Genomic DNA, 274,625 nt, shown 5'->3' with positions numbered 1-274,625 from the left:
GTGTGTGTGTGTGTGTGTGTCTGTGTGTGTGTGTCTGTGTGTCTGTGTGTCTGTGTGTGTGTGTCTGTGTCTATGTGTGTGTGATCTAGTACCAATTTTATTCATTGTTTTCCATTTCGTTGCTTTAAGCACGACCCTCATCATGCCGCGTGGGAAACAATCCCAGTCAACCATGCATCACAACATACCAACTTGCCAGAGAGAGAGAGAGAGAGAGAGAGAGAGAGAGAGAGAGAGAGAGAGAGAGAGAGAGAGAGAGGAGGCCTAGAATGAGTTGGTGTCGGTGGTAAGCCATTTCTGATCAGTAAGTCCTATCATTTATACTCTTTTGTAATAGAAGTGAGTGAGTGAGTTTACTTTTACGGTCTGTAAATAATCGAATCTGGACCAGACAATCCAGTGATCAAAAGCATGAGCTTCGATCTGCGCAACTGGGAACCGATGACATGTGTCAACCAAGTCAGCGAGCCTGACCACCCGATCCCGTTAGTCGCCTCTTATGACAAGCACAGTCACCTTTTATGGCAAGATTGGAATGCTGAATGCCTATTCTACCCCGGGACCTTCACGGGTCTTTCTTAATAGAAATGACATTACGCTTTATATAACGCACCTCAGGTACACTTCTTATGTACGAGGACACTGCTTATTACAGTAAAGTCCAGGACATGAACCGGTAGATCCCTAATCTTATTCCACACTTCTTTGGATTATCCAACTGATCGTAGCTGCACGATTTAATTATCTATACTTTCGAAATTATGATTAGAATGGATCATTGCATCCCAGTGTGTTTTGCTACTGTAAATGTATAAACCTGCACTTATTTGGTATGAATTTCGAAATACAGGTATTGTCCCATACTGTACACTTATTTTGATTCCATCTCGTGGGTGGATAAAAAATCTAGTGATTGCAATTAATTCATAAACTTATATAACTAAGCAGTTTCGATAATTATGTAAAGCTTTCTACCTGACAGCATTTCTGTTGCTCATGCGTTTTTATTATTGCTTTTGCTGATTTGATATACATTATATATAATTATGTTCATTTTTTTGCATCCAAGTATCATGGAATATAATGTGTACTTAATCAATCAGAGTACTGAAACTTACTGTCTCATAGTTTTACTGTTATTGGGTGAAATTATTAAATGCATCTTCGCACAGAACTTCCAGGGAACAGAAACAAAATTGCTAAATAAATAAAAAATTATTGCGGTAAAGAAAGAACGTGCTAAAATTGTGAGAAATAAACCAACAACCAATAAAGGAAACCTTGTACAAAAAGGTAGGCATCCAAAGTTGGATTCCTCTGACATCAGGGTCATCAGAGGAGTCATTTGCCGGCTATTTGCTAGAAATGAACCTTTGACACGTCTGCATACCTGTCACGTGGAGAGTTGTCCTACATTGACAAATGTTGACCTTCCTGACCCAACACTGCCACTGTTACAGGTCATTGGCTCCCTCCCTCTGCAAGCAGTCAGCGTTCTGCTGTTTATTTTGTTGACAGTCACATAGGCAGATTCTTTCATACAAATGCATAAAATCGGTGATTTGCAGTTTGATTAGGTTGTCTGACAAAATATCCACTTGCAAAGTTTGAAATCGACTGGATCATTGGATGAAGAGTTATTTACATAAACACGGGTCCACGTGCATTTCGTGCCAAACTATAGCTGGAGTGAGTGAATGAGTGAGTGAGTTAATATTTAACGTCACATCGGCAATGTCTCAGCCATATCGTGACGAGAACATTTAATACTGAAATGAAATACATGTATAGTATAAAAACCTGCCAGCGAATGACAGAAAAACAACTAGAATATCACAAATGAGACTAAAACTAGTGTGGAAAGTTAAAACTAATATCACTATTCGGACAATACAATATAAAATCAGGCTATAGACTGCCAGCAACTGAAGGTAGATCACCATACTAGGGACCATGGGGACCTTTAGCTGAATGTATACCATCCCTTCAGCTCATGGCAATTTAGACACATCTAGTCATATATCAATAATATACATCAGCTACGATTGAAAACAGTGGAAAGATTTAATCTAATTTGAATGGTGCCTATAAAAGGGATATAATGTGTGGATGAGTGACATGTACTTTATGTTGGCCCGTTTATGATGATAACTACTTCATTCGTTCACAATATTCTCTCTGGCTATGAGATTGAATGTACTTCTTAAACATAACCGGTATTTCTATTCTTTCACACAGTACAATTCTTCGATCTTTCTCCGTATGCGTCCGTCATATACATCGCGCACTATCCCTTTCTCTCTTGATTTTCTCAAACGACTGTTACATGTACATTGAAGAATCCTGATCAAACTAGAAAGGTCTTAAGACTATTCCCAACAATTCTATAGCATGCACATTGTACTCTAGGTGGGAAGAGCTTTTGATCCGTTTGATACATTATCATCTAAGGTGTGTAAACATTTATATTTGCAATTTGAAAATTTACACGTGTTTCCATACATAAGTAAATTCGCATGTTTCCAACCCGAGACACCTTGGAATGAAATCGGAAATTTCAGCACCTATTGAAATACGAAATTCGAGATACTGTCTGATCATATATTTATCGGGGCATCTGTTTTGCAGTTCATGTTTGGAAATATCTGGCAATCCGATTATGGCATACATGAACAATGTACTTGTGCATACAAAAATGTGCGATGAGAATATGTTTGAAAGGTGTAGATTTGTAAGAAATATATGCCTAAAGTTAGGAAATATCTACAAACAAACATAGCATGTATTTCCCTAATTTTGTTTATTTCAGTGATGTACTATCTGGGTTTTGGTCCTGTGTTTGTTTCTATTATATCTGAATGTGATTCCCCAAAATATGTCAACCATAATTGTCGAGCTTGAACTCAATCCCCTGCTTTGATTGTTACTGAGAAAGAATAAGAGTACATTTATGTGCTTTAAGAAACCGCTATTGGTGGTACATGCATTTTATGGTTCAGTATACATCATCCACTGTTGGAGTGTAAACGTGCTTTGTGATAGTCTATCTTGTCCTAACAAAAGAATTTTATCAGTATATGCTCTGTACTCTAATGATAAATTTGTTGTTCTCTATTTCACTGAAGGCTTACAAGGATTTAATGATCAGTTATATTATCATTGTTTTGAAACGCATAAAGAGGTATGATTGTAGTTCCTAAAATAATGTAGTGCGCACTTAAAATCTCCAAAAAAAACCCCTCAAGATCGTCAGATATGCATTCAGTTGGACCCATGAGAGACGTTATGTGAACAGACGCACGTGCGTGTATGTGAATCTCTCATCGTCCATGGCATTGTCCCTACTAAAAATAGAGTGAGTGAGTTAAAATTGTACATCGCATCGACATTAATTAATTCAAAAGAGGTGTCGAGAAAGAATAGTAAAACTAACTAGACTATAGCAGATAGATAAATCTAAAATACTTAACTATATAGGACGAAACTATATAGAAATGGGCTATAGATCGCCTAGGGACCATTGAGGCTTACAGTATATTTGCTACATGCATGGACCCCAGCTGGATTTACATCATCCCCTCAGCCATCAGCGATTTGGGAAATCTAGCCATACAATAAAAAGACACTTATTCTACGATTAAAAATGTGGAACGTTTGAATTTACTTTGAATGTTTGTGGACTTACGTACCCTCTTAGGAGGACAATAGGTTTCCAGTATATCAACCCCCTTTGAGGATACAGCCACTAACAAACAAGAACAGTTACGAATTTAAACTTTCAGTAATAAGATATTTATCTATTTACCAGTCAGTTAATAAATCTAATTCTCTCAAAAATGCAATGATTAAATGAGAACTTGTGTTCTTAAAAAGATGCTTGGTAGTGCGGGAATTAACATAGTTATCCCTTGTGCTGGAATAATCAACACAGTCAAGCAAAACATGCCTGACTGTGATTCTTTCATCACAAGGAATACAAAACGGAGGATCTTCACCTTTAAGCAAATATCCATGTGTATATCTTGTGTGGCCAATACGACATCGTCGCAAAATAAATGGCCTCTTCAAACCTGGACTGAGAACCCAAGTAGGTGTAACCAATGTAGGGTTTTATTTCATGTAATTTGTTGATACCTACTCTTCTGCATCAGATCACGGATGTAAGATCTTATGGTAGCTTTATAATCAGTGTATGGAATAAGAAGTGGTGTCACAGATTTGTTGAGTGCTACTTTAGCCAGTGTGTTTCCACAAATGCCCACGTAGCTTGGTAACCAACAAAAGACGATGTCATATTAGCCAGTAGCAGGATCATTATACAATTCGATAATTTCGATTGAAAGTGGAAGTTTACATAATAAGTTTTCAATAGCCTGAAGACAAGAGTCCGAAAAGATTATGTATTGTTTATGTTTAGGATGTTTCTGAATATATGTAAGAGCCGTTAATATGGCGTTAGCTTCAACAGTAAAAATAGAGCTATTACCCGACAATCTAGAAGATATTGTTCTGGATCCAATGACAGTGCCACAAGCCACTGAGCCACCGTCCTTGGACCCATCTGTAAATAAGGGTCTATGATTGCTATTTTTATGTTTTAATTGATTATATTCTTGTTTATATTGTAATTCATTTGTTTCTGACTTTTTATTAAAATGTGGCCAATGTTAGGTCAACTTGTGGCCTAAGCAACTGCCAAAGGGGAGAAGAGAGAAGACGGAAAGGAGCAATATTTTCTAGCTCAATGCCGGCAGCAGAAATATATGATTTAATTTTGTGCCCGAGAGGTGGAACAAGAGAAGGTTTTTTGTTGTATAAATCCTCATAAAGGGGATTGAACACACAGTTATAGGTAGGGTTAGATTCATTAGCGTATAATTTGGTCATGTATTGTAAAGACAATTTTTACGGCGTTGTGTAAGAGATGGTTCATCAGCCTGAAGGACCCAAGACAAAGTCTTAGACCTTGGTGGTGGACAGAATCAAGAAGTTTAAGGTTGCCTTTACAGGCTCCACCATATACAATGGAGCCATAATCAAGTTTCGAACGGACGAGTGATCGATATAGATGGAGGAGGGTAGCTTGATCACCTCCCCATTTAGGATTTGAAACAACCTTTAACAAGTCGAGTGCCTTCAGGCATTTAGTTTGAGACAGAAACGTTAAGTGTGAGTCAAAGATTAATCCCAAGAACGTGGCCTCCTTGGCAACTTTGATGGGAGTGCCATCCAGAGATAGTTCAGGGTCTTTATGTGGTTTGTATTTATGGCAAAAATGTATACAATTTGTTTTCGATTTAGAAAATGTAAAGCCGTTTTCAAGACACCATTTGTTTATTTTGTTTAAACACAACTGCAGTTGCTGTTCAAAAGTATGCATATGTTTCCCCAAGACAAAAAATATTAAAATCATCCACAAATACCGACCCATCTATTGAATCGTTTTAAACTTTTGATAAACTGTTGATCTGGATACTAAGTAGAATGACAGATAAAAATACTCCCTTGTGGAACACCCTGATCCTGACTGTAATGATCAGACAGGGTAGACCCCCACTCGGACTTGAAATTGTCTATCAGTTAAAAAGTTAGCTATGAATTGAGGCAAACGGTCTCGCAGTCGGAGGCCATGTAAATCTCTTAAGATGCCATATTTCCATGTCGTGTCATATGCCTTTTCAAGCTAAAAAAGACAGACACTGCGTGTTGTTTATTAATTAGAGCGTTTTTGACAAACGATTCTAAACGCACTGAGTGATCGACAGTACTTCTGTGTTTGCGGAAACCACATTTGATATCTGTTATAAGGTTATTGGTTTCCAGACCCGTGAAGGTCCCGATGTAGAATAGGCCTTCAGCAACCCATGCTTGCCATAAAAGGCGACTATGCTTGTCGAAAGAGGCGACTAACGGGATCGGGTGGTCAGGCTCGCTGACTTGGTTGACACATGTCATCGGTTCCCAAATGCGCAGATCGATGCTCATGTTGTTGGTCACTGGATTGTCTGGTCCAGATTCGATTATTTACAGACCGCCGCCATATAGCTGGAATATTGCTGAGTGCGGCGTAAAACTCAACTCAATCACTCACTCACTATTGCTTTCCAAGTACCAAACAAGTCGATTATTTATCATGCGTTCCATGGTTTTGCAAACACAGCTTTTCAGCGAAATAGGTCGTCAACTGAATGGATCCGAATGATCACGTCCGGGTTTAGGTGCCGGTTCTACTACAGCGTCACGCCATGAGGGAGGGAAATTACCCGACGTCCAAATATCATCAAAAATATTTAAAAGAGTTTCTAGGCAGGATTCAGGTAAGTGCTTCAGGAGTTGGTAATGTATGTTATCATCCCCTGTAGCAGTATCGTGAGCTTGATCAAGAGCAGTATGAAACTCATGAATAGAAAATAGATCATTGCATTTTTCACCATTATCTGAAATGAAATTAATAGTTTTCTTTTCGTGTTGTTTTGGATATTGTTGGAACTTGGGTACGTAATTAGAACACTCATTCTCAATAAATCATTGCATTACTGTCGCCGAGAGGTTTTCTTTTAAATTTATGGCGATAAACTTGTTGTATGTTTTATAAAAGTAAGATAACTTCCTGATTCCATGCAACATAGGTTACTTTTTCCTTGTTGAAGTTAAAATTTTAAAACTTACCATCAATGCCCCGTTTTGTAACATCCAAACGACACTGGATGCCTTATATTGCTTCTAAACTTGTGTTCCCATGAAAACCTAACGTGACTGCAGTCAATACATTTTGTCTCATACATAGATTTCCCTTTGTTTTCGAAGGCAGTCCCAGGGAAAACACGTATCTAATTTTATAACACTTCATATATGTGTCGCTGGTTTTTCATTAAACAGCTAAACATAAATGATTAAACCAAATACTGTGGTTTTAATGACGAAGTAGAACTGTTAAACGCTGCAAAAATATTATTATGTGAATGATAAACCCCGGAAAGCAATCTATTTTGTGACAAAGAAGTACTGTTTTCAAAGTATTGGACATCAAAATTTGAAAAATTGGGGGTTATGGATAAGAGTGTAATGTACGTTACCTACCACGTACCAGGATAACAAAGTTATACTATTTGCAGACTATTAGTATATAATGTGTTACAATGTTCACATCCTTAGTAGAGTAAATTCGAGATAAATATCGTTTTTAACTCTGTGTTTTGTTATTTTTTCCGACTATTCGTAATGAACGTTACTGTAATGTACGTTACTATAATGTACGAAACTGTGGGAAACTGGGATCTATGTTGGACCAGCTTTACTTGTGACATGTGACCAGACGACGCCATTGACGTTGACGTCAGATGAAGTTGAAAAGATCTACGTTTATGAAGTTGCAGAGCCTCCAAGTAAGATTGTAAATTGGTGTTTTTTGTGAAAGATGGAAAATATTGTGATGTAAACATTTTAACGAAAATGAATGTTTTTCTGATAGGTAATTGGCGAGGAAAGGTTTGTAAACATACGAAAAATGTCATTCGTTCACAAACATTCCATAGTTAGGTTCTGACCATGGGGTAATGTTCGTTACTGACGGTAACGTACATTACTAATTTCTTATCACCTAAAACATGATATTGTATACGCTGCTTTGATTGTGTACCACATGCGGTATTAAAGTTTGAAAGCAAGTTATGTGCTGAAATCACATTTGTCAAATACATTTCAAATTGCTGATGAATTTGCGATGAATGAAAGGTGTTCTAAATAACTAAACCTGGTGTTTATGAAAGAAGATTGTTAAAGTGATAAAAATGTATTAAAACAACAATGGTTTGGTAATTTCGAGATTTTGAAAGGCAACCAACCATATGGTGAATGAGAATTACCTGGTAATTTGTGTAATTAAGTTCTATAGTTGGTACAGCCGTCATCACGTGTATGGTAACGTACATTTCACTTGTGTGAATTATTTTCATTATCTTCGTTATTTCACAGAAATGGCCAAAACCCGTGCTGAAATACAAAAGGCCTACAGGGAAAGACAGAAAGGAAAAAAGGTTAAGCATATCTCGCCAAAGAAAGACAAAGAAGAATGAAATATTATGTACCAAGTTCAGAATTGACAACCAAAGAAACAACGAAAACAGAGAAAGAGTGCAGAGGTTTAGGAACAGAAAGAAAGCAGAGGCAGCTCAAGCAGTTCCGGTGATACAAGTGGTTATGACACTGTGGATAACCTCGGGTCTCCAAACAATGAACAGAATCATAGTATGATTGTCAGTATGAACTTTCAGACATCTAGACGGGCTGGAACAAGACGTCGAATTTGCCGTGCACTTGCTAAAGCTTACAAAACAATTTCACAGCTGAGAGCGAGGAATCAGACCCTATCAAGGAAGTACAAGACCATTCAGAAACGACGAATGCGTTCTAAACTGATGTTCTCCTCAAACTCACCTCGGAGTAGAACAGAACAGGATCTGAGACATGCTGGAATGTCTAAGGTGCAAGGAGACAAAGTAAGAAGACAGCTGCTGCTTGGAAATGCTCCTCCCAGCGAAATAGAACAGGCTAAAACTGAAGTCGGCAGTACAAAGAAAAAACTCTCCACAGTTTGATATGTGGGTACGTCATCACAAAGCACCGTGGCTTATCTTGGCTTGCTGGTCGTACAGGGATAAATCGAAATAGGCTTTCGCTGTCAGTAAAGAAATGGGCGCCAGTACCAAAGCAAACACGTTCGCGAACACAGACGAAATACAGAGAAGAATTGATGGCCTTCTTTCAGAGAGATGACAATAGCCGTCCACTGCCTGGAAAGGCTGATGTCACATCCACCAGTAATGGCGAGAAAATCCAGACACGTGTTCTGACAGACTACCTTGACAACCTGCATTGAAAATCCAGGTATACTTTTATCTCGTGCCACATTTAGCAGAATGAGGCCAAAACACGTTCTGAAAACGAGTTTTATTAGCAGAAGTTCTTGCCTGTGCACTAAGCATCAGAATATGGCTCTCCTTCTAAAGACCCTCAGACGAGAGGGTGTAGATGTGTCTGCAAACCCCGACACATTTATCAAGACACAAAATGTCAGTGCTGACGAACTTTCTTCACTACCTGCAATGGTGTCCGTGGGTCAATGGAAGAGAGTTGAGATCACTGAGAAGGACAACGAGTGTAATGCGAATAGTGGACACCACAATGGAGAAGACCAATCTAATCTTGCAGATATCTTCTCAGGTCGAGGACTTCAAAGGTCATGTGAAAAGAGTTCAAACCCAGTATGAACAAATTCGGCACCACGAAAGAACTTCTTCCTCAAAACGACATGGTCGTACAGATGGACTTCGCAGAGAACGACAGCTGTAAGAGTGTAGAGGAGATTCAGAGTGCTTACTGGAACCAAACCAGTGTGACCTTACATCCCTTGGTGGCCTACTATAAGCAGGACGATAAACTCCGACATCAAAGGTTTGTTGTGGTATCCGACGATCTCTCACACACTTCAGCTGCAGTGCACGCCTTTCTGAAGGTCATTATTCCCCAACTCAAAGTCCTGGATTCGCAATTAAAGACTATACATTACTGGACTGATGGACCAACGAGCAAATACCTAAACAAGCAAATGTTCTTAACAACTGCAAACCATCTTCAGATGTTTGGAACAAATTCGCGTTGGAATTACTTTGAGGTAGGGCACGGCAAGGGGCCGTGCGATGGGCTGGGCGGAACCACTAAAAGGATGACTGATGAAGCTGTGATGAGTGGACGAGCAGTTATACAGGATGCAATGGATTTCATGAAATGGGCAGACAACTCATCAATGAAAGATGTCAAGTGTCTGTATGTCTCTTCAACAGACTGCCAAAGAGAACAGACTGCACTAGCTGCAAGACAAGTGAAGGTCCTCAAAGGAACGTTTGCTGTTCATTCTGTCACAGGTGTGGGCAACTCAACATTCGCAGTCCGTGACGTCAGCTACTACTGCGAGATCTGTTTGGATGGAGACATTTGTTCAACCTGGAGAAAGGAATGCCTCTCTGCTGTTCCTGGTAGTGATGCTGCAGAGACTCCTAGTAGTGATGTCGAGAGGAATGACTACACAGTATGTGCAGCGTGAGTTCAGCACTGATGACTTCATTGCTGCAGTGTATGAAAGAGACTGGTACGTAGGGAAGGTTCTAACCATTGACAACAATGACGGAGAGATGGAGATCAGCTTTCTCCAAGGAAGATGAATATGTTTCAGTGGCCCAAGATAGAGGATGTCGTTTGGATTGCACAGGATGATGTTCTCTGCAAAATTGATGCTCCTGTTCCTAGTGGCAAATCACAGCGAATGCTGAAGATAACAGAATCAGATTATTCTCTCATAACATTCTCATTTGAGATAAGATCTGCTTCTATGTAATGTACGTTACACAGGGAGAGAAACATCGTTGTTTGTTGTGTTCTTCTAGGTTTATGACATTGATTCGTTTGCCGTTATTGCTTAGATTTGTGGGATGCCTTCTGTCATGCTGTTCAGCAGATATTGATGTTCCAAAAGTGGTTTGTGAATGGAAGTACAAGTGAAGCATTTTGGTGAAATGTAGGTTACATCAAGATTTTGTGATCTTTGTTCAAACATTTCCAGTATCCTATTGCATTGAAAAAGACTTTTTGTGCGAAGTGTTTATCAACATGGACAGGTATGGTTGACAACGTCCAATTTTCAATTCAAGAGGGTTTGCAGTAATGTACGTTACGTGTGACATTGTATTGAAAAATGAATGTACTATTTGTTTCGATAAGGTTATTGACCTTTGATCATTGTCGTTCCAGTCTTCAATAGTTTTCTAATGCAGAACAACGAACTCGATTTCATGCAACCTCTGCTTATTTTGTGTAGAATGAACAAATTTAATAAAGTTTTATTGGATGAAAAAGAAAATGTTTCACAATAAAAAACACACGATTTCAACTGATCTGAGTGTTTTTCATATACCTCGCACTGGTTTCAGAATTACTTCTGTGACTTGCATACATCTGGTAAAATGAAACGCAATTTGTAGCAATGCTTGGTGAACAATAACAGGAAAAGTACACTTATACTTTAATACCAACCCTAATCACGTACATTTCAGGAGCAGTTTTTTGTATTATTTACGTCCCAACTAAGATGCTACGTGACACAAAATCTAAAGAGAATCATATCCTTCTTTTTGGAAATGCTCACAATATGAGCTTAATAATATAAAAATAAAACAATCTTCATCTAGAATACACTTTAATTTTCAAAAAGCTACGCATGCCAATTGCAACGATTTATTGATAATGAGTGAGAAGAGGAAGAGTGTTTGGCGAGAGTTTCACCCATTCTATTTCCAATATCTGAATTATCGGTAAGTAATTGATCTCCATGTTTAAGATGATGCACGCTGCACTTAGTACCTTTGCCTTTAATTTTCTGGACCATGTTTTTTACCTTGGACATGGGCGTTCGAGAATTTATTTCAGATACATAATTTTTTGGCGTTGGGGGCTAGTTAAATTTACGTCATCCCTTTACCCGCTTGCGATTGTAGGACATATTACGCCAAACATTACAAGATCAAAAATACTAATTTTTTAAAAATACGGTTGGTTGAAATCTAGCTTCGATAGTTTTGGGACTTACGTACAGTAGCAGGAGAACAATAATTTTACGATACTTTCACCCCTTTCGAGAACACAGCCACTAACCATCTCAGCTACGAATTCAAACTTCCAATCATAAATTATGTAGCTATTTACAAATAATTTAACAAACCTAATTTTCCAAATGTAATAATTAAATGAGAACTAGTAGCATTAAGAAGTCCCTTCAGAGTGTGTGATATAAAATAGTTATCCCTTATGATGGAATATTCGCCTTGGCCAGTAGCAAGATCTTTATAATTCAGTGATTTCTATTAAGTGGATGCTTACAAGAAAGATATTTAATAGCCTGAAGGCACGAAAGAGAGTCTGAAAAGATTATATATTGTTTGTATTTAGGGTGTTTTGGAATATATTTCACGGCAGTTAATATGGCGTTTGCCCTTACTAAACACGCCACATGAGACAATTCTGTAAGCTAGGTTTGTTATATTTTCAATGTGACAATATATATCTTTCATGATTTTATTAATACAATGTCCATATACCATAAACAATTTAGGTACTGGGGATTATGTGTTTAGCATAAATCAATATATTTTATTTGAATTTTTGTTCATTTTGGGCACATTACTTTATTGTCCACTGAATATAAAGATAGCAAAGATATAATTTTTCACATGGTCCGACACAAAAAAGTTTACAAACATCAGCCTCAAAAACAGGTTCGCGGATATGGGCGTGGCATTTGTGTTTCAAATAACGTTCATGCTTTTCTTTTTGTGGCGATGTAGTGTAGTAGCAACTGCATGATACCTATTTCATAAAATATAATATATTTTCAGCTGATTTAATAAATATTGCTTTCAAGTTGCAAACAAGTTGAATTACATTCATAATTCTATACAATAAATTAACGTTCTTGCTGAATGATTATGACAGATTTGTCAATACTTTATATGTTATAGCTGGTTACAACTTTAAGTCTCTTTCATATATTCTCATATGCTAATTGATATTATTAATACGTATTAAGTATTTTTCTCTCCTAAATAGTTATGGACAAAGACACTCGGGATCTGTCAATGCATTAGCACCACGTAAATAAGCAAATTTTAATTAATGTCTTTCAGTTATGTGGGAAACTGACAATTTTACACAGTTCTTTAATACAACTACGCGTATACCATAAAATATATGGATAGATGTTTCATATTATTGTGTGTTATTTTATTTCTTTATACTATCTTGCTGAAATGTACATCAAATACAAATGGGTGATGAATTATTTTTGTTTTCAACAGTACCTGTTTGTTTGGTGAATTATTTTGAATGACACATGGTTAATGTCATTCATGCTGTTGAAGGAACAGTATATTTATCAGAAAATGTTATCGTTTGATGAAAAATTACACTATATACATGTAATAAGTTCTATTGTCTCTGGTGAAAGTAAACAGGCCTCATATCCTGTAAAACGAAATTATCCTACCTTATCTTTTACTGGGTATAGGAGCAATGACACAATATGAAGTGAATCTGTTGACCTTTCAAGGATGGTTTGTTTCTCTTTGCTGAAGTGTCTGATAATAATATACTCCAATTTTTTAGTGTTCAGTAGCCTAAACCATCATAAAACAAGAAATGTCAAGAACAGTTTTCTTTGAATAACCAAATGCCAAGGACTGAGCAGCCTTGCATTTAGAATCTGGAAGCATTTGATATATGTCTTTGCCACATACATATAGCAATGAAAAATACTAATTTGAAATCCTAATGAAACAGCTCCAAACTGGACAACAAAAAACCCTCACTGCAGACCTCAGTATTAGGAAACAGAAATCTGTTTGTCCCTGGTGCCACCTTACATGATTACCTTGATACCACAGACTAACACAGGTTGCACCTTCTGCTCAACAATTAATTATCTGTCACTGGTAGTTTTGATATTCCATATTCACAACATCAAAACAACAAAATTATTCTGGGTCTGGTATGATAATTTCATCTTACTTCATAAAATTTCATCACATGAAAAAAGTCTCTCTTTCAATGACTGTCAGTGTAATTATTGCTCCATGAGTTTGGATCATCAGTCTGTTTCCCACATCAGGTATGTTTTTACGGTAAAATATGAACATAGACAGTGTGCAAGTAGGTAAAAGTATGGCCATAAGTATGAGGTTACATTTTGCAGTTCAGGTTGCACTAGTGCAATATCTAAAAGCTATATGGAGCCACAGAGTCACATGACATTATTTTTTTAATACAAACATGCACACACGTCGAACAATTTGATCTGAAACATTACCTGCAGTACAGTAGGTAGAATTTAACTCCAAAAGCTCTGCTTTTTGAAGTAACAGAACAATTTAAATTTTGCTCCAAATTCGTGAACAAAAGATGTGTTGTTTAGCTGTTTTAATGTCTAAAATACATACTGATTCACACAGACGATGACAGTTGTTTTCTAAACAGTCATTATTTTTTTTATGAAATCCATTTACGTTACATTCTCACACTAGCTCTGGTTTCGTTCGTTTCTGCGAAAAGAAATAAGATTTCATTCATGACATCTTCAATCATCAAACTTGTACTTCTTGTGACGATATACACAAAACAATATAATGTTATTGCTATGACACACTGACAATTTATATGTCTCCCCGTGTCAGAACATTCATAGAAAAAAACGATCGCGAATATCACCGACTTTTATTTTGCTAAAGATCAACGCATCGGCCGCGAACTTGAGGAGGAAAAATACTACAATACAAGCACCCATGAGAACTGCTATTGAACACAACTAACAGTAAACAATTGAAGATGATTGAAAGGTAATTCTAGTGTACAGTATGGATCTTACGGGAATTTAAATCAGTTTAGAAAATGTATCAATGGTCGTTTTCCAACTCGTTCATATTTTACTTCCACGAGTGCCATGCCGTGTATGTGCTTCCGGTTTCATCAAGGGTGGGTACAATTACAAATATTGTGATATTGTTTCATGATCTGCATTATATAGGTATTGGGTCGTTTTCTTTCAATGTATATGTGTTCAGATTCTGCTTATGAACGCGTATTTTCAAACATCCTTCGTATCTTGTCACTTAGAAAAATCGCGAGTTTGTCCACGCCCTTTCAGGTCACCTACGGCTGTCAACATTATGAATGTTGGAAGGTTTATCAAACAAAATCAAAATAAAATCGCTAAATCTGGTAATTTCTGTGCAGAGACAATAACATTTACCTATTCACACCGTGTAATTAATTCCAGATAAAATGGTTGGATATGTCAAAAGGATGAAGGCCGGGCGGGACAACTTAGGAATGGCCAGCGAGTCCTAACTTGACACACAGAAGGGAGCAAGCTACAAAGACATATTTTATATCACTGGAAAGATCTCGAGGAGATGAACACGAACAGTTCATGTGCCAGTGAGTGTGTTCACGTGTTAATAAGCTCACAAATTGGCTCTGAAGATGCATTTCTGCAGAAATTTCTGGCAGAATTATTTTTTTCTGCAGAAATTTCTGGCGAATTTTTTTTTCCTGCAGAAATTTCTGGCAGAATTTTTTTATTTCACTACCAGAATTATCTTGATTTAACAAAATTAGAGAGTATAAGTAATGATACTGCTGTGTGAGTGGTAGTTTCATGTTTAGTCCAAGTAATAAGCACTTAGCGTGATCAACTGATCTGATATTTTTGTTTCGCTACCAGAATTATCTTAGTTGAATAAGATTAAACACCATCTTTATATAATTTTATTTAAACTTTCTTTAAATGAAAGACAACCGAGTATTTTACAGTGTGAATTTGACCGTATTTCATTATTGCTTTTACAGTTTAAAAGGCTTATGCATTATTCCCATTATAATACAGTTGTAACTTCTTAGTGGATTCACGTCGTGCAAGATTAATTTAGCAGTATTGGGGTGCAGGCCAATAAGCCTACATTGTTTTTGTATGCGATATGGGTTGAAGGCGAATAGACACGAAACCGGATATATACTACATACAATAATAACAATGTAAGACATGTGAGCCATAATTCATCAACATGACGAAAAGACCAGCGTACCAGATGAGATGATACATATAAATACCAGATGGATGAATGAGATTAACAGGTGTGAATACTCGGTAACCACTTCGGCATAAATCATTGTTTCAACGAGGCAATTACATTTTCGCGGGTATTGACACTTCGAACACTCATGCATTGTCGCATAGGTATTGTTTATCATCTCATCTGGTACGCTGGTCTTTTCGGGCATGTTGATGAATTCAAATTATGGCTCACATGTCTTACATTGTTATTATTGTATGTATGTAGTATATGTCCGGTTTCGTCTCTATTCGCCTTCAACCCATGTCGTATACAAAAAACAATGTAGGCTTATTAGGACTGGAAAATGCACCCCAATACTGTTAAATTAATCTTGCGCGACGTGAATCCACTAAGAAGTTACAACTGTGTTATATCGAAACGGATGGGAATAATGCATAAGCCTTTTAAATTGTAAAAGCTATAATGAAATACGGCCTAAACTATACTAACTAAACATATTGAACATTATATATTTTAAAAGTTGAGAATTAGTACATTCCATACATAATTCATAGGCACCCGTGGCGAGCCACCTCCTCGTGGTGGGTGCTGGGTAACTCTAAGAGCTCGCCGACACCCACGTTGTGGACCCGGGGGGATATTTGGTCCACCAACCCGTTTGCCGTGGGTTGCGGCCCTGTGTCGGTGGAGGAAGGGATCCTGGTGGTTGAGGGCAACAGGAGCCTGTAATCGTGTTCCTGTTGCCTAACACACAACTTTGGCCCTGACTTCACCTAGACGGGTGGTTGAATGGGCCTGATTCAATCAATCGGCTGGTCACGCCAAGCCCTGTGCTTAGTGATTGTCATAATTGCACCTTTTATACTATTGGGTCTTGGTTATTTGAAAATTTCAAAACACAAATTATCATTGTCTCGTTGCCTAGAGTCCTATGCCAGAAGGCGGTGGCTCATGGGCCAATCTGGTTATATAGACCTCTGAATTACGTGTTCTTAAGAACTGTGTCATGGATTGAACCAGTCTGACACTTTGTCTTTAAGATATCATGGCTTTTCATGTCTGTGTATTCTGGAGTATGACACCTTTGTAACCCTGGCGTTGCAGGCTGGCTTCCCCTGCATCACCGTCCTTGTTGACACTCGATGGCGGGTGGGGAGCAAGGGTGTTGAATCCTATTCTACCACCATGGCAAAACACGCACAATCTGGTTCATCAAAAAACTACAAAAGGAGACTTGTAGATTGTGTTTCATCTGATGATGAAACAATTACTACCAATAGTACTTCATGGCCTCGGTTTATTGTTATCACTTCTGCTGATGGTAACCCGGTGAAATTGAATCCGTTTGCCATTTCCAAAGGTATTGAAAGTATTTGTGGAGTCGTGAAAAATGTTACACGCCTTCGAAATGGTTCACTCTTAGTTGAATGCACACGAAGGCAACAATCCGTTAATCTGCTGGGGTTACAACAATTTGTCAATATCAAGGTAGTTGTCTCAGTACAAAAAACTCTCAACTCCTGTCAAAGGTATCATTAGAGATTATGGCCGTGTTCTCTCTGACATGGACGAAAGTGAGATTGTTGCCGAACTAAAAGACCAAGGCGTTACAGCTGTCAAGCGTTTCATCAAAAAGCAAAATGATAAAATATTCAAAACAAACACATATGTGTTCACCTTTGCTCTTCAACAACTTCCAAAATCAATCAAGGCTGGATACTTCAACATTGGGGTGGAGGTATACATACCAAACCCGCTCCGATGCTTTAAGTGTCAGAAATTTGGTCATGGGGCAAAATCCTGCACTCGTAATACTGTGTGTGTCCGTTGTGCTGGCGCTCATGAGAACTCAGATTGCACTAGTGACACCACCAAATGTGTAAACTGTGCAAATGACCATACCGCTTCATCCAAAATCTGCCCTCGATATGTTCATGAATCTAACATTCTCAAAATAAAGTATACTCAAAATGTTTCTTACCAAGAAGCCAAAAAAATGGTTCAGCATCATTCCATAATTACGTCTGCCAAAACATATTCTGCTACTGTTTCATCTGCAGCTCCTACTCCTGTTAACAGAGTTCTTACGGCTTCGAAAAGTTGTCAATCAACCAACAAACAACAGCTTACATTTGGTGATACTACTCACAGTCACTATGCTTCACATTGTCATACTTCAGCTTCACAGACCAAGATGACTCAATCTGACATAGAACCAGAAATTGAAAGTGAACCTATTCAGGATAATGTCCAATTAACACAAAAGGAGAAGAAACAGATGAGACGATCCAGGGGCCTACAAAATTTGAAGGTTCCTTCTTCCTCATCCCCAGTCGAGGTCCATAACTCATATGGGCTTCTTGATATGGAGGCTCTCCCTTCACCTCAAGTGCATGGGAGTGGACCCCCACCCCGGTCTAGATCACCAATCGAGCCACCATGAATAGATCCTGTAACATTATTCAATGGAACTGTAGAGGACGTAGGAATAATCTAAATGACTTACAGTTATTAATACAAGACTTTAATCCATCGGCATTTTGTCTCCAAGAAACGTATCTGAAAAATACCGATCACTTAAATGTTCGGCAGTATAATTCATATCATTTCTTTTCGCCTCCAGGTGTTAAAACAACTGGAGGCTCATCAGTCTTCGTGAAACAAGGTGTCATCCAGAGCCGAGTTCCACTAAATACTCCACTGCAAGCTGTTGCTGTGCGTATAACATTACACATTGTCTTTACTTTGTGTTCTCTTTATATTCCACCATCTTCTAATCTCCATCAAACCGATCTTCAGGCTCTGTATGATCAACTTCCTAAGCCGTGTATCATTATGGGCGACCTTAATGGACATAACCCGCTCTGGGGCAGTGCTAATACAAACAATAAAGGGAAGACATTGGAAGAATTCATTTCACAGAATGATTTATGCATTTTCAATGACAATTCTAAAACCTATTTGCACCCAGGGACAGGAACCTATTCGTCTCTTGACCTATCTGTTTCTGATTCCACTCTACTTTCTGAATTCGAATGGTCAGTCCATGATGACCTCTGTGGCAGTGACCATTTCCCCACTGTATTACGCTCTGTTGTACCAGCTGATAACCGTCCTTCAACACGATGGAATTTTTCAAAGGCAAACTGGTCCTTGTTTGAAAAAGAAACATCAAACAAATTAACGCATGCTCTTCTACGTAATGTTTCCGATCCGATAAAACGTTTCTCTGATGTACTACATGACAAAGCTGATGCATGTATTCCTAGGTCCTCTGCAAACCCTCACATTCGTAAACCATGGTTTGACAATGATTGCAAACAAGCAAGGAAGGCAAGGAAAAAGGCCGAGCGTTATTTCCGTCGCCATCCTATGGTACATAATTTTAATACCTTTAAAATTTTAAATGCAAAAACAAGGCGTACATTTAAACAACACAAACGCCAATCATGGCGCAATTTTGTCTCCAGAATAAATTCACGAACGCCTATATCCAAAGTCTGGAATATGATTCAGAAGATAAAGGGCAAAGGGTCTAAATCTAGTGTCCAGCACCTTAAAGATGGGGATCACCTTTTAACAGATACATACGATATTGCAAATAAACTTGGGGAAACTCTTGCTAAACATTCTTCCTCATCTAATTACGATCCTAAATTTATAAGGTATCAAAAAGAACAAGAAAAGAAAAATATCAGCTTTACTTCAGATAATGGAGAAGATTACAATGAGTTGTTTTCCATCCACGAACTTCATACTGCACTTAGTCAAGCTCATGATACTGCTACGGGAGCGGATAATATCCATTATCAACTCCTGAAACACTTACCAGAAGCATGTTTGGAAACTCTAGTTGCAATCTTTGATGAAATCTGGACGTCTGGTAAGTTTCCCCCATCATGGCGTGAAGCAATAGTTGTGCCCATACCTAAACCTGGACGTGACCATACTGACCCCTCAAATTATAGACCTATTTCATTAACCAGCTGCGTTTGCAAAACCATGGAACGCATGGTCAACAATAGACTGACATGGTACTTAGAATCTAATAATCTAATCACAAATATTCAGTGTGGATTTCGGAAACATCGAAGTACTATTGACCATTTAGTTCTATTAGAATCATTCGTAAAAAATGCAATGATTCAAAATCAACATGCAGTGTCTATATTCTTTGACTTAGAAAAGGCATACGACACTACATGGAAACAAGGAATTTTAAAAGATTTACATGATTTTGGCCGTTTGCCTCAGTTCATATCCAGGTTTTTAAATGACAGACAATTTCAAGTCCGAGTGGGATCTACCCTGTCTGATCATTATAATCAGGATCAGGGTGTCCCACAAGGCAGCATTTTATCTGTCACATTGTTCAGTGTACAAATCAATAGTCTTTCTAAGGTTTTAAATGATTCCATTGATGGATCTCTTTTTGTGGATGATTGTAACATTTCATGTCGTGGGAAAAACATGAATACTATCGAAAGACAGTTACAATTATGTTTAAATAGAATTCATAAGTGGTCGTTAGAAAACGGATTTAAATTTTCGAAGATTAAAACAAAATGTATACACTTCTGTAGGAAATATAAGCCTCACAAGGATCCAGATTTAGTTCTAGATGGCACTCCTATAAAAGTTGTTAAAGAAGCTAAGTTCTTAGGTATAATTTTTGATCATCACCTGACGTTTTTACCTCACATAAAGTACTTGAAAAATAAATGCCTGAAGGCTCTAGATTTACTGAAAGTTGTTGCCAGTTCAAAATGGGGAGGAGATCAGAAGACCCTCCTCCAATTATACAGAGCACTAATCCGTTCCAAACTAGATTACGGATCCATCGTCTATGGTGGAGCCTGTAATAGCAACCAAATACTTGATTCTATTCACCATCAGGGTCTGAGATTGTGTCTTGGATCTTTCCGTACTTCTCCTATTGACAGTCTTTATGTCGAGGCTGACGAGCCATCCCTAAAACAGCGCCGTATCAAATTATCATTACAATATGTCACAAAACTATATTCCAATGAGTCCAACCCTGCTTATAATTGTGTGTTTACTCCTCTTTATGAGGATCTGTATAACAAAAAGTCTTCTCTTGCTCCACCTCTGGGGCTCAGAATTCAATCACTCATTTCTGCTGCCGGCATTAAACTGGAAAATATAGCTCCTTTCCGCCTTCTTTCTTCTCCTCCTTGGCAACTAGTAAGGCCACAAGTTGACTTAACACTGACAACTTTTAAAAAATCGCAAACTAATGAATTGCAATATAAACAAGAATACAATCAATTAAAAATTAAATACAATGCATACAAATCCTTATTTACTGATGGATCCAAGGATGGTGGCGCAGTGGCTTGTGCCTCTGTCATTGGATCCAGAACAATATCTTCTAGATTACCGGATAATAGTTCTATATTTACAGCAGAAACAAACGCAATACTCTCAGCCCTTAAATATATTCAAAGACATCCTAAGCATAAACAATATATAATATTTTCTGACTCTCTTTCATGTCTTCAGGCAATCAAAAATTTATCATGTAAACATCCACTTTTAATAGAAATTATTGAGTTACAAAATGATCTTGCTACTGGCCAATATGACATCGTCTTTTGTTGGTTGCCCAGCCACGTTGGCATTTCTGGTAACACCATGGCCGATCTTGCTGCTAAGGCAGCATTAAACAAATCTGTGACACCACTTCATATTCCATACTCTGATTATAGAGCTATAATTAGATCGTATGTCCGTCATCTGATGCAAAGGAAGTGGGACACTCAAGTAGGTATCAATAAATTACATGAAATAAAACCTTATGTTGGTTATACCCACTTGGGTTGTCAGTCCAGATTTGAAGAGGTAATCATGCGACGATGTCGTATTGGTCACACAAGATATACTCATGAATACCTATTGAAAGGTGAGGATCCTCCGTTCTGCATCCCTTGTGATGAAAGGATCACAGTCAAGCATGTCCTACTTGACTGTGTTGAATATTCCATCACAAGGGATAACTATTTTCAAACACGAACTATGAAGGATCTTTTTAGTAATGTTAGTTATCATTTAATTATCGCATTTTTAAACGAATTGAATTTGTTATCAGATTTGTAAATAGATAAATATTTTATGAGTGGTAATTTGGATTAGTAACTGAGATCGTTAGTGGCTGTACCTTCAAGGGGGTTGAAGTAGTGTAAAATTATTCTCCTCCTGAGAAGGTACATAAGTCCCAAGGCATTCAAAGATAATTTCATTTTACCGTCTATTTTAATTGTAGTATCCCTGTCATTTTAATTTTGGCTAAAATTCACTTCATCGCCTGCAGCTGAAGGGATGATATAAATCCAGCTAGGGTCCATGCAGGTAGCAAAGGTACTGTAAGTCCCCATGGTCCCTAGTATGGTGATCTACCTTCAGTTGTTGGCGAACTATAGCCTGTTTTATACATTGTATCGTCCTCTCTAGTTAAAATATTTTAGATTTCATGACTAGTTTTAACGTCAGTGTATCTGTGATAATCTAGGTAGTTTTACTATCCTTTGTCGACGGATGTTTTAGATTGATTACCTTGTTTTCATCGCTATATGGCTGTAATATTGCCGATGCGATGTAAAATTTTAACTCACTCACTCACTCACTACATAATTCATATGACACGTAAATCTGACACGTTAAATAATTATTGCAATTTTTATTTGGAGATGTCATTATCCTGCACTCCTGTCGAATAGGTTCGACGGCAGCATTGAGAGGATTAATAAATGGAGATATCTCTTCATCGGATGAAGCAGACATGGTTTTCTTGATTAAAATGAATCAGAGTGAACGTTTCTACGAATTGTATAATAATATAATGTGCCAGTCCTACCCCTTCTTTTCAGGGGGTCAAGGGAGCCCAGTCAACTACTCATCAGGAATAAGATTAGGACTGGCTCAGCAAAAAAATTTTTTCAAGCAATTAGCTCTGAGCTATTTTTCTTTCGGTAAGTTATAAACCCATCCCGGAGCTTGACGTGAATTTGGGCATTCTTGGTATTGTCAAGGTCTTGCATTCCGAAATAAATGTAGGTCTGATTTTCAAAGACAATGACTAGTATTTCTGGCCTCCTTGTTGCTTTCACATACTCATGGACTTAAACTGTTGTGTCCAAGATTTCTCAGACACGTAGGGTTGGTTTGTGTACTCGAGTAGAGTGAGCTGTGGATAAAAAGTCTCCTTGTTGGGACCTTTGGGGATTATAATTCTAATGATAATACCTTTAGGCGTAACGTAACGCGCCTAATGTCTACCTTGCAGATAGTCAGTGGCGCTAATGCAGTGATAAAACTGGAACATATACACATACAACAGGGAATGATTATCTACTGGTACACGGAAATATGTAAGTCTTAAGATGTAGTTAAAAGGCGTCTTTAGTGGGTGTATTTCTGAGGGGTATTTGGGGGAAGTAAATCCTAGAATTGTGGGATGACGAAAGAAAGGAGGTGTTCGAAAAGATTGGCAAGGTTTCAGGAAAAGCATGCTATATATGCGGACATCGCCTTTGAAATGTCTTGCATGCATCCAAAGTACTTTATCATCAGGCTCCCTATTGTTCTCGGTGACCTTGGTTTAGTACCTCCTAATCTCAAGGTTCTCCACCCTGAACACAGTCCTTTTAACACTGTGGGTGATTCAGTCATTGCAGATGTCATTTTAATTGTATTGACAGGTCCCTTGTCGATGAGTCGCGTCACTTTGGCGTTGATTGCTGACACCACACGGGCTGAACGGATCGCCCATTTTGTCAATTGTTTTTCGGGCGTGACCATTTCTTGGGTGTACTTTGCTACGGTGCCGTTAAATCTCTCAGTGACAGCTTGGCTGCGATGGGCTCCCACCATCCTGTACCTGACTTGACCTCATGTTTAGATAACAGCTGTGACACGGAGCTCGTGAACTCGTGTTTGTCTTCGAGCTGTAATTTGCTCGGAAACGTCAAAGGGCTCCCTTTATAAATACGTTCATGTGCCTTGGCCACATGACTCGGACCTTTTGCAATGAGTGGCTCAGCCGTTTTATAGCAACTGACAACGTCCACCACGTTTAGAGCACGTCTCATTGTGTCATGCGGGAGAAACAGGAGGTTGGCTTGATCGACTTGACTGGACGTCGAAACTTTCTTTTCGGGATGTATCTGGAAGGTGGCAGGTAGATTTGCTGGAGAGCTTGTTTCCACATCCAAGTCTTAGTGGCATCATCGGAGACCTTGGTATATTCGGCGAGCTTAGGGCAGCACTCACACCATTCCAATATCCTCGTGGGCTGTTGTATATCTTCTGCATGATTTATATATTTGGGATATTTCTACTTTAATATTACGTTATCCATGGGTGAAAGTCGTAACACCATCAATGGTGATCCATTATTTGGTATTCATGGGCGACAGTGACGCCAATTGGTGTCCCAGCACATTCGTCTTCCATGGGTGACATGAAGAATAATCCTTCGTATCGTACAGGTGGCTCTGTTTTATCATGTCCTTGTACACGTCCTTGCGTTGTATATTCAACAACAAGGAATTGGTGTGAGAATGCTCATCCCCACGTAGATCAATCAATTGAGCTTGATATGGCTTTAGTCATGTGTAGAGCTGCCAATTTGCCAAGCTGCCAATAGCGTGCTTTGGTTAAAGGTTGAACTCGCTATGAGTTTTCTCCATTCTTTTTGTCCTCATGAGATCAGACTAATTTCACATTGACTCTTTTTCTCAAGCTTTCCAACGAAACCGACAATAGTCTTTAATAATCCCACACACCACTTCGACCATAACTTTGCCAGGACGGGTTTCTAGAATAGACCTGGTTCTATCAATCGTCTGGAACGGTTATACAAAATTTGGTATAACATGACACTTTGGGCATCTTCAAAAGGTTAACTGATGCCAAAACAAATTTGCTGCGCACACCCACGCACAGAACGCATTGGCTCATGGGCCAATCTGGTGATGATGACCCGATTTCTGTATGTCTCCAATTGATAGTCACATACTGAACCATCCTGACCTTTAATCTGGTAGCTTGCAGTACTTCATGTCAAATTCGCTGGAGTACAACAGCCCGTAGCCTCGGTCCTTGCAGCTTGAAGATCCGCTGCAGCATAAAATCACCCTTGTTGACACGCCGTGGTGGGTTGGGAGAGAGGGTGCTGAACTTCATCACTTACGATATGGCTTCCCAACACCCCAGTTCAAAACGAGGACACACAGACTCCAACATCTGATGAGATTACACCCTCCCAATCCGACTACTGGCCACGATTCTGATCATTGTGACATGCAACCTATGCATCTGAACCCTTTTGCAATCTCCATAGGTATCGCTGGTACCTGTGGAGAGGTTACCAGTGTCACTGAGCCCTGATCCGGGTCACTCCGGACAGAATGTACTCAGGGACAACAATCCTTAAATCTGCAAAAAATACAAACATTATCGTTCTCATCACACAAAACCCTGAATTCATGTAAAGGCATTGTACGGGACAGAGGTCACTGCCTGTCTGATATGACAGAAGAACAAATTGTCCCGGAGCTGTCACAGCAGGCGGTCACAGCGGTAAAACAATTCACTTTCATGTTGGGCGGTGTTGTTCAACCAATACACACCTACCTCATTACGTTCACTTAAACAAAGATACCCGACTCGATTAAAGCAAGATATTGCAGCATTGGTGTGGAGATGTACGTCCCCAATCCACTCCAGGGCTACAACTGCCAAACATTTGAACACGAATCCAATTCCTCTTGTTTCCCTGCTGTTTGCCACCGTTCTGGTGACAAACAGAAGGGCAATGACTGTACCAAGGAAGTGAAGTGCTCAAACTGGTAGCCATATGATCTCCTTCAAGCCTTGTCCAGTGTGGCAACGTGAATCAGAGATCCTAAAGATCACACATGAAGAAAACATATTCTTTTATGAAGCTAAGAAGAAGGTTGCAAGTCTAACTGTAACCCCTTCAACCATCTCCTACTCCCCTGCCCTCTCCCGTCCTTCTGTTACTACTGCAACTATCTCGTTCCAGACCAATTTGACATGGTTCATATCCTCTGAGCCCATCTCAATAAAAAAAACCCTGAATCTCAAACGCCAGAACCAACACCAAAGCCTGAAACAGAAAGTGTGCGCCTGTAAAAGAAAGAAAAGAGGTCTATACCTCCTTTGACACTCTGCATATGAAGGTTACTCTTCTATCCCTGAAACCAGGAGTACTTTAAAGGCTTCCTCACGGTCACGTGACCGATCACTAGTTGAAGCACCATGAAACCACAAAACATGACTCAATGGAATTGCAGAGGACTTAAGAATAAATTTATTGATCCAAGATTTTTAACTGCGGTTTGCCTCCCAAAAAACCTACCTGATAAATTTGATATCCGTCATCACAGTGCCTATCACTCTTTTGCTCCTCGTGTTATTAAAACTACCAGAGGCACTTCTATCCCAGTCAGGCAGGGCATCCTTCACAGCCCTGTTCCACTAAACACCAACCTACAAACTGTCACTGTGCGCATGACTCTGAACAGAGGCTTTTCACTATGTTCACTCTGTCTTCCTCCATCCCCAACTGTCCGCCTATCAGATCTTCAAAACTTGTCTGATCAACTCCCGCAACCCTGCATAATCATGGGTGACATGAAATGTCATAGCCCCGTATGTGGGAGTACTGATACAAACAACAAGGGAAAGGTCCTAGTAGATATTCTCTCAAATAATGATTTATACATCTTGAACGATGGCTCAGACACTAATCTCCATCCTCCCACTGGAATGTGCTCTATTCTCGATCTATTACTTACAGATTCTAATCTCCTAAACGTGTCTGAATGGTCAGTCCATGATGACCTTCGTGGAAGTGACCACTTCCCAACAATTCTTACTCCCATCAATCCCAAGGATGAACCTCTCTCAACAAGGCTGAATTTTACCAACGCCAACTGGCAGTTATTCCATACCCTGTGTTCTGAAAACCTTAAACCTGACAATTTCAGGAATGTTCCTGATCCCTTGGAACTATTATCGGACGTCCTATATGCCATTGGAGACAAAACCATTCCTAAGTCCAGTGCAAACACATATGCAAAACCATGGTTTGACACAAACTGCAAACAAACTAGGAAAAATAGGAAGAAGGTGGAGAAATATTTCCAACACCATCCTACCTAAATGCTGTTGACATGACAAATGCCAGGGCCAGACGTACCATTAAACACACTGAACGCCAGTCACGGAGGAAATGTGTGGCCAAAATCAACTGCCGCACACCCATGTCCAAGATGTGGAACATGATTCAAAAGGTTAACGGCAAAGGGTCCAAAGCTAGCATTCGCCATCTCAAAGATGGTGACACTCTTTTAACAAATAAGGCTGAAATGGCAAACAAACTTGGTGAAAGTTTTGGCAAACCACTCCTCATCATCAAATTATAACCATCAAATCCAGAAATACCCAAGCCAAAGAAGAAAAGAAATCAGTCAATTTTAACTCTCATGGTGGAGAAGATTACAATGAAACTTTTCCTCTCCATGAATTACATAATGCCCTCGGGCAGGCTCACGACACTGCAGCAGGAGCTGATAATATTAATTATGATTTTGTAGCCCTCGTTAGATTTTGCAGACGACACAAGGAAAAAAACATATTTAGAGTTATCTCCCTTCCATCGACCTGAATTCGCAAAATATTTGTAATTTCTGTACATCAATGTTTTTGAGATAAAGAAGTACAACCACGAAGTACCGAATGAGTTGCAATTGGCAACCTCGCTTGTAAGTAGGGTGCACTGAAAATAATAGAAGAGCGGTCAGACAAGCAGATAGTGACATGTGTTAGGTAGGATATGGTCTGGTATTCGTGCAGAGAACTGTCCTATGATGTAGAGCTGCGCAGCTTTGCATCATGAGTTCGTATCCCAACAAAGCCTGTATCACATTCGATTTCGCCATGCAAGTTGCCAAGATCATATCAGGTGTAGATACTTAAGGGCCTCATCAGAGAGGTGCCCTCTAACAGCGAGTGGTAAAGCAGTTGACACAATCTCCTCGGGAGAAATTGTAAAATCCTTTCTATTTTTCTCCCTTGGGGGCTGTCCACCCGCGGGCAATTTTGCCGCACCTGCTCAAAACAATTGTAGGGTGTGAGGGAAATGGGAACACAGATAAAGACATTAGGTTATTCCGGTATTCCTACCCCCACTATAAATACTACTACGCCTCAGTCTACTTTATTAGCAGTCAGGACTAGCGACAAAATGGCTGAGGGTTGAGCCACATCGTCAACTTCGCTGACGTCACATCACCTGTTTTCACCAATGTCTTCTCCGCCATCTACTTGATCGGCGCTAAGTCAGCATCTACACAGTTTGACATTTGATGATTTTATATCATTTGATGATTTTATATCATTCCACTTTACGGGTCTCATGTGCAAGGACTGTGCAGTGACTATAACCAAGTGATTTGGTTATGCGATATTGTGCTATGATATTATGTGTAGCCTTAAAGTACGGTACATGACATTTCTGTGAGTGGTTGTACCCTCTAAGGTTGGTTGAAGTAGTGTAACATTATTGTCCTCCTGAGAAGGTACGTAAATCCCGGAACATTCGAAGGAAATCTAAATTTACCCGCTCTTTCAGATGTACTATTTTTGTCATTTTATGTTTGGCTAAATTTCATTTCAATCGCCAGTGGCTGAAGGGATGGTATAAATCCAGCTGGTGTCCATGCAGGTAGCAAAAGTACTGTAAGTCCCCACGGTCCCTTGTATGGTGATCTACCTTCAGTTGTTGGCGATCGTTAGCCCATTTTATACTGTACATGTCTTGTCCGTATTTATTGTCCATTGTTGACTGGTTGTATTTACCGTGTATTTACCGTATTTACCGTGAATTTACAATTTGTTTTAGTCACAATACAGCTGAAATACAGCCGATGTGACTTTAAATTTTAATTCACTCACCCACATGACATTTCACTTATTCATGATTCATCACTTAATATATGCATGACTTCCACGGCTTGAAGACCTTTGAAATACACATGTGAGATATTTGAGACATTTTGAGACTTTGGAAACTATGATGTTTTCCAAATTGTTGATATTTATGTTCTGTATATGAACCATGTTTTGATACTATGTTTCATGTGATATTCATGTTCTCATGCGAAATGTTTTTCGTAGTTTCACAGGAATATTACAATAGTTTTGTATATTCTTATAAATCATCACAGTTGACAAGCTGAGTGTTTACTATGTGTTGGTAAGAATACAGTGTATCTCTGCAGAGGTCCAGTTAGCAATAGTTACCGGTAATTACAGGCCTATAGTTTCTACAAGCTTAGTCTGGTATTTAGAGTAATAATAAGGCATTGTGCAAATTAAGTCTCTTAGTTAATTATCTCTTAGGGCTTTGTCAGTCACTCATTGTGTGCTTAACGTTTCTGATAGATTTGTTCAACTTAGTTTTATACATTCATGTTATAGAGTGATTGCGAGTGTGCGCGAACACATCCCACTTGCACCTATACCAAAAACTTCATAGTGAACTTTTCAGCGTATTTCGAGTCATTGTTTAAAATTTTGTGTGTGTCTGATCGAGACCGTGCCTTACGCTCGCGTTTCGGAGAGCACTTGTAACTTGTAACGTACCTTTCGGACTTATACCCATTTATTCATGTAATGTGCAAACATCCGGTAAGGTGTGAGTTCCGGTTTAGTTAGCTTCCAGCTTTCCTTCTTCAAGCTGTTGTTTTGCTTTATTATTACGTTTGACATTTTCATTGACTGCGTCAAAAGTAATAAAAACTTCTCTTTACTATCTACTTTCAATGCTTTGTATTTACTTCACATCTAGGTATTTTCAGTATGCATTAGGTGGCATCCGCTTCCTTTGTTTACATGTTGTGTTTGCTTACTTGGTAGTGGCATGGTATATTTTCTATTTTCTATTATATACACTTTTAGTGTTTCGTGTTTCCAAATTTGGCCCATTTGCTTACATACTCAGGTCATGTTGGATTTATTCTGGTTTGGATTTTGATTGCATTTTAGTGGACCAGACGTTATTGAATCTTTGTTTGCATTGTGTTTGGTATTATTCATCCGTCATCGGAGTATCCGCACCCACATCTAGATATGTTCTAGTTAGGGGCTACAATACACTAGCGAATTAAGGGTGTGTTAACTTGTGTAAGTATTCGGGTCTCTTTATGGCTACTAGGGGGTGAGGATTTGTAAGTGAACACTCGGGTCATATCAGAGAAGGGACGAGAGGAAGATGATAAGTTATTTCTAAAATCAATGTGCACAGAGCAACTGGTCCGAATAATCTTTGTTGTAAAGTTTTAACAGAATGTCCTGAACAATTATCCCTCAAAATTTAAAACAGTTGTTTTCAAATTTCTATCAACAGTCATTATATCCCAAGCATTTGGAAACTTCAAATAATATTCCAGTACCTAAAATCCCCACGCCCGCTGTTGACAATGACTTCCGCTGTTTTCTTTGACACCTATCCCTATGAAATATTTGGAAAGAATTGTAAAGCATCTGTCTGTTCAAAATCGATGTAAACTTTCGAAATTGTGAACACAGCATGTAAACTTTCTGGACTTAACCTTCGCCAGACCGTACTATTGACTACACAGAAAAGACATCGTGGGGTCACATGGACCCATACTTTTTATGAAGGAAAAATGAGAATATCCTTTCAAAGATGCTGTGGGGCCATGCGGACCCATACTTTTCAGAGAGGCAAAATTTGTATACCTTTCAATATACATGGCCAAACAAAATATATATGGTGTTGTCTCCTTTTATTTTACACAGCAATGATATATACCAGCAGGTGATGACGAAGTGGACTGCCAGACGGCGATGGAATGTTAAACACTAGTCAGAAAACTCAGATAAAGTATACTTGTCCATGGGCAAGTAAATTACTTACACAATTTACCTCTCAGTGATTTGCAGTAAATTTTAATAGTTGTGTTTTATTTCAATAGGTCGATGTTAGGCTTCTCATAACAAATAATTGGTCTACACCAATAAATCAGCATAAGAGTGCTTACTTATCCTCACTTTCTTTTGAATAGATATTAGCAAGAATACTTTACTTTCGTTGGGCAACCAATTATAAGTTGTGAGACAAGTATGTTGCTGCCTTGGATTTCTTGGAAGAGGCAGATTGCTAAAAAAATTATGGCAGTTTCCAAGAAACCAGTTGATTTTGCTTGGAAGAGGCATATTTTCTTAGAAACAGGAGGCAGTTTCCAAGAAGGTGCGTGAACTAATAGTCTTTCCTGCACCATGGAGAGACGCAACATCTTTGATGTTCTTTCAACAGCTGGAAGCCTTGAAGAGACTTCAAACAGTGAGTTTAGAATGTGGGGGTTAAGTGTAAAATAATTTCAGTTACTGGAAGATGGCAGTGTATATGTGGGTTGGAAGCCTGTATGTACATGTAAGTTAGTATTTATGGGAGTTGTAAAGGTTTGGGAAGAGAAAGGTAGCTGTTTCGTCTTTGATTAGTTTGAGGTTAGTGTGTGGTATGTGCTTTGAGTGTATGAGTTTAGGAGGCAGTCATGGAGTGCAATGAACTGTTGTACATAGCACAGGCGGTAGCGGGTTCTCCTATCACGCCGGAGACCCTGGTTCGAATCCCGGTGGAGGCATCAAAATTTTGTGACTTGGGTCTCTCTTTGTGTTGTGTCCCTGGGTAAAACACTTCATCCACATGGGCACTCAGTTCACCCAGCTGTTGAAGCGAGCGCTTAGTAGTGTACATAAGGGTAATACTACATGTATGTAGCGCCTTGAGCAATCGCATGGTGATTGGATAGTGCGCAATATAAATACACTGTATCATCATTATTATTATTATTAGTTACAGATTAAGATAGAAATGCAGCACAGAGGGTTTGGGCGATCCTGGCACAGTCAGGCTGGTCAAGCTCATCATCAGCTCAGTGCCCTCGAACCCTCTACATGCAGCACAGATTATCATTATGTTTTACAGATTGAGATAGAAATGCAGCAGAGAGGGTTTGGGTGATCCTGGCACAGTCAGGCTGGTAAAGCTCATCATCAGCTCAGGGCCCTCACCCCCTCTACACGCAGCTCAGACAACGAATGGGACTTCTCCCAGAAAACACTGCCTAGTCGAACCCACCAAGAACTTTTCAGAGAATATGGAGGCTCCCCAACACTGCAGCCTTCTTCATTACCCAGAATGTTAGAAGGGCTGTGCTCCCGGTGGAGAACCCGGGCTCTCTCCTCATCTGCGCTAAGAGATCAGGAGGTACCAAACCAATTGCACTGAGAACAATGGGGAGCATGACGACAGTGTACTTGGGATGCAAGCGAGACATTTCAAAGGCGAGGTCCGCATATTTATCATGCTTTTCCTGAATCTTGCCAATCACATTGCTGTCAAAAGGGACAGAAAATTCAATGATATAAATAAATTCATTGGTTTTATCAAAAAGGACAAGATCAGGTTTCTTGGATGGAATTCGTCTCAGGCTGAATATTGAGCTATTCCAGAGAAGTTTGAAATTATCATTTTCTAGGACGCCCTGGACATGTTCAGGGTCGTACCATGGATGGACCTCGGGGTCAAAGCCACAGGCATGGTGGAGACGATAGTAAAAGCAGCGAGCCATGCCATCGTGTCTTTTAAGACAAGCTGTTTGTGCCAAGGAAGGGCATCCACTCACAAGGTGTTGGACAGTCTCTGTAAATTCATTGCAAAGACGACATTTCATATTGATATTTTCTTTAAGAATCACATTCTGGCGATTGCGAGTGGGAAGTGACTGGTCCAGAGCAGCAAAAAGGAAGCCCTCAGTTTCACATTTGAGAACAGCCGACTTCATCCAGACGAAGGAGTCGGTTGGATTGCTGTTCTGTTCCACACACTGCATATACACACGATGCAGTGGCTTCTCAGACAGCTTCTCCACAAAGGAACGACTCTGGGCAGACTTGGTGAAGGACTTCACCTAGTTTACTCCCATCATCGTACCGTTCAGCAGTACACCACCATGGGCAAAATCAACTTCCAATTTCAGATTGTGTCCAACAACTTTGGCATGCTTGAAGTAGCTGTGGAATTCCTTGCTTTCATCGTGAGTCTTGACGTGCATCACCAGAGGATCATCCGATAAATAAATATGTGCAAACGTACACAATAAAATTCTGTCATGAAGAGCTTCCACATTAATCAAACCCCGACCTCCAGAACTGATTGGCATAAACGATGTATAAACGATTAAGAGGGGAACGAGGGTGGTATGCTCTGTTATCAGACATGATCCTTCTGGTCAGGCAGTCAAGGCCCTGAATGTCTTGTTTTGTTCAATCAACTACTCCAAAGGAATAGGAGAGGACTGGCACAGCAACAGTATTAGTGGCTTTGACCTTGTTTCGAGCATTTAGCTCGGAGCTCCAGATTTTCTTTAAACGAGATTTATAATCGGCCCGAAGTTTATCTGGAATCTGGGCATTCTGGAGCTTGTCTCGAACTCGCATTCCAAAATAGGTGTAGGCCTGATCTTCCACAAGATGCTCAATAACTCCTCCTTCTTGTAACTTGACCAGTCGTCATTGGTTACCTTGCCACGTTTCAAATGAAGAGTATTACATTTGTCGAGTCCAAATGTCATGCCAATATCATTAGAGAAGGACTCGACAAGGAGTCAAATTGGTCTCTCTTTTGGCAAGGAGTTCGATGTCATCCATGTAGAGGAGATGAGTAAGAGGTGTTGGGGATCTGTGCTGAGGAGGCCCGGGATGGTAACCCTCCTCCCTGTTGAGCAGAAAACTCAAAGGATTTAGAGACAGACAAAAAAGCAAAGGACTGAAGGAGTCACCCTGGAAAATTCCCCTTCTGATTGGAATAGATTCTGAAGTCTGCACCTCTCCTTGCGAGTACATCTATCCAGCACATGGAGAGGTTGCGGTGGTATGTTTTAGCCTCTTCCAAAATCATTTTCTGTACAAGAAGTTGATCCTTGCACCCCAACATCCCATTCTCGCCCCCTTCTGCTCTCTGTGAATTATCTCATTAGAAGAGCAGTAAGATGACACCAAGTTTGTCAAACACCCTGTGAATAAGTTGTATTGAGTATTTAGACATGTGGGCAGTAGTTTTGGGGATCAGTCAAGTCTCCTTTTTTGGGAAGGAGTATTGTGCGACCATTGTAGAGCCATGGAGGAACATCACCTGTGTCCACAAGAGAATTAAAATAATGGAGTAATGGTGTTTGGACACAAGGGAACAGTTTCCAATAACGGTTTCGAATGCCATCAGGCCCTGGAGCTGTATTAGATTTGGACTTTTTAATGACACTTTTCAGGCAATATGGTGAGATGTAACAGACAAACGACTTAGTTACTTTCTCATGCATTGCATGGTCATAATCATCGACCCATGGTGCCTCCAGGTTACAGCTGCCGGGTACAGACCACACCTGTTTCCAAAACCTTTCATTGGCATCCATGAGAGGCCGTTTATCATGTTCACCATCACCACTTGTCTTAATTTGCCTGTAGAATTGTTTTTCATTATTTCTAAAAAGTTTGTTTTGTTTGATAAATTTGTTTTTCTTTTCCCATTTTTTCTTCCTCTCTGTCCAAACTTTCACTTTTGCCCTCGGGGAATCAACAATTTGGAGCAGTACCTTTTCTTTTGTTGTCTTGTACTGTAATTTTAATTTTCTCCAAATTGCCTTTTGTCGTTTAGACATGGCATTCCCTGATGATCTTAATTTATGTTTTACAGATTAAGATTAAAATGCAGCAGAGAGGGTTCAGGTGATCCTGGCACAGTCAGGCTGGTAAAGCTCATCATCAGCTCAGGGCCCTCACCCCCTCTACACGCAGCCCAGACAGCGAATGGGACTTCTCCCAGGAAACACTGCCTAGTCGAACCCACCAAGAACTTTTCAGAGAATATGGAGGCTCCCCAACACTGCAGCCTTCTTCATTACCCAGGATGTCAGAAGGGCTGTGCTCCCGGTGGAGAACCCGGGCTCTCTCCTCATCTGCGCCATGAGATCAGGAGGTACCAAACCAATTGCACTGAGAACAATGGGGAGCTGGACTACAGTACTTGGGATGCAAGCGAGACATTTCAAAGGCGAGGTCCGCATATTTATCATGCTTTTCCTGAATCTTGCCAATCACATTGCTGTCAAAAGGGACAGAAAATTCAATGATATAAATAAATTCATTGGTTTTATCAAAAAGGACAAGATCAGGTTTCTTGGGTGGAAGTGCGTTGTTGGAGTGTTTCACCTTCAACTTTTATGAGAGGAATACGCCATAAGGTGAAAAGTATTTGCAATAAATAGTGATAGGTTTATACTTTCAGAAAAATTGTTAGGGTGTGTTTGATGTTTGTGAAAAATATGACATATCGCCAATCTATTCTGATCCGCTATTGATAGTTGTGATGCTTGAGTGTTATAGCTGTGAAACTTCTTTCTGTCTTGTTGATCTTAGTGTTTGACAAAACTGGAAAGGTGTTTACAAAGATTTGTGATAGTTTAAAAGTTTCTGTTTTTAAGGAATGTCTGACAGTGTCAGTTAACATTCTGTCAATGCCCATGCCATTCCCCACTTGCAATAAGATATCTAAATTAATTACTAATGTAAACCTGTTTGAGTGTCCCTGTACCTGCCGATAGTTTTGCATTCTTTAACATAAACTAGGGGAGGGATGCCCCTGGTATATGTTTCATTCACTTAAGTATTTCTTTATTTTGTTCTTTTTTTAATTTTTTTCACCCATTCATATATAATTCATTCATTCATTGTGAAATTCAGACTGATACAATAACCTGAAGTAATGTTAAATACAACCGAAGTTCCGCTCGGAACGAACCACACGCTAACTAGTACAAGTGGTAAAGAAAACAAGCAAGTCACCAATCCCTATTGTTAATCATCCCTGATTGAAGTAACGTGAAATAATTGCGCTTTTCTGCGCAACAACACCCACAAACCCTTACAAATCGCTGATAGTGGTGTTTTTTTTGTATGAGTTAGTTAACTTCGTGCATGGTTGTGACCGCCTGTCACAGTGTGGAGCTTCGAATCGTTGCTTGGCGTGTGCTTTGCCAAGTTAAGGCAGCTTTGAAAGAAAACTCAATGGTGTAAAGTAATTCTCACATTTCTGTAGAAAAACGGATAAATTGTTTTTTTTAATCATAATATACATAATCTAGAAAATATATTTTCAACTAGTAAGAATTATGTTCGCGCAAGCCTAACTGTTAATAAACTGGTTCCCGTTTATTCGGTTTAGGTTTTGAAAATGGCGGAGCTCACCTACAGGCATGCAGTAAAGGATGATTGTGATGAGATACTGCGCCTTGTAAAGGTCACAGCAAATTAACTTCATATATTTGCATTGGGTATAACTTACATTGGGTATTACTTGCATTGGGTATTGCATGCTCTTTTGGAGTCGGGTCAGGTCAAAATATTAGTAGTGAAGGAACACCGTCCTCTTATCAGCCTCTCTCACTTGGTAGGATTCACTTGTTTCGAACTTTGTCACACCACTGACCTTAAAATGGCTTATTTTATGGTCTCTGATCACACACTGAAATGCAGTAAACAAGCGAGAAAATATGAAAAAAATAAATCTAGTGAAATCCAATTACATATTCATTTCATAAGATGTTCTCTGAGTAGAAACTCAAATACTCTCAACTTAAGTTGTATATGTTTTGAGTTCCATGCAATATCAGTGCCTGGCAACTCACAGAGTCAGCTTGGAAATGCATGTTACCAGATTCTCAGACCCCTGAAAACACTCATTGTCTTAAGAAATAGGTCAGAAATAAATTGTGCTTCAGTTTAACTCTGACCCGTGAAGGTCCGGGGCAACCCATGCTTGCCATAAAAGGCGACTAAGAGGCAACTAACAGGATCCGGTGGTCAGGTTCACTGACTTGGTTGACACGTCATCAGTTCCCAATTGCGCAGATCAATGCTCACGCTGTTGGTCACTGGATTGCCTGGTCCAGACTTGATTATTTACAGACCACCGGCATATAGCTGGAATATTGCTGAGGTCTGCGTAAAACCAAAGTCACTCAGTTAAACTCAGAGAACACCCGTGAAGATCTGGTGTAGAATAGGTCTTCAGCAACCCATGCTTGCCACAAACAGCGATTGTGCTGTCATCAGAGACAATTAACTGGATTGGGTGTTTAGGCTTGCTGGCATGGTTGACACATGTCATTGGTTCCCAAATGTGCAGATCAATACTCATGCTGTTGATCATTGGATTGTCTGGTCCAGACTTGATTATTTACAGACTGTCACCATATCACTTGAATATTGCTCAATGCGACATAAAACTAAACTCACTCGCTCACTCACAGGAAATCAGTGAATGAAGATAAGACACATGGATTGGTGATGTAGTCAACATAATATGAATACCTCACTCAAACATGGAGATAAAAAACTAAAAAGCTTGATCATTTGAACTTCAAGGTTTAAAAACAAAATGATGTCCCAGTGTCCTTTTTGTGTTCATCCAAACATTGTGTTTGTTCCTAGAACAGTGTGGTAAAACAGTCTCTCATATAAGTCTACATTGTAACTCGAATAAATGTGGCATACATTTTGTAAATGCCAATTGTCGTTTTAATACATGAAAGTACCCACAGATATAGGAAAGAACAAGTAAGCAAGTATTTTGTTAAATAACTCATCAATAAATACTGTTAGATCATGATTCGCTTTACAGTCTGACACACAAATGAGGGATGCATAAAACAAATAGAACTACAAGAGAAATGCTCCTAGTTTGTGAAGTCACAACTTAAACTGTAATAGAATGTACATTTCACATCAGGTTGATTTGTTTTTACCAAGTAAACACTACAGTAGCAAAGAGGGGATAACAAAGCCTTTAAACCAACAGATAATTGTAAATATCAACTTTAATACTTTAAAGCAGTGAGAACTAACAAGGCTTGTTGCCAGACATGCAAGGTTTTCAAATGGTAGCAGACATTTCACTTGTTATTTTCAAAATTTCTGCAACCAGGTTTACTAGGTCTCCACTACTCAGTTTTAACACATTCTGTGACTTGCCTCATGGTACTGGTTCATTAACCTTGCACAAAATGTCTGTGCAGCGCTTTTTATTACATGCCGGGGGGGATATAGTCGATGTCCATCTGTCCGTCCATCCATCATCATTTTGTTTCCGGAGCATAACTCCGAAACCGTTCCATATTTTTAGACCAAACTTCATAGATATAGTAATCTCAGCCTATGGTTGGGCCTTTTGCTATTTACAGATTTTAGGCATTTACATTTTTTTCTTTTTCCATGGAACATTTTAGTGTTAGTCTTATGGTGAGGTGGACTTCGTTTCAGGAGCAGAACTCAAAAACCATTCAATATTTTTCAGCAAACTTGGTGGATATATCAGTAGGAACCTGAAGTGGTGCCTTTTACTATTTCCAGGTTTTAGTGACTTATCATTTTCTCAGTTCCCATGGAAACGTTTTTGACTTACTCTCAAAAGTAAGAGGTGTGTTTCGTTTTCGGAGCAGAACTCAAAAACTTAAACTTAATGTCTGTCAGTGTTACTTGGTAGATATGTGTGGCAGATCCCAAAGTGGTGCCTTTTGCTATTTCCTTTTTTTCATGTATTATTTTCTCGGTTCCATGAACATGTTGCTGACTTCGTTTCCGGAGCACAGCTCGAAAACCATTTCTTATCTTTCAAAAGATCTTGGCAGATATACAATACAGATCTTGAAATGGTGACTTTTTCTGATTAGAGATATATGGCATTTATATTTTTCATGAATTCCATGGAAACAATTCAAACTTTGTCTGAAAACACAATAAGTAACTGTCAGATGATTTGTCCTTTCAAACATTTGGGGGCCGGGGGGATATGTCATCTTCTGATGTCTCTTGAATTCGTATATCATTTGGGTGAAATATATTGAATGTGTTAGGTACTGTGTTATGTTTCTGAATTTCATAAAAAGATATTTTTATTGTAGTTTGTTTTAACCTCATGAACATAATGACTCAGCTCTTCAACTCATCGCAACAACTCTTCAGCTCAGTCAAGCCGTCAGTCAAAGACATGTGTTATGACCTGTAATTCCAAAAGTCTTCATACAATAAACTCTGTTGATATAAGTATTATTTTTGTGGTCTTGCATTAACAGGGAAATGTACAAATAAATATTTAATGTAAGCTTCAAGTGATTAGAATCTTTGTGTCAATCAAATGTTCAGAGTCAGTGGATAATCCTCTGTACTGTTTTTATTTTGTCTATACTCTAGACAGATAAGGTGAGTTAACTTCACTGAAGCTGGCATTTTATCATATGTATTATCCAAGGCATATGGCCAGCTTACTAATACTGTTAAAGCTAAGAAAACCTGTAAAGAAATAGTTTAATTCCCCTGCCAAGCTGATATGCTCAATTTTTCAGGTTTATTTCCTTTAGTAAAGATGTCAGCTGTTTTCAACTTTGTTGGCTCATACATCCATTAGCTAGGTTTTGTAATCTCTAATATGTAATCCACATGACTGGCCGCTGGATAAAGCTTCTACATACTGTGGTTCTTAATCCACTAATAGACATTCATGCTGTCAGACCAGATCTTTGCTATGAGCTGTGATGTCCAGGCCTTTTTCAACAGCAAGAGGTTGTGTTACTCCAAGAACAGCTGCCATTAACTCATGTTGTGGTGTAGTTATAGCCCTTGTCAGAGCAACAAGCTGATTCCCTATCCTGGTTTCATGAACTCTCATCAGATTCACCTGCAAACACATGCAGCCAGAAAGGCTGGGGTTTTATTCAGTGCCACATCATGTAGGTGGGTGGTTTGATGGCACTGTATGGTGGTTGCTTTAGTATGAGTGTTGGATGCATGCTATATTATTATTAGAATGGTTTTATTGTTGTTCCTATTGTGTGTCTTATAAAAGGTCACACTCTGTACCCGATGTGACACCTTGTAATAAACAAATTTTCCTCTTTCTTTCTTTTCTATTTCATAAAAACTACCTTTTGACAAATCGGTTGTGCAAGATAAGAATAATTAATCAATCAGAATGATATCGGTCAATCTTTTGATCAATAATTCTTATTCTAACTCAGCTGAAGCTAATTTCTCTTAGTGCACTTCCATGTGCAAGGAGCATATTACATTTGCCACATCAGACCTTAATGTATAATGAGTATCTACTCCATGTAAGATGGGGATCTTTGTCAAATAATCTGGGTGTTATTACCACTAATGACACCAGTTATTAATTTGGTGTAGGTTTATACCACCAAGCATGGGTTGTAGCAAGGAAGTAGTAATTGCTTCATTTGTATGCAATTTTCATTGTCTAAAAAGCTTAAGGGTCAGTGTTGTTTGGAGAATACCAACAGACCTTCATTGTTGAAATACATGTAAGCTCTTCAGTGTACACTGTCAATGGCAAGTCATTCAGTACTTTGTGGTAGCACTTCTTAATTTGTAATAACATTGAATCATGCATGACACACAGAAATTAGTGATGTTCTGGTAATGCAACTCGATGGAAGGGAGATAACTCTAAATCTGTTTTTTGTGTGTGTCGTCTGCAAAATGTAGGGATGGTTTCAAAAAGATTTTCATTGCATTCCAATTAATGAAGTTTCACAAAACATTCAAATGTAATCCTTGTGAATATTAAGAAGGGGAATTAGACAACAGCAACTTTACTAAGAATAAACCTGTGGGAAAACAGCAAGAAGCTAGATTCAAATCATTTGATTCACGCTGGTTAGTTAAAAACTAAGTGCATGATCCAATACCCATGCTTCAAACAGTTCAAAATTGAGGTGTTCAGTAAGATAAATACATTGACGTGTTTGGTAAGATAAATACATGGACATGATGGTTCACTGGTCCATCAGGGCCCATGAGTTGATGCACCTTCGTCAGCAGTAAGCAACTTAAACCATTATAACTTAACAAGTCAGGGAGAGTGATATATATACAAAATAACACCATTAAAATTCACTAGTCAGTCGGGCCAGTGACAGGAGATTTGATGGCCCAACTGGATTTTTACTAGCCAAGGGCTAGTGGGCTAGTGACTATTTTGCACGCTGATGATACCAAAGAGGTTAATATTTATGTCAGGTTTGTTAAGAACATTTTGTTAAGTAGTAGGTGTCCTGAATTTGTAAGGTTTGACATGATTTTGTGTTTGGGTGACATTATTTTCTGTCCTGTTTCATTTGCAGGAACTGGCTGAGTTTGAGAACCTCCTTGATCAAGTGAATATCACATCAGAGAGTGAGTAATTTTCCTTACTGATAACCAAATGTTTGTTGGTAGGAGGGAGAGCGAGTGATAAGAATTTCCAGCACAATCTGTACCCACTGTTTTGTGGTCAAAGATCTTTCAAGTTCCACTTATGTAGTGTTATTAATAGCGGTTTTGGTTCACACTCCATAGAAGCCATTTGATATAAAATAACATGGATCTAGACCCCGTTTTTCAAAAACTCCAAAACACAAGGCACTGCCAAACTTCTCTCACACAAACCTAGCTTTGGGCTATTTCATATATTAAACAAATGTTTAAATGTGAATTGATCGATGCCGGCTAGAGTTGGGTCACACAGTGAACTTGATCGATGGTTACACATGTACAGTGACACACAATTAGAGAAATGATATATATAGTGGGTGTGGGGGAACCCCCCACAGACTACAAAGATTAGAAAGAATGCAAAAAAGACTAAAAGAGAGAATTTAAAAAAGATGGAAGGTGCATTCTCCCAAGGGGAACTGTGTTGGTGCCTTCTCTCACTGTGAGAGTGCCCCGTTCATCTAGGCCCTTTTCAGAGACCCAACTGATATGATCATGATATCCCTTGCTCATGAAATGCGCAAGGGCTGCTTGTCCCTCACGTCACGAAATTTTGCAAGGGAGTCGATCTAAGGCAACGGCGGGATACGAACTCACAGCTGTGCAACTGTACACAATAAACCCGAACCTCAACCGATTGAGCTACTCAGGACCGAGAGCAATAATCTCAGTTTAACAGGTCTATCCTGTGTTATGAACACTGCAATCATGTGATAGCTCTATGGCAATGAGACACTATGCATAACACGATCGATAAAGTGTGTGCATTGGTTGGGAGCTGGGTCACACAGTGCATACTCCGTCGGCCAAGAGCTGGTTAAAGCCTTATCAGAAATCACGTGCCAACTACATCAATTATGGGCTCAGCGTCATATTTTTGTTTTATCATGTCGTTTAGGTAGCCGGATATACACATATGTAAACTATCAACAATGAATTCAGTCCGAAAATAGTCTTTTAATACATCTTCATTAATAATAACAGTCAATTGATAGATGCCGTACCCTAATTCTCTGAGTTTGTTAACAATCAGAGGCTCAACATCAGTCAAAGATATGTTTTCTGCCCGCCACAAATCCATTATTATACATAGGTGTGAACAAATATGTAATAAGATGATTTCTGAGGATGATGACTTTGGGTCTTAAAAAATCTTTTCAACTACTCTCCATAAACAGGTGGTGATGGAGTATCCCCCATATTGACTTCAGCGAAACAGTTTAACCTGTATCTTCTATTATACCATTGGTTTTCGTAATACTAAATGCCAGTTGGTCTTCTTGACATCCCTAATGTTTTGTATTTTTTTTTTCTCATCCCTGCTTATAGAATATGTTTTATGAACCTTTGATATAGTCTCATTCTTCATTTTGTTGTATTTTTCTAGTTTACCTAGGATCAAACGAAACTCCTCTTCTGAGATTTTATTGTCATTGAGTGCGGTTGAAACACAATCTTCTATCGTGTTTAACTTTGATACAGCAAGTATTCTAATTTCATCATGTTTCTTTGCTTTACGATTATATTTTGGGATACAAATTTAAACACCGACCCAACTGTTCCTGTCACTACAGCTGCTAATTCAAGTACTAACACCATCGGTGCGGCTACGACTGTTGTCAATAGCCAAACTCCTACTGCTCCTAATCCCATGCTAGTTGCGAATAGGGTGGTATCAGCACCATCTATGTAGTTTAAAGCTCTATTGTACTTTTTATGTAGTAATGCCCAGGTATCCTGCTCTTGTTCTAGCTTATGTTATATTTCACTTATCTGTTTCAGTCGAAATCCGTCTACACTTCCCTTTATATTTCCTTCTTCATCTACGGCTGGATACAGCCCCATTTTGTTTGTCTATAATATAGTTTACACATTATTGTTTAATTATAAGTCAGTTAGTTTTTGACTGACATATTTTAAGCTTATAAGGTTCATATTATTATATAGTAAAATGGGTGAGATACTAATCGTCCGTTGTCTATAATATGAACCCCATCAAGGCTTGTTGTTGATGGAAAGCCTTGTCTTATTATGATTCGGCAGCCTTTATTCTCATAAACCAAATTATTCCAAGGCCATGTAAAATGTCTATTGGACCGGAGGGACTCTCTGCGAGATATACATCAATAATTAGTGTTGTGTATGGTCTTACTTCATGTGGACCCGAAAAATAAAGACATCGGTAATTGTATATTCTGTTAATGTATAAACTGGCATCCAAGTTGACTAGGGCTAACATGTTGCCAATGTGATATGGTATTTGTAAAACTTGTATAGAATTATCTTTTGAGGGAATAAAGGATGTGAAAGGATGCCGTTGTCAATAATTTTGGAAACTAGGTTATTTTGATTAAAAATGATGTAACTGTTGGTTAGTGTTATTTTAATTACCCATTCAAGCTCTTTAAAATCTGCTAGTGGCATTCGTTTGTATATGTTTTCTGTAAAGTATAGGGGTGTCTTCCTCACCAAGTAAACTGAACTCATTTGTGTCTCCTAGATCACCGAGTGTTACATTGTAGCTTACTAGTGTATATATATAAAACTGTTTCAAATTGTTTTTCTGGTAATGTCTCATGTATGAACTTTAAACTAATAAAACTGATGTGCTCGGTTAGAAAAATCTTGGTCAGAGATACAGTGTCTTCCACTATCACTGTGACACCTTGCAAACTGGTATGTGGGCCACTCCCCACCCGCATGTGAATTGAGCAAACACTGCTCTGATGATTTTTATCCCACCGGAGTTCGATTCCTTTCACGATCTCAATATGGCTCTGCGGTGGTTCACCTAGTAAGACTTGCATGGCCAGCGTGGTATTCTCCAGAAGGCTTTCTAGGATGGTAGTCACACCATTAAATTCAGAAACCAACTGCAATACGTGTCCTCCGCAGGTTTACATGACAACATGTGGAGTGCTCTACTCAAGACTGGTGTGATGGTTACACTGCGTCTTTGTGATGGGCCGTAAGCCACAAGCACGATTCCATTGTTTTCGACTTTGTTTTACGGTCTTTGTTTTCCATGAAAACGTATTGGGAAATTAGTGTTATGTTGAGAAGTCAGTTGGTTTGAGATGGTAACAACAACCACTTGGCGTCACTATTGAGTACTATATGTTGTGGTTTGTTCATCTCAACAACCATTGTCAATTCAAAGTCTTCACGCAATTTACCTCCGAACGATGGGTGTATTATACTATATTATATTGTGTGTTGCTGGCAGACCCTAATGTATATAGGTTAAAAGTACTACCAGATCCCCCAGCGATGGGAACTTCCAACTCGTTTGTAAATGCTGTTCATAAGCTTAAAAGCATATATTTTGCCATCTATTCCTGTGTCATCAAACCCTCTAGTATCACCTAGGTCTGATAAACTTGTATTAACACATCTTTTTATTCACATTCCTGGCCCTTGATTACTAGCCATTATTGTATATGTAGTGTTACGCTTAGGTACCCTGTATTTACAGTATTGTTTTTTGTATCTAAATTTGATATCTTTAACCCAGAAATATTACCATTTGTTAATTTTTTATATTGGTGGGATGAAAATGACTCTGTGCGGCCATCATTATATTTGTCTGTTTTAACAGGGATAGCCCTCGACAACGTGGAAGGACGTTCACTTTGTACATTATCCGTTGTACTAAGCTGGTCGAGATGAATGCATAGCTTGTGTTATGGAAATAGATCTGGTAATTTCGAACCACTGATGTTCTGGCCAGGGGTATTGAAATTGATAGCAGGCCTAGCGTCTCCACCAACGGGTTACTGATTATTAGTCTGTTTTTCCCCTTGTTGTCTAACACAACTGTTCCGTTTGAGTCGTTTATTTTAAGTTCAGCTCCTGAGGGTTTGAAAATTGCATCATTGAGAGGAGGCGGTTGGGTGGCCTAGTGGTTAAAGCGTTCGCTCGTCACGCCGGAGACCCGGGTTCGATTACCCACATGGGTACAATGTGTGAAGCCCATTTTCTGGTGTCCCCCCCCCCCCCCCCCCCCCCGCTGTGATATTGCTGGAATATAAACTAAAACTCACTCACTCACTCATCATTGAGAGGACACACGATGTAGTAACCATCTTTTATTGCATTTCATGATCCACTGACATATAACAAATTATTATTTTTGTCGATGTTTGGGTAGTAGGTTATATCACATAGTGCTATTTCGAATTGGTCAGACGTGTTATCAATGGCGTGTATAAGTTGAATGGTCTCACCGTTCGTTATATCTGGAAGCGTAGTCTACATATTAGAATATAAATTATATATAATAATAATAATAATATGCATAAACACGACAACATAAACGCATCCTCCGACCTCGTTTACGGGCCCCACAACGAATAAACAGATCCATGTCAGCTACATAAAGCAAACCAATCCAGGGGCAGCCACTGCCTGGAAGAATATGATCTCAAAAACATCGGAGGGGTTCACTCGTGCTGGCACCATCCGCTGGAACGACTCTATTCGGACATCCGCATGGGCTGTGTTGGGCTCACAAATGCAGACGCTCTCCAGTATCATAGGTTGCGGAACCGCTTACAACATGCAGGAACAATTCGTGGCTAATATTGAGGATGCAGTAGCATCACCGGTAGATCTGCCTAGCACTGTAAAACGATACCAGGACACGTTACAATATGCCAGGTCAAAAGTCGACTACATGTTCAGTGTATGATTGTACATGGCTCCTAGCGACATGCGTTTGAGAATCAATAAAACAACGGGCTACAACAATGAAATTATCATCGCCACAGCCGATCCAAAATTGGGTGTTATTGCTGATATAAACTTCTCCCACTTACAACCATCAACGCATACTGGTGAAACGGGTATAATGGCATTACCACCAGAGTCAAAGGTTAAACCAGGGGGTGTGAAGGTGTCTCCCACTGGGGATGTTGGGGAGACCCCCACCATGCAAGCGTCCAATCAGCAGCACATCGATCGTAAAACAGCGCTGGTTGTTGGAGGTGTCGTGGTTGGCTTGTGCCTTATTTTGTTAGAAATTCCATAGCCGCAAAGTACACCAGTCCAGTCATGGCGACGATGAATGCCCACAGATTTTGACCATGCCACGTGGCAGTTTTACTCAGTGTGCTGAGCAGCCACGATATGATACTTCCAAGGATACCAGACAGGGCCTCTGCGGCCTTACCTGCGAGTTTAGCTAGGGCCTCTCCGAGCGATTTCAGATGTTTTTTTATCCAGTCTCTGGCGTCACCACTTGGCGTGGGGTGTAAGGGAACCCCACTGGGGGACCCCCTCCAGTAACAGAGGGTACAATAGTGGATATTGTGAAGCCCAATGCTGTCAGAACACTGGCAATGGTGATGCCTTGCTCTCGGAAGAATATTCGGATCCTGTCACCCAACGTGGTTTCCTCGTTCAGTATTCTATCGATTGTTTCCCAAATGCAGTTGATCAGGGATCGCAGCTGTTCACGATTACAGGAAGTGGATTCCAATCATGCTCGTCTCTCGTCTTCTAAATTACTAATTCGTTCCGTGATACGACGCTTCATACCCTCGTCGTCCGTTTTGCTGAGTTTGTTTTTTTCACGAGCGACGTGCTTGTCGAGTTCGGTCAGTTATTCCATGTTGTTCATGAGTTGACTGCATACGTGTCTCAAAGCTTCGTCTAGGCCGTACAGTTCCATCAGTATTTCAATGCTGTCCGACGCTTCTGTAGCAGGCTGTGTAATGTCACCATTGGAGGTGTCCCACAGTTCAGATCTGGTAGCTTGAAGATCTTGAACAACCTTCAGTGTGGCTTGCCCCATCTTAGGTTTTGCACCATCATAATCCTGCATGTTTAGTTTTTCACGGATAAATTCGGAACTATGGTAACTGGCTAGAGTTGACAAGGCGAGTGGTTTTCTAGTGCTCTTGTTAATGAGGTCACCCTCCGGGTTATCCTTAAGGCGTAGAATGCCCTTTTTATCTCTAAAAAACTTCGATTAGTCTCGACCCTGAGGCTAGACGTAGTTTCTATCGCTTTTTAATCCATCATAATAATCGTCTACTGCTGGTTTTAAAAGTTGGTCGCGCAATGATAAATTAGTAAACAAAGTATCTTCATTGTAATCAACATCAGGAGGAGCAATAGCTCCAAAATCATCCATCTCAAAATCGGCACCCATGGCGAGCCACCTCCTCATGGTGGGTGCTGGGTTACGCCAAGAGCTCGCCAACACCCCCGTAGTGCACCCGGGGGGATATTTGGTCCACCAACCCGTTTGCCGTGGGTTGCAGCCCTGTGTCGGCGGAGGAAGGGATCCTGGTGGTTGAGAGCAATAGGGGCCTGCAACCGTGTTCCTGTTGCTCAACACACCACTTTGGCCCTGACTTCGCCTAGACGGGTGGTCGAATGGGCCCGGTTCGACCAGTCGGCTGGTCATGCCAAACCCTGTGCATGGATTACATTTATATATGTCATTGCACAAATTCATTTTGAAACTGTGTTGTTTTGAGTCTTGGCCTAATTGTTCATTTCAAACTTTTTGATTTCGATTTATGATGTTCCGAACTTGCCTAGAGTCTTATGCCCAGAAGGCGATGGCTCATGGGCCAATCTGGTAGGACATATCTTTTCAAGATATTCTCCTGCTTGAGTATACCCTCCTGGTATCCCTGGTGCCGTCTGTTGGAGGTCCATGGACATAAGGCATCGTCCTTGTTGACACTCCATGGTGGGTGGGGAGCTAGGAGGGCGAACTATATTTAATACAACCATGGCACCCCAACTCAAAAAAAGATTGTATGAATCTGATGATTCATTATCGTCTGAAGATGAGACTCCTACTGCCGTTGGTAATTCTGAAAATTGGTCTCGTCTCGCTATCCCAAAAGGTATTGAAGGTCTGGCAGGTGACATGAAAGAAATTAAAAAGCTCCGTTCTGGCTGTCTACTGATCGAATGCAAAAAGCAGATTCAATCACAAATCCTACTATCAACAAGGTCATTAGCGAATGTTCCTGTAACGGTTTCCCCTCACAGGACTCTTAACAGCAGTAAAGGTATTGTCCGAGATGTAAGTCGTCTTTCAGACATGGATGAAGATGACATTCTTTCGGAATTAAGCTCACAGGGAGTTACAGCTGTTAAACGTTTTACATCAAAACGAAACAAAGAAATTATTAAGACCAACATGTATTTATTTACATTCGGTCTTCCTAAACACCCAGAATCACTAAAAGCTGGATACTGTCATTTAAGGGTGGATTCTTACATCCCAAATCCCCTTAGGTGCTACAGGTGTCAAAAGTATGGTCATGGCTCAAAATCATGCCATAACCCAGCTGCCTGTCATCGCTGTGGTGGCAAATGTGAAGACAGTAAACTCTGTGATAAACCTCCTTCATGTGTTAACTGCTCAGGGAATCACCCCTCATCTTCCAGAGACTGTGCTGCGTGGGCATTTCAATACAAAATTTCAAAACTGAAACATGACCGCAATATCACCTTTTCAGAAGCGAAGGCATATGTTCTTGCTCTTGAAAAACCAAGGCCATCTTATGCGGCTACTGCTTCTGCCTCAGTCCAAAATGTTTCTAGACCTGTTTCATGTCATTTGGTAGCTTGCCAGACCATGGCTAGAGTCCTCGACTCCAATTCAGACTAAACGTCTTCAACAATCATCATTTTCTTCTTCATCACAAACTGAAGATCAATCTACAATGATACCAACGTCGCCATTGGCTCCTACATCGGTATCACAACCATCTCCTGTTGTGAAGACGACCAACACAAAGCAAGATAAATCAGATCGTGTACTGTATGGTCAGCGTGATCCTATACGGATCCTCTCCCCTCTCGGCGCAACAGAAGTAAGTTGCCTAGAAAAGGGAAAAATAGATCTCCCGTGCAACCTGCTGTCACATGAGTGTTTCCAGTTCGTTAATTAAGTGGAATTGCAGAGGCCTCAGGACCAATTTTAATGATTTACACTTACTAATACAAGATTATAAGCCGTCAGCAATATGTCTCTAGGAGACATATTTAAAAGAAACTGACAACTTTGTTTTATGTCAGTACATTATACTTACCATTCATTCTCTCCACCAGGGACTAAGGCTACTGGTGGATCTTCTGTTCTAGTAAGGCAGGGTGTGACCCACAGTCCTGCGTTGCTTCATACCAGTCTTCAGGCTGTTGGAGTTCGGATAACTATGCACGTTGTTTTTACCTTGTGCTCACTTTACATTCCTCCAACATTGACGCTTCAGCTAGCTGATCTTCAAGCACTTTATGATCAGCTTCCCAAACCATGCATCATAATGGGCGATTTAAATGGCCACAACCCACTTTGGGGCAGTGACCACACCAACAATAAAGGTAAATTACTAAAAAGGAATTTATTTCAAATAATGACTTATGCATTTATAATGATGGTTCACACACGTATTTACATCCTGGTACTGGTACATATTCTAATCTCGATTTGTCACTCACTGACTCAAATCTCTTGAATGAATTTGACTGGTGCGTCCATGACGACCTCTGTGGAAGTGATCACTTTCCAACAATTCTAACACCGGTAACCCCCTCTGATGTTCCTCCATCATCCCGATGGAATTTTAAGAAGGCTAACTGGCCTTTATTTGAAACCCTTTGTGCTGACAAACCTAAACCTGAACATTTTGTTGATGTTGCTGATGCCGCAAAGTGTTTTTCTGATGAATTGAATAACGTAGCCAAACAATGTATTCCTATGTCCTCTGTACTTCCACACATTAGAAAACCGTGGTTCAATGATAATTGCAAACAGGCTAGAAAGGCTCGGAAAAAAGCTGAACATTATTTCCGTCGCCATCCTCTGGTCCACAATTTGAATAAATTTAAAATTCTAAATGCTAAAGCATGACGTACCTTCAAGCAAAGTAAACGCCATTCTTGGCGAATGTATGTATCAAAGATCAATGCACGTACGCCGATATCAAAGGTATGGAACATTATTCAGAAAATCAAAGGTAAGGGCACTAAATCTAGCATTCACCACCTCCAAGATGGGGCCAACTACTGACTAATAAATCAGATATTGCAAATAAACTTGGAGAAACCCTGGCAAAACACTCATTATTCAAATAATGTACCTGAATTTCAAAACTATAAAAATCAACATGAAAAGAAAGCTATAAATTTCAATTCTGATAATGGAGAAGATTATAATGAACTATTCTCTATTCACAAGCTCCATACTGCTCTTGAGCAGGCTCATGATACTGCTACAGGAGCTGATGATATACATTATCAACTCCTGAAGCACTTACCAGAATCCTGTTTAGAAACCCTTTTAAATATTTTTGATGACATTTGGACATCAGGAAAATTTCCATCATCATGGCAAGTAGCTATAGTAGTCCCAGTACTTAAACCCGGACGTGATCATACAGATCCTTCAAATTACCGACCAATTTCTCTCACAAGTTGCGTTTGCAAAACCATGGAACGCATGATAAATAATCGACTTGTATGGTACTTGGAAACCAATAACCTCATAACCGATATCCAGTGTGGTTTCCGTAAAAACAGAAGTACCGTTGATCACCTGGTGTGTTTAGAGTCATTTGTGAAGAACGCTCTAATTAATAAACAACATGCAATGTCTATCTTTTTTGATTTGGAAAAGGCGTACGACACCACATGGAAACATGGTATCTTAAGAGATTTACATGATTTCGGTTTACGGGGACGTTTGCCTCATTTTATATCTTTTATGTCTTTTTATTTTATAACTTTTTAAACGACAGACACTTTTAAGTCCGAGTGGGTTCTACCCTGTCTGATCATTACAACCAAGATCAGGGTGTCCCACAAGGCAGTATTTTATCTGTGACATTATTTAGTACTAAAATAAACAGCCTTTCAAGGGTTTTAAGTCATTCATTTGATGGATCACTTTTCGTGGACAATTTTAATGTTTCTTGTTGTGGTAAAAATATGCATACAATAGAGAGGCAACTACAATTATGTCTCAATAAAATCCATAAATGGTGTCTTGAAAACGGTTTTAAATTTTCTAATTCCAAAACAAATGGTATACATTTCTGTAGGAAATATAAACCACACAAAGACCTAGAACTATTTTTAAATGGCACTCCCATCAAGGTTGTAAAGGAGGCCAAGTTCTTGGGACTTATTTTTGACTCTCATCTGACTTTCTTACCACATATTAAATACCTGAAGCATAAATGCCTGAAGGCGCTTGACTTGTTGAAAGTCGTGTCTGGTTCAAAGTGGGGAGGAGATCAAGCTACCCTGCTACATCTGTATCGATCACTCATCAGATCCAAACTTGATTATGGCTCCATCGTATATGGTGGAGCCTGCAAAAGCAATCTAAAACTATTGGATTCTGTCCACCACCAAGGTGTGAAACTTTGTCTTGGGTCTTTCAGAACTTCTCCTGTTGACAGTTTCTATGGTGAAGCCGATGAGCCATCTCTTTCCCTCGGCGTGTAAAATTAGCTTTACAATATGTTACAAAACTCTACGCGAACGAATTAAATCCTGCATATAAATGTGTTTTTACTCCTCTCTATGCAGATTTGTACACCAAGAAACCTTCTCTTGTTCCGCCTCTTGGCATAAGAGTCAAACCTTTCCTTTCTGTTGCAGGCATTCGACTAGATAATATAGCCCCTTTCCGCCTGCTTTCTTCTCCTCCTTAGCAATTTGTTAGGCCACAAGTTGACCTGACACTGACAGCATTAAAAAAATCGGAAACTAATGAATTACAATATAAACAAGTAAATATGATACATACAAATCCTTATTTACAGATGGATCCAAAGATGGTGGCACCGTAGCTTGTGCCACTGTCATTGAATCCATAACAATATCCGATTACCGGATAATAGCTCTATTTTTACTGCAGAAGCAAACGCAATACTGACGGCTCTTAAGTACATTGATAGACACCCCAAATGTAAACGATACATAATCTTTTCTGACTCTCTTTCGTGCCTTCAGGCTATTAAGAATCTTTCTTGCAAGCATCCACTTTTATTAGACATTATTGAATTGTATAATGCTCTTGCTACTGGCCAATGTGACATTGTCCTCTGTTGGTTACCCAGCCATGTTGGAATCTCTGGTAACTCGATGGCTGATCTTGCTGCTAAGGCAGCGCTGAAAAAATCTGTAACACCACTTTTGATTCCATACACTGACTATAAAGCTGTTATTAGATCTTATATTCGTCATCTTACGCAAAAGAAGTGGGATACTCAAGTAGGTATCAATAAATTACACCAAATCAAGCCAACTATCGGTTATACTTACTTGGGTTGCGTGTCCAGATTTGAAGAGGTCATTATGCGACGATGTCGCATTGGTCATACAAGATACACTCATGAGTATTTGTTAAAAGACGAAGATCCTCCGTTTTGTATCCCTTGGGATGAGAGAATCACAGTCAAGGATGTCTGGCTTGACTGCATTGATTTTTCTATCACAAGGGATAAATATTTCAGTGCCAAAACAATTAAGAATCTTTTTAATAAAGTAAATTATCATCTAATAATTGGTTTCTTAAAAGACATAGAATTGTTGGATAAATTTTGAACAATATGTTTTGTATATAGATAAATGTTATTTTATTACTGGTAGTGTAAATTGGCAAACTGAGATCGTCAGTGGCTGTGCCTTCAAAGGGGGTTAAAGTATCATAAAATTATTGTGCCCCTGAGAAGGTACGTAAGTCCCAGAACTTTCAAAGTACAATTTTCACGTACCAAGGTTTTAAACGTAGTATATTTGTTATTTTAAATTTTGGCTAAATTTTCTGACAGTCGCTGGCAGCTGAGGAGATGATGTAAATCCAGCTAGGATCCATGCAGGTAGCAAAGGTAATGTAAGTCCCCATGGTTCCTAGTATGGTGATCTACCCTCAGTTGTTGGTGACCTATAGCCCGTGTTTTATATTGTATTGTCTTCCCTGATTACAGTATTTTAGTTTTCCATGCTAGTTTTATGTTCATATGTGTGATAGTCTATTATTTTACTGTCCTTCGATGGCAGGTTTTTATGTTCTAAATTTATTTATTCTAATCTTGATATAAATTAAATTGTTCTCGTCAGGATATGGCTGCAATATTGCCAATGTGACTCTAAATATTAACTCACTCACTCACTCCATCTCAAAATCATTTATAGTTTTGAAAATATATTATATTAAATATCAGTATATAATAATGTCATACGGTAGAAAGTTAAATCCTTTAAGAGATTAAGAGGACCACTGGGCGTGAAAACCGTGCGCCAAACGGTTACTATTATGAACAACCCAAACAAGATAGACCAGAACCAAGTAATGTTGGTTAGATTCCCAAACTTGGGTGAGAATGACGTCATAGTGCCAGGGACGGCACGACTGGCGTTTAACATCACTTTGACTTCGAGCAACGACAAACGGGAGCTCATGATTAATGTGGGTTGTGCTATAGCCAAGAAGACACGAGGTGCTTAGGATAGACGACAGCGATGTGTATTACTGTTACACAGACCTGTGGAAAAGTGAGGGAGAACGCGACAACACCGTGTACCAGGGACTCAGCAGCAGAAAATCGAATAAGATCCGTGTTGGGTATGCCTTGACGCCAGATGAGGCATCCAAAATACCGAATAGTGAAAAAGCAGTCGCCGAAGCATATGGGAATAGGTTTTGTATCCCGCTTGACATTGAGTTGTTAACTGGGCACATGCCATTTTACCAAGCTGCATTGGGCGACAGGCTGGAATGCGAACTCGTGTTCAATGATTGCAGCAAAGTCGTGAGTACACTGGGCGGTGATGAGGGTAGTTACGACAACATCGACAAGATCGACAACATCTCATTAGTGTTCGACATGGTGACTAGACTGGATCTTGCCCAGCAGATTCAAAATCAGTACTCTGGAAAAATGGCCATCCTATACGATAGGATACTGCAACACAGAATGATAGTACGTAACAAGAGCGACACCATATTGAATATCAACATGAACATGCCGGCGCGATTGCTGAAAGGTATATTGATCATACCCGTGGAGGAATACAACCAATTCGAAAGAGACAGCGAGAAATTTTTCAATCCAGAAATCACCAAGGTAGAATGGACCATAGAGGGAGTGCCTAATCAGTCATTTAGCCATGGAATGAGAGTGCACCAGCAGTGGGAAGAAATAATGAAGCTACCAGCGATTCAACGAAGCTCAATAGTCGACAACTTGGTCAGTGAACTGGATCTATACTCCGTGAATATCGGTAATTACCTAACCAGAGAGTACGCGTTGTGGTTGGATATGAGATCGATAGATTATAACACTCTACACGGTAGTGGGTGTCGCATCGAAAATGGAATAAACGGTATAACCATTGAAATAACGAAGAAGGCTCAAATACCTAGTAAATTGAAATTATATTTGTATGTAATTATGGATAATAATATAGACAATGGGAGATTTGTGCAAGCCATCTATTTGTGGGGGACACCCCCACACCCCCGATAACTATAGGGATCTGCGGTCGTCCTCGTACAAGTCTTCATGTGGGTCAGTCCTGGGAACAGCTGACTGCAAGTCACCCCCTACTATGCGGGTGTGGGAGGGCACCCCCACTCTGCCCCATGATTTGCACTGCACCATAATATGTGGGCAGACGGGTTGTGGTAAAACTGTTTTCGTAGTGGATTTGTTGGAGAGATATTATAAGGAAGTATTTTATAAAAATGCCCTACTATAAACGTGAACAAGACTTACAAGGAAAGAGCTTGGGTGATGATGGACCCAGACGTACACAGAGTCGACCCAGGGACACAGCTACAAGAGTAGTTAACATTGTTTCACAACTAATTTATAGGAAAACAGATGTTGTTCATCCTAGATGACTGCAGCGCTAACAGAGAGATAATGAAAAAGAGAGACATGCTATCAAACGTAGCCTTCTCTGGCCAGCACGCAAATCACAGCATATGGGTGCTGACACAAAAATTCAACTCTGTGTTGAAAGATTTGAGGGAACAGATGCATTAGGTGCCATTATATCACTGCAAGGACAGGGATTCATTTGAGGAGTGTTTGAGAGAGAACGATGTCATGAGTAAATCAGAACGGGTGAAAAAACAGCTCACTGAAACTAAACATGCCAAGCTCATGTTGAAAACTGACCAGCCAGTGGATTACCAAGTAATAACCTAGCGTAATGACTTAGTAATGGCCTGCTGCTGGCCTTTGTTTTGGTAGGTAATTTTTAGTAATGGCCTGCGGCCAGCCTTCATTTTTAATAAAGGTTTAGTAGTTTTTAGTAATGTTTTAGTAATTTTTTTAGCAATGTTTTAGTAATGTTTTAGTAATTTTTAGTAAATGTTAGTAAAGTGCTGGTTTTTGAAGTTCTAGTTGTGTGTAACCTAACCTTTATCTCTATATATTAAGTGTATGTTGGATATTATTTTTAGAACTAGAGTGCGATGAATTACTAGAGCAGATGTTAGTTGCAGAGGAACAAAAAGACATCAAGCAGCGAGACAGATTGATAACGCTAGTCGTGGGTGTTAAGGGAAAACAATATTTAGGCGACAACATCACCACTGACAAAATTCAGAAAATGTTGGATGAGGAAGTCAATAAATTATACGCTAGGTATGAGACACAACTCGGGGCTGATATGACAAAAGTCATTGGTTCTACTATTACCCAGATTTACACAGGCATAGCATTGCACTTTTTACCAGTCCCACCTGAATGTCGTCTCTTTGTGTGGGAGGACCTCGAGAAGGACCCCTTTGTTGATAATGCCTTGAGCTATATCAGTTGTGCTTTGTATCACAAATACAGTATGTATCTACCCCCAATGACGGCAGCGATCATCACAGCAAAGCATTGTAAGTTTAATAAAACAAATAAGAACTATAAAAGGTGGATGCTGCCCAGCCTTTAGCAAAGCACAAAAAAAGTAATAATTACATGCTGGAGGCTGTTATTGGTGCAGTAGCCACTGCTGCTGTTTCATAATATATGTTGTAGGGGTGACCTGCCGGTCAGGCAGTTTCAATACCCCCAGTGGTGACACCCCACAGTCCTGCAGACATCGACAGGAGCCAGTGGAGATCGACTTAGGTAGAAGCGAAGCGTAAACGACACAATTTAACTGTAGAGAATCTACAGGCCGCACAGGCTGAATATGCTAAGAGACCCATGAAGTGACTAGATTGTTTTTAATAATCAACTCCAACGCACAAATCATGCTGTTAGAACTCTCATGGACGTCGACGAAGCTATGAAAGAATACTGAAATTTGTGGTAAAATAAGCCACGGCGGGGGTTATTGTTCTTATCGCCATAAAGATAATATCAACTATACATGCTCTGTGTGTGGAATAGGGGTGAAAGGTCATTATTGATTATGTAAAGCCCATGGTGCGGATAAAAAACAATTTCAGCTTGTTTACGAGAAGATAAAAGGCTACATCAGCGAAGTTAAACGCTTGTTAAAGATCAAGGTATGATTTTTAATTCCTCACAAACGAATCCTCTACACGGCCCATTTTCCAAGAAGTACAGGTCGATTGATATTGTACATTTTCATAGACCAGATAGGATCTGGAGCTCGTTTACGGGTGTCTCCCTTGTATTCACCTGGTTGATATAAATATCTAATGAGTGCGCGATCTGGAAAATGTTTTTCTTTTTTACGACAGGGTGCTGCTGCCTCTGATACAACAGATTTCATACAGATTGTGTCGACTGGTCTCATGGGGGGTACTACTACACCCCCGAGTAGCCTAGTTACTTTGTGATTCATAAAGTCAACCACACGAGGAAGTCGTACCACCCATTCCCCATGCCCAAAATTTGGAACCCAATTCTAAATAACGTGAATATTGGTGTGCAAACAAACATTCAGCTATGGAGCGATTGAATCTCTCGACTATGGCTTGACTTCGATGTTCCCCAGCCACACCCCGCCTTATCTCGACATTGTGTTTGGCTAACAGACACTGCTATCATGAAATGATAATTCATACCATGGAATGATAATTCATACCTAAATTCATTATAGATTGTAACCAGTACAAGCAATATATTAGCATTCAAATATTAGGAAAATATGAATATAGAATATTAGTTTCATCATGTATCAGTAATAGCTTACACAAGACTCCTCTCAAAAGTAGTAAAGCTTATCTCACAGACATTCTATTGAAAAAGGTATAAGTTATGACCACACAATTTCATAGTTAAAATCCTAGCCTGAGGTAATCAGAACACCACTGTAAGACAAACCATTCACTAAGACAAGGGTTATGTCTAGACAGGTTAATAAACTGCTTTGATGAGGTAAACATGCCATCACCTACAGTAAAATAACATTACGCAAACACCAGTTAAGGGTCGTTAAAGATCCAGCCCAGAGTAAGCAATCAAGCATCCAGTAAATGTGCCAACAAGATTAATGTCACTTAGATAATAGCATTAAAAGATTAAGTACTCCCCTGTCTGGTCACTGAAGTTGTAATGGTAGGACACACCCCATTTTGTTTATTCTGTATTTCATTGGCTATTGTAGGTTACACCCATTTTTGTATCAATCAGCAAATCAGAATCTTTGTATTGTTTAAATTGTAGTTAAATAGTCTCCAACTTCATTTGTCCATCAGCAGGGTTTAGACTCCCAACACAGGTCAGCTCTAGCCCTCAGCCCAGAGGGTTGTACCGACTCTCTGTGGGCACCCTTGTTATTCAATCTCTTGTAAATAGACCCGAGATCCATATCATAACAGTTGGTGGAGAATCCAGGTAGAAATCTGGTTCTTTAGCCTTACGATTATATTGTTCCGAATACACATCCTTTGCTCGAGCTGTGTTTTCTGCTGCAATTGTCCTTGTAATTTCTAGCTCCTCAAGCAAATTTGAAAGAAAACTTTTGTTGTTGTGGCCTAAATTTTCCTTTGGAATTAACGATACATCTTGTGGAGCTCTCATTTCTCGGCTGAAAAGCATAACAAAAGGGGACTTTTGAGTGGATGAATTTGGAGCCATCCGATAGGCCATCATAATGCCTGGAAGAAACCGGGGCAAATCAGAGTTTTGTTACAATAGGCTCTTAGTGACTGATTGATGTAGGAATTGAGCCTCTCTACACAGCTATTTGTTTGGGGATGGTATGGGCTAGTATGAGTGAATCTGATAGCCAAAAGTTCACAAATAGCTTTGATTAATTTCGACATGAAGTTGACCTCTGTCTGAAATTAAGGTCCTTGGAGCGCCATACCGACAAAATATTTCTCTCACGAGAACATCTGCTACCTCTGTGGCTTCTTGGGTTCTTGATGCTGCATCGGTGACGACCAGAATGAACTTGTACTTGTCTGGTGTAGTTGGCAAGGGACCAAGGATGTCAACATGCCATCGGGTGAAGACTTCTTCTACAGGTAGTGGACGTAGGGGTGCCTTCCTGCTGTGATAGTGCCTCTTGGTTTGTTGACATACCTCACATGTCTGGACATAAGTTGCGATATCGCTGTACATCTTGGGCCAGTAGTATTTTGGTCTCATGGTGTTGTGCATCCTTTCCTTCCCATGGTGACAACCGCCAAACTCAGAATCGTGGTAGGATCTCAGGACCTGGTTCCTGAGAGTTCTTGGACCTGCCAGCTATTTAATAAACTTGTCTGCGTGACCCTTCTGTCTCTGTGGGACAAATCTATAGAGTATTCCATCATCAATTTCAAAGGTAGGGGCTTCAAGTAGAATCTTTTGGCGATCTTTTTCATCTTCTGGAAGGACATCATCTTCTTTGTAGTCTAAAATCTGTGTGAAATCTGGACAGATCCTTTGTAGGTGACATAAGTTGGGATGAGAATTAATATTTGCCTCGATCATTGTAGCTTGTGTGACATCAACACTGGTGGCATGTAATGCTGCAACAACGTTTGCTGGTACCGTTTGGTAGTCCTCCTCGTATTCAAAGGTGACAGACCAATGAGATGTCTTTGATTCAGAATCCACATGATTAATACTTACTATGCTATCATTCTCAGTCTGAGTGGATTGGGTGACTTGTGAGGATAAATGTGGGCTTGCCGACATTGTGGTATAGCTTCTTTGCCCAAGTGAAGTTGCTGTAAAGACTGTTTTCTCGGCATCTTCTTCTGTTTGATTCTGGCAGTCAATATTGTGCTCATATTCTCTGCGTGAGAGTGCATCGGCATTTGCGTTAGCTTTGCCGCTGCGTTGAACAATATTGAAAGTATAGGTAGATAGTTCTAGCGACCATCGACCTAACCCTGTCGAAAAGATCATGAATTCTTCATGAAAACTTCATGAAGAATTCATGAACATTAAATGAGACATCTACTTCATGAAGAGTTCATGAAGATACTTCATGAAGAGTTCATGAAGATACTTCATGAAGAGTTCATGAAGATACTTCATGAAGATACTTCATGAAGAATTCATGAAGAGTTCATGAAGATACTTCATGAAGAGTTCATGAAGAATTCATGAAGATACTTCATGAAGAGTTCATGAAGAATTCATGAACATTAAATGAGACATCTACTTCATGAAGAGTTCATGAAGATACTTCCTGAAGAGTTCATGAAGATACTTCCTGAAGAGTTCATGAAGACCCCCTGAACTGTTCATGAAGACTTCCTGAAGAGCCCTTTCAGCCTTTTCCTGCAATACAAGTCACATAATCTGACCATGCCATGCAAGTTGGCAGGCAACATATAAATTCATCACCAATAGATGTAACAAATTAAATATCAAGCAGCAAAGAGGACACAAACAGAAAACTAGATTTGGATGGGATTTCATTTTTATTCAAATCTTCAGCAGAAAATTCTGATTAATTATTTAAAAACAACACAAGAACCTGTATCCAAACATTGTGCTCTAGAATTAAAGAAGCTGTCATCCATATATACTTGTTCTATTTTTACTACAGCTTGGATGTCAATCAGTCTGTATCCAGGAAAATGAACTTATTCAGGAACACCATTTCATGCAGTAGATTGTAATATACAATTTCAGAAAGTGTAATCCCTTCAGACTATATGTTTTTTAAGTAGACAATGAGAGTCACAACCAACAGAGAATTTACAACAGGGCCTATAATCATCTACCTGGAAGTTGTACATGGGGCATCACAATTAATCTCAGAAGAAACAGGATGGAAGAACCTTCAGGAAAAGCAGTGGTAACATCACTGAAGATGCCCACATTGGTTTAAGAATGGTTAGTGACTGAGTGAGTTGAGTTCCAGCAATACCACGACAAGGAACCCAAGAGAAGGGGCTACATACATTGTTCTCATGTGACGAATCAAACGCAAGTCTTCAGTGTGAAGAGTGAACACTTTGGCTCAGGAATATAATCATTGAGCAGAACTTCATATTTGTGTCTCAACATTTGCATGATTAGGACCATTTCCTCAGAATCGCCCCCATTTCCTCAGAATTGCCCAGTGGAAATCTGAAAAACATTGTAACCAACAACATTTAATCATAGTCTTTCCATTTCAAAGAGTCTAAAGCAAATACTGAAACTTTGTTGTTTAAAAAAAAATAATTGCTGAAAATGTTAAGTATATTTAACTTGTTTCAGATAATTTTTCACCTGATTACTTAAACTATTTTAAATAATTTAATTTTTTTTTTTAATACAAAGAGTGCATATCAAGTAACAAAACTGGCTTCTAAATCACTAGTCTACATTCATGATCAAATATATTCTGAAATAGCTGCATTTCCCAACACTTAAAATAATCAGCACATCATAAAATAGAAAAACGTATCTTCATGTAACTGAACCTATTTCCAACTCAAATAGATGACTAAACATTGTGGCACATTCACTTTTAATTTACAATCGGTAATTATTCCAAAACTGAATACAAAAACGAGAAAGAGAAAATGAAACATCCCTGAAAGTGCCTATAGCAATTATCTCCCTTTTCATTTGAATTTATTTTGTTGTTTATAATCTAAGCCAAACAAACTTAGCACCAAACTAGCACCTTGAACTCTGACACCATCTGTATGTGCTCAGATTTAAGTCACCAGCGTTACATGCCCCTGTGTAAGTCCCATCGTACACAAAGTTCGCATTATCATTCAGTACACATTACTGATTTTCCTTCTGAGACTAAGAGACATACACTGTGTAAAAACAACACTTGATACACTGCTATATGTTTAAAAAATGTTTCTGTCATTCTCCTCAAAGAGAGTTGCTTATCCCTTCACCAATGTTTGTATATGCATATTCCGGCACTCAAAATAATTTCAAAATTGTTGTTATTTACGTACCGCTCATGGAAATCACCTTGGGATGCATCCATAGGCAGTTAATCTAGTCGATTCCTTTATCTTGAGTCAGTTCTTGACATATCCATCGTTGAATTATCCACGAAATGCGCGAATCGCAAATTCATTAGTGATATTCATCGCCTGAATCGTCTGTTGGCGAAGTTGCATTTGGTGCCTTCTGCCTCGCTCTCGCGCTCGAAGACAGCAGCAATGGCGTCATGCCGAGAAACGGTCGCGTCTTTCCGTATCGAATGTTGCAAGTTTGAAGTAAAGACATTTTTTGATCGAAAAGAAAAATTAAATGTAAATATAATCCTTAGATCAGGAATAAATCGTGTCTATAAATAAAATAAGATGTATGGTTGTTGTTATCCGTTCTTAAAGTCGCAATAGATTTCGGAAGCACGAAGGGCGGGGCAGTTTTGGCGCGAAAGTTACTCCATCATACCAACAGTGTATAATTTCTCATCTTATGAACAATTAATGGCAAGAATTACAATATTTAGGTATCAATATCGAAATTACAACTTGTCATTATACATGTCGTATTATTGTCAACGGCGGGGATCCCGTAAAAACATGTTCTGAGTTCACGTTCCGTTGTCGATCATAACTTGGAAGAATAGTTTATAATGCACGTCCCTGGTCGTAAATTTTATTTCATTAGTCTAAACTGACGTAGTTTCAGGGTCATATCGTGCTGGTCAGGGAGTGACAGTGGAATGTGTTCTAAAATCTAGAGCATTGAATGTTTTCAACGAGAAGATAAACTTGCGGGTTATGAAAGCTGTCAGAAGCATGGCGATATCAAAATATTTTTCCACATTTCTTTTTTTCCAGTACCGAGTCGACTGTTAATGTTTTTGACTGTTTTATGTTTTTGCTTCGTTATGAACTTTGCGGAAGACGTTCTTGTGATAGTAAAGTATCTGCATGCATCGTGAGCAATCACGGGAGAAATTATAAGAAATGAGACGATTTTGACAGGAAAACTTTACTTTATGGAGTAAATATGAATAAGGAAGACAAGTAGAAAACTTCCACAGTACCAACTGGTTACGCAGCTATTTTAAGAAGGTAAGTTTTAACTTGAACTGTCCCTATGTTACTAAAACATTTCCTGTTAGGCACAGAATCGTTTAGCGTTCTTTTATGCATTGTTTGTTGTATATATTATGAAACAACAACAAAAGTTACTAGACAAACACTAGTAATGCCACGAGAGATAGGATTTACAGATAATTTAAACTTAATTAAATATGTTGAAAGTATGTTTATGCCTCATCTGTAATCGTTTACATAACAACTTATCTAACATGAATAAAAGTATTGTAGCTTGTAATATTTATTCTGTATTTTCTTTTTAATGCAGTTTACTCTGGAAATTTGTAGTGAATAAAATTAAACTTACTTCATGAACAAAAACTTCATGAAGTAACATATAACTTCATGAGGTGTGAAATAACTTCATGAAGTTGAAGAAGTCTTCATGAAATATGTCTTCATGAAGTAACAAAACTTCATGTGTGAAATTGCTTCATGAAGTTGATGAAGTCTTCATGAAGTGTGTCTTCATGAAGTAAGTTCATGAAGATTTAAGCTAAAGTTGATGAACACTTCATGAACTCTTCATGAAGTCTTCATGAACTTCATGAAGACTTCATGAACTCATGAACAGAATTTCGCAGGGGAACCTACCTGTGGCATCCTTGATGGATTTGAGCCATTTCAAAGCGATGTGGTCTGTGTAGACAGTGAATTTGGAATTTGCAAGGTATGGACGAAATGATCTGATGGCTTCAACCAGATCTAGGCCTTCTTTTTCCGTAATGCTCCAGTTCTTCTCGCTGCCATGAAGAGCTCTTCCGCCAAAAGCTATAGGATGCTCATTGTTCTCATTCATCTTTTTAACTTAATACACACCCTATGCTCATATCGCTGGCATCGGTTGCAAGGAAAAATTCTTTGTCAAAGTCTGGATAAGCCAGAACAGGTGTGTTACACATAGCATGTTTGAGTGTGTTAAATGCCTGATCACACTCGAGAGACCACTGGAATTTTGGTTTCTTCCCTGTTTCTGCCTCTGAATGCTTCTTTAACAATGCATTCAGTGGTAATGCTATTTTAGCATAATCTTTCACATACTTTCTGTAAAAGTTTGTTAGGCCTAAAAAGGAATGAACCTGTTTTTGTGTTTTGGGTACTGGGAAGGACTTAATTGCTTCAACCTTTTTGACATCAACTTGGACACCTCCACACGATAAGACATGACCGAGAAATGAAACCTTGTCTGTTGCGAAATTGCATTTTGATGGTTTCAGTGTTAAATTTGCCTGTTTGAGATAGTAGAAGACTTGCTCCAAATGTTGGAGATGCTCCTCAAAGTTTTTGCTGTAAATTATCAAATCATCAATGTAGATCAGTGCAACTTTAAAAAGCAATTTCCTTAGCACTTTGCTCATGAGTTGCTGAACACAAAGTGGAGAATTAGATAAACCCTGCAGCAAACGTTTGAATTGATAGAGGCCTTGATGGGTGACGAAAGCAGTTTTATGCTTAGAATCTTCATGTAATGGCACTTGGAAAAAGCCGTTGGCAAGATCTAAAGTGGAGAAAATTGTAGCTTTGCCATTGCCGATGTGGTCAACAACATCGTCAAAAACAGGGAGTGGCCATGACATTGGTAAGGTGACAGAATTCAACTTTCTGTAGTCACAAACAAATCTATATAAGCCGTCACGCTTTTTAACTAAGATGATGGGGGCTGAATACATTGAAGTGGATTCCTCAATTAAATCATATTTGAGAAAATCTTCTACCAGTTCTTCAGTGACTCTTTGGAGATGAGGCGATTGCCGGTAAGGCCTACACTTAACAGGGGGATGGTTGCCTGTGTCTATGACATGCTCGTCCATGTCAGTCTTGCCTAAGTCTGCAAGGCTTGTGGAAAACATGTCTCTATTTTATCCTAAGAAGCTGAGTAGTCTTTGTTGCTGGTCAGGCGTCAGTTGTCTTGGTCAGATCAAACCCTAGATCTTGAGCAACTTTGGCATAATCCCTAGCGTCATTGTCAATCTTCTTATTGTCTGTCCTAACTATACTTACAAATGGCCGGTCACCGTCAATTTCAAAGATAGAGTGTCTGTCAATGTAACTAAATTTGCCTACAACTGTACCTTTGTCTAAAACTTTTTCTTCTTGGGAAGGATTCATTAGCCTGAATGTAGCAGTTTTCTTCTGTGCTTTTGAGAGGGTCCTACCACCTGCTACTTCAGAATGAGCAATGAGGGAGGCAATTGGTTCAATCAGAACGAGGGAATCATCTTTTGCCTCAGGCAGTCTTACCTTGAAATGAATTTCACTCTGAGGGGGGATATAAATTTGGTCTATTGTTTTTGCTAATCCACTAAGTTCTTAATCTGGATTGGTAATGAAGTTAATATACTGCCTATCTGAAGTGCTGCTGCCTATTATGAGGGAATGGCAGCTATAATCTATGACTGCATCATTGTCATTGAGGAAGTTTTTACCCAGCAGGACTGACTGTGGTAATGAGGGCAGGACATGGAATTCTTGTAAGAATTCCTGATCTTCAATGACAAAATCTAACACAACTGAACCCAACACTTTGTGCAATTCACCGCCAACACCCTGAATGTGTGGAAAGGATGAGTTTCCAAGCACAGGGTTGTTGAAAGCTTTGTTTAGAAAAGCAGATGAAATGCAACAAATGGATGCCCCTGTATCTATTAAACAAGTTGTTGCTTAAGTGCCAAGTGTTACCTGAATTACACTCTTGGCAAGGGGTGTAACTAAGGACACAGCAGGAATTTCAGCCCAAACTCCATATTTGCCATGACACCTTATAGAATGTACCGTACTATAATGAAGAAAGACAAGAAATCAACAATGTAAACTTGTACTTACAATTTTTTACGACTTTTTCTTCCTTGCTTGGTGTCTTTACAAGAGTTGGTGGTCCTTAATCCAGTGTTGAGATCAGAGGTGGATGCAGTCGCTTGTTATTCCATATGTTCTTGTAGCTGGTCGTAGTTAGTTCCTGGGCTCCGAGGTTCCGAAAATCGTTGATTCTCCACCAACTGTTATGATATGGGTCTGGGTCCCAGTGAGGGTACAAGTGAGCTCCTTTATCTAACTGGCGTGCTGGTTTGTTTGGGGGAATTAACTCAGCAAAGAGTCCGAAGTCACAAGAAGCTAATTACAATTTTATTTACAAGAGATTGAATAACAAGGGTGGCCACAGAGAGTTGGTACAACCCTCTGGGCTGAGGGCTAGAACTGACCTGTGTTGGGAGTCTAAACCCTGCTGATGGACAAATGAAGTTGGAGACTATTTAAACAATACAAAGATTCTGATTTGCTGACTGATACAAAAATGGGTGTAACCTACAGTAGCCAATGAAATACAGAATAAACAAAATGGGGTGTGTCCTACCATTACAACTTCAGTGACCAGACAAGGGGAGTACTTAATCTTTTAATGCTATTATCTAAGTGACATTAATCTTGTTGGCACATTTACTGGATGCTTGATTGCTTACTCTGGGCTGGATCTTTAACGACCCTTAACTGGTGTTTGTATAATGTTATTTTACACTAGGTGATGGCATTTTTACCTCATCAAAGCAGTTTATTAACCTGTCTAGACATAACCCTTGTCTTAGTGAATGGTTTGTCTTACAGTGGTGTTCTGATTACCTCAGGCTAGGATTTTAACAATGAAATTGTGTGGTCATAACTTATACCTTTTTCAATAGAATGTCTGTGAGATAAGCTTTACTACTTTTGAGAGGAGTCTTGTGTAAGCTATTACTGATGCATGATGAAACTAATATTCTATATTCATATTTTCCTAATATTTAAATGCTAATATATTGCTTGTACTGGTTACAATTTATAATGAATTTTGGTATGAATTATCATTTCATGGTATGAATTATCATTTCATGATACTGCACCCATGAATTCCCGGCCTGGGTCAACTTGCAACTCAGGGGGCCACGTCAGCGGACTGCGTTTGTATATGCGCTTGAATCCGTGGGCTACTTGTGTCAAATCCTTCAAGGTCAAGGGTTCGGCTTCCTTGTAGCAGCTGGCTACGTCTACAACTGTTAGGGCATACTTGTAGGTTTAACCTCTAACCGTGTCGTGTGGAAGAAACAACAGGTCGGCTTGGTGAACTTGAGTAGGGATATGAATACGGAATTTTCTCCTGGATATATATTTTGGTGCCAGTAAGTATACTTGCCATATAGCGTGTTTTTGTAATCAGGCTTGAGCTTTTTCTTCTGAAACACGTGCGGCTTTAGCTAATTTTTTAATAGCGTTTGCCCCTTTCCAGTATCCACGCGGGCTGTAGAAAATTTTCGCCATTATGTTTCTGTTACTTAAATATTTAGTGGGGGGTCCTGTGGACAGCCGACTGCAAGTCAACCCCCACACCCCCAGATATCAAGGAGTGACCGTAAGCATAGGTATTGACACCATCCGAGGCTATCCATCATTTTGTATCCGTCGGTGATAGCGATGTCTTGTTCAAAGTCAACCCATATATCTTATGCCTGTCACTATGAAGTACGAGGGGATGTCAATAAGTTTTGAGCCTTGCATAGAAAAACACAAAATATTGGTATGAACCACATTTATTTTTCAACATAGTCCTCTTGTGAGTCAAGACACTTGTCCCATCTTTTCTGCCAGTCGCTGATGCCATCTCTGTAGAGGGTGCCATTTTGATCCTCAAACCAAGCCTCAGTAGCAGCAATAAGCTCATTATCATCCTGAAATCTAAGACCACGCAAGTGTTTCTTGAGATTTGGGAACAGATGGTAATCACTTGGTGCCAGTTCTGGAGAGTTGGGGGGATGCGGCAAGATTTCGTACCCGCATTCCTGGACAGCAGCAGCTGCAACACGAGAGATGTGTACTGGAGCATTGTCTTGATGTAGAAGAACACCACGTCTGATCTTGCCCCAGCGCTTCTCCTTGATTGACTGTCGCACTTGCCTCAACAAGTTAGCGTAATATTCCCCATTCATTGTTCTTCCTTTTGGTAAGTAATCTATGTGGATGATGCCTTTGCTATCCCAGAAGACTGTCGCCATTACCTTCTGCACTGATCTGGAGGCTTTGAACTTTTTGGTCCTGGGAGAAGTGACATGTTTCCATTCCATGGATTCTTGTTTGCTCTCAGGATCATAGTGGTGGATCCAGGTTTCATCACAGGTTACTAGCCTAAAGTGAAAATCTTCTGGATTCTTGTTGTATCTGGTTAGTATGGAGTTGCTTATGGTGACCCTTGTTTGCTTCATTTCATCTCTAGGCATTCTTGGCACCCATCTTGCGCACACCTTAGACATGACGAGATGTTCATGAAGAATTGTCTTTATGGATCCGTGTGAAATACCTGTGGTCTCCTCTAACTCGTGGAGTGTGATTCGAAGATTTTCCAGCACAAGTCTATGCCCTCTTTCAATGTTTTCCTGACTAGTGCTTGTTGTTGGGCGAAATGGACGGGGCTCATCTTCAAGACTCTCTCTACCATGCTTAAATTCATTAACCCATCGTTTGATGGTAGCAGATGAAGGGGAAGACTTCCCATAAACTACTGAAAGCCTTTCTTCAATGTTCTTCGCCGAGTTTCCTTCAGGAACTAAAAACTTAATTACTGCTCTATACTCAATTTTATTCATTTTCACTGCCGTGAGGGGGGTCTCTTTCTGTCAATGTGAGCTGTTCAATAACTTTTGAGAGTAGGATACCAAAACTTATATATCACATCAGCTACACCCCAAGGGTCAGTGTCGTACCATAGGCTGTGACACCTGGGTTTGAAAATGCTCAAGGCTCAAAACTTATTGACATCCCCTCGTATGTTCATCTGGTGTTTGAACGTTTTCTTCTCGAATAGTGCTTGTTTGTAAGGGCATGCATGATATGTTGTTTCACCACGTTCTTTTTCACACCCTTAGCCTTTCTTATTTCAGCATCATCTGCTTTTTTGACAGAATACATCTTAGGTCTCAACCCAACGTATTCAGCGATCAGTGTGCCAGCACATTCATCTTCATCTTACCTGACACCTTTTTGTTGACTTGGCTATGCATGGTATGGTCTCTCGGGTAATCACTGGTATCGTACAGGTATATATTGGATTTCATATCCTTGTACACATCCTCGGTTTGAATCTCCATCAGCAGTGAATTGGTACTGTGTACAACACCTCACAGGTGGGGGCACCCCCCACACCCCTCTCCAGATATTGTTTCTTTAGCTCGTTGTAGTAGAAATCATACAGCAGGTGTTTGGATAGGTCTAGAACATACAATTAAGTTTAATGTGACTCTTTTTCATATGTATCGCTGCCAGGTCATCATCAAATATAGTACTTCTATTGTACGCCGGGCTTGCTGTCAGTTTCCTGATCATGTCTTTTTCGTTCGACTGGACTAGCTTCACATTAACGCGTTTTCATAAATTCTCCCTTGTTTTACCGAATACAGAGTTGTTCATTAGTTTGTACAGGTTTTTCTCGAAGTCGTTAGTGCCAACTTTTGCATATCCATATTCATCCTCATGTAGGGTTCCATCCATGTGCTTTGATCAATTTTAAGTATTCTATGTACTTCAGTAAGCTTCATGCCAAGTGATAAATACAACTCTAAGTTACGATAGTGAACAATATACTTTGTTTTGTTCATCAAATTCAGTACCAATTTTTCAGTGGGGGATACCCCCATACCCAGAAGCATTTTATGTTGGTACTCAGACATCCAGTCTTGGTTAACCCTCAACCAGTCGGGTGCCAGGGGGTAAGTTCACTTCTAGTATATAATTCTTATTAGAAGTGGGGGATACCCCCACACCCCCAGTGTTTATCACAGATTGAAAATTACTCTCACACACCCATTCGAATCCCCCTGTCGGCAGATATTGACTCATAGCCCAGCCGTACAGGTTGTTGGCATCGAGGTAGAGTAGGTGGTTTGTAGGTTTGTTAGGGTTATAGCCTTCCACTTACTTGTCGTTAGCTTTGGCATAACGTTTCAATACCAAAGCAATACCCCTACATAACCCTTTCTCAATAAACAGATGAATATCGTAATCGGTGAATAATTCTAACTCCACACCTGTTTTCTTCAGTAGGGCATCCAACAAGAGCCCAGGACTCTAATAATACCATGCCGGGTCCAACCCTTATTGTTTCAAACACGTTTTTCTGAATATCTCGAAAACATCAGCCAACAACAACACATTCATTTTCAAATATGAATCATGGTAATCACCTAGATCCTTACAACCCAGTTTTTCCCATACAGTTTTTACATGTTCGTAATCATCTTGCGAGACAGACGCGTCAGGGCCACTATATCAATTGGTTTAATGATAGCTTTGATGTCGGTGTAGATAATGTATGGTAGTGATTTTTGTGGTTGATAAATTTCAAGATGTTGTTTTTGGTCGGCATATCTACCTGTACGGCTGTCTCCCCTACACCTAGGCAGTCATCCCTGTGTGAATTTAGCAGATTGGCTCTAGAAAACCCATGAAGGCACCTTTCACAAAAGTGTTTCTTTTCCCTGTGTTTTGATTGATCGTACAACAGTCGGTTGAAATTTTTAATCTATGTGTAGTGATATTTTTCACTTTGCTGTATCATAAATATATTGATTATTTTACTCCCATCCTTATACATTAAAGGACTTATCCTGTGCACTACTACATTTTTACTTTCATGCCCGAATACATTTATAGCTGAGTCTGGATTCTGTTTTTCTATTTGAGATATAGGGGTGGGTTCATCTATGTCTTTCCAATTGATCCCATCATCTTCTGGATAACTGGAAAGTCTGTCAGAATTTTTTTCAGATGGAAATTTAGCAGATCTTATTGTTGTCCTCATACAATTGTTACCACGGTTTTTAACGGTAACCATAGCGTGTTTGTTCTTAAAATACTCAGGCAGGGGTATTGGGGGTTTTGTATACAAAAACTAGTTGTATAATTAATCTCACATGTGGTGCACCTGTGGTTTTCCCTGCAAATTTGCAGGGATTTGGCAGAATGAGCCAAAACCCCCATTTCTAATACTACTTAGCCAGAATACCAGATTTTGTTTGTCCATCAGATGAAATGACATGATCTCAGAACTGCTGAAGACATACAACTTTACATACGGGGTGCCTAACTTTTTTTAATGTGCATATTATTAAACTCAGTTAGAGATTTCACGTGAATTTGAAAATATTTTGCTATAACTTCCGTTTCGGTTGCCTAAATGCTGCAGCCTACCAGGAAACATTTCAAATACAACGGCAAATCATGGAGTGCTGGTGGCTTTCACTGTTTTCCATTTTGTCCAATTTCGCATGTCAGCATGAAAATCACTGTTTGTCTCTAGTGTGTGCCATGAAGGTTGTTCTGAATTCATGGCTGACAAATGTTATTCTAAAGCTATGACCAAGTACCATAACTACATACATGACCAGAAATTAGGGAAACAAACATTTCCTTGACTAAAGTAAATGCCAGAAATGCTTGGAAAATGCTTTTGGACTTCAAGATCAATATGATGAATTTGACAGAACATAAAAGCACATACAGGATGCATGTATCACTCTACCTAATCGCGTATGTAAGCTGTGATGAAAAAATGCACTTGAGGGGGAACTTCAAACGGGGAAATTTTGACATTTGGAAATATCCAAAGTACGAACTGAAGTTGTGAAATGCAAACTATAATCATTCATATAGCCTCAACTAATTAAATTGCTCAAATATTTGTAAAATGTTTTGGTATTTTTTAACATCAATATGTGAAAAAAATGGAGCTATATCCAAAATAATTATGTAAAACAGTCTTTATTCAAACTGAAGACATAAAGTTCACCCATAGAACTTTCACTTCGTGCATGAGCACAAACTGGATAGCTTTGATAAGGGTGTCATACACCGTGCAGCTTATATAAACTGCATGAATGCAAAGTGCAAAAATACAAAATGAGATCAAGGATACAATAAATGTTTCGAACACTTATTGTAGCTCTGGTGGAAATGGGGTTCAGCTACACCAAAATGGGGGATGACAAAGCTGTGTTTGGAGAAAAGTACTTAATCCTACCCGTGCAATCAGCTTATCACAGAACATTTGGGGTTTCAAATTATATACCTTGATGAAACCTGGGGCCGTATTTATCAAACAACTAAGTTTTGACTTAAGAAAATGACTTAGCCAAGTCAAAAACTTAAGATTGTATTCACAAACGGGCTAAGTCTGAAACTTAGGTAAGTCCAGCGACACAAACTAAGTCAATGTCACTGAACGCGATCAGGTGATCACTATGGGATATCCAGGTTATTTATAGCCTACCAGTAGAACTCTTTTTACTGAGAGACAGAAATTCCCGTATAGAGCAGACGACATCAGCGAACAGCATCGAATAAGATACCATAACGGACAATACGAAGAAGAGGCGGCCTAATTTCACAAAAGAATAGTCACTTTTGCTAGCGGAGCTATTTGCGGCCAACAGAGAGGTGTTATAGGGCAAATTTGGGCCGGGCATCACCTCTGTGAAACGACAGGAGGTGTGGCAGGTATGTGTTCGAAGTTCCGCGATAACGAGTGTTATTTTGATGCCATTGATGGATTCGCTTCACATTACCACCTGACTGATAAAATCAGACATTTTCATGCACATGCCATGGTCAAAATTGTGGTTATGTTGGGTACTGTTTCCCGAAGACTTTTGGTGCCATTTGCAAAAAACGTGCGTACGTCATTTTATTCCCACACTAAAATTATGGCATTTGATCTGTTAGAAACGAATTATATATTTTGAAAATACATACTGCATTACACATTTTGTGTTTTCTTATGTTATTGTCTAAATAAGAACACAAATGCACTTGGTAACTAGTTCACATGTGAAAGGACACGTTTTTGTACCATGATTAAATTAAATATGTTAATGTAATTTGATGAGATTTTTCCCCATTTGTGTTTTTCTGTTTACATTTTAGATGATTACAGACACCCTCAACTCAAGCCTCACTCATAAAAGGTGAGGTTGAAAAAAAATGGAAGAACTTGAAAAGCTCATCTAAGAAGACTTTTTCCAAGTTCAGACAGCAAACCATTGCTACTGGTAAACCTGATTGCGTTTACAATATTATTTGTAGTTATCAAAAGGTAATTATGAATAAAGGCTACATACAGGGAAAAAGTGTCATCCATACAACATTTCCATACCTGCATAGTCAGTGCTTGTGTATACTGAATATTTTCAACTCACAAAGACCAGTGATTACCCAATGCCATTTAAAATGTGGTCAAGTGTAACAAGTGATTAGGTGCCTGACCATGAGGGCGGCATGGGCTTGAATCCCATCACATGTTCTAGAATCTGTACTTAGGTAAGGAAGTGTGATGCAAAATATAACATATGTTACAAGTTACAACATACACCTACAGTGATGTTGATATGTTTGTGGTATATTTCCAAAATGGTATCGTCATATTTAAGCAATTAATCTATAAAGTTCTTTTTGCATTTACAGGAGGTGGACCACCTCCCACTCCAGTCAGTCCGGTGACCAGTGCAGTTGTTGAGGCTATTGGAAGGGAAAATGTGAACCTGACAGGAATTTCAGATTCTTGTGATTCCTCTGCCCTTCAACAGCTTGATTCCATCACATCAAGAGAAAGGTACATGTGATAACCATTCTAATGTCAGTCTAATTTTATACAGCACTAAAAAGACTGCAGTATTTTTATTCAGAATGACCTCACGTTTACTTATGAAATACCGACTCGCACATTAGATCAGGGAGACTACAATGTTGTAGATTATCCCTGAAATACCGACTCGCACGTTAGGTCAGGGAGACTATAATGTGGTAGATTATCCCTGAGTAGATGTAACATGTGAGGTATGTCAGTACACTAATCACAGGTGCCAATTAGTCCCGGATTAGTGTAGGCTCAGCTATCTGAAAATACTGAACCTACTCAGGCCTCCACTTTTATCAACTAAACAACACTCAACATATATCAATAAAAATTTCATATTGCCCTGTATTTATAAAATATATAAGGCGAGACCAAATTTTTTTCTTGTTTTACGGATCCGCCAGTCGTATTTTTTCAAAGATATGAAAAAAAATAAAAATTAGTTTTCTCCGCCCCCAAAATAAAATTTTAATGTTTCGACTAGCCCATAAAGTAAACTTATGAAAGTAAAGACGATCCACAAGTAAGTTCTAGCAAAAGTGAGACAGGAAGCTGTTTTCATGATAGCTGAAGCAACGGGGATTCCTATTGGATAATGAGAAGATATTCAGCCAATCGTGTTGCATGTTACATTCAGCCATCCATCTGTTGGTGCGCAAAATGGCTGCTGACTCGCCGGGTGTGAACCTCACGAGAAGATTAGTTGTAATTCTTTGGTGCACGATGGCATACTTTGATGTGACAGTCGTGAAGTCAACAAAACACATGAAAGCCCTATTAGACATTGACCTTAACAAAACCGTAGGGGACCTCGCAGAAAAAGCACTGGATGCTCAGGGCCTACAAGACCACATGCTACTCGATAAGATATACGGGTGCGAGACTTCAAATGCACAAGGCAGTTTGTTAGACTCAAGGACGCCGGTATCAGTTCTCAGAGACTTCAAGCTGATTTATCTAACAATATTTGTGTTGGAAATCAGTACGTTGAGCTCATCAGTGAGTGTGAAAACCAATGCTTTTGATAAACTCATGGACTCGTCAAAAGTTGTTTACGACAAGTTACCAGACAGTTACCCTACACCTGACTCGGGATTGTTGAGGGGAGACTACAGACTGTATAATGATATATTAACACTCTTCAGAATAGAAGGAATTGGTTTCAGTCATGAAAATGTCATGGAGCTTTGTGGTATATCACATCACAACACGGCAAGCTGAGAGACAGAGGCATCAAGATACCTCAGATGTTTGAAACTTTTCATGGATATTATGACCACAGGACTTCGCACAAAGCACACCCAAAGTTGTGTAAATGAGAATTGATTACGTGTGTTTAAATAGAAAAAAATACTGTTAGAGCAAACTTCACCGTTCTCACCTGTAGTGCTGTAAGTGCTGACAAATATGTTCTGTAATACCTATTACTTTCAAAAAAATTGTGCCCTATATACACCTCATAAATTGCCAAAAGTAGAACACTTTTAGTATTCAAAAGGAATGTTTATGCTGATAAATTTAGCAACTCCTTTATTGAAACTGAATTTGTGAGTCTGTAATGGGTACTAAGTAATTGTGACTATCAAAAATACATGAAACTGCAAACAAAGATATGTTATTTACAGTAAATTAATCTATTTAATTTTGTTTCCAGATGCAGGAATCTAAGCTGAATGATCATATTGAGAGACTGTCATCAATCTTGATGTTGCCATGGACACATAAATTCAAGACACTTTTTAGGTCTGTTGAGGAACTGGTAGTTGCCCTGAAAAAGTATACAACATTTCTCAAAGGTCAAGTTCAGAGAACACAAGCCTGTCTCAATTCTGAAGCACCTCTCAGGAATCCAAACATGAACTTTTCATTGACAGTAATTGAAGCTGTTCCTCAAACTAAACCAGACTTTGAAAATTTAGAATATGCTTTATCCCTTCTGAAAGTGTATGAACCATTTGAACTTTCAGAAATATTGCCAGAGGGAAGATATGAGAGAAGAAAATGGTTAGGTGACATGCATCTGACATATCCAATTGCACACTATTCTTACCATCAGGGCAATTACCTAGGGGATATTCACTTTGTTTGGCGACTCCCGCCCCATGCTGACAGATCAGATGATAAAACTGTGAGGGCTGTGGCACAAATACATAAGACATTACCCATATATAATACGTGAATTATGAAAAAGACATTCTTTAGTAGATATGAGCATTCACTGTGTGCTTCAAAAGCAGTTCTGAGGAATGTGTACAGGTATCTCACAGATGACAGCAGCTCTGCTGACACGAGAGAGCAAGATGTTATTGATGAACGCTTGGAGACACTATTGTCACTTAATGACCCAGTTCTGTTATATGATTTGAGACGTATGAATGGAAAGGCAAAAACTACAAAGTTTGACGTATTTTGGAATGAAATGGACAAATATTTCAGTGAAAGAGATATGGCTGTGCAAGTAAGGCGACATGGTGAACATTTGTATCTTCCATACGCCATTAGTGTTGAAGACCTAGTTTCAACAATCAAGGAGAGAGTGCCAGAGGACACACCAGTACCATCAAATGAATGGGTACGTCTTCAGTTCTACCCAAGTAATCCGAATGTGAACACTGCATTGCAGTATACCGGGAGATTTAATGTAAAATTTGCTCTTCAGACATGTCAAATTAGGGGAAAACATGAAGACTCCCATTTTGTTTCTCCTCAGCTGACCTACCTCAAGAGTTTCGCTGTCAAGTACCGAGACTTTGTTGACTTTGTCTGGCTGGACGATAAGGCCATTGTACCAATAGGTGAAGCAGGGTCTCCAGTTAGTACAGGAGTTCGGGCACACAATTCTTCTCTTGCCCCAAAGAGTGGACCACATCTTGGAGCCTTAGATCATGACTATAATGTTTGTGGGGCCATACCATCTGTTGCGTTTAGGTCTGACATACCACCAAATGCATCAGATTCATATTTTAATGGTACTGCATTTGTAACTGTTAAGGATAAGGTCTTTAGTCCTTCACATGCTATGAGACATGGTTGTGAAACAGTGAGCATTTTGAAGTCTCATTACAGTGCTGACAATGTGAATGTGGACTTTCCCATTTTGATTACATACACTGATGATGGACCTGACCATAGAACCACTTTTGCATCTGTTCAGCTTTCAGCAATTGCCATGCTTATGTGGCTTGATCTGGACATGTTTGTGGCAGCACGCACTGCCCCAATGGGTAGTTGGGCTAACTTAGCAGAACGTGTGAATAGTGTACTCAATCTTGCTTTATAAAATGTGTCCCTGGAGAGAGAAATGATGTCAGAAGATATGGAATTCCAAATGAAACGTGTGTCAAGTTTGAAATCAGCACGGGACATGGCAGCCAGATGTCCTGCTTTTAAAGGGCCACTGATGCGGAGCGAATAATGTTTCTCGCCAACGGTCTAATTACGGAACCAAACTGCAGATTGGCCTGCGCCCGCTCCTTCGACCGTGACGGACAAAGGAACTGGGCTCCTGTCCATATTAGCAGAATTTCTTCACCCAAAAGAGTCAGGAGGCCGGATGCCCATCATATGCCATTATTTAAAAATATCCATGGTATTCCTTGTCTGATCGTAACAAAATATCCCAGCAGTGTAGTTTTTTTCGGATGCTTGGATGGTATAGTTACTCAGTTTGATCCTATTTCTCTGTTTTTAACCTCGATATTTAATCATGTTACATGAAAATATGATGCTTGGATGGTATAGTTACTCAATTTGATCCTATTTCAGTGTTTTTAACCTCGATATTTAATCATGCTACATGAACATATGATGTCTACAGGCACGTAGCAAGCCATTTGTTTCACTCCGGAAGATTGCAAAGCTTTATATTTAGGTAGTTTTGAGTGTTGGTTCAGCTGTGATAGCAAATATCATACGTAAATTTTGGTAGCTATGGTAGCTACAATGGTTTATTATTTATGATAATAAAAACACACAGTTGATTTATTTGAATTCGTAAACAGTAAACGACGACTTTGCCTTTGGTAGAGAAATCTGAGAATTTTCTTACGTAAAAAACCCCTTTATTTCACCTATTTACCAAAGTACACAGCAAATGCCTGTATGTATTCCTTATGTAACGAAATTCCGTTGGTATCCTCAAAACAGTTTCGGCCCATAAGTGTTTTCAGGCTGCATGCGACACAGAGATTACATCTTCCTTGCTGTAACTCGCGTTTGATGGTGTAAACCTACACGTGTTATTTGTCATCATTCTCTGGATGGTCAATTAATGAATTTATAACAGGTATAATTAGTAGTAACACCACTCAGGTTACTCAACAAAGGTTCCCATTTGGCATTTCTCCTGTCTGGAGTAAATACTCAACATTATAGATTAAGGTCTGTAATGGCAAATGTATTGTATGTTATGTAATATGTGCATGTAAGTGATGCAAGAGGGTTTATCAGCTGAGTTACAAAAACAAACATCGATCAAAGGATTAACCGATAACACACTGATTGATTAATTACTTTTGTCAAAAGGTAGTGTGTGTAGATGGCTACACCCTGTCGTAAAGTGCGATTGTAAAAACAACATCCTCCCTTCAAAGAATTAACCACCCTTGCGTTGATTGATTGATTGCTCATTATTGGTTAACTAAATTACTTAGAATAGCGGACATCATACAGTTAGTTGCCAGGTGTGCTATCTTGGGTGACCAGTGAGAGGTTTATCAGGTTTTCACCAACGAAAGACGTGAAACGATGTGTTACTTTTTCACAAATTAGACAGTTGTGTAAGACACGCGACACAGAGCAGGATTATTTACCAGCTGCAGATGAATGGAATACGATTTCTTTTACGTGGATATTGATGGATACATTCCTGAACAAGGTAGTAGCCTGACATTGTTCCTATAAAATTAGTCTGTTTTACATTCATTATTTGCATTTTGTTTTAATTTATTTGTTGTAGCATTCAGCAGAATCGATACACACTTGATCGCGCATGTGTGTGAAATAGGACTCACATTGGCAATCTATACAATGTATAAATGTTGCTGTTATGTTAGAAATTTACTATGAGTATAAGCAGACCGTGTGTTCTTTTATTAATTTTCAAAATCATACAAATATGACAATAAACAAATTAGGGTTATGAGTCAAAATATAGAGACGTACATTGGCTTCGGTATTTTTCCGTCCTAATAGTTTTTTACCATTTCTACCACTGGCAGATGATTAATCTTCAAAGTGTTTCATTTGTTTTCATAATACATTTGTAATGAAGTAAAAATGACTTCACCTCAGTTGATCTGTCTATAATTAAACTATCAGTTGCACATACGGACTGCGCAGCAGAGGTCACGAACCAGTCACGAATTCTGGGATATCATCCGGATACTCACTGGAGAAAAACAATAACAAAAGTTTACACCAGTCCACGGAAATTGCTCCGCATCAGTGCCCCTTTAAGCATGAATTATCTCAGTCAGTGCAGCCTGTCTTAGATATTCTGGAAGAAAGGTTCTCTAAACTCAAGATTAAAGGAGAACCAATTCTCATCAACACACCAGCAAATGACACCAACATTTCTGACTTTTTTTCAATTTTGAAAGATGTGATTGATAATGACTTGAATGCTGACAAACTAACCAAGAAAGACTTGGACAAGTCTGAAAGGTTGACAGATTTCATGGAACATCATTGCCGCATTAGGCATTATATGTTCAAAGTTAAAAAATGTCCAAAGGAGACTTCAGAAACATGTTGGTATTGTGTTATCAACCCCCCTCGACTTCCAGATGATGTCTTCGATGAAGTTTTCTTTGTTCCAGATCCTGTCATTTCAACAAATGACAGAGAAAAGTTTGAAGACTTTGACCTTGTCTATGGGACAGTGACTGATGATAGTGCTCGGCCATCTCTTTCATCATCCTTGGATGCAGCTCAAGATAAAAGCAACAAAAAACTGCTTGTTGCCAACAAAGTAAGAGATTCTATTGTAGACGCAAGAAAAACAAACGACCCAAAACTCGCATCCACAGGGTTTAATGGTGCGTTTTGAGTTGGCAGACGTTGACATTAGCCAATGGATGAGGTATGGAAAACTGTAAATAAACAATTGTAATATTACTTGGCCATTAATATAATGCATTAACGAACTATCACCTAATATCACGTTCAGAAATATTGAAACCATTTGACGACATATCTATACAAGAAGTAAAGTTGCAAGACTCACATTTGTCTTCCTTAGTGCCATGTTACGTTTTTCACAGTCAGAGGAGACATGTTTTCACAACATGGAGGCTGCTCACACACTGAACATATGATCCCAGCACCGCACGTGCTTTTCATGGTCACATGATCGGAAAGTGATACTAGGATATATAAACAAATTAACTAAAACTGCAAAAGTTTCAGTGAAAAGCGGGTTTTGAACTCCAGATGGTTAGCTTACTATCAAGGGAGGTAATATCACACACTAGGCTGAAGTGATAGGAGCACTGAGCTACGGAGACACTACAAAGTAATAAAGGCATTTATAATGCATATGAAAATTATGTGATATCTGCATGCGGAAATTATACACAAAATATACTGTATGAATCTTGCATTAACACACTCGGCCTCATAAACATACGAAAGGTAGTTTAACAAACATACATAATGCAGTGTTCTATGAATACCTCACATTCCAACCTGTGCTGAGCCCGGTGGGAGGAGCAGAAACAACTTGTGAATAGGTCGTTTTAACTCTGCGCCTCTTGTTTTCAACAAAACACTTCTGACAGTACCATGCGCATCGGCCTCAGTCTTGATTACACGACCCAACGACCATGCACTCCTGGGTAGAGTGTCCTCCTTGATAAGAACAATGTCATCCGGTTGAAAGTTCCTCTTAGGAACATTCCATTTTTGGCGTTGCTGCAGAGACTGAAGGTACTCTTTCTTCCATCTGGACCAAAAGACATTTGTCAGATACTGAATACGTTTCCAACGTTGACGTGCGTACACATGATTCTGCTGAAACGTACCAGGCGGTGGGATAAAAACATCAGGCTTCATCATAAGAAGATGATTTGGAGTGAGGGGGCAAAGGTCATCTGGATCTCCAGAAACTGTAGTAAGGGGCCTGGAGTTCAGGATAGCCTCAATTTCACACAGTAATGTTCTGTACAGTTCGTTGTCAAGGTATGACCCAAATTCATGAAGCATGGGCTTGAGAATGTTAAGGACAGACCTGATCAATCTCTCCCAAACACCACCCATATGGCTTGCTGATGGAGGATTAAAGCTGAACTTTATCTCCTTGTTAAGCATATAAGAATGAATGGTTTGTTTTTCAAGCTGATCCAAAGATTCTTTGAGCTCTCTAGCTCCGCCAACAAAGTTTGACCCATTATCACAGAAGATTTCTTGAACTGGACCCCTCCTGGCAGTGAAGCGACGAAGAGAGTTAATGAAGGAACTTGTATCGAGTGAGTTAGCCGTTTCAATATGAACAGCTCTGCTACTGAGACACGTGAAGAGCACACCATAGCGCTTGACACACTTCCTGCCATCCTTCAAAATGTGTGGTCCAAAAAAGTCAATTCCTGTGTAGGTGAATGGACCTGCTGGATTCACTCTACTTGCTGGCAGATCAGACATCATCTGTGTACTTGTCGAAGTTTTAAACCTTCTACAAAACACACATTTGTTGATCACACTCCTAACAGCAGAATTTGCCCTAGTGACCCAATACCTGGCCCTCAATGCAGATAGAACATGATTCCTGCCAACATGCCCAAGCCTAACATGAAAGTCTCTAATGATCAGCATGGAAACATGGTTCTTTTGGGGCAGAATAATGGGATGTTTTGTGTCTTCAGAAATATCAGCCCTACTCAGGCGTCCACCGACACAGAGAAAGCCATCTTTTATAATTGGGTTTAATTTGTACAATGGGCTGTGTCTGCTTACATTCTGTGCTCGGCCTCGTTTATCTACTGCTTTCAACAATGAGTTCATTTCAGACTGGTATTCTTGATACTGGACAAACTTAAGGATAGCTTCTCTAGCATGAGACAACTCTTGAACAGTAAGCGGTAAAGATGTTAAGTTACCGATTTTTACGTTCTGTGCCTTGCACTGGAGGAAAACAAAGAAACGTCTGTAGATTGCAACAGCTCGTTGCAACTTGTGCCATGATGAGTAGTGTTGGATCAACGTACACACAGAGTCCTCTTCACTTGATCCCACGGTTCCTGCAACAACTGATTTCACCACGGTCATAGCAACAGCTCCCGAGATATCGTTACTTGCAAGACATGGTTGCTCAGGCCAATCCCTCTCAAAGCATCTGAGAAATGGTGGGCCCTCAAACCATAGTGAAGATTTCAAAAGCTTGGCACATGTAGTTCCTCTTGAAGCAATATCAGCAGGATTACTTCGAGAATCAACATATTTCCACTGTTGAGGATCCGTGTAATCTCTTATAAGCTTTACTCTATTAGTCACAAACACAGGGTACCTATTTTGGTCATTGGTGATGTAGTGAAGTACTGTTGTGGAGTCTGTGTAGTATGTTGTACTGTCAATGACCATGTAGAGCTCCTTCTGAAGAAATGTACCAATCTTCACTGCAGTTGTTGCTGCTGTCAGTTCCAGTCGTGGTATAGTGATGGTCTTGAGAGGTGCAAGTCGTGCTTTACCCATCACCAGAGCAGTGTGAATGCTCTCTTCATTACAGTATCGAATATAGGCTGCACATCCAAAGCCTGTAACACTTGCATCCGAAAATATATGGAGCTGGGAAGAAACTACATTACCAAAAGCAGGTGGTTTTAAACATCTTCTTACCTCAAGGTCTCTAAGTAACTCAAGCTCACATAGCCACCTATTCCAGTTATCGCAACAGCTCCTTCCTACTTGGTCATCCCAGTCAAGAGACTTGTCCTTGCACAGGTCTTGCAATATTTTCTTGGCTGGAAGTAGAACCGGAGATACAAGGCCAAGAGGGTCTTAAAGGGAAGACACTGTCGACAAAATCCCTCGTCGTGTAGCAGGCTTTTCTGGCAAGTCAACTGAGAACTGAAATGAGTCAGACTGAATGTGCCATTGCATACCGAGAGCCCGTCCCATGGGGATGTCATCGCAGCTAAGATCTATGGCTTGGATATCTTTAGAACAATGATCTGGAGGAAGGGAAGACAAGACATGCTTACTGTTACTCGTGAACTTTGTGAGATTAAATCCCCCTTCAGCACATGCTGATTGCAATTGTGAGGTCAGCGTGACTGCAGTCTCTTCATCCTGAACAGACTTAAGACAGTCGTCTACATAAAAGTTTCTATCTATTGTATAGGCAACTTCAGAATCATACTTGTCCTCAGACTTACGTCCAGATGCTTTCAGAGCATAATTGGCGATACTTGGGGAAGAAATAGTACCAAAGGTGTGAACAGTCATTCCGTATTCCTTCAAATCACTGTCTACATCACCATCCGGCCACCAAAGAAACCGCAGGTAATCTTGTTGCTCCTTGGGTACTTTTACTTGATGAAACATTGCTTCAATGTCTCCCATGAAAGCAATGTCTTCTTTGCGGAACCTGTTGAGCACTCCAATCAACGAGTTGGTGAGGTCTGGACCTTGCAGCAACACATCATTTATTGACACACCATCAAACTTGGCACTGCAATCAAACACTACTCGGATCTTGTTGGGTTTACGGGGATGATACACACCGTGATGAGGCAAATACCAGATATGACCAGGTCGACCACAAAGTTCACTCTTTGGAACCTCACAAGCGTATGATAAACTTCATTCTTTAACATCTTTTTTCTTTGCCACAAAATACGTTTAACAGCTTGCTGTCTGTTACATGGCATCACATCATTTTTGCGAAATGGTAGTGGAATCTGAAAGTGACCATCAAGAAACTTCATATTCTTATCAGTGTCATCTATGAAGCGTTTATCTTCGATAGAATATCCTCGCTGACCAGGTTCCTGACCTAAATCATGCTCATTGAAATGCAGCTCAAACAGTTTCAGAACATTCTCAGGTTTAATACACTCACCGACTTTCACCACTTCTTGAAGAACTATTCTGTTTCAGACTACCGTATTGCTCTGGAGATGTTGGGTAAGTTGAAGTGGTCCATTCACTATCCAGCCAAGTTTGTAGCAGACAGCAAATGGTCCTGCACCCTCTGAAGAGATTATCCCTTGCAGCTGTAGAGCTTCCGGACAGTTGCACCCAATCAGCAGTCCTATCTCTAAGTCAGGCTGATATGCTAGGAGCTTGTCTGCAATATGACTAAGATGAGACACACGTTTTAGAACTTCAGGCTTAGCGATGTGATCATGTTCAACAGGCATTACATCGCGAGAAAATGTGCGTGGCAGACAGAGTTACTGTTGGACATGTCAGAGACTATAAGATCTGGTACAACTGATGTATTTATGAGATCTGCTCCATTCATAGTCTGTAACTTTAAAACAGTAGGCAAATGATTGGCATCCAATTGTTCCCTCAAACTGTCTGTTATAAAGCAGCCAGTACTACCATTGTCCAAGAATGCATACGTTGTAACTACCCTCTCACCTCCCTTCTGTCTGACGTTTACAGGAATGATCGATTGAAGGATAGTCTCTTTAATATTGGACCTAATGGAGTTACAATTTGATGTGCTCATGGTTATCTTTTCCATAGGAGTCTTGGTATCTGATGTTTCTGTTGAGTCTTCAGATTTCTTGATAGGCTTGAAATTCTCATCATGCAATGCAGTTGGGTGACGTTTACCACATATCGTGCATTTTCGCCTCTTCAAGCATCCCTTGACAGAGTGATTAAGTCCGTAACATCCAAAGCATCTATTGTTCTCCCTCAAATAGGAATGTCTGTCTACCAGGGACTTGCTGCAAAATGCACTACAATTATCAATGTCATGAGATTCTTTGCAGAAGTAGCAAGATGAGTTTGTCTTACCATTTGGAGCACTGTCAACTTGTGTAGCAAAACTCTGAGACTTGGAAACTTGTGGTTTATTACGTGAAGCATCATTAGCTTTGCGAAGACGATCATTGCTCACACAAAGTGCTTGTTTACCAAAAATTGGCTCATTTGCTGATCTAGCTGCAAAATCTACAAAGTCTACAAGATCTCCAAATCCAACATACTGTGCACCATTCATTCTGGCTTTGGTAACATGATCTCTCCATCTCATCTGTAGATACTGTGGAAACTTCTGCACAATTGACTGCATGTAGGGAGCATGGTTTAAAACAGACGTGAGATATGCTGTCCATCACATGATAACACTTGATGAGAAAATAGGAAAACTGTTTAAGTCCAGAATAATCATCATTTTTTAGGGTAGGCCAAGACAGCACTTTGTTCAGGTATGCTGATGATACTTTATATGGATCTCCATATTCTCTGAGTAGCAAATCTCTTGCAGACTGATAACCAATAGTCATGTCCATATATAGGCAACCAGAGACAAGATCCTTAGGCTCACCTTGTAGGTGCTGGTTCAGGTAGTACAACTTGTCTGCATCAGAACTTGCATGTGGGATGATCCGGGCGTCAAAAGCCATTATGAAAGAAGCAAACTCTGTTGGGTCACCCCGGAACTTTGGAACTTCTGGCTTGGGTAGAAACATTGCGTTGACCATCTATTTCTGAGTCTCAACAAAAAGCTGACTACAATTAACATCTTGATCTGGATGGTTATACCTCTTGTTCTCGTGAGTTATGTTAGTATGAGATCTTTGAGATGCTGGCTGAAAATCCATAGCATCAGGGTTGAGAACTTTCTTGTTTAGTCCTTTACATGGTGAAGAGTGCCTTTCAGTGTGAACGTCATATTTGCCAATGTTAACACTTCCCGTATGCATGGGTACTTTATGCTTTGTCTCACTGAGAGAAGTATTGGACATGGAACATTTTCTGCCATCATCAATGACATTTGAGACCATATGCTTCGATTTCAACTCACGATGATGTAGATCAAGTGTTTCATAGTCCTGACGTTCAGCTTCAGCAAAAACTTGCTCACGGGCAGCAGACTTGGCGATAGCGATGTCCAACCTCATTTCTTCAATGTCCATCTTGGTCTGCTGCATCATCTTCTCCATTTCCAACTTCTTATGCAACATAGTCCTCTCTGCGAGTAGACCTGCAAGCTTAGCCTTTTCACATGTATGAGAAGATACTGACTTACTGACACTCGTACATGATGTGGAAGATTTAGACTTCTTACTTTTACACGAACATGTAGCAGATACCGACTCATTCTGAACTTCTACCTCCAAATCTTGTTCAGTGGATTGGATCCAGTGCTGGGTCAAGTCCTTGAATGCCACCATAGAGTTCACCCTGGTGTCTACCATCTGCTGCACACTGTGCACCTCAGTTGGTTCTAACTCGCTGCAATAGAGCTCAGCACAGGCGAGGTATCTAAAATACAACTGGTTAAATGTATCAAAAGCAGTTTTAACTAAATGCAAATTGTCCACACTTTCCATCAAATCATCAAGCTTATTTCTACATTTAGTAACAGCTGAAAGTGAAGCAACAACTTTACGTTTCAGCAAATATAAAGAACAATGAACACCATCACTTCTGTCTTGCGTTCCACCAACAGCACCCTGGACACCTTCGAAGTCATTATCATCAGAACCGCTCTCACTGCCCTTATGAATGTCACCAGTTCGGTTGTGCGAATACATCATTCACGTTGCACAACAAAGTCAACATATAAGCACCATACCTTGCTGACGTTGAATACGGTGTCACCACACAAGGTTGGATGAGTGGTGTAGCAATACGACCTCATACAGTAGACATCGACATTATCGTTGTCATCCTCTGACTGTAAATTTTTCCATACAAATGTAGACGCAAGAAAAATAAACGACCAAAAACTCGCATCCACAGGGTTTAATGGTGCGTTTTGAGTTGGCAGACGTTGACATTAGCCAATGGATGAGGTATGGAAAACTGTAAATAAACAATTGTAATATTACTTGGCCATTAATATAATGCATTAACGAACTATCACCTGATATCACGTTTAGAAATATTGAAACCATTTGACGACATATCTATACAAGAAGTAAAGTTGCAAGACTCACATTTGTCTTCCTTAGTGCCATGTTACGCTTTTCACAGTCAGAGGAGACATGTCTTCACAACATGGAGGCTGCTCACACACTGAACATATGATCCCAGCACCGCACGTGCTTTTCATGGTCACATGATCGGAAAGTGATGCTAGGATATATAAACAAATTAACTAAAACTGCAAAAGTTTCAGTGAAAAGCGGGTTTTGAACTCCAGATGGTTAGCTTACTATCAAGGGAAGTAATATCACACACTAGGCTGAAGTGATAGGAGCACTGAGCTACGGAGACACTACAAAGTATAAAGGCATTTATAATGCATATGAAAATTATGTGATATCTGCATGCGGAAATTATACACAAAATATACTGTATGAATCTTGCATTAACATCTATATCTTGTGGTGACTGCAAGAAACCAAGATGCATTCATGCAGAATCAAAACTCTCATACAGTGAGAAACAGGCCATTGCTCATGTGAAAGAACTGAATGGTTACACTTGTGGATCCCCACTGTTTACTTCCTTCAGCAAGTTCTACAGCACTATTATTGTACAGCAAGGTCTTCGGTGCTCTTCACTTATGGAAACAACCTATTATGCAAGTACGACATTCTCTATGCCTCAGGTGTGTTTTCATTGTGGCAATGCAAAGACTGAACATTTTGCAGATGATGCAGACATACAGAAACTACAAACTCAATATAGTATTGTTAGACCCATATGCCGTACATGTAAAGCTGCTGGGAAAGAAGCTGTTGTACGAGGAAAACGTAATGTCAAAAAGATGAAAAAGTAATCTAGTTGAATTCCAATTCATCTCTTTAGATATTTCAGTTGTGAAAGTTGTCTGTTCACACAAGGAAATCATTTCTTACTATGTTTAAGTTTACATACTGGAGAATATGAAGGTTTTAATGCAAGTTCAAGTTCAGTGTTCATATTATGCAATTCTGAAATCTTACAATTGAATCAGTAAGTATTATTGGTGCTGTATGTATTATTTTTCTTCTGTGTGCTTTTTATTTAAAGTATTAAGTGCAGCTACACATTCATGCTATATAGTTTCACAAGGGTTTTCTCAATGTTTTATGTCATGTTATTTTGAGGTATTGATGAATATATGTTTGCTATGTCTAGTGAAATTTGTCAAAGCAAACATGGCAATTGATGTTCTTGTTTTCTTTCCTTTTTAGTGTATTAAAGCCTGACAGGCCTAGCTTTGTAAAAGTAAGACTTCACTCACTCAGTAATAAAAAGACTTTCATGTTTTGTTGGAATTATCAACTGGTAAGGATGTAGATGCAAGGTATTTTGCTAAATTTTCAGATGTGTAAGAATGAGTCGAAATTGTGATTGTGATTGTCATTTGAACTGGAAGGTTCATACAGGAAAAGATTGTGTGTTTTTTATTGAAGTTGGCAATTCACACAAAGTTTTTGTATTGCTGTCAAAGCTGGTGGTTTGCTGCTGAGAGCATGCCTTTATGGTTGTTCAGTGAGTTGAATTTTCTGTGAAAATAAAAGATAATCACATATACAAGTCCCTTGTTCACTTTTTTCCATGTGATACAACCCATGGTGTTTTTGTTTTGTTTTTTTTTTCCTTCCTGCCTTTAGGTTTTCTGAGGACAAAAATCCGTAAAACAAGAAATAAAATTGGTCTGGCCTAATGTTCTAAAGTTTGGGGGAAATTAGATTTTATGATTGAAATACATTCCTTCCCGATCTGCCATGAATCTGAATGAACATAAAACACAAGGCTCAGGATGTTTCATTCGGTTATATATTTTACAAATGCTGATTCATCTCTTATAGCCCAGTCATGGTCAGTGACGATGTCCAGGACACGCTGATTACATACCAACTGCCAGAGATGACAACAGTCTGCCAGTGCCAGCATCAGCCTTCTGTGGAGTCATTACAGAAAGAAAAGCTTGAATTAGAGACTGAATGTTTGAAATTGAAAAGAGTGTATCTTACTGAAAGAATTAAGAAACTGGAAGAGTAGAATGTACAGTATTGACAGTATAGGATAAACCCTGCAATAACCGGTATTAGATGTCTTGCATTTTGGAAAATGAAAATAATATATTAATAATAAATGCATTTCTCGGACAACCATGGAACCATAACTGTGGAAATATGTACATTAAAAGAAGCTGATCGCTTGAAGCTGACCTTGCATCTGTGCCCTAAGCTGTCCAGGTTGATTGATGCCTCCACATGGAGCTGGCATTGGGACATTCCTGTCCTTGCTGATGTTGTGCAGCAAAGCACATGCAATTTTTACCTAGGTGAATATTGGAAAAAAATGGTATATACTGAGGACACAACAAATGGTCAAGATACTTCTGTCAATTTAATTTAAAAGTAAGATGTAGATGACTCATTGTTACATGCATTTGTCCAAGAAATGTGTAATTTTAAATGTTTGAATGTTTGTGAGAAAATCATCTTATTATATTTGAATACCCAGCCCCTGATATTCATCAATCATTGTGGCCTTCATCTATAAAAATTATTTGTTCAAAACTAATATTGGGGGGCATTATTATCTTTAAAAGGGTGCACTTCACATATAATAAATTGTTGGTAAAATCCCCAAACTTACTAATCTCACACTTATAGTATTTCTTCCTGTGGCAATCTTTTACTTTAATTTAGTAGCTGTACAGAAAATGCCACCATTCAGATAGATAGATAGATAGATAGATAGATAGACAGATAGATAGATTTAAGTTCATAAAGCATTTCAGGTACAATGTTCCTCTCTAAAGTGCATAAACCGTGGGTCATAGTACAGTTACAGTCATATTTGCTTGTCTAAACTTATTACATGATTCTTCTTAATCCTCTCAATGCTGCCATCGAACCCATTCGACAGGAGTGCAGGATAATGACATCTCCAAATAAAACTTGCAATAATTATTCAACGAGTCTGATTTACGTGTCATATGAATAATGTATGGAATGTACTAATTCTCAACTTTTTAAATGTATAATGTTCAATATGTTTATATAGCTTAAAACGAAACGCTTGCGAATTAAAAATGAGATCGATGAATTTCTCGGCACGCAGTTGAAAATAACGGCCATTGTTTACTTCAAGCACACCACGTCGTGTGGTACCCAGTCTAATATTTTCTTCATAATGAAACATTTTTTGATAGTTTAATCAATATATTTTGTTCCTTGACAAAGAGAAAGCCCATAAGTTTCCCATTTTCTAAAAATTAGTAACTTTCGACTCAAATAAATTTAAACAAAACTAAACTCAATGTTACATCATCGATTGGACGAACAGGAACGATCATGGCAATGGCGGTAAACAAACAACTCCACATGTATCATGATGCCGAGGAAAATGTGCCAACCTTTTGACATATCCAACTATTTTATCTGGAATTAATTACACGGTGTGAATAGGTAAATGTTATTGTCTCTGCACAGAAATTACCAGATTTAGCGATTTTATTTTGATTTTGTTTGATAAACCTTCCAACATTCACAATGTTGACAGCTGTAGGTGACCCGAAAGGGCATGGACAAACTCGCGATTTTTCTAAGTGACAAGATACGAAAGATGTTTGAAAATACACATTCATAAGCAGACTCTGAACACATATACATTGAAAGAAAACGACCCAATACCTATATAATGCAGATCATGAAACAATATCACAATATTTGTAATTGTACCCACCCTTGATGAAACTGGAAGCACGTACATGGCATGGCACTCGTGGAAGTAAAATATGAATGAGTTGGAAAACGACCATTGATACATTTTCTAAACTGATTCAAATTCCAGTACGATCCATACTACACACCAGAATTACCGGGAGTAGTGCACTTTACCGGGCGCACTTTTTCCGATTTGTTTGCTGTGTTGGTGGGGCTCGAGCGCTCTCAGCAGGGGTCATCGGATTCCAACTGGTACTAATTAGGTTAATTAGCGGACACGTTACCTGGGTACCACCAGTGCGATCACAGTTAGTGCCAGTTGAACGGGTCATTACCACACTAGCTCTGCGGATGCGCAGTGAATGAAAACAAACTATTATGGTTTGTTTTCATTCAGTGCGTATGCGCAGAGCTAAGCCCCACCTACCCATTCATCACAGCGAGAAGCCGCACCTAGCCATTGGTTTCAAGATGTCATGCAGTCAATCAAGCGATGATATATGAAACGTGGACGTGTTTCAAATTCACAATGGATGGATATATATGGATATATTCACATCTACGGTAAACCAACCCTAACCTTTACTCACTAACTCTAAGGATCTAGAAGGAGGGTGCCCAAGGGCTAACCCTAACCCTATCCCTAAAGATCTAGAAGGGGGGTGCCCTAACCCTAAGGATCTAGAAGGGGGGGTGCCCTAACCCTAAGGATCTAGAAAGGTGCCCAAGGGCTAACCCTAACCCTAACCTTAAGGATCTAGAAGGGGGTGCCCTAGCCCTAAGGATCTAGAAGGGGGGTGCCCAATGGCTAAGCATACAGCTCAGTAGCTCTACAGAGTGCTCTCGCTATAGCGCTCATTAGCAAACGCTCAGCAGTCCCCGGGTCACATGCCCGGTAAACTGCACTTTAGCCGAATTACCTTTCAATCATCTTCAATTGTTTACTGTTAGTTGTGTTCAATAGCAGTTGTCATTTGGTGCTTGTGTTGTATTATTTTGCCTCCTCAAGTTAGCGGCCGATGCGTTGATCTTTAGCAAATCCAAAGTCGATGATATTTGCGGTCGATTTTTTTCTATGAATGTTCTGACACAGGGAGACATATAAATTGTCAGTGTGTCATAGCAATAACATTGTATTGTTTCGTGTATATCGTCACAAGAAGTACAATTTTGATGATTGAAGATGTCATGAATGAAATCTTATTTCCTTTTGCAGAAACGAACGAAACCAGAGCTAGTGTGAGAATGTAACGTAAATGGATTTCATGAAAAAATAATGACTGTTTAGAAAACAACTGTCATCGTCTGTGTGAATCAGTATGTATTTTAGACATTAAAACAGCTAAACAACACATCTTTTGTTCACGAATTTGGAGCAAAATTTAAATTATTCTGTTACTTCAAAAAGGGAAGCTTTCGGAGTTAAATTCTACCTACTGTACTGCAGGTAATGTTTCAGATCAAATTGTTCGACGTGTGTGCATATTTGTATAAAAAAAATGTCATGTGACTCCGTGGCTCCATACAGCTTTTAGATATTGCACTAGTGCAACCTGAACTGCAAAATGTAACCTCATACTTATGGCCATACTTTTACCTACTTGCACACTGTCTATGTTCATATTTTACCATAAAACAGACTTGCATGTGGGAAACAGACTGATGATCCAAACTCATGGAGCAACGATTACACTGACAGTGATTGAAAGAGATTACTGAGATGTGTAATCTTTATTACAGTTCAACTTTAGATAACCATAACTATTTGTCTGTATTGAGTGAGGTCCTATTGACAGTAAGATCACATATTTCAAACTTGTCCATTTCGTTGATGTTACTGTTGAGTGAAGAAAGTATAGACATTTTTACATTCATGTTTGATAATTGTTACTGTCTTCATTAAATGAATGATATTGTTTGTCTTAATAATTGTTTTAGCTTTTTTTAATTTATCCGTTGCATATAAACACCTTAGGGTATAACTGGGGAAATTATAGGTGTATTTAAATTTCATTCAAATTATGATTTTTGTTACCTCAATAGAGACCAGGGAAAAACCTTTTTGTAATGCTATACCTTGCAAGCCTTCTGTGGGAAGTCTGATTTCTCCATGTAGTACATGAAACCATCGCTTCAGTTGTCCAATACCTCTTTCCATTCGGTGTCTGGTCTTTTTATGAGATCTGAAAATTTGCAATAAATATAACTGGAATCATCAAATGATCTTATAATGTTTATGGGTGGTATCAAAATGGTTATATCTGGTTATACCTGTTGTAGTTTGTCTGTAGTCCCGGAAGAGAGCGCAAAAATGGTGTTAGAATCCACCTCCAACATGGGTAACTGCTGTCGCCAAGCAGATGACATCTTACGGGAACATGGTTCCCCCTCAAACAGCCGACATAACCTGTTTGTTGTCAATATGCTGGAGTCATGTGTTGAGCCAGGTCAACATGCTACAATGTTGATGATTCAGTCGTCACTGTCTATCACTACCTGTGTATTAATACTGTGGTGCCTGTTAATGAATTCATTTTCATTAACTGATGGGGCCTGAATTTGAACGTGAGTGTCATCAACTACACCAACTACACCAGGGAAGTTTGCTATCTGATAGAATCGATGCTGGTGTCATCTTATTTCTTGGGCTTGCATGGGAAAAGGAAAATCTGACCATACGCTGACTTGTGAATGAATTAAGCGTTTGTTCAACGACTCTTGAAATGGTGGGTTGGCTGAGTCCATGGTCATTGCCATTGCACATTTGAAATTTGCCAGTGGCAAGATAACGCAAAGTGGCGAGCACTTTTGTAATGCAGGACACTGCAAAACTCTGATGCGTTACAGGACTTAAATCATGTTCAAGTAGATCACAGATGTAAACAATACTGTTTCTGTCAAATCTGTACCTTTGGAGCAGCTCAGTATCATCTAATGTATGCACAAGGTCTGTTCTTTCATTTAATACTCTTGGATTACGCGTCACAGCCATTTTTGTTTTACATGACTTAAGTCAAAACAAGTTGATTTAAGCCTAGCAAGGGGAGTCTTAAATAGTTAAGTCAAAAATGACAAATCTGAAGTCTAAGTCTGTTGATAAATATGACATAAGTTTTTACATACAGCTTAATTCGAAAAAACAAGAAAATTTATTTATTGAAGAGACTTAAGTTTTTTGAATGACTTAAGTTGTTTGATAAATGTGGCCCCTGGTGTAATAAAAATCACTGAACCTATCTTTCTTCACATTGTTATCCCCCCGGCATGTAATGCGGGGAGATATAGTCGACGCCTCGTCTGTCCATCCGTAATCATTTTGTTTCCGGAGCATAACTCAGAAACCGTTCAACATTTTTAGACCAAACTTGATAGATATAGTAATCTCAGCCTATGGTTGTGCCTTTTGCTATTTACAGATTTTTGGCATTTATATTTTTTTTGTTTTTCCATGGAACATTTTGGTGTTAGCCTTATGGTAGGGTGGGCTTCGTTTCTGGAGCAGAACTCAAAAACCGTTCAATATTATTCTGCATAACTTGGTAGATATATAGTCTGGTTCATAATTATTGAGAATTTGTCTTCTTACTTTGAGCTTTCCTAACACCTCAACTGATTCACTGATACTTAAAACTAAGTAATGGTATAAGGGAGGTAACTCATCTTGGCCTACTGAGTATAGTACAATTAGAGTTACCTCCCCTGAATTTGTAGCAGACGTCATTTTCCTCAGCACTGTCAACAATGTCTGCTGAAGATAAAAGAAGGTTGATTTTTGAGTTGTGTAATCAAGGAATTGATGATGTAAATACACTGGCAGAGAGAACAGGAACTCCTCTTTCTACTGTGTATAGGATTAGGAAGAATTTTAAAGAGGGAAAGGATTTTGGGCATCAGAAAGGAGCAGGGAGACCCAGAAAATTGGACTTCTCAGATCGCGTCCGGCTGGGAATTTTAGCGTCTAAAAAGCAAAGGGCAAGCATCTCCAACATCAGGTATGAAATGATAGAAAGGGGATCAACAGTTGTATCAAAATCTACAGTTAGAAGAAATTTGATTGATCTTGGATGGGAGAAAAAGACTGGAATTCTTTCTCCTCTCATGAAACAAGAACATAAAGACAGGCGTGTTGAGTGGTGTTTGGCACATGAAAACTTTGACTGGGAAAATGTGATTTTTACTGATGAAAGCTCAATATGGGTATATCCCAATAATGTGAAAATATTGACAAAGTCTGCGTCAGCACCGTTGTATCGACGACCTAAATACAGCCCAAAGTTTCATGTATGGGGAGGGATATCCTTATTAGGAACGACCCCGCTGTGTGTGTTTGAGGGAAATCTGAAGTCAACGCTACACTAACATGTTAGATAATTTTCTGCTTCCAAGTGCACATGTGTTTTATGGAAATGACTGGATTTTGCAGCAAGATAATGATCCTAAACACACCGCAAAACATGCCAAGCAGTGGTTTCAGGAGAAAAATGTGACTGCATTACCATTTCCTGCATATAGTCCTGACTTAAATCCCATTGAGAACATTTGGGGGATGATGAAGGAATGTGTGAATCAAAAGGGGTTGACAAAAATTGAAGACATGAAGAGAGAAGTGGTCCGATACTGGGACAGCATAACTCACGAGACACTAACCTCTCTGATAGGAAGTATGCCTACCCGTCTTAGACTGTGCCGTGAAGCTCAAGGAGACTTGATAAAATATTAAATTGTTACCTACACAACATGAAAAGGTCAGTTCACTTTCACAATACATTCAATTTTATCTGATTTGTTCTCGTTTAATAATATGAAATGCTTTAGCTATTCTCAATAATTTTGAACCATACTGTATCAGTCTGAACCTATAGTGGTGCCTTTTGGTATTTACAAGTTTTTGTGATTTATTATATTCTCAGTTTCCATGGAAACGTTCGGACATTGTCTCAAAATTGAGGGGTATATTTCATTTCCAGAGCAGAACTCAAAAGCCGTTCAATATTTTTCTGCAAAACTTGGTAGATATATCAGTGAGAAGCTGAAGTGGTGCCTTTTGCTGTGTACAGGTTTTTGTGATTTAATATTTTCTCAGTTTCCATGGGTTTTGGACCTATTCTTAAAAGTGAGAAATGTGTTTCATTTCCAGAGCAGAACTCAAAAACTTCTTAATATCTGTTAGTAAAACTTTCTAGATACGTGTGGCAGACCCCAAAGTGGTGCCTTTTGGTTTTTAAAGGTTTTTGTGATTTATTATTTTCTTGGTTTCCATGGAAACGTTTCAGACATAGTCTCAAAATGGAGGGGTGGGCTTATTTCCCAAAGCACAACTCGAAAACCATTTCATATCTTTCAACAGATCTTGGCAGATATATGAAATAGTGACTTTGCTGGTTACAGAGATGTAGTATTTATAATTTTCATGAATTCCATGGAAACAATTCAAACTTAGTCTAAAAAACCAATTAGTAACTCTCAGATTATTTGTCCTTTCAAACATGTGGGGGGCGGGTGATATGTCATCTTCAAATGACTCTTGTTATATTTAGGCACCATCAGGCACATGTAGACACTTGATTATCTTGCATGCTGGTACCTGTAGCAAGGGACTGACTTTGGTTTGTGACTGTTTTTGAGGCCAAGACATCTGATGGTATTTAATGGCATTTAATGCGAGGGATATAGTCGAGGCCTCGTCTGTACGTCCGTCCATTCGTAATCATTTTGTTTCTGGAGCAGAACTCAAAAAACGCGCAATATTTTTACACCAAAATTGATAGATGTAATAATCTGAACCTGTGGTTGTGCTTTTTGCTATTTATAGATTTTTGGCATTTTTATTTTTGTTAGTTTTTCCATGGAAACAATTCGGACTTTGTCTCAAAATGGAGGGATGTCCTTTGTTTCTGGAGCACAACTCGAAAACCATTCAATATCTTTCAACATATCTTAGCAGATATATGAGACAGATGTTGAAGTGGTGCCTTTTGCTGTTTACACATGTATGCCATTTATATTTTTCATGATTGCCATGGAAATGATTCAACTTAGTCTAAAAAACATCTCAGTGATTTTACTCTTTAAACTCGATTCTAATGTGGGATATAACAGGGTGATGGCTGTTGTGCGGAGGCAGTGATTATTGTACGTGTGTGGCAGATTGGCATTCTTAGAGATTTTTTTCATCATTTGTGACAGTGAATTTTTGCAAATTTACCGTGAGGTGTACCAAACAGAATCGCGGATATCGAGGACAGATTTTGGATGTTGAAAGAATGATTCATTATTGCGATTCGTGTGGGACTTGTAGGATTTGAAGAATGAAACCAGACACTAAAGGTAAGATTTCAACATTTGTAATTGTTTTTATATGCTCCGGCTTGTGTCAGTGGAATTTCATAGACTGCATTAGTACCTTTTCATGATTAACGATTAGTATTTATTTTTTGCTATTTTAGGACAGAATGATATTATCATTCAGTGTTAGATCAGGTGTAAATCATGTTGAAAACTTCTTTTTTTTCTGAAATAATAGAGATATGTACTTATGTTTCTTTGATAATAGTGTTCAGAAGCAGTATCACAGCCGAGTGAAAGGGAGGTAACTAACGTGTACCTTCCTTTTGCCTTTACTAAATGTCAAACGTTGCACACCTCTAAAGAGTTTTATGCCCTAAATGGTACTTCTTTCAGTTGCTTTCAATAACAACCAATCAATTATTTCCCACAGGCCAATCTCATCAACCATATAAAAGCTGGACTGTGGACAGATGCTCATTGAACAAGATGTAGCAGGGTCAACGGTAGCACTGGAATTTCCAGTGGAAGAGGAAATGTCCGGATTGCTGGGACTGGTGTAATTTGGAAGATCAGTATCCAGAAACAATATATACACCTGGAAATTAATTAAGCGCCACCCTATTTTTCATGATTGGCCAAGTTGGCTGGTCTGGTATTGAAGAACATGTTACATATTCAATGGTTTCAGTATATTTTATGCATAGTATAGACATCAGCTGAAAGAAAGATACACTTTGGTGGTTTCAGATTGGGCTTTATTTTAAGTTATAGACAATATTGTAAAAGGTTCAAATTTGGCAGAAACATGTTGAAATTTACTATTGTCATGCATGGAATTTGGCATGGTTCTGGATGCAAACGCCATGTTGCAATCCTTGAATTATGTCTTAAGAGTCAGAAAGCATAGTTATTGTCAATATTTTGTGTAACCACCACGGACACGGACGACTGCTTCAAGTCGTCTCCTCATTCCCTGTATCAGTCTTTGAATCTGACGTTGAGGGAGTCTGGCCCATTCCTGATGCAGTGCAAGTTCCAGTTCACGTACCGTTTGTACAGGGGGGTCTCGTTATCGAACTCGTCGGCCTAGCATATCCCAAATATGCTCAATCGGATTGAGATCAGGACTTCTGGCTGGCCACGGGATTGTCTCCACAGCGTTTTGACGTAAAAAATCGACGATGGCATGTGCTCTGTGGGGCCTGGCGTTGTCATCCATGAAAATTGGACTGTCTGCCAACACGTGATTGTCAAAATGTGGAACAACACTTGTTTGTAAGATCTCACGTTGATATCGAAGTGCGTTTAAATTCCCCTGCACTGTGACCAGATCAAGTTTGCAGTCATGGGAGACGCAACCCCACACCATGACGGACCCTCCACCGAATGGAATGGTCTCGGCAATGTGTCGTTCTGCCATTGCCATGTTTGAACGTCTCCAGACCCTTAAGCGGCCGTCAACAACGTGCAATAAGAACCTGCTCTCATCAGAGAAATGGACTTTTCTCCAGGATGCAAGATTCCAGCGTTGACGTTGTATCGACCATTGTAAATGAGCTGCACGATGGTTCCTAGTCAACATGGGACGTCTGATAGGTCTTCTAGCCCTGTATCCTGCCGCCTTTAGCCGGTTCCTGATGGTTCTAGTGGATATCGCCCTACCCCGTAACCACTCTGTTTTAAGGACAGTGCTGTTCATGAAGGGATGTCGCCTTACAAGACGCAACAACGCTGCATCTTCACGTCTACTGGTTTTGCGTGGTCGTCACGGACGTGGCCTGTCTCTAACGTCATTTGTTACTCCATGTTTCTGCACTAATCATGCAACAACTGAATGGTGTCGATTGATTTGATGTCCGATTTCTCTGCAACTTAACCCAGCGTTCCTCATACCAATAATTTGCCATCTCAAGTTGTCTGACACCCTACGACGAGCCATAATGATTTTAAACAATATTCTGACACTCTATGACAGGATGGTGACTCTCTCAAGTTCAATCAGAAAAACTAGATTTTCACCTGGATGAGGATTGCATGATTCACGTGCATTCTGTGCAACACCAAATCAGCAAAACTCCTTCACCTTCACATTATGGTATTCAGAAAGGGTCATATTTTATATGCGAGAATGATCATTTGAATTTCTCCGGTAAAACATTTTTTATGTCACATTGATTTTGGTGTCGCTTAATTAATTTCCAGGTGTATATTATCATTAAATTACTTTTAAAATACAGTGTAGAAAAACTGGGTTAAATGCTATCCTAAGTACAGGGCATGGGGGTGCATAAATGTATATTTCATCATTACATACCATGTATAGAATAGCTGTGTATCGGTTAGTCTTGTAGTACATTGTTTCACTTGCCTCTGTTACGGGATAACTTTCCGACTGGGGTGACTGTCCATCATAGCGCTAGATACATTGGGTAGGCCACGTGGTTGGTGCTAAATATGTTAGGTAGGCTCTGATTGGCGGAGACATCCGTGATCAGTAGGTGAACTTTGACCCATTTCGGAGGTCGTTCTAGAGTGCTATATAAGTGAACTGGCTTTCCGTATTCAGTTGTCTAGCTTCGGTCAACCGAGTAACATCAGGTAAAATCGCCCTTCACATCCTTTTTCAGGGTCATTCCCTCCCCGTTTAAAGAGTGGAACATTAAACGAACATTAAACTAGGTCATGTATTGTTAGGTTTCTCTTAAGAGTGTGAGGCTGGCTTGGGGGAAAATTAGGAGGAGGAAATGAGCAAGGATTTATAACTTTTGGGTGGCGTTTGTTTATGACAGGGTTGGTTTAGGGGTGGCATAAAAATAGAAGTTTAACTGATCTGTGTCATTTATCAGTTGTTAAGTTTTTGTTTGTATTTTTCTACGTATTCTGTTTTGTAATAAATTATTGTCAGTTGTTTGCTTGTTGCTGTTAATTTCCCAACTTGCCCGATTAACGAACTGGTTACTGAGTTTGAAAGTAGAGAACACATCAGCCTGAAATATTACATTCTTTTTAAAAATTACACAACAAAAAGTCCAGTGAAAGTTGATTAAAATCTTGTTCCTACTTAATTATTTCCCAAACTCAGCTGTCACTGGGCGAAGGTAACCACGCCTATTACAACACAAGTGCTTGAGTTTTGCATTGAACAATTGAAAGATATTATTTTATGGCTCTTCAATCACTGTACTATTATCTGATCACATATGAATGTGTGCCATGCGATTGTACTCCCCATCATTTTTTTATGATTCTTCCAAGTATCTACGAAGATTCAATCAAAATCCCAGAGAAAGAAAACTGAGGTGGCAGTTTTCTTCCGTTATACAAGTTCATGCAGTGAAAGTAGTACCATATTAGTGTCAACATATTAATGTGCGGATATTAGACCATCATTTTCAGGAATGTCGAACACTATTCAACAACGGTAATTAACCAATCAGATTGCGGGAAACACTCACTATTGGTTTACAGTATGCCATGTCAACAGATGGATACCCATAAAAACCTCAAAGTTTTATGTGCAACCAAAGCAGTGATCAAGTTAATGATCATTGATCAACCAGTTTGCTAGAAAGAGCTAGATGTGCATAGACAAGAATGCATACAATGGAAAAGATACTTATTTACTTTTTCACATTTTCTGGCCTCTCAGCTCCACACAGGACATGTTATATAAGAGAGGTATACTAGAAAATAGGAGCATATGGAAAGAGCAGTTCTACTAGCTGCCTTTTAATCTGGATGGTTTTTGAAGTTGCAAATCTTGGAAAAGATAAGTGAAAACAGTGTAAAGCTTGACATTCAAATGTCCCTGTGATAATATTGATGCTATGCCTGTATTTCGTTGTTGCTACCTATGTTTCTTCATTCTGTATCAAAGTGAAGCTATGTTCTTTATATGACTGATCAAAATGCCTGAGGGTGATCAGCAAAGATTTCCGCTGATAGATAGTTGCTACAGTATCTCCAAAATATTTATTCTCAGCACTGAAGAAGGATGGCTTTGGTGAAGAGAAGTTGTTTCACTGTATTGTGGCTGAGGAAAAGCCAAGCCCAGGAGGAGGAGGTGAGTAGAACTGAGTGTAACCAGATATATACATGAGCATTAATTAAGCACCACCAAAAAAAATTGTTGATTGTAACAAAAAGGGATCAAAACATAGAAGTCAACCAGTTGTATCTAAATACACATGCAGTTAGCATGAAATTCACATGCTGACTCAAATGCATGCTTTTCCTGCTAAAGTTCTGTTATGGTACAAGTGACTGAGGGGTGTAAAAAAGGTGAAATGAAGTATTCTCATTGCTTTCTTATCAATGCATCAGTAAGTGAACAGTACTGAAATTGAACTTTTTTGGACATGCAGAGGCGTAGGCTTTCTGAAAATACAAGATGGTAGATTACTGGTATGCATGAAGCTGGGTCCAAATTGAATATTAGTCACACTGTCATTAGTTGCCTTGTAAAGAAACATGCAGCCACTGGTTATGTCAAGGATCGTCCGCGATCAGGAGGGCTGAGAAAGACCACTCCCCATGATGACCGTACCCTAGTTCGCCTAGTGAGACATAGGCCCATGAACAATGGAGAGCGGGTGTTCGTCTCAACCAGCGTCATCCGAAGGAGGCTAAGATCTGCTGGACTTTGTGCACGTCGTTCAATCAGATGTCCCTTACTAACTGATAGACACAAGGCTTAACATTTGGTGTGGTGTAATCAATGGCAAAACCACAATCTGAAGATATGGCGCTGGATCCATTGGTCCAATGAAAGCCGTTTTCTTCTTCGTGTTACTGATGGCCCTTGGCGAGTTTGGAGAAAGAGTAATGAGGCATATCAATGGCAGATGATCCATGCAGCTGAACCCTTTAGCGGTGACTCTGTAATGGTGTGGGGTGTATCTCCTATGACTGTAATCTGAATCTTTTCACCATTCAAGGGACACTCAATGGTCAGATGTACCGACAGGAAGCTGCTGTTGTCCCGCATTTTGATAACCACCCCATATGGTCAATAATGCTAAGCCCCATCATTCCAGAGCTGTTATCGCACACTTGCTGAACAACGCAGTCGACAGATTACCTTGGCCTGCGTGAAGCCCTGATCTCAACCCACTGGAGCATTTATGGTAAAACACATTGGTGATAATATGCTCAACCCTCTCATGAGAGATGCCCACTACACTAGCAATATGTCGAGTAGTCAGTCGTCGATCATCCATCAACATATCGAGCACTCGCGTGATGTTTTCCTGAGTGGTTGCTGTTGAAGGCCTTCCTGAGCGTGGGTCATCGTCAAGGCTTTGTCTGCCACGCTTAAATTCTGCAGCCCACTTCTTTACTGTTGAAAATGAAGGAGCATCATCCCCTAGAGTGGAGACCATGTCAGCATGTATCTGTGTTGGGGACATCCCTTTCTTTTGCAAGTACTTGATGACTGCCCTGTATTCAGTTTTGTCCATTTCTGATGATTTCAGAGGGTAGGTTTACCAAAAGAGCTGTAGTTGAGATAAAACTATTAGTACGTTTGTAGTTCTTGTGTCTATGATTCACTAAATGATTGTCCTCATTGGTGGCAAACACCTGTCTCTACCTGGTGGGGAAAAACCACTCAGACTGAGAACTTTTCAGCCAACCCTCGTAACTGGCGTGCTGGTCTGCTTGGGGGAATGAACTCAGCAAAGAGTCCGAAGTCACAAGAAGCTAATTACAATTTTATTAACAAGAAATAGAATAACAAGGGTGGCCACAGAGAGTTGGTACAACCCTCTGGGCTGAGGGCTAGAGTTGGTCTGAGTTGGAAGTCTAAACCCTTCTGAGCGACAAATGGAATTGGAGACTAACTAAACTTGAAACAATAAAAAGGTTGTGGCTCGTTAAAAGATACAAAATGGGTGTGCCCTATAATAGCCAATGAAATACTGAATGTACAGAGTGGGGTGTGACCTGCTGGAATAACCAGACAGAGGGGAGTGCTCTTAATCCTATTAATCCTATCTTAAGTGGCATTAATCCTGCTGGCACATTTACTGTATGCTTGGGCTAGTTCTATCCAAGCCTGTTTTGATGTGTCAATTATAATAGCTTGGATTACAATAGATGTGCTTCACTGGGCCATAGCTTAATGACCTTAATTAAAAATGTTGTCACACTGTTGTACTAATGATATGTTTTCTTCAAGGAAGCTCATTAACCTGTTTAGAATGAACTGTTTGTCTAACCGTAGCATTTTGAATATCTCAGGCTAGGATTTATGTACAAACATCTTTAAACAATGCACTTGTAATTTTGAACCCTTGTGGAGTTGTAGATCTATGAAATTAGTTCTTGCTTTAAGCTGGTGTCTTCCTCTAAGCTACTACTGATCATGATGAAATTAATATGCTATATGTATATTTTCTTAATATCTGAATCCTAATGTATAATGCTTGTAGTGGTAATAAATGAATTTTTGTATAAATTATTATTCCATGTTAACTGTCTGGAAGACCTACTGTTTTTATCCGAATATTATTATTCTTATTATTTTACAAATTTTGTGCCTGCTCTCCTGACCTAACCACTGGATGGATTTCAATGAAACTTTCAGGGATGATAGCCTGTATGCTGAAAGGTATACAATGAACAAAAAATCCTGACTTCCGATTTCTGGTAAGGGCAGATAACCCAAAATGTGAAAATCTTCTACCCTGAATATCTCCAAAACTATATGAGATAAATTCACCAAATCTTCACACAATGTAGACAGCCCAATTCCCCATCGATTCAACATGTAAAAAATGTTAACCGGCAGGTGAATTTTTGCGCTATTTTAAAAAAACTGAAAATTTCACTGATTTTCGCGTTTTGACAGTGCCTGTCTTTGAAAATCTTCTTCTCCAGGACGGAATATTGCACAGTTGTGTTTGATGCAAATCTGTTAGAAAGCCCATACCCTGGAAAGGTTAATTTGTTCAAGGCATCGTGATATCTTAAATAGTTTCGGAGTTATCGCCCTTGAAAGTTGGTCAAATTTTCAAAGACGCATTTTCGTATGGTTCATTAAAATGTCATAACTCTGCGAAAACACACTAGATTTCATCGTTTATGGTAGAAACAGTAGACAATTGAATGGGGAACATCTTTGCTTCACATTATAGTTATGTAAAAATCTTACGTCACGATTACAACGGAAAAGAAATTTGTACATTTCCAGCCTGAATCAACTCAAGTTTTAACAAAATGTTCCCGTCCCGCTGTGACAGGCAGATATCTATTTTTAACGCTGCTATGGCAGAGTCAAATTGGAACTCGAGTTTCCCTTCACCTGCATTATACTGGGTTAACAATGAATGGTCACAGAAATACAGGAGCGTTAAGGAAATAGTCGATTGTGTAAAAGTCAGTGAGTTGAGATTTACACCGCACTCAGCATTATTCCAGCTAGTGATCAACAGCATGAGCATCGATCTGCGCAGTTGGGAACCTATTAGTTTGTATATTGCTTTACGCCGCACTCAGCAGTATTAGTGGTATGGAAATGTCAGGTTCTCATCTTTCCAGTAGTTTGTATATTGCTTGACGCCGCATTCAGCCGTATTCCTTCATTACACTGGCATAGCAGTGAATGTTCACAGAAATACATGAGGTTTAAGGAAATAGTCAATTCTGTTACAGTGAGTGAGTTGAATTTTATGCCGCACTCTGTAGTATTCCAACTATATGGCTGTGGTCTGTCAATGATCGAGTCTGGACCAGACAATCCAGTGATCAACAGCATGAGCATTGACCTGCGCAATTTAGAACCTATTAGTTTGTATATAGTTTTACGCCGCACTCAGCAGTATTCCAACTATATGGCTGTGGTCTGTCAATGATCGAGTCTGGACCAGACAATCCAGTGATCAACAGCATGAGCATCAACCTGCGCAATTTAGAACCTATTAGTTTGTATATTGTTTTACGCCGCACTCAGCAGTATTCCAACTATATGGCTGCGGTCTGTCAATGATCGAGTCTGGACCAGACAATCCAGTGATCAACAGCATGAGCATCGACCTGCGCAATTTGGAACCTATAACCTACAAACAAAACAGTTAGTGTTTGGGAAATGTCAGATTGTAATCTTTCCAGTAGTTTGTATATCTGACTTCGCCATCCAGTTTCTTTTTCTGGAGTTTTTTCTTTTTGTGTTCGTGGCAGCAGTGTTGCCAAATTAATGTGAAAAACATAGTAATGGACGGTCCAGCTGACGTCCAAAGAAACTGTTCAAGTGAAGATATCCACGGTGGGTGTTTGGAGGAAGCCTGAAGACCGTTAAGTATTGCCCTTGAGGCAATCCTAGTTATTATTATGTTTTAGAGATTAAGATTGATATGCAGCAGAGAGGGTTTGGGTGATCCTGGCACAGTCAGGCCGGTGAGGCTCATCATCAGCTCAGGGCCCTCGCCCCCTCTACACGCAGCCCAGACAGCGAATGGGACTTCTCCCAGGAAACACTGCCTAGTTGAACCCACCAAGAACTTTTCGGAGAATATGAAGGCTCCCCAACACTGCAGCCTTCTGCATTACCCAGATTGTCAGAAGGGCTGTGCTCCCGGTGGAGAACCCGGGCACTCTCCTGATCTGCGCCAAGAGATCAGGAGGTACCAAACCAAGGGCACCGAGAACAATGGGGAGCCTGACGACAATGTACTTGGGATGCAAGCGAGACATTTCAAAGGCGAGGTCCGCATATTTATCATGCTTTTCCTAAATCTTGCCAATCACATTGCTGTCAAAAGGGACAGAAAATTCAATGATATAAATAATTTCATAAGTTTTATCAAATTATTATTATTATTATTATTATTATGGCAAATGGCAAAGGATTCCAATGATGTGTATTCGGCATTTGATTTCCAGACAATCAGCTATGCAGAATGTAAACACAGCTATCGTTCTGACAGCGGATGATGTAGATAAGGCATTAATGGATGCAGATGATGATGATGATGTAACTCCAGCAGTGTGTCCTTCGCAGCATGGCAACCAGACTTTTTATATATATACTCATTTCCCGAAAGTTCGAGCACTTACTGTAGAATGCCCTCGAAACAATGTCTCCCAGAAGTAGCACATAGGAAGTCAAGGGCAGATAATACCCGGACAAGCCTGCTGCCAAAATTCTGAAAATGTGGATCATCTATTATACGAAATGTGACCCACTATACTTATTATTCAAAACACTAAACATTGTCACCCAATAATAGTTATTACTGAATTAATAACAAAATATACAGAAAATACACACTCGTAACACTTTCCCCCTTGAGGAAAAGAAAATTTCACAGAAACTTTCTGTTACAATCATAGCAATAGTAACATAATAGAATGGCATGTAATAATATGAGCAATATGAGAAACTTCTTGCAGAATTACTATGACAAAATGCAGATACATACAGCATCATCAAATCATCATACATTTACACTCTGGAAAGTGCATCAGCACAAACATTGTCTTTGCCTTTAATGTGTTTGATTGAACCCTTGCAAGGTCAAACTCCACCTCGCAAGTCTTTGGTTCTTGTTCTTCATTTTGTGAAGAAAAGTCAAGGGATTGTGATCAGTAGAAACTTCAATTGGCAAAGTGGTGGTACCAAGGTACACTTCAAAATGCTGTAAAGCTAACAAAAGAACTAATGTCTTGTCAGTATAACTTAAGTTTTGTAATGCTATATACTGTATGACTACAGTTTGAAATAATTAGCCACTCCCTCAGTACATATTGTTTTATGCAAATGAATGCTCCCCGAGCACGTTCCGGTTTTTCGTTTTGGAATGCAGACGTGTCGTCTGCCAGTCAGAATTGTTTGCCAGTTTTCCTGCAATAAATAAGTATCAAGAAGATATCTTATGTTATGACATGTCTCTTTCTCAATGGTTGAATAATTTCTTTGGTGCTGGTCAAAAATAACATACTGGATGTTCAATTCCTGAATCATGCTCTTGTATCAGGACAGCACCTGCACCAACATCACTTGCATCTATTTGCAACTTAAATGCTTTCTCAAAATTGGTCCCAGCAATACTGGAGAATTCATGAGTATGGCTTTGACTTTTTCAAATGCAGTCTGACAACTGCTATCCCACGTGAATTTTACCTTTTTCCCCAAAAGGTTGGTAAGTGGAGATACAACATCTGAGAAGTTTTGACAAAACTTTCTGTAATAGCCAGCAATACCCAAGAATCTCATGAGTTCTCTCTTAGATTGAGGTACTGAAAAATGTACAGTTGCTTCAACTTCAGCATAAACTGGTTGTACCTGGCCATGTCCTACAACATGCCCTAAAAATTCAACTTGTGCCTTCCCGAATTCACACTTGGCGAGATTCACAGTTAACTTCGCCTCAGACAGTCTTTCGAAGAAAGCACGAGTCCTTTTAAGATGGTCATCCCACTCCATGTCGTAATTGATGACATCATCCATGTATGCCTCAACACGATCAAGGCCTGATGTGACACTGTAAACGAGTCTGTGGAATGTCACTGGAGCATTTTGCAGACTAAACAGCACCACCTAATTGATACAGTCCATCTGAAGTAATGAATGCCGATATTTTCTTTGCACGATCTGTAAGTGGAATCTGCCAGAAGCCCTTCAGTAAGTCAAACTTTTATATACTTAGCTTGACCAATGCGATCAATGCAATCTTCCTCTCTCAGAATAGGATACGAGTCAGTTCGTGAGAGTGCATTGACAGCTTTGATATCAGCACAGCAGCACCAACCACCTCCACTCTTCGGCACAAGAACACATGGTGAACTCTCTACGGACTGTGACTGGGTTCACTAATTTCATTGTCCAGCATGTATTTCAGATGTTTCCGCAGAATCAAGGTGAGCTAACACATCAGAATTTCTCAACTTTGGTGAAACATTATCACTAAGATCATCAAACTTCACATTGCTAACACAATCAGCAATGTTGTCAACATTTTCACAATTGTCTTTAGTACAATCAGTAATGTGGACACATAGTCTAAGAGATTGATCTCAGGTCTGTCATTGAGCCATTGTTCTTTTAAGTGTTTTAGTGGCCCACGCACACTGTGACCAAATACAACTTCAAAGGGGCTAAACCCTAAACTTTCCTGAACTGACTCTCTGACAGCAAACAACAACAAATGCACACCCTCATCCCAATCTTTCTCTGTCTCAAAACAATAAGTTTTGATAATATTCTTCAATGTTTGATGAAACCTTTCTTAAGCTCCCTGTGACTCTGGATGATAAGCACTAGATTTAACTTGCTTAATACCTAACTGGTACATAGCTTGTTGAAACACCTTAGACATAAAATTTGAGCCCTGATCAGACTGAACAACATCTGGCAAACCAACTAAGGTGAAAAACTTGATCAAAGTCTTGACAATCACAGGAGCAACAATCCTACGAAGCGGAATTGCTTCAGGAAATCTGGTAGAAGCACACATGATAGTGAGCAAATACTGATTACTTAGTCTTAGGTAGTGGACCAACACAATTAAAAATAACTCTACTGAAAGGTTCCTCAAAAGCCGGTATAAGTTTTAAGGGAGCGGAAGGAATTTTCTGATTTGGTTTTCCAACAATTTGGCATGCATGACAGGTCTTACAAAGTTCAGCCACACCTTGTCTCACACTGGGCCAAAAGAAATGTACCAAACTTTTCTCACAAGTTTTATTTACACCCAAATGACCTGCCATGGGACTTTCATGTGCCAATGAAAGTACATGTTTCAAAATAATTTCAGTACCACATTTTAATGGTACAATTTCCATTCATCCTCCTCCGGAACATCCGGTGACCTATATTTCCTCATCAGAACACCATCCTTGTAGTAATAACAAACTGGAACCTTGCTACCCTCCTCAAAAGAAACAGCCTTACTAGTCAACTTCTGCACTTCAACATCCTCACCCTGTGCACTAATAAGCTGCTCTCTGGAAAGAATGTGACACCACCTGAAAAACTATCTGACTTATCAAGAAGTCCTGAAGAGCTACTACTCTTTGAAGATAAGTCATCAGTCTCCACCTCACAGATTATAATTTCAAATCCAAACATACTGAGGGTTTTGTGTAATCATGTGATTTCTGAGCTGTTTCTGAAAGAGATTAGCATTCCATAGAATACACTTTCCACATGGATAAAGAATTCTGATAAAATCAAAGAAGCATTTGAGAGCTCATAGTGTGTGATTGTGAGTGAGTAAAACTGTATACTAGTATACAAATAAATGTACATGAAATCTACTTTTTGTTTTATTTTCTTTCATAGTGATGCCCTGGCTGGATGTTTCAAAGTTTGGATAACTCAATATTTTGTCTTGGTCCCATGAATATCGAGACAACAGTGCTCAACTGTATTCCAATGTGTACACTTGTAAAATAGCATTTTCTTGTGACCTGAAACTTTGACCATCAAGAGCACTTTTTTTAAGGGTTCTTTTTTATCAATATTGGCATGACATTTGGACTCGACAAACATGGCAAGGTAACTAATGATGGATTGGTCAAGTTACAGTCAAGGAGGAGGAGTTTTTGAGCATCTTATGGAAGATCAGGCCTACACCTATCTTGGAATGGACATTCGAGACAAGTTCCAGAATGCCCAGATTCAAGATAAATTTCCGGCCAAGTATAAATCTCATTTAATGAAAATCAGAGCTAAATGCTTAAAACAAGGTCAAAGCCATCAATACTTTTGCTGTGCCAGTCCTTTCCTATTCCTTTCGAGTAGTTGATTTGACACAAGACTTCCAGAGTCTTGACCACCTGACCAGAAGGATCATGTCTCATAATAGAGTACACCACCCTCGTTCCTCTCTTAATCATTTAGTATATGCCAATCAATTCAGGAGGTCAGGGTTTGATTGATGCGGAAGCTGTTCACGACAGAATTTTATTGTGTACATTTGCTCATATTTTTTCAGCAGAAGATCCTCTGGTGAAGCATATCAAGACTCATGATGAAAGCAAGGACTTCCACAACTATTTTAAGCGTGCCGAGGTTGTTGGACGCAACCTGTAATTTGAGGTTGATTTTGTTGATGGCGATGTGCTGATGGATGGCACAACGATGGGATTAAACCAGGTGAAGTCCTTCACCAAGTCCGGCCCGTGTCGGTCCTTTGTGGAGAAGCTTTCTGAGAAGCCATTGCATCATGTGTACATGCGGTGTGTGGAACAGAACAGCAATCCAACCAACTCCTTCGCTTGGATTAAGTCGGCTGGTCTCAAATGTGAAACTGAGGGCTTCTTTTTGCTGCTCTGGACCAGTCACTTCCAACTCGCAATTGCCAGAATGTTATTCTAAAAGAAAATATCAGTATGAAATGTCGTCAAGGCAGTGAATTTACAGAGACTGTCGAACACCTTGTCAGTGGATGCCCTTCCTTGGCACAAACAGCATATCTTAAAAGACATGATGGCATGGCTCGCTCCTCTTACTATCATCTTTTTATCGTCTTTTATCGTTTTTTGATAAAGTCAATGACATTATGTATATCATTGAATTTTCTGTTCCTTTTGACAGCAATGTGATTGGCAAGATTCAGGAAAAGCATGATAAATATGCGGACCTCGCCTTTGAAATGCCTCGCTTGCATCCCAAGTACTGTAGTCCAGCTCCCCATTGTTCTCGATGCCCTTGGTTTGGTACCTCCTGAACTCTTGGCGCAGATCAGGTTCTCCACTGGGAGCACAGCCCTTCTGACAATCTGGGAAATGCAGAAGGCTGCAGGGTTGGTGGGTTTGACTCGGGGTTGTTTCGTGGGAGAAGTCCCACTCGCTGTCTGGACTGCATATAGAGGGGATGAGGGTGTGGAGCTGCTGATGAGCCTTACCAGTCTAACTCTGCCAGGATTACCCAAACCCTCTCTGCTGCAATTCTATCTCAGTCTGCAAGATGTAATAATAATGTTCAAGGAGAACAGCCAGAGCAACATGATACAAGAAGAAGACATGATTTCTGTATATCTTTGAACTAATGAGTGAATTAAATGTGAAAAATGCAAGTAGTCTTGCTAACATTAATTAAACTTCTCTTGAAGCATGATATTAGATAGTGGGCATGGCAGCTTTGATATAAAATTACACAATTCTTTATTCTACATTTACTGAACAGCAGCCAGTGAGTTGTTATTACTGTGGTCAAGAGGTCTGCTCAGTGTCAAGCTTGCCAGCTAACACTGATAAAACAAAAAATGCATGGATAGTCTTCATCACATCTATTCTATGATCTGCAGCCTTTGTCATACTGCCTGCCATTTTTATTGACACCATCTTAGTCACTCACTGAAATATTGTTTTATCATGATTTTAAACTGTTCTCTGTGGAAGTACTCTATTCTGTGCAAATGAGAGGATTGTTTACTCATTGTGATCATTTGTTCATTATTTGAGTTCATTTATTTTGTTGTGAATTTTATATGTACAGTATGGTTCAAAATTATTGAGAATAGCTAAAGCATTTCATATTATTAAACGAGAACAAATCAGATAAAATTGAATGTATTGTGAAAGTGAACTGACCTTTTCATGTTGTGTAGGTAACAATTTAATATTTTATCAAGTCTCCTTGAGCTTCACGGCACAGTCTAAGACGGGTAGGCATACTTCCTATCAGAGAGGTTAGTGTCTCGTGAGTTATGCTGTCCCAGTATCGGACCACTTCTCTCTTCATGTCTTCAATTTTTGTCAACCCCTTTTGATTCTCACATTCCTTCATCATCCCCCAAATGTTCTCAATGGGATTTAAGTCAGGACTATATGCAGGAAATGGTAATGCAGTCACATTTTTCTCCTGAAACCACTGCTTGGCATGTTTTGCGGTGTGTTTAGGATCATTATCTTGCTGCAAAATCCAGTCATTTCCATAAAACACATGTGCACTTGGAAGGAGAAAATTATCTAATATGTTAGCGTAGCGTTGACTTGTCAGATTTCCCTCAAACACACACAGCGGGGTCGTTCCTAATAAGGATATCCCTCCCCATACATGAAACTTTGGGCTGTATTTAGGTCGTCGATACAACGGTGCTGACGCAGACTTTGTCCATATTTTCACATTATTGGGATATACCCATATTGAGCTTTCATCAGTAAAAATCACATTTTCCCAGTCAAAGTTTTCATATGCCAAACACCACTCAACACGCCTGTCTTTATGTTCTTGTTTCATGAGAGGAGAAGGAATTCCAGTCTTTTTCTCCCATCCAAGATCAATCAAATTTCTTCTAACTGTAGATTTTGATACAACTGTTGATCCCCTATCTATCATTTCATACCTGATGTTGGAGATGCTTGCCCTTTGCTTTTTAGTCGCTAAAATTCCCAGCCGGACGCGATCTGAGAAGTCCAATTTTCTGGGTCTCCCTGCTCCTTTCTGGTGCCCAAAATCCTTTCCCTCTTTAAAAGTCTTCCTAATCCTATACACAGCAGAAAGAGGAGTTCCTGTTCTCCCTACCAATGTATTTACATCATCAATTCCTTGATTACACAACTCAAAAATCAACCTTCTTTTATCTTCAGCAGACATTGTTGACAGTACTGAGGAAAATGACGTCTGCTACAAATTCAGGGGAGGTAACTCTAATTGTACTATACTCAGTAGGCCAAGATGAGTTACCTCCCTTATACCATTACTTAGTTTTAAGTATCAGTGAATCAGTTGAGGTGTTAGGATAGCTCAAAGTAAGAAGAAAAATTCTCAATAATTATGAACCAGACTATATATGCTTAAGAAATGACAGTAACACATTGTACTGATAAACTGTTTCAGATACTTCAAAGCTGATTGGCTACTTACTCTACTTCTGGTCATATGGCACCTTCACTGGCCGTGTGCTGTATGTTGAGGATCTGTATGTCTCTCAGAACCACAGGAGAAGAGGGGTTGCATCTGCTTTGTGGGATTTTGCAATGAAGGTACAAGAAGTAACAGTGAAAATATCATATTCATTTTAAAGGGTTTGGATCAGTTTCATCAGTTTTTTTGTGTGTGTCCATCCATTCCTCCATTAGCTTCCATGAACATCTTTAAAAAATACACAACACAAAGTCCACTGATAGCCAAACTCATCCTACTACACAGGATTAAGGATTTTGCATGTTTTTGTATGCTTTCTTTTCTCAACCTCCACTTTGATCAAAACAAAAAAAATAGATTTTTTTATGCTTGTGTTTATGATGTTCGCTTCCAAGGATGGTGGTGCAGTTGCTTGTGCCACTATCATTGGATCTAAAACAATATCTTCTTGATTGCCCAATAGACAGCTCTAAATTTCTGTGTAAACCTTCCCTCTAGATTATGGTTGCCTTAAATCTTTGATTCCCACGGTCACATACAGACATTAAAACAAAAAGGTTAAAACCCTAGGTCATAACTATCCTTTGTGGTATGTGTAACCATTACCTCCTTTTGACATGACAGCATGCTATTGTTGTTTGAAAAACTTCACAATTTTTCTGTATGCACTACAGTTAACACATATGGAGGTGAAGTAAAAAAGTTATTTTACGCAGTCTTCTACACTGCGTTCATTATAGTCGGTTAGTGGTGTCAACATTTGCCCTGATTTATCTGAAACTGATTGGCCCAATATGGATGCAGCTAGGTGTCTGTCTGAGGGGCAGCTTGTAGTAAGACTTGGAAACCCACCGCTAGTACACCACCTTCCTCTCAAAGATCAGACTCTCAAAGTCAAAACCTAAATCTAGGCCTTGAAATCTTCTTTGGAGTCATACAATAGTGATAAGGCCAAAGCGTCCTCATTGGCTTCCTTACCTGAGCCAGTTCAGAAAGCGATCCATGCCATCCATGATAGGCTTATACCAGCTAACACTGAAGTCTGAATCCAAGGATGTCCCATTCAGCTGTAAAATTAAGGATCTTATCATACTGATGTCTCCTCACATGCAGCTATAGATACTATATCATTCACCAACTGGTTTGCCACAGGAGTTAGGGCCTTATTGTAACCTCTGTGTCAGGACTGCGAGGGTCTGAAGAAGGACAAGGTAGTTTCCATGACCGTGGAAGAGGCAGTCCTTTCACACTGTGGTGTATGCTACTCAAAACCAGATGTGTAATATCGGAAGGATTGCAGCTATGGAGAGAATATCTAGGTTGAATTCAGTCAGGAGTCTACCAGTCTTCAACACCCACTTAATTCGGAGTCACTATTTCATGGACAATGTAGTCAAGTGATTAAGGCTAAAGATGCTGTTATATCACAGAACTTAAATCAGAGATTAGCTTTAACTTTACTGTCACAGAACAGAGGCAGGGTTCAGACTAGAACTAGGAGGGATCTGCCACCTCATACTACTCTGTCGTTTTCGTTTAACCGGCTCGTTTTATAGCTCAGCCTTTGATAGAGCAGCTGATTCTAAGTCTGTGATCTGTGTCTGTGTATTCAAGTTCCCAATGATGCCCCTCCGTTAGGAGCAGAGGCAGAGGTTCCTTTTGTGGAGCAAGAGGAAAATTTACTTAGATCCAACAACTCAGTTTATTTGGCCTTGCAGTTTGGATATGTCCCTCGACTTAGAGACAGATTTAATTTGTATTCTGCATGACAAAAAGGCCGCAAAAAGGAAAAGTCAAAAGGGCCGCAAGAAAGTCAAAAAGGCTGCAAACCCCTAGTCAAAAGGGCCACATCAAAAAGTCAAAAGGGCCGCATCAAAAAGTCAAAAGAGCCCCAGACTCCTAGTCAAAATTGCCACATGTAAATAAAATAATAATAATAACATAATAATAATATTAGAAAGAAAATAATGACAAACAATATATTATGTAATGGTTATATATTTCCTTTCAGTATCAAGACACTTCCCATTTATGATGACGATAAATATGTTTTTAAAAATGGCACCAAAATGCACCAGTAAGAAACTATCATATTACACAAAAACACATATACACAATGTAACCCTTTCATGTCATATTTGTGTTTTGACTATCATTCAAGTTGTCACTAATGTGAATGTGTTGTTTTCTCTGCTCTTCAGTCAATAGTGTCAGAATATTTTAGAGTATTGTTTTCTTTGTTATTAAACCTTACAACTGACACTGAGTTGACTCTGTGTCAATGTGTGACAGTATAAGATCATGGACAGACTTGTTTTGGATATCACTTCCCTCTACTATGGCAGTCAATTGTGTGAAGTGTTTGAAAACAGTGAGGAAGAACCAGCATGCCATCAAGTATGATTGTTGCACAAGATGGACCCACAGGACATGCATTCTGCCATTGAGGATATCGCTAGCTCCTTGGCTTCTCACAGTGGTTATAAATTCGATCCTAGCATTTCTACATTGCCATCAGTTCGCTATCCATGGATACCTTATGATTTTCTTGCCAGGAATACGATAACTCAGATCCTGGTCAGAAAATCAAAATTTATAAACAATATATTCACCCGTCTGTGATCATAGTTCATCCTATCAAATCGGAACTGGAACCTACATGGAGAATAAAATATCTGGGAGCAATTCTCAATGCCAAGGCAGGTTAGATCTACACCACACAGAATCAATGGCAAAAGATCTGGACCAGGATGTTTGGTCTTCTTGGGAACGAAGCTGTGTTGATTTATTCATTGATGTCTCTGATTAGTTCTCTCACATCCTTTCAAGACTTTACCTTGAGAGACAGAATACATTTGCGGGAACCACAGATGTGGCTGAACCTATTCCACAATTGTGATCTGGAGGAATCTCCCCTCCCATCTTAGTACATCAGAAACTTTTATGATGTACAGTCAACAGCAACATTCTCCATGGAGTGAAGTCTGAATTTATTCGGACGCCTCGACCACAGACTAAGGCTGTCATATGAATGTGTATCAGGCTCAAGGTATTTGGTCCCAGGAGGAGAGCTCTCTTCACATCAACTGTCTCGAGTTGTTGGCACTTCGAAAGGCTCATTCCCACTGGTATGGGAAGCTTCATCGAAGAGTATCATGCTTGTTACGGACAACAGTATGGTTGTGGCATGCATCAATAAACAAGAAATGCAAAACCTGCTTCACATCACTCAAGATTTGTTGAGGATTGTGGATATGATTAAGTGTGTGATCAGTGCACATCACATTCCGGGCAAAGTCGACATGTTGGAAGATTCCTTTTCCAGGCAGGGACGATTTGTGACCACGGAGTGGTTCCACAATATGGAGGCCTCCAAGGTCATTATGGACACATGGGAGATGCCATCCAAAGATCTATTCACAACTTCAAGAAACAACAGACTTTTGTGAGCCCACAACATGGTTCACAGATGATCTTTATCTTCTGACAGACAGGCCTCTACATCTACCTCTGTAGGAAAATCTTTTCAGCCGATCCAAGTCAAAAAAGATTCCACAAGAATGTAGGTCTCCTGTCTCTTCACGTTTGGATGCTATCTTCAGTTCCCTCAAGGAACAGGGGTTTAACGAATAAACTACAGTAGTATAGGGAATGATAGTCCGAAAACACTTTTCAAAAACCCCTCTAAAAAGCCTCATTTACTAAATGAGGCTTTGGTGGGACTATTAGCTCTTGATATTATTGCCCCTACTACAAAGCCACGCCATCACGTTTACCGTGACTTGGCAGGCGGTAACACTGTGCCGTACGGTACGATCAATAATTCTTCTCTTACAAACCCCCTACCCGGCCCACCCCTCAAGTAGTATAAGTTAGGTTCGTCGGCTTTCATATCCACTTTATCTATGTTGTAAGTTTTGACCGACCATATAGGATCGGTGGCTCGCTTACGGCTATCGCCCTCGTGTTCCCCCGGCTGGTATAGATACCTAACTAAGGCCCTATCTGGTATCTGTTTCTCCTTCCCACGCAATGGAGCGGCCGACTCTGCAACTATTGATTTTAGTTTGATAGCGTCTGCCGGTTTCTTACCGGTGAGACGGGTGACTTCATGGTTGATTGCCGACACCACCTTGGGTAACCTCGTGACCCATTCAGTCGATCGTTTTCCAGGGGTGGCCATCTCCCTAGCATACTGATAGCCGAACAAGCGCTCAGCCAAAGTCCTATTAAATCTCTCAACTATGGCTTGGCTGCGATGGGCTCCGGCTGTGCCACGTCTGACCTTTGTATCGTGTTTGGCTAGCAGTTGTGAAACGGCACCCATGAACTCCCGTCCGGGATCAACTTGCAGCTCTGTTGGCCAAGTCAGCGGGCTGCGTTTGTATATACGTTCTAATCCTTTGGCTACTTTGGCCGAATCTTTCGTGGTCAAGGGTTCGGCTTCCTTGTAACGACTGGCTACGTCCACTACGGTTAAGGCATACTTGTACCTCTTATCATGAGGTAGGAACAGTAGGTCTGCCTGGTGAATGCTATTAGGTATGTTAATTCCGAAACTCCTTCTAGGTACGTAGCGTGGCGCCGGCAAATAGATCTGCCACAGGGCTTGTTTTTCAAGCCACGCTTTGGCTTTCTCTGGTGATACTCGTGCCATTTTAGATAGCTTATCTACTGCGCTAGCTCCTTTCCAATATCCACGCGGGCTGTAATAAATAGCCTCAAATTTTTTCATGTCCATACGCGTATGTGTTTATACCATCAATAGCTATCCAACGTTTCGTGTCCATAGGCGATAGGGACGTCTTGTTTATAGTCAGTCCGTATATCTTATGTCCATCACTTCTAAGCGTGTTCATCTTATGCCTAAAGGTACGGGTCTTGAACAGGGCCTCCTTGAATCTGGCGTGTTTGATGTGTTGTTTCACCACATACTTCTTAACCCCTTTAGCTTTTCGGATCTCACTATTGTCGGCTTTCAATATGGAGTACATCTTAGGATAGTCGCTGGTGTCGTATAAATCGATGTGTTTTTTCATGTCCTCGTACACGTCCTCAGTTCGAATCTCCATCAGCAGGGAATCCGTGTCAGTGTACAGCACTTCGCACCTGTCGCCGTACTGTTTCTTGAGCTCGTTGTAGTAAAAGTCGTACATCAGGTGTTTGGATAAATCGAGGATACTCATCCCAACGTAAACAGGTCGGTTGAATTTTATGTGACTTTTCTTCATGTGTATGGCAACTAGGTCATCTGTGAATATTTTATTACGGTTGAATGCCGGACTGGCTATCAATTTCCTGAGCTTGTCTTCCTCACTAGATCTAACCAGTTTCACGGTTACGCGTTTCCTCAGGTTTTCCATAGTCTTACCAAACACCGAGTTGTTCATGAGCTTGTAGAGATTTTTTTCAAAATCACTGGTGGCTTTTTTTCGTAGGTCTGTGTTCATTCTGATGTAGGGCTCCATCCATGGGCTCTGGTCGAACATGAGCACCCTATGTATTTTGGTCAGCCTCATACCCAATGACAGGTACAGCTGTAGGTTGCGATAGTGAACTATGTACTTGGTCTTATTCATTAAGTTAGGCACGAGTTTCTCAACGTCCGCCACACGACCACCTGACAAGTTATGTTGGTACTCAGACATCCAGTCTGTGTTAACCTTCATACGTTCGGGTGCAAGGGGATAGCTGTTGTGCGATGTGTGTAATTCCTTGGGATACTCTAAGTCAACTTCGAGGATATACCCTTTGTTCGAATCTGGTGCAATGCTCATAATATCAATGTTTGGTACCCATTCGAATCCTCCTGTAGGTAGATACTGGCTCATGGCCCAGCCGTATAGGTTATTTGCGTCGAGGTAGAGAATGTGATTGGTTGGTTTGTTAGGATCGTAACCTTTCACGTATTGATTATTTGCTTTCGCGTATCGTTTGGATACCATGGAAATCCCACCTCGCAAGCCTTTCTCAATGAATAGGTGCATGTCGTAATCTGTGAGCAATTCTAAATTAACTCCTGTCTTTTTAAGCAAGGCGTCCCACGACAGACCTGGGCTGGTGTAATACCATGCGGGGTCGAGTTTATACTGCTTGAAACATGTTTGCCGAAACGTCTCGAACACGTCGGTTAACAGCAGTACATCTGTCCTCAAGTACAGGTCGTGATAATCGCCAAGGTTCTTACAACCAAGTTTATTCCATACATTAATCGCGTGCGAGTAATCGTCTCGTGAGACGGACGCCTCATTCAGCTTGCTATAAAAGCAGTCGATAGGAGGTAGTCTGGTCTCTGTGAACTTAGCCCAGCTATCCATGTACTCATATGGGTATACGCCCTTCCTCATGAGCAGGTGTCTAGTCTCGGCGTCTGTGTATCGATCTGTGATAGGGAAGGTATTGTTGGCCTTGACCAGACTGTCGAGTGACGACAGGAGGAATTGAAACGAGTCAATGAACCTAAGTCCGTTTAAGCTGAAGGAGATGTATCTCTCCATGTTGTTTGGGATGCACGATATATTACCATCGATTTTCGCGATGGCCTGCATGATCAAGTGAGAGTCGTATCCTCTCAAGTTGTGAAAGACAACGGGGATGTTTATTGTCTTAGGGTTGATTTTAAGCTTGAGGTTGCACGCGTTGTGAGCGGCGCCTCTATACTTACCAGTTATGTGGCAGTGATCTCTCACCGAATCACCGTTAAGTGGTGAGTCGCACACGTGACAGTTAGTGCTACTGGCGTGAGCTAGCCTGTCGGCTCGGGTCATACGCATGGGAGCGATTCTATACAATGTATTCCTAATAATTTTTTCTTCCTCCTGCAAGCACTTTAGAAACCTTTCAGCCGCGTCAGGACCCCTATACACTACCGGAGCTTTCGTTTCCCCGTCACAACGGACGACAATGTATCCAAACGAACAGGCTTTATGCTCTTGTGTTTTGTGTGTGAAGGCACCACTGGGAGCCTCGCCGGCGGCAGCCACTAAGGCTTCGAAGTCGGCGTATATAATATAAGGCACAGACATTTGATTCTTGTGGTTACTGAATTTTAGGATATTGTCACCTTCCTTAGGCATGTCGACTCGTATGGCCGTCTGCCCAACACCTTGGCAATCCTCCAGGTGGGATTCTAATAAATCAGCCCGACTGAAACAGTGTAGGCATCGTACACAAAAGTGTTTTTCCCCAACGTGTTTCGACTGGTCGTGCAACAACCGGCTGAGATGTTTTATCCACGTGTAGTGATACGTTTCACCTTTTTGAATCATGAATAAATTAATAACTTGACAATCCTTCACCGGGCTGACCCTGTGTATTATTGTTGTATTACCTTCGTGTCCAAAGACATTTATAGCCAGATTATTCTGTTTTTCTACTTTAGTGATCTGGGATATTGGGGTGGGTTCATCTATACCATCCCAGTTGAGCCCATCGTCCTGTGGATAATTAGAAGGCCTGTTCGGATTAGTGGCAGCTGGAAATAAGGCTGACCTGATAGATAACCTCAAGCAATCGTTTCCTCTATTCTTAACGTTTACTATGGCTTGTTTGTTCTTATAGTAGGGAGGCAAGGTTAGGTATGACCCACCTCTGAACGGCACGTATTTAGCTATATCTAGATAGACATTATCGATTTTATCTACAGCCCACCCGGACCCCATGTGTGTGTAGCGTTCTAGGTATTCTCGTATCTGCTGAAAACTATTATCGATTGATGTGTCAATGGTCTCTGCATGTGTGACGACCTCTTGTTTACCTCGGAAGTAAGGTTGAACATACTCAGTGGTACTCCCAACCTGCTTATCGAGTGACATTTTCACTGTGATCTGAAACTTGATACTTCCTAGATTATTTAGTTCCTGGTTGACCTTATCAGCTATCAGAGGCTTAATATCTGTAATGTCTATGTTTCTATCAATGTGCATGCGCCAACCTCTCAAATAATTGCCTACGGCATGCTCAGTGCGCACGAACTGTAGGTCAATAGCTCTATTCTGTCGTAATAATTCTACAAGCTGTGGTTTTCTCATACGAGAATACCCGCCTAAACCCAAATCGTGTGCCTCGGCTTTCAGTTGTTTTACAGTGGGAGGTTTTGCTACAGGGGTATGTGATAACAATGTGGTTAACCCGGCTTTCCCCAGTTTTGAATAACCCGTGTATCCAAGCTGTTTCGCTTGAGCTTTTAACTGTTTTACCGTAGGAGGGACTTCTAAACCTAGTAATCTCAACAATGCTGGCTTCCGCATTCTAGAATACCCGATAACACCTCTCTGCTTTGCGGCCCGCTTGAGCTCGCGCACAGTAGCCATAGTGTTTACACCTAAGAGAATCAATGTCTAATTGGTCGGCAGTAACTCTTAAAAAATATTTTCTGGTGGCCGGGTACAATTCTAGACATTCTGTCAAATCGTCCCACGTACCTGGTAAAATATATAGTGTGGCTGTTTCAATCCAGTACTCACCTTGGTTATAGTATTCCTTGTATTCACTTATACTCGAAAAACGTTCTATATGGTATTGAGACGCGATATCCCGCTCCCATTCGAAGGGGTGAGTATACTTAACACCCTCTTTAATCCATAACACGTCCACTATTATCTTAAATCTGAAGCTGCCCCATAAGGCCAGTTCATATTTGAATATGTTTTCCACAGACATAGCTATACGTAGGTGTGTATAATCTCTAATTGGAGTCTATCTTGAGCAGTCGCCTACGTTCTTTTATGTAGCCTTTTTTATTCTCGTATATGAGTTGATGTCTGACTACGTTCGCTCCGTGAGCTTTACATAAACAGTAGTGCCCTTTAACCCCGATACCACACACAGAACACGTGTAGTTAGGACTTCCCATATGGAAACAACAGAACCCCTGATTCCTGCATTTCCTACCACAGGCCTCGGTCTTCCCCATAAGTATATATTCGCATCGGTATGGAGCGGGTCTCATGTTTACTTATATAGGTATTTTAGTTTAATTGCTTAGCAACCAACGCAGTAGCTGCTATACCCAACACTATGAAGCCCAGTTCACGATTCATTTGTCCCTTGGATGGTGTGTAGTACTGAGCGAGTGTGGGTTTATTGAGCGCTTCCAATCGTTTACCAGTTAGTAGGTAGTATTCTTTCATTGCTTCATCGACATCTTTGAATGTTTGAACGGCATGGTTTTCACGCGTGAGTTGTTCATTAATAAAATCGATCCTCTGGAGGCGTTTTTTAGCGTACTCGGCCTGTGCTCTTTGTAGTTTCTCAGTAGCGAGATCGTGTCGCTTCCTTTCTTCCTGTATTTCAGCCGCGTGATCATCTCGTAGTTTCGAGAAGAGGTAATTACTCCCGGAAAATGCCAGGGCATTCACTAACGCCCCACCGACCATCATAGCTATCGTGGCCATCCCTATATTTATTTCATTATATTATCAGGTATTATTCCTTGTTTTACTAGGATGTCTTTTGTGGCCATCGCCATACCAAGGTTCATTATGAGCATACCCATATCCTGCAGGTTGAAATCTAGCTTGATAGTTGGTTGTTTAAGCACCATTTTAGTCAACCGAGCGTACCCTACTGCTAAACTGGCTACCACTGTGGCGTGGTATGCGTCGTTGACGAACGTTTTCCCCTCAGACATTATGTATATGATATAAAATATTAAAATTATAACATGATATGCGGGTCTACCATGGGGGATACCCCCATACCCCCACTGTTGGGGGTTACCTCACTGTTGGGTTGTGGCTCACTGTGGGAGGTGTATAACCATGTTATAACCACGGCAGCAGTTACACCTACAGCCAACAACAGTCGGGTTGGATTGGCCACTTTATGTTGGTTACACCACCGTTTTTTACCGGCAGCTACTCTCTTAGGATTCTTCTGCCTGGTTACTGTAGGGGGTGTGGGGGGTACCACCACTGGGGTCTCCTCCATCACTGTTGGGGGTACCTCCACTGGGGTTTCCTGTGCAGCATCCATCTATACTATTATTATTATTCTTTCTCTCAAATTGACAATGTTTTGCCGTGATAATCGCCGCCGTCACTGGAGCCAACAACATACCATATTTGTGGTACAACCCGCAGCTGATAGAGCTCACGGCGTGTTCGATAAAAGGGTCTTTATCTAGGTCTTCCCACAGGTAAAGTCGGCGCTCTGGTGGAATGGGAAGGAAATGTGACACAATACCGGTGTACATCTGGGTCATAGCCGATCCTATTGTCTTTGTCATTTCTGCTCCGAGCCGGGACTCGTATCTAGCGTACAGCTTATCGATTTCTTCGGCTGACATTTTATTAATTTTATCTGGAGTGTAGTCTCCAAAGTAATGTTTGGCTTTGCCGCCAACAGCCAACGCCACCAGTTTCTCTCGCTTGTCATCAGTGGGGCCTGCGGGCGGCGTGGGGGAACCCTCCACAGACAATTGTTCGAGCAATTCCTCACACTCCATCTTATAATATAACAAGTAAGATTTAGTTTTAACTATATAATACCCGATACAGACAAAACACAGAGAAATGAAGGTTAAGTTGCACACGACAAATACTTCGAATATCATAGCTATATGCTTAACTTTGCTTAGCTTTAGCTTAGCTTTGCTTAGCTTTAGCTTAGCTTTGCTTAGCTTTAGCTTAGCTTTGCTTAGCATACTATATAAGCCACGGGTTGGTCGGTTTTTAGTACGAGCTTAGCGTGTTTAGTTTCAGCGAGCTGTTTCTTCACCCGTTCCCGTTCTAATTTACTCATCACATCGTTCTCTCTCAAACACTCCTCAAACGAATCCCTGTCCTTGCAGTGAAATAAGGCCACCCATCGCGTCTGCTCCCTGAGGTCTTTCAACACCGAGTTGAACTTCTGCGTTAGCACCCAGACGCTGTGATTTGCATGCCGGCCGGAGAAGGCCAGGTACGATAGCATGTCTCTCTTTTTTGTTATCTCGCGATTAGCGCTGCAGTCGTCCAGTATAAACAGCGTCGGTTCCCCTTTAAATTTCTCGTGAAGAGCTTTCAACCAGTCCTGCAGGCGTGTTCCAGGGTCGATTTTGTGTACGTCCGGGTCCGTCATCACCCAAGGTCGCGCGTACGTTTTATTCATGCTCAGAGTAGGGCACATGATAACGATGTTATCGAACACATCCTTGTAGTAACCCTCCAACATATCCAACACGAAAACTGTCTTCCCACAGCCAGTCTGCCCGCATATGATAGCGCAGTGTGGGTCAGTGGGTAGTTGTGGCAGTTTATTGTTGGGGGGTGTGGGGGGGTACCCCCCATCAGTAGATGGCTTGCACGAATCTCCCATTGTCTATATTAAGTTGCGCGTCCATAATAACGTACAGATACAGTATGGTTCAAAATTATTGAGAATAGCTAAAGCATTTCATATTATTAAACGAGAACAAATCAGATAAAATTGAATGTATTGTGAAAGTGAACTGACCTTTTCATGTTGTGTAGGTAACAATTTAATATTTTATCAAGTCTCCTTGAGCTTCACGGCACAGTCTAAGACGGGTAGGCATACTTCCTATCAGAGAGGTTAGTGTCTCGTGAGTTATGCTGTCCCAGTATCGGACCACTTCTCTCTTCATGTCTTCAATTTTTGTCAACCCCTTTTGATTCACACATGCCTTCATCATCCCCCAAATGTTCTCAATGGGATTTAAGTCAGGACTATATGCAGGAAATGGTAATGCAGTCACATTTTTCTCCTGAAACCACTGCTTGGCATGTTCTGCGGTGTGTTTAGGATCATTATCTTGCTGCAAAATCCAGTCATTTCCATAAAACACATGTGCACTTGGAAGGAGAAAATTATCTAATATGTTAGTGTAGCGTTGACTTGTCAGATTTCCCTCAAACACACACAGCGGGGTCGTTCCTAATAAGGATATCCCTCCCCATACATGAAACTTTGGGCTGTATTTAGGTCGTCGATACAACGGTGCTGACGCAGACTTTGTCCATATTTTCACATTATTGGGATATACCCATATTGAGCTTTCATCAGTAAAAATCACATTTTCCCAGTCAAAGTTTTCATGTGCCAAAACACCACTCAACACGCCTGTCTTTATGTTCTTGTTTCATGAGAGGAGAAGGAATTCCAGTCTTTTTCTCCCATCCAAGATCAATCAAATTTCTTCTAACAGTAGATTTTGATACAACTGTTGATCCTCTTTCTATCATTTCATACCTAATGTTGGAGATGCTTGCCCTTTGCTTTTTAGACGCTAAAATTCCCAGCCGGACGCGATCTGAGAAGTCCAATTTTCTGGGTCTCCCTGCTCCTTTCTGGTGCCCAAAATCCTTTCCCTCTTTAAAATTCTTCCTACTCCTATACACAGTAGAAAGAGGAGTTCCTGTTCTCTCTGCCAATGTATTTACATCATCAATTCCTTGATTACACAACTCAAAGATCAACCTTCTTTTATCTTCAGCAGACATTGTTGACAGTGCTGAGGAAAATGACGTCTGCTACAAATTCAGGGGAGGTAACTCTAATTGTACTATACTCAGTAGGCCAAGATGAGTTACCTCCCTTATAACACTACTTAGTTTTAAGTATCAGTGAATCAGTTGAGGTGTTAGGATAGCTCAAAGTAAGAAGAAAAATTCTCAATAATTATGAACCAGACTATATAATTTCAACTTACCAGCGGTTTGAGCCTTCTTATTAATCTGGATGGTTATCCCTTCGCTACCGTTATCTATACGGCGCCCGCTACCGTGCAGTTTATCATCATCCGTGGATCGCATGTCCAACCATAGGGCGTACTTGGTGGTCAGGTATTCACCGATCTGCACGGAGCCGAGGTCCAGGTCCTTTGTTATGTAATCCCCCACTGGTAGCTTTTTTATCTCATCCCACTGCTGGTGTGGTCTCATACCATGACTGAACAGCTGGTTGGGCACGCCCTCGATGGTAACTTCCACCTTTTCAATCTCAGGGTTGAAAAACTTTTCGCTGTCCCTCCGGAATGGATCGTAATCCTCCACGGGGACGACCAGGATACCTTTCATCGATCGCGCCGGCACATTCAGGTTGATATTCCACACAGTGTCGCTCTTATCTCGCACGACTGATCTATGCCTCAGTACGCGATCGTACAGTATAGCCATCTTCCCAGAGTACTGACTTCGAACCTGCCTGGCCAGCTCCGGGCTAGTGACCATGTCGAACTCCAGAGAGATGTTGTCTATGGCATAACTGGCCTCATCACCGTTCGGTGTACGCACTACTTTGCTATAGTCGTTAAACGTGAGCTCGTATTCGAGCCTATCACCCAGCGCGGCCTGGTAAAATGGCGCGTGTCCCGTGAGCAACTCGAAGTCGAGCGGCACGCAGAATCGATTCCCGTATGCTAGAGCGATAGCCTTTTCACCGTCCGATAGCTTGTCTTGCTGGTCTGTCGTGAAGACGTATCCTATGCGCGCCCGGGTTGATTTGCTGATACCCTGGTACACATCATTGACTCGTTCTCTCTCGCTTTTCCAGAGATCCTTGTAGCAGTGAAACACGTCGCTGTCGTCGATGCTCAGTACCTCGTTACCGCTGATCTTGACGGTCGTTTTCTTGATGATAGCTCGACCCACGTTCCGCACTAGCTCGCGTTTGTCGTTGTCGGAGGTCAACGTGATATTGAACGCCAGTCGAACAGTGCCTGGTACAATGAGGTCATTCTCACCAAGGTTTGGAAATCTAACCAGCAGAGTTTGATTCTGGTCTATCTTGCTGGGATTGTTGGTGATGGTCACCGACTGTCGCACGGCTCTGGCACCTAATGGCTCTCTCAATTTTCTGAAAGGATCTAATTTTCTACCGTACATTGTTATATATAAATAAAATATATTTAAATACTAATGGATGAAGACATACCTATGGATGATATGCGGGGCGCTAGTGCCCAGGCATATGATGATGAGCAGGAGACCTCATTTACTAGTTTGCCATTGAGCCAACAACTTTTAGAAACAACGGTAAATGATTATTACGAAAGTTTAAAAAGCGATAAAAACTACGTTGAACCACAGGGTATATACCATAAGAATTTTTTTGTTGATACAAAGGGTGTTCTACGTCTTAAGTCTGCCCCAGAGGTTGACCTCTTTAACAAGATCACTAAAAAACCACTGGCCTTGTCAACTCTAGCCAGCCGCAATGGTGGTGCTAAATTTATCATTAAACATCTAAACATGCCTGATTACGGTGGTGCAATACCTAAGACCGTTAAAGAAGATCTGCAAGCTACCAGATCCCACCTCACCACTATAGATGAAATGACGCCAGAGCGTGCTACAGAAGCCTCGGACAGCATAGAAAAACTGTTGAGCACCTACTGGGACAAACCGTTACCGGGGTTTGATTTTCCGGTAAGGGAACTGTACGGCTTAGACGAAGCCGTGAAACGTGTGCGTGGAGAACTCGTGAACAACATGGGGAAACTGAACGAAATCGACGAGCACATCGCTAGGGAAAAAACCAAACTCACCGAAACTGACGACGATGATATGAAGAATCGTATCAATGAACGACTACGCGATTTAGAAGACGAGAGACGTACACGATTGGAAGCCGCTTCCTCGAATCGTGAACATCTTCGATCCCAGATCAGTCGCATTCGGGAAACAATCGATAGAATACTGAACGAAGATACAACTTTAGCCAACAGGATTCGGATATTATTCCGGGAGCAAGGGATCACCATCGCCAGCATTCTGACTGCATTGGGTTTAATCATATCAACCCTGGTGGTGTCACTGGTGGGGGGTGCCCCCACACCCCCAAGTGCCGGCGGGGGAACTCCCAGCGGTGGTGGTGGTGTTAAAGACTGGATCAAAAAACTCGGGGAAGGCCTAGCTAAACTGGCTGGTAAAGCCGCCGAAGCCCTTCCCGGCATCCTGGGTAGCATCGTCTCGTGGTTGTTGAGCGCTCTGTCTAAAACTGCTATGTGGCTCAGTCAAAACCTGTGGGCAGCCATCGTCGCCGTGGCGGGTCTGGTGTACGTAGCGGCTAAGAAATCTTTAACCAAATAAGTCCCAAAGTTACCCCACCAACCACTAGGGCTGTTTTATTATCAATATGCTGCTGATAGGTGGTGGAAACCCCCACACCCCCCGGGGGTACCTCCACATGAACTTTAGGCTCCGGAGGTGGCGCCACTATACCTTTTTCACGTGGTTGGATGTGTGGGATATGTGGGGTGTTAATATCGGGGTTGATACCCAACTTTTGGTCCGCCGTGGCTATGACTATTTTGTTGTTATAACCCACCACTTTTTTTATTCTCAGTTGCATATCACTCGGAGCCATATACAACCCCACGCCGAACACGTAGTTGACTTTCGATCTGGCGTATTCTAACACGTTTTGGTAACGGTCGATGGCCCTCGGGAGATCAACTGGAGAATTGATAGCATCCTCAACGTTGGAAACGAATTGTGTCTGAGCGTCGTAAGCAGTTCCCTTACCGAGGATGTTAGAACGCGTCATCGACTGCGCACCCAACAGCGCCCACACGTACGTTCGAATCGAGTCGTTCAAGCGTATTGTACCAGCACGAGTGAATCCTTTCGATGTTTTTGAGATCATTTTAGTCCAGGCTGTGGCTGCATCAGGACTTGTTTGTTTTATACAGCTGACATGGATCTGTTCATTCGTTGTGGGGCCTGTAAATGTATGACGGTGTGGGTTGTATGAACCATCTTTAGAACCGGCATAATATTTTCCGGACCTGTAGAAGTACACGAGAACTATACCGAGACCATGGTTCACACCAGGAAGGCGAAAGTCTTTATTCGTTGGAATCTCAAACTCCCCACAAATACGTTCATAAGCGCGTCTATCATAGGGGTTATTCGTCATACTCCACGCTTTATCTTGGGGAAGAGGAGCACTTATTTCCTTCAATATTCGTCTCGTTTGATAATAAATATGAAACAAAACAACCGCCTTACTCAGTTCGTCTATACCGTAGTCTGGTGTCACACCCGACCCTGTCGTCGCACACCACACAGCAAAGTTGAGTTGGTTCTGCCAAAACTGCATTGGGTTTTGATTCCAGTTTACCACCGCCTGCGCGTTATTAACGGACACGACATACTTTTCAAAGATATCAATAAAGGTTGTTTTAAACCCCGTACCATCTGCATTCACCACGATTTTCAAGTGTGCTAAATCCATATTATAATATATAAATTATATAATATAATATGTACATAACACTTCCAGGAATAACGAGCGGTGAGGCCGTTCAGCTGACGCACGCGATCGATAACACGTCAGGTCAACTCGAAGTCGCACTCTGCGATATCACCTACCTACCGCAATGGACTAACATTAATATCAGCAACAATAAGCTGTTCGTCAGTGGAACTCGCAGTCAGATAACTGACGGTTACTACAGCGTGTGCTCGCTAAACGACGAGGTCTTCAAACCCCTGGGAGCCGAACTCAAGATGAACGACTCAAACGGCACAGTGGTGTTAATCAACAACGGAAGAACCTCCTTGAGGCTAGGCCGACCATTAGCGAGGATACTCGGTATGTCTCCTGACGAGATAAAACCAACAACAACCGTCACAGGCACGAAGTTACCCGACCTAGTACCGTACCGAGAGCTGTACATTCATCTAGGTCAGGTGAGCACAACGTATAATATTCAAGGAGGCCACCCTTCCACTATATTGAGAGCAGTGCCGGTGAAAACTGAGAAATTCAACGACGGTAGAACCGAGTCATTTTCACCACGGCAGTATAAGAGATTAACCCAGGGTAACATACCTGAGCTGACAATATCGGTGTTAGATATAAATCATAATCCTGTAAATATAGGATACCTCAGCTTAACGCTTCACGTAACATGACCAGCGCACAAGGGCCCGGAGTGAAAAAATGCGTCAATATCGGGATCTCCGACCTCGGAGACACACGCGGTTTCGACGCTCCCGGAGTAGATGGTAAATCGTATGCCTTGCAACTAAAAAACAACATTTACAAACGCGTTGAAATCCCCTCCGGTGGAGCCCTAAGTGATATGATAGATACCACAGGGGCAACAGCCAACACTAAGTACGCCCTCGTCAACACCGGTGATGACAACTGGAGAATATACCCATCATTCGGAGGTAAACTGTTCGACTTAGACGATGTTGAGAGCACTACCGTCGTCAAAAACAAACCATATATGCTCGTCTTCACCGAAGATGACAAGTGGGTGTTGTTACCCGATAACAAATGGTTTCTCAATATTAGACTCGTCTCCCCTTACGTGTTCACGGATAACAAAGACAACCACCTAAACAAAGTCGTGAACAATGGAACCCTGCTCGTGGCTTACGTCCCAACTCAGAGACGTAGCATAGTCGTCAGCCCAGTCAACACTATAGCAGCCCACATGCTATCGAGTAAACCGGCCATGCAAAACGTGAAATTGCAGTTGGTGTCTGAATTCGAAGGCGTGGTTAAGATACTAGAGAGTCTACCGGCAAACTCAACACTGTTCATCAAAGTCTACCTAGGGGAACCATCGGGGAATGATGTCGAGATCGTGAAGGGGATCAAACTCGGGTGGGTGAAACGACACCAGTTTCAAGTTTGCAACGTTTACGTGCGGGTGGGTGTCGACTCCAAGACCAGTCTGCAGGGGGTCAACGTGATCGTAGAAAACAAGATATCACTAATCAATATCTTCCTGCCTGACAACATACACTTCATGGGTATAAAGTTAACCCCTGAATTATTATCAGAAAACCAGTTGGAAATTATATCATAATAGTATAATAATGACTAGTCATCATCCCAACACTACGCTTAACGACCTAGGAGACACGGAGGGATTCGATCAGCCTGGTGAGGAAGGTGAATTATACATCCTACACTTCAAAGACAACGTGTACAAACGGGTGCCGTTATCAGATTTTAAAGAACCCAAATGGCTGGTCAACTTAACACCAGCCTCACCTTATATCACAATAGGTGAAAATGCGGTGATCTCTAAGATTAAGAACAACGGTAGTTGGGTCGGGGATTTCATTCCGGAGAGGTCATTAATCATGATGGCTACTGGTCCCGGGAAAAATAGGTTAAGGACTATAGTAACAAATAAATTACCATTTCGCAATAATATATATAACATACATCTTGATATATCCCCCCCTTTCACACTCATCATAGAAGTCTTCTTTTTCTATTTAGGTAATGAAAACACCTCAAAAGAACAACAAATTTTACCCGGGGTGTCACTACACTGGTTTGATGAACACACAGACAAATATTGCCGTATTGTTATACAACAGGATACCCACGGGGCCCCTATAAACCGCTTAATAAGCCTCAGTGGGGTTTTTATTACAACAGGAAATTCTATTAGCCTCTCACCTATTACCCTGATTGATGGTCTAGATCTTGTAGGCTTCAAATACATTGAAAGATTTTTAACTGAACCCCAATTAAAATATCTTTCAAAATATATATTATAGGATGGGTCTGTACCCAGTCGTAGAGGAAGTAGCGAAGACGTTGGAAACCGTAGATGGGTTCCGCTTGAGGCAGTTATGTGATGTGAAACGCCAACTAGAACAAGACCGTGACACGCGGAAAGCTCTATGTAAAAAGTACAATAGAGCTTTCAATATCGTGGACGGGGCTGACACTACCCTTATGGCAACCAGCATGGGACTAGGGGCGGCAGGCGTTGGGTTGTTAACCACCATCGTGGCTGCACCTATAGTGTTAGGTATTGAAATAACGGCTGGGGTGACAGGGTTGGTAGGGTTGGCGCTTAAGTTAGTATCACGCAGACTTAATCGTAAGGCATTGAAACACGACGAGATCAGGGTTCTGGCCGAAGCAAAGCTGAACACAGTTAGTGAGCGTATTTCCACGGCACTCTCTGACAGTAAGATCTCAGAAGAGGAGTTTCGTTCAATCCTATCTGAACTCACAAAATATAACGGAATGAAACAAGATATTCGATCCAAGTCTCGTAAGTCTGCTATCAGCGAGGCCGAGAAAAAAAAGTACATAGCACAGGGAATACAAAAAGCCCAGCAAGCCTTTATTATGAACACCAAAGAGATCGTAGGCGGTTCACATTAAACTGTTTCATCGATATAAACATAACATAGGGGCGATAGCCGTAAGCGAGCCACCGATCCTATATGGTCGGTCAAAACTTACAACATAGATAAAGTGGATATGAAAGCCGACGAACCTAACTTATACTTCTTGAGGGGTGGGCCGGGTAGGGGGTTTGTAAGAGAAGAATTATTGATCGTACCGTACGGCACAGTGTTACCGCCTGCCAAGTCACGGTAAACGTGATGGCGTGGCTTTGTAGTAGGGGCAATAATATCAAGAGCTAATAGTCCCACCAAAGCCTCATTTAGTAAATGAGGCTTTTTAGAGGGGTTTTTGAAAAGTGTTTTCGGACTATCATTCCCTATACTACTACTACTTTGGCTATCTCTGAATCTATCAGACCATCAACAGCAGCCCTTTATGATGCCAAGTGGAATGTTTTCACACAGTAGAGAAGAGAGCTGCTACTCCTCAATATTCCTGTCACCATCCCTATCATAGTGGACTGTATGTCAGGTCGGTGAAGAAGCTGAAACACAATACAATCAAAGGCTACAGATAGGCGATTGCCTCAGTTCTAGATCTACAGGGATCATCAATAGGATCAATTCTCTCCTTGCACAAACTTATCGGATCATTCGGATCATCAACATTTCCCAAATGGGACCTATGTTTAGTTTTACAAGCTTTTCAGAGATATCATTTTGAACCCATGTGAGATACAATTTTGATATTTGATGTCAAGTAGTAATTTACCAAAACAAATTCTACGCTCTCTTGGGGTCTACATAAAACAATTACTCTATGTGATAAGAAATGTTTCCTTAAACATTTAGACTTTGACCTCCATCACTTGTTTGAATTGTCCCTTGAAACATATGAACTGTCACTTATGCATGTATATAACAAAGGACATAATCCCAAAATAATTATGAAGTCTCCATTATCCTTAGAGGTCTCACAAATGATTCCTGTTTTGCTGCAATTGGTGTACTGTCAATGTCTGTCACTTTAGATCTGTCAGAAACACTTGTATCTCATACATCCAATGACGTCGTGGAAAAATCATGATGCTGACTGGAATTTGACTATTAGTGTTCTTCATATCAACATCTCTTTGTAACACATACTTTTTAACATGAGTATCATGTCATCTATACATGCCACCTGTACTTCATTCCAGATCAACTGCATTTCCATACCTGTTTACAACTGTACAAGGTTTAGGATGGAAAATACTGCTTAACTTGTTCTCATGAGCACTTGAACCCCAGCCTGGATTGGAGTACGTTGAGCACATCACTTCATATCAACATAATCTTTCCCCTTCATCTTTTGTGAGTGTAAACTTCAAAAGACCTACTATAGCAGTCCATGAGCCCCAGAAGATTACCTCCTGAGGGCAACGATCCAAGGAGATCAGCTGCTAAATGTTGCAACGGTAGCGACGGTAAAGTTGTTTGGAACATTGGTGGGGGAGGATTTGGACTCTCACAACTTGACATCCATGGCATGACTTCTTTTCTCAGTTTCTGTTTCATTTTTACTACTCCAGGATGACCTTCATGAGCCAAGCTGAACACTGTTTGCCTGAGGCACATAGGAATCATTAACACTTTTTCCCGAAGAACAACTTTTCTAATTACTGAGAGTTCTTGTCTTACAGGAACATACTTCACAATTTTCATCACATGCCACCTGCCTGACAATAAGCATTCCCTAATCTCTTTTAGCTCACTGTCTAATTCAGAAACGTTTTCAACATCACAAGTTGTTGAGGCTGTTGACGTTGATTCCGATGCAATGAATATGACATACCTGTAGGAAATTTAGGACCTGTGAAGGTCCCGGGGTAGAATAGGCCATCAGCAACCCATGCTTGCCATAAAAGGTGACTATGCTTGTCGTGAGAGGCGACTAACAGGATCGGGTGGTCAAGCTCTCTGACTTGGTTGACACATGTCATCGGTTCCCAAATGAGCAGACTTGATTATTTACAGACCGACGCCATATAGCTGGAATATTGCTGAGTGCGGCGTAAAACTAAACTCAATCACTCATTAGGAAATGTAAGCGCATATTGTACTGTGTCAAGCTCGTCCGAGATGATATAACAGTAAGTTAACCTGTGGAATGTTGACTTTATTCCTTGTAGCGGTAAAAAACTGCAAAACAATAATGTTTTCTACGTACATATTCCTCGTGAACTGAATAATATACACACTTACCTTTGGCCACTTTAATCCATATGAAATAATAGACAATGCTTACATCACTCTTTTATGGACGCTTCAAACCCAGATGTAGAAAATGTGATGTGCGTACAAATTACGAAATTACCCAGTTGTACTCAATATTATGTTCTTAATTACCAATGAATTACTACTCTTTACACCAATCTGATACGTTTGTTTACATAATTGTTGTGAACTGAAAGGCATACGCAAGTCAGTGAAAGTGATGGTGATGGTCAAACAATAATAAACAGATATTGCGCATATTAGGACGGGTAAATAGTACTTTATAATTCGTATATTATCAAGATACATCAGTATGGTCATTGGAATGTTTTACTTAGTCTTTGCAAGTCATAAGTTTCGCCTTTTGGACATGCATTTAGGAGAACTGGCTCCCAAACAGAAACCCGATGAGACCATGCGGTCTGGCCGATCACTTTTTATCTCTCACCTGGAGAGTTTCAAAACATCAACATACGGAAAAGAAAAAGAAAAGAAGCGTAAGTAAAATGCAAAAAGATCAGAGACTAGAATGAGCAACAGAATACATATGTATTTTCGTGTGGTATGCACTTTTGCTCTGGAGACAGAAGAGTTGCGAAGAAAACACAGAAAGCATGGACATGGAAAAGACACATGGACAGCTCGTCGCTGAAACTCGAAAGGTATCATTCATAATAATGGCAAATAAACTCCTGAAGTAATTCTTTTTGTTCTTTCAAGAACAAAAAGTTTTTCCCTGGCATTACAGAAGTGATTCAAATTTCGCACATTCAGCATGGCGACCAGCAAGTCGGATGTTGTTGAGAGTGGCATGAGTTATGAGCGTGACGATAAAGACAGTGCTTCTGATAGTGGAAAAATTCAGAATTTGAAGTATATAAGGTGCGGCAGCGGTGGTCGTTTAACAACTTCAGTGAACTCTGCTAAGCTGTGCATTGAGAATGATTGTGGCTCTCCCATGTTGGTGAATGTTAAAGAGGATATTGAACATGCATTGAATTCCCTTGAAATTACTCATGATAGATATGCGAAGTTCCTACATACAGAGGAGGATATTTCAGTGGCTCTCAAATGGTATGTGGAGAGGAAATTACTTGCTTGTCTGTGTTTACAGCAGACTGATAATTACCTTCAGCATTCCACAGAAACTGCTACGAATTATTCATCAAAATCATCCCAAGCACACAAGTCAGACATACGCAAGAAAGCTCAGCAACCAAAACATGATTTTCTTGTGACAAGAAATGAAGTAGATGTGCGTGAACATTCTCGCCAACACGGTCAACTAGATAACAGGATAGATGGTAAAACACATTCAAGTAGGACGAGGACACAACACAGTATCACCACAGAAGTAAGACAGAAACTCATACTACAAACAGAGCAGGCTAGGCTCAAAGCACAACATACCCGAGAAGCTGCAGAACTTGAAATCCAGCTTACTAAACTGAAAATCTGATATGACACTGGAAAAGCTGACCTTGAGATCAAGATATTGCAGGATGTGTTAAATGAATCAAGTTGTCATTCTTGATCTAGTATATTTTCTACAAATACATCACTACGTTAAGCAGTGGATTGATACTGTTAACAGTTCCAAGGATACTGATGTTGAGGGCAATAAAAAATCAACAGAACCACGCATACCATGTTTTCAGCCTGCTGCATGTGTGAGAAATAATAATCTACTGCAAGGCAACTCCATGAGATTTCATGGCCATGTCGTTCACACGCAACCAATGTTATCTCATTCTACCTCAATAGGGCAAGACTCAAGAAGTTTGCTGAACCCACAAGAATCAAACTTTTCTGCTCATGTGCAATTTGCAACTCCACCAACATCCATCAAATACAAATGCTAAGGCAGTAGATATCGGGATACAATCACAAGCAGTGTTTAGCTGCCCTCAAAATGTTAGACATTATCAGTATTGTCAAGAGGATGAGCCCATTGATGCATGGATAGATCAACTCATTCCAGGACAAGAGAGACATGTAGTTGCAGCATGAAATAACTGATTCTGATCAGTTGACACAAACTTTTATGTATGTTGAAAGTGACCAAACAAAGGTAGATTTGTCTGTGTTTAATGGAGCAGCACTGGTATGGCCTCGATTTGTGGAACAATTCTATTCTTAAGTACATTGCAGACCTGGCATCTCGGATACGAGGAGGATGGATTTATTACAATCACATTTGAGGGGTGAGGCATCTCATCATGTGCAGGGTCTCGGTTACAGTGGTAAGAACTATGTCCATGTGTTGCAGGAGTTGAAGAATGCTTTCGGTCACAGTGAAAATTGCTCATGCTTTCTTGGACAGAGTGATGACAGGACCTGTAATTCCAGCTGGTGATTCTGCTGCCCTTCGACATTTTAATGTGAGCATCAGAGATTGTGTTACAACTCTACAGCAACTCAAGTATATGTCTGACTTAGGAAGTTGTTTCTTACTCAAGCAACACAAGCAAAAATGCCATGTGTCCTGTGTGGCAATGCACACTATTTGTACAGATGCCCCCTCTATGCAAACAAGACTATTAATGAACGTCGACAGTTAGCAAGGAATAGGAAATTGTGATACAACTGCCTCAAACCCAATCATATTGCACTGAAATCCTTTTCATCTGTGTGCTGTGGTCAGCAACACCAGACTTCTCTTCATGTGAATTCTGAAAACATACATGGGACAAATCACAACATACAGTCATTACCTGATGCAACTCGAGTGTACTTTAAGTTTTATTCCAGTTTTTGCCTTTGGTTCAAATGGAAGGATTATTCGGACAGTTGCATTGCTTGACTCTGCAAGTGACATCTCTCACATAAGTAACAATCTTGCCAAGGATCATGGGCTTCAAGGAAGTAAACATTCACTGACTGTTAAAACTGTGAATTCTGTGGTGCAACAAACTGGACGCAAGTACAGTATGGACATCACTCTGTTTGTCACTATTGGGTGTTTCTGGAGATGAGCGTGAAAGACAAAATACTCAAGCTCAGGTTTATTACACTGTCACTCAAGACAAGTGTTTATGGGATCAGATTAAAAATTTCTGGTTGACAGAGTCATTTGGAATGACACGAGACAGTAGGCATCCATCATCTGCTGAAGACTGAAGGGCACAGGCTGTTCTTGATTCATCCACACATTTGATTGATGGACACTACGAAGTTGGAATGTTGTGGAGGCACGATGATTTAAATTTACCAAATAATTACACTATGGCAGATAGAAGATTTAAGTCATTAGCTAAGCGCCTTGTACGTGACAGTGACGTGATAGTGATACCTTGAATGGCTACATTGTTAAAGGACATGCACACAAGTTGACTGAAGAGGAAGCTATGTCAGTCTCTCCACTGACTTGGTACTGTGATAGGGTGTGTATAATGTAACAGTTAACAGCAGAGTAATTTGGGGATAATAGCTCGGGAAATTAACGTAATAGATTTATCTGTACCTGATAGTCTTGTATCCATTGTTTCACTTATGTGGGGAGCCTCTTGCGGCTGAGTTGTTTAGAATTGTGAAGTGTCTGACATGCACCATGCAATGAGGGTTTGTGCGGCCATATTGGTGGTCAGATATGTGACACATGACTTGCTGACTGCCTTGGTTGGTTCAACGGCACGTGCATTTCATGATGTTTTCCATCATTTCAGGGTCAGAAGTCGATTCCCCACATGACTGCATAAGTGACCTGACTTTTAGTGTCAGTTGTCTTGTTGCGATCATCCAAACAGGTACCATTCTAGCGTCGGTCACGAGGTCTTGTGATCAAGGCTCCCTCTTTTTCTTGTGTGGTAGTTTAGGGTTAGATATAGTTCAATATGGGCTATTACTGTGTTCCTGGTTATGCTGATATGCATAGCCACAACACACCCGGCAGGTTAGTGTGGTCTGTTTTGTATGTGCAGCCAATGCACTGCCTGTCTCTAGCCCTTTAAAAGGAGTAGCTACATAGCACTCCTTGTCTTTTGTCCACTGCTCCGCCAGAGGTGAGGACATTTATTTTAGTTGTTTGAGTCCTGGTGATCCAGATCAAGTAGATAGGTTTTTCTTAGTTTACCACAGGAAGTTATATATTTAGTTGTTTTAGGCATAGGCTTTGAAATCAGAGCCATGTATTGGTAGGATTTGGGGTCAGCTTAGGTTGTTAGGTATAGGTTAGGTTAGGTGGTTAGGCATAAGTTGGGTTAGGTGGTTAGGTTAGATTGGTGGGTAAGGATAGGTTCAGGAATTTTGTTATAAATAGATTATTGAGTTTCCTTTGTCTGTTTGTTCTGTTTTACCAGCAATGAGGCCTGATTCATAGAGCCTACTTGAAGTTGGCTAAGTTATTATAACTGCATAAAAAAATACACAACGCAAGATCCAAAACCAGAGAATAGCCAACTTCAGCTGTCACTGGGCAGAAAAGCCTATTACAGATTTGGTGCCGTGACCAGGATCAGGTTTCTCGTTGCTGGTAGGAATTCAGTTGTTGTTGTTTGATATGGATGCCTTACATCAAGAAGAGTTGCTGGCCTTGTCTGATAGTGGTATCAATGATGGGTTTGCTGAGTCTGGTGTTGGTTCAAGAGCTCAGTCCATCTTCTTGACATCTACACCATCTCTTCGTCCAATAGGAATAGTATACTTGGGTTATGAGTAAAGATGGAGGAAAGACTGCAACAGAATTCCAGGACATCTGCAGATGATTTGCGAACTGACCACTCAGTTCCATTTCACCCCCTGCATGCCCAGTAGAATATGTGGAGTGGGTGAGAGAAACAATGCAGGATATTTTCCAGTATGCAAATGAGCAACTAGGTAAAGCTGCAATTGCACAAAAGAAGAATTATGACAAGGGGTTGAAAACCAGGTCTTTTAACATAGGTACATTTGTCTGGAGGTGGTATCCACCAAAGGCAAATAAAAAGTTAGGATTAGGTTGGGACGGTCCCTATTTAGTTGTTGATAGGCTGTCAGATTTCTTTTTACAGATACAGAAGTCTCAAGCGAGTCCTGTGGTCAGTGTCCACGTTGATCACTTAAAAGCCTATGAAGGAGTCTCAGCTCCTCCCAGTTGGTTACAGGAAGTAGAAAACCCCTCACATCATGAAAGTGATATGCCAGAAACTGATTCTGATTCAGCCCAAGATACCTTTGTAGATACTGTAACTATGGATGCTGATATTCACAATGATGATATAAGTCAAACACCAGCACTTAGAACTCGTTTTGGGAGGCTAGTAAAACCCAGAATAAGGTATTCACCTTAACCTAGTGTGATGTGTTCTTGGTTCAGATGTAACAAGTGTTATTCTAGGGGAAGAGGATCTTAGTACTGTAATGTTCAACTTGTAGCACATTGACCCACCTGGTGTCCATATGTTTGTCTCAGCCGAAGGGAATCAGTGGTTTGGGGCAGTAGTTGGGTGCTGCATGGTTTGATTACTTGGGTGTGAGGCAACAATGGGGTATACAGGGGCCTGTTGTTCATTTCATCTATTGAGGTTATCTTCTCATGAATAAGACTGGTTAAATTCTTTAAGTGCAGACTTTCTCTGAAAAACTGCTTTACCAAATATGAAAAAAGAAGAAGTTAAGTGTGTTATATTTCACAATCTTCATTTTACCTTTCAGTTTTGAAAGCTGATAACTTTTATATTCAGATGGAGATATTGGTAAAGGAGCAGGAAGAGTTAGAGTTGTTTTTGGAGGGTGAATGCCACTATGGCCAGATGAGGGGATGGTGTGTCCTGTAGAAGTGTGTTCAACCCAACACTTCCGTTCTTTTGGGAGATTGTTAGATCACTGCAGCTGGATTGACCGACATATGGTCCAATCGAGTCCATGCCAAATGTCCATCATGTGGACATGTCTTCACAGACTGGAAGAGAGCAAAGAAGCATGCTTGAGGGTACAAACCACCTGTTGTACTTGAGAAAGTGGAGGTAGAGAATTTCCGTTACATCGATCCTGGTGACGTCCTTCTTCCCCGACTGGTGCGGATGCTGGACCCTGGACGAGAGTCCCTAAAGAAAGAAGAGGCCGCCAGACGTCACAGCCTCCCTTTCAGAGAAATCCCCACAGAGGACCTTCAGATGGAAATAGATGCCATTATGGAGGGCCTTCCAGACCCTCCCAGCGACTGACCTCAAGTTCGCACTCATGATACGCGATTGTCGCATTTTATGTACATGTGTTCAATGAAATATTTGTTTTGTTGTGCTGGTATTGGGGGTTATAGTTGGGAAGTATTTTGGTTTAGCTGGAAGTAAAGTTATTAGTCAATAACTTTGTTTAAGGGGGGAGGAATGTGGTAGTTTAGGGTTAGATATAGTTCAATATGGGCTATTACTGTGTTCCCAGCAGGTTAGTGTGGTCTGTTTTACATGTGCAGCCAATGCACTGCCTGTCTCTAGCCCTATAAAAGGAGTAGCTACATAGCACTCCTTGTCTTTTGTCCACTGGTCCGCCAGAGGTGAGGACATTTATTTTAGTTGTTTGAGTCCTGGTGATCCAGACCAAGTAGATAGGTTTTTCTTAGTTTACCACAGGAAGTTATATATTTATTTGTTTTAGGCATAGGCTTTGAAATCAGAGCCATGTATTGGTAGGATTTGGGGTCAGCTTAGGTTGTTAGGTATAGGTTAGGTTAGGTGGTTAGGCATAAGTTGGGTTAGGTGGTTAGGTTGGTGGGTAAGGATAGGTTCAGGAATTTTGTTATAAATAAATTATTGAGTTTCCTTTGTCTGTTTGTTCTGTTTTACCAGCAATGAGGCCTGATTCATAGAGCCTACTTGAAGTTGGCTAAGTTATTATAACTGCATAAAAAAAATACACAACGCAAGATCCAAAACCAGAGAATAGCCAACTTCAGCTGTCACTGGGCAGAAAAGCCTATTACACTTGGTTAAGATTATAGAGAGTAGGTTGGGAAATATGTGCAGCGTCTTCTTGTTAGGTTGGGAAGGGAGAACATTATTGTAGGATGAAATAGGATAGGAGTTAGGGATTAAAAAGGGATAGATTAGGAATAAGAATTATAAGGGGTTTGGTCGGGAGGATGAACACAAGTTAATAAGTTAGGGTAGGGGTGACTGAGTATGAATGATGTTTTGATACGTTTTTCTTTTGTTTCAATAAACTCTTCTTCTGTCAAGATTTTGGTGTTGTTTTCCATGTGTTTATAGTCCAATAAAAAAAACAGAAACTTAATTACATATGATGGGGTACACAACAAAATGTATACAATCCAACAACATTACACAACGCAAAGTCCAGAGCAATTTGTTGTCATCTTCCCCTCTCAGTTAAAACAGTAATTCACAGCTGTCACTGGACGCTCCCAGGAGAGCACCTATTACAGTACATTCCTCATCATGAGGTGACAAATATCAACAAACTAGGGAAAGTTAGGGTAGTGTTTGATGCTGCTGCAACACACATGGACACATCGCTGAATGATAACTTGATGACAGGGCCAGACCAACTGAATAATCTGTTTGGTGAGCTGATTCGATTCAGGCAGTTTGCAGTGTGACTCACAGCTGATATAGAAGGAATATTTCACCAGGTGAAAGTGCCAACTAATAATTCAGATGCATTAAGGTTCCTGTGGAAAGAGGATTTTAGGAAGCCAGGTCCACCTGATGTATTCAAAATGACTGTCCACATGACTCTGGGAGGTTTCCATCTACACAAGTGGATGTCAATTAAGTTGATGTGCTTGACATGATTGCAGATAGTGAACAGACTTCTGGATGTGTAAACTTGGACTTAAATCAAATGCCCATTCAGCCAGCTCTTGGTTTCAAATGGAATGTTGCTAATGACACCTTTGTATTTGATCCCAACCCGAATGCCATACTTTCTAAACGAGGCATTGTGAGCATTGTTAGTTCAATCTTTGACCCTTGTGGGTTTCTGTCTCCTTTCACATTTAGAGCAAAGTGTCTAATTCAAGAACTTTGGCGGCAAAGTTGGATTGGGATGACCCACTGCCCAGTTACCTAGCATCTTCATTCAAAGAATGGCTCTCTGACCTGCACATACTGACCTTCTTTTAAATACCAAGACATCATCCAGATCTTACTAGATTGATTGAACAAATTGATGCTTCAGAACATGGGTTTGGTGCTGTGGCTTACCTTCAATATGCACCACCATCTCAGAACATCACATGCTCCTTTGTTGCAGCTAAAACTTATGTGGCTCCTTTACAACCTGCACTTACAATACCGAAGTTAGAACTACAGGGAGCAGTGTTAGCTGTGCGGCGGTATTTAGCACTGAGAGATGAATTTACTATGCCTGTTGCAAGAGTGAAATTTTGGACTGATTCAAACACTGTTATGCAATATATCAACAATGAGGCAAGGAGATTTAAACCATTTGTCTGCAACAGGATCTCAGAGATACTTGAAGTCACTAAAAGTGAGCAGTGGCGACATGTGCCATCAGGTGAAAACCCTGCTGATCACTGCACACATAGATTGTCAGGAAAACACATAAACTTTTCTCATTCTTGAAACAAGAAGAAAGCTCATGGTTGACAGAATCGTGGACTTCTGCTGACTGGGAACTAAGTGATTATGATCCTGAGAATAAGAGACAACATGTGTTAAATACAGTGACTGACCAATGTGTAACAGGTGGGAAGAGTATTTTCAAGGAATTGGAATTATCAAGCCTGCTGAACCCTGTAAACTTTTCTTCATGGCACAGACTATGTCGACGCACAGCATGAATATTACACGCTATACGCAAACTTCCTCTCCAGTGTGAAATGCCTAAAGCTCACCTCAATCAAACACTCATGTCTTCTATCTTCAGAATATGATGAAGCAAAGCTTTGCTGGGTACAGGAGTCACAAAAGGATGCATTTCAGACAGAATTATACAGCTTTCTGCAGGGCATGGAACTCAGTGCAAAAAGTAAACTCCAGCCTTTATCTCCATTTTACGATGGCCGACATCTGAGAGTAGGTGGACGATTGCAAAAGGCTTGTAACCCACCAGAAACTAACTACCAGCTATTGTTACCTTACAGTCACCCTATCACAAAGCTTATTCTGCATGATGCTCACATTCATACTGCACATGGAGGCTCGGAGCATATGATCTCAACTGTCCGTCAGCGATACTGGCCAATCAGTGCAAGGAGAATAGCTAAACAAACCATCAGTAACTGTCTGGACTGCAGAAAGCGATGTGTAATACCCACTGTGCCTAGAATGGCCGACTTACCTACATGTCGTCTCAGTGCTTCAGCAGGTACATTTGTTCATACTGGTGTTGATTATTTTGTAACATGTTCGTGAAATTCCTGCGAGGTTCCATCAAAAGGTGGGGATGTCTGTTTACTTGCTTGTCTACTCGAGCGGTTCACATAGAAGTAGCTAATTTTCTGGAAACAGACGACTTCATTCTGCTTCTGTGACGATTTATTGGCGGATGGGGTCACCTCAACACATGTATAGTGATAATGGGTCTAATTTCAAGGGAGCAGATAGTGAATTAATGCCTATCAGAGTTCAAGCAAGATAAAATTCCTGATTTTCTTGCTCCACAAGGGATCCAGTGGCATTTCATCCCTCCACACAGTACAAGCTTCTGCGATGCATGGGAGGGGCTAGTCTGCGCAACAAAGACAGCTGTCAGAGCTAATCTGAGGAAAACCTATGTTTCTGAATCTGACTTTCGGACTGCTTTGGTAGAAATAGAGGCTGTTTTGAACAGCAGACCTTTGTCAGTCAACACCCTGAGGATTATACCCCAATCACCTCCAAATCATTTTCTTCTTGGTAGGCAAGATAACCAACTCCCTCCTGTTATGTGCACAGATCAGCACATCAATAGCAGGAAGAAGTGGAGACAAGCTCAAGTTATTGCAGATCACACATACAGAAGATGGCTGAAAGAGTACCTCACTGAACTCACTGTTCGACATAGATGGGGTCAGGATAACCGAGCCTTATCTGTTGGAGATCTTGTGTGCTGAATGTTGTTGACCACCAACCACTTGGAAACTGGGAGCTGGGAAGAGTATGCGCTATCTTCCCAGGTGATGATGGGAGGATGCGGACTGTGAAGGTGAAATCAGAAAGTGGTGAATACATTCGTCCTGCAGCAAAGATATGTGTGCTTGAAGAAAATGTCCCAGCACAAAATGACTCTAAAGAAACCATGTAATGCATGATTTATTTTTCAGATTGTGTTAAGACCATGAACTCTGAAATGGGACTCAGTCAGGGGGGTGGGTTATGTAGGAAATTTCGGAGCCGTGAAGGTCCAGTGGAAAAATAGGCCTACAGTAACCCATGCTTGCTATAAATGGCAACTATGCTTGTCGTAAGACTAACGGGATCGGGTGGTCAGACTTGCTGACTTGGTTGACACATGTCATCAGTTCCCAAATGCGCAGATTGATGCTCATGTTGTTCATCACTGGATTCTCTGGCCCAGAATCGATTATTTGCAGACCACTGCCATATAGCTGGAATTTTGCTGAGTGTGGCGTAAAACTAAACTCAATCACTCATTAGGAAATGTAGGCGCATATATATTTTCATGTGGTATGCACTTTTGCTCTGGGGGCAGAAGAGTTGCGTCCCTTGAGGTGCAGGGGCGAAGAAAACACATAAAGCACAGACATGAAAAAAAACATGGACAGCCCATCGCTGAAACTCGAAAGGTATCATTCATAATAATGGCATGTTTGCAGGGGGAAAACAAACGTATCGACACACACTTCATTGTATTTCCTGCAAATTAACTCCTGAAATAATTCTTTTTGTTCTTTCAAAAACAATACCCGTCAGCCATGCTTGATTCAGTTCTCATCTCAGTTTGTTGATTTGACATTAGTAGTCTTGAAAGACAGTCAGCAATATTGTTCTCTCATTACGTACTTAACTCTGTAATCATAGGCTTCAATTCTAGGACATGGTCTTGAACGGATAGTATGTGTGAATTGCAGTGGTTTGTGATCCGTTAGAATTTCAAAATGGGCTCCATGCAGGTTTTTCCTCATGAGTCAAACTTTTGCTTGCACAACATATCACACGATGAACATCGTTTTGTTGTTGCATATTACCGTCACCATATTCACAATTTTCCGCTTGCTCCCTCAAATGCATAATAAAGTGTACCACAATTTCACTACTCGTCTCAGTGTTCACGAATTGTTTTTCAAAGTAACAGGACATTGGGTCCTGTAAGTTTCAGATGTCTGTCTGAAAATTCACAGGACCCACAGAACAAAATTAAACACATAGTTTAGATTTAACATTTCTCAGAATTGGCATTGAAATTATTAACATTATATAATGACAAACATTATAAACATAAATTTATAAACAGTGAACAAATGTCACATGCCACAAATAACAACTTCAGACAAAGTCATTGTGATATATTCAGTCAGACACTGGGGCCAGCAGGTTGGGAGCTTCTGTCTGACCGTTGGCAAATGTGCCGCATTTGTCAGAGGGTCAGACATTATTCATGAACACTGTTATGTGGGGAGTAGTCCCTGGCCTTCGTTCTGTTATTAAACAATTTTGGGTCTGATAACAGTCAAAAGAGTCACAGATCCAGAAGTGACATCCTAGATCAGCTTTTGGGCAATTGGAAGTGATTTCAAAGACCTGTGAGAGGTGGGCCAGAAGTGATGTCATAACCAGAAGTAACATCAGTAGGACGGGATGATTTGAGAAAGACCGGAAGCAAGTGCCAGATTTATACCAGAAATGATGTCAGACATTCATAAAAGGTGAAAGGGTAATGACAGGTCTTCATAAAGCTTCAGGTCGATTTATTGATTGTTCATATATAGTCAGGATATACTGTCGTAATGATTTGGTGTTTATCTTCGTTTACATTTAATACATCTCTACGAGTTTATTGAGTTGGTTATTCCTAAGCCATAGTTATCCTAGAATGTCTGGATGTGTCAGGAATAGTTGTTAGTGGTATCTAGAGGATTAAACGTCAAGGGACAGACTACCATCCTTATGTGGGATTTAGGCAACCATAATCCACAGGGAATGAATTCACAAAACTTAGGAACAATGTATTGGTAATAATTGTTTTTAACTTACCTCTGAATTATGGGATTTATGTCCCACCCGACCTTCCCCACCTTATTCTCTAGAATTTATGTTTTTTGTGAAAAATTGTGAAGTTTTTCATACAACAATAGCATGACGTTTTGTCAAGGGGAGGTAATTCATTGCGTTGAAGGACTGAACGTATCACCAAGGATAGCTGTGACTTAGGGTTTAAATTTTTTCATTTTATTTTCTGTATGTGACTGTAGGAATCACAGAGTTAAGGCAGCCATAATCCAGAGGTAACTTTACTAATGATTACTAAGAATACATGTAATTGTTCCTTTCTACAGCAGAAGCTAACACCATTTTAACAGCTCTTAGATATATTAATAAACACTGTAAATATAAACAAGACATAATCTTTTCCAATTCTCTTTCATGCCTTCAGGGTATTAAAAATCTTTCTTATAAACATTATTTTATATAAAGATCTTGCTACTGGCCAATGCTACATCGTCCAATGTTGGTGACCCCACCACTGGGAATACAATGGCCAATTTTGGTGACAAGGCAGCACTCTACAATCTGTGATGTCACTTCTTACTTCATACTCTGATTACAAAGCTAGCATGAGAATCTACATCTTTGATCTGATGCATAAGGGGGACCCCCAAGTAGGCATTAATAAATTACATGCAATAAAACATTATTTTGGTTACACCTACTTGGGTTGTCATTCCAGACTTAAAGAGGTCATTATGTGACGATGTCACATTGGCCATACTACTCATGAATGTAACAGAGGTGTTCCTATATAGTTGATGAAAGGTGAACAACTGTCAGGGTTTTCAGGGATTTATTCCGGCACTGGTGTCATGGGATATTGAGATCCCCAGTTGGCTGTCAGTCCATATAACCGAGCTAACAAAATGCCCTGCATAATAAAACATACATAAATCATTACATGTCTTTCATATATGCAATACATATCATGTTACACATTCAGTATGATTATCACTGTACTGTTGATACATCTGATAACTGCCAGTCATGCAGATTTAAGCAGACATGTAAACTGATCAGATATATGATAATTATATAATTACAAATATTTACAATGGCAATCTTACAAACCTCACCTGCTCTCAAGGACGCAGGCAGACTAAGCCAGCAGCTAATTAGTACATCTCAGTGAACCTAAACAAACAAAATACTGCCTAAGTATGCTGCTAGTATATATAGATACACATCATGAATAGCATTAGGGTTCACGTAAATAGTTAAATTACTGACTCTAATGCACACATAAAATATGTATATAGGACCTAAACATTATAGTAAACATGTATGATACACATTACTGTATCATGTCAATCATATAATAGTTAATACATATATACATATACCTACCACACACACACACACACACACACAAATACCTTACTGTTCAATAAACGCATGCCAGTATACTAGTGTACTGGTACAAAATACATAACAATACTAAGTCTGCATATGTTTACAGACAAACACTTAATATTCGCTAGAAATGATGAAACACTAATCCTTAAAACATGTAATCTAACATACTAAATCCTAATAGCCCTACTGTGATTTGATATGGAAAGATCTAATTTAACTTACTCTGTGATGTGCTGATGTTGTGCTCTGATGGTGCTCACAAGGAGAAAAATGTTGACTGCCACAGGTGAAAGGCAGTACGAAGCTTTAAATATGACAAGAAGGTGAAATCTATCAAACAATAGAAATCTTGACAATAGGCCAATGCAGAGATTGACCACCACAAATTACCTACTCATAACAGCTGTAACTGGCTTACCAGGGCTACTGTGGTATATCACTGCTTTCAGTACCATGTAAAATGTATTCAGATATTCTTAATACTAGACTTACAAAGTGGTTAGAACTACATGACGTGCTGGTTGAGGAACAGAATGGCTTCCGATACAAGCATAGTACATTGGAACATAGTTATGGCCTATATTCAGTAATCAATAACAGAAAGGTAACTAAGAAATCCACTTTTGTGTGCTTCATCGATGCAATGAAAGTGTTTGATAAGGTAGATAGAAATTGTCTATGGTATAAGCTGTTATAACTTGGAATCAGCAGAGAATTTGTTTATGCTGTTCAGTTGGTTTACAATAATTCTGTACGAATAAACTACCGTTTGTAGTGTTAACATTGATGGAGTTATGTTGAGTACACTATTGTACGCTGATGATATTGCTTTGATAGCAGTGGACAAGTTGTCCGTCCAGGGAATGTTAGACTGCGTTGATAATTGGTGTTAACGTTGGCGTTTAACTATTAAAAAGAATAAAACTAATGTCGTTCATTACCAACCCCGCTGTTTCAGTAGGTCACAAGTTGTATTCCAAATTGGTGATATTACCATTAACAATGCAAGCGTGCATAAATATCTTGGCGTTTGGTTACAGGAAAATATTGATAGGAACTTTACTGCTAAAGAAATCACTAAATCTGCAAGTCGTGCACTTGGTGTTATCACGTGTAAATTTAAATCTTGTGGTGGTTTGGCTTAGAACATCATCAATACGTTATACAATATCTTGTCCAGCCTATTTTATCCTATGGGTCAGCCACATGGGGTACAAAACAATTCAGTTGTATAGATGCAGTACAAAATAAGGCCTGTAGATTCTTCCTAGGTGCCAGCAGTAAGACCCCAAATTTAGCAGTCCGAGGAGACATGGGATGGACTCCTTTCTCTAAACAAAAACTTGAAACGTTTTTGGCGTAAGCTCTGCTGCACTGAACAGTCGAGAATACCAAGAAATCATGGAATAAAATTGTAGTTACTATTCTTAACAATTTAGACCTCCCTGTGGTGGACCTGTGTAATATAACTAAAATGGAAGCTTATTATGTCTCACAGCGGGTACGATCTTTAGATTGTCAGAATTGGAATAAAGAACTTTGGAACAACCGAGGGAAACCTAACGGGAGTAAACTCTGTACTTAGAGAAAGTTTAAGAAATTATTAACAGCCGAACTAGATGTCACTTAAATTCTGCCTAGGTCACACTGTGGTATCCTTAGTAAATTACACTGTGGCACCCTACCTCTGGAAATAGAGGTCGGTAGATTAACACACCCCAAAACACTCCTAGACGATAGAATTTGATTGGGGACGAAGTCCACTTTTTTATTAGCTGTCCGCTATATTCGAACTTACGATATGACTTATGGGAAACTGTACTAATTATTAATCCTATTTTTTTCTCTCTCTTGTCACCTACTGACCAGGCTGCATTCATACTTAGTAATTCTCAGTTAATTAAACCTCTAGTTCATTGGTTACTAACATGTTTAACAGACGTAAACGCATATTGTAGCCCTGTAACTAAATATACAACACTTTACTGGTGATCATGGAACTGTCCATACATTATCCACTATAACCTGTTTTTTAAATCTTCCTACTGGTGCTTATATTCTATGATAGATTATTCACTTCATGCACTACCATACATTCTATAGTGTCTTGTGTCTCTTGATGTTATATTTTATCAGTATTTTAAATTATGTATGTATATTTTATATATTTATAACATGTGACACATAAATAAAATTTTTCTCTTTTTCCAGTGAGTTAATGAAACAGTTAACACAGACCAGTTTAGAAGTGATAAAGTTTTATACCTAAATTTAAAATAATGACGTTTAATACATTAAAATCACATTTATTTACACATTGTTACACGAATATTTATTGAAGGCTAAAGGTCCTCCATTTTGTATCCCTTGTGATGAAAGAATCATGATCAAGCATGTCTTGCTTGACTGTGTTGAATATTTATTCACAAATAAAGCTTTTCAGCTGGACTTTTTTAAAGTGATCTCAGACACTCACTGTACAGACTACTCTTGGAACATTCATTTTGACACTCATCTTGCATCACAAATTTGTTAGTGTTTGTTTCTAGACATTTATTTTTAAATGAAAATCATATACATGCAAATAACATGCCATACACAAGTTATCTTTCAAAAGCAACTACATTCCAAATAACTATGGTTGTAAGTAAGTGCAAATGGTGATGCACTCTCAAAACATTCAATAATATCGTATCAACAATGATTAACTCCGATAAATCTCCTAAATATTTTAATAGTAAATGAAAAGAAAATGAAGATACCTACTTTTTTTAAGACTGTTTTGCTGGTTGAAAGGGGATTTCTTATACCTTTTGTCACAGCAATTTATTAATCGAAACACTACATAGGCTAGGTAGTACAGAAGTGACACAAACTGACAATTGTTGCAGCTCAATGCATAGGAGACACAACCGTTATGCACAGTATAAAATTACACAGTACTGTATCAGAGACTTCTTGTTAACAAGAAGCTTATAACAAATTTGGTCAACAATAAATTATCACAAGTCATAATTTACAATTTGCACTGTATTTTTTTCTCTGCTTGGCATAGTTTTATGCCAAGATTGCAGTGTGTGTAATCTCATAAACTAAGCCAGCACTAGTAGTCATCTGTTTGCACATTTTTCACAAATTTAACCATATAGTGTTAAGATATATGTAAACCTTTCAGGATTTTATAACCTATGTTTGTCTCTCAGCTGCATGTTTCAGGTGTTTCACATGTCTCACTGGTCAGCTAAAATAGCAGACATCACCTATATGCTCATAACATCTGCAGTTCTTTAAAATATGTGCTTCAGTTAGGCAACAATGAACAGTGAGGCAACATATTCCCGGGCAATCTTTTGAACAAAGTAAATCCAAAGTGCAAGATAATTATGAACTACAGTTCACTTTTGCCACCATGTATAGTATAATAAAGCACACTTTCACCCGAAACTGTTATAGTTAAAGCACCAATATCCTTGCTTAATTAACTAGTGCCAGCATTAAACCCTTGTGATACATTAAATCCTTACTGCATCATTAATTAATAGCATCATTAAAATCTTTGTATCAAACACATTAGTTCATCCTTATCCAATGCAGTATTATTGTTAATATTTTCATTAAATTCAGGGATTCCCCTAAATATTTCCCACAATTCCCTGAATTAAACGTATAAGCTTTACTCTCAGTTGTCTGTAAAAATGGCATTTTTACAGCTAAACCGCAAAACAAAACCAAATATTTGTACAGCCGTGTAGAAACACATCTCAATGATTCTGAAACGTCCCCAATAAAACTAGAATCAGTTGGGATGTTTGGGAAAATACACGAACACAAATGCCGAAGTGAGCTTTTCGCAATATTGGACAATGTTTTGTTTACAAATAAAAAGTTTTGGTAAGGCCGGTCATTTAAGACACCTATTACATCACGTATATTTCATATTCAGTGGTAACAAATGGATCGATGAATTCGTCATACAATTTAGAATCAAATTCCAAATGGTCTTAGTCACTAATACCGAGTGACTAGGTCGAAGAAAATGAAACATATTGTGCTCATAACACAGCACTTTGCTAGAAATGTAAACAAAGAAAACATCAGATTTTATTCTGAGCAACATTTTCTCAGTGTTTTAGTCATCAGTTCGTCCATTCATAGCATGTGTGGGCTCAATATTTTTCCATGCTCAGTACAGAAAGAGTGTCATTGCAAGAACTAGAATATTGAAAACAGATGCAATACAGATATATTCACAGTTCTGTGAAAGTTCTGTGCAGCATGATGCCATGCCAGATACAAAATCGTGGAGAATGATATAGGTAGTTATCAACATTTCTGGTCTATTCAATTGAAACAGTAAAACCAAATAACCATACGCAGATAGTCAGAACATTTCTGATTACTTACACAAGACATTTATGGACAAATGTTCATTCACAAAGTGTTTGTACCCTTATCCACGAATTCGAAGCCACCATTTTTATGAGAAGTCAGTCAACAAGTGACGTCAAACATCAAAATTGTTGCACATAATTGGCAATTTCTTTTAGGTGAAAGTCAGTTGCATAATATAACACAACCACCCTGTCCTGCTGATTACTTTTTCACTGTTTATGCATATTTTGTGTATTGTTGAGATAAATTTTCATGAAACTAATTTGATTATCGACATAGATCAAGTAGATCAATTTCATCCCAAAGTAAAACTAACAAAACTATCTGAAATGATTTAATTAGTTCATGAAATGTATATGCACACAAAGGAATTGTATTGTTCACTGAATTTGTTTATGTTCTTTTATTGACAAAACAATGGCGTATTTAATCATTGGCCAGGTGCACGATTGTTGACTATCATTGTTTTCAATTATTAAGTGAACCAAACACCATAAAAAGTTAGTGTCCGTACCCACAGCAAATTCTCCACCAGTCGTATGGGTTACACTGACTTGAGTAGGCAAAGCGGAGTGATGCCCCTTTATCTACATAGGAGTATGACCTCTCCGTCCTCATTTGGACATGATAGAAGAAATGCCGTTTCAGCATATATGAATCATTTTTAAGATCGAGTGTATAATGTTGTACATAAGTACACAAACTAATTTATTATATACTTATGTCGTTCTGACATCAGACAGTATTTTGTTCATTAACACTTTCTGTAAAGATGCCAAATTCAAAACATAGAGCAAAGTACTTTTGTCAGTTACGATGAAATATACTGTTTTTAATTATCACACGTAACAAAATGCAGGATAACATATAGCAGTGTCTGTTTTTCAAACGGCCTAAGTATTTGCACTTGAGTTTACACTATAGGATAGGCAATTTAATATTCAACATTTATGTGTAAGTTTCTAGCTGTATTTAGGTAGATCCAGTGCTGCTCAAACAAAATTCTGGCTCAGCATCCACTTTTCCAAGAAATTAATGATACACTAATGATACCCCAGAACCTTCAATAAGTTATTTAAGCTGCTAATGACAACACAACGTCATTGAAATGTTAGTACAACAGAATTTAATGATACATTAGTTAATGAACATTTAATGGCATGTTAATGCTTCATTAAAGTTTGATACAACCGGGTCCTGGACACTAACACTTATGACTTTGCAAGGTGGAAGGTTTTACAAAGCAAAATGCAATAAAATGCGATAACTCAAGGGGATTCCCCAGTTTTGGACTCATGTTTCCCAGTAACTGTCAGGGTCAAATATACAAAAAATGTAATGTGTAGTAGAATTTCATACATCTCAGGGGTTCATAAATCCCATCTCCTGACACCCGGGACAAGTCAGTTTTCATTTCTGGCAGTCAAGTCATGGTATCTTACTTGTCTGTGGGATACTAAATAATTCACAGCAAAAATAAGCTGGTTTCCGGAACACTGAAACCGAGAAGAAACGTCATGGAAACCAACATTTCCAGTTGGTTTCCAGGGAGTTTCCTATAGTTTCATTGTGGTTTCCATGCAACTGAAACTGCACCATTTCAGGATGGTTTCCAGTTCGTTTCATTACCCACTCCTCCAAGCGGGATCCAGTTGGTTTCCGTGTACGAGTTTATTGTAGGTTTCAACCTGGTTTCCATGTATGAGTTTATTGTAGGTTTCAACCTGGTTTCCATGTATGAGTTTATTGCAGGTTTCAACCTGGTTTCCATGTATGAGTTTATTGTAGGTTTCAACCTGGTTTCCATGTATGAGTTTATTGTAGGTTTCAACCTGGTTTCCTTGTATGAGTTTATTGTAGGTTTCAACCTGGTTTCCATGTATGAGTTTATTGCAGGTTTCAACCTGGTTTCCATGTATGAGTTTATTGCAGGTTTCAACCTGGTTTCCATGTATGAGTTTACTGTAGGTTTCAACCCGGTTTCCGTGTTGTAGTTTCCAACCTAGTTTAATACCTAGTTTCCATGAACTGAAACTTGCTCGTGTTGGCCCTTTACCCGGTCCTCCGGAAAAGATGTTGTTTCATGTCTCACATGTAGTAAATCAGGTATTTTATACAATTGCATAATGGTAAAAGGCATCAGGATGACAAACAACAGAATAAAACACAAATTCATTAAAAGTTTATTTATATTCAACAATATGTTTGTAAACAAATAATATTCGGAATATTCAAGTTAGTAAATGAAACAAAAGCGAGGGAATAATTAGCAGTGAGTACAGGATATTTTTCTTAAACACACTGTAGACCAGCCCATATCACCTGGCTTCCTAGTTTGAAAAATGTTAGCTCTTTCCCCAAGAGAGGAAAAACTGCGTGCTTCTTCTCCTCCGGCCAGTCAATCGTTTCACAGCCTTCCTGCTTTCCAGCTTCTGAAATTTAGAAAACAAACTATCAGTACAAACAAGCATTCGTCTACGATATCCATAGCTAGAGAAAAGAAACCGGTCAAACATTGCTTGAGGTGAAATACACTGAACCCCATGTCCGATAAGCGAAGAGATCAAAAAGTATAAACTGAGCATTTGACATCAAAAGTTTCAATCGCAGAACAGCTTATTGATACATGACAGAGTGCAGAGACATGAAGAAATTCGCCTTTGAAAGCCATAATTTATTTCCTGAATGTTACTTACAATGCACATTATGAGTATAGAACTACGATTTATCCGTTATTGTGAAAAGACATGCTTTCTTAACCAATAATGTGGAGTCATTCAGGCAGACAAGCTATGAATATGGGGTCACAAGCATACACTGCAGCATAATATATGTTATTTAAAACTTTTTAAGCTGTATATTTCAAAGGATAAATTGCACTTTTCAAACATTTTGTTCATTTTGAAATTCCTTGAATGTACATAGAAAGAATCCAAATTAACTTGATATTTTAAAGGTTTCCTTAAAATTTTTAATCTGCAAGATGTAAAATGACTAGAATACGTTTACTTACTCTGAACTTGCGTACAAGCCGTGGGCCTCTACTTTCCCCACACCTTCTTAAGTGATCCATCTTGTTCATCCAAACCCATCAAAAAGCTTCTGAAAGGAGACATGTGCATGATGCATAACTATAAGTGAAACATGTTTCCAGTTGGAGGTTACAAGAATAGTGACATGCGCCATGATTTTTACTGATTCCTAGGATTTACATTATTTGATTATGTTGTATGTACATTATTCACTGGACGGTTCAGGTTATACATACCTTTTGTATGTCAAAATGAGTTGGCCCTGGCTGCCTTCTTCAGTTTTTCCAACACTGCCCTCCTTTATGCTGGAAACGTAGAAATGCATCGATTAAAAAAAGTCAGGAACATGTCATATTGCACTCTTGACAACAGTAAAGTGTCGAATAAAAAGAATAAATATCAATTTGCAAAGTGTAGAATATGCTAGATGAAAAGAATCCAGGTCAGCAAATTCATATACTATTTTGGGTTGGCAATCCATCATTGTATACCCATATATTCTTTATATCAAAAACTCTTCGTAACCTTTTCTGTGGGACTAACACAATCCACATTTCTTCATTCAGAGTTCGCTAAATCTTGATATGATAAGCATACCACTACTTACATCAGATGGCAAATATAAATTATCTCATAAATCAATAATATAAAAATATTCAATATTAGTTTGAAAACATTGTGAAATTGCAATTTTGAAATTTCACTCAAACAATGCACCAAATCTGGTCAGAGAATCTCTAACCTATAAATGCAAAATGACACACTATCCCCGACTACATTGTTTTCAAACGTGCAAATATCAAAAGCAATATGAAAAGGATTTCTTAAATAAATATTCGTATTTATAAATACGTTTGAAGTTAGTTTGAGTCGTAACAAGCACATTAGCAATAATATACTAGAGATATTTTTGTGATTTATTTTTTTCTTGGAAAGATAATTTTTCATTCATTAACACATTGAACCATTTTAATCATGTGTGAGCTGATCCAAATCACAGTAATATCGAGTTCTTGAATTAACCGAGTGCTGAGTGAAGGAAGCCATACATTTCTCTTGCTAAGAATTCGACACGCATTGTTTACCGAGGTCCATCAAGTCTAAAATTTCATATGTATTGTAGTAGGTACTTATTTACGTTAAACATTACGAAGAACATGTGCTATTGCTTATTTCAAGAAAATAACACTGTACCTGACCAGATCGTGGAATGTTCCTTTTCTCCCGCTGCGATCAACGACTGCTGCTGTTCTCAATTTTTCACGTATCCGAATCTCCAAAGCTTCTACTGCAAATCTCATTGCCAGTCTCTTGAATCAGATAACACGGGCAAACGTAGGAATACTGCACTGTGTTGACTTCCTTGTCGTCGTTACTGGACATACCGGGTGAGAACTGCTTTCAAAATAGTCGTCTCAAAACAACTTGGGATCAAGTGACAAAATGGCGGGAACTGTGCGTAGGGGCATTGTTGGTAATAAGAAATACCTGATCCTTTTTCGATTGGCAGGCACGAAATCCTTCTCTGACCCAATTTGGATGTGATTTTAAGACAAAGACTGAAAACGACCACTTCAGTACAAACTGTTGCTTTTATGAAATGTCACGAGTTCGCGTGCCCATGGATTACCGGTTCATTACTTCCGGTTTTGTCTGTCAACACCTGACTCAGGTAAGTTCTATTGTTTTTACAGCTAGCTAATTTTGATAATAGGAGGCTGTCAAGTGGGGACTGCCCCAGTGAAGCCGACACACGAACCCCGACACACTAATGACCTGACACTGATTAGTTGTCAAGTATTTGAACTCAGTGTCTAAAAACTATAAATGCTTTTAACGCTAAACTTTACGCACTGCCTCAGTTTATTGTATAATACACGTATATTCTGCATAAATGTTATCATGTAAGTACCGGACTGACAATTGTTTTAATGACTTATACTAATCTTCCTAAATGCTTATACTCTTTCACATTCCCAGGAGTTGGGAACAGTCTATAGCCTGTTTTTTTTTATATATTGCATCATTTACCTTTTAATTATTAATATATATCTGAACTATTGCTATTGCTAAAGTGGCTTTAATTGTATTTATTTTTATACAATATATTTACTGAAAGGAATACAAGCCCGTACACAACTCAATGATCCAATAAGTTATAATTAATATATAATAAAAGTTTGAGCAATGTTTCTATGCAGAGTCAACTCACTTTTTATTCTTGTATATAGATATCACTGTTTTATTATTTCTTTTCAGATAAAGAAAGCGTCTGATCCTCAATTTGACAAAGCAGACAACCGAAACCTGGACTTGCCCCATTCATCCCAATCTAGAGAAACGGAACTAAGTGTGCCTCGCGCACATAGCCGGGCAAAGGCCATTTATAGCCATTCGTCCTTTCACCATTTGCATGTTTAGTACGGTTATTGTGAAGTTTGTGTGCATGGTAGTTGGAATATGATGTTTCATTACGTTACGATTAAACAAGAATGTGAGGGAAAAAGTGTATAGTTTGTTCTTGTATCATCAGTTTGAAGCCACATTTAATATTGTGATATCCACAGAATGATGCGTCAACAATTTACTTTTGTTGTCTTGTTCATCTAAGAAATGATACGAATCTACTATTCCTTCCCCAGGCACATTCAGATTGAATTATAACACCTCGTTAAAGCTAAGTTTCAGTCAGGAATGGAAACCAACACATGACCATAGCTTCGTGTCAGTTTCCATCACCGGAGCTTAGAGTATCCATCATGGATTCTATTTGGAAACTAGGTCACCCAGTTTTACTGAATGGATACCAACTGGATGTCAGGATGGTAAACAATTACACATTTTATGTTACTTAGTTCACAACAGCGCAATGGAAACCAACATGAAACTACATTTTCTACTTTTATGTTGGTTTCCATTTAGTGAGATCTGAGAGTTGCAAATTCCAGGTATGGAAACCAACAAGAAACCCCCGAACTTAGATTCATTTTGGTTTCCATTTAGTGAGATCTGAGAGTTGCAAATTCCAGATATGGAAACCAACAAGAAACCCCCGAACTTAGTTTCATTTTGGTTTCCATTTACAGAAATACCAAAATCACATTTCCAAAATGGAATCTAGTTGGAAACTCAGTTAGTGAGTTTCAGGGAATGGAAACCAACTGGATTCCGCAATTACCCACATTACGGATGGTTTCCAGGTTTCTGGAAGCCAAGTCATTTTTGTAGTGATTTCTGCTTATGGGTTCAGTTTGCAAATAAACTTGGAATACATTTCATACCTGTTCAAAAAGTAGCTATTAAATTTCACAATGATCATAAAGTAGAGTTATCTTTCTTTGCTATTTATCACTTCTCAGTATTATGTTTACTAAACATTAACATCAAATACCATGTTCATTTATTCTTTCATATTTACAGCATCATGATCATGTGAAAAAATCAGAGCAAGTGGAAAATTAGTCAGGAGAGGTTACTTTCTTCAGGTCACTTAGCATCTAATTTTTAGGGTGAGGCATTGAATTTGTGAAGTTTGATTTATGTCAGTGTCCATGGAATGGTTATTTGTTAGGTAATCTTTTGTTTATGGACCCAACACACCTGATTTTGTATGAAATGTTTGTAAGAGCTACTAACAATCATGTTTTAAACTAAAATCATTAAGACAGAATTGTTGTTAGATTTTCATTTGTTTGTCTGTTTGTTTGTTGTGTAACGCAACACTCAGCAGTATTGCAGTTGTATTGTGGCTGTCTGAGAATAATTGAGTCTGGACCAAACCATCATCCTGATCTACAATAGTATGGGTACAATGGCATGTGGTCAACAAAATCTGTGAAACTGACCACCCAATTCTGTTAGTCACCTCTTACGACAAGAATGGGTTTGCTGACAACTTGATCTTCACGGGTACTGTTAGCTGGCAATATGTGTAGGAATCTCTTTCAAAGTGGTATTGTTTTCTTAACCTGAAGCAATGTCATCAATATGGAAATGTTTCTATCATTCTATTCTTACTATACTGTATACCTCAATGTAAGAATTCAGTCTATACACAGTTGTGGTTACCAAAATAAATCATGGAAGAGTGTAGTTGCATGCCTGTCAGCATTTTACAGGGCTGTTACCTTTGTCGTATATTGAAAAGTCACACTGTTCTGAAATACATTTCTTCGGAGGGATTTTTTTTACAATCCTCAGACTGAGTGACACTGTAATGCATTTTCACGCTGTATGTCTACAATGTTCATTAGGATCATTCAAGTTATAAAGTCCAAAATATAAAGTCAGTACACATGAATTTGATAAAATATCTCTCAACTTTCAGATTGCTTTGGAAAAAGGATGCAAGCGCATGCAGTGGGTTGTTTTAGATTGGAATACAACAGCAGTTGCCTTCTATGAGAAGCTTGGAGCTGTGAACTTGAGCAAGAAAGAAGGATGGCTTATATACCGGCTAAATGAAGATGATATCAGAGCTGCTATAACAGGCTAGGGTATAGTGCACTATATGTATTTGATTGTACCTAAAATACATTTTACTCTAGAGACTGCCACAAGTTTATTGTGTTTGAAAAATTGTTCATGTTTATTCAGCATATTTTTTTATCAAATTATATCTTATAATCCAACATTTTGTTTTTGCTTACTGTATCAAGAGAAACATTACTTTACATACTTCCATTACTGATTTATTGTTTACTCGGTTGGTGTTGGTTGTGAAATACACCTGTCTCTCTAGTTGTTTTCTAAAATGTGTTTGAGTCTCGAAATACCTCTAGATCATTTATATTTAATTAAGACAATGTTGAGCTATTTATGATTGAAGCATTCTAATCTTTTCTTTGCATTTATGGTTTTCTGTATATATGAAGTTCTGTTTGGATGCATATTCTTAATACTGTATTTGCAAATGTGTCTTTTGTCCTGCAGTGATGATGTGATAGATTTTAAGCAATTCTCTTTTTGTATGAATAGCACCTTGTAGAAATCTATAATGAAAAAACTGCAAATATATTTTTCCAGTCAAAGTCTGTTTCAGGGAATCAAACTGCCACTAATTACAAATATTTGCATGTAACCATTGGAAATAAGTTTATCATAAATCATGCATCCTTTAGATCTTTTTACAAGATATATCTGGCTTTGATTATTATTCAGATCCCTGACTGGTATTAAATGACAATGGTTAAGAGTATTTTACTGAGAGTCAGGTGATATATGTAGTAAATATCTATGATCTAAAAAGGTACCTTTGACACCATATCTTTCTTTTAAAGATTCTGATGCAAATAATCCAGTTTCATCACAAATATCCCAAAAGTTTATGATTCTATTATTTGAGTAGTTCTTTATATAGTTTAGTGAATTTTTGAAATTGTGCTAAAAAAACAATGGTTGGGATGGAATTTCATTGATGTTTCAATATAATGTTTTTTGTGAAATTGTTTTTAGCACATCAGGCTGAAAAAGGTTTGAAATCTTAATGAAAATTTTTGAATTTGCTCCTAAATTAAATATGTCTTTGATATATATAAGATATATTGCATGAATTATCCTTATCACATCTTTTGAAATACTGATGTAAAGTAGATCTGTTCAAAGCGTCTATAAATGTTTTTCATATCAATCATTCACAAACCTCCTTCTTCACAGCTGTTTTTGATTACATTCCTCATTATTTTATCATTCTTGTCACTCCAAACAAATTTAGAAAACATTTTTTCAAGTAAAGTGATACATTCTGCTGGTGGGTTGGTAAAGGAATTGAAAATATGAACCAATTTGTAGATTGCTAGAGTTATTATTACTGTTATTTTACGTATAAGTGTTATATTTCTTTTTCCCCAAATTCCTATATTTGCCAAGAAAAATGTCCTCTTGAAAATAGTCCTATTTTGAAAAAAAGAACTCTTGTACACAGCGTAGGTCTGGAATGTGTATTAAATCTTTTTCATTCAGTTTGAATATCTAATCTGTCTGTTTTAAGCATAAAATGTATGTTTTTCACATAAATGCACAACACTTTGATGATTGCAACTTGTGCCTTTGAAAACATTGTTTTAACGATCAAAGATCAAAATGAATATCTACTCTGTCCATTACAATCTTAAAATGTAAGTACTTCATGCTTCTAAGCATCATTTAAATGATCAAAGATGTATCTAAGTATTTTCTTTTGTATTAAACATCTTGTTGATCCATCCCTGTCACTGAACATTGACCTTCATGGCATGGAAATAAACGTCATTGACACAGAGGAAACTTTTGGATATCATATTTGATCTTTTTTGTTCATTGTGACGAGACAGTAAAAGCATTTTCATAAAGTGAATTTTTAACTGAGCCAACATTCCAGAACACACATATGAAACAGTGACATGAGAAAGGAGTGAGTTTTTCTGATTTGAAGAATTTAGAGGAAGGTATCATGCTTCCCCAATTTTTGTGGAAGTGGTATATATGGTATTGTTAACAGTCTCACAATATTTGAAGTTTCTCACCTTATATAGAGGTCAATCTGACACTGTTTATGATGTAACCTGCAGAGGTTGTGTAGTCAGAGTGAGTGAGTGAGTGAGAGAATATTTAATGTCACATGGGCAATATTTCAGCCATATCAAGACAAAAGCATGTTTGGCATTGAAATGGAATATGTGTATATTATGAAAACGTGTCATCAAGAAGAGTAAAACAACTAGAATAATTATGACAATTACAATTAAACCTAGTACAGAAAATTAAAATTAATAGCGCTATTTGGACAATGGTTTACAAGAACAGGCCACAGATGGCCCTACAACTGAAGATGGATGACCATAGTGTAGTCAGAAATCAGGGGCAAAGCATATGTATTCTGTACTAATATTCTCTGAAGGCACTTGGTTTTTTTTAACAATGTGTGCATGTGTGTGTGGGTCTCTCCTTTACACTAATAAATGAATACAACAAATATTAAATGATACGCAGCATGATAGGGAAGCAAACAGCCTGTGTATTGAAGATCATTAATCATTTATCAAACCTATGCGTCTTTATTTTAGAGGTATGGACAGATTTTTGTATAAAAGAGTTAATAACTTCAGTTTTGTATGGATTTCCATTTAAGACAGAATTTAAATTATTTCCTTGAACATAACAATACATGCGATGCCTGACATTGGAATAATTAGGAGAAGTAAAGAAGTAATGTAGAGTATCCTCATTTGGGTGTCCACAGGAGCAGTATGGATCCACTAAAATGTGCTATTCAAACGTGCGCATTCAAATCACTGCACCCAAGTTTGAGGCCTGAGTGGATAATTTGGTAGAATTTGTACCAAACTTTTTATCAAATATAATACAATTAAGCAATTTTTTGATGATTGTAATAGATTTTTTAACTGACCTATAGTTTCAGTCTCATACATACTTTCTTCAGGCAGATCATTCCATTGTCATATTGTATATAACGAAATGTTCTACAAATCACTACGACATCTTATAGTTTGAATGTTATTACTATTTCTTAATATATAGTCACTTAATTGTGATACTTTTTCAGGTAATAGGTCAGTTAAATAAACTGGTATCATTCGATGAACCATTTTGTAAATTAATGATAGTTTGCTATCTGCTGTCAACTAATAAGCGTTGCGTTTGTTTCCTTATAAATTAAATCATGACTTGTTCCTCTAACTGCCCTGGAAATCCTTTGCAGAGCATCTAAATGTAGGTTTTCAACAATTTTTTCTTGTTCTTTAGTACAGTTATCCCAAAGGTGGAAACAGTAATTGAACGTTGGTAATATATATGACTTGTATATTCGCTCTAATGATTTTCTTGCTGTATTTAAAACTTCGAAAACAATTGATCAACAGACAAACCTTAACAGCTAATTCGCCAATATGAGAGTACCATTTACAATCTGATTGCATTTTAAGTCTTGGAATGGGAGATTGATTAACGGTACTTATGGGTTTGAATAAAACAGTTAAAGTCTCACCTGGATTAAAACTAACCTGCCATATTTCAGCCCAATAAGTCGTCATTTAGGGAAGCGGCAGTAAAAACATGATTGTCAACAATAACATACACTGAAGTATCATCAGCGAAAAGATGGATGTTACCATTGATGTCCTCAATAATATCATTTATGTAAATCCAAAACAGTAATGACCAAGGACAGATCCTTGTGGCACACCAGCAGTGACTTTCTTTAGATCTGAATTGTAATTGTCTATTGCTACTCTCTGGAACCTATTATCAAGATAACTGGAAAACCAGTCAAGTAACTTACCCTTAGGACCATAAGCTTCTAATTTTGCTATGACTCCCTTATGCCGCACCTTGTCAAATGCCTTGCTTATGTCACAGAAAACTGCCCTAACGTCTTTGCCAAGATCTAATGAAGTATTAGATAATCATACAAGCATGTCAGTTGATATACAGTATCATCCCCAGGCATATGAATCCTGATTGTAAATTGGTCAGTGCTTTATTATCTAGAAAAAAGTTAAGCGCATGTTTAAAAACACATATTTCAACTACTGGTTTGTAACTTTTACATTCATTAACACCACCTTTTTATGGATAGGAATAACAGTAACTTCCTTCCACATTGTTGGAAATGTACAATATTGTAATGATAAATTGAATAGATTAATAAAAGGGATAAAGAGGGATGGAACAATCATTTTGATAAATCTGTTACCTATTTTGTCTGGTCCACTGGCTTTGGAAATTTCAACTGATAATAGATATCTCTTACTTCTTGTGTAGTCAATACAATAGACTCGAGAGAAATTCCTACATTACATACAAGAGTGGGAGTATCTTTATCAGGATAATCAACTTGTGATTGGTTAACCTACTATTCATTAAATATGTTTGCTTTATCTTTGCTATCATTGATCCAGTGATCATTATGAACAAGCGGAATAAACTTCTTATAATGTCCAGTTTGATATTTTATATACTTCTTCACTAAAGCCCACCAATATTTAGAATTGCTCTCTTGATGGACCTTATCATCTAAGTCATTACATAACTTGTATCATAATTTCAGTTCTTTGCTTTGTTATGCTATGGATTTCTTTTTCTGATAACTTTTCTTAAAGCACTATTCATCCATGAATTATCCTGAGGTCTTATGGTTACCATATTGCTTGGTACATCACATATATTTTTCAAGATATCCACAAGTTTTTGTGTTAGACTATCAACATCATTACATCTAAATATGGTATCCCAGTCCACGTTGTTGAGGCCACGATTCATTCCCTCAATATTATTATCAATTAACGTACTAGAAGTTTGAGTGATCCTTGTTGGTTCTGTGATAATTTGCCGTAAATCATATACATCAAGAAGATTGTCAATCAGGTTGTTAATCTGCTTATGAATATTGATGTTGAAGTCCCCAGCAATAAGGGTATCTATGCCCATGACAATGCCATTACCGACTGATTGGAGGACTAGTTCCAAATAATTTTCACTTTTGTCAGCTCTGTAAAAATTCCCAATCAAATAGCTCTTGTTTGTACACATAACTTTGACCCAGATCGCCTCTAACCCAAGGGGAGACAACTTGTCAGCACGTGCAACATGCAGGTTCTCTCTCACAACATATATACATAGCAACACCTCCACCTCTCGTTAGTCTGTCCCTTCCAAAGGCGTCGTGGTAACCGGGGATAAGCATACTATTGTTATCAATTGTGGCATTCAAACATGTTTCTGTCGAACATCATAGTCACTTAATTCTGCCTGGATTAAACGAACGTTTTCTCTTTAGCAACGTACATAAGATGAACTATTTTAAGTCAGAATATGCAAGGGGGCCTGGGTTGGGTTTGTACCAGGGAGCCTATATAGAGAGGGAGAAGAAACTCGAAAAGCCGCTGAAGGTATGTCTCGCCTCGTCACGTGAGCAGCGTAGTATTTAAAGGGGCACTGATGCGGAGCAAATAATGTTTCCCGCCAACGGTCTAATTACGAAACCAAACTGCAAATTGGTCAGCGCCCGCTCCCATGACCGTGACGGACAAAGGGACTGGGCTCCTGTCCACCTTACCAGAATTTCTTCACCTAAACAGTCAGGAGGCCAGATGCCCATCATATGCCATTATGTAAAGTGAGTGAGTGAGTTTAGTTTTACGCCGCACTCAGCAGTATTCCAGCTATATGGCGGCGGTCTGTAAATAATCGAGTCTGGACCAGACAATCCAGTGATCAACAACATGTGCATCGATCTGCGCAATTGGGAACCGATGACATGTGGCAACCAAGTCAGCGAGCCTGACCACAAGATCCCGTTAGTCGCCTCTTACGACAAGCAAGCTTTTATGGCATCTTCAGTTTAAGTCAAATAATTGTTATTAGTGTCAGAATTGGGACAATAGATTTGTAGTTACGTTTCAAGTCAATATGTTATAGCAGGGATACTCTACAACAGGGATAGGTCACTCGCTTGCTTTCTTTACCATTTGTACTAATTAACGTGTGCCTAGTCCTGCTCCAACGCACACAGTGAGTTGGCTCGTTCCCAGTGCAACTTCAGTTGTGTTTAACCAGGGAGACTATATGGAGTATATACGTTGTAAATTATCCCTGGTTTAACAGAACTTCAGCCAGTTTATTGTATCAGTCGGAATTTTACAATGTGAATGAATGAATTATAGTAAGAATTAAGACCAAGAATCATGTGAATGAATGAACGAAATAAAGAAAAAGAAAAGAAAGAAGTACATATGTGAATGAATGAAAGAATAAATGATACACCGCTGCCTTCCCTCCCAAAACATGTTAAAGAACGCAAAAGTATAGCGAGAACACGTGTTAACATCAGCTGTCCTTTGAAAAAATCTACTATGAAACATTTTTGTTAACATTAATAACTAATTCAGATATCTTATTGTATGTGGGGAATGGAAAAAGAAAATGTTAACTGACACTGTCACACTGCCCTCAAAAATAAAGTGTAAAACGCCCACAAAGCGTTCAAAACACCTTTCCAGTTTGGTCAAATAATAAGATCAACAAGAAAGAAAGAAGTTATGGAACTATAACCCTCAGGCATCAATGGCGGATCAGAGCAGATCGGCGATATGTCACATTTTTCACACACCTCAAATATACCCTAACATTCTTTTTTAGATGATGAAACTATCACTATTACTTGCAAACACATTTCACCTGATAGTATATTCCCCTCATATGAATTAAAGGAGTATGTGAAAGATGTTTTTGAGGAAGGAACTAGGAATACTCAAACAACGGCGTATAGCATTTCAATGGCGAAATGTCATATTTTTCACACACCTCAATTACACCCCAACAATTTTTAAAGTCATGAAACTGTCATTATTACTTGCAAATACCTATCAACTACAGGTATGTTCTCTTTCTAAAACTTAAAAGAATGTGTGAAAGAAGTTTTTATCGGCACAATTTATCTTCGCGGTGAATCAAGAATAGAAGCCAGTGAGCTATAACATAGCGACTTGAAACTTTACGACAAATCCACTGTCCTAATACGGACACTAATACCACTTAAACTGAAGTGACAAAATAGTTAACCTATCTTCTACATGTTGGATTTCAGTTGTTACAACACTCAGCGAACTTAATCAGGTGTTGAAAATAAACCGGTCTCATTCTTAAATAATTAGCTGCCACCCTATTGGCTACTCTGGTTACGTAACGACCCGAGACATACGTTCAGCGGCTTTTCGAGTTTCCTCTCCCCCTCTATATAGGCTCCCTGATAAAACTTATTTCACACATTCGCTTGATTTTTAGAAGGGAAACATACCTTTGGTTGAAAGGTATTTGCAAGTAATAGTGACAGTTTTATGACTTAAAAAATGGTTACTGTGTATCTGTGGTGTGTGAAAAATATGACATATTGCCGATCTGTTCTAAGCGGCCATTGAAATACTGCTCGCCGTTGTTAGAGTGTTCCTAGTTATTGCTTCAAAAACATCTTCCACATACACCTTTCCTTCTTATGAGGTAATATACTATTAGGTGAAATGCAAATGCCATTTCACATGAATTGCCAATACCCAGATTTACCACACAACTTGCATCTTCTGTTACCGACTGGGCACTTGTTTCTAGATGCAAAAGAGTGTTTTGTTCCACAAACCTAGCAAACACGTTGTGTCACATCTGTTTGTAAAATCTTGTCATCTGGATTCTTAAACTGTGACATAGGATTTTCTGCACCTCTGGGTACGGCACACCAGCAATAAGAACCGCAACCATTCTCGCCTCCATGGCATCATTGTCTATAAACAGACACTTCATAGCTTTAGTCCTACACCTTGTGATAAAGTCATCATCTGTCTCAATGTCTTTTTGTTTGTAACGGAGAAATTCCAGTTTATGAATTCTGAAATTTTCAGAAGGCTAAGTTTGAGAAGAGACTTTATCTCACATTTTTTTAGGATTTTTCAAGTTCTCTTCAGAGAGATTCCAAGTGTTAAACATCCTAAGACCATAAGATAATGTAGCTATGATGATCTTCTGGGTTGATTGATTCCTTTACGTTTGGACCAAAGTTCACTCGTTTGCTTAAATTCTTTCAAAGCCTGACCATTGTCTGGGTATGACCAGTCCATGCATGGTGATGGCACTGACTCCGACATGGTGATTTTATGCGTGGTTCACTTTTACACTGCCCAAAATAACGAATACTTGAACAGTGCGTACGTTGTCAGTTCATTTGGCGCTTCGTCGAAACAGCAGGCCGTCTTTCGAATTCAGTCGAAGACACGTCACACAAGATAAAACAAAAACCATTGACAACCCTACATCGAAATAGGATAAAATTTACACAGATACATTAATAGCTTTGAGAATTGTCACAATTAAGTTTTGAACTCAAATTAGGGGAACAACTTCCATGTCTACGGGACACGAATCCCTCATGATCATCTTGACATCATCTGTTTCCAAAAAGTACAATGCAGTACACATTTCAATGTAATGTCATATATTCATGGAAAAGAATAAAGCGATGTTTGGTAGCCTCCGGATATCACAACTCTTGGAATAGCTTGTCACTCCTCTACCAGAGCGTCATACAGCTGCATGGCGCTGTACTTGACAGTCTCTCAATTTTCCAACCAAAACATGCAATATGTGTTCAGTTGGGTTAAAATGGCCAATGCACAATTTCCACCACGTGCCTCCTCAAACACCGAACTGAACCTTGAGCTGTGTCGGGCCTGGTGTTATCCTGCCGAAACTCAAGTTCCATCCGACACGTTGTTAGAATGGCACAACTGTGGGCAACACTTGATAAGAGTAACAACCCGTAAGTCTTCCTTCTACACGTAAAAGTCCGGCCGTCGTGCTTTGATTCCTCCCCACACCTTCAAAAGCAACCCCCATACCCGGCGTGCTGTTTTCAATGCAGCTCATTATTATCGTCCGTCATTTAAGTCCATGGTAGATATTCATCCTGTATATTGTGTACCGCCAATGTTGCAGCTGACGATCACGATGTGCTGCATCCATGCCATTCGAAGACCTTTATGCAGCACTGTCATCTTCACATCAAAAAATGGACAACGTGGTTTGGGACCGGAAGCATATACAGCCAATTCTGCATGCATCGATTGGAGACTTGCATACCCCTACCTTTACGAAATGTACTGTTTAGTTTTGACGAGGACTGAAATCAACCGAATTTGACGATCTTGTCTAATGGTGGTTTTACAATGTCGCCCGCGACCATGTCTCATTTTGACGTCATTAGTCTAACAATACAGATTCCACAGCCGGGATTTATACATGGATCGTACCGTATAGAGAAGAAAGTTAAATGTGTTTAGTATTTCAGCTGAAGTTGGGAGTCACGGTCTAGGGAATTGGTGAGCCCTGAGTACATTTATGATGGTGCTACGTGTTTTTTGGTTTCCCACAGAATCATGCAGAGGAAACTATAGTAATTAATTCATTAATAAAACCAATACCATTCTGAAAGGGGAAATAGAGACATGCACAGACACAGGGGTGTTGTTGGACCGACTCTGTTAACAATGGCAATAACGGGTGTGGCCACCTTTTTCAGACTAGATAGCGCCACTGCATTGTAAGCACGGTGAGAATGGAGTTGGGGTTGTTCCCAAAGTGAAAGTTAGCAATAAGTCCACAGCAACTGTATAACAAACATCTTTGTGTTATACATAAATAATACACGATCTTAAAACCATGGTGATGTCATCAAGAAATTGTATGGAAACATGCTAGTAGATGTTCTCAATACATCTTTTGTACTTTGAACACTCGTCATGTATGGGTTGTATTGGCATGTGTACCCGGAGCACGCGTTGTTGGGAATGTGCTCCCTGAGATAAGACATTTTAGAGCACATAGACGTGCTTGCTGCCGTTGGCTGGCAGACAGAACCCGTAATACTTCAACAGAGCATGGTCAACCGGCAGACAACCCCCTGCATTCAATGACACATATTAACTGCTTGTCTTTCGACGATCCACTGTCGGAAGGTGATGATTTTCTTGGTGTCCATCGTCAGATATCTAGAGTACTTGAAGACATCTTGTACTTTTTTGTTGTCCCATGCGGGCGGGATTCAAATCCAAACCAACAGGACACTGTGTAATGAGATGGCTACTCGTCGTTCCACTTCGTCGAACCGCTTTGTGTTGCTAGCTGACTCAATCAGCCGATCTACTTCGTCAAATTGCCGAACTGATTCTCCAGCTGGAACGTCTCTCTCTCTCTCTCTCTCACACACACACACACACACACACACACACATATATATATATATATATATATATATAGAGAGAGAGAGAGAGAGAGAGAGTTACAAGGAAAGTAAGTTATAGCAGCTTTACATTATATCGGCATCTGAAATTGTAGTAACTTGTAGATTTAAAAGCGGTGATTATAATACTCCTTTTCGAGGACAGTTATTTTTTTAAACTCGAGTAAGCCTTTCATTACTACTTCAGAGAATGTGTGTTCAATGTCCGGATTTGGCACAGGAGAATGGCAGGACAGTAAACAGCATACTAATTCCACATCAGGCTTCTGATGGGGAGCTGCACTGACCTCCACAGAACATCTGTCCACTATGTTGCACCAGAGGCTGTCTCTCTGTTTTTCTGTTCCATGACACATGTACTCAATGTGTATCAGTAGGTCTGTGTAACTGTTCCTGCACAGCCTGCACACACCCAGGAGGTTTCCTGGCCTCCACATGGCGCACATCTGGATCACAAAGACTGCAGCTTCCTTCATACCTGGAACTCTCTTCGCCGTTACCCACGCTTTGTGGGGGGAGATAACTGGATGAATCTGTAGGAGGTGTCTCAGGTCTGGGTTGGTTGCTATTCGTTTTTTCCATGTGTCGAGCTCTCTCCCTTTAATAGCATCTTTTACAATCCTCTACCAGGTAAGTCTATTAGGGAATGTTCCATGGCTACTGAAGGCGTTAAGGAAACTTGTGAGGTTGTATTTCTCTGCAATCCGTCTGATGTCCGGGACAAAGCCAAGAGGATTTTTTGAATACTTGTACTTAGACAGAGCCAGTCTTGTTGACAAGATACGCCTGGGGAGGAAGTCTGTTTTGCCTTTACACAGGTTTCCAAGGAACAGCAGCTTTCGCTTGTCTATTTCAGTGATGTCCAGCCGAGCAGTGCGTTGCAGATATCTGTTCTCATAGAACGAGGCCTTGTGCTATCTTGAGGGCTGCTCTCTGGGAGCGTTCCAACGCCAACACTTGTGCTTTTGCTTAAGTTGTTCCACAGTTCACACCCAAAAAGGGATCTTGGGACACAGATAGATTTAATGATTGTAGAGCTGACTAAAGGATTTAATCCTCTGACGTGTAGCCCTGTTTTAGCAGTGACATTGTTGTTGATCTCATCTTCGAGCAGGCATCGATGGTTCTATTCCAGGAGTTGTATTCTGCTGAAAGAGTTATTCCAACGTGTTTTATTTCTCTGGTAACTGGGATTGTTTACCATATAACTTAATGTACAGGTTAGAATGGCTGACTGGTCCAAAAGATAGAACTCTGCTTTTTGACGGAGAAAATGTAAATCGCCACTGTCTATCTGGAGCAAGGTACCTGATGTTCTAGTTATTACTTTCAGCATGAAGGATCGGGACTTCTCACTTGGTTTTTATATTATCTCAGGGATCGTGAAGGTGCATCTAGAATTTCTCGAACTACAGTAGTTTTCAACATGATTTTAGTTTTCAGGGTATTTGTGAATCTCTGAATTCCTTACCAAAGAGGGACAAGCTCTAAGCACGACAGTCCGTTTTGTTTATCCGGATTACCGATATCAGCCCCTTGAGCATATGGTAGTTGTGTGGATATGTGCGCTGTATAAATATCCTGTAAGTTCCTGGAGTCGATCCTGGGGTAAACACTCCCTCAGCATATGGATGAGTCGGGTACGCGATGCCCCTGCCCCCTCTCCCCCCCCCCCCCCCCCCCCCCCCTCCGCCAACATGAACAACTAACGGGCGGAAGGGATGTATGGCACCAGCTCCTGCAGTACTTCCTCCTGTCGCTTTCACTTCTGTGAAGCTATGGCAAGACCCAGTTTCACCGTCGATGCAATGTATGGTATTCCCGGGAGTGTCAGATACGTGTCAGATGGCCCAGTCCTGGCAGCACTTAGTAACCTGACTCTTGCTCTGGTCACTGATCCTGGGTGACCCAAGGATCCCCGACGGCTCTGAGACTTTCGGAATTGCAGCTGGATTCTGTTTCTGCACCTTTGTGTCCTGCCCACACCAATACTGCTGTTTGACCCTCTGCTTGGTCTTCGAGTGTGTTGAATATTCCATCACAAGGGATAAGTATTTTAAAACAAGAACTATGAAGGATCGTTTTAATAATGTCAATTATCATTTAATTATTGCCTTTTAAAAAGAATTAGATTTGTTAAATGACTTGTGAATAATTCAGTATTTTATTACTGGTTGTTTAAATAAGTAACTGAGATTGTTGGTGGCTGTACCCTCACAGGGGGTCAAGTATTATAAAATTTCATGCTGAGAGGGTACGTAAGTCCCAAAACCTTTAAAGGAAAAATAAACTTTTAAAAGTTTTTAGTGGTGGCTGACATTTCTTATAATCGCCAGCAAGTGAAGGGATGGTGTGTATCCAACTAGGATTGTCTCTATGGACAAGAGAGGTCTGCAGGTTCCACTCAACGCAGAGGCAAGAGAGAAAGAAGTGCAAATCGTGAGATAGAAAAAGTATATCGCGACGTCATACGTTTCCGATCGTCATATGTTTTCGATCGGCCATTATAATTCCCATTTATAGCGCGATAATGCGGGAACACCCATGAGAATCCATCCTGCATGTCAACAACACGATCCCCGCTATTGGTGGGGAATAAGTATACTTTGAATCAAAGTTTATGCGTCAGCAACAGTAAAAAATCAACGAAAGATTTATTTTAACTATTGACTCATTAATGCAATATCTACCTCATAATCAAATGCATAAAAATCCCAAATCTTTACGCTAAAGATGCCGTTCATGTTTTGCCTGCATGGTTTACATACTACGTTACAAGGTCACGTTAGTAGTCATGTGACCACGCTGCTTCATTTATTTTCATGGTTCGCCAAAAAGGCAAAATTGATTACATAGAATCGGAATTGAATTGCTAAATTCATTTCCAAGCAGACACTAGTGCCGTTTAAATTATTTTGCTTCATGAAGGCTATCAACGCAAAAAGACCACATACCGCCAGTGTAATTATTAGGCTCTAGATGATGATGATACGGGGTAGCTGGATGGGGAATCCTATGACCTTCCATCTCATGTGGTACACACCATGATAAATGACATGGGAAATCTACTTATGCAAGTGTTATGTTCACAGTTAAAACTGTTTTAGAGCAAACTGGAAAGGGAAATTCTTTATTATCTCTGCAACCTGAAATGTTTGACTGTATAGTGAGAGTTTTTGATACAAGCGGCATGTCGTACCATCACAACCTTGCTAAAAATATTCAGCCAACGAAAGGATCGAAAAAATATGACGTCACATCCGGCGAAACTTTGAGATTACTTCGATAGAAGTGGCGGCTTAACGATAGAAAATGCGTGATATGCATCGGAATATAATAGTATATGAAATAAACTTCATTTTGTCTGAAGATTCTTGTATTTATTTTTCGTTCACGAAATATTTTATCGTTATCCGATGGAAAACCCATTACGCCAGGATATAAATATATAGTTTGGAGATAAAACTTCCAAGATTGTCGTTCTTATAAAGTAACTAACAGTCAGTGTGATTTCACTCATAAGTACCTGTCTTCTGGGTGTATGATTCCACAGGAACTGGCATGACTCATCCAACATGCGATCTCTCAAAAGATTTTGTAATCATGACTTTTCCAGTCGATCTAATTGTTTGATCAATTTTCTACCAAGTAAGCCCCTTTCTTTCCTTTTCTTTCACACATTCCGGCAAATGGAATATATCATTATATATTACATAATATATTATACCACACCACCAACAGGTGGTTGATAGTCTGGACAAATACGATGACATTTTATCAATAATACGAATAATGATTATTCCTCAACAATGCCTGCAAGAATTGTTATTGTGATAAACAGAAACTCATGTATCAGTACCGCTGTACCCATGCTATAGTTAAATGGCCATATGGTGTAATCACCCACCCGCAGGACGTATCCTCATGCTCAAAATCGGATACATGATCCTCAACAGAGTGATATGTTGTCGTTTCTCGTTGTTTGGTTGTCTCCTAAATCGCTTAACGATTTTGAACAGGATGCAGCGGTGCATCATCTGCCATGACCTGCTACAGGCCCAAGATCATTGTCTGCGAGCACTTCATGTCCACAATTTGCAGTGAAAGGTATGTAATCTGAAAGAAATATTTTATGGACGCTTCGGATATCTTACAAACTTACTTTGATATATGAAAGAATTATTTACTAGCTCATGCTGAGAGTACAGTGTGTGAAACAGATAATGTAACATCACGTGAGACCATTACTAAATGTTGAGTGAATGTATTGTTATCACAGAACTGTGCTTTCACCAGTATTTAGGAGATAAACCTAGTGTGTTTGAAAATCAGAGACATGCTGTACTGTATTGATGGCGACTAAATATTCAATGGCGACTATAGATTCCAACTGAAATTTAGTCGCCATCAATACAGTACAGCATGTCTGTGAATTTCAAAGATACTAGGTTTATCTACATTCTACCATGACCCATTTAAAATCGCTGTGCGGAAGACACTGCGTAATCCGGCACAGGACGAGAGGCGAGTTAAACTCGCCTCTGTAGGTTCCGTTCGTATGTTTTAAACATTTCATCATTAAACGTATGCTGTCTAAAGAAAACAAACTACTTTTCATGCAATGCAATCATGTAATGCCTACGAACTTGTTTTTATAATCCCAACTCTACACGACTAAAACTGCATGCGCCTCCGCAAAAAGATATCTGAAGCGCCTAAGGCCAATTTCTGTCTCAGCAATGTTTCATGTTACTCACAACAAAGTTTGAAATGTATTCGGTCCTGACTGACTTCAGAAATATGGCAAAAGAAACGTCCCGTCATTACGGTAGTTGCGATTCATTTCAAAGTATTCCGGATCACGTGACAAACGAGGCAGTGTTCCAAGTCTTTGAAGGGCATTTAGAAGTGAAATACATAAGAATAAAGATTTTTATGGATATCAACTTCTTTATTATGAGAACACAACGTTTCGGAGTTAATGCTTACTCCTTCATCAGGTAAAAGAGAATGGGGTACAGAGCTATATTTATATGCACAGGTAAATCAATAACAAAGTAACAAGTGGAATAAATTAATGAAAGCTGGAAGCCAGTATAAACAGGCATTGATAGGAAGCAGACAGTTATGATAACAACGATGGAAGCCAATGGTAATACATTACAGATGATAGGATATGTTTACATAACCCATGATTGGGGATTAAGGATGATGTACATGATTTACATGAGGGTTGATGAACATGATTACATGAGGGTTGATGATGTACAAACACAAGTTGATAAGGATGTACACGGGTAGATTGGCTATACATTGGCACACTTGTGTAAACACTAATGAATTACACAGATAGATAAGATTAATTTATCAATAAGTCCCAGGCACTTGGTAGGTACACTCCTTGGTCACGGTTGATTGCTGGTTTCTGTCTCCGGATCTCGATGGCCCCTTGTAGTTTCCTTTGGCGCCAGTTGTTGTTGTTGGTAGATAGTATCCTAGTGTCTTCCCATCGAATTAAATGTCCATGGTTCTTGAGAATGTAATCAGAGATGGCCGATTTCTGGTCGTATTTGCTGACGGAGGTCTGGTGTTCATTCTGGTGCTGATTGGTCTCAGCGTTTCTCCAATGTATAGGTCGCCACAGTTGCAAGGGATCTGGTAGATGCATCCTCTCGGGTTAGGTTGTTCACAGCTGGGCCCTTTACCGTTGGCGTTTAGGTAGGTCTGTGGGCCAATACATTTTCCAAGGGTATACGTTTGACCACGTCATTTACTAGGGGAAATATTTCGAAAATAATGTACAAATAATGTACAAATGTGATTGACGGGCGATGTCTGTACAGTTCGTGATCAGTCAAACCATAACTTCCACAGATTAGCCTGCCCATTTATCTAACACTAAATCTGACTGGTATAGCGAATGCTTTCAGCGAATCACAGTGCTGTCCCTTCTAATAGTATGTAACGATCACACATCAATTCATTTGTTACATTATTTTAACACATTATTTCTGTTTCGTATTTGAAATCACGGCTGGCTACATGTTAACAGGGCCAGCAGCACTTTTCAATTATCAGCTCTGTGGGCTTACTGGGTATTTTCTGAGTTTCATATACTGGTTTATTTTATTAGATTCGTGAACAATATTCATATTTTTTTATGAACGAATAATTGACACACATTACAGTTGATAACAGCATCTGCTTGGTAGATAGTTAAAATACCTGTTGCTCATAACAAGACATACATATTCCAGAATCATGATTCCAGGTACCAATGTGAGCTGAAAAATATTCATGCGTGTTTTAAGGTACTGATCTCTTCAATATCGATCTATAATATTTTGTCTTAACTTTTACATGCGACTTTAACTTGTACAGTACAACTGTCGAGACAAACTAATCCAGTTTTTCAGAAGCTTTAACACTTTATTCAGTCCGAGTTTTGCCATCACATCATCAGTCACTGAGAGTAAAGTTAACGAACATAATCAATTAATACCAACACTTGAACTCTTTATGGGAGTGTATCTTCGCATGTCTAAAAAAGAAACAAACTAGTGTCTACTCCAGCATCATTGATTACACCTGTGGCATAAGTAACATGACATTTTTGATTGTCATAAAAGCCCACTTTCTGTTGCTGTGGTATCCAAGTCAGACAAGCATTTACGTCATGAATATTTGTATATTCCCTGTCCACTGCGAGGGAAGTGACGGGATCTGTTGATGGAGCTCATATTTCAAACTCATGATGAAGATCCCACAGGAGTAACCTAGATACAAAGGAAGATTGCTTGACTAAGATCAAAGGACACAAAATAATGAAATGTGTTTAGGCACATTTATCTTGTTTAAATGTCGTGTCATGACAAGGTGAGATATGTTTTAAACATGCAGTATGTGGGAGATGTGTTACTTGTAAAACTCACTTTGACAACATATAACGACATATACATTTACGGTATAAGTGTGGATGTCAAGGGTAAAAGTACCGAAGCGTTGTAAATGATAAAGGGCACACTTCTAGTAAGAACAAGATAATGCACAATGCGTATATTTAAAAAAATACATGTACATATCAGTAAGAGGTTATGTCATACTCTCTCTTTTTGAAGGCTATGTATTTTGAGTGTAATATTCCTAGTATTTAGTACGATTTTCACACGATGGACACATGAACTGATCATCAGCTGAAACATTGGGATGAGTTGAGCAGTGTGAATGTATATATCCCTTACAAGAACGACATTTCACCCAAACGTGACCACATTCAGGTTCCTCATCATCAATCCACGGCATGTGACAACCCATACAGATGACATCTTCCTCCTGGTTCGTTCCCAGATGGTGTAGCCACTGCTGTACCTCTGACTTTAGCTTTCGTCTTTGCAACTGACTTGACCTCGGCTGGAACGGCTCCTTGCAACTTAGCCTTTGCTCTTTCTTTTCTCGTTCGGCAAACTGTCTAACTTTCTGAAGACCCTTTGAACTCATGGCTCTGGTGCATTCATCTGACGTTACATTGTCGGGCATATTATCAAGTATATGGGTTGTCTTACATAGAGAAACAAGAGATTCTTGCAGGATCGGAATACCGACAACGTATCAATCATCATCCTGAGTCATATCAAACGATGTAGCAAGGAGTTCCAGTCCAGACATGTCCGCTGTGGTTGAGGTCGCATCACGGACATGCTATTTCTTTTAACCACAGAGCCACCTATTCATCCTCTCTTTGGTTGAAGAAAGGCACTGGCCCATTTGTCTTGTTTGGCTCTACTTCTTCCGACAACCTACGATACAGAAAAACATACGAGAGATCATACATATCTGCCGCCTTTGTGTTGGATACATATTTGTTTTTTACATCATACAAGGCTTTTCAAACCTCTATGATACCTAGGAGTGGTCGGTCAACTGGTCTCATCGGCTTTATACTTTTGTGCAATTCTTTTGGTTTTCTGTACAGCGGGGCCCTTACTTTGAGACTAAATCTGTCTTCCCATGATAAATTATCTGAAAGATTTGGCTACAATAGTCTAGTGGCTGTTCCACATTACACTACACTGTAGCTGTACCGTAGATGTATACTGTAGCTCTTCTTGTACTTTACAAAAATACATTAGCTTATTAAAAATGACTTATATGACTTGGAAAAACAAATTTTCAACAACCCCATAGCACTGTTAAGTTGATTATTTCCAATATTCATAACATTTTCCGGCGGTTGGGTTTTGAGATGATCCCTATTTTCTGGTGATCCTGAACTGACTTAACCACGTGGTCCCACAAATTGCTTATTTTTCCAAAATATGGCAGATGTAGAGAAGAGTTTTGCTGCTTTTGATAGTTGAAAAGTATATGTATGCAATGGATTGTTAACATTAAGCAACTTGATTTTGTTCTTATTTGAGACGTGCCGTCCCGAATGAGTTCACTTGCCTTTTCCTGACGTGCCAAAGACAGATTACACGATGATAGGTATCCTGGTTGCAGGGCGCGCAAGTAAACTTCCGGTTCAGGTCGAGTAAAAGAAAATATATCACCTTAAACAGCACTGTCTCGCCTTTAGAATGAAAGACTGAGTGAAGAAATCCACCGAGATATACAGTTTCTAGGGTTTAATGTACGTGGCAGTGATCCGGAATAGCCGTGATCCGGAATACCCTTACCCACTGTATATTATTGATAGAGGACACTAAACGACCTTCAGTGTAATACCATTTTTGTTAAACGAGTCAATGATTTCGTATCAAACGAGCGAAAGCGAGTTTGATACTAAATCTTTAACGAGTTTAATAAGAATGATATTTCACGGAAGCGAGTTTAGTTGTCTGTTTATTGCACGACAACATAAACTGACAGAAACTGCGGTGAGATAGCCAACAGCGTGAGGACTCTGAGCGAGTCCTTGAAAGGCATAATAAAACTGCGACAGCGACATAGCTGTCATAGCATTGTGACGTCATACCTCAAACGGTATTACGCTAGTGTAACACTGCCGTAGAAATATTACGCTGCAGCGTCTTCCACGGGCGAGTAATAATGAACAATACACAACGGGATATGATGGAGTATGAGTAGTATATATTTGGTGTTTCGCCAGACCGTTATCTTGCGAATTTCCCATTCTCAACGGAAACATTTTCTAGGTAGTTAAATGTTTACTAACGTTTTTGTGTAGGAGCATGAGTATATTTTTGCAAGGCATTCTGATTTATATGTTAGATATTGTTTATGTTAGGGGCTGTGTATTGTAATTGAATATTTTTGTAATAGAGCGTAATATGATCGTGAAATTCCCAGAAAATTGTGGAGGAAAAATCATATAATTGTATTTTTTTTAGTTTTAATAAATGTTTCATCAGCATTGTGTTGATATCATTCGTGTTGGTGGTCAAACTGAAGTAGTGTTGTACATACAAACGTAGTCGAGCGCCGTGAAATCAGACGCATTTTCAATCCAAACATTTCGAATTGCATATCAGGAAAATTCCAAAGTCCGCGTCAAAATCCATGGAGTTGTTGCTGTGATCCGAGATCATAGTGATCAAACGGAAGTAGTTCTCACAATAAAACTTGTTAATGCGCGGTGAAACAGCCAAAAATCACATGAGCGTCAATCCAGAATTGATGCCATCTGATTTTTCTGAGCAACCAGTCAGAATCCAGTATTGTCTTGAGTCATGGTAGAATTCACATTATAACATCATTCAAATGTGTGAAAAAAACTGTTGAGTAAGTTTTGTTTCAAGGTTTTACCGGATATCTCTGAATTCAAATCACTCAAGTGTTTGTTTTTAATTAGTTTTTGACAATACTTACTAGTTTTGTTCTATGTTTCGCCTCTTAATATGGACTCATGGACAATACCGTTTAATAACAAACCAACTCCAACTGAATTACGTCCTCTTTCGAATGGCATACGAACTTCCATGTGAATAAATAAGAGTGAGTGAGTGAGTTAATATTTAACGTCACGTCGGCAATAGTGCAGCCATATCGTGACGATGAATAAATGTAATGTCTAATGTACGTAAATATTACCTCGGATTTAGAAACAAAAGGTTTATCGGCTTCAGCACAATGAGCATACTACAAGAATGACGGAAATGGTTCCGTTACATTTCAGCTACCTCAGCGCTTGTCCAGTTCAGTCAGAGAGTGAAACAGACAACAAATAATTCTGATGTCGAGACTCTGGTTTTTATTGGTTTATTTTTCAAAACTGTTTCAAATTAATGGTGAAAATTACAATAGCATAGTTTTTAGACATGAAGAGACCCAGTAATACTACATCAATATATACTAGTCTTGTTAAGGTAGGAGATATTCGAAAATACTATTTCCAAAATTGTAATTGTATAAGAGTTTCCCCTAACAGTTTCAGCTCGCTGGGAAAGATATGTTGACACATTATTGGTCATGGCATTTCATGGAGTTGGAGGTTGGAGGAGGGGATTTTCAGTTCGTGCAATGACAGCACGGGCGTTGGGGGTGAGCGCTTTCAGTTCGTGCTCAAAGATGTAGAGCATTATTGGCCAGAATTCGCTGTATGTTCCTGGTACTTCTGCCCAATGACATTTCTTTGCACAATATGGAGTGGGTCCCACCCACTCATAATGTCACTATACACCATAACCGATCCACCGCGAAAAAAAGGTTTGCTATTGGCTTGATGTTCATTTCTGCGTCACGACCATGCCTATCAAATTAAATCGGGACGTGACCAGCGGCGATTACCCCTGTCGACGTTCTGTGCACCACTGACGTCTGCTGGCAATATGACGATTTGTAAGTGGCAGTACAACACGTCGACGTCGAATATCTAGATGAGCTCCCTGAAAGCTTTCTGGCCCGTAACTCATGTGCAGCCAGTGATTTACCGTCTAAGCTCGATTTCGTGAGCAATCGATTTAGTACTGTTGTCGTTGACCAGGTTGGCTGAACAGGGTCCATCCTCGACAGACTACTTGATGGTACTCTGTTAATCACAATCATTGATTGTATGGGCCACTGTACACTGACGAGCAAATTTCCTGCATGACAGTGATCTGCACTCTCTCCACGAGTGTCTGCAGCCACGTCGCCTATTCATATACAAGTAACGTTAATCGTAACTGTATGATAAACAGAACCGATATGATAAACAAAAGTATTTGTTCCCGGAGATTTTACAGCTTCCCTTGAAAGTGTCACGATAAGAAGTGATCCTCTGCAAGTGGGAGGTGTTACTTCATGCAGGATCAGTTTTGGTGTTATATTTTATGGACTTAACGTTCTTTTATAGTATTTTTTCGGCAAAACTTTTTTTTTCTAAAACTTGGTATTAACATTATTCTTGTGATCTCCGAGCATATAATTATTTATCTCTTGCTGTTGCCTGCATACTGCTCTGAACGCAACTAAATTTATTTTCTTCAAAAAGGTAGGGGAACCTGTACGTTCAATTTTGATAGGAAGTATGAGTGTAAACAAACTTTCAAAGACACATATCCTATGAAGGCACCACCTTTTTTATCACCACCCCTAAACGCAACGCGCGGGATGCACGTAGACCATTAATTTTGATAGTTATCTTGCACCAAACAGTTGTCATTGTTTGTTTCTAGGCGGGGATTTGTATGTGCAGTTCTTGTTTTGAAAGTGAAAATCGTACGCAAATACTTGACGTCATAAACCAACCTCATGAGCGATTACTGTACAAACAGCTGTGGTCATTAAAAAGTGATGATGCATTCTCAAAACATTCATCATTATCATATCAGCATTGACTCCGATGAATTTCCCAACCTTTTCAATTGGTAACTGAAAATACAGTTCCCCTACTCTTGTAAGGGTATATTTTATAATCAGACGTTTGTTGGATCATTGCTCGGAGGGTCACCGTTGACTACATGTTTTCATGTGCTGATGTGGCTGATGGCTGCTCGATCACGGTATATTAGGGTCCGAACTCACATATACCACAGTCATTTGGGAGGGATATTGCAATCAGAATAAAGGCATTAGTCTGTGTCATTTCCAGAAGGTATTATAGAGATATTTTTAGTCTTGTTTCATTTACTTAAAAACTTCATAATTCGTTGCTTTTTGGCATTTTTGTGGTCGACTATGGCATAAAGAGAGTTGCAGATAGTTTTGCTGTGAATGGACTTTGGTCACTTAATTAAAACTTTTCATTCAATGTGTAAATAGAATCACGTTCTTTATTACGCAAATATGTTCCAGAACATATCAGATGAGGTACAAGGCTGTGTGTCTCGTGTATTGACTACTTGTAATGCACTCGAAGAAACGCCATTCTTTTCAGCCGAATATCGATGATAGGGCGTGAGAGATACCACTCACTGCTCCGCTTGTCAGCGAAGACAGTTCGTTGCTCAAAGCTGAAATGAAAACAAGACATGATTAAAATGCTGAACATGTTCTTAGAAACTCTGCAGAGAAGAATAATAACTCCTACCATGGGGTACTATTGTCGTGTATGTTGCATATCTAAATCCGGTTTAGTGACCAACCGTTTCTTAGATATTCTTTGAGATTGTGTAAGTAGTAACATTAAGCATAGAATTTCCAATGAACTACGTTTCTACCTCTGTGTGTGAGTGTATGAGTGTTTGAGTGTGTGAGTGTGTGAGATTAAACCATTCGCTCGTCACGCCGAAGGCCCGCGTTCCATTCTCCTCATGGTACAATGTGTGAAGCCCATTTCCGGTGTGACCAGCTGTGACATTGCTGGAGTAATGCTAAAGTGTGCATGCAACTCCCTAAAAATCACCATCGCCAACACACCGAGCTACCCCAGCTACCTGTTGTGAGAGGACTCAGCGCGGACGAGGTGATGCTTGCAGCGGCCTGTGTAAGTTCTGGAGTCAGCGCCGCAAGAAGCTCATCTCCCACCTTACTTCTCTTAACCTTTAGGTCTGACAGAAATGTGTCAAGTCCCTCTGGAACAGAGATATGCAACACGTTATGATGCAAGTTAAAATGTTAACGTAACTTTTCACCAATCAGTTTCCACCTCTGTGAATGTACATTTTAGATTGTCGGTGTTTATGCCTTTATCTCTGTTAGTACACTCAATAAACTCACTCTTAATACTGCTTTCCAAAACTTGTTGAAGCCCGCTGGCTATGTCGGCCTTCAGTTCACTTATGCCAGGAATGTTGGTCGGTCCTGTTCCGGAAATATCAAAAGGGGTGCGTTGTGAGTAAAAGATACAGATGAGGTATATTTCTAAAGTTTAGAAAGTGTAGGGTTAGTTTCTGATGCCAAACTCCTAAAGCTTTTATTATCATAATTAAATGTACACACATATTAACCCATATCAATACAACATTCCCATGTTGTGTTTTACTATGCAGTCAAAACTTTATTGTATAAAGCCGTGAACTTAATCACCCACGACCAAAACACTCCCGGACCGGAGAAAATGTTCCAGTTCAGCAACAACTCTAACGACTATGAAAAGAGTGACTTTTTCCGGATAGATTGTACAATACATCAGTGCATGTGTTAACAGGTCATTTAAACAGTATGGAATATTTTGCAAAAAATTAAGAACAGTTGACTGAAGTAAGTGGCTACATTCACACGAGTGAATGTAAACTTTTGATGGGTGGTACTTGTATACATGCAAGGAAAGTGTGTATTTAAAACTACTATGCTTCAAGATAAAGGCATCTTAACGTTTCAAAAATCGCTTGCTACAGATGGATACGTGTTGCCTGTATTGTGTCTACATAATCTCACCCAAGTGTCTATTGATATCAAATATATCAACACGATTTGATAAATTAACAAGTATCCGAGGCTTGTCGGGGGTATTTTTACCTTTATCAATGAGTGAGTGAGTGAGTGAGTTTAGTTTTACGCCGCACTCAGCAATATTACAGCTATATGGCGGCGGTCTGTAAATAATCGAGTCTGGACCAGACAATCCAGTGATCAACAACATGAGCATCGATCTGCGCAATTGGGAACCGATGACACGCGTCAACCAAGTCAGCGAGCCTGACCACCCGATCCCGTTAGTCGCCTCTTACGACAAGCTGAGTCGTCTTTTATGGCAAACATGGGTTGCTGAAGGCCTATTCTACCCCGGGACCTTCACGGGTCACCTTTATCAATGCGTGTTGATATAACTGATATCGGTGGACACGAGGGTTAGATTCTATTTATCATCCAAAATATACATCTCTGAACACAGTACTGTTATTAGATTTGCAGTGCAGCGATGTCACAGCAGTGACGTCATCAACTTCATGACATCATAACATTGTCAGGGTATTGTGCAAAATCTACTGTCAAAACGATTTCTCCTAGGAGATATCGTCTGATCTCACACAAGCAATATCGTCCGTGGAACACAGTTTTGGATGACGAAAGCAGTTCTCTTAGCTTCACATACACTACGTACATTGTTGGATATGGAGGACAATTTGGCTTGGAGTGTCAGCCGATACAGGATACCTTTAGCTGCTGTAAAGATGGCCTTTTGTATAGCTGTCTTCAGGTCCTGTTCCAGTGGTAGCATATTTCCGATGTCGCGTTTTCCCAGGACACTTGTTAGAGCATGTGACAGCAGAGATGTGACCTCTAATGAGTACATAACATGGTATAAGAATACGGTTGTACTTTATTACGAGAGTCTGAAAATAATTCTATCACACAAGTGGTTGATGTTTTTAACGTATCTGATACAGTAACACGACATTGTAAAACACTGTACGTTAAGCAAAACAAATATGAATTCTGGTTATACATTTATAGAATTCACCTGTTTCCCATTAAGATTTGGGTATATTGTAAATATATGCTTTGTAATATAGTGCAGTAGCTAAACATACCGTGAGCAGCAAGATCGGCAATCTTCTCGGCCCCAGCATGAAGTACCCCTCCTAGCCCCGTGCTAACCCCATTTCCAAGAGCCGCAAGCAATTCATCGTTTGTGCCACGGCTGAAGGGCGCAGCCAATGACGAAGTCAACAGACTCACGAGACACACAGTTAGAAAGAGCATCGTACCTGCAAGGACATGACTTACTATAGTCACAATGAAACCAAACTACCAACCTTTTTATGTGCATTAGCACTTTCAGCTTTGCAAAACTGAATGACTACAAATGTAGTCTTAATGGTGGCTCCAAAGTTTTGCTTCCGTACAGCAGCATAAAACCTAATTTAACCATTCCTCGCAAGAGAGTGTTATTGTGCAAAACTAATAACATCCTACTAGATTGTGATTACTGAATGAGAATATTGCATGAAGATCACAACTCACTCAAAGAGTCCCACATAGTAATACTATCTTTTGCGTGCATTTATGTAGTATGCATGGACTTGGTTATACAACTTCCACTGCAACCTGTTGTACAGATGAGGGCTACAGCAATTAGGTTGAGAGGATAAACATGCCGTTGACCTAACATTTCCTGCATATTGATTAAGATTATGCATAAAACAAGTAAACTGGCACCTACCTCGGGACCGGTAAGAGTGAGGCACACAGTAACTTGGCATGTCTTTATAAGCAGTGTGGAGCTGTTCATTCACACACACACCCCTCACTGTTTTAGATCTATCTTTCAAGATAAGCAACTTGACAACCTTAGTGATTACAGGAGTACATTACTAAAAACACTACTTCACGTGAGAAAAAATAATGTACCGAATGTCATGGGAAAATACCTATTCTTTGAGGAGTCCAGTCACTTAAGTGTCTCTGAAATCATTGCATCAATGACCATGCTTTGGCAACACAGCCGTTCTGATGAAACGACCTGTTTTTATTGTTTCTTGTCTACCGATACCGTTTGTGTTCTAACTTCCCGACGCGACACAAGCCGTGTGTCAGGAATATTTGACTTCGAAACATCAGAACAGCGTTCAGTCTAGATGCTATTCAAAGACTCGAAATCCATAACATGTTGTGATTGTAATGATATTTTCTCAGTCCAAAGTCGCATGTAACGACAAGCATGTGATCCACTGTCGATTACGTAGTGGTCTCTGGTGATTTTCTTTACTTGCGGAGGTAGAAATAGATGAGAGGTCCTAGTATGTGAATGCTGGAAGTGCAGCTAAACGCTTACTACTGGGAAAGAAAACAGTGGTATGATGACCCAATATCAAATTCAGATTCATAACACTAACAAAATGATCGAACTATCAGTCGAGTGAAATCGACCGTATGCATTTGGAAACACACCAAGCACAGGGGTTCGATGAGGATCCCGTGAGGATGACAATAGAACACCCGACTATCTCATGTACGTGCTAGAAATCCTTAGAATTCTTTGTACAAACGGTGTGCGATATATTATGAAAATACATTCGTAAACCTCTGTGAAAGCAAGGCAAATTTTCAAGAAATAAAATACAAGAGGCTTTAAACCTCTCCTCTAAAATACATGTATAAAATGATACACGTACATACACACACACACATACACACATACGTACGTACGTACATACATGCATGCATGCGTACGTACGTACATACATACATACATACATGCATACATACATACATACATACATACATACATACATACATACATACATACATACATACATGCATGCATACACACATACACACATACATACATGCATACACACACACATACATACATACATACACACACGTACGTACATACATACATACATACATACATACATACAGACACACACACACACACATACATACATACATACATACATAGATACATACATACATACATACACACACATACACACACATACATACATACATACATACATACATACATACATACATACGTACGTACATACATACACACATACATACACACATACATACATACATACATACATACATACATACATACATACACACATACACACACACATACACACACACACATACATACATACATACATACATACATACATACATACATACATACATACATACATACATACATACATACATACACACACACACACACACATACATACATACATACATACATACATACATATATACATACACACACACAGACATACATACATACACACACACACACACACACACACACACATACATACATACATACATACATACATACATACATACATACATACATACATACATACATACATACATACATACATACATACATTACGTAAATGTGTCAAATCAAATTATCTATGATCGTGTCAGCCCACGTCCTATATTCAGAGCATTCAAACATGTTCAGTTCCCATGCTGATTTTGAAGGGAAACAAACAACAGAAATATATATGTGGTTGTGCCAACCTTGTAAATATGTGCCAACACAAATGTATTCAGTTATCCCGTGTTTAAAACCTGTCGATGCCGAGTTACGTGCAGACGCACAGATGTTAAAAGTGAACGTTGCGCGAGAATTTCGTTCACTGAATCCACCCACAACTATAAAATTACACAGGAATTTAAAATTTCACATCCGATGGTCTAAACTCAAGTGCAAATACTCTGGCGTTCTGAAAAAAGGACACTGCTTAATGTCTTCCAAAACTTTGCTATTCATTAAATAACAGTAAATTTATTCGCTTCTGTATCGTGCACCAATAAATGCACTGTGCGACGATTTGGCATCTTTATGGATAGTGTGAGTGAGCAAAATAGTGTCCGATACCTGAAAATAACATAAAATATGTATGAAATGGCTTTGTCTGCTTATGTATACACATGATCATGTATTAAGCACCACCCATTTTCATGCTATACGATTGTGGTCATTCATGATATGGAAACCAAACACATCTAAAGTGTCAATCCAACAACTACCAACACTGCTGCTGCTACTGTAATTTATTGACGGTCATATGGGGGCACTAAACACGTTTTCAACAACACAATGTTCTGAAAAAAGGTTCACTGTTCAATCCTAAGCCAACAGTAATGGTGAAATCAGTATTTGGTGTATCATCCCACCCCCACCCCACCTTTCACGGATAACTGCTACAACCCTCCTCCTCATGCTGGAACTCAAACGCCGAATGCGCATCATTGCAATCTTCTACCATTCCTCATGAAGAGCCTGGGCAAATTCCTGTAGATTTTGAACAGGTGGATCCCTTACTTGAACTTGACGTCCCAGATGGTCCCATAAATGCTCAATTGGGTTGACATCAGGGCTTCTTGCAGGCCAATGTAATCTGCCTTTTTCTGAAAGTATGCGATCACAGCTCTAGAACGATGGGGCCTGTCATTATCGTCCATAAATACTACCCGACTGGCGTAGGGGTGGTTATCAAAATGCGGGACAACCGCAGCTTACAGTACTTCCTGTTTGTGTCTTTGACCATTGAGTGTCCCTTGAATGGTGATAACATTCAGCTTAAAGTCATAGGAGATACACCACACACACCATTACAGAGTCACCGCCAAAGGGTTCAGCTGCATGGATCATCCGCTGTTGATAAGAATCATTACCCTTGCTCCAAACTCGTCAACGGCCATCTGTAACACGAAGAAGAAAACGGCTTTCATCGGACCAATGGATCCTGCGCCATGTCCTCAGATAGTGGTTTTGCCATTGATTACACCACGCCAAACGTTGAGCCTTGTGTCTGTCAGTGAGTAAGGGACTGAGTCTGATTGGACGAAGTGCACGGAGTCCAGCGGACCTGAGCCTCCTTCGGATGGTGCTGCTTGAGAGACGAACACCCACTCTCCATTGTTCTCTGAGATCTTTGGCATTGGTCATGGGCCTGCGTCTCACTAGGCGAACTAGGGCACGGTCATCACGGGGAGTGGTCTTTCTCAGCCCTCCTGATCGTGGATGATCCTTGACATAACCAGTGGCCGCATGTTTCCTTACAAGGCGACTAATGACAGTGTGACTGATATTCAATCTGGACCCAATGCTGCGACAGGACAAACCAGCTTCATGCATACCAGTAATCTGCCATCTGGTATTTTCAGGAAGCCTACGCCACGGCATGTCCAAAAAAGTTCAATATACAAGCACTGTTCACTTATTGATGCATCGATAAGAAAGCAATGAGAATACTTCATTTCACCTTTTTATACCCCTCAGTCGCTTGTACCATGCCAGAACTGTAGCTGGAAAAGCATGCATTGAATTTCATGCCAACTGCATGTGTATTTACAAATAGCTGGTTGACTTCTCTGTTTTGATCCCTTTTTGTTGCAATCAAAAATTATTTTTGGCGGTGCTTAATTAATGCTCATGTGTATGTGATGTTACGCACTCAATCTAATATTCTCCGCCACGGTAAATATTCTTCTTGAATGTTTCTACTAATTATAACCATTACAGTACGTCAGTGTTTTAGTGTGCACGTGGCAGAGTGGATGGTGAGTATTGTAAACTTTTAAAGTTCTGCTACGGTTTAGTGGAGGTTGAACTTGTTGCCCTGGAAACGCAAATAATATTTTGTTCAGATATCTAAACCTACCTACCACTGTCCCACCAGACCAATCTATGTGCCACGTTTGGTGAAGAAATAATGAAATGTTTGCAGAAGTTCTGCTCCAGAAAAGCGCACAACCACTAATTTCAGTCAAACTTGTTGTCCTGGAAACCACGACAAACAAAAAAGTAAATAAAAATTCACACGCTGGAGTAACCCCCCAAAAGGCAGATCTAGGTATCATGACGAACATATGTATGCGTTTGTTAAAGCTAAAGTTTGTGAGATTTGCTCTGAACAAGATAACATCCTCAAAGCCACAGCCTGAGTCGTATCCCTGAAAGGCACATCTAGGGATCAAGTTTGATATGTGCATCAAATTTGATGAAGCTAGCATGTATAGTTTAGGTGACATCCTCATTGTCACAACTTCATCGCTGTGGGGTATAAAATGGATTTTTCTGTGTGATGTTAAATGACCGCAGAGAGGTCATACGCACATAAAAATCAGGGGACATTACTCCGCTGTGCTTAACAGAAGGTCACTGTAACGCTGATGTTTTGTTGACGGGGCACGATATCATTCCATTCCTAATGTACCCTTTGCATAATGTCTTGATAAGAAATGTTGTAATGGTTCTGTTTGCGTCAAGTGTCATCTGGAATCTTTTACAATATTCAATAATTCAGTATACATAGAACATGTTAGATAATCATAATGCCTCGATTAAGTCGAGCAAAATCACTGAGCAAGAAAAGATGACTGAGCACAATCTCGGACAAGTTTGATACAAGTGAAACCTATTTATAATCGTATCTCACGGGTGTATCAGAACTTGAACGAGAACACAGATCAGCTGCTGATGGGTGACTAACTCTACTGGAATAGACCTAAACCACGGTACCACTCCACAGGATAAACCATGCTATATTATTGTTCAAGCTATCAGGCACTCGCGAGATCGTAAAAAACGTCATTAAAAGTTATAGTCACAGCGGCAATATTTGATCCATATCGTGACTATAAATACCATAAAAATTCATCATATATGAATACATTGTTAAAACGACAGATAAATAAGAATATCGTACTATCAAAAATTGGATTTCATCTGAGGACAAGACAATATAAAAGGGGCTTTGCTTGGTCAACAACAGCAAGCTTGTCGTAAGATGCGACCAACGGGATCGTGTGGTCAGGCTGGCTAACATGGTTGATACATGTCATCGGCTCCCAATTGATCAGAACGATGATCATGATGTTGATCACTGGATTGTCTGATCCAGACTCGATTATTTACAGACCGCCGTCATATACCCGTAATATTGCTGAGTGCGGCGTAAAACTAAACTCATTCACTCACCTGGACCCTACAATAATTTTCAATTCTTTAACCCCCTTTGAGGATACAGCCATAATTTCAGTTTCCAACTTACAACACAATACTAAATGCATCTGTTATACATATCAATCAAGATTTATCTGGCTGGGTAACCAACAGAGGATGTTGAAATATTGTCGGAGGTGTGTGACTATGTGCCTCTTAAACATAGTGATGAAATGTCCTGGAACCACCCTCTCATGCGCACACAATATGGACACGTATTTTGGTGCAAATAAAGGGATCTAGCTATTGTCTCCCTCTAGACACAAGAAGTCCAGCTTTTTGTGGACGCTGGATACTTCGTGCCTTGACCTTCCTTCGCGATTGGATTACAGTTGCTTGGAGGTGAATATTACTATCAATGGCTTGACTGTGTTGTGCTGTACTGCCTTAGTGATAAATCCGTACTGATTTGTATTTGATTGATGAACTTAGACTTAGATTATACTACTGCTGGAACTAATTTTACTGCACATGTCTATGTTGTTTGCTGATTTCATGCACAATCCTCTTGTGGACAGATTACCTCTACAGTATAGAAATTCATCTTCAAACTCAATGCGCGATAGAACATGAGGATTCGTCCAGGATCAAAGTTTAATATATCACAAAGTTATTTGTCTAAATGTTTGAATTAAAATTTATTGTCGAATATCACTGTGATAATTAATGTAGAGATCATTTGTTAGCCATCCATGCTTAAAAACATCTGAGCTGGGCCACTGGACCATGTTCTTGCAAAGTGTATGTAGTGAAAAGGTTCAGGGTGTTTGTTCCACCACATTATATCACCTATTTTTAGATGTTGTAATTAACAGACTGTTAAGGCTTTAGTTCTGAGGGCTTTTGGGTTAGTTCCTGTATCTTACAGGCATTAATTTAGATCTGATTAGGATGATACTATGTTTCTTAAGTTTGCTTAGGAGAAGGAATCTGTGTTTGATAGGCGGGATACTTGATTATTTTGATCGTGTGAATTAGTTAGAAAGTTTATCTGTTCTAATAATCACTCTTTCTACTATCGTCTTCACCGTAGCTATTGCTTTGACTCCGATGTCCATTCATGGTACGACCCTGAACATATCCAGGGCCTCATGGAAAATGATGCTGTCAAACCTCTTTGAGTTTCCACACTACACGACTCGATTGCCTGATAATCCACGTATCAATGGCAAGTTGCTTAAGCTACTTTGGGAAAATGCAATTTTCCATGTATGCTTACTCGACGGAACAAATCTCAGAGATCAACTCCGGCGACTTAAACATCTCATGCCCCATGAGCCATTTCAACCCACATGTGGCAGCAGATCCAAAACTTCCGATGGACATCCGCGTTAACCTCTTTTCTCTTCCTGATAAAAACTCTCCAGGTACAGAGCCAACTGGCCCGAAATTCTGGACGCCCACCCATCCTCTTCCTCAGGTGCAGATCTTTCTGAAAATCCTGTGTATATTTTGTTTCACTCTATTCATGATGAAATATCTGCTATACCTTTTGGAAAACGGGGGCCAATCAAAATTGATTCATTAAAGGTCACCTGCAACCAAGAAATCAAACATATAATTAAAACAGTTATGATGTATAAAATGCACTGGTGATTATAAGTGTGTCATCGCAAGTCAAAAGTTCGTACTTCGGTTTACATCCCTCCAAACGAAGCAGTGGCGATGCCGAACCCAGTCAGGGCCGGCAGATGTGCACTCATGTGTAACGACGCCTTATCCTTGGCCGATGGTTCATTTGCCGATGTGCTAAGCCGGCTCTTTGTTTATGGCTTATAAGCCCGATAGGTGTTAATTTCAAACTGCAAATGTTCAGTAACTGAAGTTGTACATGAGTTACGAGTGTGTTTTTTCTGTATATTTTTGCTTTTAAGTCATAATTATTCTTGGGTCACAATGTTTAGTGTTTTAAATAATAATTATGATGGGTCACATTGCGTATAATAGATGGTCAGCATTTTAAAGATTTTGGTAGCAGGCTGCCCGGAAATTATCTGCCCTTGGTTTTCTATTTCTTACTTCCGGAAGACTGCTGGAGATTTCTACAGTGTTGGCGATGGTCGTATGCGTCCGAACTTGCGGGAAATGGCTGAGTATATATATACAGGCTTGTTGCCGTGTTGGAGGGGGACACAGGGGTATGTAACGAGCAGATTATTTACTTGTTTGTGTACACAACCAAGATTAGACTAGTGCTCATGACCTCATACTCCGGACAAGCATCCTGTCTCAAGCTCCGGAGCCTATTCACTGCGCATGTGTTATGAGCGCAACGCAGCATACCTGTTGAAACCACTTTTTCCCCCAGCGTTAATCCTTTGAACTCTCATTTCGCGGGCTTTTCTTTCATCGCAGTTTTTTTCAATTTTATAGGTTGAATTGGCACTTTTGATGATTTGTTTCGGTAAGTGCATACCGAAAGGTATCAGAATCTGCAAAGTTTTATGTTGCATGTGACCTTTAAATGATATTATGTCTATGAAACTTTCTGCGGCTGTTCATTACATGAAATTAATTGCTGTGTCTGTGCTGCCGCTCGAACCTTGGAGGAGCTTCACACGGTTTCCAAAGACAAATCTTCCAATACTAAGAACAATAATCAAAACAAAGACCGGTTTCAAGTAAAATTAACAGAAAATTAGAAAATATATTTCCTGGATAGTGTGCCTGAAAATAAGATCATCAGGGAATGCCATGACGACAAAAGGCAATTTGGAGAAAATTATAATTACAGTACAGGACAGCAAAAGAAAAGATACTTCTCCACATTGCTGATTCCCTCAAGGCAAAAATAAAAGTTTGGAGCGAGAGAAAGAAATAAATGGAAAATAAAACCTAATTCATCAAACAAATTATACTTTTTAGAAACAATGAAAAACAAGTGCTGAAGGTGAGCATGATAAACGATCTCCTATGGATGTCAGCGAAAAGTTCTTGGAACAATTGTGGTCTGTACCCGGCATCTGTAATCTGGAGGCACGATAGTTCCGTGATTATTACCATACAATGCATGAGAAAGGTAGTAGGTCGTTTGTCTGTTACATCTCACCAGAGTGCTCGAAAAATGTTATCAAAGTACAGCTCCAGGACCTGATGGCATTCGAAATCGGTACTGGAAACTGTTCCCCTGTGTCCAAACACAGTTACTACACGGTTTTGTTTCTCTCGTGGACACGGGTAATGTTCCTCCATGCTTCTGCAAAAGTCGCACAGTACTCCTTCCCAGAAAAGAAGACTTGACTGATCCCCCATCACATGTTTGAATGCACAATGCAAACATTTTACAGGGTGTTTGACAAACCTCGTGTCAGCTCACTGATTTTCTAATGAAGTAATTTACAAAGGGACCGAGAAAGGGATGTTGGGGGTGCAAGGATCAACGTCTTGTACAGAAAATGATTTTGGATGAGGCTAAAACATAACACGGCAACCTTTCCATGTGTTGGATTGACTACAAAAAAGTATATGACTCTGCCCCTCACGAAGGGATTCTAAAGTGTCGTCAGTGTATTGACCTCCCTGAACTGGTCAAGTTGCTGGTCAACTCAACTTGAGATGTACTCGCAAGTGCAGGTGCAGACTTTGGAATCTATTCCAATCAGAAGGATATATTTCAGGGGGACTCCTTCAGTCCTTTCAGACCAAGTACCTCGTCGGTCGTCTCACCTCAAATGGTAAATAAGTCTAATATTTGATATCTCCACTACGTTCGGCGCCATCACGCAAACTAATTAGTTATGATGTAGTTGATCTATCCACCAAGGTCCCGAGAGAAGCCCCTGGCATCATGAGAAGAAGAGTAGAAGACATCCATGTTCTCCTTGAAACATCAGTTTCACCTACTTCACCTGGTTTGACAATATCTACCGACAGACCTATGGTTTACCTATGGGATCCCCTCACTTCACGATCACCACTGAGATCTACATTGCAAAACTAACAAACAAAGTCCAGTTCACCTAGCCCATATGCTGGTTCAGGAATGTAGACGATACTTTCTTCATGATTAACCCTGCTGATGAATCCTAAACATGTTTACAATGGAAAAAGTAACCACCATTCCTCGATGTTGATATAAAACAAACAACAAGCTTTACCAGGCGTCCAGTGGAAACCGCTAAACACAGACCAATATCTTAACTTCACATCTAACCACCACATACAAGGTATGAGATGAAATGCCTACCTGCGAAGAAGAATTAAGACTACAAATTTCTCAACTCAAACCGTCGTGGCAGTAGGCACCATTAATTTACAGCAAAACATTTATCGATACAACCAGCCATCATTTCCAGATACCACCAAAGAAGCATGCCAGCATTAATAGATGTTTTGTTCCCGAGAGGCACGTCAGTTCAGCACATTCTACAAGCCACCAGCAATCAAGCTACAAACAATCTGTAACGTGTAAATACACATGTATATGTTACTACCTGCTGTATCTTCGACTTCGGAGGAGACATATCTGTCTGTCTGTCTGTCTCTCTGTCTGTCTGTCCCCACAGCTTACCATCATCAATCACAGTCAGTCAGGAATAACCCTTCCCTACCCTTGGTCCATCTGGCGTCATACTCATTATCTATAATCACAGAAACTACCTGTGCTGCACGTCAACCTTTCACTTGTAGAAACTTTCATGTATATATTCTACTTGTTTATAATGCTGTGTGCTACTTGTTTGAAAACAGAGTTAGCATCTACGCCGAAAGGTCTTTTGTCGTGTTTCTTATTCTTTCAGTGTTCAGCGACATCAGGTTGACCGTCTTCACTTGACGACAGCTCCTTCTGAATTTCGTCACTGCTGTCATGATTATTTTGACAAACCACGGGCACACATTGGTTTAGACGAATATGTGTGCGGCCGATGAGCGAAACTGTCAACCGTTTATTGTGTTATTGTCTGCCTATGCCATCGAGAAATTTATTGAACTTCTAAACAGTAAACATGAAGAGCGATATGCAAGTGGACCGGCAACTATGACATCAGATGACGTGGCAGCAACTCTGCTCATTGACCATCGGTACTTTCCAGGATGCAAGTAGGTTTTTAACGGTTTATTTTATCAATATTTAGTTTTGTAATAAAAATCTCCACGTTACTCATTTATATAATATGCATTTTAATAAGTTATTTACTATAATATCATACTGTATATCGCCTTTAAAACTCGCAACTGAGTGATCCAGAGTGTTTATACCATAAGATAATGTGTGTATGGTTTCCATTTCAAATGGCAACCGCTCCAACTTGAAAATGTGAGTATATCGGTTGTTTAACGAAGCATTAAGCAATATGTATGCTACATGGCAGTTGTATTTAGGACCAAACAATAGTTGATACAACGAGCAACGAACCATGCTGTCGGAGCACGTCCACATGCTATCACATTCATCCACGTGCGTCTTTTCCTCCAGCACAGACTGCTCGACACCCGGCCTAAACCGGACGCCCTACATACGTCTTTATGAAACTGACATGCAGAGTAGTGACTCCTGAGATAATCCGATGGATCACAATCCATATTTGCAATCTGACGATGGATAATCCTTATACGTCATAATTTTGTAATGATGATCACTCTGTCTCTTCTTATTGTTTCAAACTGTCGTTCTTTAGGCTTGAAGAATTCCAAGATGAATGAACACGAAAACGTCACTTTGTAGTGTAATCGTTGTATTTCTTACTGTAATCGATGATTTGGACGAGACCAGAACCATCAGGTAACACTAGCTACGGTCACATTAGGATCAACAAACCCAGGCTGGCTTGCAGTTGCTGCAGCTAGTCAGCCGACATTAACACCCGAAACAAAGTTTCAGAAAATATAACAGCTCATGTGATAAAAAGGGTCGCAGTTAACTTATGACCACAAGTTCAGTGGAATGAGTATGTACATATAGGTTTTATTTCCGCAGTTGTTTTGTTAGTGACAATTTCACTATACTGCACGTTCGGTTGAGAAAACATATATTTCTTACATTCATCATGATGCATAAATCAATTCAAGAGTAAATATATTGGCAGCTTCAGTCAGACATGCACAGTACATAAAGCGATACGTATACCTTTCTGGACTCTCAGTTCACATCGACACTTATGCAGATTATTAAAATTATGCTATGTAATCGCTGTCGTCAAATTAATACTTTTGAGTCCTCGAAAGTGCCAGTCAAATAGATAAACATAGTACACTGCAATTTGTTTCTTTGGAATATTCACTTCAGGCAGTGGGCATGCATGTACCGTGATTAAATGTAGGTGCCAAGGTCAGTCATACCATCTTCGTGTGGCGAAACAATAATATATGATGTGAACAGATATGAGTAAGATGAGAGAAAGCTAATGACTAACTGTGTTCTGTATAGCTCCACGATGTGGCTATGTGACCTGTGTTTCTTCTTCACCACACGTTGAAAGGACATAAATCGCAGCTGTGGCGTAGTTGGTGTATGTGACCACAGCTTTCATTGATCCATTACTGTGATTAGGATTCTTTGTGGTAGCGCGTTGAAATAAATCAGATGTAATATTGAATGGTGTCACGGAAATGTCTGTCACATTCCACCGCTTTACACCGCCCCAGGAACTGATATCCTTTTAGGTTCATTTGCCTTTTGGATTTGGTGCAACTATCGGCACATCTATGGTATCAAAGATAGCATCCTGTATACATCAGATTTAAGATTAATTCTACTTGTTAGCCGACAAAATGAGTCAGCACAGGACGGTCTGCTGTAACCATCACAGAAAGACAACATTTGCGTACACGCGTCTCAAATACTGTCGTTAGGAAGCACAGAATGTACATGTACTGTTCACGCTGTAGTAAACCATCCTGCTTGCTGCCTGACAAACGCTGAATGAGATTTGGCGGCAAAGGGTGTAATTGTGACACGAGGAGTACCTTACTGACAACATGAGAATAAAGCTAAAACTAAATGAAGTTTTGATGTTCCTACTGACACTACATTTGTGAGAAGGTGTGAACAGCACAGGTGGTGATCTGCGATTACCAACGTGGACGAGGTTTAAATGACTGTGGGTATTTTAAGGTGGTGGGAAAAGACTGTGCCGAGTAACTGGCGACGACATGTGTCAGCGTACGGACTTGATGTATGACTCTGGCACCTCCAGCAAGCCCAGCATACAGTGGGAATACAGTTCTCTCTTCACGGAACCCGGCAGTCAGATAGTATATACAGGACTCACGAAACTCATAATAAAGGACGTTATACTAGTAGTTATAACTAGACCATTTCTGGCGTCTCGCTCCATGATATTGCTGGAACATTGCTAACTAGACTTACTCACTCATTATATATACTACTGCTCATAATGTAGGGTGTTATATGCCTGTGTTCACGATGCAGGACTCTATGTGCTAGTGTTAACAATGTAGTATACTATGTACTTCATAACACGTGATATACTAATGTACGATGTACCTGTATGCATGTACGACGTTCCATGCTAGTGTTCACAATGAAGGACGTTATAAATTGGGTAGAATTATCATTGAAACGCCCGCACGTTATCCAAAATGAGCGGGGCCATTGTAGCTTGATAATGCCCACAAAATGTTTGACGGGCCATTATGAAACCGTTGTAAGGTGACGTCATAAGTAGCCTAGCTGTTGATGTTCAGTCACCTACGGCTCGTTTTAAGTTTGGTTCATTATTGGCGATATTTCTGACTCACGTTCATCACATGTACCTGTGGCATTATGTGCATTCGTGCCTGCACCAACCATAACAATTGTACTATAAATTATAACACACAGCAATGAAAACATCTGCTGGAGCTCTTGTTGATGACCACTGAAAGCAGTGGCGGCTGGTAGCATGCTTGCAAAGGTCACGGTCGAATGTCGTCACTCTCAATAGTGACGTCATCTGTGTAGTTCTATGACTTGTCCATATTTATAAAAAGTGTATTATTCACCTCCGTCGTATGTTGTGACAGTAAAAGCTCCGAAACCGATGTCATTGTTTTTATTCTTATTTTATTAAAATTCTATCGATTTTAGCTATAATAACGGTAACGCTATTTTCCAAGGGCATTATCGTTTGCAGAAGCCCTCGGTATTGTGAGATACAGGCCTCTGCAAAATGCTAATGCCATGAAAAATAGCGTTACCCATGTAGTGTTCACAATATAGGATGTTATATCCTAGTGTTCACACTGAAGGACGTTATATGCTAGTGTACACAATGTAGGACGTTATATGCTACAGTTCACAACATAGTACGTTATATGTTAGTGTTCTCAATGTAGGATGTTGGGTCACATTGTAAACCAAAATTTACTGTGTTCTGTAATCTGATTGGTTGAAAAACATGATTAAATGGTATTAGATTCCCGGAAACTGAAAGACTATTCACCGCGTATTGACACGTAAACAATTGTTTTGTTGCGTCATCAACAGTGGTGACGTCATTCAAATCATATTGTGACGTAAAGTTAGAATGACGTCACAAATGAGCAACTCCAGATGCTACCACGAGAACCAGCTGAAACGGCCAGCTGATGACACTTCACTGCTGTGTCCGTATTCGATGTAAACGAGTGCAGACACTAAAACCCCTTTGGTTTACTTTTGTGTTTATAATGTCGATAAACATCATGTGTTGGCCAATTTCCGGGTGTTATCGAGTATTTGAAGCACGGGAATATTTCATTTGAAACCTCCGGCTGACGCCGTCGGTTCCAAATGCATTCCCGTGCTTCAAATACTCAATAACCCCTCGGAAATTGGCCAACACATGATGTTTATCTCCTAAATGTAGGATGTTATATGCTAGTGTTCTCAATGTAGAACGTTACATGCTAGTGTTCACAATGTAGGACGTTATATGGCAGTGTTCTCAATGTAGGATGTTATATGCTAGAGTTCACAATGTAGGACGTTATATGCTAGTGTTCACAATGTAGGACGTTATACGGCAGTGTTCACATTGTATCACCTTATGTGCTTGGACAATGTAGGACGTTATATGGCAGTGTTCACAATGTAGGACGTTATATGACAGTGTTCACAATGTAGGATGTTATATGACATTGTTTACAATGTATCACCTTATATGCTTGGACAATGTAGGACGTTATATGGCAGTGTTCACAATGTATCACCTTATATGCTTGGACAATGTAGGACGTTATATGCCAGTGTTCACAATGTATCACCTTATATGCTTGGGCAATGTAGGACGTTATATGCTAGTATTCACAATGTAGGACGGTATATGCTAGTGTTCTCAATGTAGGACGGTATATGCTAGTGTTCACAATGTAGGACGTTACATGCAAATGTTCACAATGTGTCACCTTATATGCTTGTTTTCACAATGTAGGACGTTACATGGAAATGTTCACAATACAGTACGTTATATGCTAGTACTCACAAAAATGTGTCCTCAAGACGTACTTTAAAACTGACCCGTGATGGTCCGGAGTGAAATATAGGCCTTCAGCAACCGAAGCTTGCCACGAAAGCTATGCTTGTCGTAAGAGGCGACTAACGGGATTGGGTGATCAAGGTGATACATTGTGAACACTGCCATATAACGCCCTATATTATGAACACTAGCATATAACGTCCTACATTGTGAACACTAGCATACAACTTGGTTGACTCATGTCATCGGTTCCCAATTGCTGTTGATCACTGGAATGTCTGGTCCTAACTCGATTATTTACACTCGCCATATAGCTGTAATATGTGGCGTAAAACTAAACTCACACACTTTGAAAATTTTTGCTGCCTTTATTTCAACTTTATTTCAACTGTCGAAAGAAATATCAAGTAATAAATCCCGGGTGGTTCATATTATATTTGTTTGGTAGTTTGTTTGAATGTTTGGTAACCGCAGCAACCTGTGTAATCAGTTTTGATTTGACGGAGTATTTCGTTTGTAATTGACTTGGCATAAACAGATGACCATAAGTGAAACTTTGGGGCTTCAATCAGCATGATTTTCATCTGACGCAACAAATGATTTATGGCGAAACTTGGGGGCTTCCGTTTGCCAGTAGATCATGTGACGCAACAGATGATTTATGGTAAAACTTGGGGGCTTCAGTCTGCCAGTAGATCATCTGACACAACAAATGACTTTTGGTGAAAATTGAGCTCATCAGTATGCCAGTGTATCGGTTGGAAATTTACTTTCAAAATCTCAATGGTAAGTATATCATAAAGGCACTATCTTTGAGACGGAACGTTCCATCCTTTATGACAGTTTGATAATACAAGAAGGGCAGTAGACGGAGGGAGAGAGCATAAGATGCTCAGGATACTATTTTTGTTTGATAATTGGATCGCGAAAACTAACACGCGATAAATGTTAAACTAAATTTAGTAACTTTAAGAAGATATGCACCCGTAACTTATTTTTAACATGAACCAATTATTTTTAGTCCAATGAATCACTCTTTCAGCTTGTGCTGACAGTGTGGCGATGGCCAATATTGACACGAGTGACTGTTCTCAGCCCGGGATTTCTCTACCAGCCTACTCTTTGCTGACTTGTCATTCGTCAGTTGTAGGTGGGTTTTCATGGTCTTATCCAATGAAAATGTCTGCCCGTAACTCCCCCGTCCTCCTCACTCACTACCCTGGCAGCATCTGGGTGCACACTGTGCTATATAAAGGCGTTAACATTTGGCGTGCCAGCCAGACCTGACTGCAGAGCAGCGCTGTGAGATCCTCCACGATTCAAGCGCCAAGGTAAGTGACATTCCTTGTTCCACTTTAAGATTATTGAAAATTTTAAAGTCTGAGTGTTTTGATCGTAGTGCAGGTCTTTCAGTAAGAAATGTTTCATAATGTTTTAAGTTATGTGTTTTATTGTTACGGAAATTATTCACATTTAATATCACCAATATGTTTTCTCACGGTATAATAGTCCAAAGCTATTATAACATAATATCACCTAGCTCATACACATTTGAAAAGCTTCGCTTTAAAGTGACGTATATCGGTTACAATATATTTGTGCAGTAAAACGGCAACGCTGGTTCAGCTACTCCTGTTGTCAAACAATTGATGAGTCTAGTTTACCATTTTCAATACCGGTTAGTTAATGCTCGAAATTCCAGTATAGTAACCATGCCTACCATTTGGTGGTATTTAGAGATATGCTCATGTATAAATGAAAACATCCTAACCCTGGCGGTTGCATATTTGGGGAATGTTCAGCTTCACCCTCAATATCTGCGACGGAGTGTTTCATGTGTATCTTTAACCAGTTTTATCAAATGTAGTTATGACCGTCCCAAGTGTTACCGTTGGCCAATCCCTTAAAATAAGTAACGGTGATACATAACTGTTGCTGTCATTCCATATGACACAAATGATATTAATGGTATGGAGGAATAATGCGTTATATGCGTGGTATGGAAACATTATACGTTGGTTATATTTGTTAATTTGCAGATGTTCATCACACAAATCACAGTGATGTTTCAGAGAGAAAGCGAAACGCCTCAGTGTTTTGTTTTGCATATCACTGATGTTATGGGTGACATATGTTCTTTAGATATCCCTGAATTTACAACAAATATAAACTTACATCTATCTACATTCGGCAGATTTTAACACAAGGAAGATACCAAGCGATCAAATCTCGCTCATACAGATAATGCAGTTACAAAGCCAACCACGCTGATATTGGTATCACCCTTCATGGTGGAGCCTGCTAAAGCATCTTTAACCTTTAAACTCTAATAAACTTATGACTCTGTCCTTCATCAAGGTCTCTGACTTTGCACGGCATCTTTCGGAACATGGCCAGTGAGAATCTGTATTTCGAGGCCGAGGAACCTGCGTTTTTAAATACTCTCTATTCGGATTTGCACAACTTCTCCTATACCGCCTCTACTAATAGGATTTAAGCCTTTCATGTCTAATATCGACTATTATCTCATTTCTTCTCCCCTTTGCACTTGGTAAAACCACGATGAACCTCACACCAACTAAACTTAAGAATCCAAAACTGACAAACTAATCCATCTACAAGAATACGATCAATTAAGAAACACATATGCTTCTTGCAAATCTATATTTACAGGTTACTCCAACAATGGTGACGTAGGTGCTAGTAGCACTGTCACTGGATCAAGAGTTTCTAGATTGCCAGACAACGGTCTGGAGCAACATTTCCGAAGCAAACGTAATAAAACTCCTCTTAAATATGTCAATATATAGTCTAATTATAAAGAAGATATTTTCAGATTCTATTTCGTGCTTTGAGACGATGAAACACATGTCACCTGCACTTTTAACTAAAATTCTTGAACTACATAATGATGACACCCCTTAAACCCCATGTAACGACTATGAACCTATAACTAGATGGTATTTTCCGAATCGGACGCAACTGCAGTGAAACACACAAGTTGATATATCGTCGGTCCAGGTTTAAAGAGGTCATTCTGCGACGTTGTCCCACTGATTATTAGAAATATACACATGAATGTATATTAAAAGGTGAAGGTCCTCCATGGCAGTTGAGTCAAGCATGTTCCTGTTTGTCTATATTGATTATTCTATGAAAGGGTGTGTTTTGGTTTTATTATCAAATAATTATTGGTTTTATAGAAATTGATTCAACTAATGAATTATGATTATGCATTGTCATTAACATAATTAACCCATATGTAATGTATGGATTTGACTGAGTGAATAGATAACAGTGGTTTTACGTTGCTGTGTTCCCTCGATAGAGGTTGAGGTAGTGTATAATGGTTGTTCCCAGGAGAGGCTACATGAAGTTTTCCTATCATTGTCAAGACTTTAATCGCAGCCTTTTGTGCTTAATTTGTTGATATTCGCCAGCAACTGGAGGTGTGATGTACATAACGCTGTGGACCATGCAGGTATCTAACGTTCGCCTCATGGTTCCTAGTGAGGTGGTTAATCTTCAGTTGTTGGTGAACCTATAGCCCGTTTTCATAATGTATTGTTACGTATGGATATGGTTGCACACAAGTTCTAACCAACATCTGTGATAGTCTGGTTATTTCCCCACCCTTTCTAACATTACCTGCATGTCTATTTACGTGGTCAGACTAGTTGTAGTTATACAGTGTGGCTGAAATACTGCCGTTTTTAAGTCATTTCACTCATTCATCTTCCTCACATCCCGCTGATGCAGGCAGTGCAGTGTAGTCAAATTCCTTTTGTTTTCACTTCCGGCTCATATTAGTAGAGTAGTGCAGTTAAATGTCTCAACTCTCCACATATTGGTGATACATTGTAGTCATATCCTCCATTTTCTTCACATATTATTGGTATTGGTCGAGTGAGTGATGTGTGTGATTTTACTCCACTTTCAGAAATATACCAAAAAATTTCTGAGCGGGAACACCAACGCTCCGATATTGCTCTGGTAGTGACGTTGAACATTCTGTGTCACATTCTGAAGAAAAGAAAATCTTTAAATTAATATTTTGAGTAAAACCGATGTTTTACTCGACACCTTATTCCCCACTTCAGGTCACAAAATATTAATTAAAAGATTTTCTTCCGCTCCCGCCTGCCTACCATTATTATTTCGTCTTCAGGTTCCAAGAAGTAGAAATACAACTGTATCGGTAATATTTGTGTTCTTATGGCAGCCATGACATAGTGGAGTCCCGAAGTGTTATTAACCAGAGACTATGGGTTATAAGTGAGATATCTGTTTATTTCCATATCGTGGTGGAAGACGACACCCTGTAATAACAATAATATACACAATGTACATAACATAAAATCACATTTGATGAGCATGTCATAGTAAACATAGTTCCTAAATGGGACTATCAACAATCATATCCAGGTATTGCGCGGTGACACGTGACTTACGTAAACCAAACGAGAGCATCTCTACACACCCAGCACCCGAGGAGTCAACGCACGCAATAATCCCATTGAAGTACCACACACCGATCAAATGTATTCCTTGCCAATTCCATTCAATTTTTTACTCGACACCACCAACGGTGGTACATGAGAATACCAATAAATATAAATATAGGTAAATATATACATGACAAGATGGCAGGTAAAGAGCGAAAAAGAGGCAAAAGTTAAGGTATATAGACGTGTAGAGCTGGTCAGTACCTGCTCCCTCAACCGTGACGGACTTGGGGACTGGGCTACTGTCCATCATGGCAGAATTTCTTCAACCTAAACAGTGGGACATTATGAAGGGCGGATGCTAATCAGATGCCGTTATTTGAAAATATCTTCAGTAGTTCTTATGAAGTATCAAATGTACAGCAGTGTAGGCTTTTGGGATTTTCTAATGCCTGGAGTTAATCATACCACGAAAAAATATGATGTATGTTACCGATGACATTAAAAACACACGTTTGGTTTATTTCAATCCGTAAACTACACAAGGGGAGTTCTCGATAAAACCGGTTTACCGGTATTTACTAGTTTAAACATGACATCGATACGCATTGCGATGCCAAAATCGAAAACAGTTCGTAGATATGCATTCGGAAAACTTTGCAATACTGGGAAATCTTCGTTTATTTCGGTTTTTCATACCGGAAATCAAGTTCGGTTTGAAGCTGTGTTCTCAATTTTTGTCTACGTGTTTCGCAATGTTTTGGATCTGGATGTTATAAATATTTACTTATTAATGACCAGTGATCTCTGATATGTCCTGACCAAATGAACTTGCTGTCTAAAATACCGGGGCTTTTTCGAGAGTGCAGACAGCAGTAACGGCTGTGCTGAAGTGAAATTGTTCTTGTCCGTTTTTCCTTCATTTGACATGATTCAAACGTTTTATCAAGCTTTATCGAGCATAGTGATTTGTTGTGTTTTTGCTTGATATATAAATCAAGCATTAACTCAATCATAAGTTGTTGGGGTTTTTTTGTGAAAAAAAATATTCTTTCAGTATACTGCTATACGTATCGCAATATATGCTTTCGAATCGCAATATATCTCAGTGTGAAAATTCGTATATAAGACTGTTGGCACGGAACAGGTTTCTTTGTCAACTGCAGATGTATACATATCGTCCCTTTGTGTGGATATTGATAGATACATTCCTCGAACGTGATAATAACCTGGCATTATTGCTGTAATTGTGCTCTGTTTTAGTTTTAATATTTGTATTTTGTTTTGATTCATGTCAATCGATTTGAATCATTGTTTCCAGTTTGGATTCCATCCTACTGCACAACTTAGAAAAATAGCCAGTCCAGAATTTTTAGACCAAGTCATTCAACTGGATATATAGATATTTGATACATCTAATCTACCACATATTGCAACACTACGATCTTCCTAATCAATGCAAACACGCCGGGCTCTGACAAGTGGAAATCTCAAAACGAGGTTTGCCGGTCTGCTACGGACTTGATATCATATCAATCACGTTGTATATTACAAAACTAAAGTCAGTATGCGAAACGAACACACAATAGGTGCAGCCAGTAAACCAGATGAATTGTTGTTCATTGCAGGACCTCTTCAAACAAGGACAGTCAGTGACGTTGCTGTTAACGACATGCTTCGTAAACATCGACATAAAATATAGAAATAGGACTTTTACAAATTTTAAAATGAAAATTTATTTCAAAATACCATTCCAATAAAACAAGGAATTGGAATTTGGTGTAACCATGTTTGTTTGTAGTGTCTCTCTTCATTTTCTCGCGAGAAAATTCGGTCATTGTCTGAATTGATTGATAGGACTTATTTTTCGGTTTGGTAATGACACAACATACACTATATCGTACTTAGGGCGTGTAGATTATCCCTGGTATAAATTACATAGCATTTTCAAGCGATGTCATAATTTTGCTATTTGCTACTTGGGCAATTAAAAACATGAATGAAGTATGACCACGTGCACAGCACTGCTAACATGCTCGTGCACCTTAACCTTGTGATATTACGCATGCGCAGCAAAGACGTTTAAAACGCGAGAAAATGAAATGTCGCATTCTCGCGATTTCATATTTTTGTGACCTTATTTGACAAGTCGAGATTGCAAGATTACGATTTGACAGCATGCACAAATGTCGCGTTCTCGCGGTGTCTTGTTTTGACAAAAAACGCTATGTACCAAAAACACGAGAATGCGCTTTTCTCATTTTTAGCTAAGTTTCCAAAGGTAGAGATCGCGAGAATGTGTCCAACTGTATTCGATAGAAGTCAAATGTAAGAAGTTGTTTGCGAGCTTCACCGCTTTGCCATAGCAGCCGTAAGCGTGCATACCCGGAGGAGGTAAAAACTCCTATATTGACAAGAATGGTGTTATATGTTATATCACTTGTCTCAAATAACCGCACTCAATCATTATGGTTCAGTCCTCAAAAGAATAACAGTGTTAATTTAATTTGATGCACGCATCAAATACCCTTCAGTTTTGTAAGTGAAATATATGCAGACACTGGATAAAGGTTGAGAGCAAAACATATTTTGTAAACAATTAGGGAAAACGTAATCGAATGATAACATTTGTAGCAGAAAACATTTATTACATTTCTGTGTGTAATGGTTATTTTTACATCATGTTTAATAATGAATGATGGCATATAAGACTAAAGAAAGTTTTTCATCGGACCATTTCAATGTTTATATAAATGACTATTGTTACATCTTTATTGTACTGATCGAGGAACATTTTCCCGCATTATCTCTATTTTTATTGCAAGAGTGACACAAGCTGCGTGCAGTCAGTTAATGAGCAAGTATTCTTCCACTTACTTGCCAAGTTTTTCTCCTCTTAGAGCATCACTGTATGATATTTTGCAGAGCCTTAAGAAATGCTCCATTATTTTTGATGGACAGATATGTGACAATGTACTATTTCTGCAATGTGATACTTTACAGGGCATGTGCAGGACAAGGCAGGATGAGAACCGCAATGAGTGACGAAAAGGACAGAAAACACTCACGTAAAATTCTAAAATCACGCAATGCGAGGTGTAATCATGTACCCGAACACAAGTAAGGTAGATGATGCAGGGAGACATACACATGGTACAGCAGGTCGCCATATGTGAAACATAATGTCAGTGGACAGGATCGTGAGCAGAGTGATACGTGAGCACTTAGATATGCAGGATTCGGAGAATGATACAAGAGCACTTAGATGTGCAGGATTCGGAGAATGACACATGCGCACTTAGATGTGCAGGATGTGGCTAATGAGGCAAGAGAACTTAGATATGCAGGATGTGGAGAATGATACAAAAGCACTTAGATGTACAGGATGGTATGAAAGTAAAGCATGAGCACTTAGATAGACAGCATGGTGTGAGAATGATACGGAACACATTTATCTCCAGAGGACAATGAATCAGGGACACGTACATAAACCTTCGTTAAAAAACAGCTTGTTTGTGAAACGTGAACAGGTAAACACTGACTGAACAGGCGGATTGTGATAAAGGATCAAGTAGATGGCACAAAAGCAGGGACATAGAGGCGCATTACGAGGCGCACAGAACATATATGTATTGATACAAGTGCCGATAAAAAATTGAACAAGTGCATGTAGATATTGGTAACAGAGCAAGAAGATAGTTGCACAAGAGCATGTACACTTTTGCCACTAGTGTCGGTAATGATGACAATACCTGAACACACGATATTGCATACTGAAACCGACTTTCTAAGTTCCCTGACATGTCTCAACCGTGTGTGACCGTGTGCGAGATGTTGTCACCGCCCGATGACATTTGTCACACACACACACGAACATCGAGAGTGAACATCGATTCGTGATTATCGAAGTGCTGAAGTTTATTTCACCAGCGACGCTTCAGATTCAAATCAGTGCAGTAAATTGTGAGACTAAGACACACAGATAGAGACTAAAGTATCGTCTGAGCATTAACCTGTACACCAGTTACTTGTTACAACTGATCCCTCGTCTGAGAAGAAAGTCAAGTCATGGTTGCGAAGTCCTGTTTTAGTCTTGAGGGACGTAGATCATCGACGTTATGCTGTTGGCCTTTACCAATATTCTGGCGTGTGCCTCCCAGCAACATACGTTTAGCTGATCGCATGGTCAGTACTGTGACTTCTTGAAGGAGTGGATGTCTGTCAGAAGGATTCTTTGAGTGTTTGGTTTCAAGCAAAATACTTGCGTTTATCACAGCAGTGGGTGTAGCAATTACAAAATACGACATATTGCTCCAGTCTTCTGATGTCACAAGATCCATGATTGTCACATATGTCAGTAATTTTAGATGTTTCGGGTTAGGACTCTTTACCATATTCGTCTACAGCCTCCCCTTCCTTTAGTTCTCGCCCCTCTGTTCTCCCCACCCATTCCAACGTACCTGTCTAAACCTTGCTCCTCCTCTTCGTTTGTAGGTCACCTCAGTATATTTTTCTCATTCTTTTTCAGAGACTCACAGCTGAGGGAATGACCTCTTCTCCGATGCCTCTTTGGTATCTGCTAGCCGTCGCCGTGTCGTCTGTTGTCCACGTCACTCAGTCACTTCCAGTACAAGACGTTAAAGACTTGAATGACGTCATCATCAATCAAGATGACAACGCCTGTAAAGCCGACTTTGTTGAAAAATTTATCAGGTTAATGTCTGGACCACTTGGCACTGAAGCAGATGCCCTTTTAGCATCAGTGATGAAACTTTTGTCGAAGAATGACCGTGTTAATTTTGCAGGAACGGCAGCGTCTCAAAACAGTCTACCCAAACTCACAGATGCGAAACCTAGTTATTCTCAGAAACGTTTGAAGCCTGATTTCAATCCGACCGGCTGGCGACGGAAGCGTGACGTTGGAAGAAGGATGAAAATACGACGGGCTCTGCAAGGCTTATATGATATGCTAGAGAGCAGCGATGTGGTCAATATAGCGAGCCAGTCATGGCTAAAGAGAGACAGGTCACAGGATAGAGCCATGTTCAATCCAACTGGCTGGTGACAGCCATATTCACTCAATACTTTGTCCGCTAGTGCGTTCATTGATATATGGTAATAAAGGATGCAAGGTAGCACTTTTTTTCTTATTTGTTGTTTCTGTCAAAACTGATGATTCGAAAAATGGAACATACGACAGCTGTATTTCAATAGGGTGTTTAGTGCGTACTCACTGATATGAATTCTTGCACAGAGTGAGGTGTAGTAATGGTATGCGTGCATGTGCACATTACTTGGCTCACAGGTACTCTATTGAATTGTACCTCCAGCGTGACTGTATGTGTACCTGTTACATATGTTAACATATTCTGACAGAACATGTTTCTCCCGACTCATATCCTGACATCATGAGAAATATATCTGCATAGCGTGACTGTATGTGTACCTGTTACATATTTTAACATATCCTGACATCATGAGAAATATATCTGCATATCGTGACTGTATGTGTACCTGTTACATATTTTAACATACCTTGACATCATGAGAAATATATCTGCATATCGTGACTGTATGTGTACCTGTTACATATTTTAACATATCCTGACATCATGAGAAATATATCGAGTCTGTGGTTTATAATGAAGTGACGCCGCGGAGCTGTGCATGGAACTGCCCTTTATAGATTCACCAAGGGTAACATCTATTGGTCTTCACCTACAATATTCTTTAAGACGTTTTCGCATTAGATTTAGGGAATCTTGCTATTGAAAAGAATACCTTCACATTAAAGTAGACTGCTGTGTGTCAGGAACGGCATTAGAGGAACGCACTTCTATGTTGTCTTACTCCGGGGACGCCAATTTATATTCTTGCATTAGAGTATGAGCCATGCTTTATATTTCAGTCTTCAAAAATCTACGATTTTACCAAAACTACAGTTGCAGCATTGCAAGAGTATATTGCATTATAAGCCAACTTTTGACGAGGTTTTGGATAATGACACAAATTGCTTTAGGCATTCAGAGCAACACTCGTTATACTTTTGTCATTCACATTTCCACGCTGATCGAATGCCCTAGTCTGTCAGTATGCTGAAAAAGAGACCCGATGACATTTATACTTTGACTTGAGGTTATTCCACAATCTGATTGTAAAATAGAACTGGTCATTGGGTGAGAATTTACAGCAGTGCCGTCTATGCTGCTCATCTCTGTCCCTTCTTAACCTTCACAATAAAACCATTATTAACAAAATCATACTGTTTAAGAGCTATCTGTGCTTGCCTAATGTTCATGAGAAGGTGAGATAACGCACCAGTGTTTGACTATTTGAATTACACGCAAAGACTTAGCTGCCCCAATCAAGCAGACTAAGTTTTGTCCAAACAAGGATCTCAAAGCTTGAGGACCTAATTAAACTATCATAGGTCGTTATGGGTTCTCTTTCCAAGATTACAAAATTGATTTTGGAGCGCCGTTTAAGCTGTGCGCCTTGTTGATTTAGGAATTATAGATAATGGCTTTTGAATACCCATTGTTCATCCCTATATCCAATGTTGCCTTTCCCTACTTCTAAGGGGTTTTGTAACCCACACATCCGTTTAAAAAGGTCAATATTCAATTGTTGAACTGAAAAGGTTAAAGTGCGTTGTATCGGAACAAGCAAAAGACATTTGTGGAAACGGAATCCAGTCACCCTCTACCTGATCTAATAGTCACGCGTAACGATTGATGATGGAGGCATGTGATACGTACACTGGTTTGGTGTATAGTGTGATATAACTTTTGCTGTATAGTGTGATATAACTGCTGTGTTCATGGTTTGTGTTGCCTATTTGGGTGAAAATGTGTGTTATGTCACCTGACACAGCATTTTCACAAACGTATCTGTGTGTGAGTCAGCGTTTGAATAGTTTTTGTATAAGCATGGATGTGACCGTTGTAAACACACCCGGTGTATGTGTTTAAAGTGAATGATTCGTCTGTGTTTACTCAGACCAACTGCAACGCTTCGTGGATGATATCTTTCCTTGAACGCATATCTTGGTATTATATGATTCACCTGCGTTTGACTGTAGTTTCCGTTGCCAATGTCCCCTTACCTACAAGCACGTGTCGGTGTGTGAGCACGCAGCGAGGGCGGCCGGAGGGCCCATCAACTTCAGGCTGTAACAGGAACAACAGTCAGCGCGAGGATTGGTCGAGAACTGTCAGTTGTACAGTTGGATGCTCTGCAGTGGGCAGTAATGACAAACTTCTGGATGTCAAGTGATATTAACGCCATCGTCTATCTACTCGACAAACACTCTCTGGGCGCTGGAGGTAATTGAAGAAAAAGAAGTGCAACAAAACAAATGGACACCTGCACTAGGACTAACATGTGATAGCTACTATAGAGTTCGTCAAAAGCCCGCTCACAATTAAGAAACTAAAATCAAATACGCAACTACATAATCTATAACTTAGAACGATCGATATGAACTAAGCTGAGAGTTCGCGCTGGTCATTGTAAAGGCATTACGAATCCTACATGATGTAAGTACATGGTACAGTGCATAGCAAGAGCATTAGTATACTTATATTGTAATGAAAATCTCCAAACTGTGAAACCTGTATTTGGTGTTTATATTCTTGGTATATAACGATGAAATACTATGCTGTTTGTTTGAGAATATAGGTTTCACATGAAGTACGCATTAATGCTTAACTCCCAACTAATATTGCATGTCTGTAAAGTTGTCAATTTCAGCAGTTACAATTTCTGTGCTACTGGCGGTACAATACTGAATTGTGTCATCTTTGAGTTTATAAACAGTTTCAATAATTGCTCCACTTTCCACGGCGATGGTACCATCCCGTGCTCGTGATTTTGATATTCAAAACAAACCGTTCAACCAAGAGCAGATAGGGCAGGTGTCCTTAATTCAAAACCACCCCAACACCCGAAGACTATTAAATGTCCCCTGTAAATAACAACAGACACATTAATACATTTGTCTTCGGACTTGTCTAAGGAACTTCTCCTGTTGCGTTGTTATATTGCAAAATTTATTGTAAACTGTTTTTGTTAACAGAATCCTTTTGGTCTCTTTAGTACGACGTCTAGTCTTGACATTTCCACACCTGTTTTGTATCCACAGCAGGTCAATCTCCTACACTCATCGCAAGTACACACACACACAGTGGTGCAGTGAATAGTCCTGTCTCTCTCTGGACAGAGCGCATTTTTTTCCTGATAGCATTGTTAGTAATTTCCCATGACAAAATGTATAATAAATCCGCCATGAGAATGAGCAACATCTAACACAGACAAGTCTAAAATATTCAATATTATGTATTGATCAAAGAGCAAAATACAATGATTCACAATATATGTTTCTAGTACAATGCATCTAAGACAAATCTAAAGTAGTGGGTCACAAATATAATATCAATTCACCAAATCTTGGTTTTAGAGTGAGAAACAGTTCTACTAAATCTTTCACAACGAGCGGTCAGATGTGTTGATCGTGAATGTAAGTCAGGCTTGACGAAGAAGCAGACAAATGTAGATAGGCCGAATGATGACACAATCCCAGTATTTTAACTCTGAGTGTACGTTCGTGTGTGTGTGCCGCGAACACAACAACCGACCTTATATATACACAGTCACTGATTCTTGAGCATTCCAGCAAAATATGGAACCTTCACGATCGTCCTCGTGTATACCAATAGTCAAAACACACAAAAGGGAGGCAGCTCCAAAGCGCTACCTTAAAGGCGTGTCACTAAAACACTATTACGGATGATACGAAATGTGACTCATAATATCTATCACTCAAATCTCTAAACACTGTGACCCAATAATAACTATCACTTGTACTTCTCGGGTATCACACATGGCTTCTAGGCTCTCTGGCTACAACTCTACATATTCTCCTCAAACTTCTTGGTGGCTTCGACTAGGCAGCGTTTCCTGGGAGAAAACGCCTGGGCTTGTGTGTCGAGCCGGCAGAGACCCTTAGCTGATGATGAGCCATACCAGCCTACCAGGAACTATCGAACCCTCTCTGATACATTTTTCACCTTAGCCTGTAAAACATAATTAACGAACGTTTTCTTCAAATTTGGCATGTTCCAAAATGTGGCACTTACTTACTATAATTAGTCACAGCAAGGGAATCTGATTTTCCCTATGAGGAATGACTCAACACCGATGGTTTCCTCATTTGCCTTTGATTTGATTCGTCTCTTCACCTCCACTGCAGCATTCCTTGACATAGCATCACGTTGCGGGCATGGTCATTAGCGCATTTTTGCAAATGACAAGAAACTGGGAGCAGCTAATACTCTCTCATACTTGTGAACATTAGTCCAAATACATCCCCACATGCAGGTGAATAGGAATAGGACATTGTTGGAAATATTTCAGAAAGGGGCCGGCATACATTTTACAATTACGCCGTTATCATTCGCAATCATTTCATCTTTTCTTGATATTTCTGGTACTATTGACGAATCCGGTTACAAAATGAATCTTATTAGGTGAATAAAATTAGTTTAGTTCCTCGAAACAAAACCTAGCGAAAATGTAGTGTCTTAATCAACGGCAAATTCCCTCCCCAAACCTGACCTGACTTCGTTCTCGTTTGATATTTAATTCGGACACATGATAAATATCCATATCAAACTCGCCAACACATGGTAACTTATTATATCTCCAGGTACATGTAGCTGTCAGTGTGGTAGATCTCCAGATCTGCACATGGAAACAAGTCAGTACATGGTGATTAACTTTTCCGTCTAATTTCTAAGACTTTGATTTTCTACGTGTTATTCCTCACTGTTCACTCTGCAGATCAAGCATGTACTATATCAAACAGCCGTGGCAGTCTTTAACATCCTGGGATAAAGGTACTATGTCATCTGCGTAGAGAAGTACGAACACATTGACGTCATCGATTTGCACACAAGAAATAGCCGATTTCAGTTCATTAATGTAGATGGAGAATAAAGTCAGCGAAAGTGCACAAACTTGCTTAACGCCAGAGTCTACTGGTAACGCACCGGCGTGAACTGAACACGTGATGTTGTCGTCAAGGGACCTGGTTGCCGCTTAGAGATTTCCTGTGACACTATATTCCTTCAAGTTTAACCACAACAGGTCCAGGTTCATTGAATCGAATGCTTTTTTAATCTGAAGAAAATGCAGATGTTTTTTTCTTGCATTATTCCTGTTGTTAACGATTTAGTGAAATTTATCCCAGCGCACGTTTTCTACATATTCAGGTTTCTACAGAAATAGTTGTTGGCATGTTTCTTTTCTTATCTTGGGCCAAGATAGGACAAAATAAACAAAAGTGAAATCCCTCATATCGTTTGCATTACAGAGGCACTGTTAGTGACCTGCTTGGTTACGTGTGCCCGAGTGACAGGTTCTCCTTAAACCTGGCGACTTGGTATTCTTGGGTCTAAATACGTATGGGTCGAGTGTGGTTTAGTGTGGTGAAGTCATGTGTATGTATGTGGTGCATGGAGGTAATAAACTGCGTTATTATTGAACTTTTAAGGCCGAGTTTGCTGCTTAACCCTACATCACTGAGAGAATGCCCCGACGCCACAGACGAGCGCTGTCGATGTTCAGGAGTGGTGTAGACACATTACATGTGCCGACAGTCCAATATAACAACACACACCTAGAAGAAAGAGTCTGCTTTAATTGTAAAGACGACGTCGAGAATGAGGACTACGTACTCTTACGTTGCCCCAATACAAAAATGTTTAAAAAATATGATATTGACGTGTTCAACTTTAAATGCTGGTTTTTATAATACTTGTATGTCTGCTTGTATGCTTATCATTTGGCTTCTATTATGTCAAACCCATATATTTCTTTGAATTTCTGCCAAAGTATGCATGTATACATCTTTGTATTGTATATTTTATTCTCATGTTTATAGTTTTATAGTCTCTCATAATCCCACAAGGAATGGCTCAAGACGTGTTTTTTTATCATCTGATCTGTATGCATGTTTTAAATTGTACGAGGTGAGACTAAAATAAAGTATCTGACTGTCTGTCTGTCTGTCAGTCTGTAGGACTGTAGGAGTTCAAACGTGTTATTTACAGTATTAATAATTATGGCTTACCCTAAAGCTTCTGGTTTTGGAACGACAGCGTGATAGCTGTAATACTGCCGTTATGATTCACGTTCCATCCACATTACATTTACTCACAGCCGACCATTCCTACATGAGGGATACCGGGGTCAATGGGCGATCTTTTTGTTGCGAGGGGCGATAACTCTCCTTTTATAATGACATAGAAGCGATTATCCAACTTCTCGCTTCCGGTCTGGTTCCCGAGTCAAAGTGCGCTGCGACAACTTACTACATGTAAATTCTTTAACCCAGCAAACGCGTTGCCGCGGTCACCTTCATTGAAAAAACGATCGTTTACCACGAAAAGTCATTAAGGGACACATGTTTTGCTTTGATTTTTAGTTTAGAAAGGCATCGTTTGTTTAATTTCCAAATGCAGTACGAACTGACACGAGAATTTGTGTTACACATCACTGACAATTGAAGAAATTCCGTATGGAATGTAACAGTTAGTTAGAAACATAAATATTACGTTTTCAGCAACAGTTCCTCACTAATCTGAATCCATTTTGGTTTAAAATTCTGACACTACGCACTGCATATTTTTATGTATACTTATACAGGTGTCATGCATCTATTATCCAAGCAGTTAGTTGGTTGCATCAGAAAAAAACAGTCATCATAGCTTGACATAAAATGTTTACCCCTTGTAAAATGTGTCCACCAGTGAATGTTGTGCGTCCTGCTACATATGTGAATTTACTGATTCATTTCTTATAAATTTTAAACTTTTAAAGTTTAACACCACTTAAAGTTCTTAATATATTTACAGAGATTTCTCACAACGAACAGCATATAATTCTGACCACCCAAGAGGATGTGTATCATAACATGACATTTCATATGTTTCTTGTTATTGTAACATTAAATTGACAAAATATTTCTCATGACAGACCATGTACTATCTAACTTTAACTATCTAACTTTCTGATTTTCATTCAACAGTGCAAAAAGAAAACTTTAGGTTATGTATGTTTGTTAGGAATAAACACAGAAAATGTCTTTATTATCAAATATATGTTTTTGATGATATAAATTTGAATTTAACCCCACAATTATTATATGAAGATGTGTTGATACATTTGTCTATATTATAACAATTAACAGTACAATGTACAATGACTAAATAAAGTCATGCATGTGTAATGAAATATCAAAGAGTACATGCACCAGCATACAAAGAATCGGATAGATTTACAACATTGTACAGTGCAAATACAATGTAAAGTGGGAAAAGATATTGACTTTATTGATATATTTGTGTTGGAATTTGAAAAATCAATATAATGCAACAAAACAGAAAGAGCGAGGTCTAAAAAATGAAATATGAGCTCTTTCATGACTGTTACAATAATCTGATCATTGTGAAGACAAGATGTATGTAGACACTGCAGAAAAATGTAAACCATTCGATGCTGACAACACTTAACAGTACCATTTATATTAGAGATTGAAATTTATTATCAATATGAATATATGTATTGTTAACGTTTAGTTGTGTAATGAAAAATAACATTTGCAAAGTGCCCTTAAATGTGTACTTAATCTAATGGTAGTTTTGCTTAGTACATTTAATAAATTAATATTTTAATATTATTTCCTTTATTAAAACTTATGAAAAACGTTTTAATTTATACACTTAATTGAGGATAATTAAAATGCAGTCATTGTAGAAATTTGCAATATTTTTATTTATTATTTATCTATACAGTGAATTAATATTTCTTGCATCACAAACCGTTACAGACATAAAAAAGTACAGTAGGGATTTTAGTTATGCCCAGTTTATCGCATGTACAAGTTGGCTACATGCAGGCGATAACTGCCATAATTCGTCCGTTACTGTTATTTTACAATTACTTCACCATTGTTTCTCACTTTCCTCTGTACCTGCTAAATATCTGTGTTGTCAGAAATCTCAATCCCATCATGAACGACCCAATAAAAGTTACGTAACAAGACTTTCAGTGTTTCACATTTCGCGTATCGCATCAACTCCCCATTTCAGTGAATTCCATGAATGCAGCTATATTGGCCGTACTACTAAGACGATTTGAGTACATGTACAATGAAAATACACTGCAGTTTTAAATGTGTGATACTGAGACATCTAGTGCCAGACGTAAATTACCGACTGCAAGTCAACAGAACGAGAAAACATGACCTGAAAACGATCAGCTGATTCCACCGACTCGCTTCGAACTGCCATTTCGCGATTCATACTTGCAATGTAAGCAGTCATGCCTATCCCGGGTGTATCATAGAATCAAAGAATAAATATTTGGAGCACCTGTAGAATTCAGCACCACAATTTCTCGTGAGGACGCTCCCAGCCATAGGTCACATGTCAGTGAGACAGGCAACCAGTTTGTGAGAACCCGTCGGAAGCGAACCCGCGATCTTCGGATTGTTAGCCCGACAGCTTACCGACTGAGCTACGTCCACATTGTTTCACGATGTGAAAAATTTAGCTAGTCATTCCTGTGACGTCACGGAAATGAACGGAAAGGGTCGAATTAGTTGCGGACAATTACCAAGGTTACGGGTAGACTTGGTGCCTCGTGCTTTCAATCTAGTGACGGTTGCCGAATGGTCCCGATATCATTTGGCTTGATCGTCCAATTCCGTAATCTACAAGATACAATGTTGGGTTGAATGAGCCGATATGGTTCGAACTGAAAACGTTTGTTGACGTCAGGCGTCAGACGTTGATTTCACGGTGCATGAATGACGTACGTGCCTGTATAAAAATCGTTGTGTGCATTCGTGACAGAAAAGTGTTGTCAGGAACACAGTAAGGATAATGTGGATCGCGCTAAGGAATGTGTGAGACATGGGCATGTTTGATGACGGCACGAGGATGAGCTAGACTTCGAATCATTATTGAAAATATGTAGATCTAGAGGTAAAAGTTGCTGGAGGCCGATTTCCATCAGCCCAAAATTTCGACGTCAAACCATTTCATCGTTTATTTCACTTTTGACGTTTTTGGTCTCCCGTTTTACCTACTATATTGGATTAGGTCCCTTACCCTTACCCTAACCCTAACCCTTGAATAGAATGCGCTCACCGAACCGGCACGAAACTGGCTGACGTATCAAGTGTAATGCATTCTTACCGCTTCGAAAAATAATTGCGAATAAACTCCATTTCCTTGTAATGGTGCAAATTACTGAATGACAAAGATATATATGTATGTTAGTTTATAGTTATGATTCATTTGATCCAAATAGTTACGTCTGAAACCGAAATATAATGTAGGTCATACTTACTAAATTTAAAAATACAAAATATATAGATACACAAAAAACAAAAAAAACACCTCAGCACCTCTTAATACAGAGAAATGTGAGCATATTATTCAAAAAAGAACAAATATTTAAAACTGGTGCTTCCGACAATTTGCGCATCCGCCGGGAACTACTACTGGAAACTCGCAACATCGTTGGGTTTCTGTAATGTCATGGCTGGTAGAGATGAAACATCATTGAGCGGAGCTTAAATACGCCCTCGCTGAGCTTGACGACCTTGTTGCTATGCCAACGTCATAGGGCATTGTTTCAAGAACGTGCTTTTGAACAAAATTACCTGCAATTACGTAAAATAGTATTATGACGTGTCTGTAAAGTTTGTGGTGCTGTATTCTAAAGGTAGGCCAAATATTTCAGGAAATAACACTTGATACATCACCCTAAAAGGGAAAAAATATGCTGTCCATGCACCAGCGTGAACGTTCCCGGTGACGGTGAGGGCTATACTGGTCTCTAAGTGTAATAGTAACACGTATGGCGCACATCGCGCATGCGACATGCGCTGTTAGTTTAAGGTTGGACCGTCCGGATCAGCGCACCTAGCGGATTAGTAACGAGAAGATAAATTCAAAACGATCGCCCATTGTAACACGTTTTACTTAACTTGTTTCAAAGCTAAAATTGATAGAATTATCATTGAAACGTCCGCACCTTATCAGAAATGAGCGGGCCACTCTAACGTGATAATGCCCGCTAAATGCTTGACGACGGGCCACTATCAAGCCCGTTGTTAGGTGACGTCATAAGTAGATTGAAGTTCAATCACCTACGGCTCGTTTTAACTTGAGCTCATTATTGACGATATATCTGGCCAAAGACGTATATTCACTCACATTCGTGGCATGTACCTGTGCACTTTCTTGCCTGTGTCAACCATAACAATTGTACCATAAATTACAACACATAACAATGAAAATATCGACTGGAAGTCTAACGTTGTTGACCACTGAAAACAGTGGCGGATGGTAGTATGGGCAAAGGTCAGGGTCGAATGCCGTCACTCTCAATAGTGACGTCATCTGTGTTGTTCTATGACGTGTCTAAATTTGTAAAATATGTGTCAGTTACCTCTACTCCGTCGTTTGCTGTTAGGAGTGAATGCTTCTAAACCGATGCCGTTTTCAATCTTATTATCTTAAAAATTCCGTTCATTTTAGCTATAATATAAGGGTAACGCTATTTTTCAGGGCATTATCATTTGTAGAATCCCGAGGTCTTTCATTAACTGCCCGACAAATGAGGGCAGTTGAAAAGACCGAGGGTTTCTGCAAATGATAATGCCCTGAAAAATAGCGTTACCGTTATTATAGCTAAAATGAACAGAATTTTTAATACAATAAGAATAAAAACGGCGGCATCGGTTTAGAAGCATTTACTGCCAACAACTGCTTTTGAGTGACGACATTCGACCTTGACCTTTGCTCATACTACCAGCCGCTATTGTTTTCAGTCATCAACAACGTTAGACTTCAAGCTGATATTTTCATTGCTGTATGTTGTCATTTATGGTACAATTGTTATGGTTGGCACAGGCAGGAAAGTGCGTAATGGCACAGGCACATGTGACGAATGTGAGCCAGATATATGGTCAATAATGAACCCAAGTTCATTCGAGCCGTAGGTGACTGAACTTCAACAGCTGAGCTACGTATGACGTCACCTATCAGCGGGCTTGATATTGGCCCGTCGTCAAGCATTTTGCGGGCGCTATCAAGTTACAGTGGACCGCTCATTTCTGTTAACGAGCGGTCGTTTTCATGATAATTCTATCCATTTTAGCCATTAAATTAGACCGATGCCGTTTTCATTCTTATTATCTTAAAAATTCCGTTCATTTTAGCTATAACATCGGTAACGCTATTTTTCAGGGCATTATCATTTGCAGGAGCCCTCGGTCTTCGTCGGGCAGTTAATGGAAGACCTCGGGCTTCTGCAAACGATAATGCCCTGAAAACAAAATAGCGTTACCCATGTAGTAGTTGGACACTAGTCGACCGTGTGTACCGCAAAGTTGATAGGTACTAACTACCGTATACTGGCATCTTGGCTTTTGAACTATCATGCCGTTGCAAAGTAAATATGTATCAAATACAATGACTGCCTAGCACAGGGCAATTGTAACAGGTGGATCACTTGACACGACTGCTTACTGGTCGTTCTTTTTCTGTTCTGATGTCAATAGCCTCTTGTATTTAATGTGTCATCACTGGTGGGCTCGTTGTCCTTGTACTACCAGTATGTGTGGCTTCCATTTGTTTTCTTACCCCTGTTATATGCCACAACTGTTACCCCATCAACGAACAACCTGGGTAAACAATCTCTGGCTCTTTTTTGTCCATTCACCTAGTTACTGCTACTTGCACACACACACGCGCGCGCACGCGCACACTCACACACACACACACACACACACACACACACACACACAAACACACACACACACACGCCAACAAGCCGGCTTCTGTTTGTTTTTCCTATCCCTTGATATCTTGGTTTCTCAATCACCCTCGATTAACTACTGCTTTCCCTTGTTACAAGTCTTGTTTCAACATGTACATATTTAGCTGTCTGCTCCAAACCGTTTCATTCACCTGGTGAAGGAGTAAGAACATATTTCGAAACATCGTGACCACAATAAAAAAGTTGTCATCCATAAATCTCTTGTCTTGGCCGTGACCACGACATTAAGACTCATTCGCAGCTCTGAGAGCAATATCACAGTCAGTACCCGTGTCACTGATGGCGTTGAGCTGCTAACAGATCACCTTAATTGCATGAATATCGTGAGTTCAAAAAACAACCTGATTCAATGATACAGAAAACACCCCGCTGTCATTAATGTCAGTTAGTGAGTTACCAAACCAATACCAACAGTCAACTTGCGCTGTGACATTGTCACCTATTTCAACCTCAGAAAGGACAACCACTTTCACTGACCGTGTCTCATATCTATCAAGTCTATCTGAGCACGTGAACGGCAGTTTTTTGAAAGGATAGGCTTCGCAGCTACACCCTGGTGGTTCACGTGATCAAGATGGCGGGGACAGGTTTACAGTTCCACGTGTGTTGTAACCCACATATCCAGCCTTGTCCTATGCAATGATATCTGCTATTACAATAATGTACTCGAATCATGCCAAGAGCAAACCATTCTTAAAAAGATAACGATAAAGGAAAGAAGAAGTCATCCTCGGTGACTTGTGGGCCTGTCTCGAATACAGGTAACACACCGACAAGTAAACGCCCCGTCCGTGTCAATGTAGACACAGTTTGTTTATTCTCAGATGAACCCACCAACGGTGGTACATGAGAAAAGTACAAGATAAATGCGCATATAATTAATACAATCAAGATGGCAGGAATATAAGGTAAATACATAATTGAGTGATATTTTCAATGAAATATGACAAAGTGAAGTTTACATGCGTCTCATACAACTGCGACTAATCTAAAGATGATGAATTTAGACAAGTTTTTCACACTTTTACTCCGGTGCTAGACATTTTTCAGCTTGTACATACTAGGCCTTTCTTAGAGATCTTTGTGTATGTATATAGGCCATCACTGTAGAAGGGCTTCACACCTACAGACATAGTGGAACCGCCGGGAAATTACATAAATGGCACAGACGTTCCACTCTTGGGGTATCATAACATCGCCCGGTTCCTATAGAGGGCTTCCCTTCCAAGTTCTTCACAAATCATATACAGACCTTCTGTCAGTTTAGGAACTTTTAAATGGACTTTTTCAATGTTTTCAAATACCCAGATTTCAGAACAGTACATTAGGGTCGGAACCATCAAAGTTGGAATTAAACAGTCCAAAGGTATACTAAATAGTTGTGTTTTTATAATAAAAAAAAACACAGCTGTTATTGCATTTCCTGTTAGGACTTTAATGGCTTCTACAAATGTTTCAGTTCTGTGTAGCTTTATTCCAAGGTATGATTATCAACAATTTCTAAAGTGAAGCAGTGAGAAGCTCTCTGAACACGGTTTACACACAACCACCGTTTCCCCAACAGTATGCAAAGTCAAGGTCAGTACCATCAAAACCTTTACCCCCAATCACAATAAACACAAAACAATCCCGACACGGCAGTCATTTCAGATTAAGTTGGGGCAGATGGATGCTAGACGCACTTCGCTCGAAACTATTGAACATGATGCAAACTACTAAAGCAAACATGGCTAGGCTTGAGTTAGGACTGAAACACGTTTAAAGATGGTATGCCGATAAAGTAGTTTTATAAGCGAATCTACAATCACCAAGGGGTAAGGTGCACCCGGCATATCGCGCTTAAGAGCAGACCACCAAGCTCTCAGAGAGTACACAGTTGGTCATAGGTGCAGTCTATGCGGGACACAATTATATATACTGGTTATCCCAACCCGACCTAGGAGGAGCATTTTTGGTATATGCTGACGGGATTCATTGAGGATCATCATTCAGTAGATTGTGATTACATGAAATTTAAACGTGTTCACCGGAACAAGCGGGACAACCTTATATGTACTGGTATCCCAACCCTACCTAGGAGGTGCATTTTTGGAATATGCTGACGGGATTCATTGAGGATCATCATTTAGTAGATTGTGATTACATGAACTTTAAACGTGTTCACCGGAACAAGACCTAGAGGCCTCACTGTAAACATATATACACATGGGACAGAGAAACGGCGAATGGAGCATCTCGTCGAGTAATAGGCCAACCGTTCAGCGTTAGAGAGCAGTTTCCAGATGAGGTCGACCAATACCGAATGGAGGTGCTCATGTTTCTGCTGAGTGATGCCAAGGGACAAGGTCAACAGGCCCATGTGGCCATAGATAAAATCTATGTAGACAGGAAAATACAACAGGTATCCCCCCACCTCCTTACAGATGCCCAACTGTAACCTCCACCCGTAGGTGCCGGATGGTTCCATACTGACCAGGGATGTGACTCTCAGAACATAACCAGAACAGAACAGAACTTTTATAGCTTTCAGACTGTTCAAACAATAGCATATGAATATCAAGACACAATTTCGCAATGGCGACAGATTAACACAAATATACATTTGGTATAAATATTTGTTTACAAAGTTTACATAGAAGACCTATAATCATTCATGATGATTTTACAAAACAAAATGTTCAATATCCTCAAGACAGTCAGTTTACAATTCTGATGTAATTCACAAAATCTAACGTATTTGGATGCTGGCTGTAATACATTTGTAGATGTTGTTGTCTTTGTACATTATGTACATTATTCATCAGCGGGACTAACATTATAAAATGCATTAATGAAGTTCCATTCCAACGGCCTATACCTAGAGGTAGACGAGTATTACTAGTTCGAAATTTCACTAGTGTGAAAGTCAAGTGTTTCGGAAGTATAAAATATATATATAGAGAGAGAGAGATACGATGTATGTTCACGTATTTACAGGTGACAACACTCAATATTCTCAATAAAACTTCTATTTTTTGCATATTTGGCCACTTTACAATAAGATTATTTAATATGAAGACGACGTTCTGTTTCAAAAGCTGTACATCTAAATGTAAATGTAAATGGTTGGAGAACTGCACAGAGTACATGTCCTGTCCTCACAGAATAGGCCACGCCATCTGCCGGTTTCTACAGGATACTTTTGGTTACTTGTACTTAATTTCAAAAGCGAGAGATACAGTGTTTTGTCTAGAAGCAAAAATATGTTTGAAAGATAGATCCGGAAGTTCTTTAACTAGTTACTAATTAATTCCTTCAGAACTATTAGTAACGGAACTTCCCCAGAATTGATAGGAATGATCTCTTCAGAACTATTAGTAACGGAACTTCCCCAGAACTATTAGTAACGGAACTTCCCCAGAATCGATAGGAATGATCTCTTCAGAACTATTAGTAACGGAACTTCCCCAGAATCGATAGGAATGATCTCTTCAGAACTATTAGTAACGGAACGTTCCCAGGATTGAGGGGAATTATCTCTTCAGAACTGTTAGTAACGGAACTTCCCCAGGATTGATAGGAATGATCTCTTCAGAACTATTAGTAACGGAACTTCCCCAGGATTGATAGGAATGATCTCTTCAGAACTATTAGTAACGGAACTTCGCTAGAACTATTAGTAACGGAACTTCCCCAGAATCGATAGGAATGATCTCTTCAGAACTATTAGTAACGAAACTTCCCAAGGATTGATAGGAGTGATCTCCTCAGAAATATTAGTAACGGAACTTCGCCAGAACTATTAGTAACGGAACTTCTCCAGGATTGATAGGAATGATCTCTTCAGAACTATTAGTAACGGAACTTCGCCAGAACTATTAGTAACGGAATTTCCCCAGAATTGATAGGAATGATCTCTTCAGAACTATTAGTAACGGAACTTCCCCAGGATTGATAGGAGTGATGTCTTCAGAACTATAATAACGGAACTTCCCCAGAATTGATAGGAATGATGTCTTCAGAACTATTAGTAACGGAACTTCCCCAGGATTGATAGGAGTGATGTCTTCAGAACTATTAGTAACGGAACTTCCCCAGAATTGATAGGAATTATCTCTTCAGAACTATTAGTAACGGAACTTCCACAGGATTGATAGGAATGATCTCTTCAGAACTGTTAGTAACGGAACATCCCCAGGATTGATAGGAATGATCTCTTCAGGAACTGTTAGTAACGGAACATCCCCAGGATTGATAGGAATGATCTCTTCAGGAACTGTTAGTAACGGAACATCCCCAGAATTGATAGGAATGATCTCTTAAGGTAATTTGTACTTGTGATGAAACCCATTTGGGAAAATAATTATGTGGATTTCTGAACATATCACTCATTCCACATGGATTCAATATATCTTTACCATATCATGCATAAATAAGCAAGGGTTGTTTTCGATATCTTATTTTTATAGAAAGCGTTATGCCAAAACAAGATAGTTCTCTTCGCTATTTTAATGTTCATTGGTTCTCTGTCTAGCTCTCCATATATAAAGAAGTTTGCTGTAGAGTTTCTTAAACCGGTTGATAGTTTTGGAGTTTAAGATCAAATTTTTCAATAATTTCTATATTTTCATAGCCGAAACATTTTATGCTTTTTGCTTGTTTTTATGCTTTTGGGCGGGTCCTGCTCCGAATATCATACGTTTGGTTTGTGAGCTATTAACTTCCAGCGCCAGCGGGGGTCAAAACCAAATAAAACGTTGTCATCTTCATAGAGCACAACTAGAACCTGTAACATAAAGTACATTTCATCATCTATACATTCAATCTGAGCTCCCCTGGAACATGCTTTGTAAAGCTGCGATTCAACGTCATTTATAAATGAGAATTGGATAGGAATCGCGTAGTGTCGTTTTGTCGTAATGTCGTGTCTCAGCGCGCATGCATAAAAGAAGTTTTTCGTCAGAATCCGAAAATCAACCCGTAAATCACAGGTAAATATAGTCTAAAATACCTGCAAGACACGTTGTGTATCATTGGCTGAAGGTTCGGTGAAAACTGTATCTGTAAACTGAGCGTGACGGACAAGCCACTGGACATGGACATATCACAGAGTTATATGGCCCAAACCAGCTGGGAACGGATAGAGGACTCCTGCCCGAGAAGAAAACGCTCCCTCCCCACTGAGGATGGAGACATCAGAAATAAACAAGAGTTGTCCTAACCAGCGTCCCGATCGGATGGATCATAAAAATGAACTTGTTAACCTCGCTCACTGGGAGAATGGACACGTTCGAAAAGAATATGATGGAGAAGATGGAACAGTCCTTCAACATAAAGTTAAAGGAGGTAAGTGACGATTTCAGAGCAGAAATGAAAAGAATTCAGGGTCAGATTGACACAACAGACAGCAACATAATGAGGACATCGAGAGTGAAAAGAATGATGTGAAAGACCTCAAATCGGTGGGAAACAATGTCGATGAACAGACCAAGCTAAACCTCGTCTTTAGAAATGTTATAGAAACTGAGGGTGAAAAGTAAGATAAACAGTATTATCAAGGATCGATTAAAGCTAAAGGATAGAATCTATTATCTGTGTTCATGCACAAAGAAAGCAAAAGGAGGGGTTCTCGTTACCCAGGTGTTGTGATCAAAACATAAACTACAAAACTCTAGAAATTAAAAAAAGACCATTTACATCATGGCTGATAAAACTACACAACAACGCATTACGAATCCAATCTGCAAACAATTGCAAAAACTACTGGGGGAGAGTCAAAGTAACAGTTGGAGGGTCACCGTTCTGTTCAACACGAGATGACTGAAATGGACATCGCAGCCCAGGCCAACGTGACAACACTGAAGACGAGAGAGCCCGTGCAGAACGTGGAGGCTCGCAAGGCTGGCTATCGACAACACGAGACAGCGGAGTGATAGGCATGGGCCATGAAAGGTACAATATGTCACCGACCCGAATTCGACAACGCTGAGGGTTGGGGTAAGAGATTTCGCTGATGATAACAGACTATCACTCGGTAACTATGTGTTTTATGGGCATAACCGGACTGCAGTCCGAAACATGGGTCAGGAGGTGTAGGTTTTTTCATTAAAGAGACGTTTCTAACGTTACATATTGTAGAAGTGATTAATAATGACCAAGAAGGCATACAATGATATTATGGATGTGCCTCCAGACTTCATGACGTCACCAAGCTGCATTCGGGTGAACTGCGTGACATCACTCACCGCTTAGAGAGTTCAGAGGCAACTGAAAATGGCTTTGACTCTGCTTCAAGCGTCTTTATTGACTCTGTTCATACTGAAATGACGGACAAGCTTAAATGTAAACCTTATCTTATGGCCTCCCAGGGAAACCATGAGCTAGAAGCCGTGATGGACTGACAATATGGCGAAACTCTGACAAGAGGCAGAGTGGAGATGGTATACGTGTAAAGCTAGATCAGATAAGCCAGTTTTAACACAACGTTTTGTAGCTCTTCGTGAAGATTTTCTAACTAGGCCGTTCAGAAAGCTAAGTGCACGTATGTTATAGACACAGTGAAAACCGCGATGATCTTTGTACAGTTGGCAACAAGGAATGCTGGAAACGTATAGGACGTATTGGTGTTGGTGCTGAGCGCCCTAAGACGATTCCGATGAAAACTGTCACTAACGACGGCTCAGGTTTGATTGACAGGCAGTCGGTTTTGGATAAATGAAAACTGACTTCAGAAACCTGTTCAATTTGGGGGAGACGGAGGAGGTAGCGGATGCAGTACCCAGTAATGATACCCACGACTTTGTTCTATTTAACTATAGAATCAGTCTATTTGAGAATCGAACCGCAGTCGACTCAGTTAGTTCAGTAAAGGCACCAGGTATCGACGACATCCCGGCCCAGCTACCTGAGTCAGACTCTGTCATAAATACATTACATAATCTGTTTAACGTGTGTTTTATATTAGTACTGGACAAGTGACAAGTTCCCAATATAATGTCCAAAGGAATCATAACGCCAAGTCCCGAAATGTTCCAACATGGACTCAAGAGATCTCCTTTCAGATCGAAGCATCAGTCTGACAACCTAGTGACTATGACACTACAACAGACGAGGAACCGACAGGTCTCCCGGAATAGATTTTGAGATGTCCCCTGCCATGACTGGCTGTTCTGTCTCTGCCGTTTCACCCCGCCGCGACAACGAATTTTTTTTTGCGTTTTCAATGATAATAGTTTCTTAACGTTTTTGGTGGCGTCCGGAAAATGTTCAAATATAAGAAAACTGTTGGGTATTAGTAAATGATAAACATGTGTACTATTTATATTTATGCGGCAAGTTTGTACAATGATAAAATTTGCAATTCATCGGTTCGTTTCTGACTCAAACGGACTATAACAAGGCTTTGGGCCTCTTAATTTCTAAGTTTAAAGGTGTTGGGAATATGCATTTCAGTACTTATACAAAACTAGACGACATCATAGTTTGGTCTGTGTGAAGCTAGAGTGCGGCTATCTGGGGCGCTTACGATGTGTGAGCGGTCAATGCGGGACTTGGAAAGTACGCCCCTTACGTTACAGTTAATGGGTACATGGAATGGGTCCCAGCTATTGTAAGACAATGGTCTTGTATTTCTAGGCAATGGTGTCGTTTTCATAATATGGAAAATCGATTAAATAAAGAGGTGTTTGTATTGGCGGACAGATGTGGGTTAACCGGTGTAAAGAACTGGAATTTCAGATTGAGGTAGAAGTTTAGTTCATTTGATTTACATCACTTTTAGATGCACCTGTGAAAATAAACAAATCTGTTTTATGTATACTTATCGAAGATAAGGTTATGAATGGGTTTGGTGCCACGTGGCATTTATTGTTAAATAAAGAGGAAGGCAGAACCGGTTTGAATTAACTTTGGCTCTAGGAGCATTTAAGTGTAACTTTATTAGAGAAAAATATATTGTCCATCGGTTGTATAGACAATATAGATCGACTTTGTCAAAGTACCGATGTGGTGTAGCCCCGATAAGAGTGGAAACCGGCCGCTATGAAGCATTGTATTTGAAAATCGAAAATGTTTCAGGTCTATCAATGAAGTTGAAGATGAATTACATGTTGTGCTTCATTGTGTATTATATGATGATCTGAGATATCCTTTTTAACCAGTGCAACACTTTATCTCCATTTTTTTTAAAGAAAAAATGTGATACTGATAAAATATGTTTTACTTTTAGCGTATGTTTTAATACAGGCAAAATCTGTTTCCTTATTTTAAAGCGTAGACAAGGATAATTATATGGCTCTCACAATTCTATTTGAATGATTCTGTCCACTTTTATAAATGGATTGTATGTATTATTGCGTGGATATCTTAGCTGTGTACAGAAGTGAGACGTTAATAATCCGGTGTCTGTCTGTCTGCCTGTAAATAAGTAGAACTGGAGAGATTTGCAAAAATCACAAAGACTCCACCCTCACCGAAACCAAGCTCCCTACCAATGAACATAGACATTGATAAGAAATTTAGAGGCAAACTATATTGTCTTTGCCAGTGAATTTGGTGAGTATACATTCATATTTGAATATTGGATAGTATTTATTTTTTTCCCGTCCGCCCGCTCCATACTTGGAAGAGTAAGGCGATGAGAAACACAGAATTAACTACGGACGCCCTAACCCAGTGACTGCAGCAGAGCGAGGACGTTCGTTTTCAATGGGTCGTGGTAGAAAGGAACATAGTGTGTTTATAGAGACATGCTGTACTGAATTGATGGCGACTAAATATTCCAACTGAAACCTATACTTTAACCTTTCCTGTGATTCTGATGTAACATGCATTGTGAAGTCATGGCACAGTTATGACATCACAAGGTCGACGTCATAGCATCAACTGTCAGTTCACCTGATCAAAGGATCTGAATTGACCCAGAAACGTAGTGTGTCAAAGATTGAAAGAAAGAAAGATCTTGGTCATACTTGTAAATAGTTTCCCAAAACAACTTACTAATGTTACTTGTATAAAATTATTTGGATCGTTTCGATCTCCTTTAACTATTTCGTAAATAGGCTTACCCACAAATCTGTGATTGAGTGGGTTTAGGTTTACGCCGCACTCCGCAATATTCCAGCTATATGGCGACGGTCTGTATATAATCGAGTCTGGATCAGACAGTCCAGTGATCAACAGCATGTGCATTGATCTGCTCAAGTGAGAACCGATGATATGCGTCAACGAAGTCAGCGAGACTGGCCACCAGATCTCGTTAGTCGCCTTAATTAAGCATAGTCGTCTTTTGTGGCACGCATGGCTTGCTGAAGATATATTTGAAGTTAATTATCTTGAAATTTCAAGACCATGCGAATCATGCGGTAGCTCAGTATTTGGGGGATGTCTCCGCGATAGGAAGGATGGCTAGCCCAGGCAGATCACGGGAAACTACAAATTCTACTCGCACAGATAATAACTATAATTTTCAGCGACAAGATACATGCTAAATACAGGTTTTCTTTTCAGGTATTTGACTGTAGAATTAACTCTAGCCTTATTATCTTTCTGCAATTAGAGCCAGTGTTGCAATTCATTTCCTAAGTACCGGTACGTATCATAATTAAAGGCGCTATAGAGTTTATTGTGTACGTCCCTTCTAGGTAAACCGGTTTGCCACAAGCCCATTTTAAAGCATTTACGAAACAACTCACACCTCTGTGCTAAAATTGGTTTTGTTTTAAATAATAACGTCGTGACAAACTTTATTTCTCATATATTGAGCAGGCTTTTCATGCCGTCCAAGACAGATTTATGTTGAATCAGCTAAGTATATGTGACGTCTAACATACGTCTCCCAAAATACGTGTGAGCGAGTTTAGTTTTACAGAACACCAGCAATATTCCAGTTGTATAGAGGCGATCTGTAAATTATCGAGTCTGGATCAGACAGTCCAGTGATTAAACGCACGAGCATTGGGAACCAGTGACATGTATCAACCATGTGAGCGAGTCTGACCATCCGATCCCGTTAGTCGCCTCGTCTTTTATGACAAGCATGGGTTGCTTGAGGACCTTCACGGGTCGGCAAAATAGGGCCAGGCGAGGTGATCTGGTTATGCATGGAAGACTTCGGTATAAACTCTGTGTTAAAGAATGCTTTGTCACCAATCAATAAGTAGTATCTAATGCACAGTTAGAAAGGACGTCATTGAACCGAATTTCACCATTACAATTCGGGCTGCCTTAATGGGTCACATAAACTTTCAGTGCTCAGTCTAAATTGTCTTTTCAGGTTGAACAAGCAGAGATGGTTTCCCAGAGGAAAACGTACAAACGGAAGCTTTGTTTATTTGATCATCTGCGCATCAAACTGAACCGACCATCGACAAGTGACGATCCAACCCTATATAGGTCCAAAGTCGAAATGCGGTTAAACTGACAAAACTGGTTGGGATTGGGCTTATGATATTCAAAACAAAATGATGTATGCTCAAGTCCGAACTAGGTGGTACCGGGAATATATCGGTTCTGAAACAATCAGCTAAGCAAAATCTTCTTGATGAAGCTATGGCGGACATTCGATAAAATTTGGACTCGAAACTGATTATGAGTTCAGTGTCATGGACTATCAGTTTGTCTTTCTGAATGAGGATGTCACTGTTCAGGATAATTCAGATCTTACATGACTGATCCGCCCTAGGTACAAGACATCACCAACTAACCATAGGTCCTCTTCCAGGTCATTGTGCCCAGAGTACCCATTCAAGACCGCAAACTGGGAGACGCTGATCAAGATGAACCAGGACAACAAATGTTGGAACAAGTTCAACAGCATCAGCCACGGTGCTGGAATTCTGAACCACAGAATCAGGAGGATCAACAGGATCATCAGGTACACGCTGCAGGAAACACAGATGATCACACTGACGATAGAGATGAGCTACCAAATATCCCGCCTGCACTTGCAGAGGTTGACCAAGATTCAGTTGATATCGATCTCCTTGACAACTTCATTGCAGATCTTGAACACCTGACAGCACAAGCCAATATCAGCCACCATACCATTCGTGTACACAGAGGACATGTGTTCCAGGAAAACTGAAAGAAAAACTTTCAATCTAAAGAAGAATATTTTCAATTTCAAATAATTCTGCCAAATGGAGAAATGGATGTTGCCGAGAAGTCATGCAACATGCCTTAGTAGAGTTCTGGAATTCTTTCTATGAACAGTGTTGTCTGGTAAGAGCTTGTAAGGTGGCATTGATGCGGCCGGATTATGACAGTGATAACTGGCTGGCAGTTGCTTCCGTTCTCTATACCGGATGGAAGTGGCAGAATTACTTCCCCGTGAGCATAACAGAACCCTTTATGGCGTTTTGTATTTATGGCGCACGCGCACACACACACACACACACACACACACACACACACACACACACACACACACACACACACACACACACACACACACACACACACTCTCTCTCACACACACACACACACACACACACACACACACACACACACACACACACAACGCATCCTTGAAAGGTGATTTTGAGGAGAAGGGTGTTATTATGTCCTCAGTGTCCATGAATGTTCAGTTCTGCCCACGAAGGAAACTCTCAAGAGGTTGACTGGCGAGATACCACACAAGGAGATAGTTCAGCAGCCAGTGTATGTAAAGGGGTGTGATTTGATAAACTGACTTTGTTGGGTTCAGTCTTGGAGAAACATCTCTTGATTCACATTGTAGTTATTAAATGCGATGCGAACTCCAGTTTTGAGCGGGTATGATGCTCAACATATTGCGTAACAGTCTCTGGATCAGTCATTGATAAGCATGTAATGGACTGGATTGGAAGGAACTTACGAGCAATTGGAGGTGTTCTTAGAAGGAACGCTTGGCCCACCTGCACAAAACGATTAGTGTAAATCTTTAAGATCGCGATCTGTTACAATCGAAATTTACAGTTGGTCGTGAACAGTTGCAAAGAGCTACTGCTAGACACATATTAGATGATCCTGCGCACTAAACGCATTTGTGACAAGAGAGGCGGTACAACGAATTGGGCGAGTACACTTGGCTGCTATACATAGCTTGACCATTATGCACGTGCAATACATTGCTAACCGTGACATGAAATCAACACCGCTACTGATTCATATGGTGAGAATTAAAGGATAAATCAGTAAGTCCGCCTAATTTTCCAGCATTGTTGTGTCTTGTATAATAATTGACACATACTATATCAGGTTTTTACTGTTCCCTTGCTTTGTCATAAGAGTAATCTTTGGTGAGTTGTCTGTATTTTATATTTTTTTAGTCACTGATAAATCTCGTACTGAGTAATCCCCAACCGACGAATTTGTGTACAAAGCTATTTCTCACTGACTTATCAATGTCAAAAGGTATTTTCAGTTTTCTGTACACAATTTTGGTGACCATAATAAAAATATGACAGAAATTTGGAAATATTGTTTGAATACTAACCATTTCTCTGGAACCGGTTATATCAATTTCCAACACCCGTATTCCCGGTCGATCACCAGCGGAATTATGGACGAAAATCAGCCCGTACAGAGAAATAGGAACAAAAGTATGGGATAAACATATTTCCCCCTTGCTACTGTGATTTAGCCACCACCATTCAGTAACAGATAACTTTTAACATAATTATTAAAACGTTAAATGAAACACAATTAACTATATGTAGTTATTATCTGTTTAATATTTAGCAGACGAAAAGTCAACTTTACCCATTAAAACAACACCGCATATTCCTTCGAATGATAAGACTGCATTTCAGGCATAAGATATTCCACGCTAACCTTTAGTTAACACGAAGACAAATTGATGATTGGGGCATTGACAAGCATTTTAGATATTCAACAATTTTGTTTAAGAAAAACACAGGAAAATGTCATTTGCTTCGTGAAATGGATCAATTTGTTCAGTATATTGTGTTGATTCAATTCGTTGGGATTGTACCTGTTCCCAAATCGAGTGTGCTTTAACAATTCATGCGTGAAACGCACGGGGAAAATGAACTTCTCTATATTTAGCAGACAACCTGTCTCCCTCTTGTTTTAAGTGGATCGTTCTGTGGGGCGACCCCAAGTATGCAAATTGGGGTCATTTGTCAGGTCGTGGATCATCTTATATGTGTTTACCAGTAAGATCATTGTAGTCTTTGACAAAATGGCGTCCAAGTTAGTGTCTGTTTCACGCAAATAATCAGCTTTACGTTTGGAGATGAGTCGCCTTGGCACTTCAACAACACGAAGAATGCACCACCGATGTAACGTCAGAAACATCGTTATTTGCGGTAGTGAACCACATAACTACCCAGTCGATATCATAATATACTATCCTCACTCGATTCAGTGTTGGAAGAAGTGTGAAACAACACACCATTTTAATAATCAGGGAAAAGATAGTAACGAAAGGGGTCTGCATGCGATCAACAATGGCCGTTTTAAAAACCTGTAGGGCAGCTAATCTTAGTTTTACGCAGGATGGGAGTGGTCTCCTCTGGCATATTATACCGTTGCCGTAGAGTCTGACATACCCATGGTATTTAATGTTGTGACATTGTAAAGCTCCACATATATATTCTTTTCGGTCAAATTAGTGTCAGTGATTTAGTCTTCGTTTATGATTAAATAATCCACAATTAGATAACGTGCAAAGTCAAGTTTCTTTCTCATTGTCAATTCTAAGACACGAGTCGAAAGAGACTTTGTGGTATGTAACACTTGTTTGCTGTTTAAAAATCTTATATTTGCTAGTATATAATGTTAATATACTCTTTTGAAAAGTGGGGGAACTTCCGTTTTTTATTTACGATAAAGAATATTTAGGAGATTTATCGGAGTCAGTCAATGTTGATATGACAGATCTGCACAAGTTTTCAAGCAGTTGGGTATGTACTCCCATGTCCCGTTATGTATGAATGATTGCACTTTTTGAGGAGTAACTAGCATTTTCTGTACTCCTACTAGTTTAAAGAATTAAGTATTTTTGCACAGAGTGTCTTTTCCTTACTGTTTAAGAGCACGTTTAAGTATATGAATATATATAAATGGTTCCCAATAGGTCTAACGTTTTAGTAATTCTTATATTACCGAATAGTTGGCTCCCATTATCAAACACTCAACATTGAAGTCACGTGACTACTAAGGTAACCACCGGACAGTGGCTTTGACAGTAACAGCATATGTATATACAGGCATTGCTTAACATTTGCTAACGCTGTGGTAGAGTTCGGGCGCCTGGACGAATAATCATACACAAGTCAGTTTAGTTAACTGTGTAAAGTACGCAAGGAATTATAGACCCATTGGGTTCTAAGTGATTCTTATGCGTTTTTTGTACTCCCAGATTTTAAATTAATTGAGTAAATGTGACGTTTATTGAGTAAAATACGCAGATAGTCGCCTTATCTGGAGCCCTGAATATGATAATATTGAATGTTTTGAGAATACATCACCATTTGCACTTTCTTACAACCACAGCTATTTGGAATGTAGTCTCTGTTGAAAGATGATTGGTGTATGGCATGTAATTTGCATGTGTTCGATTTTCATTTTAAAACAAACAAATGTGTGGTGCAAGATGAGTGTCAAAATTAATGTTCTAAGTGATTTCTCGACCTTCTTGAAAACCGTCAAAATCAAGAATGCACATGTATGGGGCTACTGCGTTGTGCACATGCACATCATGCGTTGTGTTTAGGGTTGGTAGTAGAGAGAAATGCTGGTGCGTTCATAAGATGTCTGTACTTGACACGTTTGTCAAATTGAAGGTTCAGGTTCCCCTACTATTTTTAAGAGTATAGTTTCAATGCTAATTATAATAAATGTTAAATCTGAAATGTCAGCCTGGTTCCCTGGGTCTTTTGGGTCTGTCAAGAACGTTAGCGCAGGGGCAACAGACCTAGGGAACCAGGCTGTCTGAACTGTTTGTTTAATTATACGGGTGCTGTGATTTGCATTGGTCAGACACACCTGAAACGTACAAAACCCAATGTCCTATTACTTTGAAATACCATTCGTGAACACACACTATCTATGCATTTGAAACAGCATTATATACAAGTACTGAAAAACAGGAAGATACACTTGCTTAAGCATTTGAAATTTGTCTAGAATGTAATTGTACTTTCTTGTTGCGAAATTCCTAACGAGATTGGGTTACAAAATTAACATATTATGCATAAGTATTTGAAAACACATACTACGTACACGAAATAGTATTTATCATTAGTATTTTCCTGCTATGTATTTTTACAACTCTCCATGTCACATTTTCTAATAATACTTGCTTAGTATATTGGGTATTTTGCTGCAAGAAAATAACCCGAACAGCTGCGCATTAAACAGTGCCTCTTTGACAACCATCAGGTGGTATGTTACAAGGAAATATTGTTGGTTTTATGGTTTAATTTACATAATTATTAAATCACTAACTCTATACCCAGATTTATGAAAGTATTTTTTTCGTATTTCAGTTGCAATATTTTCAGAAAACATGGGTAGGTATTTCTGTTGTTACAATATTACATTCTTAGTTTATAAATAATAGATAGAAAAATAGGTTATCTTCCATGTAATCGTTTCCTTCCAAGGTTTGAGGGGATGTTTTTCATGACTGATTCAGTTTTAGTTTTACCCTGCGTACAGCAATATTCCAGCTATATGGTGGTGGTCTGTACATAATCGAGTATGGACCAGACAATCCAATGATCAACAGCATGAGCATCGGTCTGCTGAGTGGGGTACCGATGACATGTGTCAATCAATTCAGCGAGCCTGACCACCCGATCCCGTTAGTCGCCTCATACGACAACATGGGTTAGACCTTCGAGGGATCGTTTTCAAAGAAAATTCTGCAAGACACGCGATTGGAGGAGGCGTGTCTTGTGTGCAGTGACCAGTTCCGCGTGATATTTGCGCAGCATGCTATGTAGACAGGAGTCTAGTTCAAGGAATTCGTACCTCCACTGTTGAAGAGTTCGCATATTTCTCCTGAATCTCGTCAATTACATTACTGTCAGAAGGGGCAGACGATTCAATGACAAAAAATTCTTTATTCTTTATTACGTTTTACAGATTTAGATGAAAATGCAGCATTTGTGTGATTCTGGCACAAGCATGCTGGTAAGGCTCATCATCAGCTCAGCACTCTTGCCCCCTGTACTCGCAGCTCAGGCAAAGAATGGGACTTCTCCCAGGGAACGCTGTCTGGACTTTCGGTTCTGCGGCCTTCTGCATTACCCAGAGCGTCAGAAGGATTGCGAGGGCCGGAGAACCCGTCGCCAAGAAATCAGGAGGTACCAAACCAAGGGGACCGAGTGCAATGGGGAGTCTGTGTACTTTGGTGGATGCGAGACATTTCAGAGGCGAAGTCCGGATATTTAGTATGCATTTCCTGAATCTTACCAGTGACTAAAAATTCGATGACATAAATATATTTATTGGCCTTAGCAAAACGGACAAAATCAAGTTTGTTGAAATGAATTGTTCTGAGGCTGTATATGAGCCTTTCCAAGTTAAAAAGCATCATTTTCCATAATGCCATGGACATGTTCAGGGTTGTACAATGGATGCACCTCGGAGTCAAAGCCGCAGACATCACTGAGACAGTAGTAGCATCAACTAGCTATATCATCATCTCGTTTAAAACATGCTCTTTGTGCCAGCCAATGTGTTGGACAGTCTATGTAAACAGATTGCAATGTCCACATTTCCTACTGATGTTTCCTTTAAGAATCACATTTTGGCGATTGCGAACGGGAAGTGAATGGTCTTGAGCAGCAAAAAGAAAACGCCCAGTTTCAAATTAAGCTGACTTCATCCTCACGAAGGAATCCGTCTGTTCCGCACAGGGTATGTAAGCAGGATGCGTCGGTTTCTCCACAAATTACAGACTCTGGACAGACACGGGGTAGGACTTCACCTGATTTACTACCATCACTGTATCGTCCAACGATTGCCATCAACAATATCAACCTTGAATTTCAGATTCTGTCCAACATCATTGGCACACTTAACATGGTTGTGGAAATGATTGTCTTAGCATTCACATACAACACCAGAGGACCATTCGACACATACAAGTACACACAAAATTCTACCATGAAAAACCTCCACAGTAATCAAGTAAAGCCTTAATCATTTAACTCTGAGCTCCAGATTTCTTTCGGCGAGTTTAAAACTCGGTCCGAAGTTTGTATTGAAACTGGGCATTCTAGAGCTTGCTTCAAACTAGCATTCCAAGATAGGTGTAGGCCTGATCTTCTGCAAGATGCCCAATAACTCCTGCCCATTGTAATTTGACCAATCCATCATTAATTACCTTCACTCAGATGAAGAATATGTCGAGTCCAAGTTTCAAATTGCTTAATATTATTACGTCACAGAGTATGGGCATATATCATCACAAATTCGTCGCAAAAGTACTGATGCGGCGTTATAACAATCACTGTCAACAGAAAGGTGCAAATAAAAGTTACTGCAACGTAAAATTCGTATCTACCTTGTGCTTTCCCTTTAAAGATCGGGGGATATCGTCCTGGTATCATGATAATGAAGTTAATTCTGAAACAGTTGTCGTATTTCTCTCTGAGTGTCAAACACAGTTCACTTAATTCAGTCTAATGTGGAAACAGCAACTGTTTTTCCTCCATGACCAGAACACAACTCAAACCCTATTGGGTCACAGGTCATTAGCAGGTCACGCAGGTCACGCAGGTCACGCAGGTCACTTGTGGTGACCTCTTCCTCACACCGTAATAGGACCTTTGGGTCGACAGTCTTGACATGGTCGGCCTGGTCGTATAATGTTGGTAACAAACACAACACTGGTGGTTTACCGTGCAGACACTGGTGGTTTACCGTGCAGACACTGGTGGTTTACCGTACAGACCTGGTGCGGTTTTTTGTTGGCTCTCATATGATGAAAATTGCATATGTGTACCAGACTTCTGACTTAATCCTGAAACAGACTATTCAAATACTGAATTGCCATATATATATCGTGACACTGATTTACACATACATTACATACATGTATCATTCGGAGAGGATATGGGCACGCTTCTTTGAACAGGTAAACCTCATGGACGGTGTTTAATAATTACAATAACAAAATCTACACACTTGTATGCATTGCAGAAAACAGAACTGTACAAGATCCTTGTCTTTGAAATCGCCTGTAAAATAGCTGCCACCGTGATCTATTTGAAGTGATCCATCCAGAACTGTGCCCATTGCCTCATGAGAATCCACCACCACGACTCGATCCTTGGTTTGTGTGGATGCACAAGGGAAACTCTTGCGATCTGAGAATCTATCAGTATGTTGGCTTCGTAATAAACGTTGCACGTGTTCTACTGGTGTGATTTCTGGTACCAGATCCGATCTAACTCGTTCAGGACATCCGTTTAGCCTTCTTACAGCTTCAGTATGGTATCCAGCGATGACCTTAGTGTCATTATTTGTTGCCCAAGCTTCAAGCCAAATAACATACATCAGCGCATCCACGTGTGCAGATTCCGTAGGGTTTCATTTTATCGTAACCATCCATGTGCCATACAGATAAAGGTTCGGCGTACCATGGTACGCTTTTTGCGACAGTTGACTCCATCAGGATCATTGATATGAAGGAAACATCGAACAGTCTCTTTGGCTGCAACATACCCATTGTTCCTGGCACAGACGATGCACCCAGCGGTAGCCGTGCTGTCGACCAGAAGGGACACACTCGTGCAATATATACAAGGCAACTTGCAGAATAGATGTGCATTGTTTTTATTTCTCCGAAACAGCTTACACTTGATTAGACATCGTTTTAAAGTTCTATTGCTTATTATCATTTTGTGGTCCTGGGAGAGTATGTGCTAACGAGTGTTTCACGGTCCATCTCGTCACCACAACCACCTGTCGTCACAGGTGTAATGAACTGACAGCATATGTACACAATATATGTGCATTCCGAGCCAGCTATAGTTTGGCATGAAATGCACGTGGACCCGGTTTTTTTGTAAATAACTCTTCATCCAATGATCCACTCGATCTCAAACTTTGCAAGTCAGACAACCTAATCACATTGTAAATCAGCGATTTATACAACGGTATGAAAGAATCTGTCTATGTAACTATCAACAAAATAAACAGCAGAACGCAGACTGCTTTTCAGTGGGAGGGAGCCAATGACATGTAACAGCGGCAGTGTTGGGTCAGAAAGTACAGAAATGCACGCGCAGTACATGATTGTTACCTGTTCACTGGACAGTGATAAACCGTTTGGATCATTCACATTGACTACTTCCAGCTGTCATCATGGAAGTTTATGCAGATGAAGTTCATTAGAATGGTGTTTATCTGGTTACCACTTGAGATGTTCAATGGGAGTCAGTGTTGCCACTTTCAGAAGATGTTGTTGTCCGAATCGGTGTCGCTGTCGTCAGAGTCTACCACTGATGACGACTGGAGTGATGGTGGCAGGGTCCAGTTCACTTTGTTCCCAATAATGTCTTTCTATTTCATTCTCAACGCACTTTTACCATGTTTCTTGCGTGGTGGTGTCTATTGACTGTTGAACAATCGTCTGTACATCCCGAAGTTTGAATGTTACATTTTGCCTGCCAACATCCGATTTCATGATACGCAAATGAGTTCTATTGGGTTTAGATCTCAATGATAGGGTGGCACTGAATGACCATGTTCAGTAAGGTACTCATCAACCTTAAAGTGTGGTTTTATTTGACTTTATGATGTCACACAGAACAGGTTTGGTTGCTTTTTCTGGATACGATATTGCTTTGTTTTACAACCATTCTGTCATGTCCCCCTTCTTACTGTTAGATGTTGGGGTCTTTGTATTAGGTACTTGAACGCCATGATATGGAGCGTTATCCATGACAATCAGACTTTTGGGGTGCAGTGCTGGTACCAATTGATTGTGTACCTACAGGTAACTCTAAGAAAACCATCCCGTTCATTTCGGTATGATAGTCTCGGTTGTCTTTAGATTTTGCCTTGAAGACTAGGGAGCAGCGAGGTAGGAATCCCCGACTCTTGCAACCAGCATGGAGCACAATCTGTCGCTCTCCCTTGCCAAGTGGTAATTTTCTGGCACAGGAGAGGAGCTAGCGAACCATTGTGTCCCCGTGGTATGGGAAGCATTTACCCATGGTTCGTCCAAATATACAGGCTCGTAACCCTCTGTACGTTTCTTTCGAATTGTGCGTAAGTACTGGTTTCTTAGTTGAACAATATCAGACCTCTGTGCACGTCTATTTTCTGAGCCTACTTTTTTGTAACGGAAACCAAATTTGTGAAGCAACTTCCATAACTGATATTTTGAAATGACCAAAGAATGATTTGTCTCCATATGCTTTTTCAGAATACGCAGAGAGACATAGGTATTTTGTTTATGTTGTTGAAATGAATCGACTCTCTCACATCGTGTGGGTTTTGAGACGGTCCCCTCAGTTGTGTCGGTTGAATCGCTACAGTTTTTATGAAAGTTTTTAACTTCCTTTCCGTCATCCCAACAGCACGTGCAGTTCGAAAACGATACTTAGCCAAAGCATATTGAGGCCTACCCCTTTCACCTTCGTTTTTAACAAAGTTAAATACTTTGCACATAATTGACTTAGCGTCGTGTGATAATCCCATTGTTTCAGGTTCTGCAATCACGAATGTCTGGTTTGCCAAGCAAATCACACGTGTCAATTTCACACGTGCACCTTGCCCACCTGGCTGTTCTACCAGCAAGTGGCCCCCCCTCGTACAAAATAGCGAAAGGTGACAAGAAAATGATGATCGTTTGTTAAACAACTTTTTTTATCCGGGTGTCCCAAATTAAGGGACACATCATCAGAGTTGGTCTGTCGATTTCATGTGGCTGTGTAAAATTTGGTTTTGGTGCAATTATTAGATTTCCTGTTAGTGAGCAATTCATCGGTCTCAAATGGAATCAAACGGACTGTTGTAGTATCTTGAAATTTTTAGATAAAATCTTGAAATTTCAACTTAGTTGTCTTGCAATTTCAACATGTTATGTATCTTAAAATTTCAACTTAGACATGGTAGATCTATCTTGAAATTTTAAGAAAAAAATAAGAAATTTAATCGCATAGCCCTAAAAGGCTTCCTTGCATTTGCTATCTCTTTTAATTTCCCGATTCAAAACTGTGTCGTCAAAGTCTATTTTTTATCACTGTCGTCTGGAAAGTCCCAGTCAGGGTGAGTTGTACTATTAATATCTTTTAAAAATTCAGAAAAATACTGTTTAAATCCCCAGTCATGTTGCGATTTCGGATTAAGAACCTTCCAGAAGTCCTTTGGGGATTTTGATCTCATTTGCCATAGTTTGTGGCCTGTCGCGTTTCTTTATTTACGTTCGGATCTCTTAATGCATCGTTTGTGTTTTCAGCTTAGTGTGAAAATCAGGCTTTATTACTTTATTGTTATATCTCCGAATGCTGTTTCGTACTACCCCTTCTGTCATATACATTCTGAGTTAAACCGGCTTATTTTCTGCGTCACGTGCGTGTTCGTTTGTGCTGATGTAATTCTTGGTGCATGCAGAGTCCGTGAGCACGTGCGCGATGCTGTTTGTCAGTGTGTTTATGGACTCGGGAGTGTTAGTGTTCATGTCCGTGGATACAATTTGCTGAAATATATCAAAGGCTTTGTATCTATATTTGTACGGAATAACCCGCTTTTTTCGGCGTGAATATGTGAGGTGTTTGCACCGAAGAGGAGTAACCTGTGTATTGCATGGAATTATAGTCAGAGGTAATGTCGTTTGCAATGGTATTATTAACATTCTCCGGCGTGAATCTACGAGTTGTTTGCACCGAAGAGGAATAACCGGTGTATTTCCGTGGATTTGTCGAGTCAGAGGTAAGGTTATTTGAGATGGTGTTGTATAAACATGTCCACTTTTAGTGTAAACCTAACAGGGCAATGTACGTCTGAGAACAACGGGTTGAAGTCATCAATACAGAAATTCTCAACTAGGTGTAAACAGGGCGGGGAAGCCACAACATAACCAACAACACTTCTACCTTTACACGTCGTCGTCCTGCCTATGAGTACGTCGTCTCCAACACGCCCGTCACATATTAACATGTTCAAGTCTCTCTGTAATTATTTACTCTATAGGTATCATATGTATTTCTTACGAAAGGCAAATCTAAACTCGTAGACTCATGTTCAGGGTCAAGTTCATTTCTCATTTTGCCCATGTCGAGTTCAAATTCATCAGTGATATGCTTATCAAATATACAGTAATCTTGCAAGTTACCTGTGTCTACTTTGACATCTCCTAACTCTATCAGCTATTCAGTTTCACTGGCATCGTTAATAAATTGTTTGTTGAGTTCAGTAAATAAGATTTCGTAGGAATATTTCGATCCTTCAAGGGGTATTGAACAAGACAGATCTTTAGATATTTTGAACTACATAGCATATGCATCATGTTCATCCATAACACTAATAAAATCCTTGTATATATTTTTGACAGCTAAACCTGAACCACCTGATCTTTTCATATATCCCTATCTATGCTGTAAATACAGTGTGTAATTTCGGACATCCTTCTCATCCAATTCACTTGTTTTGGTTTCTTGTAAACCTATTATGTCATTTTCTTCTAGCATATCAACAAATTCTGGATAGTCTAAGCGATTTCGTGGTTCTCATACATTTGCCATTGCATAACAATTGGTGAGATTTGTTAAAATTTCAAGAGGTACTTTTGGGGAGGAGACTGAACGAGTGCATGCGGGCTGTTAACACAACATGAAGTAAACACTTATCGGAAAATCGTGTGTTAACGTTATATCCTGCTATGGTGCTAGCGTGTCTATGTTGAACTAATTCTGCGCCACATGCATCCAGTTTTGTAAAAACAGGTAATTGTGAATTGTTGTGAAGTACTTTGGTACCATCATTTTCATAAACGATTCAGAAGATCAAAAGGGGTCCATTGTTATCTGGATCACACTTGATATGCAAGTTGTTTTGATATTCAGGATTAATCACAAGTTCGTTGTGAAGGATTTGGAAAGTATCAGTTCCACTAGTTACAAGGCATTCATTCACATGATAATATCATGCCTCTCACAGTGGACCTGTGAAGAGCCCGGGGTAGAATAGGCCTTCAGCAACCCATGCTTGCCATAAAAGGCGAATATGTTTGTCGTAAGAGGCGACTAACGGGATCGGATGGTCAGGCTCGCTGACTTGGTTGACACGTCATCGGTTCCCCATTCAGCAGATCGATGCTCATATTGTTGATCTCTGGATTGTCTGGCCCAGACTAGATTATTTACAGACCTCCGCCATATAGAAAAGAATATTGCTGAGTGCGGCGTAAAACTAAACTCACTCACTCACCTATCAGTGTCTAGTTCCTACCGTCCCTCGTCCAACTGGGCACCCCTACATTCGTAACTACTCGTCTGTCCGTAACATACAAGAACATTCGTAACAACTCGCCTCTTCACGTGACCTACGCCACCCGGCTTGCCGGAATGACACGAGTAGTTACGAATGGGCACCCCTACCGCCAGTCCATCCGGGTAGTCCCCCATGCCTTCCATAAAAGGCGATTAAGCTTGTCGTAAGAGGCGACTAACGGGATCGGGTGTTCAGGCTCGCTGACTTGGTTGACGCATGTCATCGGTTCCCAATTCCGCAGATCGATGCTCATGTTGTTGATCACTGGATTGTCTGGTCCAGACTCGATTATTTACAGAGCGACGCCATATAGCTGGAATATTGCTGAGTGCGGCGTAAAACTAAACTCACTCACTCGCTGTACCACTCTTCTGCAGCTATTACATAAAACTATAATGAATGTCTACCATTCTGCCATGTGTGGTGCTAATTCTACCACTATACTACAGTTATTACATAAAAGTCTAATGAATGTCTACCATTCTGCCATGTGTGGTGCTACTTCTACCACTATACCACAGTTATAACATAAAACTGTAATGCATGTATACCATTCTGCCATGTGTGGTGCGCGCTACTTCTACCACTATACCACAGTTATTACATAAAACTCTAATGCATGTCTACCATTCTGCCATGTGTGGTGCTACTCCTTAATCCAATAGAACACGTTTGGGATGCACTTGTTAGAAGGCTTCGTGGTCTTAGGAACCAACCTCAGAATTTGCGCTGCCCCGAACCTAGTGTTCACAAGCATCAGGCAGTTGATGAGGAGAGGGCGTTTGGCAGTGGTGAATGCGCGGGGCGGCCATACACAATATTGAACTGAGAATTTTTTTATTCTTGTGACTTGACATTCTGTATCCCATGTTTTGGAACGGTGGTGTAACCTAATGGAACTGACTGTGGCACTGTCAGTGTATCGAGTACATCACACAGATCTCAGCAAATGAAATAATATTTAACCATCTTACCATCTCTTGTTCTTTCATAGTGCCCTTGAAGAAAGAATGTGAAGTTTCCTTTTACTCTCAGTATATTTAAATATTATGTAACATTATCAGTGTTTGACATCTTTAACATTTGAAAGGTACTTGGTGAGTGTGATACCATAGGACAATAGAATGCTTTCTTTAATAAGAATTGGCGAATTAGACACCGTTCGCAATGCAGGAAGAAGATAAATGTTTATAGTTTCGACCACATTTACCTTTTACTTCTCCATTCATAAATTATTAACGCACAAATAAATACTTTCCGGAATAATCTAGCAATAACTATTTTATTCTAATAAGAGTTCCCTGCTGGGATTTGAACCACGGACCTTCTGGTCCACATGAGTAAAGAGGCTGAGGGTGATATATGTGGGATGACTCTACGTTTTGCTACATGCAGAACAAATGTAAACAAAGGGTGATTTTCAGAGAAAACCACTGTAGCATGTAATCTAGAAGTGAAGACATTCACAGTCCCTGAAACACATATACCCAATGCAGCCATAGGAAATCTAGGGCATGGTATTAGATTCCAGCTGTTTTAGCTGAAAATATAGAAATTCTTTGGGCTTCTTTTGATTCTACGTTATCAGGAAAATATATAAACTGCATTTTCTGTAAGCTTGTTCGTTTCAGATATTAGTTTGTATGTTAGCAGACTGTGTAAGACGTGATGATTCGTCACACTTTGGCTCCCCGTGTCACAAGCAGCATCCTACTAACAGTTCCTTGTAGGTAGCATTTCACCTCTTCTGCAGGCATCCGCCATGACATGTGTCGATTCGTCAGCAAGACAACACAACCAGATCGGCGTGGAATCCATAGTGTAATAAACTACATGGACATGAAATGGGGGAATATACAGGCATGGTACAGTATGTGACAGATTAGTTCCATGTGGTCGCAACATGCAGCATCACTAACAGTCACATTTCATCACGACACCATGACATCCTCAGTGGCAGTACATGTACACTGACAATCTATTACTTAACAACATATTCACTGATGTCTTTAAACGGCATTTAGACGTTGTTACCATTACCAAGATATTTCTGGATTTAAGCTTCTTCATTCGTTCCCACACAAATATCTATATGTTGAAGCTTTTAATTATTACGGTCATTAAGGTATTAAATGGAGACAAATTTCTTCGTTTTCTTGTGTATTGGGAGTGACGGGATAGCAAAAACTAGTGTTCACTACAGCGTGACCACAAGCTGCAGAGGTTTTGAGGAGTTTTTGTTCAGGTTTACTTTCCCGGGCCATAACCTGTACAACAGTAGTTTCAAGGATCCAGCTGACTGCTGGAGACTAACAGCCTCTTATCATCTTTGTCCATTCACCGTTCAGATTCTGGCAAGAGGTAAACATGACCAGACTCACACATCTCTGTCTGCTTTTAGTTTTAAACAGTGAAACCTGAGGCGTCTCACTGTCAGAACAAGTAAAACCATATTAGCAACTAGTTAGTACCATACAAAATGATGTGGATTGTCTTTTTGAACATTCCTGCTGTTTTTTCTACTTGCAGTGTATGCATATTCCAGATGTTATTTGCCTCCTGCTGGGTGTTTATTAATATGATTGCAAGAGAAGTGTATTTGCTTTAGTATCAAATAGTGAAGATACCAGGTGTTCGTAATGATAGTTATGATAGATCCCCATGAACACTAGTGAGGAATCTTTCTTACAAGGCACAGAATATTTCCGGTTTACAGTATACCAATACTCATACAGTCTGTCTCTCAGACAGAAATCAGTTGTATAGAAGAGTTTTCTTTGTTACAAATCCTGTATTTCAAACGGTTTAGATCATCCATATTCACACTTACACCCAATATGATATTTTGCTGAAGTGACAAAAATACCCTACAGTATACACAATGCGTAATACGAAAAAAGAGATTGACAACAAAAATGACTGGATCAGATTCATTTATCAAAGAAAGGAACAGATCATAAATGTAAGTTCTGCATGACATTATGCGATTTACAGGGTGTGATTGTGTATAGTGCTACAATACGACCATTGTAACTTTGTACTATCAAATATCAATGCATACTAATACAAGAACAGCATACAGACTTCCAAGAAAGTACCTAAGAATAGTCTTTGGTGTAGAATGATGCTATCCGCATACCACCAGTAGGAATAATTACTGTTTCTTACACAATGCACACTGTATTCTCCGAGAGTAATACTGAGAGGCATACCGCTCCTGCAGTGGCATTGTGCTATTTTGGTCAAAGCACGATGTTTCCTTCATGGATCCATCCCGGTTCTCAGCTAAAACACATTTCCTGTCACTTTCATGCTGTCCACAAGAAGGAGGCAAAGGATACTTATTAGGTTCTACCAGCATTTTGTACCGCTCATAATCTGTATCAGGGTGTCGTGGGATAGTGCATATTGGTCTAGTGGGTACATCATGGTCTTTTTCTGAAACACTGCCAATGTATCCTTGAGGATGGAGGGATTTGGAGACATCTAAGGTTGGCGAATGACTATGCACAGAGGTTCTTATCGTGACAGGCAATTGGGTTGCAACGTTGTGGTCAGTCGTGTGTGGTTTACTACTGCTGATGTCAACAGTGAAGTTCACATCTCTTATATTGGAACTGGATGTATGGCTTGGCCATAATTCTGGCATTTGGTAGGCTTTTTCAAATGAATTGTCATGCATTGCCTCTAAAATACAGTTAGTTGCAATTTCGTAAGCCTCCAGTTTGTACAGAGAATCCTGTTTCTGTGTATAATTCCTACCCGTCAAACCTATTTCCTCCAGTTTAATCTGCAACTGAGCAAACGCCTTTTGGATGAGACTACTAGTAGTTGCATTGATCCTTTCCCTGATTTCACTCTCAGAAGAAGGTGCTGCTGGAAGAGGTTTATTTGAAGACACTGACATATTTTGGTCTCTACAATGCATCAGGTGCGTTGCCATTTCCTGCTCAGCTCTATTCAAGATTTTGTGTGCAAGCTGTTCACATTTTCTAGACAAAACCAAAGCAGCAACAAATGCTGATGCTGTGTTGTGTACTATTCTGTCATTAAGGCAACACGTGCTTGCATTGCTGACACTGTATGCTTTTGTATCAGGTTTGGTTGTGTTGTCTGTTGACGTTAGGGATGAAACAGACTTCACTGTTTGAAGTTCCTCACATTCAGTTTTGCCTCCAACCTCTTTCATTACTTTACATTCTTCACTTTCAACACCACATACGTTTAACTGATGGGATGAGTCAAAGAAGTCACCATCACTCATCTCTTCTCTCAGATCAGTTTGTAGACCTTTCTTATTTGACATCTGACCTTTTTTACTGAGAGCTTTTCTATGGTCAGAGCCCATCTCAGCCAAGCTTGTAATGCCAGTTAAAACTTCAGTGATGTAATTCTTGGTATACTTAGCTACTATCTGACACAACTGTTCATCTGTGGCACGCTTAATGACTGACAGGTCTCTGATTCCTGGTAGCTTGCCTTCATTTATTGTTCCAGAAGCAGTGGATATAATACCTGAAGAATGCATCTTCTTTGAAATATTTTTTCTATTCCATTTGCCTGCGTTCACACCATTGCCATTGAGACGTGACATGACGCTTTGGGGATCTCCACATTTTTCCACTTGCCGATTACATGGCTTTTGGGAAGGTCTTTGCTTTGTTTTAGTTTTTGCTCTTTTGGTATTTGCTGTCTCTACTGTTGTCCTATCTGCTCCTTGTGAAAGATCCTGTGGCATCTGATCTGATTTGCCTTCAGCAAAAACCGAACTGTAGTTAGTAGAGCCCTGTTTTTCAAGAATATTGTTTGGCAAAATGTAGACAGCATACTCCATCAAACCTTTTTGTGATCCAATATTGTTGAAGAAGTTGTTCTGTTCTCCTTTAGGACATGCCTTGTTCTTACGTTTTCTTTTCCAGAGACTGTTTTTCTGTTTTGAGCTACCCCCTTTAAACATATCACAATCTTCTGAGATTGATAATTCATCACAGTGATCTTCAGCTGGAACAAGTCTTTCATACGTTGCAAAAGTTTTTGGATGTCCTACTTTTCCATGTATCTCACACAGAATAGTATTTGGCGAAGAATGAATAGCTAGTATTCGTTTCTGTTCGACGTGGCACGCATTCCTTAATTTGCTGTGATATGATTGTTGATGTTCATTGTTCACAAATGGTACCGTCGTTGGCGGGATGGCAGACGTGCAAAGTGGTGAAGTTGGTTGGAGTACACATTCACGGCAACCAGTTTCTGAATCAGTCTCGAAAGTTTCGACTGTGTCATCTGCATCACATGGTTGTGAATTAGGTACCATGTTGTGGTTAGTGGCAGGAAGTACACATTCAGCCATATCCTGTAATTGTTGAGCAATAGGTGTTTCCGTTATACAGACGGGATACGGCTCTTTAGGATGCCACTTTACTTCTGCAACCCCATTTTCATCTGCATTTAAAGACACGTTCGCAAATCTGTTATCTTTGTGTCTCCTCAATCCATTGAAACTTCTCTTTTCAGCGTGGTTAATACATTGACTTTGCTGCACTGCTGGTATGAGCCGATCTTGACAAGGTGTATTTAATGTGACTTTGTTCTTTTCACTACAATGACCCTCGTTTGCATCTATAGCTTGTTCAGCCGTTTCCCCGTGTGTTTTGTCAGGTGTGGAAGCCATGTCTATACATGATTTGAAATCAGACCACGATTCAAATTTCTTGATGACATTCTTCACCCATGCAGATTTCACAGGTGGTTTCGCAAGGACAATGCTGTCTGCAATAGACGTTTTGTGCTCTTCATTATCTCCTAGGTTTTGCTCATAAAGTGGTGTTTTATAATTAGCTCGATCCTCGTCCACTGGATGAGGCATGACATTAAACATATTTCTTTGCATCTCATTTGCAGTCTCCTGTAGTGACACAGCAATTGCCGTTTTAGCAAGCCCGTGGGCCACATGTTCAATAATCGCCCTTGATAACTGAGGCCGAAGTGAACTTTTGAATCCACCGCTGTAGGATGTGTGCGGCGAAACATTATCCGAAGTGTGTGAAGATGAATGAGTAGATGAATACAACAATGACTTCTCAATACGCTGGTATCGAGTGATACCGTCGGAAGCTAATAGACTTTCCTTTTTGCTGCAGATAGCCCTGGGCATTATCACAGATGTAGTTAGGTCATATGAGATTGGACCAAGTTCATCACAGAGTGTTTTGTGTGTTTCAGTGTCTGCCACGTTGGAAGATACAATAGACACACATTTTTCATTTGAAAGAGTCTTACATAGGTCCACTAGTTTACCAGTACGCTCAACGTTTACCAAATCTTGGTCCTCTGACGATGCCTCATCTGAAGGTTTCTCAAGTGCAGTCTCCACTGACTGTGAGGATAGTTTGTCTTGAAGAGGACAGAAAGTTCTGTCGGGTCTGTCAACCAGCATATTACTTCTGCTTTGTGATTCTCCTTTGAAAGTAACAATATGTGTCTCCTCGCTGTTTGCGCATAGTTCACTCAGTGAAAGAATGTCTTCATCATCCTGAGGAACGATAGATTCAAAATCGCATGTCTCATCAACAGATGATGTATCACAAAAGCTTAGGCTGGGGCTCAGACATGATGGCCAATTGTTCGAATCCTGGAAACGCTGACGTTCATCGGTGATAGATGAAATAGTCGATTGTAATGAATGAAATGAACTTCCGGTCTCTGTTTGACCCTTTTGAATATTTGACCCCTCAGTCTGACTTTCTCCCATGCATGTGAAGCAACCTGGTACACGATGTGCTTTGTTAGGTTCAGCATGCCCATCTTTATCCCATTCAGACGCACTCAAGATAGCAACATTTTCACCACTAGTGGAGAGTGGGTAGATGGAACTGACATCACTGACATCGCTGTTGGAAACTCGGCATGTAACTCGGGGTGTGTCTACAAATGGTGGAGACCAGGATCCATCTATACCAACATCGAAAGTTGAAAGATAAATGAATCGTTAAGTTACAACATTTCATAAATTGATTCAGGGGGGATATGATATATTTCACCAGTGCAACAGGAGGATACATTCGTCAGATGAGAAAGAATACTGCATTGATTCTTAAGTGACTGATCTCTTTCCTCCTTTCATTTAAAAGACAAAACAAATACTTATGTCAATCTATTGTTCTGATGAACTATGTTACTGCTCTGTAACTTGAAGAACAATTGTGTTCTTCTTACTGCAATGTTGTGGCTTAGGGTGATAGTAACTGGCCAAGCAGGACTGTCCATAAGATCGCTGTCGCAATAATTTTGATTAAACATCGTAGTTCGATCAGGTTCGATACCGCTAATGTACAGAACGAGAGACTGGCATGGTAGTGTTTGGAGCCTTGATGCAATGCGTCTGATCTGAGCATCGACCAGAACGTGTAAGCTCAACGCAAAACGTGTCAGATGAAACCTTAACTTTACATGAAAAATGCCCCTAGGTTTAGTTTGGTCATTACAATCACAGTTATTGTGTTGTCAAGGTATGGGAGTTATGACAGTCATGGCAATATGATTGATTTAAGTAACAGTGCAAGTGGAAAGCTGACGTGAACTATTTTTCCCGACCACTTACATAGCAACCGCCGTAGATAAGATACGTAACAACAGCCACGAGAACAACTGGCTGATTCATCATGGGTCATCATCAAAGGCATATTGTCTGGGTCACTCACCTTCACAAGATGCTGATGAGGCTGTTCCGGGTGAGGAATAGTATCGACCTTCCTCAACAGACGATTCACTTTGCGAGAGAAACAAGTCTCCGCCACTTCCACCAGATAAGAAGACATTAGACCCAGTCGAGTGATGGCTTTGAGACAGGAATGTAGAGCTATGGCAATCAGAAGTTTCAGTGTTGCTTGATGGAACAACCTTTACCTGCGATTCCGGAAAAAGGCAGTAACCTTCCTCGGCAAAGTCATCTTCTCCTACAAATGGTTGACACGTTATAGTTTAAACTGGATACCATGGCGTCGCTATCTTTTCTATCTCTGAAATCGGTTAGGTGCTCTTCATACATACTACATTATACTCTACTTATGTATTTGAAATCAGAAGACCCTTATCTGTGATATCTCTATTCATCCTAAAGGCTTATAATTTTGTACGTTTGGTGAAGAAGACTTGTAACCATTTCACAGATGAAATATGCTTCCAACCTCTGAAAAGTATTATATGGGTAAAACGGTGGGTAGTATGTCACACTGTGGCGTCTGTTACCTTGTTGATGTGGGTCTCTGGAGGTATGTTCAACATCAGAAGACAAACAGGTGTGTTGTGTCGGCGCGCCTGGTGGTACAGGACGCATGGGCCCCCACTCTGACATACTGCTGAAATTAAACGGAAAAACAACATTTTGGGAAATCCCTTTTCACAGCTGCATTGCACTTGTAATCATTTAATTTTAATATTTGTTAGTCATTTGCATAAAGGTTTGCTATAAGCAACGGTTCTAAGAAATGAAAAAACCAACCATACAAAAGACAAACTATCGATCGTGACAAGTACTCTAGCAAAGTCTGTTTATGTACAGATTCACTAATAATCACATGGAAGAAATCTACTTGTAACGAAGTTTCAATAAAGTATACATATAAAGTCAATGGAGTATACAATAAAGGCAGTCGACTGCACAAACAACCACAAGGCGATACTTGGTATTTCAGCAACTCAGCTCAGATGCATCTAAAAGTGATAGTCACAAAAGTTAAAACCTGTTCACATGCCATCGCGAGTAAATTTTACTGAAGTATAACTGCACAGATGAATATAACTGCCCATTGGCTGTTATAACTGTCAGTTTGGTTGTTATATCATCTTGTAATAAAACATTGCTCTATTAATTAAGATTAGTTATGATAACCACAACTGCACATGATATGAAGACATCTGCCAAAGCTGTGTTCGTTAAAGTTGTCATGGTCTATAGATGTCACAATAACCTCAAGCAGACTGGCGGTGATTATTTTTGCATCATTGTTAGGTTAGATTTAAATAGAATGCAGCAGAGAGAGGTTGGAAGGTCCTGGCACATTCATTCTGAGTATGCTCATCATCAGCTCAGTTAAACACTCTCCACACAGTCAAGTCTACTCAAATTCCCTACTCCCAAGGAGCACTGCAAAGTCGAGCCCACCAAGAACTTTCCGGGGAACATGTAGACACTATAGCCTTCTGCATTACCCTAAGTGTCAGACCTGTGCCCTGGCTGGAAACACAGGTATTTTCCTGATGTGAGTCAAAGAGATCAGAAAGTACCAAACGCAGGGGCACAGAGAACGACGTGCGATACATTGGGAGCATTTGAAAGTCGAAGCCCGCATATTTATTTCCAATCACAATGTTGTCAAAAGGGACAGAAAGTTCAGTTACAAATAAATTCATTGGCCATATCAAAAAGGACATTCACCAAATCAGTTATCTTGACGGGAGTTTTCCTTAGGCTTTGTATGAACACATGAAGGCTAAAGTAGGTTACAAGCATCATTTTCCTTGCACCCCAAATTACCATCGTTATCGGGAACATCACCCTGACTAAGTTTAGTAGATGACAATGGATTATCGATATGTACGGTTCCATTAACGGAATATCTGAAACGTGTTCTCTTTCTCCTAGTTGTGTTCCGAAACATGGGCAACCTCCCAAAGCCCATACAGCTCATAACAACAGAGTTCATTATCCAGTGCACCGCTAATCTCCCGGCTGTTACCTGTTTCATATAATAGACCAGCCTTAACAGTTTCAGAAATTAAGAGATCGATTTTGATGATTTGAAACTTAAAGTGCATAAACAAGCAATTTGGATTTTAAATCGATTGTTAAAATGATTCCACCATTCATGTTTGCTGAATGAGCTTGTGTTGGAAACACAAACCACCTCATTCAAATGACGTAACCATAAGGACATACGTTATTACAGTGTTCATTTATTCATACATGATGTTAATGGTTGAAACAAAAATACTTAATGGTCACACAAGTGTCGAGGATGTCTCAACACAATGATTAATAACAAAGGAACTTGAAACTAAAGTCTATGGTCACATGTCTTCGTATTTGTGGATCAACGTTTATCTTGCTATCTAAGAGGTCAAGTATTCCATACTGATGTCAAATGTATTAACTTTGTGAATTCTATGATCCTTTTACGTGTTTATTTGAACAAGAAGGCTAGCTCAAACGCGCCTCATTACGTTTTTAGACACATTAAGGAATGATTAAAATAGCTATCCTATTCAATCTCTCAAAATGGAAGCTAACATGGTAGAGTAAATCCCACCAAAGTTATATGCAACGCCGGCTCCTTCTGAGTTTCTGCTGCCTGGGTACCGTATTTTGCTGAACATGCTTAAAATGAACTGACCGATGTATCTAACTGCTTCCATTGGTCTTGAGCATGTGTATATTTTGGCTGAAATGCGTTTAACGAACTACTGTTACAACGAACTAAAATTAGGTGAGTTTATTTCACCATTACTCGCCTCGGTGTGTTGGTGACTTGAAGTAGTTCTCTTACATGCGCTGTTTGCTCATTTGGAAACTATTGGATACGTAACTCGAATAACAAGTTTCTAAACCTCTCCGTTTCATAATACTCGCTGTCTAATATGACACCTATTGCAGACAAAGACTATCGAAAGTCACTTGTTACTCCATTTAGTTGGTGCCACCAGAACATCGAATCAGAAACCCAGTATATTACTAAGATTCACAGGTTTGTGATGTGCTGCTTTAATTGGCCTTTCATATCTGTTGAAAATCGTTATATAATAAAGAACAATGTTATTGTTAGTCTGGCATCACATTACCCTGGGTACTGGAATGGTCTTACCTTGCCAGCGCCTTCTAGCTGTCACTTATCAGTGATACGCCCAGACTGGCAGTGGGGGCTAATGTGACAATAGGGTGACGTCACACACATAGATAATGACGTCACTAGAGTCAAGCGCCATAATACAGTGTTCATGAATAGTGTCTGACCCTCTGACAAATCTGGCAGATACACCAGCGGTCAGATAGAAATCACCAACCCACCAACCCACCAGCCCCAGTGTCTGACTGAATATTTCACAATGTCTTTGTACGAAGATGTTATTTGCGGCATATGACACTTGTTTGCTGTTCAGAAATCTTATGTTTGTTATCATATAATGTTAATAATTACAATGCAAATTATAAGAAATGTCAAATCTGAAATGTTTGTTAAACTTTATTCTGTGGGTCCTGTGAATTTTCAGTGGGTCAGACAGACATCTGAAACTTACAGGACCCAATGTCCTGTTACTTTGAAACACCATCGTGAACACTGTAATATGATTCAAAGTTCCAGTCATGTCGCTAAGATTGTTCGATATGCACTACGCACAATATCTCATAACCCGTCTACAATATATGTGAATACTCATAACAAGGTTCTGAACTCGTTAAGTCGAAAATGCACATTCACTAATTGATGCCAAATTGAAAAGATTTTCGAAGCTCTCTTAGCGCTAAAATAGTCGTAAGTGCCGTATCTTAACATTAACTTACGACTCTCTAATCGCTAAGAGAGCTCCGAAAATCTAGCCCCTGGATGCCATTGTACAGGGAGAGTTTACCCCTAATGTTTATGTTTAGTGCAAATAATTATTTTAAGTAATATAGCACTATGTAGTGTACAGACTGTCATGCGAATGTAATATTATGTGTGACCATTATTAGATGTTGAGTGAATTTAATATTGTTATACAACTATGATTGCAGAATATTGCAACATCATTCAAATGAATGGAAAAAAACTAGTTCTTGCTCTTTTGTTTCTCTCGGTGTGATCTGAGTATTATTTATGTTCGTCTGAAATAGTATATTTACAATCGCAAGCAGTAACCTTTGTTTCATGTTTTTTTACTCAGTCTCTCTTTCCGCTGAAGTCTTTCATCACTACGTGTTTGGTTTTTACTCAGTTCTTGAGACGAGTAAAGATCCGGGATTGGTCTTCAGCAAGGCGTGAATGTCGTATGAGGCGACTAACGGGGTCGAGAGGTCAGGCTCGCTGACTTGATTGTCACATGTCACCAAATCAACATTGCGTAGATCGATGTTGATGTTGTTGATCACTGAATTGTCTGGTCCAGATTCGATTATTTATAGACTATCCCCATATAGTTGGAATTTTGCAAAGTGTTGCGAATCAGTCAACCAACCAACATACCCCTACGGTGGTTACTTACGACAGTAGTATCGCTAAAGTTATTTTGGACAATAGAACCCAAATGTCCACATTGTCATTATATTGTTTGTTATTTATTTCACAACATACTCAGAAATATTTGACTGTGTAACGGTCACGCTAGTGGTTGATAGTGTGAGTAGCGTTCTCCGGCGTTGATGAAATTGACGTTTTTCACATTATTAGGAATGTAATTATGTTCTAGCATACAAACTTTGACTTCAATACCTAATTTGGTTTCAAGAGGCTACGAACGTGAAACATGAAAAGCGTGCATATTTAAAGAGCGTGTTTACCTCCCTAAACAAAATTAGGAAGTCGATTCTTGACTAAAAACATCATTTCCTCGATGTTTTTGTTTTCATTTTGTTGTTCTAGTTACTTAGAGTACGGATTATTTTCTCTCAAAATATTTCATCTAAATACAGAATCAATAGTCTTACAAGTAATACTATGAGTTCGATCCCAAATATTACTTTCAGTGGGATTGTCTATTTCGGCATCTTTGTGAGGTATGGCAGGGATGTTACATGTGATTATGTTACCTACGGCGGGTACACATGCACCAAGGACTACAGATGAAGCCCTGCGCTGTCTATAAAATTTAATTTCAGTTAGGCCTAACATCTTAGGTCGGATCGTGCGACTCTGACCTTGCGCCTCTTTATTCCATACATTCATCAATACTGATGAAAACTCGACATTTATCTTCCGTACGTGAAAGAGTCATATGACTGGTCGTAGACATGCTTAGAATCATCAAATCGGGAGTCCTGTGAGCACATTCATAAGACACGATAGATGTGGCCTTTCGAACAAAGTTTGCGTTAAATGTGCCATAAAATGAAATGACTGGTTTGTGAAGTGACTAATAATTTTAGTCTTTTTGTGAAATGACTATGAGGGTCAGGCATTTCGTGTCAACTTGTGACAACAATCAACATACTTCAGTCATTTCATGAAATCCCTTTTAATAACGTAACTGCAACAGTGGATCACAATTTCAACATCACATATTGTCACTAACAGTGAAAACTGTTGTGGCAGCCCGTGTTGCATTTCAGCTTGGCTTTGAAGCTTTGAAACATTTACACGTACCTGTTTGTTTGACACTTGCTTTGTTCAGAGCAGTCACACCTCCCATACCCCAAAATCTCATTTCATCTAATTAAAATTTATATGGTGGACAGTGGTCCAGAGGGGTCCACCACATAATAAGATGAAAGGAGATTTCATAAATATGACTGAAGAAAATTGATTGTTTGTACACAAGATGACGCCAAATGACTGACCCTCTTAGTCATTTCACGAATGGCTGAAATTTACAGTCATTTCACGAAATGACAGATATCACAATCTGGCTGTAACGTGTACATACCCTTGCATTTCATATTTACTGCAGGCGAACAGCACATTTAGGTAAAAGCAAATTAACTTGTGTCTTAAAGAACGTATTTAAGGATGGGCATGCAGAATAAAGAGATATGAAATAGACAGTTTTTCAGTTAACGATCTAATTTTACACAGAAGTAGAAACGATGTGACAAGACTTTTTAGTGGTACGTTCATGCAATAAACAGTGAGAGTAGCTTCCCTTAGACAACAGCTTATTGACGTCAGCGAATAATGTGAGTGAAAGATCCTGCACACGGAAGTAAGGAAAACCTAAGCAGTGTAATTTTTTCTCCCATAATGACAGCTATCAGTTTATACATTTCTACATGTAGATATGTAATGCAGGCCGACGCGGCTGACCACGATTCGTGGACAGACTTGTATCGTTATCTGCCATATCTTCGTCAAGCTCTATCATGTTGTGTGTGCGGGAACATCATTTCTAAGCCTCGAGGACCAAGTCACAGCGAGTGTTTACACAATGTATGTGCCCACTGTGTGGGAGGTAAAATGAGGCTGAAACCTTCATGTAGTTGGTGTAAGGACTATGTCGACTTTCGAGACAATACCCATTTGAGGATATTGGTTCTGTGTTTTCAAAAGCTTTGCGAATACATTTATGCCACACAGATTTGGACAGAGCTTACTGTGTCTTCACCTAACGGTGAGATAAATCCACTGGTATCTATCATTAAAGAAGCCATGGCATTCGAAGATGACTATGTGTCAAATACTCACATTCCAAATCTACCTATGGCAATGCCAGTTTTGACACCTGCCACAATTAAACCAGTAAGAAAGAAGCATAGTTCCAACAGAGAACAGCCAGCTGATGATGTCAGTGAGGGGTCTTCACAAGACCCCCCAACTCTCTCCCCTGAGTGTGACACTAGTCTGTTTGAAAAGGATGGCACAAAAAGTTGCCCAAATAAAGATGGTGAAAGTGCACTTATTGGTTTAGGGAGTGATTCTGTGCCAGCTCAAATGCATCAAGACATGAGTCAGGATAAATTTGGAGTGAATGCATACATGGGGAGGAGTCACCATGTAAGCTGCAAACACAAGTCTGAGAAACAGGTTGAAGTACATGCTGAAGAAGTAATTAGCAAGTCAGGGAAAAATCAACGATCTAACAGTCAAGACAATATTTTTGAACCACCAAGTAAACGGACACGGGCATCTTCTCTTCCAACTGGTTCAGAATTGTCCAGAAAAGTATGTAGATGTGCTCGAAATAATCCCCCAAATAGGTTGACTTGCCTTGGTCAGAGATGTCCATGTTATAGCTCCAGAGTGCCATGTATTGGGTGTATGTGCAGAGGATGTCGGAATCCAAGAAAATTAGACTTCAAAGTTCTCACTGACCCTGACTGTGGTCACTATGACAGTGCATGTGGCACTGGTATAAATTTGTGAACTTATGGTTATGTGTTATATACACTGGTATATTGTTGTGACCAAAATGATCTACATGTGATAATCAGACTAAGTTTTCAGTTCGCAGTTTCATAAACATGATGAATAAGAAGTTCTCAAACAGTATTAAATTCTTTTTCAGTTCATGTATTTCTCTTTGGTCAGATTATTTTTACAGTTGTGTTGGCAAGTATAACGTAGCAAAATTGTTTTTGTTTTAAAAATAGACACATTATAGAGGTTTGAGGGTTTTAGTGATGTGAACAAGTAAAGTTGAGATGTTTAAAGGATAACTTATTGTTGAAAATTAAGTGAGTTTACATTGTGACATTGTGGGTTGTCTGTTGCCCATCCTGTTAATAGATGTTACATCGTTAACATTTGGTTTTTAGATTAGAGATAACAGATACTGCAAGGTCGATGGAGCATAAACTTTGCTTGAATGATTGCGGGTGTGATGTCTCTAAATTTACTCAGAGTATTACAATCTGATCAAGTTCCACCAGTGTGAGGGCCATATTGAAACATTTCAGTGCTGGTAATAAGTGCAGGTATTGTTATGAAATTTGGCTTATTTGATTATTTTAACTAGTTTATAGCCCTGGTCCAGTAATCATGATGAAATTCTGTTTTGTATCATAAGTTCAACTTTATAAAGCAAGATATGAACTCTTTTTTTCTGAGATACAACCTCAATCTAGCTTGCCACTATGTTTCATCAAATAATCTGCATGCAATGAAACCATGGTAAATTTTTGCATGTAGTTGCTCACAGAAATCATAATGACGTAATCATAATGAAAAGAAATACTTAGAGCAACATTTGATGAGATGGCCAGTATGATGGCCCTGTGTCACCGCAACACATTCGGATACTGAAGAAAACAGTGAAGCAAGTTCAAGCAACACATTCGGATACTGAAGAAAACAGTGAAGCAAGTTCAAGCAACACATTCGGATACTGAAGAAAACAGTGAAGCAAGTTCGAGTAACACATTCGGATACTGAAGAAAACAGTGAAGCAAGTTCAAGTAACACCACACTCTGCATGGAGGGCAGACCTTAGTACCCAGTTTCAATAGCCCCATAGCTGACCACAGCCCTAGTTGCTTCAGCCATGGAGGAAAGGGTCAATGTTTGTTGTGACAGACTAATTACGAGCTATGTCACTCTTTGCAAAATTCAGCACTTCTTTTTGTAGTTGATGAAATTTTTACCATGATCTTGAAATGTTCTACTTAACAGATAAAGTGTAATTTGTCTTGCTGTTTCATCTTTATGTAGTCATCTCCCTGAGGTTTCATCATATATTTAAATCGGATTTTACTACTTGTAACTCAACGTGTTTTCCCTTTTGTCTGATAAGAAAATTAACATTGTTTTTTAACTTTTTGTTCTGTCTGGTTCTGAAACGTTTCTCAACATGAATGTTTGGTTTTGTAACCATGATCTCAGAAAGCTCAGGGCAGGTGAATATGAGACTTTTCATGCTTGTAGCTCCTGTTTGATTAAGATCTGCTGAAATTGTACTGTAATACAGGATTAGATACTGGGGAATATGTGTTTTGATTTTTTCAATATTATATTTTGAACTTGCTTTGATATATACTTCAATTCTTAGAAAATGTTCTACCATGTTCTGTTGAGTGGTACGTGTCTTGTTGAGTGTCAGAAGCAGCAGGAATGAGGAAGCTTCACTTGGCATGTTTGATTCACATAAAGATGGAATCATAGTGTGTCCCGTCACTAAAATTTCCTCTGTTAAGGCAGAACTATCAATACAGACAACAACATTAAATAAGTATGTATCTTTGTTGATGTTTAAAGCTAGTGATTTCATGTCCTGCTGACTTACACCATAGTTCCATGAATAGTGATTTTGAAACATTGTGAATGTTTCCTAGTTTATTGGTTTTGTTCCATATATATTAGTTTAGGTAACATGGATGGATAACAGGTAATGATCAAGGGAGTTTATTACGGTAACAACTAGTGATCTTTGGAGGATCTTGGTGAGCTAGTTCAAGGCTGGTGTTAAGCTCCTGACAGTGCAATGCTACTGATACTATTCACATGGTAGACACTTTGGTGGAGGGAAATATGACATACTGTACACTTTCAAAAGTGCAATTAATGTCGGTTGAGTTTGTTATATGAACAAATTATTATTCTTGAACAAATCACCGTGATTAAATTCTAATGGTAGCGTGTCAATATTTTGACAAATGGACAAAACTGTCCAGTGGGAGTGTTAGCAAATCGTAATATGCTGTTGGTCAAAATGTCCATGGACAGCAGGTCAGGACTTTCCCAATTTGTTTAGAGCATTGACTTGTCAAAGGTAAAGCAGCAATTGCTTTGGAATAACTACTGGGACCAGGGACCCTAGACACTCAACTGACTCGCTTCAAAAAGTTGGATGACCTCTATCTAACCCATAGTTGCCTGACATTGACCTTTGGTGTTAGAAGAAGTCTGCACAAGTATGACATCAATCTTCTCTGATAACAGTTTTGTATTGAAGTTGGTTAGTTGTGTGAATGCCAGCTAATCAGCAGATACTTCAAGTCATTGATTATTTTGGATGTAAAGATGAAATATAGGTACAAAATGTATGAAAGGATTACAGACATGAAGGCATCGTATCTTGTTCAAATCAACAATTGTGATACTGTATGTTTGGTTTAATTATGATACTAAGTAAGTTGAAATTACAGTAATAAACTAAATTACAAAATGTTTTGAAATCTCTTTCATAAATTATGACTTAAACTTTGTGTAAATTTGTTCCTGCTATCACACATTGTATTCAACATTGTTTTCCCAAACAGCGTTGCAATAAAGAAATGTATGCAGAGTATGATTGTCTTAGAATCTTTTGCACCAGTTTACCTGAATTCTCCATAAATATTTGAACCAGAGGTTGATTATAGGGCTCTTGTCATGGTCTAGTAATATGGGCTGTGCCATTCCATATCTGCAATACTATGTAATGTTAGTTGTACAAAACCAACCAACATGCATCAGATATGTCAGTTGCTTGAATCAGTCAGCATACAGGAGATGAAGAACTGGAAATATTGCAAGTTCATGTTAGAAATTTATCAGTGCCAAGAGATGTTGAAAAGTATTGTCAGGTTGTATTCAACAGGTAAATACTCATTCTAATTGCTCTAGCATATGTGCCAGGATGAGTGTAAATGATATAACATATGTTAAGATTTGTGTCATATATGTAGTGGCTCTTGCCCTGTCCACATTCAGTACTCTTTTCACCTTCATTGATGCTCAAAGGTTTGATTAGCATTTCTTGTATTTTATACAGAACGTTTTCATATTTAAACAAGACTCCCTGCTGACTGTGCTAAATGTATGGACAATACTGTTACTGTACGGAAAGTTATTTTGTCAGAAAGAAATTATGAATGTACTGTAGGCTACATACGATGGTCTGAAACGTATAATAAAAGTAATAATAATAATAATAATAATATGTCATGTTTTTCAAATGATCCCATTTAGTTACATACCATTTAAATGTTAATTGTGAGAACATTCCATATGTTTTGCAAGGGTTCCTTTTTTTCAGGAATACATTGCCCAGAGACTAGCACCATTTGAAGGTGCAAAAGTACATTAATACGTGATGGACTCAGCCACTGCAGTTGATAGATTTATATTCTATTTAATATGAATGTTGTGATAGTTAAACACCACCTTGTTAATGAATTATACAAGTGTTTTGTTATTGTAGTTCTATCATGATCCATTGTTCTTTATGAGTTGATGTTTTACAAAGTTTCAGTTCACCACATAAAAAGCTGTTGGTGTTGTTTTCGTGTGAAGATAAGGATATATATTTTTTTTCCCACATGTTATAAAAATGTATCTTTTATTCTTAACCCTGAAGCTGCTTGACTGATATCGCTTTAATGTTGCATTTACCCCTTTGGTGTTCCCCATGAACACAGGGTTGGCTGCAGGTCAGCTGAACGCATGCAACTCGTCACATGACAGGGGCACATTCCCCATTGTGTATGTATTGTTGGCAGGGTTCACTCCCATAAGACAGACCTCCCAAAAGACATACTCAATGAGTACATTAATTAGCTGAGTCATGCTGTCCACCAATTATTTAATTAATGAGCTGACCCAGAGTCACTACAGAATATACATTCCGTTTGAGTCAGGGCTACTAGCCTCAGGATGGTACAACAGGCAACTGTGACACCATTTGTCATCCTTTAAGTCGTGACTCTGACACTGAGGACCCAAGAGGTGTCCCAGGATAGTGTTTGAGATGTCCCCCGCCATGACCGGCTGCTCCGTTTCTTTGGTTTCACCCCGCCGCGACAAATAACTACTTTTGCGTTTTCAATCCTGATAGTTTCTGAAACAAGTTTTTTGGTGGCGTCTGGAAAATGTTCAAATATAAGAAAGTTGTTGGGTATTAGTAAATGATAGACATGTACTATTTATATTCATGTGGCAATTTTGTACAATGATCAATTATATATAGATATAATAAGCTGATATGAAAATACTTGTCTAATTTCGATATGACTGGCATGGGAGCAGAATGTGTCCTATTCCAGAATGCTGAACCTCGCGTACTTCTTGATGGCTACCTGTATCCCAAGAATAGGATGAAAGGAGAAAATGTATATTGGATATATGTGTACAGGTCTTGTCAGGGAAAGTATCACTATGTGAGATTTCACCATGGACACTTCTGAGCACAACCACCCACCTAAGGACGAGCGAGAGCTGAGGTTTTTTGGTACATGTACACTGAGGAAGAAGGCCAGAGATGAGACAACGCTAAGACAACTTACAACAACATAATCAGTCAGCAAGAAGACGACAACATGTCCAACGTCCTGTCCTTCCACAGCATGAAAAGTGCCGTGTACCGTCAAAGTCAACAGAACATCCCTCCACTGCCCAGAACATTAACTGAAGTCAAGCTAAGAGACCAGTGGACCACAGCTCATGATGGGAGAAAATTTCTGCTGTTCTCAGAGAAGAGGACAAAATCCTAGTCCTGCTTGTAACGTTCTGTAGATCTCGAAATGGATTAAACACAGAGACATTGTGTACAGGTCGGACATACTGGTTTACTCATTCAAAACGCCATGTACAATGCAAGGGAGATAACTCCCGAAGATGTGCATCTCAGTACATCTCCCCTCTTTAAGATGTACAAACAAAACATATGTAAGTATACTGAAGATGATTACAGTTTACAGAAATAAGTCACTGGAAAATCCATGTGAAATACGTTTTGTTAAGAGTCCTGAAATTATTATTTCTGAAGTAATTTATTTTATTTTTTTTTTTAAACTCATAAATAAGTCTTTTCACATGACCTGGACATTTTTTTATCAGTTCTGACAATGTGACTTGTCTGGTATGATACTGCTGATTTAGCTAGTCACATAGTCCTTAAGATATTTGGGTGGCTTGACCTGTCTGCCACTTCGTGTTAGGGTAGGGCAGTTCTGTGTGTTACTGGTTGTTGACTGTTCAGGGCCTGCTTTGACCTCAGGTTCTGTTGTGTTCTGTTTCTCTGTTGGGACCATATTATCAACTGGATCCGAGCTGTTAGGTTGAAACCTCAACTGTTTTGGACCTCTGCGATGCCTGCGATTTCTCCTATACTGCATCCCGTCCTCAGTTTCGACACAGTAATATCTTATTCCCACCTTATCTTTCACCTTAGCACTCTTCCATTCCTTTTCTTCCCCACAAGGCTTCATTACGACGGTCTCGCCTGGTTTTAGCTCTGGGAGGTTCTTGGCATTTCTGTCATAATATTTCTTCTGTTTTGCCTTTCTGGTAGAAAGTTTCTTTGGGACTGAATTTACTATCTTGGGAGACAGTTGTCTGGCTGACAAACTCAGCAACGTGCGTGTTCTGCTGTAGAGTCGCTGAACTGGGGAGCTTCCCATGTGTTTTGTAGGTGTATTCCTCCAATCGAGGAGTGCCAAATAGGGATCTGTGCCAGCTTTCTTTGATCTTATCATTATTCTCTTGGCTACTTTCACTGAGTTCTCAACTTTACCATTGGACTGTGGATAGCGTGGAGAGCTCGTACAATGTTCAAATTCAAAAGTTCTGGCAAATGCTGCAAATGCTTTGGAGCCAAATGGTGGTCCATTGTCTGATATGACCTTAACTGGAATACCATGTCTGGCAAACTGCTGCTTCATCTTCCTGATGACTGTCCTTGACGTCTTCTCATGTAGTCTATCTACTTCGAATAAGTCTGAGTAATAGTCAGCTGTTATGAGAAAGTCTTTCCCCTCAAAGTTGAACAAATCGACTCCTACTTTCTCCAAGGGATGGCTTGGCAAACTGTGACTTTTCAATGGTTCTTTCTGTTGCTCATCATTTTAACAGGCACAGAATTCACACTTGTTTATGAATTCCTTCACATCTCTATTCATATTGGACCAAAACACAGCTTCCCTTGCTCTTCTAAGAGAATTCTGAATTCCACTGTGACTCAAATGTAGTTTGACCATGATGTTGTGTCGTTCCGCTTTAGGAAAAACCACACGTTCACCTTTAAAGACTACACCATTCTGGAATGACAGTTCATCTCTATAGTTGAAGTATTGCTGAACCACACTTGAGAGATGAGATCTGTTGTCTGGCCAACCTTCTTTGATGACTGCGGCTACAGCTCGAATTTCACTATCTTCAGATGAGGCTTTGGATATTTGAGTGAATGTTTGTGATGATACTGGAAGATAACTCACCATATCAATTGATTCGACATCTATTTCAGCTGGAGATCGGCTGTCTACCATCATGATACTGTGAGCATCTTGATTTTGCTGGTTTGACACCTGTGGCAGAAAGGCGTGACTGAGGGTATCAGCCATGACCATCAAAGAGCCCTTCTTGTAAACCACTTCAAAGTCATAACGTTGTAAGCGTAGCATCATTCTCTGCAAGCGCTTTGGAGCATTGTGGAGACTCTTCTTCAAGATAGTCTTTAGTGGCTTGTGATCAGATTCTATTTTCACATGTCACCCATAGACATATCTGTCAAACTTCTCCATGCCAAACACAATGGAGAGTAGCTCTTTCTCTATCTGAGCATAATTTGTTTCAGTCTCAGTGAGTGCTCGTGATGCATACATGATTGGATGATCGTTCTGCATAAGGCAAGCCCCTAAGCCTTTTTCCGATGCATCACACTGTAACACAGTTTCGGCCTCTGGATTGAAATACTTCAGAACCGGTTTAGCAGACAAAATCTTCTTCACTTCATCAAAGGCTTTGGTGTGAATGTGGTCAATCCATCGAAATACAACACCTGATTTGAGCAAATCTCTGAAAGGTGCAGTTGCTTCTGACAACTGTGGAGCAAACCTCTGCACAAAGTTGGTAAGTCCCAAAAGACGCTGTATCCCTTGTTTATCAGTTGGAGGTGGCATTTTCAAGATTGCCTCAACTTTGGAAGGATCTACTTTTAGACCTTCTGATGATATCACATGACCTAAATAGGTAACTTCAGTTCGTTTCAGTTTCATTTTCTGGAAATTCAGTTTGATGCCTTTCATCCGACATCTTTGGAGGAGGGCTTAGAGGTTTGCATCATGATCTCGTGATGCTTCATCCAAGTTGCTGCCTGATCCATAGATGATGATGTCATCATGAATAGCTTTAGCTCCATGAAGACCTTCCAATGCATCATCAAGTTGTCTCTGGAATTAATCTGGGGGAGGTGAGATACCAAAGGGCATTCTTTTCCACCGAAACTTTCCCCATGGGGTATCAAATGTGGTTAGGTAACTGCTTTTTTCATCCAAGCCCACATGCCAAAATCCGTTTTTGACATCAACCACTGTAAATAGTTTTGCATTTGACAGTTCAGGCAACACATCATCAATTGTTGACATGGAGTAGTCATTTCTCTTTAATGCTTTGTTTAGAGGTTGTGGATCTAGGCAGACACGTAGACGTCCATTACTTTTCATGACAACTACCATGGATGAAATCCATTCAGTTGGAACATCAACCTTCTGTATCACTCCAAGCTTTTCCAGTCTGTTCAGTTCAGCCTTGAGCTTGGGCTTAATAGCTATTGGAGTCTTCCTTAAAGGAATCTTCACTGGAGAGACTTTTGGATCTATCTCAAGTTTAAGGGTGCCTTCTAACTTTCCTTCACCAATGAAGACATCTGAAAACTCTTCAGTTAGAGTGTCTTTGGAAATCAACATTATGTTGTCGAAGTTGACTGTAATCAGGTTCATCCCTTGGACTGCCTGTGCACCAAGAACAGGTCTTACTTCATCCTGAACTATGATGAATTCAAGCATGTGGTTTTCACCATTTTTTGGATTCACCACAGAAATCTGAGTTTTCCCAATTGTATCCATTTCTGTATTGTTGTAGAGTATCAGTGGAGTGTTATAAAGATCCAAACTTTCTTCCTTTCCATGGAATATTGTCCTGAACAAAGAGACTGGCATAGCGTTCACTGTTGCACCACAATCAAGTTGAAACTTGATATTCTGTTTATTGACTTTCATCTGTGCAAACAGTTTCTTTGGAGGGTTATCATTCACAGACAGGATTGATTCTTCAAGGCTCAAGGCATAGTCTCCTTCCTCACTCTCTGATTCAGAAGTGGAGAGATCTTCAACAGCACTGACGCTCTGTCACCTGTTTCCTTTCTGTCTGCTTTTCACTTTCTTATGTGTACACTTAATATCAAAATGATTCATGCCATGACAATAGGTACACTTTTTCCCAAATGCTGGACACTGGTCTCTATCTCTAGCATGAGATCTGCCACAGAATTTGCACTCTCCTATGTAAGACAGATATTTTGGTTTAGGTTGTTCCCTCTCTGATCTTCCACTTTTGCTTTGACCCTTCTTCTTTCCATGTCTGTTTCCATTAACAAAGGACACCTGATCAGGTCTCATAGATTTGAGTTGATGATCTGTTGTTTCACATGCTCTACACACAGTGATGCACTTTTCTAGAGTCAAGTTTGCAGTTTGTAACAGTTTCTTTCTTGTACTATTGTCAAGAATTCCTACAACAATTCTGTCCTTGATTGCAGGATTTGGCAAGAGATCTCAGAGCCGCTACATAAGTGTCAATAGATTCACCACCTTCCTGTTCACGTTTATTGAAGATGTACTGCTCATACGTTTCACTTGTGGAACCAACACAAAATGTCTCAATTTTTTCCAAAACAATGTCTATATTACAAGTCTCTGAGCAATTTCATAATTGTCCCATCCACGCTTGAATCTTTTCCAGTTTGTGGCTAAATTCCCTTTCAGATCCAATTTTGGCGGTAGAGGAATTGCAGAAGGCATATATACCACTTTAGCAACAGTTTTTTACCTTCAGCCATGATAGGAATTTATATATATATTTTTTTCAGTATATGTGAACTTCAGTGAAGCCTCGGCAAGTCTAGATTTCCAAGTCAAACGTAACTGATATGGATTTTGCAGTTTATTGAGAGAATTATCACAATTCGTTCCATCAAAGTTGAGTACACTTCATAGAAGATGCGTTTCATAACAAGAATTCTTTGAAAAGGTCCGTGTACAACGTAACATTTGCATTCACGTCCCTGCTCGAAAACTGGGGGACTTGTAACACCATGTGCGCAGTTGATGAAGCATAAAATTTCGAATTTACCTCAGATCTGGTAATTTGTCGACTTGCAAACACCAGTATATCTTTAGAAAAGACTCGTGATGACTTTTCTAACCACTTCTGACACCTCTAATGTTCTGTAGATCTCGAAATGGATTAAACACAGAGACGTTGTGTACAGGTCGGACATACTGTACTGAGATGCACATCTTCGGGAGTTATCTCCCTTGCATTGTACACAGCGTTTTGAATGAGTAAACCAGTATGTCCGACCTGTACACAACGTCTCTGTGTTTAATCCATTTCGAGATCTACAGAACATTACACTGCTCAGATAAGGCCATGGAAGCACTGTAGTGGAACCAATTATATGTCATCCAAGCAATTTCAGGTTCCACGATGTACCCTCTTGTTTATGCTCTTCTCCCTAACCACCAGAGCATTACCTATGTTCGTCTATTCAGGGTCTAGAAGATGTGTGTCCAACAAATGCTCAACAGACCTTTTGAATCCACTGTGATCCAGTCAGACTTTGAGTTGGCTGCCATTCAAGCTCGAAGCCGTGGACCAGTTCCCTGACATTTATCATACACAACAGACGAATGACTACATGTTTGCAACCTAGATAGATAGAGAAACCAGATTTCCACCTGGACTCTGGAATCACCTTGTTACACAAGGTCCCAGGACCAACAACAATCTAGAGGGGTTCCATTCCCGCATCACCAAATCCATCCAACATTATCATCCCAACATTTTCACATTCCCTGAGCTTGTGCAGAGAGTGGAACATGCAGAGAGAGCTAAACCTGCCCAGACAAACTTTGGTGCTGCCTCAACACCCAAGAAAGCTGTGTACTGGGAGAAAGAAAACCAGCTTGTGTGACTAAAGAAATGGCTCAGAAGCAGAGAGAAGTTCTTCCTTCAGTTCCTTGATGCAGTCAGCCACTGATTATGCTCAAGTGACTTTGTAATTAGTGCTATCTGTGGACTGACTAACATGAGATGTAAAACAATATGTTACTTGCACGTATATGAATTATTGTTTTTGATGGCAAACATATGTTGATGTACACACATATGCATGAAAATCAGAATTCATTACATGAATTAATAAAATTATCATTAATACCTGATGTTGTCTTATTTATCAATACGATTATTTTCAGCTTAATTAAGCCAACCATAAAATGTGTTGTTTTAAGCAGTCTGTCTTTTGGGAGGTCTGTCTTATGGGTAGAAATTAGTGGTCCTGCTGACTTTGTATCAGGGCACTTTGTTCATTGTTAGTTTTTTGTTGTAATGTCAGTGAACTTTCCGTTTGTAAATGTGAAAGATATTTACATATTTTATTTGCTGGAGGCACAGGTACAACATATCTAAAGTATAGTCAGTAGGTTCAGTAGATGTGTTTATGTCAGTTCAACAGAAATAATGATGTTTTTTTTTCTGGAATGACAGTGCCCGGGGCTGTCTATTAAACTTAACCATAAAGTTGTTTTGATAAGACCGTAGGCAGAATGAACTGTAGGCGCACAGGGAACATCCTTGTTTCTCAGTCTGAAAAAGTGTATGTGCAGAGCAAAAGAGTTCATTTATCTGTTGAGTTGTGAAGTCTTTAAAGATTAGAGATAATTATTTAGTATGTTTAGGGCTGAATACTCTAACCATGCTATTACCTGTTCAGTGGGGTAGCCTAGTGGTTTGGTTTGGCTGGTCACACCAAAGACCGGGGTTCAATTCCACACATGGGTACAATATGTGAAGCCAGTTTCTCGTGTCCCAACTGTGATTTTGCTCGAATATTGCTAGAACCATGTTTTATGATGAGAGGTTTTACACAGTAGTTTGATATATGAAAATTAGAGACATTTCCTAAATTTCCAGGTGTCAGATACACACATTATGATGAGAGAGGGTTTTGAATGTTTGCCATAAAGCCTGAGCATTGATTGTGAAATGGCATGAATCTTCATCAGGTATTCTGTGTATATGGACATATAGGAATCCAAACTGAGGCCCCAACATGGGAACTGTGTGCAACAATCCACTGCGATAAGAGTGTAAATGGAACTTACAACCTATACAATGCTTGAGGGAATAAGGTGTTGCCAGTGGAAGCAATCCAGTTGTCTTCTGTCTCCTTGTTATAAGTCCATCTAATCTTGTTGTCAAACACATTAGTTTAGTCTTTGTTTTTGGTATGAAGTATAAGGACTGACTTGCGTCTTTTGTCATACACAGATTATTCTGTGGATTCTAAGTCGCATAGATTCCAACACATGTACAGCTATGGGTAGAACAATATTTCTTCTTGTTTGTGTTCTGTTTTATAGGTTGTTATTTTGTCAAAGTAATACAAACCTGTGATGTTTTTTACTTGCTTTGGTTTGGTGTTATTAGTTCAACCAGCTGCAACACAACATCTGTAGTACAAAGAATATTTCCACTGTGATTATGTTGTCGTCATACAGTACACTGGAGTACAGCTCTTCTGCCATCCTCTAGTAGTACTAAGACTACCAGATATTCACAGCACCTTATTAAAATCCTTCCTGATAATGAACTTTCAAAATATACACTGACTAATGGTAAGTTTTGTCTACCGCATGATTTTAGTGAAAACTTGGCAACACATATTAAGAATTATTCTACGAGTAAACAGCTTTGTATTTCATTATTATTGTTTGTATGATTGATGGCAGAAATTAATAAATTTCCTGTGCCATTCAGTTATTTATTTTTAGTGTTTTCATGGATATATGCAACATGTGTTAATCACGCTTTTAATAAACACAGGTATTGTGATGAAGCATAAAACACAGTATCATAAATGTAAATAGTGTCAAAAGAATGTTTCACCTTGATATTTAGTCCAAACTTTCAAATATACAAAAAAATGAAAGACATCCTCTTCACAAGACAATATCTGAATTATTGAACTGGTAGTTTCAGATAACACATCACTATGTTGTATTCCAGCAGCAAAAAGGTCTGGATCAAACAAATTAGTGATTGATGTTATGATTATTATTATGCGCTGTATTATGTCACCAGATCCACTTCATAGTTTACTGGGGACCCTTTAATCCCCAAAGAATTTTGTGATACATGACATGATGCCTGATGGGCACTCAAAATTTCCTTGAGAACTGATCACCAGCTGTTTGTTTAACTTCTTGTGAGAATCTACCTCATTTTCACTTCAGATGAACTTGTTGCTATGGATACATGAAACTCAAAATCTAAAATACAAAATTTTCTTAATATTCAGGATACCTGGCAAAGGTATGCAAGATGTGTACAAAATGATATGTGAACATAATGATGTTCCTGTGAACCCCAGCAAACCTTTGTTGAGCATATACGCTCGTAAGACCAGTACGCTACTTCAGTACATGCTCACCACCAAAGCTGCATGTTATCTAGTTTAGGTTAGCTCTTAAAAGTTTGTACCTCTGGTACTGTGGTTATGTTTTGTTTGGGTGGCAGGTGAATAGTTACTTGGATGTCAAATGTATTAAGTCTTGTATTGTTAGCTGTTGTTGAAAGTAACTTCTTACAGTGCTGTGATGGAAGATCATATATGTATTACTATGGCAACAAGACTTTGTCATTTATAAGGTGCAATGCAGGGATCAGTATTGAAATCATTAATCCAGTACATGTTGATGATAAATATTTTATTCATTTCAATAAGTTATTAAAACAGTTTAAAAACAAGCATGATAAGAAACAAAACACATTTCAAAGTGTATTGGTATTTATTTTGTTGCACAATGGTTAAATGGTGTTTGACAGGTGTTGCACAGAGAACCTACTACTGTTAATGTCAGTGTGATAAGACATTTGAATGTGCAATACTATTGTTATGGATGTCATGTAGTCATCATCTGGTCACTCTATTAAACTGTTTCTGCAAGTTATTCTGGCTTTGTTATTCAACTTTCCATCCACGTCATCATCATTACCAACACGCTATGCACGTGCCCACAGAAGTTATCCTCTCTATTGGAGAACTCACAATCACTAATGCTGAAAAATGCCTTTGAGGCAGTATCACAATGAAAAAACAAAATTGAGAATTGTGAGATGACAGGAGGGGACTTCATTGTGCCAAGTTGCCCAAATGTTGGTTAAATCAAAAAGTGTTATTTCATGCATGTGCAACTAGTACCGTCAAACAAGTGGGGTTGCAATGAGACCTGGGCGTGGTAGACCAAAATCAACGACATCCCGACAGGATCGTTTCATTACATTAATGGCCCTACACAATTGGTTGAAATCAGCACCTGCCATCAGTAGGGAATTCCGTACACTAGCTGGGTGACGAATTTCACACGCAACTGTTAAAAACCACTCTATCAAGCCTGTCTGAAAGCACTGGAAGCCTTTCAAGGGTGTTACCCTTACAGCTCACCTTAGGCGCCAAAGATTGGCATTGGCTAGGCAGCATCAGGGACAGGCTTTACGCCACTGGCATTACCAAAAGTTCTCAGATGAGTCATGGTTTTGCCTCAGATTCTCAGAAAGTGTTGTTGGCGCCGTAGCAGTGAGCGGTATGCCAGAGCAGCAACTATTGTCCATAATCAATATGGGGGTGGTAGTGTCATGGTGTGGGGCACAGTTGACAGGTGATCAGATCTGGTCATCGTTAATGGATCCTTGACTGATCAGCGATACGTTGATGAAATTTTGCATCCTGTCATGGCTCACTGACTAGAATCATCGGCAGGAATTTTTAATTCCAAGATCATAATGCCAGACTACATTGGCATTGTCTCCGACGAGAGGGCATACAGACATTGGACTGGACCTCTAAGTCCCCAGACCTGTCCCCACTTGAACATCTCGGAAATTCTCAGTCAAAAGGTGTACACCAGGGACCCCACACATGTCAACCTGGCCCAGCTTGGTGCAGCTCTTCAGGAGGAATGGTGGGCAATACCATGAACAACCATCCAAAAATTAATCAACAGTATGCCATCACATGTACCCACTTTTTTCAGTCAACTGCATTAAACTAGACAATTATTACTAAAATAATTGATAATGTTTATAGGGAGATGGTGGACACACCAGATATTTAACTTCATACCCAAATTTGATTTTGTGGACATTCAGAGTAATTTCACATTCATTGTCATTTCATCGGTTCCCTTATTTTTTGTTGGTAGGATATGTGGTGACATGGAAGATGAATCACTCCACTAACTTGGGGAAACCAACTGCAAACCTTATGCAGATGAAATGCAAGATGATCGTGCATCAAATGGCTAAGTTTCATCATTTATTGAACTCATCACAATGATCTTTTCAACATTACAAATTTGTCTTTACAATACATCAGTTCATGTTTAAATAGTACCTGTAAACAGTATCAATTATTTTACAAAATCTAGTGTAGACCAGTTGACTGAAACAAGTGGCTACATTTTCACTTGTGAGTCTTAACTTTTGATTGTAGTACGTGAGTTCTACTTGATAAGAGAGTTTCTATATACATAATGTATCAGTGCATTTACATGAGTAGTCCTTGATCCTTTTAAAACATCAACATGGAAAGGGGCGCTTCTTTGTACTTCTATGCCAAGTACACACTAATATCTATGTAAAAGGTGAAAAAATACCAAATTTAGAAATCTTAAAAGCAAAAGACCTGGTTTTGTTTGTGAGCTCTTTTGGCCAAAACAAAGACTATGATCGGTCACCCAACACTTTACTAGGCTTCCTATTATTGCAAATATTTCACTTTTTAAATACATGTATGCATATGTGGAAACACTCTTGAAAGGCATTTAGAAGTTGGTATTCAAGTTTAAGGCAAATATGATGGATGACAACTTATTCTTTATCATATGTCACAGTGTTTCTGGACT

The 274,625-nt window shown here is 39.6% G+C and overlaps 5 protein-coding genes, 1 long non-coding RNA gene and 3 pseudogenes across 9 annotated transcripts; 4 read left to right on the top strand and 5 right to left on the bottom strand.

The window, feature by feature from the left end:
• The first annotated feature begins 36,015 nt into the window (after positions 1–36,015).
• On the top strand, positions 36,016–163,227 carry LOC137281521 (thialysine N-epsilon-acetyltransferase-like). 4 transcript variants are annotated; one of them, XM_067812797.1, is made up of 5 exons: positions 36,016–36,105; positions 41,003–41,054; positions 100,253–100,333; positions 112,055–112,200; positions 158,616–163,227. In XM_067812797.1, the coding sequence occupies exons 1-5, from the start codon at positions 36,040–36,042 to the stop codon at positions 158,781–158,783; spliced, it is 513 nt and encodes a 170-aa protein (XP_067668898.1). In that variant the 5' UTR covers positions 36,016–36,039; the 3' UTR covers positions 158,784–163,227. The 4 variants fall into 4 exon arrangements, with proteins under 4 accessions (XP_067668898.1, XP_067668901.1, XP_067668899.1 ...); XM_067812800.1 differs by lacking the exon at positions 158,616–163,227 and adding an exon at positions 157,709–157,771 and having other exon boundaries at positions 36,020–36,105; XM_067812798.1 differs by lacking the exon at positions 158,616–163,227 and adding an exon at positions 139,059–140,553 and having other exon boundaries at positions 36,020–36,105.
• LOC137282466 (uncharacterized) lies at positions 59,931–61,670 on the bottom strand. The gene is made up of 2 exons (XR_010956816.1): positions 61,441–61,670; positions 59,931–60,604 (listed from the first exon to the last, which is right to left on the bottom strand). It is a non-coding gene; the product is annotated as an uncharacterized lncRNA (long non-coding RNA).
• LOC137282069 (uncharacterized) lies at positions 71,543–88,306 on the top strand (annotated as a pseudogene).
• On the top strand, positions 73,916–87,192 carry LOC137282070 (uncharacterized; annotated as a pseudogene).
• On the bottom strand, positions 79,868–80,702 carry LOC137282071 (uncharacterized). Its single transcript, XM_067813813.1, has one exon. The coding sequence runs from the start codon at positions 80,498–80,500 to the stop codon at positions 79,868–79,870; it is 633 nt and encodes a 210-aa protein (XP_067669914.1). The 5' UTR covers positions 80,501–80,702.
• LOC137282068 (putative nuclease HARBI1) lies at positions 88,448–92,974 on the bottom strand (annotated as a pseudogene).
• An 18,037-nt stretch (positions 163,228–181,264) lies between the features above and the next one.
• Positions 181,265–184,622, bottom strand: LOC137282465 (uncharacterized). Its single transcript, XM_067814221.1, has 6 exons — positions 184,558–184,622; positions 183,926–184,102; positions 183,549–183,674; positions 182,169–182,252; positions 181,886–182,023; positions 181,265–181,462 (listed from the first exon to the last, which is right to left on the bottom strand). Exons 1-6 carry the CDS (start codon positions 184,595–184,597, stop codon positions 181,383–181,385), a joined length of 645 nt encoding a protein of 214 aa, XP_067670322.1. The 5' UTR covers positions 184,598–184,622; the 3' UTR covers positions 181,265–181,382.
• A 62,595-nt stretch (positions 184,623–247,217) lies between these two features.
• Positions 247,218–252,416, bottom strand: LOC137280913 (uncharacterized). Its single transcript, XM_067812098.1, has 3 exons — positions 252,311–252,416; positions 251,760–252,018; positions 247,218–251,022 (listed from the first exon to the last, which is right to left on the bottom strand). Exons 1-3 carry the CDS (start codon positions 252,414–252,416, stop codon positions 247,218–247,220), a joined length of 4,170 nt encoding a protein of 1,389 aa, XP_067668199.1.
• Positions 252,417–257,938: 5,522 nt separating this feature from the next.
• LOC137281519 (E3 ubiquitin-protein ligase MSL2-like) lies at positions 257,939–262,489 on the top strand. The gene has a single exon (XM_067812795.1). It carries the CDS (start codon positions 257,992–257,994, stop codon positions 259,108–259,110), a length of 1,119 nt encoding a protein of 372 aa, XP_067668896.1. The 5' UTR covers positions 257,939–257,991; the 3' UTR covers positions 259,111–262,489.
• Positions 262,490–274,625: the final 12,136 nt, after the last annotated feature.

The sequence above is a fragment of the Haliotis asinina genome, chromosome 4, assembly GCF_037392515.1.
Source record: "Haliotis asinina isolate JCU_RB_2024 chromosome 4, JCU_Hal_asi_v2, whole genome shotgun sequence".
Classification (NCBI taxonomy): domain Eukaryota; kingdom Metazoa; phylum Mollusca; class Gastropoda; order Lepetellida; family Haliotidae; genus Haliotis; species Haliotis asinina.
This window is presented reverse-complemented; position numbering and strand designations above follow the sequence as displayed.

Bases quoted from the DNA above. Each gene is read 5' to 3' on its own strand.
- LOC137281519 (XM_067812795.1), top strand. From the start codon at position 257,992: ATGACAGCTATCAGTTTATACATTTCTACATGTAGATATGTAATGCAG.
- LOC137281521 (XM_067812797.1), top strand. From the start codon at position 36,040: ATGGCGGAGCTCACCTACAGGCATGCAGTAAAGGATGATTGTGATGAG. The intron at 100,334-112,054 runs GTGAGTAGAACT...AAACTGTTTCAG, and splicing joins GCCAAGCCCAGGAGGAGGAG to ATACTTCAAAGCTGATTGGC. The intron at 112,201-158,615 runs GTACAAGAAGTA...CTCAACTTTCAG, and splicing joins TGTGGGATTTTGCAATGAAG to ATTGCTTTGGAAAAAGGATG.
- LOC137282071 (XM_067813813.1), bottom strand. From the start codon at position 80,500: ATGCTTAACAAGGAGATAAAGTTCAGCTTTAATCCTCCATCAGCAAGC.
- LOC137280913 (XM_067812098.1), bottom strand. From the start codon at position 252,416: ATGTCAGAGTGGGGGCCCATGCGTCCTGTACCACCAGGCGCGCCGACA. The intron at 252,019-252,310 runs GTAACAGACGCC...AACCATTTGTAG, and splicing joins CAGAGACCCACATCAACAAG to GAGAAGATGACTTTGCCGAG. The intron at 251,023-251,759 runs GTGACCCAGACA...AACTTTCGATGT, and splicing joins TCAGCATCTTGTGAAGGTGA to TGGTATAGATGGATCCTGGT.
- LOC137282465 (XM_067814221.1), bottom strand. From the start codon at position 184,597: ATGCCAAGTTACTGTGTGCCTCACTCTTACCGGTCCCGAG. The intron at 184,103-184,557 runs GTAGGTGCCAGT...ATGTCCTTGCAG, and splicing joins TCACTCTTACCGGTCCCGAG to GTACGATGCTCTTTCTAACT. The intron at 182,024-182,168 runs GTGAGTTTATTG...TCTCTGTTCCAG, and splicing joins TTTGGAAAGCAGTATTAAGA to AGGGACTTGACACATTTCTG.